General features: G+C 41.7%; 6 protein-coding genes and 1 long non-coding RNA gene across 16 annotated transcripts; 4 read left to right on the top strand and 3 right to left on the bottom strand.

Annotated features, from left to right (window-relative positions):
• Window positions 1-16,083: 16,083 nt before the first annotated feature.
• G3BP2 (G3BP stress granule assembly factor 2) lies at window positions 16,084-48,826 on the top strand. 2 transcript variants are annotated; one of them, XM_053584957.1, is made up of 12 exons: window positions 16,084-16,466; window positions 30,756-30,874; window positions 33,519-33,600; window positions 34,625-34,798; window positions 35,641-35,731; window positions 36,633-36,735; window positions 37,214-37,394; window positions 38,394-38,492; window positions 42,965-43,067; window positions 44,250-44,378; window positions 45,070-45,188; window positions 45,826-48,826. In XM_053584957.1, the coding sequence occupies exons 2-12, from the start codon at window positions 30,780-30,782 to the stop codon at window positions 46,096-46,098; spliced, it is 1,449 nt and encodes a 482-aa protein (XP_053440932.1). In that variant the 5' UTR covers window positions 16,084-16,466; window positions 30,756-30,779; the 3' UTR covers window positions 46,099-48,826. The 2 variants fall into 2 exon arrangements, with proteins under 2 accessions (XP_053440932.1, XP_053441013.1); XM_053585038.1 differs by lacking the exon at window positions 38,394-38,492.
• Window positions 48,827-55,405: 6,579 nt separating this feature from the next.
• Window positions 55,406-57,082, bottom strand: LOC128587966 (uncharacterized). The gene is made up of 2 exons (XM_053594512.1): window positions 57,041-57,082; window positions 55,406-55,888 (listed from the first exon to the last, which is right to left on the bottom strand). The coding sequence occupies exons 1-2, from the start codon at window positions 57,080-57,082 to the stop codon at window positions 55,451-55,453; spliced, it is 480 nt and encodes a 159-aa protein (XP_053450487.1). The 3' UTR covers window positions 55,406-55,450.
• Window positions 57,083-59,030: 1,948 nt separating this feature from the next.
• On the top strand, window positions 59,031-106,467 carry CDKL2 (cyclin dependent kinase like 2). 3 transcript variants are annotated; one of them, XM_053584685.1, is made up of 14 exons: window positions 59,031-59,503; window positions 62,211-62,414; window positions 71,241-71,435; window positions 80,140-80,318; window positions 81,938-82,050; window positions 84,502-84,641; window positions 87,977-88,065; window positions 90,660-90,795; window positions 92,286-92,584; window positions 93,132-93,225; window positions 95,766-95,889; window positions 96,363-96,469; window positions 100,854-100,942; window positions 103,261-106,467. In XM_053584685.1, the coding sequence occupies exons 2-13, from the start codon at window positions 62,247-62,249 to the stop codon at window positions 100,917-100,919; spliced, it is 1,710 nt and encodes a 569-aa protein (XP_053440660.1). In that variant the 5' UTR covers window positions 59,031-59,503; window positions 62,211-62,246; the 3' UTR covers window positions 100,920-100,942; window positions 103,261-106,467. The 3 variants fall into 3 exon arrangements, with proteins under 3 accessions (XP_053440660.1, XP_053440818.1, XP_053440744.1); XM_053584843.1 differs by lacking the exons at window positions 90,660-90,795; window positions 92,286-92,584; XM_053584769.1 differs by lacking the exons at window positions 92,286-92,584; window positions 93,132-93,225.
• Window positions 106,468-118,899: 12,432 nt separating this feature from the next.
• ODAPH (odontogenesis associated phosphoprotein) lies at window positions 118,900-135,941 on the bottom strand. 2 transcript variants are annotated; one of them, XM_053585361.1, is made up of 3 exons: window positions 135,220-135,941; window positions 134,541-135,089; window positions 118,900-120,505 (listed from the first exon to the last, which is right to left on the bottom strand). In XM_053585361.1, exons 2-3 carry the CDS (start codon window positions 134,605-134,607, stop codon window positions 120,174-120,176), a joined length of 399 nt encoding a protein of 132 aa, XP_053441336.1. In that variant the 5' UTR covers window positions 134,608-135,089; window positions 135,220-135,941; the 3' UTR covers window positions 118,900-120,173. The 2 variants fall into 2 exon arrangements, with proteins under 2 accessions (XP_053441336.1, XP_053441248.1); XM_053585273.1 differs by having other exon boundaries at window positions 134,541-135,941.
• Window positions 135,942-150,794: 14,853 nt separating this feature from the next.
• On the bottom strand, window positions 150,795-168,578 carry THAP6 (THAP domain containing 6). Of its 3 annotated transcripts, none has more exons than XM_053584098.1 (5): window positions 168,483-168,578; window positions 167,575-167,677; window positions 163,929-164,136; window positions 158,905-159,030; window positions 150,796-153,665 (listed from the first exon to the last, which is right to left on the bottom strand). In XM_053584098.1, exons 2-5 carry the CDS (start codon window positions 167,652-167,654, stop codon window positions 153,411-153,413), a joined length of 669 nt encoding a protein of 222 aa, XP_053440073.1. In that variant the 5' UTR covers window positions 167,655-167,677; window positions 168,483-168,578; the 3' UTR covers window positions 150,796-153,410. The 3 variants fall into 3 exon arrangements, with proteins under 3 accessions (XP_053440247.1, XP_053440073.1, XP_053440160.1); XM_053584185.1 differs by lacking the exon at window positions 168,483-168,578 and adding an exon at window positions 168,137-168,246; XM_053584272.1 differs by lacking the exon at window positions 158,905-159,030 and having other exon boundaries at window positions 150,795-153,665.
• Window positions 168,574-197,481, top strand: RCHY1 (ring finger and CHY zinc finger domain containing 1). 3 transcript variants are annotated; one of them, XM_053583815.1, is made up of 10 exons: window positions 168,574-168,805; window positions 174,196-174,315; window positions 174,553-174,668; window positions 190,552-190,630; window positions 191,004-191,114; window positions 193,106-193,150; window positions 193,253-193,311; window positions 193,399-193,425; window positions 194,346-194,466; window positions 196,818-197,481. In XM_053583815.1, exons 1-10 carry the CDS (start codon window positions 168,716-168,718, stop codon window positions 196,944-196,946), a joined length of 897 nt encoding a protein of 298 aa, XP_053439790.1. In that variant the 5' UTR covers window positions 168,574-168,715; the 3' UTR covers window positions 196,947-197,481. The 3 variants fall into 3 exon arrangements, with proteins under 3 accessions (XP_053439790.1, XP_053439869.1, XP_053439953.1); XM_053583894.1 differs by lacking the exon at window positions 191,004-191,114; XM_053583978.1 differs by lacking the exons at window positions 168,574-168,805; window positions 174,196-174,315; window positions 191,004-191,114 and having other exon boundaries at window positions 174,553-174,664.
• A 15,214-nt stretch (window positions 197,482-212,695) lies between these two features.
• LOC128581160 (uncharacterized) lies at window positions 212,696-278,968 on the top strand. 2 transcript variants are annotated; one of them, XR_008378773.1, is made up of 4 exons: window positions 243,058-243,516; window positions 243,618-243,789; window positions 258,618-258,762; window positions 275,822-278,968. It is a non-coding gene; the product is annotated as an uncharacterized LOC128581160 (long non-coding RNA). The 2 variants fall into 2 exon arrangements; XR_008378777.1 differs by lacking the exons at window positions 243,058-243,516; window positions 243,618-243,789 and adding an exon at window positions 212,696-213,013.
• The last annotated feature ends 9,390 nt before the right edge of the window (window positions 278,969-288,358 follow it).

Raw genomic sequence — 288,358 nt, 5'->3', positions numbered from 1 at the left:
ACCTTTAACACTCAGCTCAGATGTCATCTCCAAGGAGACGAACCTGTAGTTTGACATAATTACCCCCTCTCTATTGTCACTGTACCCCGTGCAAATCTGTCTTAAATTGTCCCATGTTCCAGTGACATTCGAGTTCTTCCTGGATGTGTCTCTTCCATCAGCATATACACTCTTATGATTATTTTTTTCTTTTAAAAATCATAATCCTAGCCCCTTTCCAAACTTGATTTTTAGTTAAATCATCCTTAATAGAAAACGTGCAGCATTGTGAAATTGACACTGTCATTATTTTGTTCCCTATTAACCATTAACGACCTAGTTGAGGATTCCACCTAATTTTCAGGGTCCGTAAAGACACTGTTGGTACCGAGCAAATAGACTAGAATACCTGTTCTCGGTCCCTGCTTTTCCGGTGTGCGGGGTGTGTGTGCACACTTCCCTTCCGTTCCTCCTGCCCTCCTTTCCTTCGTTAACTCCTTATTGTTCTCAATTACATTAGATTCTTTTCTCATTTTCAAAGGACAGATCCTTGTTTATGACTTTACTGTGACTTTATAGATTTGAGTTTCCAAGACGACACCAAAGGAGACAGTTTATTTCTCTTTAGGAGCCATGTCTGAAAGCCATGTATCTGTCATCCAATGAAGAGTGATGTCTGGATTATGACCATATGGCCTAAAAATAATCATGACGGTTTACATTTATATGAGATGTCAAGTGTCTGACCCTGTGCTGGAACTGCAGGTAGGGTACGAACTGCAGTTGTGCCTTTTTACCAGCGAGGAAAGATATTTGGAGAACTTAATAACTTGCCTAGTATCATACAAATTTAAATACATAACTAGGATTAAGAGCAATTTCTACTAGATTCTAGAATCTATGCTTTAACAAAAAAACTTCTAAAAAGTTTATTTTGAAATAAAATAAGTATACATTAATAGGAAGTTGCAAAGAAATGTACAGGGAGGTTCTCTGTAACCTTCACCCACCTCCCCCAGTATTGACATCCTGTATAACTATAGTATTATATAAGCTCAAAATCAGTAGGACAGCGCCCGTAGCTCAGTGGGTAGGGTGCTGGCAACATATACCAAGGCTGACAGGTTCGAACCCGGCCCGGGCCTGCTAAACAGCAATGACAACTGCAACAAAAAAATAGCCAGGCATTGTGGCGGGCGCCTGTAGTCCCAGCTACTTGGGAGCATGAGGCAGGAGAATTGCTTAAGCCCAGGAGTTTGGGGTTGCTCTGAGCTGTGACATCATGGCACTCTACTGAGGGCAACATAATGTCTCAAAAAAAAAAAAAAAAGATCAAAATCAGTAAATAGTTCAGCATCCCACAGTTATGGTAAACTGAGGTTGTTGATTAACATATAATTGTAATGAAATGAGACTTTTTAATAAAAATAGCATTCTTTTATGCTACAAAGCCTTCATTTCCATAAATAAATCATTATTATCAAGTTATACTTTGAAAAAGAGCATGGTTTAGATAATTAGTTGGGTTTTTTCAGATTAATATGAGGGTACGTATGATTAGGTTACATTGCTTGTGTTTATAAGGTAAAGTTCAGTTAAGCATTGGTTCTTAACACTTTAGAAGACAAAATACAGACCTTTTCAGCAAGAAAAGACACATACATACACACACATGGAATGATCATGGTTTCACAAACATTCCCCATATCCATCCCCCAAAATGTACATAGATTTCAGTTTTAAAACATGGGTGTGGTGGTGTGTGCTTTGGAGTCTACATACTTGTTTAGACTTCTGGTTTAGTGGAACATTTAAAGAAATACATTTACTTAAATAAATGGAACCTGTTCAGCAATCCTTATTAGTGCTTTTGGTATGTCCCCATTTCTGCTTATAGTATACCCTCCCCACCTCCAACCTTGCTGCTCCTCTACATAGGGGCCTCTGTCTCTTGGATTCTCTATAGCTCCTGCTTAGAGAAAGGAAAAACAAACCTGGCTTCCAATATTATTGCCCTCATGAACACATTTTTTTTATAAAAATTTCAGCAATTCCTCATGAACACATTTTATCTAGGACTGCTTTCTTACACACAAAAGGCCTTTACTGAATAACTTTCAGTGCTTTTTCAAGTCACTGCCAAGAATCTGGGGGTGAGGAGGTCGGGACTGTGGAATGAGGGTCCGAGCCAGCTGGGAAGGGAACTGGGAATGCCTGTCAGTCAGAGCCAATTGCTAGAAGCCAGATAATTTCCTTCCACAGCCAGGACTCACCTAGATAATAGGAGTTAACAAGGCATAGGTCAAAGTAGCGGCACTGAAGGAGGAGGTTATAGATTAGAAAAAGCCAGGCCTATGGTCTAACCAGAAGCTAGGACACCTCTCCCTTTGGTAGAAGATTCCTGCCTTAGATAAAGCTTTTTACCCTCTGAGGTAAAGCTTAGTAGAAGTTTCTACTGCCAGGGAACCAGAACTCAGCTAGTCTAGATTTACTAATAGCTACTCTAGACTGAATTTAGCTAGTCTAGATTCTATAAGGAAGTGGTTCCATGTGGAAATGTGTAAGGGATTAACTGCGTGCCGTTCAAAACTGGCCAAGGTACAAGAAGGTGTTGTGCTTTCCCCGTGTGGTGCAATTCTTTTATGGAGATCTTTTTCCAATCAGAAGTTTCCCAACTACTCTGTTTTTTAAGTTTTCTATCTGCTGATGAACACCCTATATTTTCCATATAGTTGATTTTTCACTATCCTGAATAGCTTTATAGTCTGGTTGCTAAATAATGAAACAAATTTATTTTCAAAGGTACTGCAGTAGTCCCACCACCACCACTTTCAGTTACTTGTGGTCAACTACCGTCCGAAAATAATACTAAATGGAAAATTCCAAAAGTAAACAATTCATAAATTTGAAAGTATGTGCTATCCTGAGTAGCACGATGAAATCTCGTACTGTCTCCTGCCATCCTGCCTGGGATGCCAATCCTCCCTTTGTCCAGAATGTCTGTGCTGTCTACACGACCCTCTTGTTAATCACATTGTAGCCATCTTGGTTATCAGGTTGACTGTCATTGTCATAGTGCTTGTGTTCAAGTAACCCTTTACTTGAAATTTGTTTCATTATTTAGCAACCAGACTATAAAGTTAGTTATCTTTACTTAAGAATGGCTGCAAAGTGCAAAGTGGTGATGTGGCATATTATTAAAATTGTTCTATTTTATTATTAGTTGTTAATAATCTCCCCTGTGCCTAATTTATAAATTATACTTCATCATAGGTAGGACGAAAAGAAAGAAAAAAACAGTATATCAGGTTTGGTTTTATCTGTGGTTTTAGACACCCACTGGAGGTCTTAGAATAAAGGGGGGGTTGCATAGCTTTTTCTTCCTCCTTAATTTGACTCTTTTTGAGAAAAAATATTTAGGCCATTGTTTGTCTACACTACCAAACAGCCAAATGTTTGTTACAAGAAAAGAATGTGGAATGAGGGGAGGCCTGGGTGCCTTGGGTAGCCCTGTGTTCTGTGTTACAGACTCCTGATGTTGAATGTTTGCCTTAGTTTTGTAACAGGAATGTTACGCACATAAGGCCTATCCAGAAAGTAGCCATGTAAAATGAAAAATAGAGACATTTATTCAAGAAGATGCAAGAAGGGCAGCACCTGTAGCTCAAAGGAGTAGCGTGCTGGCCCCATATGCCATACGTGGTGGGTTCAAACCCAGCCCTGGCCAAAACTGCAAAAAAAAAAAAAAAGAAGATGCAAGGAACATTGTATATAGGACAATGACGCCCCAGTCTCCTTAAAAATAGGCACCTTGGGATGGCGCCTATAGCTCAGTGAGTAGGGCGCTGGCCCCATATACTGAGGGTGGCGGGTTCAAACCCAGCCCTGGCCAAACTGCAACCGAAAAATAGCCGGGCGTTGTGGCGGGCGCTTGTAGTCCCAGCTGCTCGGGAGGCTGAGGCAGGAGAATCGCGGAAGCCCAAGAGCTGGAGGTTGCTGTGAGTCCTGTGACATCATGGCACTCTACCCAGGGCGGTAAAGTGAGACTCTGTCTCTACAAAAAAAAAAAAAAAGTAGGCACCTTGGAACCTCACACTGTTCTCCCAGCATCTTTTCCACGGTACAAAACACTGCAAAACCCTTTGTTGGAATCGCCATCAGCTGCCATGGTCTGAAATCTCTTCCCTTTCAAATGTGATTTTTAGTTTTGGGAAAAGCCAGAGGTCTGTAGTGGGGGCTGAGTCACTTGGTGGCTCTGCCCAGGACGTGAAGCATAACTGTGGGCGTGGCATAGTGGTGAAGCTGCCACTCACCAGCTGGCCATAGCTGTGGCTCTTCTGGTTGCATTGCACTTCCCAACTGATGTAGAACACAGAGGCGCTGCTCCTTATTATGTGTTTGCCCTGGAGGAGCGCACTTCCCAGTCACAAACAGTTAACATGGTCTTGATCTTGATGGAACTTAGCCACACTGTAGAGAACCAGGCACCTGCCATGGGGACGACTGGGCCTTTGTTTCCGGATCATAGCTGTAGACCCCTAGTCTCCAGTTAGGACCTTGATGAGGATCGCTGGCAGTGGTTTGGAGAAGTCATTAGTAAATGCAGCATTTGGAAAATTAACTTGTAACATGTTAATCCACACAGTACCTTAACCTCACGAGGTAGTGCCAACTACCTCGTGACCTGGTAGCTGAAGCTGTGGAGCGCATTTTGCCATGTTCCGTGCCAAAGTCCTGCATCCAAATCTTGGCCACAGTGGTTTTTGGAGTCGCCAGATGAGTGTCTAGTTTCGGCACTGAGGCGTGAGGCTTTGATGATCACAGCCCACACGTGTCTTCCAGGGTGTGGGTCACTTTCAGCAGATTCTAGGCCACCCTTTAAGTGCTCAAGCCACACTTCTGTTTGTATTTCACTTACGGCATTGTCCACTCAAAGCCTTCTGCATCATTCGAATAGTTTCCACAGAGGATGTTTAAGCTTAACATAAAATTTGAGGTAGATTTGTTGCTCTCTTGTTTTGAATACGGGGCCATGCAGCACCGTGCTCCCTCACTGGTGTCCAGCGCCCCAATGACCACTGCAGTGGCGGCGGCATTGTTCACACATGAGCATTCCAGGCCATGCTCCTTGGCTGCCAGGTCACACTAGTGTCGCACAAACCACTCTCCTGACAGTGTCTGGATACTTTCCAGACAAGATCTTGTGTACACATCTGATGAGCAACTACCCTACACACTGTAAATAACCCTGACAACATCCCTCACGTGGGCTGTTTCTCCATAAGGAAACAGAGTCAGAGAAATGAACTACCCTGCCTAGTGTCACAGAGCTAGTAAAGAAAGTGGGATTGGATGCCATTAATTTCATGCTTTGCTGCGTGAAGTGGAGCATTTGCTCCTCAGCACGACCTCCCAGCTGCCCCATGAGGACATCTGACTCAGGGACACTCTTTGATACTGAGTCTATAAGAGACCAATGACAAGTTCATTCTACAAAAGGAGATATGCCTCCTCAACAATCTGCTGAGCAGGCCCCCTTCTCTGTGCTTAGTGAGCATTAAATCGAAGAAGAGAGTCTCATAGCCTCTAGGTATTATTGAACATTCAGACCATTAGCATTAAATCTACCTGCAGTTCAGTAATGGCCAGAATTTTTTTTTTAGAGACAGAGTCTCACTTTGTCACTCCTGGTAGAGTGCTGTGGTGTCACAGCTCACAGCAACCTCCAGCTCTTGGGCTTAGGTGATTCTCTTGCCTCACCCTACCAAGTAGCTGGGACTACAGGTGCCCGCCATGACGCCTGGCTATTTTTTTTGTTGCAGTTTGGCCGGGGCCAGGTTTGAACCCGTCACCTTCAGTATATGGGACTGGTGCCCTACCCACTTAGTTAGCCATAGGTGCCAGCCGGCTAGAATATTCTTGTCTGACAAATATTGTCTACCTTGGACAGTGCAAGATAACACTGGTGAAATTATTCCTGTTTTCAGAGTCACCTTCTGGACTTCTGGCAACTGGGGCAGAAAACTCCTTATTTGTGCACATGATCTCGAGTTGTCACCACTTTCTACCATTATTGTTTCTTAGGTCATTCAGGCTGAGGTGATTTCAGCTGTCCTCTAAGCTTCAAGAAGAGTGGATGAAGTCCATTAGAATTTACAGATTTCAGAGAGAGTTATTTTTGTAATCCCATAATCCAATTCTTCGTATGTTGATTTTTGATGAGATTGTTGTCTCTAAATTCTAAAGAAGTAACCTCCTTAGAGACTGCAACCTTTCTTCTCTTAAGCTTTTTGGTAGCACATACATATATGCTCCTCTATTCGAAGGCTTTAAAAACAAGTTACATAGCTAAAATCCCCCATTTAACGGCAGTCACTCACATTGTTTACTTAAACACAAAACGGTAGGCCATGATGCACTTTTGCCTGCACTATTCTGGATGTGTAACTATTTCCCATACTGAAAATGACAAGGAAATGGAAAGGAAAACCCCCCTTTATACTCCCAACCTGTCCCAGCCTCACAAAGACATAATAGGCAGAAAAATTACAGGGAGAAATTAACATTTCATTCTTTCTCCAGGCCATAATAGGCTTTCTCCTATCTTACTCCAAAAGGAAGAGATTCATCCTGTCCATGGGAGTAGGTTTCTCTGTGCATGTTAATGGATCTTTGTGAAGGAGCCAGTTGCACAAAGAGAAAAACCTGAAATTCTCAAGTAACGTGTTCGTCATCACGAAGTCTTGCTCAAAGGCAACACAGATTTATCATTTAGCACTGGGACACGGTGTAGTGGCATGGGTTGGGGGAGCAGCTATGGGCTCTCTAAGTTGGCTGTTTTTAGCCTCATGAACCTTGCCTACTTTGTGAATTACTTACGAAACTGAAATGAAATGAAGTGTTTGAAAGTGTTTTGAAAACTGTAAAATGCTATACAAATACAACTTTTTACCTCAGAGCAAAACAGGGGGTAGTTGGTAAGAAAAGAACCAGGTGAAAGCAATTGGTCCATCAACTTTTTTTTTTTTGAGACATTTGTCACACTCTGTCACCCTGGGTGGAATGCCCTGGAGTCATACCTCAAACTCCTGGGCTCAAACAGTCCTCTTGCCTCAGCCTCCCAAGTAGCTGGGACTATAGGCACCTGCCAAAATGCCCGGCTAGTTTTTCTGTTTTTAGATATGGGGTCTCGCTCTTGGTCAGGCTGGTCTGGAACTCCTGAACTCTTCCTGCCTCAGCTTCCCAGAGTGCTGGGTTTATAGGTGTGAGCCACCTCGCCTGGCCAGTTGACTTTTAAGGACCAAAGAATAAATGCTGTTTACTGAGTGCTTACCCTGTGCCAGGCACTGTTAGGAAGTTTTACATGTATTAACTGGTAACAATGTTAATCCACACAGTACCTTAGTAAGGGAGCTATTACTATTTCCATTTCATAGATGAGAGACAAGCTGGAACACAGGAAGGGGAAGCACCTTCCTGAGTTGATACATCTAGTAAGTGATGAGTCTGGATCTGTTGTAGACTCTTTAAATTTTTTCTTTCTTTTTTTTTTTTTTTTCCCCAAGAGATAGGGTTTCCACTGTATTGCCCTGGCTGGATTTTAAACTCCTGGGCTCAAGTAATCTTCCCACTTCAGCCTCCCAAGGAGCTGGGACTGTAGCCATGTGCTACTGCACCTGGCCAGACTCTTCATATACTACATTGTTGGCAGTGTTATCATCTGTTTTAGTCTGTTTGAGCTGCTATAAGAAAATACCTTAGAAGGTAAACAACAGAAACTTACTGCTTACAGTTCTAGAGGCTGGGAAGTCTAAGATGGAAGCATCAGCACATTTGGTATCTGGTAAAGACTTACTCTGCTTCAAAGATGACACTACTTTTCTTGCTGTGTCCTCATGCGAGGGAAGGGCTGAAAACACAAATGAACTCCCACAAGCCCTTTTGTAAGGGCACTAGTCTCATTCATGAGGCTGGAGCCCTCATGACCTAACCACCACCTAAACTTTCCACTTCTCATTACTAATGCATTGGAGATTAAGTTTCAACATGAATTCTGGAGGGGCACAAACATTCAAACCGTAGCAGCATCCTGCCTAACTGAATTTGTAGTGAAGCTAAGAGATTTGTTATGCATGCCTTGAAAAGTTAAAATTGTGGTAAGACACCTCCCAAGAAAAATAAGTACTCTTTATGGACTTGGATTGACTCCCTTCTGATGCCTAATCTTCATAAAACTTACTTGGGGTATGCAGCCCTAAACAAGCATTCATCTCTTATATACCACTTTTAGCAAAATGGTGGTAATAGACTTGGTTGATCTTTTAAGATTCAGTTAACTTAAAAATGATCAAGAGTGGGTGGCTCAGTGGGTAAGGCGCTGGCCCCATATACCAAGGGTGGTGGGTTTCAAACCCAGCCCTGGCCAAACTGCAACCAAAAAATAGCCAGGCATTGTGGCAGGCACCCATAGTCCCAGCTGCCCGGGAGGCTGAGGCAAGAGAATCGTCAAAGCCCAGGAGTTAGAGGTTGCTGTGAGCTGTGTGACGCCACGGCACTCTACTGAGGGCAATAAAGTAAGACTGTCTCTACAAAAAAAAAAAAAAAAGATCAAGAGAAGCTCGGTGCCCCTAGCACAGTGGTTACGGCACCGGCCACATGTACTGAGTTTGGCAGGTTCAAACCTGGTCTGGGCCAGCTAATCTTCCAACTTCAGCCTCCCAAGTAGCTCAACAGTAACAACTGCAATAAAAAAATAGCTGGGCGTTGTGGCGGGTGCCTGTAGTTCCAGCTACTCAGGAGGCTGAAGCAAGAGAATCGCTTAAGCCCAAGAGTTTGAGGTTGCTGTGAGCTGTGACGCTACGGTACTCTACTAAGGGCGACATAGTGAGACTCTGTCTCAAAAAAAAAAAAAATGATATAGAGGAAAAACTTTATAAATTAAAATGTGAGATAAGTATTTTATGCTGAAATTTACAGTAAAAGTCAAGAATCAGATAACGTAATTCTAGTAATTTTACTCTTAAAAATGTAGGGGCTGGCTCAGCGCCCATAGCACAATGGTTACAACACCAGCCACATACATTGAAGTTGGTGGGTTCAAACCTGGCCTAGGCCAGCTAACCAACAATGATAACTGCAACAATTAAAAAAAAAAAAATAGCTGGGCATTGTGGAGGGCACCCGTAGTCCCAGCTACTTGGAAGGCTGAGGCAAGAGAATCACTTGAGCCCAAGAGTTTGAGGTTGCTGTGAGCTGTGATACTACAGCATTCTACAGAGGGCGATAAGGTGAGACTGTCTCAAAAAAAAAAAAAAAAAAAAATTTAGGGGCTAATGGTGATTGGACCTGATTCTTTTTTTTTTTTTTTTAACTATTAAAAAGTATCGGAGTCATCCCACAACAATACTGACAGCATCTTTTCTTCATCAATATCAGTTAGGTAGATTTTTTCTGGTTTCTCCTTTCTTTATCTTTTGTTTTACCACTTACATCTTCATATGGTTTGATTTGGTACGTGTAGTCAGGTGATGATGTTTAAGTATTATGAACAAAAGGCGAGACAGCCGAGAGAATGAGAAATTATAGCCTTCTTTTCCCTCAAGCACTAATTTGAAAGTAACATATACCCAGCAATGGAAAAGCAGGTGCAGAAAAACAGTAAGCCAACAAAAATCATGTTCCTACTTAACATAAAATTGAATATCATATTTTCTTTTTTTTTTGAGACCGAGCCAAACTCCATTGCCCTGGGTAGAGTGCCATGGTGTCATAGCTCACAGCAACCTCATTCTCATTTTTGGGTTTGAGCCTATCCTTTTGCCTCAGCCTCCCCAGTAGCTGGGACTACAGGTGCCCGTCATTATGCCTGTCTAGTTTTAGAGACCAAATCTTGCTCTTGTTCAGGCTGGTCTTGAACTCCTGAACTCAAGCTATCTACCCACCTCGGCCTCCAGAGTGCTAGGATTACTGGCGCCTGGCCACTAAATGCATTTTGTAATCCTGAATTATATAGTGCAACAGAAAGCAACTTTTTTTCTCTTTTGGTATAATGGATTTTAGTCAGACAACGAATGAAATTTGAGCACATATAGATTATAGTATTACATCAATGTTAAAACCTGATTTTGATAATTATTTTCTGGTTATATGAGAGAATGTCCCTGTCTGAAGTATGTAGGGAGTAAAAGGACATCGTGGGTCAGGACACCTGTAATCCTCACACTCTGGGAGGCCACGAAAGGTGGATTGCTTGAGCTCAGAAGTTGGAGACCACTCTGGGAGGCCGAGGCGGGTGCCCTGAGCTCACAGATTCAAGACCAGCCTGAGCAAGAGCAAGATCCCGTCTCTAAAAATAGCCAGGTGTTGTGGCAAGTGCCTGTAGTTACTTGGGAGGCTGACACAAGAGAATTGGTTGAGCCCAAGAATTGGAGGTTGCTGTTGAGCTATGACACTATGGTACTCTACTGAGACTGACAGAATGAGACTCTGTCTCAAAAAAAAAAAAAAAGTTGGAGACCAGCCTAAGCAAGAGTGAGACCCCCTCCTCTATTAAAAATAGAAAAGAAAAAAAACTAGCCAGGCATTGTATTGTAGGCGCCTGTAGTCCCAGATACTCAGGAGGCTGAGGCAAGAGGATTGCTTGAGCTCAAGAGTTTGAGGTTGCTGTGAGGTATGACACCATGGCACTCTACCCACAGTGAGAGTGGACTCTGTCTCCAAAAAAAAGAAGAAAAAAGGGCATACTGTCAGAAAAAAATTTTTAAATAGGAGTCTCTTGTTGAAGCTTTCTTATTTTGTCTGTTGGTCTAGCAGAGTGTACCGAGAGTACCCCATAATAATAACCCCCAAATTTATTTATTTATTATTATTTTTTTTTTTTTTTGAGACAGAGTCTTGCCCTGTAACACTGGGTAGAGTGCAGTGGTCGTCATTCCTCACAGCAACCTCAAACTCCTGGGTTGCCTTGTTCACCTGCTTCAAGCCTCTTGAGTAGCTGCGCTAATGGTGCACACCACAATGCCCAGCTAGTTTTTTTCTATTTTGGGTAGAGACAGGGTCTTGTTCTTGCTCAGGCTGGTCTTTAACTCCTGAACTCAAACAATCCTCTTGCCTGTCCCCAGAGTCCTAGGATTACTGGCATGAGCCATTATGCCCAGCCAATGTCTTACTTTATTGCTCAGATTGGTCTTAAACTCCTGGTTTCAAGTGTTCCTTCCTCCTCCGCCTCCTAAGTTGCTGAGATTACAGAGGTGAACTGTCTTGTGCTGGCCACTAACAGTTTCTTTGAAGCTCCTGGATTCCTTCATTCAGTAAACACCCTTGAATGCTAATATGTCAAGTATAGGACCAGGCCAAACAATTGAATACAGTGTCCTACGTGACCTGGCCATCTACTGGGAGAGGAGAGAGAGAAAATTAACGAGGAGAAAGCAAATGCAGTAAATATTAACATTTGAGGAATATAGGTAAAAGACATATGAGAATTTTTTTTTTGAGACAGAGTCTCAGGCTGTCACCCTGATAGAGTGATAATGGCATCATAGCTCACAGCAACCTCAAACTCTTGGGCTTAAGTGATTCTCTTGCCTCAGCCTCCTGGGTAGCTGGGACTACAGGCGCCCGCCGCAATGCCTGGCTATTTTTTGGCTGTAGTTGTCATTGTTGTTTGGCAGGCCTGGGCTGGATTTGAACCTGCCAGCTCCAGTGTATGTGGCTGGCGCCCTAGGCGCTGAGCTACAGGTGCTGAGCCAGCATATGAGAATTTTTAAATACTTTTGTAACTTGTCATCTATAAAGTTATTTCAAACTAAAAAGTTTAAAATGTACAAAGCAAAAACTACTAAAAAGAGAAAAACTAAAAGATAGTAGCTGATTTAAATAAATTAGGGTTTTGGGTGGCACCTGTGGCTCAAGGAGTAGGGCGCCGGTCCCATATGCCGGAGGTGGCGGGTTCACTCCGGGTTCAAACCCAGCCCTGGCCAAAAACCACAAAAAAATAAATAAATGAACAAATTAGAGTTTTATAGGCAACTTAAAGAAGTTATACTTGTATTATTAGGCCACAAGGAAAAGTTTGAAGAAATTCCCCAAACCACCAGAATGTACATGCCATACTCGTAGCCCATAATGCGCTAAAAAGCTGATAAGCAAAAATAAAGTTTAAATTTTAAAATCCAGACTATACTCAAACTATTTATTCTCAACTCATTTAACTGAATCAAAGAAAAAGTCCAAACTACATTTCCAAACTATTTAGAAAACAGTAATAGTGAATAAAATCTATGGGATGTGACCTAAACTACTGGCAGAGGAAAATTGATAGCCTTAGGAACTATGACTATTAATCAACAAAAGAATAATAAACTATGTTCTGTTCTAGAAGTTAGACCAAAAACTTCAAAAATACTAGAAGTCCAGGAGAAAGACTGCTCCCATAGTGATCAGTTAGCCGAGCTGAAGCAGCATCTTCAGTGTGCCAATACCAAGATGCTATATCTTCGAGACCAACGGAGTTCTTCCTTTATGGAAGTGTGGGGGTGGGGTGGGGAAGAAGGAATCAGATACTGTTATAAATTAAAAACTCAATGTTATGAAGAAGTATAAAGTGCATTTCACTGTGGCTAGCGCAGTATCACTTAACAATACCCTCCATTCTGTCTCCCTTTCTCTTGACTCTCTGTCCGCCAGGATTCTTTAGTGAAAAGTTATTCATTTTTCCCTTTATGTTTTTCTGTTTCTCTTTCTCATCCTCCTGTGTGTCATTCTCCAAGTTCCCTGAAGACACTTTCAGTTATTTGTGCCTCATCCTGAGCACAGTACTTTGCTTGCCACTTGGTAGCTAGAATCCAAGAATTTTAAAGAATCCTGTAAACTACTATTAAGTAGACACTTTCCCAGACAACAATGACAATGTAGATTGCCATTTGACTTCTATTTATAAAAAAACTTTTCAGAAGAGGCTGCACACAGTGGCTCACACTATAATCCTCTGTAAGCGCTCTGGGAGACCAAGGTTGGAGGATCGCTTGAGCTCAGGAGTTTGAAACCAGCCTGAGCAAGAGTGAGACCCTTCTCTATTAAAAATGAAAAACTAAGGCAAAAGGATCACTTGAGCCCAAGAGTTTGAGGTTGCTGTGAGCTATGATGCCATGGCACTCTATCAGGGTGACAGCTTGAGACTCTTCCAAAAAAACAAAACACTCTAGAAGAGAACCTAGGAATTATACATATATAACAATATTTAGGTCACTAACATTTACTAACATAGAATACAAAATAACCACAATACAGCTTAGACAAGTTGGTTAACTGAAGTTCTAAAAGGGTTGGTTTCTATAAGGGGCAAAATCATATCTAACTCACCTTTAGAATGCTAATGAGTGAGATATTCCAGGGTGGGTATTGGGAGAAGTAAGTTGATTCACTTTGAAGTCTTTTGGTAAAGGTTTACATTAAAGGCCTTGAGATAGGAATGTGATTGGAATGTCAAAGGGCGAACCAGGGAACCAGGGGTGATGCGAGAGAACAAAGGTAAGAAAAGAGGTGGAAATAATGAGGTAAGGATTAGATCAGGTCTAGGCCTTGTAGGCAATGGTAAGGACTTGAGATTTGTGTTGCCTTTGGAAGGTATCTGATTTGTAGTTAGTTGTAAAGGATCTGGTGTGAGGACAGACTAGAGTGGAAAAAGAATAGAGGCTTTGACAAGTAGAAAGCTCTTGCAATAAGTAGTGGGGGCCTGGATTACTACAGTTAACAGTCACAGTAATGGGAAGTGTTTCACCCAGAATAATGCTGAAGGTAGAGGAACAAATTTACTCACAGTTGGATGTGTGATGTGAGGGAGAGAGTCGGGTAACTTACAGATTTTTTTCCTGAGCCAGTGAGTGCATACAGTTCATACTGGTCCTCCTGCCTAGTCTAAGGGGCTGGGGCTGCATCACAGAATCTATGTTTGAAAGGCAGGGAGCTCAGTTAGGAAGCTACTGCAGTCTTTCTGGGAAGAGGAAAAGGAACTGAACGTGGGCTCCTTAACAGAGGCTGTTAAGTATGGAGAGGCATACAGAGGGCACATTTACACAGTAAAAATCACCATTTAGGAGAACAGGATAGGTTATTTACTAAAATTGAAGATCTTTTTTCCCCATAAACTCCACTTACTGGTATATCCCCTACACTCTACAGCAGTGTTTTTCAGACTATCTCACAGCACACTTGAAACTATAGTTAAACTTATATGGCACACTTAGGTTGATTAAAGAAAAAATAAAAAGAAATGTACTTACTGTGCTTTGAACTTCTTTTGAAAATTAATTAATGATCTTTAAGAACTTTTGTCACACACCTAAGATCCTCTTACATGGCACACCGGTTGAAAAATCACTGCTCAAGAGTAAGGGTTACTTAAGATCTGTTTTGGTATAGCTTTAGATTTAAGAACGTTTCCGACATTCTTAAGGGATAAAAAAAGAGGAAGAGGAACATACAACAGAGACTATATGTCACCCTGAAAAGTTAAAATATTTAGTATCTGGGTCTTTACAGTGAAAAGTTCACCAGTCTCTGTACTAGATCAGTGGGTCATAAAGTTGTTTCTAGAGCAGCAGTAGCAGCATTAGCTGGGAACTTGATAGAAACGCAAATTCTCAGGCTTCCACACAGATCTGCTGTATCAGAAACTTTGGGAGTGGGGCCCAGCAATTTGTTTTAACATGCCCTCTAATTCTGATGCAGTTTTCGGTCTGAGAACCAATGCTCTAGAGAAACTTTCACATCAGTGAACCAGGATACAAGGTGAGGGATGTTTATAACAGCATTACACACAAAGCCCCAAACTGAAAACAATTGAAATGTTAATCAGCAGTACAGAAGATACTTAAATCCCAGCTCCAGCAAATAGTAGCTGTGCGTCCTGGAGTAAGTTACTTGATCTCTCTAAGCCTGTTTCTTCATCTATAAAATGGGCACAAAAATAGCAACAACCTCATAGGGATACCATAAGGCTTAAACTATTACATAAAGTAATCACAAGAGTGCCTGGTACATAAATATTAGATGTAGAGGACAATCTGTACATAATGTATTGTGATGCTTTGGGGGAAAATATTTCAGGTTCATTTTATGAAAGTGATGGTCTGCCCATGTATTTTGGATCTAACAAAATGAGTAAGCAGATTAAGGTACAAGAGTTTGGAAGCCCAACTGTTGGCACTGCTTCTGTGAACCTGTCTTCACGTGCGTAAAATAACTTTAAATTACCCGTATAGGATTGTGAGGAAAACTGATGAAATGTATATGCCTCCATCCATCATGTTTGATACATAAGAATTCATTAAAAAATGTGCTCTTTCCTTTCCTAGTTCCCCTTCCATTTCTTTCAATACTCCCTCAATCCTTCGTTCCAAAACTCTGTGGTCTCTTGATATTCCCTGAAACTACTGCCAGACCCAAGGTGCAAAGTGGCTTCCTTGACTACCAAGATTTGTTTTTTTCCATGAATCAAGGTCAGAGAGTCAGTTTCTTCCACAGCTATGCTCCGGGGGCAGGTCTGGGCCTAGATCTAGGACATGACTGTAATCCTGATATTTCAAGCCTTTTAGCTTAATTTAGTATGTAAAATGCTTATTATGTATTTAGCAGTTCTTAAACACGTAACAGGCACACAAAGACAACACTCCCCCCCCCCACACACACACACATTAGAGGCCACGTCATATTCTTTATATACCCCAGGGCCTAACACCCAGTAGGTCTGTATTACTGCTTTAAGATATCAGGATGAATATGATTAGACTAAGTTAATAAAATAGAGGTGAGTTTAATATGCAAAAAGCTGAAACCACTGGCTGCCTTTTAGGCTAGAGCAGCAACCTGCAGACACCGAGTTCCGAGAGATTACTGAATTACCTCCCTCTTAACATTAATAATCAAAAGGGACCAGAAATGTCCGTCTTCAAGACAGCGCTACGGCGAGCCGGCTCTCGCTCCCGTGATCTGTAAGGGCGGCGAGGCTGGAGCCCCAGGGCAGGAGAAAGGCAGCCTCCTTGTGACGTCAAATCAGCGGACTCTCGTCTCGGCTCCAGGCCGGTTCCGGTTCCCCGGCTTTCCGGCCGCGAGACTGCGAGCGCGGCGGCGTACTGCGCGTGCTCCGCAGAGGGACGCGAGAAGGTTGGGTCCGGCTCGCGGAGGAGATGCGTGATTGGCTGACGCCGTGCTGGGGGGTTCCCTGGCCCTTTCGGCAGGGGTAAAACAATAAGAGGGGGCGGCGGCAAAGGGGGCGGGACGTCCGTGGTCCTGGTCGCTCGCCGCAGCGCCTAGTGCCCGGGAAGAGGTGGTTGTGAGGGGTAGCGAGCTCGCGGCTCTCTGTCTTCCGAGGCTTCAGTTCTATCGGAGGGAGGGGGCGGCCAGTGAGAAGAACCCGCCGTAGCCGGTCCTCGGCGACTCTCCTGCTGACCTCCGCGCGACGTACCGGCCGCCGCTGTTGGTTGGAGGTGTGTACGGGGGCCGGGAAGGGAGGCCGGTGTGGTGGTCGGTAGGGGACATTCCCTTCGCGCTCCGCGGCTCGAGGCAACCGTCCTGTGCGCGAGCCCTGGTGTCGGAGGTGTCGTGGCAGAGACATTGTTCTTCGCGGCTGCCTGCGCTGTCGTGTGCGGGAGAGAGAAGCTGAGCCTTTCTTCTCAGGTGAGGGACGGGAGGCCGCCCGGCCAGGAAGGTGACCAGCGCGCGCCGAGTAGACGGAGGGCTCCGGGGGCAGCGGCGCGGCTGGTGTTTGTGTGGACGAGGTGGCGAGGCGAGGGGAGGGGACGCAGCAGCTCCCGACGGCGCGCTCCTGGAAGCTCGACACACAGGAAGTGGGGGAGTGGGCTTTCGGGGAGGGCTTGTAGCGTAGGCAGCCTGCCGGCCTGGTCCCCGGCTCCGTCGCGGTTCCTTCGGAGCCGGGAGGCCGTCACCGCCCCGCCCGTGGGGGAGGGGAAAGAGGCTGTGTCGGCGGAGGCAGAAGCAACGCAGATGCGAAAGTAGCGGCCTCCGGGCACCATTTCTGTGCGCGGAAACCATCCGCGTTTGACGGCAGCCGCGGGTGCGCTCACCCTCTACCCAGTGTTCCGGCGGCTGTGATTCCCCCCCATCCGGTTTTATCCTTAAGTGTTCGGATCCCGGGGCTGTGACGTGCTGTTTCTTAGTCTCCCCTCATATGCAGACAACCTCATATTGACCCTAATAGCAGAGATGTTTTAGAGCTTTGGGAAATAGGGTTTTTCTCCCCTCCTCCCCGCTGTTTTGGGTCGGAGATGGGAGAGGAACATAAAGCCTCTGGATTGTTAGTCGAATCTGATCAAATTTTTCCTGCGTCTCTAAAAGCAGATTTCCTAAGGTGGCCCTAATGCCGCTTTGGGGTAAATGTAGTTGGTGTCTGTAATTTTCCGCGTAGATCAATTTTTTCCTCCAGAATATACCTCATTTTTTAAACTGGTTTTTATTATAAGTGCCTTGCCTTCTTTAAAAAAGAAAAGCACGTGCACCTCTAGCTGGAATAGCAAAGTAGTCTGCCTTTTTTCCCTATATGACAGTTATTAATTTGAGTTTTAACATAACTGATTTTTAGTTAGGAACAAGGCTCATACCTCATTCTAGTAGTCCAGATGTTAGCATTGCAAGTACCTGGATCTGGGAACCATTAACTGCAGTTAAGGGAGCCCTGTGTGCTAAGCTGGAAGATGATGGCAGTTCCTTGTCCAGCTCCATATTTGGCAGTTAATAATAGCCTTCGGCATGTGAACAAAGTTTCTAAGTAAACATTTGGCTGTGTTAGTATCCAGTGGTCCTTTGGTGTCCAGGATTCCTGCTGGTATCTAAGATTCCTGATCTTAAAAATATAGATTGTATGGTGAGTTTGAAGCTCTTAGGATCGAATTATGTGTTCTATTTTTAGTGTATCATCTTACATTTTTCTTAAAATTTTAGAGTTAGTCATGTGTGTCCTTGTGTTCCCATTTAATCTCTACAAGCTATTTAATTCTGAAAAGCTATCAAGGTATATATTGATACCAAGGTATATATTGTAGGGATAAGAAGAACCTCAAGTGGATTGCTTACTAAGAGCTGTGGTGGTTCGGATTGTTAACTATTCAGGGTTGAAGTATTATAATGAGCATTAAGAATAATATTTAGAGAGGAGTGAACCAGAATGCATGTGGAATAGATGGGGATAAGAAGTAGAAAGTACAGGTCCCTTGGTAATTTTATAGTCAGACTAACTGGCTAATCTAAGTTCAGTTAGCAGTTGAGCAGTTGGAATTGCTGGCAGGCAACTCTTGGTTTGAAGAAAGTGTTCACACGGTTGGTAGCAGGAAATAATTATCCATATTTGGTTGTAAGAGATTAAAAATCAAAATTTCTATGTCAGTTACTGAAAAATTACAAATATTAATATTTGTCTTTAGATTCTTAGCAGCTTCTTCATCCTGCAGAATTATTATTACCCATTATCAGGATGGAAATTTTTTTCCTAGATTGCTTTAAAAAGGCTTTTTCTCACATATTTTGAATGGATATGGGGGCAGTGAGTGACTCCTTTTCAGTGCTGGTTTTGAGAGGCACAAACTTAAGGGTTGCTTCTGAACTTAAATTCAGTAGAATTTAATTGACAGACATAACTTACTGGTAGACACTTGTTTAATACTTGATGGAATAAATGGAGTTCTTCTCCTAGAACTCCTGGCCTGCCTTCAGAAGCAGTAGAATCAATTTCTGGACTACTGTTTCAGATTATTTTTGTCTTCTAATTTCTAAATATTTTACCCTATTTTGATGCCATAGTAGGCATGTTGGTTATATTCTTTGCTTTTTACACTGCCTAACAGTTTCAAATACATTCCCAATTGGATTTTTAAAACAAGTTAGTGTGTTCTTGGTTCCTTGGCTGCTCTTCCCAAAGCATTTTTTAACCAGGTGTAATGGAAGACATCACTGGAGGCAGGAAACATGATTTCAAATCTTCTGTCTTGTAACTCTGAGGGACCTTGAACTCCTTTATTTGGGCTTTCTAAACATCAGTTTATTTTTCTTCCTTTTTGTTTCAAAAAAAAAAAGTGTCACTTTGTCACCCTTGGTAGAGTTCCACGGTGTCATAGCTCACAGCAACCTCAAACTCTTGGGCTCAAGCGATCCTCTTGCCTTAGCTTCCCATGTAGCTGGGACTACAGGTGCCTGCTACAGTGCCTGGCTAGTTTTTAGAGACGGGGGTCATGCTCTTGCTCAGGCTAGTTTAGAGCTCCTGAGCTCCCCACCTGCCTCAGCCTCCCAGACTGCTAGGATTATAGGCATGAGCCAGTGCACTCAGCCCTAGTTTCTTTATCTGTTAAGTGAAGCTAAAGCCAATTTCAAGGAACATAGAAGTTACTTGTTAAACTTTAAAACATAATATAAGTACATGCTTTTTATATTGTGGGACAACATTTCCGTTTCTTAATCTTTGGTCACTTTTAATAGCTTCTCAATTTCAAAAACTTGCCTCCTTACCTTTGGAGCCTGAGAAAAGAAGAGGTTTAAACCATCACTTTTGTGATTTATTTCTACCACTGTGGTTCTTAGATCTTGTCTGTGAAGCTTTCATTCTATAGTCTGCTACAGTAAATTGAAGGTCACTGCTCTAAAAGGTGTAGTGCTATTTGGATTATTTAAGTTACTTTAAACAAAGACTGTCTGGAATTTGGAAAAGTTCCAGTATTGATACGGCATTTAGCAACTGAAAATTATTATAGGCCATGACTCAGTGAAAATTGGCTTGGGTCTGATTAGCGTGAGGCCAGCTATGAGTGAAGGGGATCATGACCCCCTTCGTGTCCACTACGTGACCTATAGTGGACATAACTATGTCCTATCACAGACGTATGCCATGGTATAACAATGTGTGGTACAGAAAGAACTGTCTTGTTTTTCCTTTTCTATTTCTACATGTGATTTTGTTTTGGTTTCCTGACTTTTTTTTTTTTTTTTTTAATAAGATGACATTGTTTCTTCTTAGCATTTCTTCATTTTGGCCATTTTCTCTAACCATTGAAGTAGAGACACCAAAGAGTGACATGAAATTTCAGTGCCAGTAATTTGCGATGAGGGAGTTTTTGATGGTGCATTTTGGTGTTCTGTGTAGTGCTAAGCTTATGGCCAGGTGTTTGAAGTTAAGTTAGAATTAGCTTTTCTGATTTTTAGGTAGATCAAGTCATTTTATCACTATAGGCAGTCCACAGCTTATGAATGAGATAGGTTCCGTAGGTTTGTTGTTATGTTGAATGTGTATGTTAGTTGGAACGGGTGTATTTATTCATTTGTAAGTTTGAGTTGGATGTCAGTCAGATGTTTGTATCTCAGGGACTATATATGGATAATGGAGAAATACTTTCAATAAGAAGGACAGATGCCATTTTAGAGATTCCTGAGAATGATGGAATACAAAATTATTTTGCTAGGATTACCTTATTTTTTCTATTGCAATCTGCTCTGATTATTTTGCTATCTGTAGTCAATTTAAAAATTAATTTCAGCTGAACTCTGTGGCTCATGCCTGTAATCCTAGCACTTTAGGAAACTGAGATGTGAGGATCGAGGCCAAGAGTTCAAGACTATCCTGAGCAACAAGAGTGAGTCACTGCCTCTACAAAAAAAAATTAGTTGGGCACAGTAGCTCACACCTTTGTGTCATCCCAACTCCTTGAGAGGCTGAGGCAGGAGGATCTCTTTGAGTCTAACAGTTTGAAATTACAGTGAGCTATGATAGCCTGGGTGATAGAGTGAGACCTTATAGCTAAAAAAAAAAAATTATTTTAATTAATTTCATTGTTTTCTTGTCTGGGTGCATACATTGCCTTTACATTAGTGGAGTTATAGTTGTATAACTGCAAGTTCTGTACTATTTTTCAGTGTTTTGTATTGTCTTTGGTAATGTTTTAGTGGCTGCATATGGAGCCATCAAACTGATGCCTCTCAGTTTATCTCTTGGAAACATTAAAATTGGAAGGAGAGTGCTTCTTAGGACTAAGGTCTTTTTTGTTTGTTGGTTGGTTGGTTGGTTGGTTTTTTTTTAATAGAGATGGGGTCTTGCTTTTTTGCCCAGGCTGGAGCTGGAGTACAGTGGCATGATGACAGATCACAGCTCATTGTAATGCTGAATTCCTAGGCTAAGGCGATCTGCCTGCCTCAGTCTCCCTTAGTAGTTGAGACTGCAGGTGCATACTACTACAACCAACTAATTTTTTATGTATATATTTTTTGAGATGGCGTCTTGCAGTGTTGGGGTCATACCCATCGTGGTCTTTTAATCCTGGCTTCAAGTGATCTCATCCTCCCAGGGTGCTGGGATTACAGGCATGAGCCATCAAACCCAGCTCCAGCTTTTCCTTTACATAATCGAAGATTTTTAATTTCAGCATTTTTTTTAACAAGTTTCTTCTTCTATCTCAGCTTCCCCAATTCTGTCTTTAATCAGTTGGTGATATTTAAGCCCTCTCAGTCTTTTTCCGTAAAATATTTAGTTAGAAGTATTATCACTAATGTAGGCATAATACAGCCATTACTTTTTTAGTTTTGTTAGTAGCACTAAGTGAATTTTTACACTTGGGTCTTTATTGTAGAACCATATTTTCTAACTGGTAACATGTATCTGTTAGGTGGTTGTCAGAAACTTAATACACATTGAAAAATACGCCTTTAGGCCAGGCCTGGTGGCTCATGCCTGTAGTCCCAACACTGTGGGAGGCCAAGGCCGGTGGATTTCCTGAGCTCTTGGAGGTTTGAGACCAGCATGAGTGGGAGTAAGCCAGAGTGAGACCCCCTCTCTACCAAAAAAAAAGGAAAAATATGCCTTTTAAAAAATTGCAGAGTTGATACATGCTCATTGTAGCATTCAGACAATATAGTAAGAATTTATGTAGCCTTTTTCCCCTAGACCTGTTATAACTTACATATTATCTGTTTTGTGCCCTTTTTTCAAAAGATGAGATTTGTAATACAATGTTCTATAATTTGTGTGTTACTTTCCTGAAAGTCTACTTTTACAGTTCTTTCCATTTTTTTTGTATGTTTAATGAATGTATATTACTGCTAAATTGCAGTCTCTAAAGGGTTGTAACAATTTTTGTTTCTGCTAATAGCGTACATGAAAGAGGCCATTTTCCCCATGTCCTTGACAGTCCTGGATATTGTCATTTATTTTTAGCTTTGGTAATCTAAGAGGTAAAAGGTGATGTTTTTCTCTGACTATGGCTGATTACAGGGTACTGAGTTTCTTTTACAGAATATTTGGTATATAGTAGATTCTCCAAAAATGTTAGTGAAATGATTGACATGATGAAGCATAGTTGTGCCGCTGAGTTTTTATTTATTTATTTATTTTTAGAGACAGAGTCTCTCACTTTGTCACCTTCAGTAGAGTGCTGTAGCATCACAGCTTACAGCAATCTCCAGCTCTTGGGCTTAGCCGATTCTCTTGCCTCAGCCTTCGGAGTAGCTGGGACTGCAGGTGCCCGCCACAACGTCGGGCTATTTTTACTTTGTTGTTTCAGTTTGGCTGGGGCTGGGTTTGAACCTACCATCCTCAGTATATGGAGCTGGCGCCCTTCTCACTGAGCCACAGGCGCTGCCTACTGCTGAATTTTAAACGTTGAATGAGCAGTAAGAAACATTCTTGGGTACAGTTGTATGTCTTTGGACAGACATACTATGATGAAACCATCACCATAATCAAGATAAGAGTTACTTCCATTACTGCTGAAGTTCTCTCACCCACTTTTATAGTTATTTCCTTCCTTTTGTCTTTAGCCCCTGTTGATTGTCCCCATAGTTTTCCCTTTCATGGAATGTCCTTATCAGTAGAATTATATAGTATTAGCCTTTTGTATCTGACTTCTTCAGCTTTAAAATATTGCTTTAGAAATTTACTCATGTTGTTACATGTAACCATAATTCCTTTTATCACAGTTGTTTATTCATTAACCTTGCTAATGGACTTTTGGGTTGTTTCCAGTTTAGGGGTGTGTATTAATATGCACTTCTGCAGACAACATACATGTCTTTGGGTAAATACGTAGGCATGGGATTGCTGGGCATTATGGGTGTGTATGTTTTTTATTAGAAACTTTTATGCTGTTTTACAATGTACCCTTTTTTTTCTTTCCCATTAGCTATTCTCTATCCTTATGCACCAGTGTTTTTAGAATTTTAATGTTAGCCATTGTTATATGTGTATATTGTTGTGTCATTGTGGTTTTAATTTGTGTTTTTTTAATGATTAATGATTTTGACCATCTTTTCATGCCACCTGTATATCTTGGTAAAGCATATGTTGAAGTTTGTTGCCCACTTTTAATCGGATTTTTTGTTTTTTTTAGTAAGAGTTCTTTATATATTCTAGATACAAGTCCTTTATCAGATATGTATGTGTTGTACAAATATTTTCTCTCAAGCTTTTCTTTTTCTTAATGATATCTGTGAATATAAGTTTTACATTTTGGAGGGTTTTTTTGTGTGTCTCTGTGCTTTTTGTATCTCATCTAAGATTTATGCTTAACACAAGGTCACAGATATTTTTCTCCTGTTTTCTCGTAGGAGCTTAGGGTTTTAGGTTTTACGTTGAGACTTGGTCCATTTCAAGTTAACTTTTGTATACGATACAAAGTATGCATTAAACTTACTTGTTTTTAATATGAGGTGTCTAGTTCCAGAATCATTTTGTTGAAAAGACAAAATGAGTAACCTTGGTACCTTTAGAAATAAAATATACTTCATATATGTGTGTAGGTCAGCTCTTAAAATTATGTGTACTAAACGTCGTGCTTCATTTATTTGGACCTTTAGTTAATTCAAAATTCAATTCTAACTTCATGTTACTGGAGTAGTATGTTTCCATGTCAGTGACTGTTTCCACGTGACACATTCATGAATAAGCACAGAAAAGAAGATAGACTTTAAAAACATTGCAAAGTTGCATGGTTTATGTAATCTATTTGTTAACACTTTCCTATAACAACTTAATTATCGAAAAGTCTTCTTTTACTTCTGAAGAGGTCTTTAGTATCAGATTCATTTAGCAAACTTTCTCATGCCATTATGTACAAGAACTATGAACACTGCACGGAAAATGTTTCTGTAGTGCAGCGGTTCTCAACCTATGGAGCGCAACCCACAGGAACTGTATTAAAGGGCTGCACCATTAGGAAGGTTGAGAACCACTGCTCTAGCATCTCCTCAGAGCATAACACTACTAGGCTTAGACTCAGCATTAGCATACAGAGGTTTCCTAAAGGGAGGTGAGTGTAGGAGGACCAAACACATTAGTAAGAGCTAAGGGAAAAGACTGATGTGATACTAAAGAGAAAAAGTAATTAATCCTGCTTGGAGGACCTAACTAGGAAGACCAAGTAGAAATAGAATAGGATCTTCAGTAGATTTTTGAAGAGTAGATGGGGAAAGATTTTGATGTGAAGTTTTGAGTAGATAGTCATTCTCCAAAATTTATTTTTCTCCTTTAGCTCTAGTTTGGAGTATTTACTTTTAATTTAATGCATGTCACATTTGTACTCCTGTTCCAGTTCAAATGGTACATTCTTTGTGGTAGGGCTATAATACTTAGACCATGTAAAAAAGGCAGTTATGTTTAGGAATTATGTTGCCCACTGAATCTTAAATTTCTTTGTACAACAGATTGTGTCTATGATTGTTTAGCATTGTTTTCCTTTTTGTAGTTTCTGGTATGTACATAGTAGCCATTCAGTAAATGTTGAATGAATGACATAAGAAAAAGACTCTGAGGATGAAAATTGCAGAAAACGTGAGTAATTTTTATAGAATTTGTTACAGGGGTAAGATGTGTATGAAAGGTTAGGACTGCAGATGTCAGAATTGGTTTCTGTGGTAGGCCTTACGTGCTGAATTGAATGCAGGCGTGGGGATTTTACCTTATGCAGGATGTATTACATTGTTCTAGGAGCTTGGAATACATTTAAGGAATAACTGAAAGGTCTGAAATAATTCAGTGGGAGTGAAAAAGGAGGGCGCAAAGTGGTTGAGTTGTCAGGATTTCAGTTTGAATAACAAAATTTAAAGCTGAAAGTCACTTATGACTTATGAGCTTTCAAGCCCAGAAAATAGTGACGCCATTAATAGAAGTAAGGAAATGGCTTTCTCTGCATGGGACATGCCATATGTTGTATTAGCTGTGAAGTCATGTGTAGGTGTCCTGCTCATAGTTAGAAATGTAAAATTTGAGCTTATGGTCTACCATACCTAGTCTCTAGACAGGTATAAATTTAGGTGGATATGAGAACTCAAGCTAAAAATAGTCATGTTTGAAGACAGTACCTTTTGAACACTTTTGCATTTTGATGAGAAGAAAAGTTGCTTTATCATAGGACCCTAGAAGAGTGATCAACAGAGATAATCACGGGGAGGACTGATTGATGGAATTGTTGAAGAATTGTAGTTTTCCTGAGAATTGCATTTAAGGAATATTTGAGAGAGGAGTGGAGAAGAGGAAGATTAAGACAAATGTACAATTAGTAACTTGGCAGAATATGATCACTAACGTACCATGGTAGAGGCCAGCCTACTATGAGAAATCATACAAAATATTTTCTTGAGGAATCAGGAAAGATTTTCAGGGGAACGGTACAGTATTTTTGCTGGGCCCAGATAAATGCATAGGGTTTTTGTTTTTTTTTTTTTCTTTTTGGTTTTTGGCCGGGGCTGGGTTTGAACCCGCCACCTCTGGCATATGGGACCGGCGCCCTACTCCTTGAGCCACAGGCACTGCCCAATGCATAGGGTTTTAATCATTGCAGATGGGAAGATGTGGAATAAGTTTCAGAGTAGAAGTTCCCTGTTGAGAGTTCTAGAATCTTAGTATTGAAGTCACCTCATCTCCTTTTTTGATGTATGACTCCTTCACTATATTTCTGCTAAAGTTGTTCATGTAGTCTCTGGAATACTTGTAGTAACTAGCTAGTCACAAAATAGCTAGCTCTATTTGACATTTGAACAACTCTGGTTATTCTTGAATTGTATCAAACCTGAGTCTACCTTTCTGTAAGTTCCATTCACTGTCAGAACTTCCAGCTGTTTTGGATGTTACATCTGTGTTAATGTAGGATGAGATATTTTGCTTTGTAGACAACCTTATTATACTTGTGAGTCAATGAACTTACTCGTATACTAAAGTATACTAAAAAGTATATTTTTAAAATTTTTATTAGTTAATTTTATCCAAAAGCTGGAGTTTTAGTCAAGGGAGGAAAAGCAAGTGATAACTTAGAAAAGTTTTTTAGGTTATTTTGAAATTGAGAAAACCTAAGCATATCGTAGGATGTGAAGCCCAGTGTGTCTTTCTTTTCTATCTTACTTGTACCTTTATTTCTTCCTGTATTCACTTCTCTCTCCATGTGGTGTTTTTGTTGCTATTGTTGTTTGTAGTCTCACTCACTTGCCTTGGGTAGAATGCCTGGCGTCACAGTTCACAGCAACCTCAAATTCTTGGGCTCATCTTGCTTCAACCTCCCAAGCAGCTGGGAATACCAGGAGCCCACCACCACGCCTGGCTATTTTTAGAGACAAAGTCTCACTCTTGCTCAGGCTGGTCTCTGCCTGAGAGGTCAGGCAGTCCACCAGCCTCACCCTCCTAGAGTGCTAGGATTATAGGGATGAGCCACCGTGCCCAGCCTTGATGTGTATTATTAAGAGATTAAGGAAAGACACTGACAATTGTGATAGAGTAGTTTTTCTTGAGAGCTGGAGTAGATGTGCTTCAAGAATTAGTCTAGGGGGCTGGGTGCATTGGCCCATGCCTGTAATCCCAGTGCTATGGGAGGCCTAGGCAGGTGGATTGCCTGAACTCAGTTTAAGGCAAAGCAAGACCCTGTCTCTACAAACAGAAAAACTAGTTGGGCGTTATGGCACACGTCTGTAGTCCCAGCTACTCAAGAGGCTGAGGCAAGAGGATTGCTTGAGCCCAGGAGTTTACTGTGACCTATAACTCCATAACACTCTATAGGGGGCAAGAAAGTGAGACACTGTCTCAAAAAAAAAAAAAATTATTCTTGGCAAATAGAGACGAAATATTTTATGAGACAAGTCTGATGAAAGGATGTTGAAGATTCACTGGGATGGATTTTAGGTACAATAGGCAGAGTTGGAGGGTAGAAAGATTCTAAACTTCAGGGAACTCTTAACGTAGTTCTGCATGGGTTAAGGGGAAGCTGGGCATAATTAGGTTAAGATCTGGGTGAATAAATTTTTAACTGACACATAAAAAGACAGATTTGTTAATAAAGGTTCTGTGTCTATATAGAGCTAATATATTGGAGAATATTTTACATTTGTTCATTCTTATATGACAGCAATCTATTTTTAGGTGGCATGGGAAGAGATAGATTTAATACATAGAATTTCGCTTTCTCTAAAAATGTAAAAGGTGGGGCATGGTAACTCATACCTGTAATTCTAGGACTCGCTGAGGCAGGAGGATCACTTGAACTCCCTCTGGAGTTTGAGACCAGCCTGTGCAACAGCAAAAAAATATATATATATTGCTCTTTGAAGGTGGCTAGATGCTAACAACCTTCTGAAGACTCTCTTTGTATGAGTATCATTTAATTTTGGCTGTCTTTGTAGAACTGTGTAGTCTTGCAGGCTTTACCAGAGATAGAATATATCAGTATCAAAGAAGGGTCAGAATGCACTAAATACTCATTATAAGAGATTTTCAAAGAATGCTTTTAATTGCCCCCTATCTATATACTTAGCCACTTTGTAAATTAGGAAATTGAGTTCCAGAAAGGTAATGACTTTTTCATGGCCATAGATAGTAAAACTTTTTTCTTACTTTCATGTTCTCAATACTTTTTGAGACTTTTTCTTTTTAAAGAAGTAGAAGGTCCCAAATCCAGAAATTGCTTACCCGTAAGTAGGGTCCATTGCTGTAAAGAATAAAAATGCACGGTTTTTCCTTCTTGTAATCATGTTTATTTATTCTCAGTGTGTATCCTGTCCCCCCTTTTTACCCTCCTTATGCACAGACTGCACATGAATTGTAAACACAAACTTTATATTAACAGTGTTCAAAGTCTCATTTCCTACAGCTACCCAAAGCTACCATGTTTGTGTCCCCTGTAATGTATCCCACTGCTGTCATCTCTTACTTACTCAACTGTTAATCTCCCTGCTCTTGGGGAAAGAATTGGGAGGTGGGTGAGATGTCAGTTTGTGAAGAGCATATGAATTAGGTTGTTATCATATACAGTAAAAAGTAAGTAGTGTGGCTTTTTGGTATTTTTTCTCTAATACCTTCCCTTTCTGGTTGATTTCTATCAATTGGATTCTGGCTCTCTTAATTTTGAGTCACTTTAAATTAGAATTACAGTAAAGAAGTAATTGATCTGTAAGTATAATTGACTGAAACACCATCCTCTGAGTAACATCACATCTTCATTTTGTTTTACCATTCCCTATGGGAGCCACCTTTCCTGCTTAAAAAAGGTGTACTTTGTGTAGCTAGCTGTGCGTGGCTGTTAGATTTTACCAGATAAGCATTGCTTTATCTCACTCACCACTTGAATTTCACTTTACATGTTAACTCCTTTGAATAAGTTATGGTAAATACTAATTTATTAAATAATAATAAACCAAGCATTAGTTATTTATGTTGCCCTTCTCCATGTCTCAGATCCGCATTGATTATATTATGGGCATCATATTTTGCTAACTGTATTAAGGGGCAATTTGGGGCATCCCTTGGAATTTGTTATAATGTATCTTTAGTGTGTTTTGACCTTTCTTTGATATTGATATATATTTTTTGTACCTTTCTATTTTGGTTTGAGAAAGAAACATGTGACAAAAATGGTGGGTAACGGTGTACTTTATGAATTTGGCGGGTTATTTGGGATAAATGATGAGTGTGCAGCAGAAACCATGGAAATACAGAAGAGCAAGAAAAAAACAGTAATCCCCAAACCCAGAAAGAATTAGTGATAGCATTTCTTTGGCAACTTGAAGAAAATTATTTTGTACATAGTCATTTGATTCAGAGTAATTTAGTATTTTCCCGTGTCTTAGTATTATGTTATCATCAGTTGTTACAGTATTAAAATATATATAATTTTCATGTTTTAGTCATAAAATTTTAGCAAATAAGTCTACTGTTGTTCACTTTATCTAATTCAAAGTAAAAATACTATTTATATGTTGCTTAATATCATTATTTACTGTAAAAGTAGCGTTAGAGTTTGTCTTATTACTGAGAATTTTAACCTATGTGGAAAACCAATGAATGGTGATACTGGATCTGCTCTGTCAGTTACCTACTTTTGAAAGAAAGTGAGGCACGATAGAAAAATTGAAACAGATCTGGGAATTTTTGTAGGTGAAGTCTCAGAGTTAAAAGGAGAGACAAGGAAACTAATAATAGAGCATAAAGTTGAAATGTAAATTACTAGAATTGTATAAAGCTACAGTTTTTAGGTTCTGCTATTATTGGTACTTATTTTTATTAAAAATGGGATCACAATTGTGGTAACTGTGGTGAGCTATCTTTGGCCATGAAGTTTTTTTCAGGAAACCTTTGTTAAACAGGACTTTAAACTGCATTCTGATTTGTCCAATAGCTACATACACGTTTTGATATTGTGATTATTTTTTCAGTGCTTTTAAGTGTAATAGGAAAAGATTTTGATTATATTTGGTTTTTGGAAAAACAGGACATTCAAATTTTCATATGTTTTCCTCTCTCTTCTATTCCCCAATTCTTGATGTTATAATTTCGGGCTATATGCATAGAATAAATGAAGAGAAGGATTTATTTTCTGCTAGTTTTTCTTGACATTTATCTTTGAGGTTTCAATTCAGAGGCAGTTTATTATAGTACCTAACACATTCTATTGAGTATCCAGTTTGCTTGTTTCTTGACAGATTATAAACTCCTTGAAGGTTAGAGACTACCTTGTTCACCAGGGCATCCCTTTTACCATAAACAGTACCTAATGTAGTTAGAGGCTTAATTAATGGAAAGATTAGGAAGACATACACCAAATAGAAAAACATGATTATCTTTTGAGTACTGAGGTTATAGCCGGTTATTAATCATTACTGTTTTGAAAACAGCAAATGCCTAGAAGAAGAAAGAATACAAAGACATAAGTCACAGTACTTTCACATGATCGGTATAATTTCTGCATCCTAATTCGTGTCCTCTGCCTAGCTTTCTGAAATAGAACTCCTGCAATCCAAAATGTCGATTTTGATTCCCAGAGGGAAAAGGCCGTATGAACAGAAGGACTGCCTTATGGTATACTTATTCTGGGGCAGCATTGGAAGCTCTTGGGAACAAAAAAGAACAAAGGTTCCTGTTCCTCCTATACTGAAGGTTAGGGAAATTAAGAAATAGAAAGGGAGATGTAAATGTTGGAGCTTCCTTATAGGTAGTGATTAGGAATTTATTTTTTTGGTGTTGTAAATTATTTTTGGTTTTTCTTGCGTTTCATTTTCTGAGACAGGATCCTGCCCAGGCAGCTCTTGAACTCTCCTGGCTTTAAGGGATCCTTCCAAGAAGTTGGGATTATAGGTACAGGCTACTGTGCCCAGCTTGCAAATTACTTTTAAACAAATGATGTTAATTTACTTTATTCTTGTATATGTGGCAAAGAAAATTTATTTCATGGTGGTTTACAAAAATGACTTTCTTTTTCTTTTTTCAAAGATGGCTTTCTAATATTTGATTGTTCCTGTGTTTGCATCCTCAGCATTTGACATTGTGCAGCAAAGAAATGGTTATGGAGAAGCCCAGTCCGCTGCTTGTAGGGCGGGAGTTTGTGAGGCAATATTATACTTTGCTGAATAAAGCTCCAGAATATTTACACAGGTAAATTTTAAACAAATACAAAATTTAAACAAATTTTGGTGGTATGGCTACATATACTTTTTTGCTTTCCTGTTTCCTCATAACTTGGCAATATTTTTGTAAGTATCTCTAAACCATATTCGGTATTGTAACCTCCTAATGTCTAAAAACATTGTTTTTGACCACAGCAAGGAAAACACTTAACATCATATCCCCGGTATATACCACATTCATATTCATACATACTTTGGTATTTTGTTTTTCAGTTTCAAAAAATGCTGGACTTTGGCCAGGCATGCTGGCTCATACCTATAATCCTAGCACTCTGGGAGGCCAAGAAGGGAGGATCAGTTGAGCTCAGGAATTTGAGATAAGTCTGACCAAGAGTGAGACCCCAGTCTTTACTAAAAACAGAAAAATTAGGCTGTAGTCCCATTTATTTGGGAGGGTAAGGAAGGATGACTGCTTGAACCCAGAAGTTTGAGGTTGCTGTGAGCTATGATGACACCACAGCCCGCTAGCATGGTCAACAGAATGAGATTCTGGCTCTCCAAACAAGGGACTTGTATGTATCATGGAACACACTGGCTAAGTGAGTTAAGGATAAATATTTCATTCCCACTTCATGTGGGCAAGGTAGTATTTTCTGCCTTATTGCAGAAGGCATTTTTACATTTATTGCTTGCTGGGGTCTCTAAGTACTCTAATTCATATATTATGTTTTGTGTAATCCTTGTGACAGTCTTATAAAGTGAAGGTGCTTTTATTCTCTCACTTACATATTGGGCATCTGAGGCTAGTAATTCATCCAGGATCCTCCCTGTTTAGTAAGATCACTAATTAATGGAGGATCATGCAGTAACCATATGAGCTATAACCAGTATTCAGTATTCAGGCTCAATTCTGACTAGAGAGCCTCCAACCACTTGACTGGAATGCATCGTATATAAAGTATAACAACAGTAACCCCTCCATAAACCCCAAATGAATAGCTATTTGTTTTTCTGATTGTGAAAATAAATACATTTTTTGTTGATAGTGTATGTAAGGGAGTTGGGGAAGAATGGAATTATCAGAGCCTATCAATAATTGAAATGTGGTCTTTTCATGATTAGTAGGTATTAGCATTTTTACTTTTTGATGACAAAGCAGAATTTAAAACCAGTTCTACACCATCGTGTTAAAGTGGCACAGACTTCCATTTTATGCCTAGCTTACTTAATAATTTACCTCAATGAAAATTTAGGTAGTTTATGGTATTTCACTTGTGTTATAAGCAGCGCTATCATGAATATCCTCAAGCTTGCATTTTTGTGCACCTTGAACGTTTCTTAGAATAAGTTCCTGATAGAATTATTGCATCAAGGGTATGACTTTTCATAAACATGCACACATGCTATCTCTTTCTCTCTGCCAAATTTTCCTCTAGAAAAATATGCCAATTTACTTTCTTGCCAATAGTACATGAGAGAAAATATTATAAATTTTAAAATATTACAATATTAAAATATAAGTTAATAGTTTAAAAAACACAAAAAAGTACTCTCACACCAGATTGGGATCTTGTTTTAGGTAATCCGCCTAATGGGATATATGACTTTAGTTTATTCATTGAGATAATAGCATTTATTTCATGAGGTTGTTAAGAGGGTTAAAGGAATGAGTATACGTAATGCACTTCCTTGTCAAAAAGGAAGCTCTTACATATATTTTTTTTACCATGAGAGCTGTCCTCTTTATAAAAAAATTGACTTTATATCTTTTTTGGTTGTTATCTGAGGCTATAGTGGCATCATAGATCATAGCAACCTCAAACTCCTGGGCTCAGATGATCCTTTTGCCTCATCCTCTTAAGTAGCTGGAACTATGGGTACCCACCACAACACCCAGCTAGTTTTTCTATTTTTAGTAGAGATGGGGTCTCACTCTTGGCTCAGGCTGGTCTTAACTTCCTGAATTTAAGCAATCCTCCTGCCTTGGCCTCCCGAGTGCTGGCACTATAGGTGTGAGTCACCAGGCCTGGATTTAACTTTGTGTCTTTGATAACTTTAAAGAGATGTTCTAATTGCTTTAGGTAATGCCAGAGAAAGACTAATGTATGTTCCTCTCATAAAAATATTAATAAGAAATATGATGCTGAAGTAGTTTAGATTTTTGATTTGGTGTCTGAATTATTTTAATTATCTTAAATCTAAACTGTTATAAACTTTTTGAATTAGTAATTATTTGGAGATCTGAATGTAGTGTTAAACTCTTGATTCTTAATCAAATCTAGACAGCTGAGTTTTGGTATCTGATGGGAAAAAGCAAATCAATTAATATAGCATCTGCATTTAGAATTTACTGAATAGTCAAAACTGTTTCATTCTTCCACTTAACAAAAAAATAAATGAGATAAGAATTAGATGAATATATATCTAATGATTGTCTACTTGGTATGCCAGGTACACTAAGTATTTTGTGTGCATTTCTCATTAATCTTCTCATACTACGCCTTCTCTATAATCAAGGAAACTGAACTTAAAGACTGTAGGTGTCTTGCCGGAGATCAGACAACTAAGTAGTAGTGACAGAGCCAGACTTGGAACCTAGTCTGTTTGACACGAGAACGCTATTGCCTCTTAGGGTTTTTTTCACAATTCATTAATTATTAATGGTTTTGCAGGTTCTATGGCAGGAATTCTTCCTATGTTCATGGTGGTGTAGATGCTAGTGGAAAGCCCCAGGAAGCTGTTTATGGCCAAAATGTAAGTATCAATTTCATGCTTTAGAAATTACATTGTGTTAAGAGATTTTTTAAAAAATACCACTCTTGTGCTCATGGATTTCTTCAATATGATCATTAGTTGTATAATAACTGGAATTTGTTTTCAATAATTGTCAAGGGTCCTTTGAGTTCATTGTTTTTTTTTATTTGTTTTTGAGACAGAGTGTCACTGTGTCGCCCTTGGTAGAGTGCTGTAACATCACAGCTCACAGCAACCTCAAACTCTTGGGCTTAAGTGATTCTCTTGCTTCAGCCTCCCAAGTAGCTGAGAATACAGGTGCCTGCCATAACACCCGACTTATTTTTTGTTGTCGTTGTTGCACTTGTCATTGTTTAGCTGGCTGGGGCTGGGTTCAAATGGTGTATGTGGCTGGCGCCATAACCACTGTGCTATGGACACCGAGCCTTGAGTTCTTTCTCAAACATTCATTTTTGTATGAATAGGGTCTTGCATTGGTATTGATTGAAAGGAGAAAGTGGAATGTTTCATATCCTTGATACAGTTTATACATGTAATAGTTGATATAGTGTATTAAGTTGATACAGATGTGGGCTAAACCTTGTGTTGTAGGTATGTGCAGAAGTGTGTGTTCCTTATGGCCTAACAGGGAAGGGAGACATAATAGATGTGGGACTTCACTAAGACTCTCTGGGATTTGGCCTTACCACACAGGAAGGAAATGGAAGTAGATCAAATGGCGTCAGCAAATAAAGTAAAAAGTTATGAGGTCAGGGAGCAGTTAACATGGTTTGTGAGAATACTTACTACAGAAAAGTTGGGTAAAGCTGTGTAAATCCCAGATTACTGAGCAGTGTCAGTGAACCATTGTGATTTCTTGTATAGAGAGGTGATGCCTTGAAAATGGTTTACGTGTGTCAGTCTGGCAGAGAGCTTAAATAGTTAACACCAAGAGTTGTAGGGAAATCAATGAGGGTAGGTAATAATATCGTGTAGGTAATGCAGTATCACAAGAGTTTCTATTTTCCCTCCTTTCCCAATGAAGGATATACACCACAAAGTATTGTCTCTGAACTTCAGTGAATGTCACACTAAAATTCGTCACGTGGACGCTCACGCAACCTTGAGTGATGGAGTGGTTGTCCAGGTCATGGGTTTGCTGTCCAACAGTGGACAGCCAGAGAGGAAATTCATGCAAACCTTTGTTCTGGCTCCTGAAGTAAGTTTTCATTCCATGGAATTTTAATTATATGATTTAATTTAGCTGTTAGTTGGTTTAAGTGTCCCAAGAGTTTCTTCTAATTGGTATACATTTGCATATTGCTGTTTTTGAGAAACTTTTGTTGGACCTGTTATCATTTGAATATGTGCGTATGTGCATTTGTGTTTATTTGGAATTAAAAGTTAGAAACTGATACAAGTGTGTAAATGGATGATTAAGATTGCAGAAATAATACAAAAAGTATATTTGTATATTTTAAAAGATAATTTTTGAAAACAATATGGAAAAGGTCTGAGTTCTGTTCTCTTCTATTGAGTAGCTATTTCTTGAGTTCTCATGTTTTTTGAGTGTGTGTGTGTGTTTTATTTTGTTTTGTTTTGTTTTTTGAGACAGTCTCACTCTGTTGCCCTGGGTAAAATGCCAGGGCGTTATAATAGATCACAGCAACCTTAAACTCTTGGGCTCACAGGGTCCTCCTGCCTCAACCTCCTGAGGAGCTGGGACTATAGGCATGCACCACCAACCTGGGCTAGTTTTTCTATTTTTTAGTAGAGACAGGGTCTTGCTCTTGCTCCAGCTGGTCTCAAACTCCTGAGCTCCAGCAGTCCACCCACCTTGGCCTCCCAGAGTGGTAGGATTATAGGCGTGAGCCACCACGTCCAATCTTGAATGATCTTTTTTATATTAACATCATAGCATATTCAGCTTTCGAAAATTATATTGAGTTGAGATTGTTTCTCTAGTATTGAAATCTAAAATATGTAGGCCATGTAATTTGTTTTTATGTAACACCAAATTCATGCTCATTTATGAAATATTTGCATGTTGTTTTCCTATAGGGATCTGTTCCAAATAAATTTTATGTTCACAATGATATGTTTCGTTATGAAGATGAAGTATTTGGTGATTCTGAACCAGAACTTGATGAAGGTGAGGTTATGTTGAAAATAAAAGGGCTTCGTCAGTATTCTTTAAGGACAATTTAATTTCTATGAGTATGAAGTTTATAGAAATTTGCCTTTTATTGTGACTGGGTCAAATTCTCTTTTCTCCTTTTTTTATTACAAAACAAATAGACGTCCATTATGTGAAATTATACAAAAATCAGACAAAGAAAATGAAACAAGGTTTCCTACTTTCCCTCAATTTTATTCTCTATAGATAACCAGGTTTGGTATATGATTCTCTCTGATTCTGTACTTACCAACAGTTTGTTTTTTGTTTGTTGTTTGTTTGTTTGTTTGTTTGAGATAGAGTCTCACATTCTCTTGCCCGGGCTAGAGTGCCATGTGCCTACCTCACAGCAACGTCAAACTCCTAGGCTCAAGCAGTCCTCCTGCCTCAACTTCCCAAGTACCTGGGACTACAGGTGTCAGCCACTGCACCCAGCCCCAACACTTATTTTGTAAAAATGGAATTGTGCTGGCTCATAGTTCACTTTTTTTCATTTAATATATCTTTGTTGGGTGTTTATTTTGTAGCTGTACCATAATTACTCTTCCGTTGATAAATATTGGTTTCATTTATCATTATTGCTTTATTAAATAGATATGACAAAGGAAACTAAATCATGGCTTTAATATATTTCCTTTTCCTTTCTTACTAAAAGATCTTTTTTTTACAAGAGAGGACAGTGAATATCAAACTTAATCATGCTTGCTCACTTGCTCTCTCTCTCACGTTTTTGAGAGAATAGGAAATATTGCAATTGTGAATGGCTTTGTAAGAAATTTATTTTTTTCTATTATATTACCTCCTTAAACATACTAGAAATACATGTATTAGAAATTGTTAAGCTTCTTAAAAGATACGATGTATTGTGTATTGCCAGAATCAGAAGATGAAGTAGAAGAGGAACAAGAAGAAAGGCAGCCATCTCCGGAGCCTGTGCAAGAAAATGCCAGCAGTGCTTACTACGAAGCTCACCCTGTCACGTAAGAATAGTGTTTGAACTGAACTAGGATGTCAGCAAGGTGGTTTTTGTTTGTAGAATTATTGGAAGTAAAGTTTCGATAAAGCTTCCTATAACATATGTTTAGGAAATTTGGAAAGAATTGTTTTGCTTCATTTAAAAATTGAATGTGATTTGCACCAAGACAGTGGTTAGTTACTGACAATGCAGAGTGTTTTTAAAACATCAGTAAGCATTTTATTTTTATAAAAGATGTTTATAGTTACCACTCAGGTAAACATTTTTAGTAACCTAGTTTTAAAATGGTGAGGTTAAAGAACTGCTGCTTGAGTATTATTCCTTTCTACCTTCTAGTTATTGAAGTTTCGCTTCAAAACAATAGTGTATAGTAGGGGTTATTGGCATATAATGTTATGTACGTTAGATGGGAGATTGAATTTTATGTTACATGTACTAATCATATTACTCCTACTGAACAGTGAACTAAATATTTATTGTAGTAATGGCATAGAGGAGCCTTTGGAAGAATCCTCTCATGAACCTGAACCTGAGCCAGAATCGGAAACAAAAACTGAAGAGCTGAAACCCCAGGTTGAGGAGAAGAACTTAGAGGAATTAGAGGAGAAATCTGCCACTCCTCCTCCCGCAGAGCCTGTTTCTCTGCCACAGGAACCACCAAAGGTCAGAGCACAAAAACTCTCACCCATAACAGCACACTTTCGTGTTTGATGCCACTGATGAAGCATGACCTTTGTTCTGTATGTTAAATTATTTAATATAGTTGAATGCTATGCTTTCTTATGTTTATGAAAGAAGCTGTGGGGGGTTTTGTTATCCTGAGAAAATTGCATTGTTCCCCACCCCATACTCCTAAGAATGAAATTTATAACTTAAGGTCAATCCTTGTCTGTATGCAGTTTTTAGTAATTTACATGAAATTATTTCGGTCCACGTGTAAGGCTGTCAGTTGCTCTTTCATTCTGTATTAAATTCTCTAAGCACAGATGCACCAGGAGTCATGCAATTCCCCAACTTAAACAAGGTGGTCTGTAATTAAAAGAAGAGATACCTATGGTTTGTGGTTTAAATGGGATCAATTTCCGTACTACACCACTTGAACTATCTTGGAATTATGAGTGACACCCTTAGTGTATAATGTAAGCCTATCTAAAATTTCTTTTGTCTTTCTGTAAAGTAGAAGGCTAAAGTTTACTTGGGTAGTGAGAGGAGGAGATTTCCTTGTTCAATTAGTGAATGTCTGCTATAGTTTCCAGCTAGTAGTACTCTCTTCTTTCCTATCCATTCCCTCTCCCCTTAACACCATCACACACCCAGTCTTACCCCCAGAAGGAAAAGAAATTGGTTCTATTAGGTTCAGATTTTTCTAGCATGTTTTAGTTGTTAGTGATTTTGTTTGCCACTTGCTCATCTGCTTAGAGTGTGTAGGAACTTGCGTGTGGTTCTATTTAGTAGTGCAGACAAAACAATTATAAATAATCTTGCATAATGAGGTTTTGAAAGCTGGCACATAGACTGGCATGTGTGTGTGTGCCTTTCTTTTAGGAGTCCTTCAATATAGAGCAATAGTTTAGAAATGAAAATATATATTTGGAAATTTCCCTATAGGAATGTTGGTGGTTTTCCATGATTAGTAGTCTAGGTTTGTTGCATTTCCTGCAGGCTTTCTCCTGGGCTTCAGTGACCAGTAAAAACCTGCCTCCTAGTGGTACTGTTTCTTCCTCTGGAATTCCACCCCATGTTAAAGCACCAGTCTCACAGGTAACCAATCTGTGAACACATTGGATTGTATCCTTGTTACATTGCCAATTGCTTATTTTTTAAGTACTTTTTTTTAAATGAGTCAATCATAAATTATGGATTGAATATACCAAAAAATTGTATTAAATGTCATTGCACCCACTTTAAATGCCAAATCTCCCTTCATCATCTACATAGGTGGTATTTGGGGTTTGGGTGTGTGAAATACAGATTAAGTTGGTTTTACCAATATATAATATTGTTTACCAATACATAGTAGTTAAAAGGCTTCTTAAAGTTACAAAAAATGTTCCTTTTAAAAAAATTTGCATTTCATTTAGCAAAAAAATATTTTAGATAATAAATTTGGAAAGGCACCAAAGTAGTGTGACCTTATAAAAAAGAAATGTTTTTTTAAAAAACAGAAAACTTTTTTTGAACGTACACTGCCTAAGCTCTCAGTCTGTAAGTGGTTCACACCATTTAATTGAAGCCTGTACCAACTTATGACTGTAGCGTTCACCTTAATTGATCATTCCAGTATTCTGCTTTTTGTCTGTTTGTCATCTTATCCATTTCAGAGCTTTCAAAAAATGTGAAAATAAGACACTGGCTACCTGAGATGTTTGTTAGGTGATATGATTTTAGAATTAACCCAGTTCTGGTTAAGTTTATAGGCCTATGAAGGGTATCCAATTCTTTTCCTCACACTTTGGGTTAAACTTCATTCCACTAGAAAATATACATTAAAAATGTTAGTACGTGCCTCTTTTGTATGCTCTAAAAAATCAAACTTGGAGGTTTTAAAGCTGAGTAGTAAACATTAGTCTTTCTGGTGTTGGTAGGGCACTGCAATCAGCTACATAAAATAGAGTACGTGGTTGGGTCCCATGACACTTGTTTTTTTTCAGTTAGATATTTAGGAAGCAATGAGTGGTTACCTCAGGCTATCAATCAGAGTTCTGTCTTAATGAAGGAAATTAGTTTCCCCGTTACTATTTGTGCTTTTCAACATACCTAAAGACCTGATAAATGATTTGTGATTTTTTTCCTTTGAAATCTTGATTTCCTATCAGATTTAGATTTGGAAGCTTTGGATTGTTACTTCATTTCAGAGAGATGGCTACATGTATTTTAAGTAGTTAAAAGTTAAAATAGCTAATGTTTATTATGCATTTAATATGTGCCAAGCCTTGTGCTAAGCACTTTGTATTCATTCTCCTTGTCAGGGGGAGTACTGTTATTTCCATTTTAGAGACAGAAAAATTGAGGCCTAGAAGGACTCACCTAGGGTCAGATAGCTGTGTAAATAGTAGGACTGGGCTTTGATTGCACTTGGACACCACAGTCCATATGTGACTCTTGCAAACTTAAATGTTTCTTAGTATCTTTCTGGGGAGTACTGTGTCTGTATTTGTATCAAAGAAGAATACTGTACTTAAGGCATGCCTACACTGCATTAAATCCTAGCCTCTTGCTCGGGAAAATAACAGTTCTTATATATCCTAAGTAATTTTTTTAAGTTTTGAGTATTTTTGAAGTTATTTTTTAAGTTGTAGAAAACTGGCTTATACTTTCTACCCAATCCCTTTATTAAAGTAAAAATTCTAAATGTTTCAAACTTAAACTTTAAAGAACTTATGACCTCTTTCGGTCATACTTAGAATGCATATGTGATATTCCCACTTAATAATCCTACAGTTGTATTTTGTTACTTTTGTGTAGTGTTCATTTCCTTACATTGTTAATTTAGATTACTGATAAAAGGGAATTACATCTAATTTTAGGGAATTAGTAGACTTTAATTTAGAAGTAGGTAAGTTAATATCTTGGTAAAAAGGTTTTGTCTGGAAATTGATTTGTTCACCTAAATAGCTTACGTTTAACTGAAGAACTTGTTTATTGTGGTTATACCTGCTTTTATTGACTTGATTTCATTTCATTTTCTAAAAAATATTTTATTTTACCTTCATTTGGGATTTGTCATGTGATCATGCTTTTCTGGTTCATGGAATTTGTAGGCCCTAAGTAGCAGTATAGTAGCCAGTTATCCATAGAATAACTAGTTTGAATCATGCACTTGGGCCTGAAGAATTGTAAGTACACAGCTTGCTTAGTTAACATGTGTTGAATCAGTTATTCAAGGGACATTGCTAGCTTTTGGCTCTGATTTTTCTTGCACTGTCATTGTCATATATCTACTTGAAGTCAAGTTGCTAAATCATTGGTATAAATTATTTGTAAAATGTAGATTATTTAAATTCATCTGCTTTTAATTTAATCCCCGTAAGGATAAGGAGGAAAGTTTTTTATTTTGCTATTTATGGTTACTTTTGGATATCTGGGGGGGGCTTTTGGTTTTGAGGTTTTTGTTTTTGTTTTTGAGACATTAGAGTCTTACTCTGTCGCCCTGGGTAGAGTGCCCTGGCGTCATAGCTCCCAGCAACCTCAAACTCCTGGGCTCAAGCCATCCTGTAGCCTCAGCCTCCTGAGCAGCTGGAAGTACAGGCGCCCACCACAGTGCCTGGCAACTTTTAGAGGCAGGGTCTCCCTCTTGTTCAGCCTGGTCCTGACCACAAGCAATACCTGCTTCAGCCTCCCAGAATGCTAGGATTACAGGCGTGCCCCGCCTTGGATATCTGTTTTGAAAATTATTTAAATTAGTGAAGGCCAGAAACTCAAGTTACTTGGTAATATTTGGATTGGATGAATCTAAAGTTTCTTTGCAATTTTTTAAAACATGATACTTTTGCTGTTTCTTTCTTTTAATTACCAGTAATACATCAGCTTCATTAAACTTTAAATAGAGTACCAGAATTTATCTGTTCTTCTGTTTTATATGCATACTGAAGCAAGATACACTTTTATACTGACTTGGTTTAAATTCCTAAATAACCGCCGTTTCCAGGCATCGTGTTTTGTATTGAAGTATGTAGCATTAAACTTCCAATACAGACAGTGATAGGCTCAGAGTCATCACTTAGATCTCTTTGTCAGGCATGCATACTTGCATTTTTTGGGGTCAGAGGAGTAAAAATGTAATTTAAGTTTAAATGAACCAGTAATTACTGAACATCTGTATCTAATAACACTGTGCTTTGTTCTTTGAGTGATGTAAAAATGAATTTTAAGATGGGCCTTATAGGAATAAATACATATAAATAAAAAACGGAAAAGGGTTAAAATTTTTATTTTTTGATTAGCAGAATTCTAGAACACAGGAAGCAATTTTATCTTGAGGGAAATGGGACCATCTCCATGGAGGAAAACAATTTAGGAAGAGGCAGGCAAAACTGTTAAACTTCTAGCTTAGAAGTTAATATACCTCTCTTAGAAGTTAATATACCTCTCTTAGAAGTTAATATACCTCTCAGTAGTTGAAAATCATTTGCAGTAAATTGTCATTTTTGAAGAAAGCTTTTTTGTATTGCATTTGTCCTTGCAAATTAAAATATCTGAGTTATATAAACGATGGAAGAATTTGAGCCACTGCTTAGACTGTGGTCTTCGGAAATGGTCCCTTTTAAAGACAAGACTGAAATTTCTAGGCTTCTGATTTAGGAATATGTTCATATCCTGCTGGGTGTTTTTAACATCCTTTGAAGGTTCATATCTTTCGTCTTTTCCTTGGACCATAAGTATTTGGGCAATAGAAGGCCTGAAGAGGCTGGAAATACTGAAAATGCTGTTGTATTCAGGAAAGGTAATGGCAGAAATGGATGTCATTTTGTTTTTAAAAGTTATTTTAGTATATGTATTTAATTCAGCAGCTAGCAGAAACTTTTGGAAGGCATCTTAAAATGTTCTGTTACTCCTCCATCCCACCCCACCCATGAAATTGTTGGGCTTAATACTTTAAATAAATACACGTCTTTCTTGTAAGGAGTAACAATAAGGAGCTAAAGGACTTTCTTGGCTGCTTGAGATGCTGCATACAAGTTCCTATGAGTTTGTATCTTTTTAACATGCTTTTAAACTTAAAGGTAGCATTTTTGGGTGCTGGAGTAAACTATTAAAATATTGATTTTAAGATTATGGGATTTAGAAAATATTATTGAGCACTATTACATTGAAGGGCAGCAGACTAGATATTTAGAAATTATGTGTCATATATTCTTGTCTAAGATAAAAATGGCTTTTAATTTTTTATTTACATGGAGCAGCTCATCTTGCATTTTTGTGGTTTTTGTAGCAATACCTTTTATACTGTGTTAGTGTTGCTATAACTTGAATTGCTTGAATGAAAAATGTGATTATAAAAACCCACTTACTGTGAGTTACAGAGCCTTGAATGGGAACACAAAACCTACCCTACAGTCCTAGATTGGTACAGAATATCTTTGTAAAAATTTCTTTTTCACATACATAGGACACTATGTTTAAAACATTTCTAAACTTAAAATTACCATTATGCTTGCTAGTGACTTGTTGATAGTTACGTTAGTTGGTTTTTGTACTTTTTTTTATAATCTGTTTTTTCCCTTTTATTTTAGCCAAGAGTTGAAGCAAAACCAGAAGTTCAGTCTCAGCCACCTCGTGTGCGTGAACAACGGCCTAGAGAACGACCTGGTTTCCCTCCTAGAGGACCGAGACCAGGTGAGTCAGCCCCTCATGCCCTTTTAGCATTTAGTACTTGTAATGTCAGAAAAGACAACTTTAAAGAAGACATGTATTTTATATATAAATCTGTGGTATCAAATTGCTTAAATATGTGAGTTACCTGCACAACCCAATTTAAGGGGAAGATTTGTTGAAATGCTGTGGACACATGTGTTTCCAAGGTATAAAAGGCTTTACAGACAAGTTTTATTTTATTTATTGTCACTAGTCTTAGGAATTCAACACCTAGCTGCCAGTAAGCTAACCTACTCTCTTACTTAGCACCTTTATCTTTTCACAGATAAATACCAAGCACACCCTGATTCTTCTTATTTTGATTGTCTTAGGTATTTAGTAAGTTGCCATGATTTTTGACTTACTTATATTGTTAGCTAATATTATATGTGGCACCTGTATTTGAATTCTGTAAGAATGTTTAGATTGCTTTTGGGAGAAGGTGGAAGATAGTAGACATCAAATTTACGATGTTATTATTCCCCCAAAATAAAATAAGTCATGTTGCTAAGCCAGAAGTCATAGCTTAGCACACTGTTTGAATTTATAATATTGAATGAAACCCTTAATTCTGAACTTTTATGCTTTTCAGTTACTAGACAAATTTTTCTTATGTGATGTGTATTTACCTCATTGTTCTTGGGTTGTGTGTGTGAGAGAGAGACAGAGAGAGAGAGAATCCTAATGTTGTATGTATAAAAGACTATGTAGTAAAGGAGATATTATTGCTGTTACAATTTACTGATTGGGCTACAATGTCATCAGACTACCAAAGATTAAGTCATTTGTGACTTTCAAAAGACTAAGCACATATTTACTAGAAATGTGCTTCAGTATCTGGTTAGTTCCTGGTTGATGGCAAGTTTGGTTAAAGAGGATTACCTGTACTTATTATTTGACTTTTGTATAATCAGACCAGTAGATGCATTACAGAAGAGATTTTAGCAAGCAAGTTAATAACCACCCTTTAGTGTTACACATACTGTCTTCTCACTTCCTAATAATAGGCACTTCTGCCCGCTTTTCAAGGAGCTTACCTGGTCTTATTACTAAAGTGAAACAAGAGTATCATTGTTAAATGATTTTTTTTTTTACATTCATTGCTTTGCACTAGTTTTTATGTGATATTGTAAACACTAGTATCTGCGCTGTGTCTATTCTCAGGTAGAGGAGATATGGAACAGAATGACTCTGACAACCGTAGGATTATTCGCTATCCAGATAGTCATCAACTCTTTGTTGGTAACTTGCCACATGATATTGATGAATATGAACTGAAAGAATTCTTCATGAGTAAGTGGTTTATTTTGCTTTTAAAAAAAATTAAGCAGAAAGCATACAGAACTTTTTCATAACATAACTGACATTTTAAAAATATTTAGCTCTTTACTCTGTCCAACTACCTTGTCACCTTAATCAGAAAGGAGTAGATTAGATACAATATCTCTCAGTGACTCCTTTGTACTGACTCAGCCATGGTCAGTAGAGGCCGGAAAAAAAAAAACACCTGGATGAATCAGTGTTAAATAGAGAGATGGGACTCATTTGGCAAATGATTCAGCATATTATTAGTTTTTCTATGGAAAAAATTTTCCTATGGAAGGGCTGACGCAGAGGAGAAAGGTAATAAAACAGGCAAACGAGCTGTTGGTATCTTAAGTGATCACCCATCAGGGATGTCCAACCTGAGCACCACATGCTCCTCATTTTCTGACTGTTTTTGCTTATCTGTGGTGTCAAATTATGTCATGGACCATTTTTGTGCTAATCAGCTTTCTTTAGCATTTGTATGCTTAACGTGTGGCCCAAGACAAACTTTTTTTCCAGTGTGTGGGAGAGGGGGGAAAAAAGTTGGACGTCCCTGGTACGGAATGGATGTACTTCAGCTTTTATTTTTCAAGTGGATCAAGGAGCTAGAATAATTAAAAGCATCAAAATATTCTGTTAAAATACTTAAACTTTGGTGTAATGTATATTTTCACAGGTTTTGGAAACGTTGTGGAACTTCGCATCAATACCAAGGGTGTTGGGGGAAAGCTTCCAAATTTTGGTTTTGTGGTTTTTGATGACTCTGAACCAGTTCAGAGAATCTTAATTGCAAAAGTAAGTGATTTAAAGGGCATAAGTCAAGAATTTATTATTTCTGTTGTATATAATACTAATTTGGTACACTTAAGCCACACAAAATTTTGTTTTTAATGATAAAGCTAAAAATAGTTCAGTATGAAATGGTATTTATGCAAAGAATAAAGAGTTATTAATTTATTTGATTTTATTTTATTGAGTCAGAGTCTCACTCTCTTGACTCAAGCTACAGTGCCTAGCTCACAACAACCTCAAACTCCTGGGTTCAAGCAATCCTCCTGCCTCAGCCTCCCAAGTAGTTGGGACTATAGGTGTGCACCACCATGCCCAGCTAGTTTTTCTTTTTTTTTAGTAGAGAAGGTATCTTGCTGTTGTTCAAGCTGATCTCAAACTCCTGAGCTCAAGGGATCCTCCCAGACTATTAGGATCATAGGTGTGAGCCACTGCATCCCTTCATGATTTAGTGATTTTTAGTCTTAAGATGTGGATTCTTTTAGATTACATATTAGCTCTGTGGAAGAAGGTTGAAAAGATTGCTTATTAAGAATGTCATGAAAGTTTTATTTCTAAGACTTTCTAACTTATCTGTGCAAGTTAATAACATTTTTATTGTTGTCTAACCTGCATATGTAAATATTTTTCTTCTCTTTCAAAGCCAATTATGTTTCGAGGGGAAGTACGTTTAAATGTGGAAGAGAAAAAAACAAGAGCTGCAAGAGAGCGAGAAACGAGAGGTGGTGGTGATGATCGCAGGGATATTAGGCGCAATGATCGAGGTCCTGGTGGTCCACGTGGAATAGTGGGTGGTGGAATGATGCGTGATCGTGATGGACGAGGACCTCCTCCCAGGGGTGGCATGGCACAGAAACTTGGCTCTGGAAGAGGAACCGGGCAAATGGAAGGCCGCTTCACAGGACAGCGTCGCTGAAGCTCCACTGTTGGCAGAGTCTTGGCAGTGGTACATTATTCATCGTGTTTGCATTCTTGTTAATTTTTTTTGGCTTTGGAATGTGACACAGCCTTTTTGATCATTTCTTTGATGTGAAAAGCATCTTTTGGTTATCAGTTAAATTGAGGTGGACGTTATTTCCCCAATTTCACAACAGGATTCATATTGTTAATTTATAAATCTAGACTTGGAGAATTAAGGACTAAGAAATGACCATATCTTAAACTATCTACAAAAATGAACTTAAAAGGACATGCCCACTGAATTCAGGTCCTTTGAGTCAAAAAAAAAAAAATCTTCTGCTGCACATTTTGTTTAAGTGTTACTGTTTTCTGCCTGTTAATGTTGGAAACACAATAGTGCGATTTGTGCAATTGGAGAATCTTGCCTTTTTTCTTGGCTCCCCCCAAAAATACAAACCAACAGAAACTTGTTATGCACTCATCAAAATGCGCTAATGGGTACTCTGAACTCATTAACATGACATCTGCAACAGGAGGCAACAGGGGAAAAAAAATCTTTCATCTTTTCCAGTAGAGAATAGTTTGTGAAACGATGAGGGCATTTTATCTGCTTGCTGTGACCAGCGTGTGTACACATAATCTTAACAAGACTACAAGTATATTCCAGAAGGAAATCATTTAGTTACGAACTAATAACAAAAATCAGAACTTCAAATGCTTTGGTCTTGAATAATAGACCAGATTTAATAGCTCCCTATCTAAGATTTTCTACCTGCCCTTCTTCAACAGGGATGGCTGGCTGCTCAACACACTCCTTCTCCCCCTCTTTCCTTTCTTTTTAAGCTGTGTACAGTGAAAATTGTCTTTGCTGTATTTTCGTTCTCTGGTAATGTAATAAGCATGATGGTGCCTTCTATTAATACATCATTCCAGTCTTGCTGGTAATTTTGTACAGTATAGTGTATGAATCGCTGTGCTGCAAAGCCAGACAGCTGCAAAATGTTGAAAAATCATTGAAGTGTATAAAAATTGCAGTATCTTTAAAATCAGTAAAATGGACTAGCATATTATTTATCTTGTTCTTCAGTTAACAACTTTGTGTTCTCTGTGGGAGGGAGGGAGTCGTGTGTGTTTGGGAGGGAGAGGGAAGAAGGAAGTCAGTTATTTGAGTTAAGTCTCTAGTTGACTTTTCTCCTAGCTTGAATGTGAACATTGACACGTCACTTCAGTGCTTGGAAAAGTCAGTCAACTTCACGTACATTTTTAGTGACATTTTAAAAGCAGTCAGATTCCTTAACTGGCATGTAAACCTGAGGTGAGGATACTGCAATTTTCAGAGAAAAGAACAGCAGCTCTTAAGTGTTTGCATTTTCTATTGGGGGGGCAGGGAACTATCATTCATTTTGCACAATTCTTGAACTGATGTCAGCACCCGAGTGGCGCCTGAATTTAAGTCTGGGACGACATCTTTTATTTTTACATGAATCTTTAAACAGGTCTATGAGCAAAGTTTGTAGCTGCTGAATTACTGTCTGTCTTTTTAGCTAGTTCCGATAAACCGCAAGTATGGCAAAGCTTATCCAATTTTATGCTTGGAGCAATCAGTATATACCAGTTTCTGATGTTTCAGGCAAGATGCTGGGTAAATAAGTGTGACCACTGAAAGCTGCTTGTTAGCATGGAAGACTTCTCCATTCTATCTTAAAATAAACAAAATATGCACTTGACCTGGTAGCAAATTGGTTCTGAATTATGCAACTGTTTGCTATTTAGTAAACTAGCAAATGATGCACATTTTGTTTTTCATGTGCTGGGCAGTATAAGTAAAATTAAATCTTTCTCCTTTCCTTAAATGAGGTCTTCCATGTTTGAGGAAAAGTCTTGCACTATTGCATATATTTGGGGGACACAGATTTTCATAGTTTCCATTTTGGGGAGGCTTAAAGATTTTTTTGTTTGTTTCAAACAGTTTTATACTTTCTGATGTATAGTACTTGAAATTCTTAGCAGAAAATTACTTTGGAATTTTGAAGCCTTTATTCAGACTACATTTAAATAAGTGGTTGTTTTCTTGTCATTGTTTTTCCCCCAAGTGTATTTTTTCTCTATTCTATTTCGTTGTATGTATATGTGTGTGTATATATATACATATATGTGTATGTGTGTATGTATATATATATTCACATATATATGTGTGTGTGTATATATATATATATATATATATATATATATATATATGAAATTTCCAATCTGGGATATTGCCCTGCCACCCATGAAAACCATTCTGGCACCAAAAGTGATGACAAATGTTGAGTGTAATTGAAAAGCAGAGCAAAGAGCCGTTCAGTGTCAGCCTTTACACACCATGAGTAAAACATTAAACATCATGTGGAGAAGTTTACATGGTGATCGTTCACCTGCAGTACTGTGGACTTTTAACTTTTCGTCCCCGTTTCAGTGAAACAGAGTAAAAATATTCATCTACCATTACTGTTATTTGCTGATTTTATTTCATTTTTGATGGTAATATTCTATCCTTATGACACTATTGCAACCAAATTGGCTTTACCATCTTGGCTTTAGTAGGTATAGAAGACAATGGATTACCATCTTTATTGCTGTAATGTGTTAAGCATTATATGCTAGTAGAACCTAGTTTAATTGTTTCAGGTGGAGTATTCTTTGAGTTTCCATTTTGAATGTGTTTGGACTAAACAAACAATAAACTACTGATGTCTGCAGCATTTATCTATGTCCCTAATTTAATGTGTAGCTCTCATGTTCCCAAATGTTTCCTTCCGCTTGCTTTTCATACAGTCTACGTGGAAATAAGAAATTATTCTAAAACCAGCTACTTATTTGTCAAATTTGGTGTATAAAACATTTAAGTAAATCAAACATAGTTAGAGATCTATTCCAGTCTAGTTAGATACCTGATACACAAGTTGAATATTAGAACGCAATAATAGGTGACAAGAACAGTGAAAATGATCTAAAGCAACTACTAAACATTTTTTCTAAACCGTCTTGGATTTTCTAAAGGATTTCTACTTTGTGTCTCAAGGAGACAAAGGAAGGGATGAGAAGATTGTGGTTATCTGTAGTTATGGACATGACCTAAGTTAAGAAACTTACCGAGCACTACAAGAAAAGGAAAAAGTGATCAGTCATATTTAGTTGTACTTTCAGTAAGAAATGAGGTCCCAGCAGCGCCTGTGGCTCAAAGGAGTAGGACGCTGGCCCCATATGCCAGAGGTGGTGGGTTCAAACCCAGCCCTGGCCAAAAACTGCAAAAAAAAAAAAAAAGAAAAGGAAATGAGGTCCCAACAGATACGTATTTTAGAACTTGAAACTTTTCCTTCCTTGAAGGAGATGATATAGATGAATTTTTCTTGATAATACATTCATAAGACTAAGATTCATAAATTTCCACAAATTTGTGTGGGAGAGAACCAGAATAATCATTTTTAAATATCCTTAAGGAAGTAAGACTTAAAATTGTTGTTAAGTGGGCTTGGCACCTGTAGCTCAGTGGTTAGGATGCCGGTCACATACACTGGGGCTGGCGGGTTCAAGCCTGGCCCAGGCCTGCTAAACAACAGCGACAAATTTAAAAATACACATATATAGCCAGGCTACTTGGGAGGTTGAGAGAGAATCAACTTAAGCCCAAGAGTTTGAGGTTGCTGTGAGCTGTGACGCCATGGCATTCTACCAAGGGTGACATAGTGAGACCCTCAAAAAAAAAAAAACCCCAAAAGCAAACAACTATTGTAAGTATATGTTAAGCTTACTTTTAATTACAATTATAAAAATGTCAGACTTTATTGGCTATGGTAAAATAGTTTTTAAAGGAGATAAAATGTATATACCACCCACACTGTTGGAAATAGACCCAGATTTGAAAAAGCAAATTATTACTTGGTCCAGGAAATGTATACAGAACAAAATAACTAAAAACTTTACCCACTCAGGAGGTTGACTTGCTTATCTTACCTACAATTCAGTAAAGATGCTTGATTTTTTAAAAATTCTGTTAAAAGGACTTTATTTAGTAGCAGTTTGTGTTTTGATCAGTTGATGCTAGAGTTCTAATTTATTTTAAATGCTAGATAAATGAATAATTAAGTCATGAAAGATTTCCTTTTGTGGTAGGTTTCAGTAGGTAGGTTTACATAGAAGTCGTTTAAAATCATTTGCAACATTCAGTGAAATAATTCTTTAATACTGAAGTTACTGGTTTTGACAAATAGGAATGAAAATCTTCAAATCTATCATGTAGCATGTATGCACATTGTATTTAGCAAAGTCTATTTTTACCATTACCAAATAATTGGGTAAAACACTGTAAATACAGATTCAGAATTAACCACAGATTTTTAGCCTTCGTTAGTCACCAAATTAACTGATCTTTGCCTTTGACCTCTAGGGTTTTTATAAAGCTGGCTGCCTCCTTTTATTTATGGGACATTTGTGTTCTTTTAGCCACTATTTCCTATTGTCAACCGTACCCTCCCCGTCCCTTCTATTCCTAGTCTGTTACTTTTCCCACAAGCTTTCTTTGGGTGGTTTTATTTAGGTCGTGTATTACCTTGGTTTTAATACACAGTATATTATCCATTCAGTAAATTCTACGTGGTACATAATGGTCAAGACTGTGACTTTGGAGATAGCTTGGGCTTGAGTGGCAGCTCTGCTCCACCATGGTAAGCCTTTTTCTGTGCCTGTCCCTCATTTGTAAAATGAGATGAATGATTGTGAGGAGTCGGTGTGTTAATATTTAAAGGACCTGAAATAGTGTCCTGGCTGGCAGTGTTAGCTGTTAATCACTACTGAGTCAGCTGTATTTATACTGTGTACCTACCCACTGTTTCAAAGGTATCTTTTTTTAATCCTTTTGGCCATATCCCCTTTGAAGCACCAGATAATTCAAAATGAGAAAGTCTAAAACAAGTGTATTTTTTTCCCTAAGTGACTTAACATATACTTGTCTCTATAGTAATGAACATCTCCATTTTCTAGATCTATTTCATCAGCCTAGAAATTTTTGGTGTTTGATGTGTTCCACCCAGTATTTTCTCTTTATTTCCTTCCTTCATTGTCCATTTTCCAGGCTAAAAGGAGACTTAATTCATGTTATTCTGATAAAACTTACACTGGTCCACTGGATCATTCGATTCATTTGTTAACTATTTTGTTTCAAAATGCCAGGCACTGTTCTAGGTGCTGTTAATGAATGGCAAATTAGGCCAGGCATCGTGGCTCATACCTGTAATCCCAGCACTTGTGAGGCCAAGGCGGGTGGATTGCTGACCTCACAGGTTCAAGACCAGCTAAGATTCCCTGCTATTAAAAAGGACCGGGAGGCCCTGTGGTGAGAATGAGTTGGGTACATCCTTAAGAAGGTAGCTAAGGGGCAGACATTAAAGGGTCCCTTGTCCTCAAGGACGTTGGTCTTTGTCCCAACAGCAATAGGAAGTAGTTGATTTTTTAGCAGGTGAGTAGGTGCAATGGGAAGTAATGGAGGCAAAATTCTACTTTGAAATGTCTAGCCACAGAGTAAGCAAATTGGGAATTCAATAATAAATTGGAGTAAACCAGGTAAAAATGATGTAGTATTTCAGTCGAGAGCTATGATAGAGTGGCAGCATTAGAAATCTAAAGAAATAGATGAGTTTGAAGGATTTGAAAGTAAAGGTAAGACTGCCAGGTCTTGGTGGGGTGAAGGGTGGTATCAAAGAAGAATCTCACTTGTATAATTCAAGAGGTAGAATCGTATGTGAATGATTGGGAACACAAGGGGAGGGAATAAAACTTTGAAGGAGGGGGCTGAGGAGTGCTAGGAAAATCATCTGTGGGATTTATGGGCTGTGCTTGAAAAGATCAGGTCAGCTAGGGATGTATGTATTTTGTGCATTGTGTTTGATTCTTTTGGCTTGTGCCTTTTTATTTTGAAAACAGTACATGAAAACTTTTATTTTACCAACATTTCTTTTTGTTTAAATAACATGCTGTGCACATGAAGAAAATATAGATGATCCACAAGAATGAACTCTCACAATGTGACCCTGTAGATGGTCCCCTATAAATACCCTGGTATATGTGTATTTTTTTCAAATTACATTTTTATATTCACTTTTCATGAAGACAAACCATTGGATAGTGTTTATCAAATGCTCACTGAGCACTGTTTGTGCTATTAAAGGTACATGAGTGAATATACAAAGCCCTTGGTCTCCCAGAGCTGTTACTTGGTGATGGAATAGTAGTTGCAAATGCTACATGTAAAGCATTAAAATGAGATTGAGTACAAAGTCCCTAAGTGGCAACTTTAACTGGAGTTCTCCAGTCACCCATTCTGTAAAATTGGTTTGAAGGACAACTATAAGAGAGTGGGTGGAGTGAGTCAGGAAGTGGCGAAATGGTGAGAGGTGAGGTAGACTAGATCACATCATATTGCTAGCCAGTATTTCTCAAGACCTGCATTTTTTGGAGATAGTGTCACTCACCCTGGGTAGAGTGCCATGGCATCATAGTTCATGGCAACCTCAAACTCTTGGGTTCAAGCGAGCTCCTGCCTCAGCCTCTCAAGTAACTGAGAATACAGGTACCCACCACCATGCCTGGCTAGTTTTTCTATTTTTAGTAGAAATGGGGTCCTGCTCTTGTTGGGCTGGTCTTGAATTTCTGAGCTCAAGCAATTATCTGCCTTGGCCTCCCTGAGTGTTAGGATTACAGGTGCGAGCTGCTGTACCGGGACTTGCCATCTCCTTTCATCACCACGCCAGCATCTCCAGTCATTATTCATCTTCTATATTCTTCTCCATGTTAGCCCTGTGGTCTTGGACAAGTAGCTGACCCTGCTGTGCCTGAGTTAATGTATCTGTAAAATAAATTGTACTACTCCTCATAGGATTACTTAGGCGTTCTGCCTAGAACAAATTGGGACTGACACCACTAGTTTGCTGCCTCTCTCCCTCAACAAACACACATTTCCTAATAGTAGGTTGTGCCTGTCATACTAGACAGGTTTTTGGCATATGTTAAATGCTAATAAATATTCACTCACATTACTCTGTAAGTTCTCACTTGTTTCACACATTTGTTACTATTTGTGACTACTTTGAAGCACCACTCTAAAAGTTATACCAAAAGCCTCATCTCCATGTCAAGCAGCTTTTTGTTTAACCTCCCCCAAGCTTCAGTTCACCTCTTAAAAAGCAAACCAAGTTTAGTAAGTTATCAAAATAAAAGGTATAGCATGTGTGTAAAAACAGGCCCTCAAAAAATTCCTTTTTCTAAGCTCATGTAGACTCATGATACATCAGCTATTTCACTTCTGTTCTGAGTCTCTACTCTGCCTTATTACTTAATGTGTGTTTCCTCAACGTAGTTCCTGATTAAGGGATCCTTAATTTTCAGGCTGCTAGTGCTGGAGGCTGTAATTTAACAATTTTCTAAAATAAAGCCAGAATAAAAATGGACTGCATTCAAAGCGTAAATTTCTGCTGTTTAGAACTCATTTTCTAAAATTAATTAGATCCATAAGTTGATTTTCAACATGGCTAATCGAATATTTCAAGTTGTATACTAGAGTGCCTATGGTCTCTTTTCTGAGCCTCCATCTCAGCTATAAAAAAGATCAGCTACACTTAGTTTGCCTGAATAGTAAATCAAATGCTGTTTCTTTCCCTCAGATCCAACAGTCCCAACGCTTCAGTGCTCCTCTCATTCTGTCGCCACCTACACTCAATACAGCATGTTTTATCACGCCCCTGCCCATGTTCTCCTTAATGGCTTCCTATTAGAATTAGAAGAAATTTATTAGAAAACAATTCAGCTAAACTTGACAAAGTAAGTGATATATTGTACTTTAGGTTTCCAATTTTTTTCTAATAAAAATGACATTTCTTAGACACTTGGGGTTTTTACAGCTCAAGAAATGGAGGGTTGGAGTGTTATTTCTTTATTTCTTTTTGAGACAGAGAATCACTCTGGTGTCCTGAGTAGAGTGCCATGGCATCATAACTCACACTAACTTCAAACTCTTAGGCTCAAGTGATCCTCTTGCCTCAGGCTTCCAAGTAGTTGGGACTACAGGTACCCACCACAACGCCTGGCTAGTTTTTCTATTTCTTTTTTTCCTTTCCAGTTTTTTTTTTTTTGGCCAGGGCTGGGTTAATGGGTTTGAACCTGCCACCTCCTGGATATGGGGCTAGTGCCCCACTCCGTTGAGCCACAGGCGCCGTCCTAGTTTTTCTATTTTTAACAGAGATTGGGTCTTGCGCTTGCTCAAGAAGGCCTTGAACTCCTGAGGTCAGGTGATCCACCCCCCTCAGCCTCCCAGAGTGCTAGGATTATAGGCATGAGCCACTGCACCTGGCCAAATCTCTCTTTTTTGAGACAGGGTCTCACTCTGTGGTCCAGGCTAGCGGCTTCATCATAGTTCACTACAACCCCAAACTCCTGGGCTCAAGTGATCCTCCTGCCTTAGCCTCCTGAGTAGCTGGGACTACAGGTGTACATCACTATGCCCAGCTAATATTTCTACTTTTTTTATAGAGACTGATCTCTTGCTCAGGCTGGCCTAGAACTCCTGGCCTCAACCAATCCTTCCACCTCAGCCTCTCAAAGTGCTAGGATTACAGTGTTAGCCACCATGCCTGGCCCATTTTCTTAATGGAATTGTGAAATGTGTTCATAGTTGCAAGTTCTATAATATACTGATAATGATGACTAACTTGAAGATTTTATGGCCCTTTCACTCACTTGATAATTAAGGTGATGGCAAAACTCATGGTCAGGATTTCATGAAGTCTAGATGAGAGGCTTTTGTGGAGAAAGGGTGGTAAGACAATGGCCCAAGCACATTCTTTTCAGTTGTCAAAATAGAGAATGATTGTTGTGAAGAGTTTTTAAATAAACATTGCTAATGTGAGAAAAAGAATGACTATACTCTAAGCGAAAATACGTACATGCATTGAAAAAGATGAGGGAGGAAGTTGTATATTTCTTTTTTTTTTTTTAAGTCATAACCAGTTTTATTGCAAAAGGACCCTGTACACATTTATCAATTGTAGTACCTTAATAGCTACCCAACACGTCATTAACATACAGAAACATGCATCATGAGAAGCAAAAATATCACCCATCCCTTCTGCATATTAGCAACTTGTCGCTCCTGAGCAACAATGCTCACATCACTGAGGTCTGTGCACAGTCACTATTCGCATTCATCCTGAGTGAAAGATGGAATGACTTAAGTACAAATGCAACATATTATAAACAATTTCTTACCAAAAAAGTCACAAATTAAACCAAAGTATTTTACAGAATTTACTACAAAACACCATAAAAACTGCCTTCACTTAAGCTCTCTCTCCCCGTATCCGGCGAGCCAACTGGATGTCTTTGGGCATGATGGTGACACTCTCAGCGTGGATGGCACACAGATTAGTATCTTCAAACAAACCCACCAGGTGCGCTTCACTAGCCTCCTGAAGCGCACCGATGGCCGCACTCTGAAACCTCAAGTCGGTTTTGAAATCCTGGGCGATCTCCCTCACCAACGTCTGGAAAGGCAGCTTCCGAATGAGCAGCTCAGTCGATTTCTGATAACGACGAATCTCTCTGAGCGCCGCGGTGCCGGGCCTGCAGCGATGAGGTTTCTTCACCCGGCCGGTCGAGGGAGCGCTTTTCCGGGCAGCTTTGGTGGCCAGCTGTTTGCCGGGGGCTTTCCCACCAGCGGATGGCGACTGCGGCTCTTCCTTGGGTACCAGAAGCGGCGCGGCGCTCTGAGAAGTGGCCTAAAACTTCGGCGTTGGGTAAAAGAAAATGGCTCGAACCAAGGAAGTTGTATATTTCTAAACCCATCTAGTTTATTTTTTAAGATACAATTTACATACATAAAATAACTTTTAAATTGTACAATTCAGTGGGGATTTTTTTTTTGTTTGTTTGGCAGTTTTTGGCTGGGGCCGGGTTCTGAACCCACCACCTCCAGTATATGGGGCCGGCGCCCCACTCTTTAAGCCACAGGCACTGCCCGGGTTATTGTTGTTTTTTTGTGTGTGTGTGTGGTTTTTGGCCGGGGCTGGGTTTGAACCCGCCACCTCCGGAATATGGGACCAGCGCCCTACTCCTTGAGCCACAGGCACCACCCTTGTTTTTTTTTTTTTTTTTTTTTTTGAGACGAAGTTGTACTATGCTGCCCTCGGTAGAGTGTCACAGCTCACAGCAACCTCCAGCTCTTGGGCTTAAGCGATTCTCTTGCCTCAGCCTCCCAAGTAGCTGGGACTACAGGTGCCCACCACAACTCTCATCTATTTTTTTGTTGTTGTTGCAGTTGTCATTGTTTAGCAGACCCTGGCTGGGTTCCAACCTGCCAGCCCTGGAATATGAGTGGTGTCCTAACCACTGAGCTATGGGCACTGAGCCACATTCAGTGGTTTTTATTGTATTCACAAGGTTGTGTAACCATGACCATTAATTCAAGAACATTCATCACCCTGAAAAGAAACCCAGTAGTAGTCATCCCCCACTTCCCACCTACCCACAGCCCCTGGTAACTGCTAACCTACCTTCCATCTCTGTGGATTGGCCTGTGCTGGACACTTTACATAAATGGCATCATTTAGTATGTGCCTGTTTGTGTCTGCCTGCTTTCACTTAGCATAATGTTTTTGAGATTCATCTGTGTTGTAGCACTTATCAGTACTTCCTTTTCATGGTTGAGTAATACTCCATTAAATGAATATATGACATTTATTTGCTCAGCTGATAGCCATTTGGGTTGTTTCCACTTCTTGGTTATTATAAATAATATTGCTATCATTGTTGGTGTACCAGTTTTTGCATGAACATGTTTTCATTTTCCTTGGGTGTATACCTAGGAGTGGAAGTGCTGGTCCACTGCACTAGTCCTAGGCATGGAAGTGTGGTCCTTAGCCTGTTTTCACCTTTGCTTCATTGCCATCTCTTAAACGCTCCTCTCTGAACATCCATCTAATGCACTCCCACATTGTTTTCTTTTTCTTTTCTTTCTTTTTTTTTTTTGAGACAGAGCCTCAAGCTGTTGCCTCGGAGTGAGTGCTGTAACATCACAGCTCACAGCAATCTCCAACTCCTGGGCTCAAGCGATTCTCTTACCTCCGCCTCCCAAGTAGCTGAGACTACAGGCGCCCTTCACAACGCCTGGCTATTTTTTGTTTGCAGCCCTCATTGTTGTTTGGCGGGCCCAGGCTGGATTCCAACCCCACCGGGTCAGGAGTATGTGGCTGGTGCCTTAGCCACTTGAGCCACAGGCGCAGAGCCTCCCACACTGTTTTATTTAGATTTTTAGAACATTTTACTTTCTTCAGTGACTAAAAACATCTTCCACAATAGTCCCATTTGAGTAGTCATGTTAATGACTTTTGATACAGTGACCTGAAATTTCTTTGAATTCAGCTGGTAACATTTTCCACTCAACTTTAGGGGGTCCCCCAGTGTCTCTATTTTCAGTTTATTAGCTAAATGCTGTTATAATTTATCTTTCTATCAAGCTGGAACCCGTGGCAAGCCATTTCATTGGTGCTTTCTTCAGCATCCTTGATTCCTTAACTCTTTTGTTTTTATCTCCTTGTATTACCAATTCTCCATTAGAGGTAGCTTACAGAGTCTTGGTCTGTCACCTGGACTAGCTCACAGCAGCCTCAAACTCCTGGGCTCAAGTGATCCTCCTGCCTCAGCCTCCTGAGTAGCTGGGACTAAGTACACCTGAGTCCAAGTGCCCCCACAACGCCCGGCTAGTATTTCTATTTTTAGTGGAGACGGGACTCCCTTTTGCTCGGGCTGGTCTAGAAGTCTTGAGTTCAAGCGATCCGCCCGCCCCCGCCTCTCAGAGTGTTGGGATTACCCATGTGAGCCAGCGTGCCGGGTTAAGAATTCTGTGTTTTTCATACCAGGTCCCAGGCCTGGTCCTCAATATTACTGGTTCAGGAACTAATGTTAAGCAATTTGGTCAAGGTAATTAAGCACTGGAAAATTAACGCATGCTAACCAAACTCTCAAAGGGTTACAAATAAAGCGTTTTTATTAATATTAAGAAGGAATGAATAATATTAGTTATTAGTACTTTAATATTGACGAGGGTATAAATGTCCGCTACCGAGGATACTCTCTTCCCTGAATCATGGTATTCGAGAGATCAAACATGCTTATGAAATGTTTGTCTATCATGAATGAAAACGAAAGTAACTTTCATGGCCTCACTGTCGCAAATTCCTTGAATGCCGGGAGGCCACAAGTTCCTTGTGTGACTTCAGCATGGGCCCGATTCTGACCCCCCAGTCCTGCCGGGTCATGGGCTGAATCGGCTGTCCCACAAACGTTTTTACGTTTAGGGCAAGCTTTATGGCAAGCCCGAGTCTCACTCCGTGTAGCCGCGACACGGCGGTCCCGTGCGCCTTCTCCCTGCTGCCACCGCCCCAGCACTGTACCTCACACAGTTAGTGCCTCTTCCCCTTCTTGGATCTCTACAGCCGCCCCTGACTTTCACTGCCTCCCACAGCCCACGGCATCAGGTCCTGCCATCACCTACAAGTCATCACCATATAGACTGTCACCCTCATCTAGAACAGAAAGGAAGCATCGGGCCGGCCAGGCCGCGCCTTCCCGAGACAGCGCACTTGGGGGCCGCGCCCAGCCCCAGCCGGCGGGCTGTGAGGGTCGCTTGACCGCGCTCTTTGCAGGGTCCTTACAGCCCTTCACTAACTACAGCCTTTCCCCTCCGCTAGAGGGAGGTGTGTGGAGCCGCAGCCCTTGCTCGGGTCTGGGGGCAGAGCGGTAGGTAAAGGGAGGTGGCTGGCCCTGAGCCAATCAGAGCGCGAGACGACGGGGCTCGGCCAATCGGAACAAGGGAGGCTGGGCGCACTCGGGGCGGACCCGGGCGGCGAGGACCCGCCCCCTTGCATCTGGGTGGCCAACGCCTTCGCCCCGGCTGCTGGGAGCCCGGCAGGTTCGCTGGGGTGGACGCCGCCCGAGCCGAGAGGTGGTGCCCTTTCACGCCAGCTAATTGCTCCTCGGGCCTTGGCCTTGACAGGTGTTGGTGCCTGCCAGGGACGCCTTCTAACCTGGGCCGAATCTCTCTCCGGAGACTTGGCGCCTATGGTTGGGGACAGAGCGAGGTCGTTGCCTTGACGACAGCATGCGGCCCGCGGTCCTCCGGAGTGTGAGCTTGCGGCGGGCCGAGGTCCATCTGCCTCCCTGCCTGCTTCACCCGGAGCCCGTGCCTGTGCCCGCGGAGGAAGTCACAGCGGCGCTGGAATTGCTGGTTTGTTAGTCAGCATCTTTAGACCTGCGAGCGAGATGCATTTCGCCTCAAATTTGTTTCCGAGTTGAAAACCTTTGGTTCTTTCCATGCGAAAGGATTTGAAGAAACAGTAAGCATAATACTTTTAAAGGCGTCTATTGTCTTTTTATTTTATCTGTAAAACATTTCAGTCTCTTAAACAAAATAAAAAATTAGCATTGTTCAAGTATTTTATCTAAATTGTTGGTATTAGAACCATAGGCTTACACGGCTGATGTCCAGAAATACCACCTTAATGGGCCAGATTTCTTTTTAGTTTGTAATATCGTTACATGAAAGAATAGAAGGCACGGAAAGTTATAGTTTATGACTGTTTCAGGAATCGAGGGGCTTTGTAGGCCCTGATATTTTTAAGGTTATTTGTAGACAGTGCCACTTGTAAAAGCAGGTATGTTCAATAGGGTGTGTCCAAATGTGCAGCTGGTTGGGAGAATAAACTTGAAGCTGTCAACCTGAATAATGTTAGCTTGTGATATGTTTCAGAATACCTTAGACACACTTCAGGTAAATTTTATTTTGTTCACTTTGCATTTTCAAATATTGAAGATGTTGATTACAAAATGCGTTTAAATGACTCAGGTTATAGATTCCAACTATTTTTCTCATTGACACAATAAACCTAGAGCCTGGTTCTTAATAAAATGTACTCTTTTAATGGAAGGAAAAAAATTTAAAGGAAGGAGGTGTAGAATTGCATTGAGAATTTTTCTGAATACATTTTATTAAAAATAGTTAAGAGAAATTAAAATGTCTGGAAATTTAGTGTCTGAGATACTGCTGTATAAATAGTTTATAGTACATCTACTATCAAAACTGGTTGTAAAATAATGAAATAATTTGAGCTGGTATTAATTTGTATAGTTTTTAAATCACTCCCCCACTGAAAGATGAATCTTCTGGTTCTCTATGTATATCTATATTTTAAAAATATATAATATAATCTCAAATTATAAATGTTGAGTGCCAAAAATATATTTATGTATTGGATTATCATACTTTGCTAGAACAAAGAGAATATTTTGTCTTTGCCATCCCTGTACCAGTAAAGAAGGAAGAAAAACATGAGAACTTACAATCTACGTAAACTAATTTTAGATTGCCATAAGTACATAATATAAAAGGCAAGAATTTTTTTATCTCCAATGTTTAATTAATGAGTATTTATATATTGTCAGGTTTAAGAAAATTCAACTCTGAATCATCATTTGGACATATAGTTATTAAAAGACTTTTTTTCTCCCAAAACCTTTGTAACCACATTGGGATTTACAGGAATACTTTTCACTGTTGGCCAAAATTTAATTTCAAATTCAGATTTTTTTTTTTCCAGTTTTTGGCTGGGGCTTGGTTTGAACCCACCACCTCCGGCATATGGGGTTGACACCCTACTCCTTTGAGCCCCAGGTGCCACCCTCAAATTCAGATTTTTAAAATAAAAGTACCTTTGTAGTTTTAATTTATTAGCTTTGATATATCAAGGCAATCAAAGCTTATGAATTGAAATCTATCTGTATATGGACTGAAATTTCTTTTTCTATACCAAAACATGTTGTACAATGATTGCTAGACCTTCATCAATCATTAGTAGAACAAGAAAGATTGTATTAGGATTGCCTTTATTCAGAAAATGTCATATAAATGTAAAAAAAAGTAAAAAGATTCTGAACATGAATTTCAAATTATCATACTTATAATGAGTGATCATTAACAGGATTTTTTTTTTGAGACAGAGTCTCACTATGTCGCCCTTGATAGAGTGCAGTGGCATCACAGCTCACAGCAACCCCAAACTCTTGGGCTTGCCCAGCCTCCCGAGTAGCTGGGATTACAGGTGCCTGCCACAACACTGGCTATTTTTTGTTGAAGTTGTCATTGTTGTTTAGCTGACCCGGGATGGGTTCAAACCCACCAGCCTCTGTGTACGTGGCTGATACCATAACCACTGTGCTACGTGCACTGAGCCCACTAACGGGATTTAAAAAATAGTTTTACTATATCTGGTAGTACTAATATTTCATTTAAAAGATCTGCTTATATATTGATGTCATTGCTCTTATTTTGTGAGTTCAATATAGTAATTAGTATAATAAAGTAAAGAAAAATATTTTATCAAAGATTCCTAATATGAATTTGGTAAATGATCATTTTATATTACATATTTTTCCCAATTGTATAGAAAGTATATAAATATTTCCATCCATTTTTCCCAATTGTATAGAAAGTATATAAATATCTCCCATTGTATAGAAAGTGTATAAATATTTGATCTCTAACCTGGTGTGAAAAAAATTGGTCTTCATTAAAACCAAATTCAGTTGTGCCTTTTTTTTTTTTTTTTGGTTGCAGTTTGGCCGGGGCCGGGTTTGAACCCGCCACCCTCGGTATATGGGGCCGGCGCCCTACCGACTGAGCCACAGGCGCCGCCCCAGTTGTGCCTTTTTCACATCTGTGTAAAAATGAATGGTAATTTTTAGGTATGATAGTTCCATTGAGTTACTTTATTGATATTAAAAATATACTGGATTCCATTAGCATGGCATTTAGTAATTTAAAAGTTAATGGCTTCAATTTCATTCACCTTATCTGTTATAAAATGTATGTATTTTGAAAATGCTGCTTAAGTGTGGAAACACGAAGAAATCATGAGTTAACCCAGGACAGCCATGAACACAGTGACTGCTGTAACATGAAAACAATCAGGGAAGAATTAATTTGTTGGGAGGATGGAGGAAATTAATATGCTCAACATTGTTAACTCTATGTGTTGGTTTCCACAGCAAAAAAAAAAAAGTTCCGACTGGTTGTAAATTAAAATGGAAAAATATGAGAACCTAGGATTGGTTGGAGAAGGAAGTTATGGAATGGTGATGAAGTGTAGGAATAAAGATAGTGGAAGAATTGTGGCCATCAAGAAGTTCTTAGAAAGTGATGATGACAAAATGGTTAAAAAAATTGCAATGCGGGAAATCAAGTTACTAAAGGTAAATGAATGCATATATTAAATTGAAAAAATATGAGTTGTTTCTTGATCAAGATTAAGTTACAGTTCTAGAAAAATAGTATGACTAATTTGTGCACGAGGTAAGTTTTTGTCTCATTATACTTAGCCCGATGGTTTGTATGATTTTAGGATGTCTTCCCTCTTCTTGAAGGACATTTTTTAGGATTTCCTTTTGTGAGGATCTACTGTGAGCAAAATATTTCAATTTTAGTTTGTGTGAAAATGTTTTTATTTTGCTGTTATTCGGAAAGATTTTTTTCTTTTTTTGAGACAGAGTCTCACTATGTCGCCCTTAGTAGAGTACTGTGGCATCACAGCTCACAGCAACCTCAAACTCTTGCCTCAGCCTCCCGAGTAGCTGGGGCTACAGGTGCCCATCACAACACCTGGCTATTTTTGTTGTTGTTGTAGTTGTCATTTTTGTTTGGCAGGCCTAGGCTGGGTTCAAACTCGCTAGCTCCAGTGTATGTGGCTGGCGCCATAACCACTGAGCTACGGGCACTGAGCCAGAGAAAGATACTTTTGCCGTCAATGGAATTTTAAGTTGGCAGTCGTGACAGTTATTTTTTTGTCAACAAAATGAGGATAACATTGTTCTGTTCTCTGGGTTCCACTTTGGCTCTTGGAAGTCAGTTGTGAGACCAATTGCTATTCTTTTTTAAGTTAATTCTTTAATGTGGATGTTTTTTTCTTTCATCTTTTTATTGACACATACATACAGAGAAGTTTACATATCATAAGAATATGTGTACATGTCTGAATTTTCAAAAACTAAGCAAGCTCATGCAGCCAGCATTTAAGTCAAGAAACAGTGAGTTAAAATTTCCAGAAATTTTAACCAGAAAATTGGTGGTGTGGCAGCTCATCCCTCTAACCTTAGTAATTCAACCCTGGGAAGACTTGCTTGAGGCCAAGAGTTAGAGACCAGCCTGGGGAACACAGCAAGATCCTGTCTCTAAATTTTTTTTTTTTTTTTTGAAAATTAGCCATGCATGGTGGTGTGTGTTTGTAGGTCCAGCTACTTAGGGGGCTGAGAGAAGAAGATTGCTTGGGCCCAGGAGTTGGAGGCAACAGTGAGCTTTTTCTCATCACTTCCCTCCAGCCTGGGCCACAGAGGGAGACTCCTGTATCTCTATCAATAGTAAACAAGCAAACTCCCTGAGCACACCCACCGCTGCTTTATGCCTCCTCCAGCGTCTATGCCTTCCACTTCCAGCCCCGTAACAGCTGTCCCGATTCTGAACAGCATAAATTGGTTTGGATTTCTGGCTATTTACAATCTTTTTCCCTTTAGATTTGTTTTTCTGCAGTTTCACAATGATGTTTCTAGTACAGATATCTTTTAATTTATCCTAACAATTCATTGGCTCTTCATGAATATACGATATGATTTCTCTTACTAATTTTTGAATATTCTTAGTTGTTATTATATTTCTTCAAATATTATTTCAGTCCATTCATTCCCTTTCTCCTCAACTTTTGGGACATAAGTCAACATATTTTAAATTTCTCAGCGAATCCTCTCTGTCTTGTCTTTTTCCCCGTCTGTTTGTCTCTTTGTGTACCGTGCTGCAGAGTTTATTCTCACTCATCGTTTAGTCCACTGATTCTCTCCTGAATATGAATTAATGTCAGTCTTTGGATTGTTAATTTGGGGTATCATTTTATTATTTTTTAAATGTTAAATATAACCCATATTAGATGGTGCACAAAACAATAATTATAGCTCAGTGAATTTTCACAAAGCAAATGTTCATGAAACCACTACCCATCTCAAGAAATAAGACATTGCCAACAACCCATTTTATGTGAGTCCCAGTTACTAACTTGATGTTAATCACTGCCTTGATTTTCTTTTTCATTTATAGACTAAACATGCATTCCTAATCACTGTAGTTTAGTTTTACTCTCTTTTTTTTGGTTTGAGACAGAGTCTCACTTTTTCACCCATTGCAGAGTGCCATGGCATCATTGCTCACAGCTATGTGTAATTATAGACAGACTCTGAAGGGTGAGAGGGTAAAAAATTACTTAATGGCTATAATGAACACTATTCAAGTGATGGTTACACTAAAAGCCCCGACTAATCTATGCATTGTATGTAACAAAACTACCTTTGTACACCCAAATCTATCTATCTATATATATATTTTTTTTTTTTTTTTGAGACAGAGTCCCACTTTGTCACTCTTGGTAGAGTGCTGTGGTCTCATAGCTCACAACAACCTCCAACTCTTGAGCTCAAGAGATCCTCTTGCCTCAGCCTCTCAAGTAGCTAAGGCTACAGGCACAATGCCAAGCTATTTTTTTGAGATGGGGTCTTGATCTTAAGTTCAGGCTGGTCCCAAAGTGCTAGGATTATAGGTATTAGCCAGCTCACCTGGCCCTATAAAATTCTTTAAAAAACATTAGAATATATATATCATCTCAAAAAATCATACACTACCTATATATGTTGCAGATTTCTTCCCCACTTTCTGAGCTTTCTTTATACTCTCTTATTTATTTATTTATTTATTTTTTGCCCGGGGCTGGGTTTGAACCCACCACCTCCGGCATATGGGACTGGTGCCCTACTCCTTGAGCCACAGGTGCCGCCCCTATACTCTCTTAATGGTGTCTTTTGCTGGACAGAAGTTGCTAATTTCAATGTAGTCAAATTTTGAATCTTTTTTTATGGTTTGGGCCATTTATGTTGTTTTATTTTATTTTATTATTTTTTTTATTAAATTATAGCTGTGTACATTAATGTGATCATTGGGCACCATACACTGGTTTTATAGACCGTTTGACACATTTTCATCACACTGGTTAACATAGCCTTCCTGGGTTTGTGCCATTTATGGACCTACTTAAGAAGCCTTTCTCTGCCTAGAGATTAGGATATTTTCTTATATTATCATCAAACAGCATAACAGTTTTGCTTTATTTTATTTTATTTTTTTAACGGTTTTGCTTTTAATATTTACCTTTTAATATACCTGGAATTGATCTAATTATTGTGTATAACAGTCAAACTGTATGATTTTTTCCCTTGTAGATGTTCAGTTGTCCCAGAAATGTTTATTGAAAATACCATGTTTTCTCCACTGTTCTGAATGCTCCTTTTGCCACAAGTTCTTACACGTAGGCATGATTTTTCTGGTCTTTATTCTGTTCCCTTGGTCTAGTTGTCATGTTTATTCTGTTTTGTAAGTTTTTATATCAGGTAGAATAAATTCTCCTATTTTATCTTATTTCTACAAGATCATCTTTTGTCTCTTTCATTTCCATATAAATTTTAGAATTAATTTATCAATTTCCATAAAAATTCTAGGAATTTTATTGAATCTATATAGATTAATTTGGGGAAAACAGATATCTTTACAATATTGTATCTAGTTGATGAACATTGTCTTCTTGTCTTAAAGTACATTTTGTCATTAGTGTAGTTGCATCACTTTTTTGATAATTATTTATATGCTATATACATTTTTTTTTTGAGACACAGTCTCACTATGTTACCCTCAAAAGAGGCCTGTGGCGTCACAGCTCACAGCAACCTCAAACTCTTGGGCTTAAGTAATTCTCTTGCCTCAGCCTCCCTACTAGCTGGGACTACAGGCACCCGCCACAGTGCCCAACTATTTTTTTGTTGTTGCAGTTTTCATTGTTGTTTTAGCAGGCCCGGGCCAGGCTCGAACCCACCAGCTTTGGTGTATGTGGCCAGCTCCCTACTCACTGAGCTACGGGCGCTGAGCCTATATGCTATATACTTTTTAATACTTTTTCCTATTAACACTTTTGTGTCCTTAGGTATAAAATGTTCTTTTTTTTTTTTTTTTTGAAACAGAGTCTCACTATGTTGTCCTTGATAGAGTGCTATGACATCACAGCTCACAGCAACCTCCAACTCTTGGGCTTAAGCGATTCTCTTGTCTCAGCCTCCCAAGTAGCTGGGACTACAGGTGCCCGTTACAACACCCGGCTATTTTTTTTTGTTGCAGTTGTCACTGTTGTTTAGCTGGCCTGGGCTGGGCTTGAACCCGCCAGCTTCTGTGTATGTGGCTGGGGCCGTAACCACTGTGCTATGGGCACCAAGCCTAAAATATTTCTCTTATAAGCAGATACAGTTGGTTCTTTTGTTTTATTCAGTCTGATAGTCTTTGTATTTTAATTGGAGTGTTTACCCTATTTACATTTAATATAATGTACTCATTTATCAACTTCCTAGTTGCTTTCTATATTTCTATTTTTCTCTTTAATTCTTTGGTTGTGCATTCTTTTATTAGTCTTTTAGAGATTATACTAGGTATTATAATATAAAAATTTGACTTATTAATATCTAAATGGGAACTTTTACAATGTAAGAATTAGAAATATTAACTCTGGTTACACTTCTCCTTTTCTCTCTTCACCCAACTAGAGATATATGTGTTATTGCTCTCAGTTTTTAAAATTCTATATATAGTTAAATCCCTCTTAAAATTATTTATAGTCAGTATTTATTGGGATATACTTAATATTTACCCTTTTCATTATTCTTTGATCTTTCCATTATTTCTTGGCTTCTGAGATCATTTTCCTTGTGTGTAATGGCTCATACCTATAATTCCAGCATTCTGGAGGCAGAGGCAGGAGGATCACTTGAGCTCAGGAGTTGCAGACTAGCCTGAGCAAGAGTGAGACCCCATTTCTATTAAAAATAGAAATATTAGCTGGGGAGTCTAGTGGGCACCTGTACTCTCAGCTACTTGGGAGGCAGAGGAAGGAGATATGAAACCTGGGAGTTTGAGGTTGCTGTGAGCTAGGCTAATGTCATGGTACTCTACCCCAGGTGACTGAGTGAGACTCTGTCTCAAAACCCCCTCCCCAAACTTCCTTTACTTTCTTTTTTCTTTTTCTTTTTTTTTTTTTTTTTTGCAGTTTGTGGCTGGGGCTGGGTTTGAGCAGATATACTAGTAAGGAATGCTATTCATTTTTGTTAGTTTAAGAAAAGTCTCCATTCTACTTTGTGTTTAAAGGAACATTTTTTTTTTTAAGCTAGACCCAGTGGCACATGCCTGTAGTCCTAGCTACTTGGGAGGCTGAGGAGGGAGTATTGCTTGAGCCCAGGAGTTTGAGACTATAGTGTGCTATATTTGTGTCTATGAATGAATAGCTATCTCATTCTGGCCTGGGCAATGTAGCAAGACCCTGTCTCTGTCTTTTTTTTTTGTAGAGACAGAGTCTCACTTATGGCCCTCTGTAGAGTGCCGTGGCCTCATACAGCTCACAGCAACCTCCAACTCCTGGGCTTAAGCGATTCTCTTGCCTCAGCCTCCCAAGCAGCTGGGACTACAGGCGCCTGCCACAACGCCCGGCTATTTTTTGGTTGCAGTTTGGCCGGGGCCGGGTTTGAACCCGCCACCCTCGGTTATGTGGGGCCGGCGCCTTACCGACTGAGCCACAGGCGCCGCCCCCTGTCTCTGTCTTTAAAAAAAGATTGTTTCATAGCCGGGCGTTGTGGCGGGCACCTGTAGTCCCAGCTGCTCGGGAGGCTGAGGCAAGAGAATCGCTTAAGCCCAGGAGTTGGAGGTTGCTGTGAGCTGTGTGAGGCCACGGCACTCTACAGAGGGCCATAAAGTAAGACTCTGTCTCTACAAAAAAAAAAAAAAAAAAGATTGTTTCCACCAGATATGGAATTGTAGGTTGGCAGTTAATTAAATTCAATATGTTCAAGATAGGATTTCACTATTGTGCTGGCTCACGTTGCTTATGTTGAAAAATCACCTGTCAGTTTTATTGTGCTTCTTCATGTCTCCTTCTTTTCAGGAGTTTAACAATAATGTGCCTGGGTGTGCTTTTTTTTTTTTTTTTCATTTATCTTGCTTCAATTTTGTGGCTGTACATTTTTATAACATCGTTTGTAATTTTTAGAAAATGTTCAGCTATTAGTGCTTGTCATAATGCTACTATCTCATTTTCATTCTGTTCTCCATTTAAGAATTCAGTTTCGTATATAGACCTTACTCATAGACCTCTTATACTCTTTTTTTTTTTAGTTTTTGGGCCGGGGCTGGGCTTGAACCCACAACCCCCAGTATATGGGGCCAGTGCCCTACTCCTTGAGCCACAGATGCTGCCCAGACTTCTTATACTCTTTTCTGTGTTTTCATCCTGTGTCATTCTATATATACATTTTTTTCTGACCTGTCCTGCAGTTCTTTTTTCAGCTATCTCTAATCTATTAAGTTCAATCATTGATTTCCTAATAAAAGATATTATATTTTTCAATTCTAAAATTTCCATTTGATTCTTTTCTTATAGTTTCCAGTTTGCTGCCAAACTGGAAACTTTGCATTTTGCTTTTTTGACTGTGTTATATTCTTTTTTTTTTTTTTTTGACAGAATCTCACTGTGTCATCCTTGGTAGAATGCTGTGGCATCACTGCTCACAGCAACTTCAAACTCTTGGGCTTAAGCGATTCTCATGCCTCAGGCTTCCAAGTAGCTGGGACTATAGGCATCTGCCACAATGCCCAGCTGTTTTTGTTGTTGTTGCAGTTGTCATTGTCATTTAGCAGGCCCAGGCTGTCGAACCCGCCAGCCTCAGTATATGTGGCCCCTGCCCTACCCACTGAGCTACGGGTGCCATCCTCTCTTGTTTTTTAATTGAGTCTTGATATTCTTGTATTATTATTAATTGTAGACATCATTTGAGTCTCTGGATAATGTCATATACCCTGTGAGAGAAGTTATGTCTGCCTCTCTGAGGCTCTTGAAGGCACAGTACTCAGGGAACTATCTGATAGCCCTAACATTCTACTGTCACCTTAATTCAATTGAAGGGATTTATATCACTTGAAGTTGAATTGTTCCTGAGATAGCCTACTTATGTTTCACACCTACTGATAATTTAAGGGCGTGCACCATCATGCCTGACTGATTTTTCTTATTTTTGTACAGAGTCTCACCATGTTGCTCAGGCTGGTTTTAAGTTTATGGCCTCAAGTGACCCTCCTGCTTTGACCTCCCAAAGTGCTGGGATTACAGGCATAAGCCATCAAGTCAGGCCAGGAAATCTAATTTTTTTACGTACAAATCACCTGTGGGTCTGAGGGAGTTTATAGTGCAGGTGTTCTGGACGCAAAGGAGGAATTGAACAAAATAAAATGTTTTCAAGAGGGATAGAGACCACCAATCCCTGGGTTCTAATCCTACCTCTACCAGTTATTTCTGTGTGATCTTGGGACAAGTTCCTTAACCTCTGTGTACTTTAGTTTCTTTGGATATAAAACAGGATTTAAGAACTGTACCTATTTCATAGGACTTTTGTGCTAAGAATAGTACTAGCACTGCGTATTAGGAATTACTATTTATAATATCATGTCATTTTATTCTTTAAAATATTTTTCTGTGTGGTCTCTGACTTCCTTTTTTTTCCTATTTTTATTGATTGATTTTTTTGAGATAGAGTCTCACTCTGTGTCTTGGGTAGAGTGACGTGGCTTCATACTTCACAGGAACCTCAAACTCTTGGGCTTGAGTGACCCTCTTTCCTCAGCTTCCCGAGTGGCTGAAACTACAGCACCTGCCACAACACCTGGCTAGTGTTTCTATTTTTTTTTAGTAGAGACAGGATCTTGTTCTTGCTCAGGCTTGTCTTGAACTCCTAGGCTCAGGCTATCCTCCCCACTCACAGAGCGCTAGGATTACAGGTGTCAGCCACCATGCCCAACTCCTTTCTTACATCTATTAGTAATATCATTTGTGAATTGTTAATTCAAAATATTCACTTTCTATTTTGTATAAGATTTAGTACTATACTGAATGGATTCAGTACTCACGTTCAAAATTTTTCCCTATTTTCTTTTACTGGAATGACAGTTGGGCTGGGCATAAAGCTCCTGGACCACATTTTTCCTTCCTTGAGGATTTTGAGAGTTGTGTTCTAGTGGTTCTTTCCCTTTAAAGGTGGCAACACTTTTTCTGGTGCGAGTTAATCTGCCATTTGTGTTCCTTTCTTCTTTCGCTCTCTTTTCTTACAGTAACTTGAATGAGATCCTGGATTGGCTTCTTTTTGATTGTTTGTCATCTTTTAATGAATAAGTCCTTCTTGGACCAGCTATTTGTAGGTTTATTTGAAAGAGAGCCCAGGATTTTGGTCCAGGCTAGCAGGAATCCACCGAGGATGTTATGACATGGGCCTAAGTATGGGATTGAATTCTGTTTCCTTAATTTCTCTGAAATTTGTTTGTAATGAATGAAACCGTTTACAGTGAATTGTTTTGCTTTCTACTCTGCCTCATTGAGATTGTTCCAAGCAATATGTTTCCGTGTAAATAATTACTTATTTAGCTCTCCCTCCCCTGCTGCTTGTTGGTGGCATTCAGTTCTAGAGTTGTTTTCACTGATGCCTATGAACTCTGTTCTCTTTATATCAAAGAAGAATTTTTTTTTCTTTTCAAGGTATGTCACTTTGGAGAACTCTTGCTTTGCTAGCTTTATAGCCACAGATGACCTCTCGGTGTCTTCCTGTACTGGTCTTTGATCTTGATTACATTTGATAGTTCCATGTTTGTGGTAGGTAGAGGTCATAGATTCCCCTTCGCATCATCAAAATTAGAGTTACATTTCTTTTTCTCACTGGCTTTATTGTGTTCTCTGACAGGAGAGAGGAGCAATACGGTCTTTCAATTGTAATTTAAAAATCAGAATATACTTTTACGATTTACATTGTTTATGTATTTTATTAATGTTTTCTTATGCTAAATGTATTTTAAATTATGACTGATTGTCAATAATTTGATCTCGTGAAAACTATTTTGCCTTTTTTTTGTAATAGCAACTGAGGCATGAAAATTTGGTGAATCTGTTGGAAGTGTGTAAGAAAAAGAAACGATGGTACCTAGTCTTTGAGTTTGTTGACCACACAGTTCTTGATGACTTGGAGCTCTTTTCCAATGGACTAGACTGTCAAGTAGTTCGAAAGTATTTGTTTCAGATTATTAATGGAATTGGATTCTGTCACAGTCACAATGTAAGTAATAGGTTTAAATAATTATCTTGCCAATGATTGACTATCCAGCTACCAGTCACTTTATTTAGTGAGACATTTGTTTAACGTTTGAACCAGTATAAAATGAAATAACTGAAATTGACTGTTAGTTTGATATTGATTTCTTGTGTCATAATACATGTATTTTTTGCCCTTTTTTACTGTGAAAATTTTAGGCCATGCTGAAAATTTAAAAAGTATGCACAAAGAATGCTCACATACCCCCGACTAGTGTCTATGCTTGCTAACACCTTGCTAAATTTGCTTTATCACATACTCATTCACCCATTAATCTAGCTGTTCATCTGTCTTATATTTACTTATGCATTTGAAAGTAAGTTTCAGACATCAGTCACTTCAACACTAAATACTTCATCTGTGCATATCATTATCTGAAGGACTTATTGCATTGCATAAACAATGTAAAGGTAAAGGTAAGTATTTGCTGGGGCTTTTTTTTTTTTTGAGGTAATGTTTAAAGTGAAGGTGCACAAATTTTAAGTGATGAATGTTGACAAATGCATACACCCAAGGGCCTGTGCTTGTTAGTTCATGTTCCCTTGCCTAGTTATGAAGTATGAAGGTATTAAAATCTCTGTCATATAGTCTATAACAATAATTATATATTCTTTGAGTATCGTATAAAACCACCTCTAGGAAAAATCAGACCTGTAAAGTATATTATAAAGTGACTAACTCAGCATGCAGATTCTGCCAGTTTTATAAAATATTTTTAATGAAATTTTGTGTGATTTTAAAGGTAATGAATGCCAATGGTAGAAAATTTGAACACTAACGATAATTCTAAAAAGAAGAAAAAATCATTTTACACGAGTGCACTTACACATTTGGTGTGTTTCTCTTCCGCTTTCTCCGCCTCCTCCCCCTTCCCTGTTTTTATTGTTCTCACTGTCCTGGTGTGTTAACTGCATAGCTAGGTTGTACTGTGACGTTCAGATGCCCGTATCCAGGACAGAAAATTCCTTGGTAGAAGCAGCTATCTAGTTTCCACCCAGGAATTTTCTTGGTGACCCTTTTCAGGAGGCCACCTAAGGGGACCAATCTCAGGAAACGGAATGCCAGTTTAGTAAATTAGATTGAGAGATAATTGTTACGAGGACAGACTTTATGAACCGTGATAGTGGGGAATGTGGGGCCGGGCGTGGTGGCTCACATCTGTCATCCTAGCACTCTGGAAGGCCAGGGAGGGTGGATCACCTGAGTTGAGGAGTTTGAGACCAACCTGAGCAAGAGTGAGACTCTTGTCTCTACTAAAATCAGAAAAACTAATTGGGCACTATGGTGGGTGCCTATAGTCCCAGCTACTCTTGAGGCTCAGGCCAGAGGATTGCTTAAGCCCAAGAGTTTGAGGTTGCTATGAGCTGCAATGACTCCATGGCACTCCTAGCCAGGGTAACATCGTATGACTCTGTCTCAAAAAAATAAATAAACAAAACCAGGCATGGTGGCTCAGGCCTGTAATCCTAGCACTCTGGGAGGCTGAGGTAGGTGGATTGCCTAAGCTCAGGAGTTCTAGACTAATCTGGGCAAGAGCGAGACCCCATCTCTAAACAATAGCTGGGCATTGTGGCAGGTACCTATACTCCCAGCTACCTGGGAGGCTGAGGCCTGAGAATCGCTTGAACCCAAGAGTTCGAGGTTGCTGTGAGCTAAGAAGCCATGGCACTCTACCAAGGTGACCAAGTGAGACTCTGTCTCAAAAAAAGAATAAATAAATTTAAATAGCCAGGTGTTGTGGCGGGCGCCTGTAGTCCCAGCTACTTGGGAGGCTAAGACAAGAGAATTGCTTAAGCCCAAGAGTTTGAGGTTGCTGTGAGCTGTGACACCATGCCAGTCTATCGAGGGTGACAAAATGAGCTTCTGTCCCCTCTCCCCAAAAAAAAGAGAGAGAGAAAGGGGAAAAAAAGAAAAGAATGTTGGGTATGCAAGGAAGCAGACCAGTATGAGGTGTTAGTGAATTAAAAGCTTAATGGCATCAATTTAAAAGATACTGATTCATCCTTCTTGTAAAAAGGACAATATCTTCCCATGGGCCTGTAATACCTGAAGTTAGGGAGCTCAAGGACCGACATTCACCTCTACACTAATAAACAATCATTGGCATGCTCATTTTTGAAGAGTTTTCCAATAAATCTTGCTACATTTGCTTCTGTGTCCCTTATTTTTATACCCTGTTTCCCTGAAAGTAAGACGGCGTCTTCTTTTAAGATGTGCTCCCAAAGATGCGCTAGGTCTTATTTTCAGGGGACGTCTTATCTTTCCTGTAAGTAGGTCTTATTTTCGGAGGATGTCTTATTTTCGGGGAAACAGGGTACTAGCATGACTGATAAACCCATGTTGAATCACACATTCTACCTTTTTTTAGATATATGAATACATTCCGGCATTTTAGAGTCATGTGTTGTTGGCATGATGCCATTCTGTCTTTAAGTAGTTCTAATATTGTGTGGGTTCATGCAGAGCTTCAGAGCATTCACGTAGTTCTTTAAACTATGAAAAATGTGAATTTTTATGGGGAGAAAGCCGATCTGACTCTAGGAGCTTCAGTGCTGCCTGGCAGCTGTGGGACTTTTTTCTAGTCCTTTTACTCTCAGAGTCTTCTAGATCATGATTTCATGTCCTCTCTCTTCTGACCTCTAGTGCGCCTTCTCCAGTCTGCATTGCCAGCCCCTGTCAGTAGGATAACAATAGCACCTGTATCATAGGATCATTGTGAGGATAAAATACATTAAGACAGGGTTGGTGCCCGTAGCTCAGTGGTTAGGGTGCCAGCCACATACACCACGGCTGGTGGGTTTGACTCTGGCCCGAGCCTGCTAAACAACAATGACAACTGCAACAAAAAGTAGCTGGGTGTTGTGGTGGGCGCCTGTAGTCCCAGCTACTTGGGAGGCTGAGGCAAGAGAATCACTTGAGCCCAAGAGTTTGAGGTTGCTGTGAACTGTGACAACATGGCACTCTACCGAGGGTAACATAGTGAGACTCCATTTCAAAAAGAAATAAAATACACTAAAACATATAAAAACATTTAGAATAGCACTGGACATGTAAGTGATTAAATGTTAGATATCGTTACTATTATTAACCCAACTATGCCTCAAATTCCATTACTGGAATGTAGTGGTGTGTGAGTAGTAGTGAGTTATTTACATCCTACTGTTCAAGGTCATCCCCGAGGTCTGGTTTTTCACACACATCTGCCTCCTGTCACGTGGTGCACAGAGTTAGTCACTGCTGCAGATGCTGGCGTGCTGGGAGCTTGTCAAAAAGTGATGCGAATTTTCGGAAAATTTGAAGAACCATTCAACAACAGGTAAATTCAACTTTATTGTGCTACATCTTACGCTTGCAATTTTTTCTATTACTTTTCTACTAGCTATGCGATGGTGCAGTAAAAAAAGAAACACTGACATTGTTGTATTAGTTATGGGTTCGACATGTCATCTGTTCCATGTTTGGAGCACCAGGCAAGTTTCTAAGGATTAATACTATCTTTTCCCTCTTTTTCAGTTGAAATCTTTTACAAGTCTCAAGATGCCTCAAACTCTAAGTTTCCATGAAATACCTGCCCTGGTGGAGACAGGTGGCAGCACAGAACCAAGCGCAACAGTGGCGCAACCCCCCGGAACTGCCGCAGCACCTGTGTCTGATGAGGACTCTGGAGCTGGAGAGGGCGGAGCAAGAAATCATCTGCCGGGTTCTTTGCACCTGAGTGTCTCATTCAAGATGGGTGGGATGCTGAGTCTGACTGAGAAGGTCCCTCAAATGCCCCTGGAGATGACTCGAGGATGGAGGTCCACCTCTGTCTTCTGTGCAGCCGCTGCCTCCGCCAAAGACAAAGAAAGTGACCAACATTGTTCACAAATGGGAAAAGCTGCCCTCACTGCACAGCCCGCAGCAGGGGGAGTCACAGAAGCACCAAATGATTTACTCATCTAGATGAGAACTCCCACAGAAGCTCTCAGACTTTGCTTTTGTGCCGAGGTCGTTGAACTTATTGTCACGTACTGCAGTTTACACGCTGCAAGTAAATCTTGGCCGGATTGGCTCTGAATTCAAATGCTTTCTGGGAATGACTTTTCTGGGCAGTTCTGTCTCAGTTCCTAGAAGGTGTATGTCCTGGGAACAGAGAACAGACATGCATCACGTGCTCGTTAGCACGGCCACAGACGTGAAGGCTTTGAAACTGTGCTTGCTAATTGGCATGTTGCTGACAATGCAAATTTGGACCCAATGGACGAGTTTTCCAGGTTGTGTCCTCTTATAAGCATACTCAATGAGAGATGTGTGAAATTTCTTCCAAATGAAACCAATTTCAGCTTTGATGAATGCCTGGCTCCTTATTTTGGCTGTCACAGGTATAAGCACTTTATCAAAGGACAACCCTTTGGTCTGGCTGTCAGTTTAGGGGTGCAGCACGTCTGGGCTACATTAACTGATTCCAGCTGCATTAGGGTAAGAACCTAAGTACTAAACATGAGGAATGTGGTGCTGGTGTCGGTGTATCACGCGTCCTCAGTTTGGTGAGGCGCTTACAAAGGCACACCCCGGACAACACCACTTTGTGTTCAACAACTTTTTCACCAATATTGTACTTCTGGATAAGCTCAGTTCAGTGGGACATCAGGCAACAGGTGCAATGAGAAAGGACCTCACTGACAATGCTCCACAGGAACCAGATGTGGCTCTGAAGAACAAAGAATGAGGCACATTCAATTTTCAAGTTGATGGCAGAGACAATTCTGTCTGCAGACAGAATGACAACAGTGTGGTCACTGTTGCCTTGTCTGGTGCTGGTATCAATCCCCTGTGTCTGTCAATCATTATTCCCAGAAACTGAAGAAGATCCAAGTTCAGCAGCCAAACATAATCAAAGGGAGGTGTAGGCAGAGCTGATGACACCACCAATAAGTATCAGGCATCAATCCATGGGAGAAATGGTATTCAAGACCTCTTTTGTTCTGTTTCAAATTGGTCCTACAAAATTCTTTCCAACTGCATAAAACATAGGATGAGAAGCCAGAGGATATTCTGGAGTTTCGTTGATGTGTGGTATGCCATTGTCCAGAGACCCCTGGTCATCCTCCAGAACCAGCCCCAAGAGGGTGACCTTCTTAGAAGCGTAACACTGACTCATGTTATGATGATGTGGATCATGTGATTGTCTAACAGGGAAAGCAAATGCAGTGTGCTGAATGTCATAAGAACACCACTTTTCCAGCCTGAGCAATAGCAAGACTCCATCTTTACTAAAAATAGAAAAAAAAACCAGGCAAGATGATTGCTTGAGCCCAAGAGCTTGAGGTTGCTGTGAGCTATGACACTACGGCACTCAGGGCGCCAGAGTGAGTCTCTGTCTCAAACAAAAACAAAAACAAACAAATAAAAAAACACCACTTTTCCACGTGAAAAATGTGATGTTGCCTTTCATATGAAGTGTCTATTGACTATCACACTGAATGGCTGGTGTCACCACCTCCCAAGATGAAAAACCTGGGTTTATACATTGTGTAGCAATGGTTTTGCCCAGTATTCCATTTTTAGAATGCCAAATAACAATAGAATATAATAAAAGCTTTTTCACTCCAAATTCTTGTTCCTTCAATTTTTCTAGGTAACATACATAAATTGTATGCAAAATGTTCAGAAATTACAACCTCTGGCATCAATGGGTTAAAAGTATATCCTAAGGTTTTGTTTTCTGAGCAGTTAACGTTTCTGTTCTTAAAGCAGACATAATTATGATAGGAGAGGGAATAAATGAAAACACACCTAAAATCATGTCCACTCTGTATGCGTGTGTGTGCGCACCAGGATGAAGTGTCTGGCTTTAAGAAAATGAAACCATTTATTCTTAAATACATCATTCATTTGTGTGTGTGAGTACTTGAATTTTAAAAATTAAAAGATATTTACTTTAGGCCAGGCACGGTGGCTCACGTCTGTAATCCCAGCACTCTGGGAGGCCAAGGAGGGTGGGTTGCCCAAGCTCACTGGTTCGAGACCAGCCTGAGCAAGAGCGAGACCCCATTTCTAAAAAAAGAAAAATAGCCAGGCATTGTGGCAGCCACCTATAATCTCAGCAACTCCGGAGGCTGAGGTAAGAGAATCGCTTGAGGCCAGGAGTTGGAGGTTGCTGTGAGCTATGATGCCACCACACTCTACAGAGGGTGACAAAGTGAGACTCTGTCTCAAAAAAAAATTACTTTAATCCTTTTGTGAACTGAGTAAACATATTTAAAAACAGGTTTAAAGTTGCTGTCAATTCAAGTTTCACCCAAATAGTAGAGAACTTTATGAGGTTTATAGACCCCTCGATATTTTTGCTGAATTATTAGGTATAATAATTTATTTAGGTTATACCTAGGATTATAAGGACCCATGTCAGACCTTACCCTTTCATAAAACTGTCTCTGGCCACCCCAGTCTGCAATGATAGCTCTTGGTGTGTGTTTTTTTTTTCTCACCTTGTTACCCTTGGTAGAGGATGTGGCATCATAGCTCACAGCAACCTCAAAGCCTTTGGCTCAAGTGATCCTCTTGCCTCAGCCTCTTGAGTTGCTGAGATTATAGGTGCCTGCTACAATGCCTGGCTATTTTTCTTTTTTTCTTCCAAATAGCTGAGACTATAGGCACCCACCACAATGCCCAGCTATTGTTTTAGACCCAGCCTGGTCTCAAACCTGTAAGCCCAGGCACTCCACCTGCCTCGGCCTCCCAGAGTGCTGGGATTACAGGCAGGAGCCACCACCCCCTTTCTTAAGATAAATTCTACTCATATCACCTTGGCTATAGTTAGGTTCTATTATTATTATTTTTTTAAATAGTTTTTGGCCAGGGCTGAGGTTTGAACCCACCACCTCTGGTATATGCCCTACTCCTTGAGCCACAGGCACCACCATTAGGTTCTATTATTACCATACATTATAGGTAATAGGTTGGGAAGGAACATGATGGTCATGTACTTTAGCCCCCTCATGTGGGAGATGAGAAGATAGAAAGATCGAGACTAGAGCCCAGGTCTGTCAACTCTCACTTTAGCTCTTTCTGACACAGCACAGGTGATCTGGGACTAGACCTGTGTCCACACGGCTGACATCCAGGGTAATAAAAGTTGGTAGCCTATGCAAAATGCCCGGCAATGGCAGGTCACCACTAGGATTCTGGTCTGATGAAAGGAGTTAAGACCAATGTATACACTTTAGTTTTCAAAATATACTATACCTATGTTAGAGAATTAGGCCTAATAATTTGTTTTGCCTAGGTGTAGAGTTTTTAGTATTGTCTCTATCCCAGCATCCTGCTCGCTTCTTCTAGAGTCTTTCCTTTAGAAATCTTAGTTGCTGACCTTTCTGTACCCTCTTTACATTAACTTTTATTTTTGAGACAGAGTCTCACTATGTCGCCTTTGGGAGTGGCGTGGTGTCAGAGTTCACAGCAACCTCAAACTCTTGGGCTCATTAAGCAATTCTCTGCCTCAGTCTCCTGAGTAGATGGGACTACAGGTGCTGGCAACAATGCCTGGCTTTTTTTAGAGGCAGGGTCTTGCTCTTGCTCAGACTCCTTTTCCGGAACTCCTGAGCTAAAGCAGTCCTCCTGCCAGAGTGGTAGGGCTGCAGCCGTGAGCCACCACGCCTGGCTCTCTCTACATTTCTGATTGCTTGATAACTACCTCTGCTCAGAAGTTCCCATGCCACCCAAAAGTCTGTATGGCTAAAACCTAAACTATTCCATCAAAATCAACTTTTTCTAGACTTTTCTGTGTTTGAACATGGAACTACCATTCTATAAGATACTTAGGTTTGAATGAAATATCTGAGCTGTACTAAGTTCTGTTGACTCTTGAGTATTTCTACACTGTCTCCCTTTAATTCCTCTGAGCACCAGCCTGGTCAGGCCCTTCTCCCCTTGTGGTCATCACACTGCTCTCCGGGCCTCCAGTCTCCTGTTATAATTAAAGCAATGGTTATCCTGTTTATGGCTGACATCTTGGAACACCATGAACAACATCTTGGAACAACATGTTGGCCATGTCGCTTCCATGGGTTCCCAGGGTCTCGACCCAGCTTGCATACTTCCCAGCCTGGCGGCTACGGCATCCCTCATACAACCTCTGTGCTGGAAATAACATTTTCCCACCATCTCTCCATCCAGTCCCATCTCCACTTTGGTTTCCTTATCACATTCACTTGGATTGCCCTCCGTTTCTGCTTTGAACACGTCACACTAGTATTAGACCCCTGTCTTAGAGCCTACCTCTTTCAAAAAAACTTCCCTTGACCACCCCAGCTGTAATGATAGCTTTGCATTGGCTTGAGAACATTCATTAACTAAACAGCTGACTTGGTAATTAATTACATATATTTGATATCTTTGATTGTTTAAATAGCATCTGAAGCATGACTGTTCTTTCCTGAGGGCCATGGTGTTTTATTAGATGAACATAGGTCAAGAGATATGTGAGTTATATATACTTCACAAGGCCTACGGCTCAAAACTAGCATAAGTTAAATGTAACTCACATGGCAGCTAACGTGTCAGAGCCAGGAGCAACTCTACGTGCTTTTATTTGTGTCCTTCACGGGACAGAAAGCAACACCCTGCACACGGCAGGTGCCAAAGGAAATGGTTTTGTCTAATAGCTTACATGCTCTGCTTTTTCTAGATCATACACAGAGACATAAAGCCAGAGAATATATTAGTCTCCCAGTCAGGTGTTGTCAAGTTATGTGATTTTGGATTTGCACGCACGTTGGCAGCGCCCGGGGAGGTTTACACTGACTATGTGGCGACCCGATGGTACCGAGCCCCAGAGCTGCTGGTTGGTGATGTCAAGTATGGCAAGTAAGAAATGGGAGGGGACAGATTTTAACTCTCTTTTACTGATAAAATGGAATGTCTGTAATTAAAGCAATGGTCCCTCTAACACTGAAAGGAAGGTTTGAGTTTAGAGATCTTTGTAATTTGTAATCATTTTTGGTGCTTCCTCTTTAAACATTCTTATGAAACTAGTTGGAGTGGGTGTACTTATTTTAAAGGTGGGGAAATTAAGTTGAATAAGTGGTCTGTTTTATACAGTGGGTAGGAAATATGTTTTATCTTTATTTTAGCTTTCAAAGAGAGGTAAACATTAGTCAGGGTAAATCTGACACTTTTGGAATTAGGCACGGTGGAGGCGACAAGAGCGGACGGAAAAATATAATTAAGTGAAACATTTGTAAAACATAAATCATCTTCATAAGTGAATTCTTCAAAGAAGGAAGGATTGAAACTTTTACTGCTTTTGACAGAAATCTTTCTAAAATACTTTTTACAATTTCTCTGTGTTCAGAATACAGTAACATTTACTATTTTCTTTCTATTTTTTTTTTTTTTTTTTTGTAGAGACAGAGTCTCACTTTATGGCCCTGGGTAGAGTGCCATGGCATCACACAGCTCACAGCAACCTCCAACTCCTGGGCTTAAGCGATTCTCTTGCCTCAGCCTCCCGATCAGCTGGGACTACAGGCGCCCGCCACAACGCCCGGCTATTTTTTGGTTGCAGTTCAGCCGGGGCTGGGTTTGAACCCGCCACCCTCGGTATATGGGGCCGGCGCCTTACCGACTGAGCCACAGGCACCGCCCTTACTATTTTCTTTATTACTTTGACTTCTCATTTTATGAACGTGGTATAATTTTTGTGCCATTTTATAATTCAGCAATGACCTTAAGCAATTTCTAGGTAGTTGTCCTGTGCTAATGATGCATATATATTCTTTGAGTTCTTGTGATGGTTTTTAAGATAGTTTTAAAATTTTCTCTTATCAGATTTCAATGGTCTCTGTCGTTAACTATTTGTTCCCAGCAACCCTTTTTCAGAGTATCCTGACATAGCACAGGATACTCCACTACGTCAGGAGATCTGCTATGTCATAGGCTGACTGATCAGCCTTGTAGAATTATGTGTGAACAGAGAATGAACAGTCCATGAGTGAAGCCTGGAAGTCTCCTTTCCAGAAAAAAGGACACATAATAACGGTCCGGCTTTTCAGAAGCCTTCTCCTTCTTATGCCGCGTGATGAAGTTTCTGGAAATCTCACATATGTAAAATTGGGAGTAAGAACTTTAAATTTATAGGGAAATGTATTTTTTATGGGTGATTTAAAAGGCTTAGTACAGTATGAGTATCCCTTATCCAAACAAAATGCTTGGGACCAGAAGTGTTGTGGATTTTGGATTTTTTCAGATTTTGAAAACTTGCGTTATACTGGTTGAGCGTCCCAGACATGAACATGTAGCGATCTCAGATCTGAAACTTTGAGCATTATGTCAGACTCAAAAAGTTTGGGGTTCTGGATCATTTCAGATTTCACATTTTCAGTCTGTGCTGCACTACCCCGCTCAGTGCCGGGAACACGCAGAAGAGGTGCAGGCCCAGAGGACGCGGGAGGACGCCGGCCTGACGCCACACTTTTTTCTTGCAGGGCTGTGGACGTGTGGGCCATTGGCTGTCTGGTCACTGAAATGCTCATGGGAGAACCCCTATTTCCTGGAGATTCTGACATTGATCAGCTATATCATATTATGATGTGTTTAGGTAAGATTATACATCTACATTTTAAATTTTAGAGTTTTTCCCTATGTGTTTGTGATTTTTAAGCTGTTGTTATATTAAAGATGTTATATATTTTGGGTTAATATTAGGGACAAATAGGAAAACTTTATTAGTGTGTCTGTGTGTGTGTGTGTGTGTGTATATATATACATACATACACAGAGGATACCAAAAAATGTATACTTTTTTTTGAGGCAGAGTCTCACTATGTCACCCTCTGTAGAGTGCTGTGGCATCACAACTCACAGCAACCTCAAACTCTTGGGCTTAAGTGATTCTCTTGCCTCAGCCTCCCAAGTAGCTGGGACTACAGGCGCCCACCACAGTGCCTGGCTATTTTTTGTTGTTGTTGCAGTTGTCATTGTTGTTTAGCTGGCCCAGGCTGGGTTCGAACCCACCAACTTGGGTGTATGTGGCAGACACCATAACCACTGTGCTGCGGGCGCCAAGCCAAAAAAAAGTATACATATTTTAAGAAAAAAAAAACTGTATTAAAACTATAATAGTCATGTCATGTTTGACTTGTGCCACTGCAAGTGATGTAAGATAAAATATACAAGAGAAATATTATCTATATATATTATTAAAAATTTAATGCAATTTTTCCCCTTTCTTAAAATGTGTATACATATAGCTGGGTGTGGTGGCTCATGCCTGTAATCCCAGCACTCAGGCCAAGGCAGGTGGATCCCTTGAGCCCAGGAGTATGAGACCAGCCTGAGCAAGAGCGAGACCCTGTCTCTAATAAAAAAAATAGAAAAATTACCTCTCTCCCTCTCTCCTCTCTGTCTCTGTCTCTCTCGGTCTCTGTCTCTCCCCCCCTTTTCTCTCTCTCTCTTTTCTTCCCCTCTCTCTTTCCTCACTCCTCCTTGGTGTTGTCCTGCAACATCCCCCCCTCACCAATAAAAACCTTTTGTACAAAAAAAAAAAAAAAAAAAAAAAGAAAAATTAGCAGGGTGTTATGGTGAGCACCTGTAGTCCCAGCTACTTGGAAAACTGAGGCAAGAGAACTTCTTGAGTCCAAGAGTTTGAGGTCTGTGAGCTGTGACTGCACAGCACTCTACTGAGGGTGATAAAGTGAGACTGTCTAAAAAAACAAATAAATAGATAAATAAATAAGTGTATACATGTTTTTGGCGCCCTCCGTGTGTGTGAGTGTTGTGTGTGTATGTCATACACGTATTTTCTTTCTTTCAGTCTGGCTGTGGTCTATTTGGACACATGTTCTTAATCACAAGCCTCCTCCTCTGCCTCAACAGAGAAGAGAAGAGCAGAGGTTGCGCATTTCCCTGCCCCTCCACATTCAGCTAATTCCACGCAGAGAGGGTGCCATGACCATTTATTACCTAGCATATTACCCTAAGCACTTGGTGTCATATGACAACTGCTGCTCTAATTCTCAAACTCACGCTGAGAGGCAGAGACTCCCCGGCACCTTGATCTCCCATCAGATTCGACTTTTCTTACTGTTGCTTTGGACATAATTTTAAAGCTATAGTATCAAAGTCTTGCATTTGTTGAAATATCAACTTCAGGTTTGAAGATAAAACTTGGAAAATGGAAATAATGGGAAAACACCTGAAGGTAATTTAGTTATTTGATTTGAGGTTTCTTCCAGGTTAGAAATTCATAAACAATAAATGGTTTCTTACAGTGGAATTCTCTTTCTTTCCTTCTTTCTTTTTTTTTTTTTTTTGAGACAGAGTCTCACTTTGTCACCCTCTGTACAGCACTGTAGCGTCACAGCTCACAGCAACCTACAGCTCTTGGGCTTAGATGATTCTCTTGCCTCAGCCTCCCAAGTAGCTGGAACTCAGGTGCCCGCCACAATGCCCGGCTATTTTTTGCTGCAGTTTGGTCAGGGCTGGGTTTAAACCCACCACCCTTGGTATATGGGGCTGGCGCCCTACTCACTGAGCCACAGGCACCATCCACAGTGTACAAAAAATGTATACTTTTATATATATATGTATATATATATAATATTAAATTACATATCAAAGTTGAGAAAAAAGGTTTAAAAAAGTGCTCAAATCTGACCTTACACATAGGTATGAAATCAGGGTGGAACTGATTTATCTAGATTAGATCCTGTCAGTGTAACTGTTAATGTTGTCATGGTTCCCTCAGTATTCTGCACTTCATTACTGGAAATGACGTGCTGCACTTCCATCTGAGAAGCTGTAACATGCTCTTTACCTGTCCTTTCCTTGTGCTCCCTCAAATTAATTCTATTTATAGTGGCACATGAACTTTTTCAGCGAGTGTGTTGCAATGACAATGCTGATTTCCTTGAGCTGATGTAGGTCAAAGCCACGGGAAGCGCCAGTGTCTGGTGGCTGTGCGTCCCTAGGAGGAGAGCGCCACCGTCCCCCGCTCTGCCCGCCGTCCCTCCACTGCCTCTGTCACGTTGTGTGCTGTTTTCACTTCCAGGTAATCTCATTCCAAGACATCAGGAGCTGTTTTATAAAAACCCTGTGTTTGCTGGAGTAAGGCTGCCTGAAATCAAGGAAACGGTCCCTCTGGAAAGACGCTACCCGAAACTCTCTGACGTGGTCATAGATTTAGCAAAGGTAAGCATAGTTGATCTTCACACTTTACACTGTGTACGTTACGAAAACTTGGTTTTCTCTTGTTTCATGTAGTAGATCTTGTAGGTCAACAGTTTTCTCTGATAATTTTAATTTTTATACATTTAGAAAGAATTTAAATACTTTGGTGGAGGTAACTTCAGAGATAAAGGCCGGAAAATTTTACCTGTTTTTAAAACTCATTAAGAAACTCACTAGCACTTTTTAAATGTGAAAACATCATCTGAACATACAAAAAACATATGAAGACATTAGATTTTTTTTTTTTTTTTTTTACAGTTTTTTGGCTGGGGCCAGGTTTGAACCCACCACCTCCAGTATATGGAGCCAGCACCCTACTCCTTGAGTGACAGGTGCCACCCAAGACATTTGATGTTTTTAATGTTTAACAGTTAAATGTAAGCTTTATAAAGGTGGAAAAGACAAAAAGTAGGATTGGAAAATAAAAGAGGCCATTCTGGTGACTGATGCTTGTAATCCCAGTGTGCTGGGAGGCAAAGGCAGGAGGATTGCTTGAGCTCAGGAGTTTCAGAACAGCTGGAGCAAAAACGAGACCTCATTTTTACTAAAAATAGAAAAACTTAGCTGGCTGTTGTGGTGGGCACCTGTAGTCCCAGCTACTCAGGAGACTGAGACAGGAGGATGGCTTGATCACAGGAGTTTGAGGTTGCTATTAGCTATAGTAAGGCCATAGCACTCTAGCCTGGGACAACAGAGAGAGGCTCTGTCTTAAAAAAAAATAAAAAAAAAAGAGGAACAAGAAACTAAAGAGAAATAGGACAGTGTTAAAGCGTCTGTGGGAAGGCAAACCATCATGACCTGTGTGGTGTCAGAGGTGTTTTTGCTTAGCCACTGGATTTGCTGAAGCTAATTTATAAATTCCTAATACTTTTATATTTGAGGAAAATATTAGGGAGATTCTCACTGGATCAAGTTGTCTCTAAAAGATGACCTTTTGGAATTACTAGCTCAAAAAGTTCTCATTATCAGCTGGATGCAGTGGTATGTGCCTGTCTCCCCAGCTACTGAGGAGGCCTAGGCAGGAGGATCGTTTGAAGCTGGGAATTTGAGGCTGTAGACCTGCAAATACCTGCTGCACTGCAGCCTAGGCACATAGTGAGATCCTATCACTTAAAAAAAGTTCTTACTAATCAGGGTGGTCCAGGGCATTGATAAAATAAGTGCCTCTACAATGCCAGGACCTTCTGACATTTACCCAAAGTGTGTTTTCTGCTTTTGTAAATTCTTTAACTCATTGTTTTATTTATTTATTTATTTATTTAGACAGAGTCTCATTTGGTTACCTTCAGTAGAGTGCCATGGCATCTTAGCTTACAGCAACTCTTGGGCTCAAGTGATCCTCTTGCCTCAGTCTCCCAAGTAGCTGGGACTACAGATGCCTGCCACGACATCCAGCTATTTTTTAGAGACAGGGTCTCACTCTGGCTCAGGTTGGTCTCTAGCCAACCTGTGAGCTCAGGCAGTCCACCCACCTCAGCCTCCCAAGTGCTAGTATTATAGGCTTGAGCCACCGTGCCCAGCCCCTAACTTATTGTTGTAAAGTTTAGTAAGCTTATTACTAATTATAACAAGTTGGCAGGACAATGTATTTCCAATTTTCTGCATAATCTTCTAACAGATATAAATAATTTTCCAGCGGAGTCATATACCTTTTTGATTGTTTTATCATAGAAAAGCTCAAATATATAAAAGAAAGTACAGAGGATAGTAGTGTAATGAACCCTCACATACTAACTATCTAGTTTCTATAGCTATGAACCTTTGATAATCTTGTTTACTATATCCATACTCCCTTCAACTTTTTGATTACTTTTGGGTTTTTTGTTTGTTTGTTGTTTTGGGGGGGACAGAGTCTCAAGCTGTCCCCCTGGGTAGAGTGCAATGGCATCATAGCTCAAAGCAACCTGCAACTCTTGGGCTCAAGTGATCCTCTTGCCTCAGTTTTTCTATTTTTTTTTTTTTTTTAATAGAGACAGGGTCTCTCTTTTGCTCAGGCTAGTCTTGAACTCCTGAGCTCAAGCAATCCACTCGCCTCAGCCTCCCAGAGTGCTAGGATTATAGGCGTGAGCCACCATGCCTGGCCTTTTGGATTACTTTGAAACAAATGGCAGACATTTAATTATTTCATTTATAAATAGTAAGTTATTCATAGAGCTTTTCTTATTTATTGAAAGCTATTAATTGAGTCCCTTCTGAGAAGTTTCTTTTTTTTTTTTTTTTAATTTGGCCGGGGCTGGGTTTGAACCCGCCACCTCCAGCATATGGGACCGGCGCCCTACCCGCTGAGCCACAGGCGCCGCCCCCCTTCTGAGAAGTTTCAATGAATCCGAAAAAGACCCTGCATTAAAATAGAATCATCTGGGTGGCACCTATGACTCAGTGAGTAGGGTGCTGGCCCCATATACCAAGGATGGTGGGTTCGAGCCCTGCCCCCAGTCAAACTGCAACAAAAAAATAGCTGGGTGTTGTGGTGGGCGCCTGTAGTCGGGAGGCTGAGGCAAGAGAATCTCCTAAGCCCAAGAGCTGGAGGTTGCTATGAGCTGTGATGCCACGGCACTCTACTGAGGGTGACAAAGTGAAACCCTGTCTCTAAAAATAAATAAAGAAATAAATAAGTAAAAGATAGAATCATCTGAGTAAGCATCTAGCACGGGAGTAAGCACAGAGTAGGTTCTTTCCCTTCCTATCTGCAATAGCTTAAGTTTTGAAAATTCATAGTAATCTCTTAATATCATAAAATATCTCCCAGTGTTGAAAGTTTTACTGATTTTCATATAATTTCTTTTTATTGTTTGAATTAGGACCAAATGAAGTCTATAGATCACAACTGGTTGATATGTCTTTTTTTTTTTTTATTGAGTAGAATTTTAATATTAGGTTTTGAAGCCCTACTGAGGTTGATATGTCTTTACAAGCTTAATTTGTAAGCTTCTTTTGCTCTTTCTTTTTTGTTTAATCTTTGTAATTTATTTGTCGAAAAGCTAAGTCATTTTTCCCATAGAATTTTCCACATGACAGTGTATGTGTCCTTTTCTGTCCTATATTTCTTAGAAACTCATAGTAGAGCTAGAGTTTGATCAGGATTGAGTTGTTTTTCTGATACCACTACTTCATAGAAGGTTTGTATATTTCCACCTGTGATATTAGCAACCATTGATGGTCCTTGTCTAGATTTGTGCTTTATTAGACATTTAAAACTTATTGCCAATAAAGAGGAATTTTCTATCTTTCTATATTTACAAATTCAAGTGTAGGCCATTTGTCTTTGATATGAACTATACATGTTGATTTTTCAGAAATGCTTACATACTGACCCAGACAAAAGACCTTTCTGTGCTGAGCTCCTACACCATGACTTTTTTCAAATGGATGGATTTGCTGAGAGGTATGATACCGACCCATGTGTTTCAGGCTGTACCAACCTAGGCTTAACGCGAGGTTTCCATAACACTCACTGGATGTTTTTCTGTTGCCACCTACATTGCAGGATCTCAAATGTCTACCACCATCCCTGTATCTGCCCTTGGCAGCCATGCAGTACCAGGTGTAGGGGAGTGGGGGGAGGGGGACACATGCCATGCACTAGAGCTCCCAGTTCATGAAGCAGTCACTTCATGCTTTGCCTCCTGTCTCCCTGCCGTCACTGATCTCCCTGTGGCTAACAACTGTGTGACGTCATCATCTTGGGTGCCCCTGCAGTTACAAAGCTGCCATCACCTAACTCACAGCACACCGAGTCCTGTGATGCCGCTGACACTGCTGCTGTGCTGGAGAACTCGGATATACCAAACCCGTGGGTGCTGAGCTGTTGGCGCCATCCTTTATGATGCACCAGCTGCGGCTCAGTGCAGCGACAAAATCAAAAACAGTGAGCTGAGTGGCAGTGACACATAGCTTAGTGAAAGATAGCTAGATTCTCATATCTGCTTCTGTGTTCAATTAGTTGTAATATGCTGTTTTGGCTAATATATGTAAAAAAACTCTGTTCTCACGCAAATATGTAGTTAGGAAACAAAAGGATATTTTGATAGTTTATTTAGAGACTTTGTCAGTATTCTTTTTTTTTTTTTTTTGAGACAGAGCCTCAGGCTATCGCCCTGGGTAGAGCGCCGTGCTGTCACAGCTCACAACAACCTCCAACTCTAGTACTTAAGTGATTCTCTTGCCTCAGCCTCCCGAGTAGCTGGGACTACAGGCACCCACCACAATGCCCAGCTATTTTTTGGTTGTAGTTGTCACTGGGCAGGCTCAGGCTGGATTCGAACCCACGAGCTCTGGTGTATGTGGCTGGTGCCTTAGCTGCTTGAGCTATAGGTGCTGAGCCTTTGTCGGTATTCTTCTTTGATTCTATAGGAAAACTTTGATTCTATTCTTCTTTGATTGATAGTTGCAGTTTCCTAAAGGTTGCATTGTGGAATCTGAAACCTTATCAAGGAAGTTCTCTTCCTCAGTGACATTAAAATCAATTTGTCTATCTTGCCTCTTAAAAGGACCTTTTACCCACTCATGCGTTTGTAACAGCATGCTTTAGGCTTTGGGAAAATACTGATTTGCTAGGGTATGCAGATCTTAAAAATGTTGACACATTTTATTATACAATATCAAAAAGTTAGACTGGGTATGGTGGCTCTCACCTGTAATCCTAGAACTTTGGGAGGCCAAGGTGGGTAGATTGCCTGAGCTCAGGATTTTGAGACCAGCCTGAGAAAGAGCAAGCCCCTGTCTCTAAAAATAGATGGGTGCTGTGGCAAGTGCCTGTAGTCCCAGCTACTTTGGAGGCTGAGACAAGAGAATCCCTTGAGCCCAGGAGTCTGAGGTTGCTGTGAGCTATGAAGCCATGGCACTGTATCAAGAGGGGCAAATTGAGACACTGTCTCAAAAAAAAATAAAAATAAAAAATCAGAAAAGTCTGTAAGTATTGAAAAACTGCTAAGCCCACACTTCAACAGAATTCTAAGTTTTGTATAAAGTTTGAATCCTCATCATTGACACAGACATTATCAGTTATTTTTTTTGAAGTGACAAGCTCACATTGCTTATTTGTTAAAAGAAGATGGCTGCAAAAATAACCTAATTCTGAATAACTACACTTTTCCTGCCAGACGTTCCTTGAGGTAAGTGTTGTTCCAGGATGCGAGTGTCTGGTTCCGTGTGTGCTTTTTAGAGGCAGACCTGACACCTGGCTTGGGGCACAGGCGCTCTGTGCGTATTCCTGTTTTGTCATGTGCAGTAATGAAGAGACGTGCTCCAGGGTTTGGCTTTAGTAAAATTAATATGTGAAAAAGCATTTTACCAGAGACATTCTTAAGTGAAACTGCTTTTTTTCTTTTTAACTGAAAATGTGTGGCTGTGAACAAACCAGGCCTGCGACACCCCTGTGCAGTTTTATTCATCATCGCTGTTGTACCATCAAGGCAAATGTTCACATGGTGAAAAAGACACCTTCATATTAAAGCCAAAGCATCTTTGACCTTGTAACCCCCCAAAAGGTCTTAGGAATCACCAAATGTCTACAGACCACCCTTTCAGAATTGCTGATCTAAGGCCAGGTACGGTGGCTCACGCCTGTGATCCCAGCACTCTGGGAGGCCATGGTGGGTGGACGGCCTGAGCTCACAGGTTCCACCAGCCTGAGCCAGGGTGAGACCCCATCTCTAAAAATAGCCGGGCATTGTGGCGGGCGCCTGTAGTCCCAGCTACTTGGGAGGCTGAGGCAAGAGGATGGCTTGAGCCCCTGAGTGTGAAGTTGCTGTGAGCTGTGACGTTACAGCACTCTACAGAAGGCAACAAAGTGAGACTGTCTCAAAAAAAAAAAAAGAATTGCTGATCAAGGCCACAGATTTTCTCATTTTCAATAACATAGTCTAGTTTAACACTCAATTTTTTAAAAAATGAATATCTTGAAAATCAAATTTTTTTCTTGGTTTGTTTATCTCATACCAGTTCATTTTATTGACAAATATATACTTTTTTATGTAGGTTTTCTCAGGAACTACAGTTAAAAGTACAGAAAGATGCCAAAAATATTTCTTTATCTAAAAAATCGCAAAATAGAAAGAAGGAAAAAGAAAAGGACGATTCCTTAAGTGAAGAAAGAAAAACACTTGTAGTTCAGGTAAATTTTCATATTTAAATTTTAAATTCAGCCTTGGCACCTGTAGCTGAGCAACTGGAGTGCCAGCCACATGCACTGTCTGTAGTCCCAGCTACTAAGGCAAGAGAATCGCTTAAGCCCAAGAGTTTGAGGTTGCTGTGACCTGTGACACCACGGCACTCTACTGAGGGTGACATAGTGAGACTCTGACTCAAAAAAAAAAAATTGTTTTTAATTCAATATACTTATTTTTCCACTTTTTGAGAAAAAAATGAAGACTTATTCTCTATAGAGTTTACTGAGTGGTGAACAAGTTGTTAACTTTCAGCGTAGTTGTATATATGTGTCTTCTCTGTAGATATTACTTGTTTAAAAACTGAACACGTGATATTTGGAGGCCCTATTGTACGCCATGCTGTGTGGTAGTTCTTGTTAGGAAGCGACACCCACCCAGGAGCACCCAGACGTGTGTGTGCACATACGTCCGTATGTCCATACGTCCATACGTCTGGTGCTCCTGGATGGTGGGGTTTTTTATTATGTGGTGTTTTTTTTTTTTTTTTGAGACAAACCCTAGCTCTGTCACCTCGACTGAAGTGCAGTGGCCTCATCATGGCAGAGACACCCCCTTTCTTCCTTAAATGATACGAGTGAAAATTACTGGTTTTAGAATTTTATGTAGTGTAGAATTTTTGAAAATTGAGATTTGGATATTTAATTTAGGTTTGCTTTTCCTGGTAAATTTCCCAGACGCCATCATGATGAGGTAATTTAAATTCACCACCAACCCACTCCAATTAAGTGAACCAAAAGAAGAAAAAGTTCTCAATTTTGTGTTCCCTGATTCTGATTATACAGGAATAAAAGTGGCATTCTTGATTGCTGTGCAGTTGTTTCTTCCACTGATACGTATCTGTACGTGTGTGAGTTAATGTGAATTGCATTTTCATTCTTTTTGTATTTTCCCAGTAACTATCTAAGAATCTTGAATTTTAACTTCCTAGGTAGAATAAAGAGCATGGCAGGCCAGGTGTGGTGGCTCACACCTGTATTCCCAGCAACCGGGGAGGCCGAAGCTGGAGAATCATTTGAGGCCAGAGTTTAAGACCAGTCTGAGCCGCACAGTGAGACCCTGTCTCCCCAAACAAGAGAGGAAATTCGCCCTGCACAGTGGTGCTTACCTGTTGGCTCAGCACTTGGGAGGAGGAAGCAGTAGGGTGGCTGGAGCCCAGGTGTTTGAGGCTGCAGTGAGCTATGATGAGGCCACTCCACTTCAGTCTGGGCGACACAGTGAGACCCTCTCTCAAAAAAAAAAAAAAAACCACACACACATAAAAAACCTCACACAAAAAAGAAAACAGTAATAATGATTTTTTAAAAATAAAAATAAAATGTCACAAAAAGGTGATAGCTATGAAATTCTGCTCTACCTAACAAGTGCTTTATAGGAAGAGGTGACTTTTTATTCTCCTCAGGTTACTAACCTTATTGAATTATTTTTTAATGGTTAGGATACCAATGCTGATCCCAAAATTAAGGATTATAAAGTATTTAAAATGAAAGGGCCTAAAATTGATGGAGAAAAAGTTGAAAAAAGCAGTAGAGCTTCAAATGCCGGCTGTCTCCATGACAACGGGACAAGCTATGTCAAAACAGTGCCTTCAACAAGCCTCCGAGACTGCAGCGACGTCACCGCGGGTCACACCCGGCACCCGGGCACAGCGATCCCCCCACTAACACACAATCTTTCTGCAGTTGTTCCCGGTATTAATTCTGCAATGGGAACTATACCAGTTGTTCAGAGTTACAGGTATGAATTAAAATAAGGCCAAAAAATTGCATAAGGAATTATCTGCAAGTTGCAAGCGTTTGTCAATCTGTCCACGTTGCTTTACTCTCAGAAGTCCAGACTCTGTTCATTCTTGTCAGTTGTTTCAAAGGACTTTGTGGCTCCACTTGGTAAAAAAGTCCACCCAAGTAGTGGAAAGTAGGGTTGTGTTGTTTAAGGTGAATGGAAGCTACAGCGGCGCTGCCTGATAATGTAAAATGAGGTTGTCGTAATATTAATTGGGGGGCCCCCGCTGCGTGTGCTGACTGTGAGCCTTTAGTGGTACAAAGAAGCTCCTTTGGGGAATTTTGACGAAAGTAATCTGGTAGAGGTTGGAGGCTGGTGGGAGGCAGGAAGGCAGTGATACAGGACAGAATGTCTTAGCAGATTTATGTGTGTTGTATTTTTGAGAATAAGCTGATTAAATCCTGATTAAATCACATGCCACCTGGCTCTATGTCATTTGGTTTTGTGCTTGAAAAAATAATTATTGCTGATTCTAACTTACTTTTTTTTTTTTTGGTTACAGAGTGGATGAGAAAACAAAGAAGTATTGTATTCCATTTGTTAAACCAAATAAACATTCCCCATCAGGCATTTATAATGTTAATGTGAACACATCAGTAAGTAAACAGTTCGCAGTGATAATGGAGCAACTGCTATTCAGTTCTAGATTTTTTTTTTTTTTTTTAGGGACAGAGTCTCACTTTGTCACCCTCAGTAGAGCACGGTGGTGTCACACAGTTCACAGGCACCTCCGACTCCTGGGCTTAGGCAATTCTCTTGCCTCAGCCCCCAGAGTACCTGGGACTACAGGCACCCGCCACAACGCCCGGCTATTTTTTTGTTGCAGTTTGGCCCCAGGCCAGGTTTGAACCTGCCATCCTCGGTATATGGGGCCGGCGCCCTACCCACTGAGCCACAGGCGCCGCCCTGTTCTAGATTTTTATTAATATCAAATATGATAGTGAAGAACTTAGAATTTTATTCAGAGACATATTATGCATATATCATCCCAGCCTGCTATAATCATAAATGTGAAATTCAGAAAGTTTAAATAAGTTTTATTTCTGAAAATTTAAATACATTATTACATATTTGTAACAACATCTGCTTTATTTATTTATTTATTTTTGAGGAACATAGTAAACTTTCTTTTTTTTTTTTGTAGAGACAGAGTCTCACTGTACCGCCCTCGGTAGAGTGCCGTGGCGTCACACGGCTCATAGCAACCTCTAACTCTTGGGCTTATGCGATTCTCTTGCCTCAGCCATAGTAAACTTTCTTAACTTGATGCTTGCTGATCAGTTCTTCTTTAGATTCAATTTCTATTTATTTTTCTTTGGAAGAAGTGATCAAGAAAGGAGGTGAAGATAATGGGGGCAAGGCCCACGGAGTCTTTCCTAAGGACAGCGACCACAGGCACACCTCAGCCTGGGCTCTTTCTGACCCTTGATTGAAGACTAGTACCTCTCTCTGGTGCTTTGTGCCCCAATGTTGAGATATGAATATATAATTATTATAAACGTGTGTTTTATCTATCACCCTTTGAATGTATAAATCTGGTAGTTTGACTTCATTTTTATTTTTATTTTTACTTATTAGTTTTTTTTTTTTTTTGAGACAGAGTCTCACTCTGTCATTCTGGGTAGAGTGCCATAACATCTTAGCTCACAGCAACCTCAAACTCTTGGGTTTAAGTGATTGTCTTGCCTCAGCCTCCCAAGTAGCTGGGATTACAGGTGCCTGCCACAACGCCCAGCTAGGTTTTTTAGAGATGGGGGTCTCACTCTTGCTCAGGCTGGTCTTGAACTTCTGAGCTCAGGCGATCCACCTGCCTCAGCCTCCCAGAGTGCTAGGATTATAGGCGTGAGCCATCATGCCCAGTCTGAACTCCTTTTTTAATTTTATTTTTTGTATTTGCAGATAGTTTTTCTGACTATTCTGAAGTTCCATGTCTTAAGTTTAAATCTTTTATCCAGTTTAAATCTTTTCATTACAGCTGATTTGAACCAAGAGCCCTTGGTACTTGTTCTATTCAAAGAGTAAGCAGAGGTTTGGCGCCTGTAGCATGGAGGTTACAGCGCCAGCCACATAAACAGAGGCTGGTGGGTTGGAGCCCGGGCTGGGCCTGCTAAACAACAATGATAACTGCAACAGAAAATAGCCAGGCATTGTGGTGGGCGCCTGTAGTCCCAGCTACTTGGGAGGCTGAGGCAAGGGAATCGCGTAAGCCCAGGAGTTTGAGGTTACTGTGAACTGTGACACCACTGCACTCTATGGAGGGTAACATAGTGAGACTCTGTCTCAAAAAAAAAAAAAGTAAGCAGAAGCATCTAAAACAAAGAAATTCAAAAGCTCAAGGCATTGTGGAACCTCAGTGGCTTAATGTTGTCAGTATACATGTGATTCTGCGTATGTCATCATGACGTGGGGTTTTTTAAGCAAATCACATAATCTCTCTCTGTGTCACTTGTTTTGAACATGTGAAAAAAGTGGTTTCTGTGATTCTTACGTGCAAAAGATTGGGAAAAGTATTAAATGCATAAAGATGTAGAGTTTGAGTGCTACTGCTGTCCTCACTTTGTTATTTTTTCTGACTTTATCCACTATGAAGTAATAGTACTCACAAAGGTTAGGAAAATAATTGAAGTTATAATTCTTTACTTAATGAACTATATTCCTAGGAAGATATTATTATGAGCTAATTCTGAGGATCAAGACCAGGAAAAATATGGAAAAATGAATAAAAAGATTATATTGGAAAATTTAAAAACAAGCTAGGAGAGAATGTGATATTTATGTGAAAATGAACTGTTCAAAATTAATGTCGACCACAGCAGCTACTGGCTAAGAAGGCTAGGAAGTGTGGTAAGGCCCGGCTTGCTGGCATTTTCAACCTTTAACTCCCTTCCAGGACTCACGAAAGTCATGCCAGTTAAATTACCTACTTGTTAGCAATTTTAGTAAATTTAAAGAGGGAGAGGTTTGAAATAATTGGATGAAATTGTCTGCTGTGTGATCAATGTCCTTCAACTTTTCAATTATTCTCTAGACCTCCAATTTTTCAAGATTTAGGATGTGAACATAGAAATTATAGAAGGGGGAAGCCTAGCTAACCTGGAAGCTAATTCCTTTGTGTTAACCATTCTGTTGATGTTAGGTCTCTACTGAAAAGAACCTTTTCCAGGCAAATAAGAAAAGAAGGGAATACTCCAAGACAGATGTCCGTCTGCCCGAACTGAACTACAATCACCTCCCTGAGCTCAGAGCCTTGGAAGGCATAGGTATATTCACGATGCTTTTACTTACTGTAGCTATTTTTTTTTGTTTATACATTTACTTGTTTTTATAGCCCCTTTGTTTAAAATGTATGTTAATAAACAGAATATCAAAAATAAAAATTCATAATGAACTGTACATAAGTATGTAAGCAAAGTCAGTAGTTGGTTCAATACCAACTTGATATCGGCCTGCTTTCAAGCACTGCATAATCAGTCCTGGCTGATCATTGGAGATCCTATTTCCATTTATTCTTTTTTTTTGGAAGATATAATCAAGAAAGGAGGTAAAGGTTAGGTCTTAGGACAAGACCCATTGGAGTCTTTCCTTGGTGAAAATGAAGAGGGACTTTCTTAAACTTCTCCGTTGAAGATCAGTACTTCGCTCTAATGTTCACACACCCATGGATACACATAAGATGTGAAAAACTAGCAAAACGTCTAATACTTTTACTGTGTTTTTGGTCATTTTCATCCAGCTCGAAATTCCAGGCTAGTAAAGAAAGAGAACAAAATTCTTTCAGAATCTCGAATTCCTTCTCTGGCTGCTATTGACTTGCACACCTCCAGTCTTTCATTACATCAGGTACAGAAATAACCTTTGTATGTTGAGTGGACTTGGCTTTCTCTCATACTTGTTGAAGTATTTCAGGGAAGGTTTTCCGTTAAGAACTGGATGGATTTATTGGTGGGATCTATGAAGTTTTGCTTGCTGATTTTGTTTGTAATGAACATGTGTAATGAACGAATTCATGGGGGGACACTTTGAAACTATGTACCTGTACCATGGCCATCCAATGTGCTTACAATTGATTAGTTATGTCACTGTGGACTCTCAGATCCCTATTTTGTTCAGTGGAATAAGTTACAATCATTTATTTTTAAACTTACATACAGTAAAATTCACTCCTTTTGGTATAAGCTTTAACAAATGCATAGAGTCTGTAACCATTAACTACAATCAAGATAAATTACAGGTTCATCCTCCTCCCTGCGAAATCCTCTCTATCCCTTTGTAGTCAAACCCTCTGCCCACTCATAGACCTTTGTAACTGCCAATATGGTCTTTATCCCAGTGGTTAGCTCTTCCCAGAGCGTCGTATAAACGGAATGAAACAGCTTAGGTAATTTTGAATCTGGCTTCTTTCTCTGACATGACATTCTTCTCTCTTCTGGCTTCTTTCTCTGACATTCTTCTGTGTGATTGAATTTATCAATGGTACGTTCCTTTCTATTGCTGAGTGGTATTCCCCTGTGTGGGCACACCATCTGTGTATCCGTTTCCCAGACGAAGGACAGGTAGGTGGTTTGCAGGACTGAGGTTTTTGTTAATGCAGGCTTTTCCTCCTTCCTTCCCTCCCTCCTTCTCTCCCTCCCTCCCATCACGTCTTGTTCTGTCACACAGGTTGAAGTGCAGTGGCAGCATTCCTTTCTGGAGGCTAATTTAGGGGAGAAGCCAACTCCAGGCTCACTTAAGGCTGTGACAGAATGGCAGAATTCAGTTGCATCTGGTTGCAGGGCTGAGATCCCTGTTCCTTGCTGGCTAGGTATTGTTTTAGTGCCAAGAGGCCACTCAGCATTCCTTGGTTCATGGCCCAATCCCTCTGTCTTCAAAGCCAGCAACAGCAGGTGAATCCTTCTGACATTTTGAATCTCTCTGACGGCTCCTTCTGCTGGTTGGACGCTCTGACCTACTCTGCTGTTACATTGGTGCCACCAGGACAATCCTTCAAGGCCAGTTGATTAGTAAGGTTAATTCTATGCACAAAGTCTCTTCATACAGCACTGAAGTGAGTTCCATTAACTAACCAGGGACAGGAATCTTTGCAGTTCTGCTGATTGCAGAGTGTTTAGACCATTAGCCTTTAAGTGACCATTGGTGTGTTTGTTCTAACACTGTTATTTTTTTTATTTGTTTTCTGCCTGTTCCTTTTTTTTTCTTTCTGGTCTTCTTTTGTTTTTGAATATTTTTAATATTGTTTTTGAGGTGGTATCTCCCTATTTTTTTAAGCGATTGAACAAGGGATTACAACATAAATAGCTAATCTTTCATCACTGACATTTTACACTTAATGTTAAACATGGGAACCTTGCGAACATCCTTCCTCCCTCCATTTGGACTTTGCTTTGGAACTATCAATTGTATCACGTTTGCAGACCTTGAAAACCTCACGGCACATGGCAAACTTTTTGGTTTAAACAGTCATAAATATTTTAAATAATTTATGAGAAAATAATTATTTTTCTGGTTATTTACCATTCTGTTGTCCTCTGGTTTTTCCCCAGTTTTCCTCTGGTATATTTTTTCTCTAGCCTGAAAAAATCCCTTAAGTATTTCTTGCAGAGAAGTTCCGATGGTGACAAATTCTCATACTTTTCCTTTACTTGACAATGACTTTACCTAATTCCTGAACTGTATTTTCACTAGATCTGGAATTTGTGTTGACAGGTATTTGCCTTTTTTTCCCCTTTTGCCTCCGCAGTATAAAGATGTTATCCTCTGTCTGCTGATATCTGAGATTTCTGGTGGGGGAGTCCTTGGGCATTTGAATTGCTGTGCCCCTGCTTCTAAAGTTTCATTTTTCTCTAGCTGCTTTCAAGATTTAATCTTTATCTTTTGTCTTCATTAGCTTGAATATGATGTGTCTAGGTATAGTTTTCTTTGAGTTTATCTTGCTTGGGGTTTGCCAAGCTTTTTGAACCTGTGAACTTACATCTTTTACCAAATTTGGGGAGTTTCTGGTCATTATTTCTTCAGATATTTTTTCCTGTCACCATCTACTTCTCCTCTCCTTCTGAGATTTTAATGACATACATTAGAATTTTTGGTATTTTTTTACAGTTTCTTCTGTTTAATGTTTTAAAGTATTTTTTCTTTCTATTTTTCAGATCAATTTCTTTTTCATTTTTTGTTTGTTTTGAGACAGTCTCACTATGTCACCCTCTGTAGAGTGCTGTCATGTCACAGCTCATAGCAACCTCAAACTCTTGGGCTCAAGTGATCCTCTTGTCTCAGCCTACCAAGTAGGTGGGACTATAGGTGCCCACTACATCACCTGGCTATTTTTTGAGATGGGGTCTAGCTCTTGCTTAGGCTGATCTCAAACTCCTGAGCTCAGGCAGTCCACCCTCCTTGACTTTCCAGACTGTTGGGATTACAGGTGTGAGCCACTGTGCCTGGCAGTTTCTTTTTTGTTGAGACATGGTCCACCAGTTCACTGTAACCTTGAGTGTTTGGGGCTCCAGCAGTCCTCCTGCCTCAGCCTCCCACGTATGTAGGACTACAGACAGACACATGCCCCCACACCCGGCTAAAGGCAATTTCTACTGATCTTTCCTCAAGTTCTCTGACTTTGTACTTTATCCATTCTGCTATTAAGCACATCCAGAGAGTTATTTTAAATTTCAGATACTATATTTTTTAGTTTTAAAATATCCATTTGGTTCTTTGCTTCTATTTGTCTGCAGAGAATTCCTGTTCCTAGCTAGGAATGGTGGCTGCGCCTATAATCCCAGTGCTTCAGGAGGCTGAGTTGGGAAGGTTGCATGAGGCCAGGAGTTCAAGACCAACTTGGCTGAGGCGGCCAACAAGGTCAACATGGCAATACCTTGTCTTTACAAAAAAATTTTTGAAAAACTAGTTGAGCATAGTGGCATGTTCCTTTAGTCTTAGCTGCTTGGGAGGCTAAAGCAGGAGGATGACCTAAGCCCAGGAGTTTGGGGCTGCAGTGAGCTATGATTGTACCACTATTCCAGCCTGGGTGACAGAATAAGACCCTGTCTCTAAAAGAGAAAGAAAGAAGGATCAATTCTGTCTTTTTTTTTTTTTCTGAGACAGAGCCTCAAGCTGTCGCCCTGGGTAGAGTGCCGTGGCATCACAACTCACAGCAACCTCCAACTCCTGGGCTCAAGCGATTCTCCTGCCTCAGCCTCCCAAGTAGCTGGGACTACAGGTGTCTACCACAACACCTGGCTATTTTTTTTTGGTTGTAGTTGTCGTTGTTTGGCAGGCCCCAGGCTGGATTCGAACCCACCAATTCTGGTGTATGTGGCGGGTACCTTAGCTGCTTGAGCTACAATTCTGAGCCCAATTCTGTCATTTTATTTTATTTATTTTTTGAGACAGAGTCTCACTATGTCACCCTTGGTAGAGTGCTGTGGTGTCACAGCTCACAGCAACTTCAAACTCTTGGGCCTAAACAATTCTCTTGCCTCAGCCTCCCGGGTAGCTGGGACCACAGGTGCCCGCCACAATGCCCAGCTATTTTTTTGTTGCAGTTGTTTAGCTGGCCTGGGCCTGCTGCCGTAACCACTGTGCTACAGGCGCCGAGCCTATTTTATTTTATCTTATTTATTTTTGTGAAACAGTCTCACTCTGTCACCCTGGGTAAAGTGCCATGGTGTCATAGCTTACAGAAACCTCAAATTTTGGGGCTTGGTTGATCCTCTTGTCTGTCTCCCAAGTAGCTGGACTACAGACTATATAGCCCTGCTAGTTTTTTGCATTTTTAGCACAGATGGAGTCTTTTTCTTGCTCAGGCTGGTCTTGAACTCCTGAGCTCACTCAATCCACCCGCCTCAGCCTCCCAGAATGCTAGGATGTTGAGCATTGAGCTGTCCATTCATTTCAAGCATGTTTTCCCTTACTTCATGCAGTATAGTTATACTGGCTGCTTTAAGGTCTTTATATGATGATTCCAGCAGGTTTTTGTTTTTACATTTTTATAATAAGTAGAAAGATGGGTTATAGTGGGCTTACACTGCCATGCATATGAGAAGTGTCTTTTAATGTATATATAAACTAAGAGGTAAAGAATCATATCCCCTTACTTCATTCTTTTTCATGTAAGCAACTAGAACTATGAATAGTTAATTCTAAACCTCTGATTTGAACAACTGGATCTCGAAGAGTTGTAAAGTAGAACTTCCTCATTACTGGAAACTTACAATGCTTTGTTATTAATTTACAGGTATCAGGCACTCCCCTATCGGATGGTTCGGAGCCTGACTTGCCTCGAATGGAACACCAGCACTGAGGGTCATTTTGCTACTGAACTGGGTAGGTCTGATGTCCCACATTTAAGGTGTACAGCCTTTCGTGGGAAATATTTTGTGTCTTGCTGAAGACCAGATTTTTCAGCTGAAACATTCTCTGGTGATGGATCCCATGAGAAAGAAGTCCTTATAGAGAAAGAGTGTGCCACGTAGAGAATCAGTAGTATTATTTGTGTCTGGCATGAAATCCTTTTCATAAAGCTCACATCTCTCAAACTAGTTTCTGGTGTTTTATTGGATATAATAATGTGAATTCAGGGTGGCAAGTGCCCAAGAAGGTTGCATATTTATTGCTCTCATCAGTAATTTGTCGTGTGGGCTTATAAAGCAAGATAGATGGAATGATTACAGTCGCGCCTCACTTGGCATTCTGAGAAAGGACTCTGTAGGCAGTTTCATCATTGTGCAGACGTCCTGGTGTACGGACATGAAACTGCATGGCGTGGCCTGCTATACACCCAGGCTGCGTGGGGCACAGTGTGCTCCAGCTACACACCTGCACCGCTGCTGTCCTAAATACAGCAGGCGGCTGTAACACAATGGGAATTATCTGTGTCTCTAAACATATCTAGAGGTAGAAAAGGTAAGGCATTGTGCTAAGTAGCATCATAACAGCTATGATGCTACCAGGCCACAGAAATGTCCCTCTTTAATAATCTACTGAGCTCACTGTTGAATATGCTATCCGCCATCAACCAAACTGTCATTATATGGTACATAACTGTACTTGGTAATCTCTCCCCCATAAAAGGGGATTAGTGTTACACCAAATAATTGCCTTCCTTTTATTTATTTATTTATTGAGAGAGTCTCACTGTGTCGCCCTCTGGCGTCACAGCTCACAGCAACCTCAAACTCTTGGGCTCAAGTGATTCTCTTGCCTCAGCCTCCCAAGTAGCTGGGACTACAGGCGCCCACCACAACGCCCGGCTATTTGTTGTTGTTGTTGCAGTTGTCATTGCTGTTTTAGCTGGCCCAGGCTGGGTTCGAACCTGCCAGCCTTAGTGTATGCGGCTGGTGCCCGACCTACTGAGCTATGGGTGCTGCCTTTTGCCTTCCTTCTAAATGTAACTTTTTGGTATTAAAAAAAATCAAAACAAAAAATCTGACTTTTTTGAGAGAGAATTTGCTATTTGTTCAAGCTAGTCATTTGATGTTTAATATCTCATTAACTATTTAAAATATGATGGTAATAGAGTCCCACATTATCCTAAGTGTACTATTGAAATTAACCTTATAAAGCTTTTTTTTTTTTTTTTTTTTTTGAGGCAGAGTTTCACTATGTCACACTCAGTAGAGTGCCATGGCATCACAGCTCACAGAAACCTCAAACTCTTGGGCTTAAGCAATTCTCTTGCCTCAGCCTCCCAAGTAGTTGGGACTACAGGCGCCTGCCACAACGCCCAGTTATTTTTGGTTGCAGTTGCCATTGTTGTTTAGCAGGCCTGGGGCCAGGCTCGAACCTGCCAGCCTTGGTGTATGTGGCCAGCGCCCAACTTTATAAAGCATTTTGAGCATCGTAGCATCAAAGATGAATGTGCTAGGTGGGCAGCACCTATGGCTCAGCAGGTAGGGCACTGGCCCCATATACCGAGGTTGGCGGGTTCAAACCCGGCCCCGGCAAACTGCAACAAAAAAATAGCCGGGCGTTGTGGTAGGCGCCTGTAGTCCCAGCTACTCGGGAGGCTGAGGCAAGAGAATCGCCTAAGCCCAAGAGCTGGAGGTTGCTGTGAGCTATGATGCCATCACACTCTACCAAGGGCAACAAAGTGAAACTCTGTCTCAACAACAACAACAAAAAAGACAAACATGCTGCAAAGCAAACAAAGTTTGTGCTTTAACTTTTCATGGGCACAGGTACTTCCAAGGCCCTGGAGAGGCCATCCGACGTGTGAGTTCATTCATGTGAACTACGAACAGCTAATGCATACCAACTGTTTACAGTGAAGGCTCTACAAAACATGGCTCAGTTTTGTCAAAATTAGTCATTATCATAAAAGGAGGGGGTGCGCTGCACACGAGAATTTCATCCTAAAGCACGCCTTTAAAATCTCATTTCTGATACATGGAACTAGGTCGTCTTAGACTACATAGTATCCACTGATATTATCAGTATGTACAAGGTGAGAAAGCAAGTGGAATAGAAATGAATTTTTGTGGGCGGTGCCTGTGGCTCAAGGAGTAGGGCGCTGGTCCCTTATGCCAGAGGTGGTGGGTTCAAACCCAACCCCGGCCAATAACCAAAAAAAGGAAAAAAAAGAAATGAATTTTTGTAAGTATTTTATTTAAAATACTTGGTGGTATGTTCTCTTACACTTTCAGCTGCTGCTTTAGCATCTGAGATGACATCCTCTTGCAACAAGAATGCTGCCATCCTAGGAAGAGAGACTCACAGTTTTGATTGTTTCCTTTTGAACTACCTGCATTTTCTGAGAAAGGCCTTTCAGAAGAAGGAAAGACAAAGACATCAGATGTGAACATTGAACAAGTGTCCCTCCCCAGCTGTGATCCTGTACCTTTCACGTCCACTGATGCTATTTCAAGATATACCCAGTGAAAGAATAGTGTGATAGTTCTTGCTACATGAATGTGTATTTACCGTTAGTAGATTGTATTTTAATGTTAAAGATTAAAAGTATGTAAAAAAGAGAGAGAGAAACATTATAAAAGGTCATGTATTTATGCATTGAACTTTGTGTCTTATCTGTATAAATGTGTACATTTATTTAGGAGTGGGTTTGGTGGGGGTAGGTGATAAAAACGAGAGTCAGTTGAAGCAATTGAAAAATACTAGGATCAGCAAGAGCAAATGTTTCCTTTACCCTGACTTAACTATAAAAACATCCTTAACAATCTTACTTGTTCCTGGGCATTAAGGGATATGTACCTGCTGTGTGTGGACAGATGTGTATCTCTGGTGTCTGATCAGTGTATTGCGGCTCTGGCCTCTCTGCTGACCCTGAGAATCTCCCTAACCCAAGGCCAGCAGGACAGTGTTTTGTTTCTACTGACTTAGTACAGCTCTGCACTGGACAGTTTTCTGTGTTGTTAAGATTCTGGTGCTAATAATGCAATTGGAGCGAGAGTGGAGAAGGAGATTTTGTAGATACATTGTGGAGTTGAGATGCCTCTTTGAAGGATCTTACCAACAAATCTTGATGTCATCACTTGTAAGTAAATTTTCATTGAAAAAAGAGGGATCCATACAAGATTAGGGATGAGAATCAGGGGTCAGCTAATAATCAGAACTGATGACTCTTCTGTGGTTCCAATTGTTAGTGAACCTCCCAGCTGAGGAGGCTTTGGGGAGGAATGTCCGTATAGTCGGGCACTCCCTCCTGTCCACTGGTAGTTTGAGTTACACAAAACCCAGAGAAATTCCTGGGTTACCTCAAACACTTAGGGCTTCCCCAAAACTTTTCACTAAGGTGCAAAGTCATTTCCCGACATTCCACACATCTTTTCTAATGCACGGTCCGAGACGTTTTAGGTGGGTGGGTCAACCAGTTCGGCTCCAGCCTCTTGGAGTCTGGGTTTCAGCCATCCTCTGCCCTTATTGTTTTAGGGAATGGTTGTTAAGGGGACTAGAATTTGGGGGCAGGGGGGGTTTGCCTTAATACCAATAGCATGTCATTTTTTCCCCCAAAGCCATTGACTAGAACTTAGCCCAAGAATTTAACTAGAACTTTTCTTTATTACTCTGAAGAACTTAATATTGAAATTTTGACCATAGACACTTGGGCCTCAAAAGAGCAGGGCATTCAGAAGGACGCAAATAAGAGTCTTCATGTAAAAGTCCACAGGTGTTAGTTAAATTAAAATCTGGTCTTGGTTTAAAAGCTCTATCTTTAACTCTGGCCAGGTATTTTACCAGATTAGTATGGCTGACATGCTAAAAAAATGAGTGAATTGGCATGAATAGACTTCACATTAAAATGTTATTGTTTTATTTTTACTTTAAAGAATCTTGCCAATAGACTTTTGAGTGTGGAAAGCAAAAGCAGATAATAGTTACATGGCTCTCTGGCTTACGTCAATGCTCTCTTTATGTAAAGATCAGTGTGCAAATATCAGTTCAATGTTTGAGGCTCTAGGATCAATTATCTTCTCATTTTTACACTTGTTTTTGGTATCTTTTGCCTATTAAAACACCTTGTGAACTGTAGAATTAAGGAACTAAAAATCATTTACTAGTAGCTCAAGTTGAGACTTAAATATCATATCTGTTTAGAACCTGGGCAGAACCACCAGAAAAAGATTTTTCAAACTGGGGCTGAAGATACTGAACCAAAAATATTCCTTTCTTTGGTTTAAGGTTCATCTGTCTTTACAAGGATCTGACTTAGTCACATACTAATAGGGATATATGTATGTATCAGTGGGTGGCAATGGCTTTCTGTGTGTATATGTATGTTTTAAAATGAATAAATATTATCTTACCCACCTCCATAGACGCTTTTAATTTAGAGACTATAAATAATGGATACACCGCTACATGGTATTTAACAAATAAGTTTGAAGTAATCTGTTAATCTTTTGGGGGGAAAACTTTTGATATAGGGGCAGCAATTAATTTTCTTGTGTAGCTGCTGATACAAGCAGTAAGGTCATGAAATAGCATGTCTCATAAAGACTAACTGGTGAGGGTCGGGGCAGACCTAGGCTTGCCGGGCACCTGGTTCCCTGACCGAGAATCCCATGCCTGCTGCGAGTGTCTGAATTCACATGGGAACATAGAACGTGCCTTTGCTCATGTGACTTATCTCAGTTGTGCTTCCAAGTAAGGCTGGATCTGCACTGAGCCAGGCAGACTAGACTCTTATCCTCAGCCCTCCTGGGTGTGACAGGTAGTGGCAGGGAATCAGAGCAGCACTGGAGCCCGGCACCTGGGGCTTCAGGCTCCTCTTAGTGAGCTGGACTAAGTGGATTTTTTCTCTGTTGTTTTGCATCAAGCGTTTTTGCATTAAAAGTGGGTGCTTAACACTCTATGTGAATAAAAAGTTACATTCTCACGTCATTTTCTAAAGCGTCTTATTCTTTCTCTTGATGGCATCCTACGTGAAGTAACTTGAAAATGTGATTAACATACTGCTTGTTTCTTACCATTCCCTTCTTTGAAGCATCTTGCCACAAATCTCGATGTCATCACTTGTAAGTAACGTGACTGAGAACTTTATAGACGTGTGAATATCTGAGGTTGAATGTATTATGCACTGAGATATTTTCTTTGAAACCAAAATCTTTCTACAAAATGTCATTTTCCTTTGTTTTCAGTGAGAATTTATTTTTGCCCATGATATGCCCATTTAATTCCTTTATTTTCTACTTTGGCATGCAGGGTCATCTCCTTTAGGAGTGAGGAACGTTCTGATAAAATGAAAATTACCTCTTTCATGTTTACATGGATGGAGCTGGAACATATTCTTCTTAGTAAAGTATCTCAAGAATGGAAGAAAAAGTATCCAATGTACTCAGCCCTACTATGAAACTAACTTAGGGCTTTCACATGAAAGCTATAACCCAGTTATAACCTAAGAATAGGGGGAAGAGGGAAAGGGAGGGGAGGGAGGGGGCAGTTGGGTAGAGGGAGGGGGATTGGTGGGATTACACCTGTGGTGCATCTTACAAGGATATATGTGAAACTTAGTAAATGTAGAATGTAAATATCTTGGCACAATAATTAAGAGAATGCCAGGAAGGCTATGTTAACCATTGTGATAATAGTGTGTCAAACGGTCTATGAAACTAGTGTATGATGCCCCATGATCATATCAATGTACACAGCTATGATTTAATAAAAAAAAAATTTTAGAAAATATTGTCAGCTAACATGAATTCATAGAAGAAAAGATCAGGGAGCTGGGCACAGTGGCTTACACCTGAGGCGGATGGATTGCCTGAGCTCACAGGTTTGAGACCACCCTGAGCCAGAGCGAGACCTTGTCTCTAAAAATAGCCAGGCGTTATGGTGAGCTTGGGAGGCTGAGGCAAGAGAATTGCTTAAGCCCAAGAGTTTGAGGTTGCTGAGCTATGATGCTACAGCACTCTACCAAGGGTGAGGACAACAAAGTGAGACTCTGTCTCAAAAAAAAAAGAAGAAAGGATCAGGAAAATGGACATAACATATCTCAATTCAGCATGTTTTCCTGTCCCTAGACTAGGATGGGATCTCGTGTCAGTCAAGAGAACAGGATTTTATGTCGGTTCATTTGCACTCAGCTTCCCACCCACACTAATCTTGCTGTCAGAATTTGACCTACCCCTTGACCCAGTAACAACAGCATTTCAGTTGGTTGCTTCCCTTCTGCACCTGCACTTAACTATCTTCCTTGGATACTTGTCTCCCAACTTTTTTTTTTTTTTAAGTAGAAAAGTCATTTATTTATTAAAAGGTGTTTAGTTGCTCCTAGACCCTCCAGAAGACTCAGGGCCAGATTCTGGAGGCACAAAGGCAAGAACAACACTCAGTGTTCACTGCCCACTAAATGCTCAGTGTCTCTAAGGATAGGAAACTGAAGGCATTCCCGGGGGTGGGAGGCAAGTCTGGAGGGCCCCTAGGAATGTGGGTGGGTGGGAGGTAACCTATGTAATCAATGACCAATAGAAAAGGGCAATAATGCCTGGAGGTGCAGAGAGGCCAATGAAAGACTTGTAACCAATTTCAAACAGAGAGAAAGAGGGTGTTTATACCTATCTTTGCTCCGTGTTGTCTGACACCGTGACTTCTATGTGACCATGGTGATAGTAAACCTCTGAAGCAGGAAAGTTATTCATATTTTATAGGTCAGGTAACAGGCTTAGAAATTTTAATGAATTTACTCAGTGTCACTCAATAAATGATAGAACTATGAGTGTTGAAATAAATATATGGTCACAATTCATTAGATTTAGAATTAATCAAAATTTTGTTTGCATAATATAAACTTTGGGAGCATAGAGTCTTAGAGGTACATGCTTCATCATTCACTTCCAGAGAAGACAAGGGGTTCCCAGCTGTTAAACAAAACTTCACTTTACCCTCACTGAGCTTCATTTAGATACTGTTCTCTGAATCAATCACCATAGCCCCACGAATGATGGGCACTTTACTGGCTGGGCCTGGGGCCTTTGTTAGATTCCCATGCCGGAGGTAATAAAGGCAGCAAAGGGAAGTGGGATTATGCTGATTACTCAGGCCAGTGGCATCCTGGCAGGGAACCAGAAGGCTCCACAAAGCACTTGGAGAAACCATCACCTTGCTCACCAGAAACAGATGTTTTGCAACTGCTAAAGGTATGCTTCATTCTAGATTTTGATCGATCCTGCCAATTGTCCCCTAAAAAGCCTGTGCCAATTTCTGAATTCTCACCAAATCTATTTTCTCAAATACTGTTAAAATCTCCATTTTGGATGGTTTGATGAGTGACAATTATCTTGCATTGTTTTATACTTTCTTGATTACTACTTAGGTTACACATTCATTTTTTTTAATTTTTAATTTTTTTGTTTTGCTATTTGAATTCTTTCTGTGAATTAAAGATATTTAGGTCGTAAAAAAAAAAAAAAAGATAAAGCAGATTTTAGCTTGGAATTTGGAGATTGTTTTTGGCCGGGGCTGGGTTTGAACCCACCACCTCTGGCATATGGGGCCAGCACCCTACTCCTTTGAGCCACAGGTGCTGCCCAGGAATTTGGAGATTGTTATTTGTAGATGTTTTCTTCTACCCAGGAAAACAAAGGCAAACACCCAATTCAGTTAATATGGTTTGGGCCAAAAAATATATATTGTAGATCAAAACTTACTTTTGGGAAATGCAACCCAGCCAGAAGAATGTATTTTAAAATTACATTCGTCTTAAGGGAGGTGATCAGGTGCCCTCTTTCATACTGGATCTTGGGAGGAAACAGGCCAAGCAGAGGTGAGGACTTGTCCCTTCTGGGTGGCAGGATGAGGGAGAAGCCAGTCTGCCCGGATGGCCAGGAACTGTGGCAGGAGAGCCGGGAGCTCTGGGGTCGCCGCAGTCGGCCTCACACCCGAGCCGCTGGGATGACACCCAAGGCCTTTGGCTCCGGCCACGAGCGGGCTGCCCGGTGCTGCCCAGCCGTGAAGGAGGCCACGGCAGTAAAGCCCCGCTCGCCATATCCATCTCCCGAGGGGAAATGCTCACATCTGTGATGAATTTTATCCGAGGAGTATGATCTGTTCCTTTTTGTCCACGCGTTCCCGTTTTCGCCCGCACGGTATTCCGGGAGCGCTCAACCCGCTGCAACCTCCTCCGCGTGCAATTGTCCGACGGCGGCGGCGCGGCTCCCCCTGGTGGGCGTCGCGAGTCACACACGCGGCGGGGCGGGAGCGGGCCGGGCGCCGCCGCGCATGCTCGGTGACTCGGACCCGGCTCCCTCTGGTCGGCAGGTGGCGGCGACTCAGAGGTCACGGTGACTCAGAGGTCACCGGGCTGACAGCCAGGAGCTATGGACTCTGCTGACAGTCCTGAGTAAACGAAAAGGAAGTTGGAGAGTTATGAAAGTAAATGTGCTTCATGAGATGAAATGTGGGCAGATGGGTAACGGCAGAGTGGCGGAAGTCTGATAAGGCCATTTCCAGCACCAGTCCAACTGGAAACATAGTTTTCAAGTCTGATATGTACGTAAGTAGCAACACGTAAGTCGATCCTCACAGCGAATGGAAATGTGAACATTAGTCTGCGCTGGCTGCACTGGCTTGGTTTCTTGATTATATTGGAATCAGCCTGGTGCATCCCCAGACACGTTTCCCACCTTGACAGCGATCAGCGAATCAGCTGATCAGTCCCTGAAATTCTTAATTTGAAAATGTGCAGGGTGGTATGTTCTACAGGGGAAATAAATCATCTATTTCGTGTCTAGAATTTAAGCCCTAATATACTTATTGCTTAATGTCTTGATTTTAAAAAATCACCCAAGAAAAATGAAGGACTGTGGAAAAGGAGAAATATGTTGCCTATATGGAAACAGAAGAATTTTAAAACACATTTTGAGCAAATTTTTATTTCAATGACAGTATGACATCTACCTCTATCCTGAGTGAAGCAGATGTGTGTCTAATCCTTCAATTGAAGGAAATCACGAAGGCTATTTCTAAAGAAGTTAAAACATGTATTATGTGCAGAACATGTAAGAAGCCTTTTATATAGAGCATAAACCAGGAAGTAAATAAATTTTGTTGGTAGAAAATGAGTTTCTCCGTGCCTGTTGAACTAATATTTGAGAAATGACAGTTTGTAGAGCCATCTCAGATCATTAGTCTTCCCAGGAAACCTATGTGTCTTGACACGGCCTTAGAGGAGGGATTTTATAAAGAGGATTAGACTCAGATTTAAAAGAAAGGATGATAGGTTCTACTAATAAAAGTCTAAAAATTATGTTACAGAATCGAATGGGCAGTTATATCAGAGAGTTCTCTGTCTCTAGTTGCCATTCCAACCCAACCTTCAACAAACTACTGAAAGAGAAATTGCATCTGCAGTGGAACAGAGAATTCACTTTAATGCAGATTCATTTTATAATTTTGGAATGGAGATTGAAAGCAGGGAGTAGTGGCCAGGGGGTGTGTGTGTACCTTATCTTCTGTCAACAGGTCTTTTTCTCTGGGTGGAGATTTTTAAGTCTTAAAACTTCCTCTGATATGCGTGAATTGATTGGAAGGCAAATAGGGTTAAGTATCAGGAGGTTTAACGTTCATTTATAGCAGAACCTCTGTAAGTTAACCCCCAAGGGACTATAACAAACTGGTCAACATACAGAGGTGGTCAACAGAAGGAACTTCCATTGAGTACAGGTGATGAATGGCCACTCTATGAAAATGAGGTCAACTTAAGGAAGGGGGTCAGTGTAGGGAGGTGATCAGTTATGGAGCTTCCATTGTATTTGGGGTCTGCAGGGCCATGTCAGTACATTGAGACAGGTTAGGAGGCTGAGCACAGTGGCTCACAGCTGTAATCATAGCACTCTGGGAGGCCAAGGTGGGTGGATTGCTTGAGCTCAGGAGTTTGAGACCAGCCTGAGCAAAAACAAGATCCCCATCTCTACTAAAGAAAAAAGAAAAGAGAGAAAGAAAGAAAAGAAAGAAAGGAAAGAACTAAACTAGCTGGGTGTTGTGATAGGTGCCTCTAGTCCCAGCAACTTGGGAGGCTGAGGCAGGAGGATCACTTCAGCCCAAGAGTTTGAGATTGCTATGAGCTATTATGCCATGGCACTGTATTCAGGGGTGACAGAGTGAGGCTCTGTCTCAAGAAAAAAAAGAAAAAGAGTAATACATCAACTAGACATTTTGGAGGCATTTCCAGACTCAGGTCTAATCAGAGGAATTAGCATTTAAAAGAAAGTCACTCTTTCCCCCACATCCCACCCTTCTAATCTGACACTTCCAATCTCACAAGTTCTGTGCACTAGTCCCTGAGGCTTTGTGTGTGGGGGAGAGAGTGTCCTGTGTCAGCTGTTGTATAAATTTATTTTTTAGCTGTAAGAAAAGGCCACAAAGCACACAAGAAGTGATACCTATGACAAGAAAGAAACCAAATATTAATAACAGCTTTTGTGACCATGAACCTCCAGAATTAAGCCAAGAAGAAAACCTTTAAGAGAAATGGTTTCTTTATGCATTTCCTGCAGGTCTTGAATTATGTTGCCAGGATTATCTGGAAAATATGCACAACAATCGCTTTTAGTGATGGCAAAGTTTACCTGGTGCAGCAGTGAGGATATCTAACGCCACACAATTTTGCAAAGCAACCTTATACATGAGAGACATATTAGAGTTTATTAAAAGAAATACCTTGGAAGCTACCATTGTGGGCTCTGTATGTCAGACTACATCTTCAATGCCTAAAGATGGTACAGAGATTGAAGGTAAATGATCCTGACCATGGAAAACAGCTCTCGTCCATCCATTATTATCCATCTGTGGGAGATTAGCAGGTTTACCAAAGGACTTTGTCCCATGTGCTTGGACCTACGGAAAACCTAAAATATGGCCTCCTAGCCATCCTGATGGTTACCAAGGCCAGAGGTCAGGTCCACGTAACCATTTGCTGCTGCACACCAACTTGAGCCAGGTGGTCAAGGGCAATCTGCAGCCAACCAGCCTGTGGCCCCCAGGATTATAGTATCTTGGCATTGCTCCGGGGGAGTCCAGCCCAGCAGCACAGCCAGGACATGACTCATGGAGTGATTTTGTTTCTCCCAACACAGGGGTGCCAATTGACTTAAATGCCTTGAAATTGGGGTCAGCCAGATGAAACCATCCCGAATTTGAAGAACACTCTCCTGACAGTGAGACTTGTAGGATCTTATGCCCAGACCATTATTTGAGGATCTAGTTCTCATGCAGCATTTGTTGGAAATGACTTTCCATGTGGGGAACGGTCTTGTTAATAGGCTAACTGATTACATCGTCCCTGTCACATCAGCTGTTTTCCTTCCTTGTTGCAGAGCTTTAATGGATGTTGTCAACGCCTCCAGTCATTTCCCTGCACCGGGGATGCCCACGGAGGCACCCCAGGGATATTGGGGAAAGATGACAAGCCGCACCCCCAGCAGGCAGCCGTCTGTAAGCTGTTGGCTCAGTCCTGAGCCTCAGGTAGGGAGAGTTCCATTTCTCCTTCTGAGGGCGGAGCAGCAGCAGGAACAGGAGAATGCGGAGCAGAAGTGTTAGGAGGGGCTCGTGGGACAGGTCTTCCTCACACAGGATGAGCGTGGTGATTTTGTCTCTGTCAGCTAGGACATGGACAGCCCGAGGACTCTGGGCAGGAGCTGCACGTCGCACATGTTGCCAAAGGTCGCAGGCTGGCAATGAACCATGTCAGATAGCAACAGACTACCCTGTCAAAGGGGCTGCTCTCTGCTGGTGACATGTGGAGAGTTTGGCCCAGACTTCAGCAGGATCCAGGGAGACCACTACAGGTGGCCAGGCAATTTCTCACTTTCTGGCAAGAAATACCCTGTTCAACCTGGGTAAGTCACCAGCCTAACTTCCATTCAAGTGTCCCTTCCCCTAGCTCAGATCTGGGGAGTCCTAAATAGCATTTGCCCTTGGCCTTTTGTCAGATCTTGCAAGACTGCGCCTGGTTGGACTTGTTTTTCTCACCTCTGTAAATTCACTATTGGATGGTTGGGCTTTCTCTGTAACTATGGTTAATGGGTCCTCCTTGACTGTGGTCCTGAGTCGTTGATAAGCTGCCAGTCCCATATTTGTTTCATCCAAATTAAGGTTCTTAATGGCTTGAGACAAAACCTTCACCCACCCATGCAAAGTATTGAATTGTGAAAGCACTCACAGTTTTGTTTCTAAAATACCATCATTTCTTTTAGTCCACCCTGCCATCCAGGGATTATAGTGCAAATGAAATCTCCAATCTATGTCCCTCTCATGTGCCCAGTCTTGGAATTACAGTGAAGTGTGTGCCTCGGTCACTATCAATGCATCGAGAGACACTGAGTTGTTCCAAGCCCCTCATGGTGGCTGTTTGGTTTGCAAGGGAAGGCCTGCAACAGTCCCGTAGCAGAACCCACACTTGGGCATGTACCTTTGTCCCGAGCTTACTGGCAGGGTCCAGTATAGTCTGATCTGCCAGCCTCTCACAGGGGCTGCTGTCCTCTGTACATGTCCCTGTGTGCACAGGATGTGCGGGGGCACAGGTGGGAGCCCAGGAGCCTGCTAAGGAATCTTACTGCTGCCATTAGGTCCACACAGCAGAGGAGCTGTCCCGGACCCTCCAGGCTTGTGGTCACATCTAAAGACCTTGGTATCTCAGAAGGGAGAAGTTGAAGGCTCGTGCCTAAGTATTTGAGTCCTTTAAATGCTCTCTCTTGTTCTTACCCTAGCCCCAGTGGGTCCCTTCTTTACTAGCTGGATGGAGGATGCAAACATTCAGCCAGTGTCCCAGAGACCTAGGAAAAACGTAACAGTGCTTTTGGCACAGAAAATCAACATAGTCCTTTTCTGTAATAAGGTGCATCTTACCCGACCAACAGACCCCCCGGAACTTTATAGCGGGTCCTGAGCCCTGAATCTTTTGTGCGTTAATGGCTCATCCTCTGAAGGGTGCACAAGGTATTGAGGTGTGGCTGTGGCAATGACAAGTCTTCGAGGCTAGCACGGTGTCAGCAGAGTGAGGAAGCTGTTTAGCAGCAGTTGCTGGTGGACATGCAGTTGGGCCTCTAGCAGTCGTGCTGTGACAGCTGGGGCAACACTTGGAATGTCCACTGTTGGCTATTCCTAGTAAAAGCAATCGGTCGTGTGAGTCAGGGTGCAAAGGATGGTAGAGAAGGCATTGGCCAGTCTCATACAGCATGGCAAGTGCCTCCCCTTCGTCCTGTTTTTTCTGTCACCGGATTATACTGGGGCACAGCAGTGTGTGTCTGGGAACCACCCTGCTTAGCTCCTGGTAGTTTGCTGTCTGGCACTGGGGGCTGTCAGGACTGCCATGGGACTCTGTGCAGGATGGATGACATTAACTTTGGCCAGTCCCTGTGCAGGGCTGAGATTCTGTCCCACCAGGAGGATGGAGTTGCTTCACACAAGTGCTGCACCCTCGGGAGGAAGGCGTGTGGCTCCCGGTTTCGCTTCCACTCGGACGGCAGCCTTCGCCGGCAAACTCACAGGCGGGAGTCCCCACAGATGTTTGCAATGTGTGTTTTAACAGGGTGCCCTTACCCAAGGCATGTTCTGGAAGAGGTTAAATAAAGACAGTGCAGTGGGGGGAGAGGGGGACTCCGCCCAGCACCAAGAAGGAGAGGCATCTGTGTCACTTGGAGTGTTTGCCCCATAGCCACCTGTAATTCCTGCTGTTACACCCCAACTCCATCTTGCTGGGGGCTTTCAACACTCCCCCTTTAAGACAGGAAGCTCAGCTGAAAGAGTTCAGTAAGAACTGCGAAACCCCATGCCCCCTTGTAAGGACTCCCCTCAGCAGGTGTTGGCGCTTGTCAAATTCGGCTTGCATTAAGGACATCCCCTCCCCTTACTGAAAGCCCCTTATAAAAGGTTTCCACTTCTGCTTCTAGGGGTTGAGAGACTTGGAAGTGTGAGCCCGCTCTCACTCGGCTGATGGATAAAGGGCCCCTGCTTAATTTGGACTCAGTGTGCTGGCGTTTGTCTGTTCACTCGCTTTGGGTATAAAACCACTAGGCAGGGCCTCCTGGGGTTTCCACGAACTAAGGTGCACTCTGCGTGAGTCTACTACAGCTAAGGTTCTCTCCGTGTTTTTTGGACTCTAATAAGTAGTGAGCTGCACATGGGCCATGTTGTTCCTGTGTGCAGGCAGCCTTGGCCCCAACCTCGTCCACTAGTCTGGAGAGGAGTCCACCCCGGGAACACAGATTGGGGTTCTTTTTCTTTTGTTGACACAGAGTCTCACTCTGTCACCTTGCATTGAGGGCTGTGGCATCATAGCTCACAGTAATCTCAAACTTTTGGGCTCAAGAAATCCTTCTGCTTCCTGAGTAGCTGAGACTACAGATTCATACTGCAGCTCCTGGCTAGTTTTTCTGTATTTAGTAGAGACGGGTTTCGCTCTTGCTCAGGCTGGTCTCGAACTCCTGAGCTCAGGCGATCCACCCTCCTTGGCCTCCCAGAGTGCTGGGATCACAGGCCTGAGCCACTGCACCCGGCTGAGACGGAGGTTCTTTTACATGGAGTTTCTTCTGCTCCTTTCCCCTCCTCTGTGGGAGACTAGGGTGAGGGCTACACTGTTGATTGTGGGTCAGGCTTTCTCAAAGGCTCAACAGTTCTGCAATGGGGTATTGATTTACTCTCTCTGTGTCCACCCCTGCTGAAATCAGATCACACCACATTTATTTCCTCCTAACCCTAACTGGCCCTTTGACCTTCCTTTCCTCCTGGTCTAGCAAACTCCAGCTCTCCTTCCTCTTTCTCTTTACTGACAGCTGGACCTTCTTACTTCCCTTTTTCTGTCTGAGTTCAGTTTGGCATCTCCGTCTCCCACCAGGGCCTCAAGACCCGAATGACAGGGCCATGCCCGACTCCGGAACACTTTGTAAACAACTTGTTTTCTACCTCACCATGAAAACAGCCTTATCTGATCCTTCAAACCATCGGGCACATATAGTCTGCCACATGCCCAACTCTCTTGAAGTCCTCTGTCCTTCTTTCAAAGACCGCCACAGCAGGCCATGTCCAGGGAAGCCTCCTTCTTTGCCAACCCTCTCTCACGGCTATTGTGACCAGTCTACACCCTAACAGTTCAAAGAAGGATAGTGGTTATACGACTCATTTTTTCAGCTTTATTTCCTGCTATGGAAAAGCTGTCCTACAGGTGTCCAACAGCCACGCCATCCATGTGGCTTAGCTTTCTCTCAGAGCTGTTGACACCTTTTTGTTTCATCCAATAAATCTGTCAAGGGTTGCATTAGCTGGGGTCTTGCTGTCAGCAGGGAAGATGATTATCCTACCCCCACCCCCACCCCACCCCAGAAGCGTCCATGCCCTTGTCTAACTCACTAGCTGGCTCCCGGGAGTTCTAGGTGTTTGCGTCCCAGTCCAGTTTGGCAAAAACAGCCTGGACTTTGCAACTTTCTCCCTGCCATCTACACAAAGTGCAGGCAAAGGATTCTAACTAATTTTCAAATTTATCCTCCTGTCCTGATTCCATGGAATTTAAAATAAAAATTAAACAAAACAAACTTATCTGCCAAACCAGACAGTCCCACAGACATGGAAGTTCTCATATCCCCTTTTATTTATAATTCTTCCCTTAACTTTCCCGCGTCGCCTCAGCTGCTACCTGTGCTGCCCCGGCCCCTTGCGCAGCCCTAACGGCGGGGACGGCACTTTTCCGATCACGGTGAGTTGCACAGCAGAACAAGCATTCCCGACCCCCGGTGTTTGGAGAGGTCCCTGTCCCCACGTGGAGGTCCGCAGGCATCTGCGGTGGCCCAGGACCGGCCCTGCGGGGGTCCGTCCCGTGTCCGCGCTTCGGTCCCCTGGCTCCGGCTCCCCTTCGACTCCATGGAAGGACCATATGCGCCAACCCGGCCCCCAGCGCTGGGGAGCCGAGACACCGTCGGTGAAGTAGACAGACCCGGTCTGCAGGCCCAGGACGGTTTATCAGGGTGCTTTGAGGACGGAAGCGCGGTCCTCGGCAGGTGCGAGACCCCAGGCCTGTGCCCCGCAGCCGAAGAGAGGAGGAGGTGGCAGAGGACGCTGCTGTCACCGGGCACCACACCCAGGGTTGTGTGAGCAGGTGTTTCTACATAAAGAGCAGTTCTTCACCCTGGCAGACACTCTGGAGGCATTTCTGGGACCTGGAGACAGTTGGGCGGATTAGCATTTAAAATAAAGTCACTCTTGTCCTTCCTGCCGCTGCAAGAGCAGCTAGTCCCACTCCCAAGTTCAGGGGAGCTTTGAGGGACTAGCGACTGAACACTCCCCTCCTAACTCAGCAAACCTGCTGGGAATCTCTGTATTTAAAAGGCAAAATTTATCAACCTAAAGGAATGAGACAGTTTTTTTTTTTTAAGTCAGGAAGGTGTGAACTTTTGCTCGTAGGTGGGGGCTGCTTCTCGGGTAGGCCGTGTTCCAGGGTGAGGGCTGGTGCGAGGTTGTCCAGACATGTTTTGAAAAGGCCCTTCGTGGCGGGGATCGCGTGGATGGAGCGGCCGGCGCAGCAGGTGCAGCGAAGGAGCGCTGAGGCTGCGGGGGGCTCCTCATTCCCGTGTCTGCCTTTACCTGAGGTTTACCTACCGCCCAGCCAGGCCTCAAGGGCTACATTTCACAACTGTTAAGTTTTGCATTACAAACGTTCAAATGTTTGGGAGGGAAAGCGCAAAGCCAGGTCGGTGTTGGGCAATCAGGTAGAATACCCGTGAGCACGTGGGGGCGAAGGAGGAGGGTCAGGAAGGAAAGAGAGGCTCAAATACACACATTTATCTGTCTCAAGTTTTGCCCAAAGTTGGTCCTTTTCTCGTACGTCCTTACAGGTATGATTTATTTCAAAATATAGTTTGTCTCTCTCTCTTTTTTTTTTTTTTTTTGTAGAGACAGAGTCTTACTTTATGGCCCTCGGTAGAGTGCCGTGGCATCACACAGCTCACAGCAACCTCCAGCTCCTGGGCTTAGGCGATTCTCCTGCCTCAGCCTCCCGAGTAGCTGGGACGACAGGCGCCCGCCACAACGCCTGGCTTTTTGGTTGCAGTTTAGCCGGGGCTGGGTTTGAACCCGCCACCCTCGGTATATGGGGCCCGCGCCCTGCTCACTGAGCCACAGGTGCCGCCCGTCTCTCTCTCTTTTTAATTTGAGACAGGGTCTTGCTCTGTCTCCTGGTGTAGAGTGCAGTGGCATTAATTATCATAGCTCACTGCAACCTCAAACTCCTGGGCTCAGGGCTCAGGGCTCAGGTGATGCCCCTGCCTTATCCTCTGGAGTAGCTGGGACTACAGGCCTATACCCACCATGTCCAGCTAATTTTTCTGTATTTTGCAGAGACAGGGTCTTGCTCTTATTCAGCCTGGTTGGTCTTGAACTCTTGGCCTCATGCTCTTGTTCAGCTTGGTTGGTCTTGAACTCTTGGCCTCAAGTCATCCTTCCGCCTTGTCCTCCTAAAGTGCTAGGATGACAGGCATGAGCCACTGCACCCAGCCTAAAATACCTTTTGAAAAATTTCAAAAAGGTTTTTAGTTAAACCTATAGATTTGAAACGAATATCTGTTCTGATAGTGAATATTTGCTATGAAGTAAATGAAAGAAATATTAATAATTTTCTCTCTCTTTTTTGGGGGGGGGGCCAGGGCTGGGTTTGAACCCGCTACCTCCAGCATAAGGGGCCAGTGCCCTACTCCTTTGAGCCACAGGCGCTGCCCATTTTTTCTCTTTTTTATTTAATAGAGCAAGGAAGTGCAATATGGTGATTTTATCTCTCCCTTCCCCAGGCAACCATCCTCAGAGTCCTCTGGTCTCTCGGTTATTGTTTCTTGCTTTGTAGCAGCAGCAGCAGCAATATTTACGCGTGTTCTCGGGAGGGACAGGTGCAAGCCACTGACCTGTATACAAATCCAAAGTTCCTGTGTGACTGGCAAGATGAGTGGCATAAACAGGGGGCAGAATTTTACGGAGTGTCCCAACAAATAACCCGTGAATGCAATCTGTGAGATTCGTTTCTCATATTGCACACGAGAATACAGGGTTCCCAAAGTTCAGTGAACTCATGTCTGTAAAGTTCCACAATTACCGAGAACATCCATGTAACCTTTTAATCAGGCCTTTACACTTACAACCACCTGAAGGGGAAGTATACCATTTTAGCCAATATCTATATGACAATAGCAGAAATCGTGATATTGATACTTAATCTCATTTGCACTGGCTGTCTAAAAGTTAACATTAAAGTCGATTAGATACTAAAGTTAAAAAAATGCATTAGATAATTCAGTTTATATCTTTAAAGTATTATCTAGTGCCAGACTCCCCATAACTTTTTTCGCTTTAAGCTTTATAATATTTTTAAAAGTTCACTTTGTCAAGGTACTTTCTCCGTAGGTTTTCTGATGAGTGTTAAAAAATCATGTCATGGCCCGGGCATGGTGGCTCACACCTGTAATCCCAGTACTCTGGGAGTCTGGGGCAGGGTGGATTGCTTGGGCTCAGGAGTTTGAGACCAGCATGAGCTAAAGTGAGACCTAGTCTCTATTAAATAGAAAAACTAGCCAGACATTGTGGCGGGAGCCTGTAGTCCCAGCTATAGGGGAGGCTGAGGCAGGAGAATCACTTGAATCCAGGAGTTTGAGGTTGCCATGAGCTATGATGACGCCACCACACTCTACCCAGGGCAACAGAGTGAGAGTCTATCTAAAACAAAAACAAAAAAAAAAAAAAACAAACTTCATTTGCTTTATAATTATCTCATTTTATTTAAATGCTTTCTATTTGAGACAGGAAGTTGATTTTTCTTGCATCTCAATATGGACAGGAATTATTGGAACTACCCATTTAAAGATTTTATTTGCATAAATATCTTGTGACCATAAAAAGTCAAGGACAAGAATAACATTGTCACTGGACTATTTTTTATTCATAAATAGCCTATAACTCAGCATCTTCACTTGTTGACAAAGAGAATAATTTCTAGCCAGTGGTGTTTAGGATACGTAATCTTCAAATTTTTCAAATGGTTTTAGTTTGGAAAGAGAAAATACATTTTTTTCTTGCCTTCTCTGAGGGATTGTTCTCTTTTGCTTCAGTGTGTTTGGGCTTCTTTTTCCCCTCAGCTCTCCTCAGATGAGCTTCCTCTTTGGAGTTTTCTTCTGTAGAAAAATCTATGAGGAAGACGGGGACGGGTTGGCCAGAAAAATGGCCGGAACTGAAAACGGTGGTTGCACTTTGGAAGAAAGAAAGGTCTGTTTGGAAACCTAAGGTAGACTCTGGGTCCTTGTGGAAAAAAATGGAAGAGAAACTTGGGTGTCCTTGTGAGGGGCTGGACGCTTGTTACTGGGTTCCTCGTGATGGGTGGAGGCGTGAGTGTAAAGATCTGGCAGTCTGTAGGGTCCACGTTATGTTGTGGGCCTCCAGGAGGGGCAGGGGTGAGCACCTCTTGTCCTGTGGGGAGGAAAATGCAAGTCAGCAGACAGGCCTGGTAACAGAAGCAGAAAGGAGGTAGATGCTCCCTTAAATGGTGGACACAGTTATTTCCCTACTGGTGTCAGGGGAGAAAAATGGGAAGAGAGAATGAAAGAAGTCTCAAAGCATGTTGGAAGGCATTGCTAAAGTTCGATTAAACGAAACACAGATATACTCTCTAGGCCAGCATTTCCACTTGGGGGAATGTACCCAAGAGAAATGAATGTTTATGTCAACAAGAAATTCAAGGATGTTCACAGCAGCCTTATTCTTAATGGCATAAACTTGGAAACAACCCACGTGTCCATCAGGTGACTGGATAAACAAACTGTATACACTCATATCATGAAATACCCAGCAGTGAAAAGAAAGAGCTATTAATACCCACAACAACATGAATGAACCCCACAGATGTTATGCTGAGCAAAAGGAGTATGTACTGTAAAATTCCAATTGTGTCAAGTTCAAGAATGAAACTAAACTGTGGTTAAAAATAGTCAAAACAGAGGGTGGAGCAAGATGGCAGCCGAGTAACAGCTTCCTTGCATCTGGGCACCGTGAGTCTGGGGATATAGGACTCCAGGCATCTCTGGCTGGTGGGATCTGCCTATCATCACCCCTGAGAGGATACAGGGAGTCAGCGAGAGACTTCTGGACCCCAAGAGGAGGACTAAAACAGTGGAAAACCGGCAAGTGGTCGCGTGTGTTCAATCCGCCTAAACCCGCCCGCAACTGTAAGTTCAGTAGCAGCGAGACTGCAAACCAGAAAGGCCTTACCTGTGAACTGTTTTGGTGTCTTTGGACTTGGCACTCAGCTGAACTGCCTTGGGGAGAGCCTGAGCGGGAGTGCGGAGAACTCTGGCCTTTGTCTAGGGCCCCAGTCTGAGCCGCTGAGCCGCTGAGCCAGACGGAGCTAATAGAGTTTGGCTGTGGGTCACAGGCAGACATTGTGAGCGATCTGCCCTGGCAAGCTCCGCCCTCAGGGTCGCAGAGCTGGAATTGGGTGGGAGCTGGTAACCCAGCGACCAAGTAGCCTAAGGGCGGGGTCTGAGCCGCCTTGCAGCCCTAACCCTCGGGGGCAGAGGGAGACCAGTTTTGACACACAGGGTAAGTGGATAGCCACTTCAGCAGTGATTCCAGCAACAAGCACTTCCCTGAGAAAGCTTCTGCTCAGTAAGTGAACAAGTTCAAAGTGCCTTTTAAGTGGGCTGAAGAGAGATTTAGGGTGTCTACCTGCTGGGGTTCGAGAAACTAGCAGCCTCCAGTCGTATCAGAACTGTGATTAACATCTCATACCCCAGAAGACCACGTGTTGCCCAGACAATATTCAATTCCATATACATACTGCTTTGTTTTTGGTTGCGTGTGTGTTTTTTTTTGTTTCTTTGTTTGGTTTTTTTTTTGGTTTGGTTGTTTTTTCTTGTTTATTTTGACGTTCTAGATTGTTGTTTTGTTTTTTAAGTTCAACCTTTTCCATACAGATCCTTTTTCTTTCTCAATTTTTCTAGTTTAATTATAATTTCCCATTGCTGCCTATTTCAATAATCTGAACTTCATTTTTGTTAGTGTTTCTACCACTATTATTTGGTTTTTCCAACCAATTTTATCCCGTAAAGTTTTCTGTTTGCTTGTTTTGGTTTGATTTATAGCATTTTTGTCTTTCCTCTCTACTTGGTGGAGGTGGGGTACTGTGTCTGATTAGGTTAGCAAAGAGCTGCTGACCTCAAGGGAACCACCCCACTTGGCACCCCAGAAGGTGTTTTTTTTTTTAAGGTTGTATCAAAGTACCCTACTGTACACCTATATTGCTCTGTCTCCCTCTTTCTGTGCCTCTCTTCTTTTTGTCAATATTCCTTTCACCCAACCACTCTCCTTTCTCTATTTTTCTTTTTTTTCATTTTTTTTTTTTTCTTATCACTCAGTCCTCATTTCTTTCATCGCTTTTTTGCTCTTAAACCTTCTCACCCTTCTGGTCCTGTAACCCTTAGTCCACAGGCACAAGAACTTAAAGAGCAAGAGGAATTGAAAGGAAAATTAGGGCAAGTAAACAGATAAAAGAAATCACCCATGAGGAAGAATCAGCAGAAAACTCCAGGCAACATGAAGAACCAGTCCAGAACTACCCCGCCAAGGGACCATGAGGTAGCTACTGCAGAGGATTCCACCTATACAGAAATGTTAGGAATGACAGAAAGGGAATTTAGAATACACATGTTGAAAACAATGAAGGAAATGATGGAAACAATGAAGGAAACTGTTAATAAAGTGGAAAATAACCAAAAGGAAATTCAAAAACAGAATCAAATAAGAGATGAACGATATGAAGAATATAAAAAGGATATAGCAGAGCTGAAGGAAATGAAACAGTCAATCAGGGAACTTAAAGATGCAATGGAAAGTATCAGCAACAGGTTAGACCATGCAGAAGAAAGAATTTCAGAGGTAGAAGACAAAGTTTTTGAGATAACTCAGATAGTAAAAGAGGCAGAAAAGAAGAGAGAGAAAGCAGAACGTTCACTGTCAGAATTATGGGACTTTATGAAGCGTTCCAACATACGAGTTATAGGAATTCCAGAAGGGGAAGAAGAATGGCCCAGAGGAATGGAAGCCATACTAGAGAATATTATAAAAGAAAATTTCCCAAATATCACCAAAGATTCTGACACACTGCTTTCAGAGGGATATCGGACCCCAGGTCACCTCAACTCTAACCGAGCTTCTCCAAGACACATTGTGATGAACCTCTCCAAAGTCAAGACCAAAGAAAAGATTCTGCAAGCTGCCAGGAGTAAGTGCCAGTTGACCTACAGGGGCAAATCCATCAGATTGACCGCAGACTTCTCTAATGAAACTTTCCAAGCAAGAAGACAATGGTCATCTACCTTTAATCTACTTAAACAGAACAATTTTCAGCCCAGAATTCTGTACCCTGCTAAGCTAAGCTTCAAAATTGATGGAGAAATCAAATCATTTACGGATATACAGACATTGAGGAAATTCGCCACAACAAGACCAGCTCTACAGGAAATACTTCAACCTGTTCTGCACACTGACCACCACAATGGATCAGCAGCAAAGTAAGAACTCAGAAATTAAAGGACAGAACCTAACCTCCACACTGATGCAAAAGATAAAACTAAGCAATGGACTCTCACAAAATAAGACGAATAGAATACTACCACACTTGTCAATTATCTCAATAAATGTTAATGGCTTGAATTCCCCACTGAAGAGACATAGATTGGTTGACTGGATTAAAAAACACAAGCCATCCATTTGCTGTCTGCAAGAAACACACCTGGCTTCAAAAGACAAATTAAAGCTCCGAGTCAAGGGTTGGAAGACAATTTTTCAGGCAAATGGAATTCAGAAGAAAAGAGGAGTTGCAATCTTATTTTCAGACACATGTGGATTTAAAGCAACTAAAGTCAAAAAAGACAAAGATGGTCACTTTATATTGGTCAAGGGAAAAATACAACAAGAAGACATTTCAATTCTAAATATTTATGCACCCAATTTAAATGCTCCCAGATTCTTGAAGCAGACCTTACTCAGTCTGAGCAATATGATATCTGATAATACCATCATAACAGGGGACTTTAACACTCCTCTTACAGAGCTGGACAGATCCTCTAAACAGAAATTAAACAAGGATATAAGAGACTTAAATGAGACTCTAGAACAACTGTGCTTGATAGACGCATATAGAACACTCCACCCCAAAGATAAAGAATATACATTCTTCTCATCACCCCATGGAACATTCTCCAAAATTGATCATATCCTGGGACACAAAACAAATATCAACAGAATCAAAAGAATTGAAATTTTACCTTGTATCTTCTCAGACCATAAGGCACTAAAGGTGGAACTCAACTCTAACAAAAATGCTCGACCCCACCCAAAGGCATGGAAACTAAACAATCTTCTGTTGAATAACAGATGGGTGCAGGAAGAAATAAAACAGGAAATCATTAACTTCCTTGAGCATAACAACAATGAAGACACAAGCTACCAAAACCTGTGGGATACTGCAAAAGCAGTTTTGAGAGGAAAATTCATCGCTTTAGATGCCTACATTCGAAAAACTGAAAGAGAGCACATCAACAATCTTACAAGAGATCTTATGGAATTGGAAAAAGAAGAACAATCTAAGCCTAAACTCAGTAGAAGAAAAGAAATATCCAAAATCAAATCAGAGATCAATGAAATTGAAAACAAAAGAATCATTCAGAAAATTAATGAAACAAGGAGTTGGTTTTTTGAAAAAATAAATAAAATAGATAAACCATTGGCCAGACTAACGAGGAATAGAAAAGTAAAATCTCTAGTAACCTCAATCAGAAATGATAAAGGGGAAATAACAACTGATCCCACAGAGATACAAGAGATCATCTCTGAATACTACCAGAAACTCTATGCCCAGAAATTTGACAATGTGAAAGAAATGGATCAATATTTGGAATCACACCCTCTCCCTAGACTCAGCCAGGAAGAAATAGAGCTCCTGAACAGACCAATTTCAAGCACTGAGATCAAAGAAACAATAAAAAAGCTTCCAACCAAAAAATGCCCTGGTCCAGATGGCTTCACTCCAGAATTCTATCAAACCTTCAAGGAAGAGCTTATTCCTGTACTGCAGAAATTATTCCAAGAAATTGAGGAAGAAGGAATCTTCCCCAACACATTCTATGAAGCAAACATCACCCTGATACCAAAACCAGGAAAAGACCCAAACAAAAAGGAGAATTTCAGACCAATCTCACTCATGAACATAGACGCAAAAATTCTCAACAAAATCCTAGCCAATAGATTACAGCTTATCATCAAAAAAGTCATTCATCATGATCAAGTAGGCTTCATCCCAGGGATGCAAGGCTGGTTTAACATACGCAAGTCTATAAACGTTATCCACCATATTAACAGAGGCAAAAATAAAGATCACATGATCCTCTCAATAGATGCAGAAAAAGCATTTGATAAAATCCAGCATCCTTTTCTAATTAGAACTCTGAAGAGTATAGGCATAGGTGGCACATTTCTAAAACTGATTGAAGCTATCTATGACAAACCCACAGCCAATATTTTACTGAATGGAGTAAAACTGAAAGCTTTTCCTCTTAGAACTGGAACCAGACAAGGTTGTCCTCTGTCACCTTTACTATTCAACATAGTGCTGGAAGTTCTAGCCAATACAATTAGGCAAGACAAGGAAATAAAGGGAATCCAAATGGGAGCAGAGGAGGTCAAACTCTCCCTCTTTGCTGACGACATGATCTTATACTTAGAGAACCCCAAAGACTCAACCACAAGACTCCTAGAAGTCATCAAAAAATACAGTAATGTTTCAGGATATAAAATCAATGCCCACAAGTCAGTAGCCTTTGTGTACACCAACAACAGTCAAGATGAGAAGCTAATTAAGGACACAACTCCCTTCACCATAGTCTCAAAGAAAATCAAATACCTAGGAATATACCTAACGAAGGAGGTGAAGGACCTGTATAAAGAAAACTATGAAATCCTCAGAAAGGAAATAGCAGAGGATATTAACAAATGGAAGAACATACCATGCTCATGGATGGGAAGAATCAACATTGTTAAAATGTCCATACTTCCCAAAGCAATCTACCTATTCAATGCCATTCCTATCAAAATACCAACATCATACTTTCAGGATTTGGAAAAAATGATTCTGCGTTTTGTATGGAACTGGAAAAAACCCCATATAGCTAAGGCAGTTCTCTGTAATAAAAATAAAGCTGGGGGCATCAGCATACCAGATTTTAGTCTGTACTACAAAGCCATAGTGCTCAAGACAGCATGGTACTGGCACAAAAACAGAGACATAGACACTTGGAATCGAATGGAAAACCAAGAAATGAAACTAACATCTTACAACCACCTAATCTTTGATAAACCAAACAAGAACATACCTTGGGGGAAAGACTCCCTATTCAATAAATGGTGTTGGGAGAACTGGATGTCTACATGTAAAAGACTGAAACTGGACCCACACCTTTCCCCACTCACAAAAATCGATTCAAGATGGATAAAGGACTTAAACTTAAGGCATGAAACAATAAAAACCCTCCAAGAAAGCATAGGAAAAACACTAGAAGATATTGGCCTGGGGGAAGACTTCATGAAGAAGACTGCCATGGCAATTGCAACAACAACAAAAATAAACAAATGGGACTTCATTAAACTGAAAAGCTTCTGTACAGCTAAGGAGACAATAACCAAAGCAAAGAGACAACCTACACAATGGGAAAGGATATTTGCATTTTTTCAATCAGACAAAAGCTTGATAACTAGGATCTATAGAGAACTCAAATTAATCCACATGAAAAAAGCCAACAATCCCTTATATCAATGGGCAAGAGACATGAATAGAACTTTCTCTAAAGACGACAGACGAATGGCTAACAAACACATGAAAAAATGTTCATCATCTCTATATATTAGAGAAATGCAAATCAAAACAACCCTGAGATAACATCTAACCCCAGTGAGAATGGCCCACATCACAAAATCTCAAAACTGCAGATGCTGGCGTGGATGTGGAGAGAAGGGAACACTTTTACACTGCTGGTGGGACTGCAAACTAGTACAACCTTTCTGGAAGGAAGTATGGAGAATCCTCAAAGCACTCAAGCTAGACCTCCCATTTGATCCTGCAATCCCATTACTGGGCATCTACCCAGAAGGAAAGAAATCCTTTTATCATAAGGACACTTGTACTAGACTGTTTATTGCAGCTCAATTTACAGTCGCCAAAATGTGGAAACAGCCTAAATGCCCACCAACCCAGGAATGGATTAACAAGCTGTGGTATATGTATACCATGGAATACTATTCAGCCATTAAAAAAAATGGAGACTTTACATCCTTCGTATTAACCTGGATGGACGTGGAAGACATTATTCTTAGTAAAGCATCACAAGAATGGAGAAGCATGAATCCTATGTACTCAATTTTGATATGAGGACAATTAATGACAATTATGGTTATGGGGGGGGAAACAGAAAGAGGGAAGGAGGGAGGTGGGTGGGGCCTTGGTGTGTGTCACACTTTATGGGGGCAAGACATGATTGCAAGAGGGACTTTACCTAACAATTGCAATCAGTGTAACCTGGCTTATTGTACCCTCAATGAATCCCCAACAATAAAAAAAAAAAAAAAGTTAATGGACGCAGCTACAGATATGCGTTTTTTAAGGAATTAGCCACAGTTGCATCAATGTATACACACTTTAAATGTTTATCCAAAATGTTATTTAAACTAAACAGAGGTTTACGCCTCAGAAAAAGCAATACTGTAAGAAAGAGTAACCACATTTGTCTGTTTAAATAACTCTCTGGGTACATATGAAACTTTAAAATGTATGAATAGAGTAAATGTATTAATATAAAAATGTAGATAAATGACTTATATGTGACTAATCTCATGAGAATGGAAACTATACTCATATAAATAATATTGATTTAATAGAAAACACAAAAAAAAAAAATAGTCAAAACAATCAATTTAGGGTTAGAGTAGGTGTTATTTGGTGGAAAGAGCAACCAGGGAATGCTTTAGAAATGTTCTATATCTTGATCTAGATGGTTGTTGCATGGATATGGTTGTACGGATATCTGTGTATCTCTCTCTACACACACAAATATGTCACAGACATACATTTATATGTGAACACATGTTTATATACACACGTGTGTATATGTGAAATGTGATCAAACTGTACCTTTGAGATTTGTGGTTTTATTGTGTGTAAATTATACCTAAATAAAGAAAATTCAGTGAAACAGTAACTTAATTAGTATTAAGAAAAAGATAAAAATAATGGCCATTAATTTCCAAAGGCCATTAATTCAAAAGTTCTGCTTCCATGGATCAAGCAGTGAAATAATTTCCACCCCAGGAAGGACGGAGTGTCTACATGCCCTGGGGAAAAGAGTGCTGAGGATGCAATTTTTTGTTTTGAGAAGAAATTTGTATCAGGATCAAGTGTCAAGGTCTTCCCTTGGCTGTATCACCCAATTACATTGGCTTAGCAAACTTTCCTTTAGAAATTGTTTCCTCCCTCACTTAGAGGCTTATCAGTACAGGCCTGGAAAGGGCTGCCAAGAATGATTGATGGAAAAATGAACTTCCCACAGGAAATTTAGAGTAGACACACTTAAAAAGAACGTGATTCCCCTCTCCGTTGGGACAGCTGGATTCAGGGTTCTTGGCTGTTGGATGTGCTTTTACCTGCCTGTGTCCATAGCCCTTTCTGGATACTCTATTTCCCCCTCAAACCCTACACGCCTTCTGGCTGTGGCTGATTGGATGGCTGACAGGCAGACACTCAAAGCTTTGGGAATTATAACTAAGAGATACAGTCAGGCCGAGGTGTTAGAAGGTGTGGGGCAGGGGTGGGAGTACCAAGTTTGGTTGGGACAGCAGAGAAGTGAAACCGATCTGCACATGGAAGTAGTAAAATAAGGAAGGAGAGCAAGGGAGGGAAGACCACAGGGAAACAGTGGTGATGGGAGTAGCCTCTGTTCTTGACTTTCCAGGGCTGGTCCTTTTGGGAGCCGACTGTGCTGAAGATTCTTGGAGAGAGCTTTATAGCAGTCAACCGTGTTCACACCTCCAGCTCTTCCTTCCCTTTTCCTTTCCCACAGAGCCTCACCTAGTCACCCTGGGTAGAGTGTCATGGCGTGATAGCACAGCAACCTCAAACTCTTCGGCTTAAATGATTCTCTTGCCTCAGCCTCCTGAGTAGCTGGGACTACAGGCTCTGGTCACAATGCCTGGCTATTTTTAGAGATGAGGTCTCGCTCTGGTTCAGGCTGGTCTCAAACTCCAAAGCTCAAGCAATCGACCCGCCTCGGCCTCCCACAGTGCTGGGATTACAGGTGTGAGCCACCACACCTGGCCCCGCTCTCCTCTTTTTAAAAGTTTTGCATGAATGGATTTTGTTCCCTGAGTGAAATACCAACCCTTCCTCCCACCACACTCACCCAGGCTACTGAGTATTGAAATCCTACGATTGAAACCCGGTTAAGGCACTTTGAACTACAGAAGATGATTTAATCCCACATTACTCACTTTTTTTTCTGAAAAGTTCTGAACCTTTGTAACAAAAAAATTTACAGAATCCAGTTTCTAGGGAAGAAGGCAGCCTCACTCCTAAGCCCCATCTTGACATTTTCCTGTTGGATCAGCCTTGAGCACTCCGCTCAGGGTACCAGCCGGCCGCCCAGCCCTGTGTCCATCTTATTTCTTCAAACCTGAGCCACTTCTGCCAGGCAAGGTTTCTGTAGCTCTGGAATATGCGGAGCTGTCCAGCGCTCTCTTTCTGGAATTCCTCAGGGCTCCAGATCAAGGTACAAGCTTGCTGTACACACAAAAACCACATTCTTCCAGCAAACTAGACACACGGTGATTGTGTCAGGGAACTGGTTGGCTGTCACAAGTGTTCTAAAATGTGGAAGCCATAATGACTGATTTGGAAACCCATCACATCTTACAAAGTGGTTTTTTTTGTTTGTTTGTTTGTTTGTTTTTTAGAGACAGAGTCTCACTTTGTCACCCTTAGTAGAGTGCTGTGGTGTCACAGCTCACAGCAACCTCCAGCTCTTGGGCTTAGGCGATTCTCCTGCCTCAGCCTCCCGAGTAGCTGGGACTACAGGCGCCCGCCACAACGCCCGGCTATTTTTTGTTGCAGTTTGGCCGGGGCTGGGTTTGAACCCACCCCTCTCGGTATGTGGGGTCAGCGCCCTACTCACTGAGCCACAGGCGCCGCCCCACATTTTACAGTTATACAGTAAAAATTTAAAAAAGAAGAAAAAAGCCCATCCTAAGTAGCTTGATGCTGACTAAATGCTGCGTCAGTTCTTTGTTTGTCCCCGTCCCGCTCTCTGCCCGCTGCCTTCTAAACCTGCTGTCTCCTCAGAGCCCCTGAGAAAGTCTCCTTGTTCGTCACTCCTTTGAAGAAAGCTTTGAATTCTTTCTACCTTTCTAAGTAGATTTTAGCTTCAAATTTCAGAGAGAAACGGAAGTGATCTGCTGTGAACTTCTTTGGTGTCTATTTTCTGTCTTTAAAGTCCACACACTTACCCCCCACCCCCAACACACACACCATTTAATCCACTGGAATCTGACTCTGCTTGTTCCACTTTTCAAAGGATACTTAATGGTCCTGGGTGAAAGGGGCGGCTACAGGTGCCCTGAGCACTATTTCCTGCCCTTTTTGCTTGGCTGACTCCCATCTAGATTTCAAGTCTTATTTTGGGGGGCAGGCCTTCCCTACCCAGAGACTGTGGTAGGGCCCTTTGCAATGAGTTTCCATGGTACCCGTGAGGCCACTTTCCTAATACTCATTGGTCATGCGCTTATCCAGGGGCCGCATTCCTGAGCCTCTGATACTGCTGCCGTGACCACTGTGAAGGCTGCTTTCTCCTCCTCCCCAGCGCAGAGCTGAACTGATGGAGAGAAATCTCAGTTTCTTTGCAAAAGTCACCAAGTTCCCACTTCTCAGGGGCAGTGTGATAATGAATCGGAAGTTTTTCTGTTGACCCACTACCAGAGGCACTGAGTGTCAGGGAGCAGAGCTCTTCTACAAACTTAATAATAGGACCAAAGTAGGTCAAATATTTAAGTGCAGATTAAAAGCAGCTTGAGAGGTAGAATAGCACTGTCTGGAAGGATATTCTACGGCTCCTTGAGCTCTGCCACCCAATAACCACGTGAGCGCAGATGGAGCCCTTGACCTCTCTGAGCCTCCTTTTTCTTAATTGTAAGATGGAGAAAATGACACCACCGATTTCATCACCTTGTTGCAAGTGTCAGCTGAAATGACATCTGTAAAGCGCTCAGAGGGTTGCCTGGCATACAGTATGCATTCAGTGTTACCTATTGTTATTAACCCACTTGGTTACATTTACACATAAAATTTGTGCACTAAGGAAGCTACTAAAGGGTTCAGTTGTCATAATAACAGGACCGGTGACTCTGTTGGTATCTTTGTTTCTGTTACTATGAAGAATACCTGAGGTTGCACAATTTACAAAGAAAAGAGGGCTGTCCAAGGAGCAGAGTGCCAGCATCAGCTTTTGGTGAGGGCTGCAGGAGGCTTCCATTCAAGGTGGGAGAGAAAGGAAGCCTGTGTGTCCCATGGGCAGAGGAGCAGCGGCAATCGGAGGGAGGTGCCAGGCTCTTTTCAGTAACCTGCTTTCTCATGTGGCCTGGAGGTGCTGACCTGCTAGTTTCAACTTAGTATTGACTACACGGGATGCTTGCTTTTCCATTCTTGTGATACTTTACTTAGGAGAATGTTCTCCGAATCTTTCCAGGTTATTACAACAGATACAAAGTCTCCATCCTTTTCATGGCTGAATAGTATTTCATGGTGTGTATACCTCACAGTTTACAAATCCATTCATGGGTTGATGGGCACTTGGCAGGCCCACATGAGCAGAAAAACTCAAATTCAAGAAGAGAGGAGAGGGAGGGGCCTCAGTAAGTTCCCACGGAACGGGCACGATGTATGGATATATGGGATACTTATTGGGTAAAGGACACAGCATTGACTTGGACCTTACAAACATGAGCAGTGCAACTTAATCGTATGTTTTTAATCCAAAATAAAAAATAATAATTATCAGGTCTCACAGAGCAAGAATGTCAACACACCATTCATGAGGAATCCACTCCCATGACCTGAAAACCTCTGTTTAGGCCCTACCTTCAATATCGGGGTCAAATTTCTACAGGAGATTTACAAAAGACAAATAACTTAGCTATATCAGTCCGTTACTGCCTGTGTCCCCAGAACCTAGAATAACCCTGTGAAGCTTAGTGAAGGTTTAATTCTAGTCCCAGAAAATTGTGATAAATAATTTACATTTAAAGGCAGAGTATAATAGAAAAAAACAGCCAAAATATTGCTTGGAATTTGGATATCAATTTTAAATGGGTTTATTATAGTCTAGACATGAAGTTAGTAGCATACCAACAACTGCTTTAAAGATAAGTACTTTAAAAAAAAGGTAATGATGAAAGAACTTTTTTTTTTATAATTACCTGTACAGTGTGGTTATTTGGTCAGACAACAGTGGGCTTGTAGAGAATATACTGATTTTAAGAGAAGCAAGCTTTATACCTGATATTTAAATATGTGGTTCTTCCCTTGCATGGTACGTGGACGCTTAGAAATTTTCTCAGATGCTCTCAGAGTTTGAAGCAGAAAGACATAAGTGCTGTGACTGGTTTGCTCACAAGAGCTGCCACTCAATCCATTTTGTAGACTTACAGAGTGGTCAAATCTCTAATTTTCAGATAAAAAATTTAGAGTCTACCAGGTGTCATACTGGCCTGTTTCAGTTCTTTGCTATAGAAGTCAAGTCTTCTCCACAATGCATAGGTCACTAGGTCAGGAGCAGTGGAGGGCAGAGGTGAGAGGAGGAAGCCTGCCTGGGGCGTGGGTGGGGCCACGCACATGCCCACATCTGCTGCAGAGTACAGCACAACATAACACAACACCACGCAGCACAGCGTGCCCTGGCTGATGTGCAAATCGCTGTGAGAATCTGAGAAAGAGGGACGGCAGCTTTAAAATCACGCATCTTAAGAAAGGCTTTGGAAGGAAGTAGCACAAAGCATTTCAACATGCCTGGGCACAGAATCGCATCAGACACGATGGAAGTGGGAAGAGCGGGGCCAGGGTGAGTCCGGAGCACCCGCCACCTGGCCTGGCAGACTGGGATGTGGGCCCATGGGCAGCAGCCAAGAGGCATCCGGGCTGCTGGGATGGAAAGAAGCTGTGTTTGAAAGACTTTGGGGGGTTGTGGGGAAGAGTGAGCCCAGTTCAGAATCAAATCAAAGTCGGTGCCTTTGGGATGTGAATGAAGGAAAGCTCTAATCTCATTATAACTTGTGTAGCTACATATTTACAAGGCCTCTTGAAGGGTGGTTTGCTTTCTGGAAAGAAGGTGGCAGGTGGCCGGTTCTGTTTTACGATGCCTCTTTCAGATGTCCCTTGTAGCAGGCCAATTGGGGGCTTCATTTTGGGATTTGGGGGCAGAAGTCATCTGAGATCTCTGCCCCCATCCCCTGATTGGTGGAGTTTGTGGGGAGGCTGTCTGGGTGCACCAGCTCTGCTCTTTCTCCCCCGACCCTGTCCAATGTGTGGGAGCTTTGGGGGGGGACAGGGAAGTGTTGGGGGCCGGGTACAGTCTGGCCGAGCCCCTGCAGCCTCGGGGCACGTGAGAAGGGTGAAGGGCTCTTTGACCTCTGCTTCTGTGCTCCCTGACCAACGTCCAGTTGGGAACTCAGGTGAACTGTGGAAAGAATGTTCGAGCCGGGCCCACAGGGTCTCCTTCCCCTCTGTCCTGCTACTCCCATCCCTATCTTTTCCTTTCCTTTCCCCAGGGGTTTGCAAACCAGGCTGAGGCCATTTGAACACTCTGTAGTGGGCAAAGGAAAGAGAACAGGAGCAGCGGGGGGGGGGGACTGGGTCTGATGGAATCCTAAAGAAAGAAGGCTGTGCTCGCCCCGCAGCACCAAGATGCAGCTTACTGACTCGTGAAAGCAAGGAACGGAGACGGAGACCCACGCGTGCAGATCCCGGAGCTCCCGGGCCGCGCAGAGATGGAGGTGGGACCTGGGGCTTCCTCACCGTAGTGAGCAGGGTTTGTGCAGCGTGTTTAGCGTGAAGACTCTTTCCACACACGCTAGCTCACTGTGTCCTCCTAACTCCCACAATCATGAATATTGTTAACATGGTCACATCACGGATGTGAGGACTCCGATCCTCAGGTGAAGTGTGTCCAGAGCCAGAGAGCTAGTGCTGAGACTGGAACCAAGGTCTGGATGATAAAACCCAGTCTTTCTCGTTAGCCACACAGGCTGATGTAAATATTCCCAATTTATGGGAATGTGTAACCACGGAGGCAGTTTTGTCTCTTCATACAGAAAGTTATCAATTAGTGGAACCACAGTGGAAAAAAAACAAAGCCCTTACCTTCTGCCACAGTCACCAGCAACCAGCAGACCAAGGCCAAGCAGGAGAAGTGGTGTCTGTGAGCCATGGCTTCTGCCCCCGCAGTCACTGATCCCAGTGTTGCTTTAAAGGGGCGCTGCTGAGTCACCTGCCCACTGACTCAGGTAATTTGCATTTGCATCTGGACCACAGAGATCAGGGATTGTGGTGTGAGGGTAAAAAACCATCAAGGAAATACCAGACAGTATTTGTCAACCAGAAGCTTCTTGTAATGACGTCTTCCCGGAGTGGGATTCTGGACACCATGCCCTCACCATCCTTCTAATCCTCCCCATCTTCTCCCAAGTTGGGGCCTCCTGTTCCATTGTGTGGACGTATCTTCTTCTGCAAGAGAAATAAGCTGTCCAGGAAATACTCAGTACCACTTCCCTCTGTGCAGCTCACCTACCTGAACAAGCAGAACAAGAGAGGGAGGACATGTCCGGAGGCTTCCTGCCCCACGCAGCCTGAAGAAGCTGTTCTCCCCCGGCCCAGCTGCCCCAGGGTTCACACTGCTGCTTCTCAGCTCTGCTATATGTGCAGGAAGCAAGGGCCACAGTGTCAAAGAACTGTCTTTCCTAGCAGAGTAGCTGTCTAATAAACATGAAAATTTGGGAGAGTTTAACTTAGGGTGTGGTCCTCCGGGGGTGCCCCGGCTTACCACGTTGCCTGCAGGATGCGCCTGGTACGTCTGTGCCTGGTTCCTGAGGGAAGGATTCTGTCAGCTGCTGAAGGATTGCCAGGTGATTCAGAGCATGGACCTTGGAATCAGGACAAACTCCAATCTCATGTGTCTGTTCTTAATAGCTGGGTGATTGTGGTCAGGTGTGTCATCTGCAAAATGGGGCTTGGAGCACCTCCCCCAGAGGAACGGTGTGAATTAAGGAGATGATTGACATGAACCCTGGTGCCCGGGCTGTGGGAGGGAGTGTGTGTGGTTGTCACTGAGTAATAATGCCCCCAGCTGATGACTTCTTCACTTAGGGGCTCGTACTTGGCAAACCATTCAATCCCTCAAAAGACGTCTATCTCGAGCAGAATGTTGTCCCTGTGTCATATAAAAAAAAACAAAGAAGCAGACTAAATGCAGGTCTGGGCATAGAAGGGCTGGCAGCCTGATTAGAAGGCTGTGAAGCAAAGTGACACTAACGAGCCAGGAAATGGAGTGTCACAGGTAAGACTGCAGAGCAGACAGTAAATGGATAAACTGTCAGCAATCTAAAACAAAGAAATCAGGGCCAGCATGGTGGCTCATGCCTGTAATCCCAGCACTCTGGGAGGCCGAGGTAGGTGGAGGTTGCTGTGAGCTATGATGACACAGCACTCTATTGAGGGTGACAAAGTGAGACTCTGTCTCAAAAGAAAAAAAAAAGAAAAAGAAATCAAGAAACTGGGCAGCGCCTGTGGCTCAAGGAGTAGGGCGCCGGTCCCATATGCCAGAGGTGGCGGGTTCAAACCCAGCCCCGGCCAAAAAAAAAAAAAAAAAAAAAAAAAAAAAAAAAAAAAGAAATCAAGAAACATCTGGTGTCTCCAATAAATAAATAAATAAATAAAAAAGAGAGAAAGAAAGAAAGAAAAAAGAAATCAGGAAACGTCTAGAACAGGCTCATTCCTTGGATTACCCACTTGCAACCATCCTTTATTGACTGTTACTTATTCACGTGTCAGACACAGTCGTCTTTCAGCTAAAGATGGGTTTCCTGCTCTCGTGGCGGTTACAGTCTGGAAGGGACACTAAGTACTAGTTCGGGAATAAGAAGAAAGGGTTTGGGGTGTTGGTAGGGAGGAAGTGCTGGAGTCCGTGGCAGAGGGACAATCTCTAATTCTACCTCGGTGGGCCAGTGTCCCCTGCGTCGGAGAGACCCTGCCATGCCGATGAAATTAGGCCCACCCTGCCACTTGTGCCGCTTCTCAGTGCTTTGTTTTGTAGGTTCACTGTAATTTATTTGTCCAGATTTTAATGATGGACATTTGCATTACTTCTTCGGATCGTCTTTCTTTTCCATATTGGATCTCTAATGAGCTTTTACCTTAAATGTTCATGAAAATAAATAACAAAAGCAACATCACTTGTTTTTATCCTTTTGCCTCTATTGTCCTGAAGTTTCTAAAGTCAAGAAGCAACATTTCAAAAGGCACAAAATTTAAAAAAACTTCATCAAATCCTTAGGCCTCAGAAAGTTCTATCAACTGTTTACTGTGGCACAACTAAACTTTGTGCTATCTGTCTCCTTGAACATTGCACATGGGGTGGCACCAAGCATTGGGCAGCACATACCATTGGTTAAACTGCTGTGAAGTTACCACATTCATTTGCAAAAATCCTATTTATCTTAAAGATAAGAAAGTAGTTCTAAAAGCTTATTTCAAATTCAGTGATTTTGGTAAAATTATGTTTTTAGCCACCCACTTTAAATATCCACAGAGCATAGCTTTGTCATTGAGTTGCTGGCTGATCAACAATATTCTAATTTCTGTGTTTCTCAATGTCAAGAAGCTGTCAACAGCTGTGAGCCACTGTCACTGACCCGGCATGTGCCCACCGGGCTCCACAGGCTGGTGGGTGCTTGGCATTTTTATCACAGTAACCACGGAGTATCAAGAAGAGTTACATTTCTTTTCCAAAGGTGAAAAGATTTTAAGTGGTAAGGCTGAGATTCAGAACTAGGATTTTTCTGACTCCAAAATTTATGTTCTTTCTTCTAATTAAATATACAGTAATGTACCACATAATGATATTTTGGTCAACAATAGATTCATGCATGATGGTGGTCCCATAAAATCCCAGTGGATCGGAAGAATGCCTATTGCCACATGACATGGTGCCTGCAATATCGCTGGAGCACATTACTCGAGTGTGTGGGGGCTGCGGGTGTAAACAGGTCTACTGGGCTGCCTCTCACAAACCATACAGCTGATACAATTATATACAGTGCACAGTACTAATGATGACAAATGGCTGTTGCTGGTTTATATATTTACTATACTATACTTTTTTTGTTTTTTGAGACAGAGTCTCACTTTGTTACCCTTGATAGAGTGCGGTGACATCATAGCTCACAGCAATCTCCAACTCTTGGGCTCAAGTGATCCTCTTGCCTCAGCCTCCCAGTCGCTGGGACTACAGGCACCCACCACAACGCCTGCCTAATTTTAGAAGCAGGGTCTCACTCTTGCTTAGGCTGGTCTTGAACCTGTGAGCTCAGGCAATCCACCTGCCTCAGTCTCCCAGAGTGCTAGGATTACAGGCATGAGCCACCCCGCTGGCATACATTCTTATTTTAATTGATTATCTTGTTTTGTATCCTTCTGGCTTGCAAAGCTGTGAGGAAGGAGGTCTTTCCTGCCTGCATTACTTCAAAAAGTCCCAGGGCAGACCTCTGGCTGGCCAAGCCTGGGGCTTGTGGCTGGTAATGGGAGGGAGGGATCAGTCACTAGAAGAAAGGGGGTCATAGCAGAGGCCAGGCCACTGGGGTTGTCAGCCCAAGAGCCACCCTGATTTGTGACTAGCACACCTGTGGTGTCACATGACCTTCCCATCCCCATAGTCACTCTGCAGTGGACCAACAGGCACAGGGTGACCATGTTCCTGTGAAAAAGAAGAGAGAAGTTTTTATTATCTGATGGCTGGGACTGCTACACTATAAACACAGCAATACCACAGTGCTTTCCCGTGGGGACGATGGCAGGAAACGGTTGTTGGTGACTGAAGGACCTTGTGGTTCAGCCACATCTTTGCATTTGTACTTGTCCCGACCAAATAGGAACCAACTTGGAACTGATTGTTGCTTTGGTTTTACTCTGCCCTGTGCCTGTGTGGCATACTGGAGTGACACGTGTTGCCACAGAAGAAGCACTAACCTAAGAAGGCTTTGCTGGACATTTCAGGGGAAAGTCCCTCATGTCCTCCTTCCCAGAAGAGCAGGGCAGCTGGCACCTAGGAGTGTTGCTTTCCTTGGGATGTAAACTTAGCTCTCTCATCACGTCATTCATTCAGCAACTGTTTATTGGGCACCTGCTCTGTGCTAAACACTAGTCCAGGGGCTTAGGATACAGACAAAAATGCCTGCCCCAGTGGAGTTACCATTTAGGGGGCAGAGACAGAATAAACAATGAATATAACACAGGAGCAAATCAGCTAATATGTTAGACTATTTTGTGATGTGTGGTACAGGCAAATAAAAGATGGTCAGGGTAAGGCCTGTAAGGAGGTTTTTGAGAAGGTTAATGAGAAGATGCTGTGGGAGTCAGCAGTGGAGGGAGGTGGGAAGTTATCCATGTGCATACCTGTGGAAAAGTGTACGGGGCAGAAGGACCAGCCAGTGCAAAGCCCCTGAGGCAGAACGGCTGGGTCTGGATGGTAACATATGGCAGCGAGGAGACCCTCATTACTGGGGCAGAGGGAGTCAGGGGCAGTCACAGGAGAAAAGGCCAAGGAGTAACAGGAGGGCGAATTGTCTATCTGAGTGAAGTGGGGGCCACTGGATGGTTTTGTAGAGAGGCCCAGCATGGTCCTTCTTAAATTTACAACTCTGGCCTCTTTGTGGAGAGACTAGACTTCCGAGGCAAGACAGCCCAATGCGGCCGCAGTCTTTTGGGGAGACGGTGGTGACTCAGACTGGGGTGGTGGCCGTGGAGGTGTGAGAAATGGGGAGATTATGGGCATAGTGTGAAGGGACGAGACTTCCTGATGAATTAGAAGCGGGCGTGAGAGATCAGAGAGTCTTAGATAATACCACAGTTTCTGGTCTGAGCATTTGACTATTGGGGTTGGGTGTGTACAGGTGATGAGATTATGGTTGAATTAAAAAATGTCATTGTAATGGTGTTTATTTTAAAATTAAAATTTAGGAAAATACAAATACCTTGTTTTGGTAGTACTGTAGTGACCCCAGATACAGGACACTTTATAACTCATTGGAGGAGTCTGTGGAGGAGTCTGTGGAGGGACGCTGAGGGGCCAGAGCCGTGACATCAGGGCACTGGAGAAGGGACATTTCCACATCCGAGTGTGGACGTGGGTCTGGTGTGCGGCCTGAGTGTTGGGCTCCAGGAGACTCTTGTGCCCGTTCTTCTGCCTCTGCTCACTGGAGAGGAGGAGTGAGGGGCACAGCCTCTGTTACTGCACCGGCTCCGGTTCTCCGGCTTGCCCTATTGTGCCACCTGCGACCTCCTATGCAGCAGGTCCCTGAAAGATGTCATTTCATTCAACATGGTTTCATTGTAACGCTGAGAAAAGAGAAAAGCGATTCCTGGCTGGGGCTACTGTCTGTGAGGAGTGAGCGTCCTCCCTGTGAAAGTTGTCAGGACCCAAATGGAGTTAGCAGTGGCAAGAAAGCACGGACAGTAATGGTGAGGAAGAGCGGAAAGAGAGGGTTCTCAAACCTGGTACCAAAAGGACGCTACAGAAACCATGGCCTTGCAAAGGGTGGTCATGACCGGCTGTGAGGAAGTAGCTCTGCAAGGCCATCTGCCCGGCAGCCACCTGCCATCCTTGTTATTGGTCTTTGCAGCCAAGAATAATTGTTTCAAAACAATTACATGATTGTCCTCACTTTTTCTTAAAAAAAACCTTCATCTTCCTGTGCCCCTGAACTGGCACACTTGTTTTACTGTGACAGGCACGTTCCCTCTGCAGCCCGTGTCGCAGGGGGCTGCACCGGGGCCACGTGGGTTTTCTCTGGGTAATCCAGGCCCTTCCTCATCCCGGAGATGTGCTCGTCAGGTGGGTGGGCGAGTCTGCATGGTCAGGCTGGACCAGGGTGAGGGGGAGAGTGCCCTGTGAGGGAATGGTGTCCCGTTCAGGGCAGTGATCAGCTCCGACCACCCTCAGCCACGCACTGAAATAACTGGATAAATAATTGCCATACCTGTTTAATCAATCTTTTTAAAATGTAGGCATAACTTTCATTTATTTCAGTGTTTAATATTAGCTGTGTTTTGGTCTTTATTTAGAAGTTTGGTGATATTTTTATTACCAGAAATAGGCTGCAGGAGATTAATGCTTATTGATATTATTCAGCTTGAGGTAAAACTGGTTTCCTTATACTGGGTTTCACGTAAAGTCACAGGTTCCAAGAACCTATTTATGATGCTGCCAGGACTTATGGTATGTTGAAATTGTGTTTTGTTTCTGCTCCCTGCCCACTGCCACCTGTCCCCACATCCCCTGTCCTGCCTGGACTTTGAGACCCTTGATGGCAAGAAGTAAATTTTTTTTCATTTTTTTTTTAAGAGACAAAGTCTCATTCTTTTTTTTTTGTAGAGACAGAGTTTCACTTTATGGCCCTGGGCAGAGTGCCGTGGCATCACACAGCTCACAGCAACCTCCAACTCCTGGGCTTAAGCGATTCTCTTGCCTCAGCCTCCCAAGTAGCTGGGACTACAGGCGCCCGCCACAACACCCGGCTATTTTTTTTTGTTGTTGCAGTTCGGCCGGGGCCGGATTTGAACCCGCCACCCTCAGTATATGGGGCCGGCGCCTTAACCGACTGAGCCACAGGTGCCACCCCAAAGTCTCATTCTATTACCCAGGCTGGAAGGCAGCTGTGTGATCACAGCTCACCATCGTCTTGAACTCCAGGTGGAAGTGCTATTCCTGCCTCAGGGGAGCTAGGACTACAGGTATGCACCTTCACACCTGGTTTTAATTTTATGTGTATACACAGACAAACACAAAACAGACACAAGGCCAATTTTGAATTCTTGTCCTCAAGGATTCTTTCTGCCTCAACCTCCCAAAGTGCCTGGCAAGAACTGAGTCTTTAAAAAATGTGATTTATTTCTCTTTAAATGTGGCAAAATTTGTCATTTTAACCATTTTTAAAGTGTATAGAACAGAGGTTTATTTTAGCTTTAGTGCTTGGTGCAAGTGCAAGCTCAGTAAATAGCTGTGGAAACACAGCTAGATGACTGTGGGGAGAGGGTGGGGGAGGGTATGTGTTGGGAAGCCTGAAGGGGGAAGCTGGCTTCCCCAGGGTCTCAGGGGGGTGGGAGGCTGGCTTCCCAGGGTCTCAGGAGGATGGGAGGCCCGCCTCCCAAGGGTCTCAGGAGGGTGGGAGGCCGGCCTCCCCCAGGGTCTCAGGGGGGCGGGAGGCTGGCCTCCCCCAGGGTCTCAGGGGGGTGGGAAGCTGGCCTCCCCGGGGTCTCAGGGGGGTGGGAGGCTGGCCTCCCAGGGTCTCAGGAGGATGGGAGGCCGGCCTCCCCCAGGGTCTCAGGGGGGCGGGAGGCTGGCCTCCCCCAGGGTCTCAGGGGGGTGGGAAGCTGGCCTCCCCAGGGTCTCAGGGGGGTGGGAGGCTGGCCTCCCAGGGTCTCAGGAGGGTGGGAGGCTGGCCTCCCCAGGGTCTCAGGGGGGCAGGAGGCAGGTCTCCACAGGGTCTCAGGAGGGCCGGAAGCTGGCTTCCCCAGGGGTCTCTGGCTCTCTGCAGCACCTGCTCTTCGGATCTGTGCTCAGGGCTACATTACATCCCTTCCCTTTCTCCTGCTCACCTGTGTCAGTTAAGCTTATATGTCAGCCTGGCCGGGGCTGGGCACCCAGCTATTCGGAAAGGCATTCTGGACGTTTCTGTGAGGGTGTTTGGGGTGGAGTTTTCTGCGCCGCCCACCCTGCGGACTGGCACCTCCATAATTGCCTGAGCCAATTCTTCAAAAACAAGTCTCTGTGTGCGGGTAGCCGGTCCTGCTTCTGTAGAGAGCCCTAACACCACCGCACCCCTTCCTCCCTCATCACCCTCGCAGAGCAGGTGCAGGGGGGACACGCAGGAAGCGGCATCGGTCCTCCCAGATGAGCACCTGGGGGCTCATGGATAGTGAGTGGCACAGCCATGTGGGACGGGTATGAATTTCAGGCTGGTGCTGGAGCACCTGTCCGGTCCACAGCTCCCCAGGGCTCGTCACCCCCGAGCTCCGCCTCCTGCCACCAGAGAGTCCCCCCTTACCCCGCGGAAAAATTGTCTTCCATAACACTGATCCCTGGTGCCAAAAAAGGTTGGGGACCTCTGAGAAGCAGCCTGAGCAGGGAAAAACCAAAGACCCAGCAGCTCGGGCTGCAGAGTTCAGCAAAGCTGGACTGTGACCCGGGTCGGGGTCGGGTGCCCCGGGTGCAGCGCCTCCCTGGCCTCTCAGCTCTGCAGTCCCAGCAGGAGGTCCGTCCTGCTGTCGGGCCTCGAGAAGTGCAGGGGCTGCAGCGACTCTGGTCGGGGTAGTCTTCCTTCCACCGCCGAAGGGCCGGGGGAGCAGTTCGTGAAGTCACGGTGAGCAGGGTCATGTGTCTCGGGAGGGGTGGGTGCCCCTGAGTCAGGCTGCGGGAGGCCCAGGGCGGCCTGGCTTTCTCTGTTGGACCCACAACACCAGGGGAAGACTCCTTTGAGGGATATAAAAGTTCTGTGGTTGGCTCTGATCTGAAGGCCGCCTGGGTGAATTGTCTGCAAGGCTCCCCAGGGCAGCTTCTGCTGGGGTTTCTGCTAACAAGTGTTTCAGACACCTTAGCCACACCTCCAGTTCCCCATTTTGCAGAGCAGGAGGCATAGGCTGGAAGAGGGTTCCTAGTATGGCGAATCCTCAAAAAATAAAAGTAGACCTTCCATTTGATCCCACAATCTCATTACTAGGCATCTACCCAGAAGAAACAAAATCATTTCATTGTAAGGATGTTTGTACTAGATTGTTCATTGCAGCTCAGTTTACAATTGCCAGGGTGTGGAATTAACCCAAGTGCCCACCTACACAGGAATGGATTAATAAACTGTGGTATATGTATACCCTGGAATACTATTCAGTCATAAAAAATGAAGACTTTACATCTTTTGTATTAATCTAGATGGAATTTGAGAACATTCTGCTTAGTAAGGTATCACAAGAATGGAAAAGCAAGCATCCAATTTATTCAATACTAATGTGAAACCAGTAGATGAACAAATACACACCCACATGAGAGAAAAACACAGTTAAACTCGAGGGGGGAGAGGGGAAGTAAATTGTCTCAGTTCACCAATCAGAAGGCATAGAGTGGCTGATTGAATAAAGTAACAAGACCCAAATGTATGTTGCCTTCCAGAAATGAACCTCACCTATAAAGACACACATAGACTGAAATATTACAAACGTGGTAGCAAATCTAATGCCTACTGTTAAAAAGTGAAAAAGAAGGGTGGCGCCTGTGGCTCAAGGAGTAGGGCGCCAGTCCCATATGCCAGAGGTGGTGGGTTCAAACCCAGCCCCGGCCAAAAAAAAAAAAAGTGGAAAAGAAGAGCTATTGGCCAGGTACAGCGGCTCATGCCTGTAATCCTAGCACTCTGGGAGGCTGAGGCAGGTGGATTGCTTGAGCTCAGGACTTTGAGACCAGCCTGAGCAAGTGCAAGACCCTGTCTCTACTAAAAATAGAAAAACTAGCCAGGTGTAGTGGCGGGCACCTGTAAGTCCCAGCTACTCGAGAAGCTGAGGCAAGGAGATTGCTTGAGCCCAAGAGTTTGAGGTTGCTGTGAGCTATGAGGATGCCATGGCCCTCTACCCAGGGTGACAGAGTGAGACTCTGTCTAAAAAAAAAAAAGCTATTAATTTTTTCTTCTTGTATTTGACTATAGACTATAGGTATAGACATGGAGTGGGAAATTGTGTCAGTTACAATGGTTGAGTAAATCTTTAGCAGAGATCAGGACCAATCTTTTATCATTCCATGCATTCCTTCTGAGAGCTGAGAGAAATCAGGTGACTAGACAGACTTTGTGCTATTGAAACCCATGGGTCCTGAGGGTCTTGCTGTGTGTGTAGTGCGGTGACGTCACCCTGAGTGCGCTGCTGCCCTGTCCATGCTTGGTGATAGCTTCAGACAGATTCAGATTGTGGTAATGAGTAACTATGGGTTTTCCTCAGGATGACACCCGATGAGTTCACCTTTTATCCTTCAGCCTCTAAATGCACCCACGGAAGATTCTGAATGGAATGATTGAACTATGGCCTTTTATGTTAACAACAATTCAACATTTCATGAATGGAAATCTCTAGGTCTGGCATTGTAGATCAGAATTGAGAACAAAGTGACTGTATAAAAAAATAATATTTATCATTGTACCAGTTGTGAGACCATTTCTCTGTTTAATTTCTTCATCTACAAAATGAGAATAATAGTAATATATACCGTATAGGATTTTTTTTTTTTGAGACACAGTCTCACTATGTCGCTCTCAGTAGAGTGCTATGGCATCACAGTTCACAGCAACCTCAAACTCTTGGGCTTAAGCGATTCTCTTGTCTCAGCCTCCCAAGTAACTGGAACAACAGGCGCCCACCAGAATGCCTGGCTATTTTTTTGTTGCAGTTGTTGTTGTTTAGCTGGCCTGCGCTGGGTTTGAACCTGCCAGCCTCGGTGTATGTGGCCGCGCCCTACCCACTGAGCTATAGTCCCTGCCCCTTATAGGATTGTTTTGAGGTTAAATACAATTTAAATCACTTTGACTAGAGACTGGCATCTTGTAAACATTAGCTATCGTTATTACCGAAAACTATTAATTTTCTGCCTCAACCAAATATTTCCTCTTCAACATAAATATCCCAAACAAAGAACGGGCAGAACTATGAGGATTTATGAAAGCTGTGATCACCTCTGTGAGAGTGGCAGCACTTCTCAGATTCGTTTCTGAAGCCAGGTTCTCTGGTGTTTTGGGGTGCTGAGTTAGCTGGAAAATCGTATTTGAAGGTTCTGAACAGGGGCTTATTTTTAGGGCTCTGAGTGGTGACCAGTCATAGGCAAGCTAACTAAAATCTTGTACCTACACCTACCCAGACAGTGGTTTCTTTAAATCTCATTAGTTAAGCTGGCAGAGATTTAGGATATTTCTTTGAAATATTTAGGCGTCACAGGAAATAGTCAAGCTCCAACTTTAACCAATATCCCAGATGAAACAGTATCAAGCAACCCCTATTTTTTCAGAGATGAAATGGTTTCAATTTAAATTTATAGAATGCTTTTATTATATATATATATATATATATATTTTTTTTTTTTTTTTGTAGAGACAGAGTCTCACTTTATGGCCCTCGGTAGAGTGCCATGGCATCACACAGCTCACAGCAACCTCCAGCTCCTGGGCTTAAGCGATTCTCTTGCCTCAGCCTCCCGAGCAGCTGGGACTACAGGTGCCCGCCACAACGCCCGCCTATTTTTTTGTTGCAGTTTGGCCGGGGCCGGGTTTGAACCCGCCACCCTTGGCATATGGGGCCGGCGCCCTACTCACTGAGCCACAGGCGCCGCCTGCTTTTATTATATTTTTAAAAATTTCTTCTTTCCTCCTTTCTCTCCTCTCTTTCTCCCCTCCCTCCCTCCTTTCCTTCCTTCCTTCCTCTCTCTCTCTCTCTCTCTTTCTTTCTGGGTCTCATTTGTTGTCCAGGCTGCTGTGGTATGATCATAGCTTGCTACCTCCTTGAACTCCCAGGCTCAAGTGATCCTCCACCTCAGCCTCCTGAGTATCTGGCATTACAGGCACCCACCACCATGGCCAGCTAGTTTTTTCTTATTTTTTGCAGAGATTGGGTCTCACTATGTTTGCTGAGGGTTTTAAGGCCAGGCTTGTCTCAAACTCATGGCTTCAAGGAATTCTCCTGCCTTGTCCCAAATTGCTGGGATTCCAGGTACGAGCCACTGCGCCTGGCCTATAACTTTGTTTTCCTCTCTGGTTGCCTGCCTTTTCCTTCTTCTTTTTTCCTTCCTCCCTCTAGCTCTGTCTCTGTTTCCCAGGAAGCATATATCTCCTTAGAAGTACCAACTTTTAACAGTTTGCCATATGTTCTTCCCTTCCTTTTCCTATGCACTTCTGCACACACATGCACGTAGACATACAAATACCCACACACACATAGACCCTCTGTAAGGTGATTACCATAAGGACCCAGGCTGACCATACTGATAGGTACGGGTGGTGCATGTCCCAGCTATGAAAATTAGGTCAACCTAAGGAGGTGGTCAACTACGGAGGTTCCACTGTACAAATACACACACTTAGAAATTGTTTTATAGGTGAGTTTTAAAAAATTTTATATAAATTGGCTACTACTTTGAGTAGTATCCAAGTTGTCCTTTAAAGAGCTTTTTCCCATTTAAAATGAGATCTTTTCTTCCCATGGCAATAAATATAGATTGCTGTCTTTCTTTTAAATTGCTGCTTATTATTTCACACTGTGGGACACCATAGCTTTATTTATCCATTTACCGCTAGATGGACATTTGGGTTGCTTTCCATTTCCTGCTCTTGCAAACAATCCTCAAACAAACAACAGTAAAAGGGTTAAAACATAGCCCTCTTTGGGCACATACAGTGTCCTTTAAATAACTTTCTACAAGAATTCAATGTACTCAATTCTGATATGAGGACAATTGATGATCTAGTGCATGGTGGGGTGTGGGGAATGGGGGAGGGGAGAGAAGGGAGGGGGGTAGGGGGTCACTGTGTGTGACACACCTCTTGGAGGTGGGACATAATTATAAGAGGGACTTCACCTAACAAATACACTTAGTGTAACCTGGTTCTCTGTACCCTCAATGAATCCCCAATAATTAAAAATAAATAATAATAACTTTCTAAAATGGCCTTTAGTTTTAATTTATAGAATATATTTGCATTTCATTCTAAAATTTATCAGTCTATGTAGTTTCCTAGTGAGTTTGATTCTTTGGATAGGCACATTTTGTTTCTAGTTAAAATCAGTTCCAATCTTTTCAAGAAAATATGGCCAAATAATGTTATGGCCACAGACAGGTGAAACATACAACTCATTGAACAAGACTAAGACCCATCTGTAAGTGTCATAGTCAGAGTGGTAACCAAAACATTTTTAAGAACTGTCGGGATTTCAGAGGTCATTTCTTTTAGCCGTGTATCCTGGCAACATTTTATATCACTACAAAAACCACGTTTCTAACAAGCACTCGTGGCCTTCATTTTCACTGAAATTGTCTGCTGAGCACACCTCACTGGCAAGTCTGTAGCTGAAGGCCTGTCTCCACCAGTGTTTGTGGTTGGTACCCACACAGCGTGCACACCTCTCTCTCTTCATTTAATGAAACACTTCTGCTTTACAAAGCATGGGGCCAAATCTGCTAAGTCAGATGTGACGTTACCTTTCAGCTATACAAGCTCCGCCACAGGATTCGGGAAGTTCACTATTTGGCACAAATCCGTCAGGATCTTCTCTGCTCTTAAGATACCACAAACCACAGAGCTCAGGTTGGTTCAAAGATCTGCCGCTGAGTGACTGGCGACTGTGAGACAGGGCACTGCCCCATGGCAGCTGACCTGTGAACTCTTTGTGCCCAGTCTGGAATGAGGTAAGTCACTTCTTCCACAATGTGGATCAACACCACACAGTTTCATTCATGGAGAAAGTCTTGCTCTGAAAAAGTGCTGATGGAGCTGGACAGCACGCCCCCTGGTGTCCCCACTCTGCACCCTGCTGCGGGCCCTTCTCCCGGGACTGCAATCTGGGCAGCGCTGCCCAGATGCTTCACCACGCGCAGTGAAGGAGTGAACGAACAAATTGTGCCTAAGAGGGAGGAAATGGCTTGTCAGGGCTGGGGTGGGAAAATGAAGGGGAGGAGGGGAACAGGCAAAGTCTTCTCCTTCAGGGACACTTGCCTTGCCTCTCCTGAGCTGCCACAAGAGGGGAGGGCTATTTAAGGCACAGATAGCCACTTGCCACTGTTCCCTAGGCCCCTGTCAGACGCGATTCCCCGTCTTGCTTTCTGTACTTCTTCCTGTCTTTATTTCCTTTCTCTGGGTTTCTGGGATAGTATTTCATTTTATTTATTTATTTATTTATTGCCACCCTTGGAAGAGTGCCGTGGCATCTTTGCTCACAGCAACCTCAAACTCTTGGGTTCAAGTGATTCTCTTGCCTCAGCCTCCCCAGTAGCTGGGACTACAGGTGCCTGCCACAACGCCCAGCTATTTTTTTAGAGATGGGGTCTTGCTCAGGTTGGTCCTGAACTCATGAGCTCAGGCAATCCGCTTGCCAGGGCCTCCCAAGTGCTGCGATTACAGGCGTGAGCCACTGTGCCCAACATGGGATAGTATTTTAAAAAAGAAGAAAAACAATATATGGAAGACTCATAGTACAGTCTGTTTAAACAGACAATTATGTAAAATTCTCACCACCCCTAGTGGGGAAAATATTGCCTACTTTGTCAGTGCTCAGAGTAACCAGTAACCCTGACCTATTGCCCCATATGATGAAGTAGCAGCCAGGCCCCGAATCCAGACGTGCTTAGTTCTCCCCAGCTGGTTTGGTTTCCTATTCTCACAGCCGGGAAAGTGCTAATCTCTCAATCCAGGTTCTGGGACAGAACTTTAAAAGTGCCCACACTGACACATTAATGTTTCAGGTGGGAACTTCCTGGTTCTATTAGTTTCATATTCTCAGCACCTTTATTTATTTATTTATTTTTGAGACAGTCTTGTTTTGTTGCCCTCAGTAGAGTGTCATGGTGTCACAGGTCACAGCAATCTCAATCTCATGGGCTTAAGCAATTCTCTTGCCTCAGCCTCCCAAGTAGCTGGGACTACAGGTGCCTGGCTATTTTTTTTTTTGTTGTTGTTGTTGCAGGTGTCATTGTTGTTTTAGCTGGCCAGGGCAGGGTTCAAACCTGCCAGCCTTGGTGTATGTGACTGGTGCCCTACCCACTGAGCTATGCTCAGCAGCTTTAATTGCCACAGAGCCTGTCACCGACCTTGACCTGCCACAGTGCTAGGATTACAGGCGTGAGCTACTGCACTCAACCAACATATGCATTTTAGAAAGACCCCTCTGGAGTTAAACTGAAGACAGAGAAAGCAAAGGGTCTGTTGCAATAATCAAGTTAAGAGATAACAACTTGAATCAGGGAAATGGTCCCGGAGATGAAGCCGGAAAGGGGCTGTATCTGAGAGATGTTAAGGGTCCACAGTCAATTGACATGGAGTTTAGAGGGAGAGATTTGTGAGTTATAGTGTAGGTGCCTGGATGGACTGCAATGTTTGGAAGACCCTCCTTTTCTCTTTCCATGTATTTATACACATGTACATATACACTTCCAGGACCATTCATGGGAACTCTCCCTAAATCCGAGTTCCCGGAGCTTGCAGCCTTGTAGGCCTTTCTGAAGGGAGCAGTCTCTCATGCTGATGCTCTTTTTTGCACATTACCCCGGTTTGAGAGTTTTCTGTGGGGCTGGCTAAAGTGCTTCCTTTACAGACCTACAAGATACAGAAGAGCGGGCCCCACACTTTCTCCATTTAATTCACCATTCTGCCTCTCACAAAATTTAGATGGATCCTTCAAGATAAGCAAATATCCAATGTACTCAATACTAATATGAAGCCAGTAGATGATCTAATTCACACCCTCGTAGGAGAAAACTCATTTCAACTCAAGTTGGGGGAGGGAAAATGGGGGGAAGGTTATGGGGGTTTGGGGTGCTCCCACTGAATGAACACAATGTAGGGGTGTATGGCACAACTTTGGGGTGCAGGACGTAACTAGAAGAGGGACTCTGTCTAACAAATTCAAATATTGTGTCTTGGTTGTTTGTACCCTCACTTTAACCTGAAATAGAAAGATGATGGTGGACTGATGCACATTCACTCCTGCGCCGGAGGTGAAGTCTTTGTTTGGTGCAGGCTGACACGGCTTTGGGCACACGCTATGCGACCACTCATCTAGCGGGTGCACATTTTTCCAACCCTGTCAGAAAGAGAAGGATCAGAAACAGCTGACAATGGGGAAAGTATACACACCCAGTCTTGGCCCAAGGCAACGTCAGCACTCTTACTTCCTAGACCAGATAGACATCTACAGAAAGTCACTTACTTCACTATATTAAGGGATTACGTTACTCCAATGGGATGAACAAGAAGTAACTAGTAAATTGGAGGCCTTGATAAAGCACGTGTGCCAGAGGGTAAGATAAAACCTGTGAAATTCAGGGGCTTATAATAATCAGTAAAATTTGGGGGGTGGAGTGTTCAATGATCTGGGCATGCTAAGACCTCTCAGAGTGAAAAGACAAATTATACAATTTCCACGTCCCACTATAAAGTAAGGATGATACCTGAACACTCTCTTCAGGGTCTGAAGCCATGATGTTTCACACGTAGGAGTATTGCTCTCTCTTATACACGGGGATGCACAAAAAGGTGCCAGTTTTGAGTGGTGGCTATAGCGGCAGAGGGTTCTGTGGCAGGTCCATTTTGGGGTGAAAGCTGGTCTGCCACTTGGGTCATCTGAACTTGCAGACCCCATGTTAGAGTTACTGGTGGAGAGGAAAGATGCAGAAGAAATAACAGCAATACCTCTGTTTAACCCTTATTTTTCTCTGCCCAGTTTATTGAATAACCAAATGTATAAAAAGCACAAAACATGTTACTGGAGAAAATATTTTATTTTTCAAATAAATAATTAATTTTTACTACTCAGTTATTTCTGTAATAATTTTATCTTTTTATTAAAAATATATTAAATACATCTCACTTTTTCTCAAAGACTATGGTGTACCTATAATTATTTTCAGCAAACAAAATCTATTTCCAGAAATTTAAATTTGATATGGAGAAAAATGCCATGCATCAGGCCCTTTGTACCTGACTTGGTGCTGAGGCTGAACTTCGTGTATTAGTGTGTTCCAAGACCCAGAGGCCACTCTTAAGTTTTTAAAAAAAGTGGAACCCTTAGGTCAGCCCTGGCTGCCTGAGGAGCTTCTGGATAGGAGATGACTTGCTTTTGCTTTATCCTGGACAGAGTTTCCTAGGCGAGGCTGGAACCTTTGGGAACAGAGGACTGAAGTACATACTGTGTTCAGGCATTTGTCTGGGGCTGCAAGTGGGGAGGACCCTATTTTTAATGTCAGGTTTCTACAGGTAATCATTTCTCCATAAGAATGAAGAGCACATAGGGGCAGCTCTGGGCCCCTGAGGATATCAGTATTTTGACCCCAGTTACCTATTTCTCACTGATACTTGATCCCATGAGAAGGAAGACGAAGGCTGAATTCACTATAAGTAAAAGTGACAGTGACAATTGTGCTAGTGGCAGAATGTGGGATATTACTTTTGGAGAGATCTTTCAGGCTTCATTCTAAGCAGCCAGCACAGTGCTAGAATTTAAACGTGTGTTTGGATCTGTTGTCTTACTTTTCTCCACTGTCCACCCGCTCACTTTAATTTACATACTCATTGGGAGAAGTCTTCATCTCTATTAAAGTTTCTCCACAAAACCTAGTTTATTCCCAAACTTCGCATCAGAGTGTCTATTATGAATTAAAAATTAAATAACTAAAATAAAGAATAGGTAGCTAATGAAAGGGTGTTTTGTTTTTTAAGGTAGTAAACAGCTATGGCCTCAATGATTTTTCCTTAGCATAATGCTCATCTTTCAAACATGGGTAAGATCCCATAAAAAGCAAGGTTTGGAATCCTACCTGAAAATGTAACATGGATTAAAACAGAAAATTCTTAAACACACAAAAATTCACATTACCATATCCTTACTGATACGGATGTAACACAAATAAAATTACAGTGAACAAATCAGCACAAAGTGCAATTCATTTCTTGTTCATACAACAAAACAGATGATGCTCAAATTCTAACCATTACACCTCAGACTTCTAAGTGCGGTTCATGCACAAACATGTGTTTCTATGCAGAGTGTGGCTCTGGCTAATAGTTTCAATTCTAATGCACAGTATTTAGGACTTATTCCAGTTGTTTTTAGTAAGAAATTAGGAGAAAAGCTCAATTCCGACACGTGGATCAGGAGTAGCTCAGAGTTACTCTTTTGCATGTTACGTGAGGAATCTTCTCCAGCTGCCATTTACTTATCTGCTTCTCCAAATAAAAGCCCTTGGACAGTAATCTACTCTCCTAAATAAAGACAAACATTCTAATCCTCTTTCCAGTTCCTGTTTCAACTGGAAAAGCCACAATTATTAATTTTTAATGGTTTCTTTTATATTTTAAAAAATATCAGCAGTATTGCTTTCTATAAAATACAAAACAACATTATAAACATTCAGCTAGTACCAGCACTCAGATTTTGAAGATACACCTTTATGATAAAATGAAAAATGCTATGAAGCAAAATGTTCAGACCTGTCAGAGCAGCAACCATTTAAAAATCAGACCTATGCCCCCCCCCATTCTTTTTGTTTTTAAATCTATTCTGGTTTCTATCAAAGTGGTCCTTGTGAGGAGTGGTGGTGCATTGTACCGAAAAACCCAGGAGTGTTCTCAAATTGGATCTGAACAATCTGAAAACAGTCTTCACTGTGTGTTGTTCTCAGGCTCAGTACTGTGGGATGCTCTGAGAAAGGACCAGTTGGCATAATTGGTAACTAAAGCACCTTGGATCAGATCCAAGATGGAGAGGTGTTACAGCTGAATTCTGCTTTACAGTGAAGTACATGTAAAGAAAGATCCAAAGTATTTACCAGAAAGCATGTGGAACTATAGGTATTCCTTTAGAGCCAAAAATCTGATGCCGCTGAAAAACGTCTGGCTCCTTCTACTGTAGCCTAATGTGGCTAATTTTATATCAACCCTCAGTCCTGTGGAGTTTTCTTGAGAGTTTAACATCTGTCATTCATGACCTGGTACTAGTATAGGTCTATAAAAACATAATTGTCATAAGCCACACAAAAACATGATAACTACCACTAATTTCTGTACATCTTCAAAAAAGTCTCTGGACAACAACTACAATGCATGACGTTCCAGAGGATCCACAGAAGCACTTAAAATGATAGATATTATTTAGCGATGGTAAATGAGAATTATTTTTGAAAAAGCTGTGCCAATGTCAACTGTGGGTAGAACATGACATGAAATTATGTTACAAGGTACAGTCTTGTTCTATGCTCTCCTGACAACACTCCCAGCAGAAAGCACCCAGTCTATTTGCTGTTTCTTGGCTGATCAGACATTCATCCTTTAACTCCCTGATTGTCTTCCTCAATGATTTCTGGAAATGTTTTTCTCTCTCTAAAACATTCCGTAGACTTTCCTTGGCGTCCTCCAGCTCGTTGATGACGTGATCTAATTTATGCTTGAGTTTCTTTGGACTGTCCATTACGCTGTAGCTATGTTCCTAAAAACATAAACACCAAGTTACTTACTAAACCAGACAGATCAAGTAGTTAAAGAAAGCTTCTAACCATGCCTCAGCGTTTCTTCATTTATGATGCTCAGAGAAGATCCTTAACTGGTGATACTTAGTGGGGAGGAGTTCTGAGGAAATAGGGAAAGCAAAAAGGCAAGTCGGATTGCCTCTGCTACAGGGTTGAGAGTTTCCAGGCCTCAGTGCAGAGAGGGGCACACATGCAGCCACGCGGAGTGAGTGAGGAGAGAGCAGCATGCCCAGGGGACCAGGCGGCACGGTGCACAGGACGAGGAACTGGGGAGGAGGGACACAGACAGAAAACTCCCAGGAGCGCCAGAGGGTCTCCCAGAGATCAGCACATGCAGGGGAGGGAACCACCAGAAAGATTAAGAATGACCTGTGGTCACAGGGATAAGCACTGCTCTTATCAGCAAGGTGAGAAACTGTCAGATTCACAGCACACTGAGTGTACAAAAGGGTCTGCCTCAGAAGTGGATGATAAATAACCTTAGACTGAGTGCTGTTCTAGTTCGGCCAAAGAAAGCAAAATTTGAAAGGATCAAACTGTTTCCAAATAATTATACTGCAGAAAATAGGACACAAAAATATCTAGCAAATTCAATTTGCGTCCAGCAAATGAAAATCCATAATGTGTGGCATGCAAAAGTCACCAGCCAGGTAAACAAGTAGGACAGTACCAGGTGTAAGAAGAGATGAATCAGTGAGTGGGAACCAAGCCAGAACCGACACACATGTGAGAATCAGCAAAGGCATTAAGGAAGTTATTAAAGCCCATTTCCATATATTCAGAAGGGTCGGTGGAGGCATGAATATATAACAAAGACTGAAGTACAACATCTAGAGATAAAAACCAGGCCAGGAGTCATGCTCACCGGTGTGATCACAGAACCTTGGGGGTCCACGGCAGGAGAACTACACATTCTTAGCAAATACGCACAGAGATTCACCAAAATAGGCTATATTCTGGCTATTAAATAAATCTCAATAAATTTAAAAGTCTGCAAGCTATATAATATATATTCTCTGACAACAACAGAATTAAGTCAGAAATTAATAATAGACATTTAGAACATTTCTCAGTATTTTAAAACTATATAACACATTCCAAATAACTTGTGGGTCAAAGAACAAATAAAATTGGAATTTGAGAATATTTTAATTTAAATTGAATTACAATAAAAACAAAATATCGAATTGTGGAATGATGCTAAGGCAATTACTTAGGGAGGAATTAAAACCTCAAAATACCCAAACTAGAAAGGAAGACTCCTCCAACAATGACAACAGTTTCCACTTTAAGAAATTAGAAGATGAATAAATTTTACTGAAATAAGCAGAGGACAGGAAGTAATAACGATGAGTGGACATCAATGAATAGAAAACAAACAAAAATACAAGAAAACCAATAAAAGCTAGTCAGTAAGATTGATAAATCTGTAGGTAGACTGCTCAGTAAGGAAAGAGAACAGAAACACATCACAGCATCAGAAAGGAGAGACGGGCGACCACCACAGTAACACATCACAGCATCGGAAAGGAGAGACTGGCGACCACCACACTAACACATCACAGCATCGGAAAGGAGAGACGGGCGACCAGCACACTGACACATCACCAGCATCGGAAAGGACAGACGGGCGACCAGCACAGTAACACATCACAGCATCGGAAAGGAGAGACGGGCGACCACCACACTAACACATCACCAGCATCGGAAAGGACAGACGGGCGACCAGCACACTGACACATCACAGCATCGGAAAGGAGAGACGGGCGACCACCACAGTAACACATCACCAGCATCAAAGAAAACACCAAAGAAAACTACACCACACAACACCAAAGAAAACTACAAGTCCAGATAACTTCATTGGGAAATTCTACTAAATATTTATAGGAGAAATAGTACCATTTCTACACAAACTCTTACAGAAAATTGAAAAACTTGGTAATATTTTACAACTTATTCTGTGAGGAAACCAGAATATTCCATATTATTCTAACATGGAAACCAGGGATATTATAAGGGAAAAGATCCCACAGGCCAAATATCCCTTTTGAACAGAAAAGGAAAGATGAAACAAAAAAATTTAACAAATCTAATCTAACAACATATAAAAGAGATAATGTATCATGAAGAAGTAAGATTTAATCCAGGAATATAAGTTGGTTTAACATTTGAAAATCAATATAACTCACAATAACTAAGAAACTAAAAAAAAAAAAAATCTCACAATAGAAACATAAAAATATTTGACAAAACTAATGTCCATTTCTGATAAAAGTTTTTAGCAAATTAGGAATAGAAGGCCACTTTCTAAACCTGATAAAAAGTATTTATGAAAACTCTGTAGCTAACGTATTTAATAGTGAAGGACTGAATGCCTTCCTCCTCAGATCAGGACCAAGGCATGCAGGTCAGCTCTCAGCATTTCCCTTCTGCAGAGCCTGGGGGTTCAAGGCAGCATAAGAAAGCAAGACAGAAATTAAAACTGTCTTTAATCATAGAGAACATGAGTATCTACACGGAAAAACTGATAGCTTCTACAAAAACCAAACAATATCTCCATATGTTAGCAGGAAACCAAATATCATTTATAATAGCATCCAAATGTTTAAAATATTAAGATATAAATGTGACAAAGTAAAAGATCTGTATCCTGAAAATCATAAAACAATGCTGGGAGAAGTTGTTAGTTATTAAGTATGAAATGTCCAATTTCTTTAAGTACTAAGCTTGATGGTTGATATCTCTGACATTTCACCTTGACACTTCTTTATTTATTTGTTAGAGACAGAGTCTCACTTTATTGCCCTTGGTAGAGTGCCGTGGCATCACACAGCTCACAGCAACCTCCAGCTCTTGGGCTTATGCGATTCTCTTGCCTCAGCCTCCCGAGTAACTGGGACTACAGGCGCCCGCCACAATGCCCAGCTATTTTTTTGTTGCAGTTTGGCTGGGGCAGGACTTGAACCCGCCACCCTCGGTATATGGGGCCGGCGCCTACCAACTGAGACACAGGCGCTGCCCGACGTTTCTTGTTTTTATTGTGAAGGTACATCGTCATTCTTTCAAATACACGTTTTGTCTTTCAAAAAATTTTTAGAGCAATTTTTGTGAAACCATGGATGAGTCAAACATTTGTGTTATTTTTGAATATGAGTTCCTTTGTGGAACCAAAGCAGCACAGACAGCTTGGAATGTCAATGAAGTGTTGGGGAAGGATGTGGCTCATGAACACACAGTATGTTGACAGTTTAAGATGTTCCATTCTGATGATTTTAATCTTGAAAATAAGCCACGTGGGTGACCAGAGTCCAAGGTGGATAACGATGAGCTGAAAGCTGTAGTGGAAGTGAATCCATCTGACCTACATGTGATTTAGTGGCAATTGACATTACTATTTCAACAATATTGGACCATTTGAAACAAATTGACAAGGTAAAGAAGCTGGATAGAGGGGTTCTGCGTGAATTAAACAAGTATCAGAAGAGAAATCATTTTGAAGACTGCCTTTCTTTGCTGGCACAACATAAAGGCAAACATTTCGACACTGTATTAATCATACGTGATGGAAAAGGACTTTTTCCAGATCAGAAGCATTCAGCACAAAGGTTGGATAAAGACAAAGTGTTGAAACAGTCCAAAACCAAATGCTTCATCAAAAAAGCTAATGGTGCCTGTTTGGTGGTCGAGTGCTGGTATTGTTCACTAGAGCTTCATGAAACCTGCGTCAAGAGATTACACGGATGTCTACTGCAACCAGCTGGATGAAATGATGAGGATGCTTTGTGATTAAGTGGCTGAAATTGGTTGACAGAGACAAGACAATCCTCTTGCAAGACAATGTGATCTCATAAACAATGCTGCTCAAGCTACAAGAGCTAGACTTGGAAACTCTCTGTCATCCCCCATAGTCACCAGACCCTGCACCACTGACTACTACTTCTTCCAGGCTGTGGGCCGCTTCTTGCAAGGAAAAATATTCAATTCTCAACAAGCTGTGGAAAACATCTTTTGTGATTTCATTGCCATCCACTCCCCAGGTTTCCTCACTGCTGGTATAAACAAGCTACTGTTAAGGGGGCAAAACAGTGTTGACGGTTTAGGCCCATACTTTGGTTAACTGTACTGCTTCTTGTTTGAGATGCAATAAACTAAACTTTTGATTCAAAATCGGACATTTCATATTTAATGACCTAATAAAGTCCTAATACAAATGAGATATACTGAGCTCACGTTTGACAGACTTACTGTAATTAAGATGTCAATTTTTTCCCAAATGGTTCTGTTGATTCAACACAATACCAGTCAGAATTCTAGCAGGTTTTGGGGCAGAAATTCATATACTGATTCTAAAATTCATATTAAAAATACAAAGAACCTGCTCGGTGCCCATAGCTCAGTGGTCAGGGTGCCAGCCGCATGCACCAGGGCTGGCAGGTTCCAACCCGGCCCAGGCCTGCTAAACACCAACAACAACTACAACAACAACAATAATAAAAAATAGCCAGACATTGTGGCTGGTGCCTGTAGTCCCAGCTGCTTGGGAGGCTGAGGCAAAAGAATCACTTAAGCCCAAGAGTTTGAGGTTGCTGTGAGCTGTGACGCCACAGTACTCTACTGAGGGTGAGATGGTGAGATTCTGTCTCAAAAAAACAAAAAGTGAAAAACAAAGAACCTAGAATAGCTAAAACAACTTTGAAAATGAACACTGCCTGATATTAAGAATTATTTTAAAGCTAGTTATCAAGACAGTAAAACAAGACTGGATTCTAGACTTGGCTCTAACACAAACAGGCAATGAAACAAATAAATAAATGTAAGCTGGAACACACTGTATTTATGTATGGCTGTTTTCAAGAAAAAGCAAATGAAATACCTATTCTTTAACTAGATATTTCCATATGGAAAACAATGCTTAAAGAGAAGAATTATTTTCTTGGTAGAAATATGCTTGCAAATGTTATCCTTTGACTATGTAACCAAAGAATTACCTACCTCTATATTGCTATTGCAAAGATATAAGTTACAATGACCCTGAGCAGCAATGTTATTTGTGGATATTAATATTAATTATAAAAATCTTTCAAAAATCTCAAACATCTAAACCCCAAGATCTGTGCTACAATTCTGAAAAGTTTGATCCTAATGGAGAGGACATATTCATCTTAACACATTAGCTCAGTGAGTAATCTTACTTACAAAAATGAACTGAGATTGGAATTCTTCAGTACAGGAGGAAGCACCAACAAGCTGGTGATTGTGGCTTGTGACTGGAAGGGTTTTGAGAGTGAAGTTTTTTCTACAATGAAGCTTTTCTCTTTTCCCCTGTTAAGAATAGTTAGCAACAATCACTGAGATATTTTTTCTTAAATTTTTATTCCTTCTTAACTGTATGTAATAAAGTACTACATTTCTTTACGTGAAAATTGCTTTTAAAAAAGTCAGTTAAATTCCACTGTTTATTTTAAAAGAGCTTCCTGACAACTCTAATTTCACCTGGAAAACACAAATTTTCCTAAAAAAAAGAGACATGAAGGGTGGCGCCTGTGGCTCAAGGAGTAGGGCACTGGTCCCATATGCCGGAGGTGGCAGGTTCAAACCCAGCCCCGGCCAAAAACCACAAAAAAAAAAAAAAAAAGAGACATGAAGAGGGAGGGCACACAATTCTAGCTGTTAGAAATATAGTACACAGTAACAACAGTTAAAATAGCATTCTACTTTCTTAGGACTAGACAGAAAAACAGAAATAGATCGAGTAGGTAAATGCCTTTAGGATAAAAGTGGCATTCTAAGTAAGTGGAGAAAGGCTATTAAATCATACCGTACAAATCAATGAATTAAAAAAGCTGTAGTAGCCTTTATCTAGAGTGCCAAAAATGTATAAACATTTTAAGAAAAGAAGAAACTGTATTATATTACTCAAGTCACATTTGACTTTTGCAATTATAAGAGATCCTCAAAAGTGACTTGTATTCATCTTTTGTTATCAGCATATTTTGAGTATTACAATTTTAATACAGTTTTTTCCTATATTAAAAGGTGTATACATATTTGGGGGCACCTCTTTTGGCCCCCTCTATAGTAAACCACAATTGAATTCTATAGGCTGAAAATTTACATAAATAGAAAAACCATGAGACACTAGAAAAAAATATAGGGAAGGCTAACGTCACATAACAAGAGAAAATATATAAGAATATGTAAAAAAAAAAGTCGGCATTAAAAAAATAAAATACATCAATGCTATAATTAGAACTAAATACAAACAAAAATTAACTACAATATAGATGGTAGTTAAATGACTCACACTCTTGGTACATTCATTAGCATTCAAAAATAGTTACAACAATAAGACGCCATTTTCATTTATCAATGTTAGCAAAGGTTAAAAACATAACTTATACCAAGATACTTCTATACATATCCCATAGGGGATAGATTGGTACAAATTTCTGGTGAGTCTCTGGGCAATCTGTGTCAAAAGCAAAATGAATATAATCTTTGATCCAAGATTTTAGTTTTTTAGAAATTTAGTTCAATGAAATAAGAATATGCATGATGTTCAAATGAATAATTATGGTCATCTTAGTGCTATTCAAATACTTCAAGATGATCACTATACACAACAGTGAGGATGCTTATGTAAATTACTATTCATTCACAGGCTCAATTACTATGTACTCAATTAAAATGCTCTATAAAAAAGATACCACCAGGTACTGGCAAGGATATGGAACAAACAATCTTTTACATGCTGATAATGGGGCTAGGAATTTGCAAAACCACTTTTGGAAACTATGGCATATATCTACTCATGCTAAACACACACAACCCTAGGACCCAGCAATTCCTAACAGAAGCCAGTATACTCTATAGAAATGTGTACATATGCGCACCAAAAGACACGGACAAAAATGTCTGTAGCTGCATCATATACAATAGCCCCAAGCTGAGAAACCACCCAAACATTCATTAACAGTAGAATGCTAAAACTAGTTTATTTACAGTGATGGAACAGTATACAGCAAAGGAAATAAACGGACTACTATCCCATGTCACAGTGCGGATGAACCATACAACAAAATGTTGATCTAAAGAAACCAGGGTACATACTGTAGATAGGAATCCATTTTTTAATAATCCATTAAATTAATCCATTAATTAATAGTGATAGAAGTCAGCATAGTAGTTACCTTTGGTGTGCATATAATAGCTGGGAAAGAATAAGGAACGCTTCTGGGGAACTGGGAACGTTTTGTATCTTGGTCTGAGAAGACTTGAATAAGTGTATTTACTTTATGAAAATTCATTCAATTTATATAGTTATGTGTGTACTTTTCCATATGTGTTCAATATAATGTTTAGCTAAAAATGTTGAGTCTGTATAGGTTTCTCTTAAACATGTGATCCATAAATCTGCAGCCCAATCATGTGGGATGCTTGCTGAAGTACAGATGCCTGGACTCCCACTGAAACGTACAAAATCAAATTTTCTAGGAGTGAGGCGAAAGATTCTGTGTTTTAAGCAAATTCCTTGGATAATTCTTAAGTAAATTAAAGTTTGAAAGCCATTGTTGTGGGAAAATATTCAATGTCATGGAGAGTAGCAGATAATAGTACAATCTGGAGTCAAAATGCCTGAGTTCAAACCTAGCCTCTGCAATTGAATAGCTCTGTGATCCTGGTTGGGGAAGGCATCTCTGCTGTGTAGCCTCCATTTTCTCAGTGATAAAATGAGACTAATAATATGGTTGCTTCAAGGATTAAATGAGTTAATATACATGTAAAGTGTTTAGAATAGTGCCTGGCATGTAGTAAACACTATACAAATATATAAAAACAAAGGAAGGGATATACAGCGTGATTCTATTTTCTTAAGATTATCCATACAGTTATATAACACATACAAATGGCTGGAAAGATAAACATCAAAGTATTCCTAGTAGTATCTCTAGATTATATATTATTAACTTTATTTTTACTTCTAATTTCCTGTAATAAAAAATTTGTTATAAGAAAAAAAGAAGTGTTTGAAAGTAACTTAGTTTGATTTATTATGCTCATATTTCTTAAGATCTTTTTTTTTTTTTTTTTTGAGTCGGAGTCTCACTTTGTCACCCGCAGTAGAGTGCATGCATCACAGTTCACAGCAACCTCAAACTCTTGGGCTTAAGTGATTCTCTTGCTTCAGCTTCCCAGTAGCCAGGATTCCAGGCACCCGCCACAATGCCTAGCTATTTTGTTGTTGTTGTTGTTATTGTTGTTTAGCAGGCCCTGGCTGGGTTTGAACCCACCAGTCCCAGTGCATGTGGCTGGTGCCCTAATCACTGAGCTATAGGCACCGAGCCCTTCTTAAGATCTTTTTAACATTACAGTTAGATGACAATTTGCTGGTAGTAAAAAAAAAATTTTAAAGGAAATTGCTCAAGACACTGTACATTTATTAACATGTTAGAAAGTGAGGCAGTCTCTACTTGATCACTCAGGCGCAACCACAGAAAGAGACTGAGATTGCATGGGATTGGGTGTGCTTTTGGCTACTTCTTGTTCCCAGTTCTCAAGAAGGAGGCACCCTTGTCTTCATACAATAACTAAGAAAATGCCTATGAAGGCTACGTTGAACAGTTTGATGAGAATATTTCAGATTGTATATGAAACCAGCACATTGTACCCCTTGATTGCACTAATGTACACAGCTATGATTTAACAATAATAATAAAAAAAAATCAAAAAAAAAAAAAAAGAAAAAGAAGGAAGTGGTTGTGAAATCCTTTAAAAAATGTGGCATCCATAGCAAGACTATGCATGGACCTGAGGGTGATGAAATTTACTGGGATGAGGAAAGTGACTCTTCAGAAAACAAGGTAATGTAGAAATTGAAGACAATACTTCCGATGTTAACAAAGATGAAGAGCTCGGCTCTTCTATAATGCATAAATATCATAAATTTGTTACTGGTACATAAAACTTCTTATATAGGCAGTCCTTGAGTTAGGAATGAGAGGTTCTGTAGATTTGTTTTTTTTTTTTTTTTTTCTTTTTTTTTTTTTTTGTAGAGACAGAGTCTCGCTGTACCGCCCTCGGGTAGAGTGCCCTGACGTCACACAGCTCACAGCAACCTCTAACTCTTGGGCTTACGCGATTCTCTTGCCTCAGCCTCCCGAGCAGCTGGGACCACAGGCGCCCACCACAACGCCCGGCTATTTTTTTGTTGCAGTTTGGCCGGGGCTGGGTTTGAACCCGCCACCCTCGGCATATGGGGCCGACGCCCTACTCACTGAGCCACAGGCGCCGCCCTGTAGATTTGTTTTTAAGTTAAATTTATGTGAAGTTGAACAGGTACCATTTGTGTGATTCATGTCAGTTGAATGTAATTTGATTAACTACCTTGTATCTGTTCTATGTATTATAATTGTTAAATAAAATTTCTTGTACCATAATATGTTAAATAATAAAGGCTAAAATTCTCTTATAATACAAAAAAAAAGTACTTAAATGTAAACGAAGACAAATTTGAATTAAAAAATTAAAATGAAAAAAAAAAAGAAGGAGGCACCTTTCAGTTGAGGCTCTCTCTCAATGTTTAACATTGGAATCAATCAGTCTACAGTTTCTGGAGACAAATTCATTTTTAAGTATATGAAATCGAAAGAGGCAGTGAGAGTGAAGCAGCCGAGCAATAATCGCACTACCACTATGAAAACAGAATTCAGTAAGAATTTATCCAATCCTTCCACTTCCTTTCTGACCTCTTCTCTCCTTTCCTTACCTCTCTCTCTTGATTTTCTTCCTTTTGGTCCTTCCTATACTTTAAGCTCGCATGTATGTGGTTTTTAGAAGCACAACTTTGTCAGTCTTGTGAGTGGTGCTCTTGATTTCTGCTCCAATGTTGAGGACTGTCAACTGGAAACTTGAGTTCAACCTTCTTATGTTAATCTCCATTTTTTTAGATGCAAATCTTGAGTTATGCCAATTCCTAAAGTCAGTCTACTTCACCAAATCTTAGTAATGTACAAATATTTGAGTGGCTACTAGTAAAAAAACAAACAAAAAACCCCTCCTACTACACATTATAAAAGCTGAAACTACAGTGTACAAATTTAAAGACTCAAAGAATGGATTTCAAATACATAAACGATAAAAATGTTAGAAGAGTGGTAAAGGTTCTTCAACAGAATCATAGAAAGTGAATACTGATGTTAGGCAATATCTCATAAACAAACCTGTAAGTGATATGGGGAATCAAAGATAGAAGGTATGACTCCAGGTTTCAGTTTAATATTTGGAGCACTTCTATCAAAATCTGTCTTCTTAAAGTGCCTCGAACACAATACATCTCCTTTTTTAGGCTCCCAAATGCCTGCTGTGTTCACATCAAGTCTTTTCATTGCTAATACCCATTCTCTTTTGATGTTTTCATCTGTGGGGAATCTGAAAAAAAAAATGAAAAAATATTTAAACAGTACTGATACATACTTGAATTAAAGCTGTCTTATATGATTATGACTAAATTGGCACCTTTAACTAGTTTGTTATTACTCTTGGGAATTTCAATATTTAGGAATCCACAATTCATACTTATGTAACTTTCAGTTTTGATATTCACATTTTTCTGCCAATCATGCTGCAGACATATGGCCCTTAATTTTTCTCATATTATGAGGAAGACAGTTTCAATGGACATTTAGCACCTTATTAAGATCCACAGTTGAAAGTTTTGTTTATCTGGCTGGGCATGGTGGCTCACGTCTGTAATCTTAGCTCTTGGGAGGTCGAGGCTGGTAGATTACTTGAGCTCACAAGTTTGAGATAAGCCTGAGCAAGACCTTGTCTCTAAAAATAGCTGGGCATTGTGACGGGCACCTGTAGTCCCAGCTACTCAGGCAGCTAAGAAAAGAGAATCACTTGAGCCGAAGAGTTCAAGGTTGCTATGAGCTATGGTGCCATAGCACTCTACTGAGGGCGACAAAGTGAGACTCTGTCTAAAAAAAAAATAAAAATAAAAAAATTATAAAAAAGAAACTTTTCTTTATCTACAGATGATAATCACTTGAGCCTGTTCCTATTTTAAGTGATATCATCCGGAATTTATTCCCAGTGAATTGGGGCCCTTATACTTCATTTTCCTGTCAGCATCAAAAAATTGGTTACTACAGCATTTAATACATGGCAAGTCTATAAATGCTCAGTGAATAAGTGCAGAGAACAGCTATAGAATTTGGAGTTCTGGAGATGAGAATTATTTTGAGAGAGCTGAGGCCAAAAATCTATCTTTCCAAATTTTCAAACTGCTTCAAATTCTTTTTGGAATAAGGTCAGGTATAATTACTCATTTTTGACTTCCTTGTATCTCCAAAGTACTAGCAGACAGTTCTCCAGCTAGCACACAGCTAGCAAAGGCAGCAAAATAAACCTTTAACAATGGACAATCATGAGATCTTATCACTCCTTCTCTCCTATGGCTGTCAGGAGACTGGTTAAAATAGTAAATTAGGATCATCTTGATTTATCTGCAACACAGCTAAAGAACCTTTGGTGTGAATGTGTAATTTAGGTCTTTCTTCTCTACCACCTACCCTTGACATATTTCCTCATAGAAAGTACAATATATTTATGCAAAAATCCTTCACTAAGATTGTAAACTATATGCATTGAATTTTTATGAAGGCATGTAGAAACATAGGTTGGTGTAAAAGTACTTGTGGTTTGGAATTTTAAATCATTGTAACTAGGCTCGAATACATGTTTATTAACCAAAATAAGAACCATTACGATCATCACATTCTTGCCACAAGAAGTCTGTTTCTTCCTCTAGCATAAAAATCCATGTTTCAGGGCGGCACCTGTGGCTCAGTGGGCAGGGCCCCATATACCGACGGTGGCGGGTTTAAACCCGGCCCTGGCCAAACCGCAACAACCAAAAAATAGCCGGGTGTTGTGAAGGGGGCCTGTAGTCCCAGCTACTCGGGAGGCTGAGGCAAGACAATCACCTAAGCCCAGGAGGAGATTGCTGTGAGCTGTGTGATGCCTCAGCACTCTACTGAGGGCAAAAAAGTGAGACTCTGTCTCTCCAAAAAAAATAAAATAAAATAAAAATAAAAAATCCATGTTTCAGGATTCCACAAACTCTTGGAAAGCATTTTTTGCATCCTCCTAGTTGTGGAAATGTTCTCTGCAAAAAGTTGTCAAGATGTGGGCGGCGCCTGTGGCTCAAAGGGGTAGGGGACTGGCCCCATATGCCGGAGGTGGCGGGTTCAAATCCAGCCCTGGCCAAAAACTGCAAAAAAAAAAAAAAGGTGTCAAGATGCTTGAAGAAGTGACAGTTGGTTGGCAAGAAGTCAGATGAATATAAAAGATAAGACAAAACAGTGTAGCTCAATTCATTCAACTTTTGAAGCATTGGTTGTAGGATCTGTGGTGGGACGTTGTTGTGAATAGGAACTGGGCCCTTTCTGCTGATCAATGCTGGCTGCAGGGTGTTGCAGTTCTGGGCGCATCTCATTGATTTGCTGAGCAGACTTCTCAGATGCAATGGTTTGCCAGGATTGAGAAAGCTGTAGTGTATCAGACCTGCAGCAGACCACCAGTGACCATGACCTTTTTTTGGTACAAGTTTGGCTTTGGGAAGTGCTTTGGAGGTTCTTCTAGGTCCAACCAACACACTTGTCATTGCTAGTTGTATGAAATCCATTTTTTGTCCCACATCAAATCAATGGAGAAATGGTTTATTATTGTTGCGTAGAATAAGAGAAGATGACCTTTGGAAACAATGATTGCTCTGATTTTTGATCAGTTCACGAGGTACCCGCTTATCAAGCTTTTTCACCTTTCCAATTTTCTTCAAATGCCAGACACAGAATCTTCACGGTGGTGCTCTCCAGCAAGTTCTTCTATAATTGTCAGATCAGCCTGATGACTACTTTCAGTTTGGTCATTTCTGCTGGTGGGCTACTACCACTCCTCCTTTTCAAAGTTCTTGTCTCCTTTACACAACTTGTTGAATCACCACTGCGCTGCATGTTCGTTAGCAGTTCCTGGGCCAAATGTGTTATTGATGTTGGGAGTTGTCTCCACTGCTTTATGGCCCATTTTGAACTTGTATAAGAAAATCACTAGAATTTGTTTTGTCTAACATCATTTCTATCGTCCAAAATAAATATAAACAGCAAGTAGCAAGTCATTAGAAAAAACATAAAGTGAGAAATGTGCATTAAAATGATGTATAACATAACCACATTTATTTAAGAATGTATCCCAGTATCAAATAGCAAATTTCAAACATGCAAATGCAAACTTCAACAATGCAAAAACCACAATTACTTTTGCACCAACCTAAATAATATTATCAAAAGTGAATGTAATGGTTCGGTGCCTGTAGCTCAGTGGTTAGGGCGCCCGCCACATGCAGTGGGGCTGGTGGGTTTCAACCCCGCCTGGGCCTGTTAAACAACAATGACAACAAGAACAACAAAAAATACAACTGGGCGTGGTGGCAGGCGCCTGTAGTCCCAGCTGCTTGTGAGGCTGAGGCAAAAGAATCACTTAAGCCCAAGAGTTTGAGGTTGCCGTGAGCTGTGATGCCACAGCACCCTACCAAGGGGGACATAGTGACACTCTGTCTCAAAAAAAAAAAAAAAAGAGTGTGATATTTTTCATTAACCAGTCTCTCATTATCTTGGCAGGAGATATCTTAAAACTTTTAAACTAAATTACTAACATGTAAAGGAATCATTGTCATTTCAAATTTAACAAAAAGGTTATTTTAAAAGGAATTGGGAACTAAAGCTCAGAACTGACTTAAGGAGAACCATCTTTTGCTTTTTTATAACACGGTTAAAAGTACTTGGCTTATCTATAGCACAATCTTACACATGAAACGTCAGTCCTTTTAACTTGGAATTTGGCAAACAGCGAGAAGCACATCCAATGGCGGAGCAGCATTTCACCATGATTTTAGCAACTCATAACAGAACTGAAAAAAAAATTAAGATGGTAAGAGTTAGTAATTTCAAAGCTGAACGGGTACATATTTACCTTTTACAGTATGTTTTAGGAAACATGAAATTGGGTTAGAAAGGCAAAGGTAAATATTTTCTTCTGACACCTGCAGCTTTGCTCATAATTTTTTCCAGGGCCTTGGCTCTTTAGCAAGGGGAGACATGTTCATGCAACCTCCACTCTAACTTCTCCGGGTACACTAATTCCTACTCATCTTTCAGTGCAAAGGAAGCTCCCTTAGGGAAACTCCTCTGACACCCAGATCGACTCAGATCCCATCTAGTATTAGCTCTCACGAGGTAAACACTTCTCCACGTTGTAATCTTATATTTATTGCAGCGATCGCGCTGATTAATGTCTTTCTTCCCCATTAGTCTGAGCTCCAGGAGGGCCTGGAGTGGCGTGTCTATTTTTTCTTGCTTTTTGTCCTTACAGCTTAGTGGGTGACTGGCGCGGATTGAATGTTAACACACACTCTGAATGAATGAAGAGCAAGTAAGGGGCCGGGTCCCGGGGAGAGGCGGTCCGGGCGCCAGCGCGCGCCCGGAGGCCCGGAGCCCCGAGGCCCAGCCGAGCTCCGCCCCGCCCCGAGGCTCCCGCGCCCGGGACAGAGGGAGGGGCTGCCCTGTCACAGGTGCCGATGCGCCCGGCGAGCGTCTCTTCCTCAGGGGCCAACCAGCGTCTCCGCGCCACTGCAGTCTCCTCGCTCCAAACCACGCCCCGGGATGTGGGCGGGTAGCGATGAGAAGAAAAAGAAGAGGCAAATTTAGAGCTATTACCGTTAGCAGCGAAGACGGCGACTAACGTCGACCGCAGGGATTGCGCCTTCCTTCGCTTCCGCCCCGTAGCCCTGGGAACCGGAAATCCGGCTGCCCCGGGTCACGTGCGCAGCCGCCATATTACTCCGGTGGCTCCTGCCTCGGGGAGGGGGTGTGCCGGAGCGGTGCTGCTCTCCGCGCGTGGTTTTCGTCCGGGGGGAAGGGTCTACGGAATGTGAGGGGCAGTGGAGGAGATGGCGGCGACGGCGCGGGAAGATGGCGACCGCGGCCCGGAGCGAGGGCGGCGGGGCTGCGAGCACTATGACAGAGGATGTCTCCTGAAGGTGACGACTTCCGTGGGCTCCTCCCTGATACACCGGCGTCGGGCAGGCTGCGGACGGGCCACGCGGGCGGTCGGGCTGGGGTGAAGCTTGAGGCCAGCTGTCAGGTTACCTTCTCCACCTGGAACCGGCTTCCTCTTGTAGAGCACGTTTTTGGCGAGGCCAGCCTAGGCCCGGTCTCGGCTCCTTGCTGAAGTAACGCTTGGCATGCAAACGCCTTGCTTGGGAATGAATAGCTTGGGCGTGCACGGCAGGCTCTTCACCGAAGGGTTTGTTCTTCTCTTGCTGCTCCAAGTGGACTGAGGTAGCTGCGGGCCTGGGTTGGGCTTTTCTCCAGGAGCACCTTCAGGTGTGTGATGAAATAATGGGAGGGAGATTAGCCGGTGGGAACGGGAATTCGATATAGGTTTCACAGCCTATCAGTTTCGTTTCAGAGCCCGTGCGTTTGTCCAAACTTACCAAGAAAAAAAAAAATACGTGTGAAATAGGAAGGCAGTCGTGCCGTTAGATGGGAAATTACAGGAAAGTGCCTCATATGCATGTGTTGTTACCTTGGCTCTTCGAGAAACTTCCTAATCAAGCTAGAATTTTTAAAGTTGGCATCCATCCAATCCAACTTTCCTGCTATTTTGTGCAAGAAACTGTAATGATTTTGCTTAGAAAACTTGAGCTTTGGAGGCTTACAGTCCTGTCCCCAAATCTTAGCTTTGCCTCTTAATAACATTGTGATTTCGAGCAAGATCTTCTCTCAGTGTCCTGTGTGTAAAATAGTGATAGAAATTCCATCTTAAAAAAAGTATGAGGATTATTTATATACAAACCTGCATGTATAGTGTTTAGCCGGCCCATTCCCAGGAGTAAATGAGTAGTTAGCATAGACTACCACCACCACAAACATCATTGTTATCATCCCGAATTTTTTTGTTATCTTAAATCAACTTAGCCCTGCTGGTCACTGACCAGAGTCCTTACAACAGGTGGTAGTCTCAGGCTTGTAAGTAACAACTAAACTCTTCTGTAAGCTGTGATTGGTGAACATTGCTCCACTGCACTGGCTGAAAGCTCTTTCAGAGTTGTTCATTCACTAAGTGTTGTATAAGGAAATTGAATGCTATCCTTAGGATTCCACTACCGAGATGTTGTATCACTCTTTCAAACTTGAACTCTAAAATGGAATTTAATGTTTACCCTCAAAGAAACCACACAGCTAGATCTATGTATTATAGCACTGAGATACTTGGCCCTGAATGTCAGACATTTTCTTAACCCTCTTTCTTAACCTTTGGAGGCCAAGTGAAGAATTTCAAGGAGGAAGTGATCAACTGGGTCAAATGGGTCTGTTTGAATAAGATTAAGAGCTAAATTGATGTTTGAATTTGGGAAGGAAGAGCACTGGTGATCTTGACAAGAGGAGTTGGAAGAGATAGGGGTAAAGCCTACTTGGAATGGATTCAAGAGAGAACGGGAGGGTGGAAGTGTAAATAGACTTAAAGTAATTCTTGGAATTTTGCTGTAAAAGAGAGCAAAAAAATGAGACATAGTTGCTGGGAGAAGTGGAATCCATGAGATCTTTTTTTCCTTTTAAATAGAAGGTACTGCAGCATGTTTTTATATTCTTGGGAAAGATCCACTAGAGTGAGAATATTTTATAATGTAGGAGGGAGGTGGAACACTGTAGGGGTACTGTTCTTGAGTAGCTAAAGTGGGTGAGAAGCAGTCCCTAGGTGGAGGAGTTGACCTTAGAAGCATGGACTGTAGATTCTTTGTAAAAGAAAGGAAGGCAGAGGATGAGGTATATTTGCAAGTAGGTTATTGCAGAATTTGTAGGAGGGTATTCTCTTTTGATTCTATTTTTGTCGTGAAATAAGTAAGATCAGCAGAGTATATAGAAGGAGGAAGGGGTGTTAGAGTGTTTTTTTTTTTTTTTTTTTGAGACAGAGCCTCAAGTTGTTGCCCTGGGTAGAGTGCCGTGGCATCACAGCTCACAGCAACCTCCAACTCCTGGGCTCAAGCGATTCTCCTGCCTCCGCCTCCCAAGTAGCTGGGACTATAGGTGCCCACCACAGCACCCAGCTATTTTTTGGTTGCAGCTGTCATTGTTGTTTGGCGGGCCTGGGCTGGATTCGAACCCGCTGGCTCCTTAGCCGCTTGAGCCACAGGCCCCAAGCCGGGGTGATAGAGTTTTAAAGAGAGAGCAGACCTGAAATGATCGCTCTAAACCTAGATCTTAGACTCTAGAAGAAAAAGAGAACTGACGAGGGAAAGACATAGAAAGTGTCCACTTTCTATGAGTGGTTATGACTTAAAAGTGAGACCCAGCAATCTGACAGTACTTTTTCTCTAGCCACATTCAACTGCTCCTGATTCAGGCTGAGTAGGAGAGAGTTGGATGTAGCCAGGATAGGGATTTTGGTAGCTGAGTATGTAGAGCAGTGGCTCTCAACCTTCCTAATGCCATGAGGTAGCGGTATTTTCTTTGTTAGAAAGGGTCGCCACCCACAGGTTGAGAACCACTGATGTAAAGGAAGAGTGGAGGCCATTAGGGTATATGCAGGGGGAAGACTTGGAGTGAGCTGAAAAGGGAGGAGGCAGCAGTGAGAGAATGGAGGCTTGAAATCAGACGTAAAGAAGGTGCAGTTCTTGTTCTGGAGCAGTGGTTCTCAATGTGGTGAATGGACCCCTGGGGATCCCTGAAGCCCTTTTACTCCCAAAACTACTTTCTGCCAATACTAAGAAATTATTTGTCTTTTTCAGTGTGCTCATGGTTGCACTGATGTTGGAAAAGCACTGTTTTAAATTGGTAGCACCTTCAAGATAGCACTAGCTGTATTGTACCTATTTTGTACAAGGTCCATTTCATTTACAAATGTCACTGATAAAGCAGTAAAATCATTTTTTATCAAATCTCGACCCTTGAATACAAACGTCTTTTTTTTTTTCAAATGTGTCTTTTTAAGACTGATGAAATAAGTTTTCATCACGCACTCTGCAAACTGATGGTTGTCTTGAGGAAAAGCCCTTGTGCAATTGGTTTGCAAAGTGAAACCTTTTTTTTTTTTTTTTAACATGAAAGAACTGGTTATTCCGACTTCGGTATTTGGCAGACATTTTCTTGAAAAGAAGGAAAGCTAGACTTACTACATTGAGAACAATTAACATTATTTGTTGTCAGTGTTATAAAATTCAAGCTTTCTAGAAAAATTAGAATTTTGGAAAGTTTTATTAGCTTTTGTGAGCATAGAAGCTTTTTCAAAGACATTTTTTGATGAGATTTTCTTCCTGAACTTAAAAACTTCTAGCAAGTGTGATTTCTTTTTTTTTTTTAATATTGTAGTTAAATGTGTGAACATTTGGAAGAACTACATAACTTCATGAACTGTTTTTCACATGACTAATGTGAAGGTAAAAGATCATTTGAAGTGCAAGATAGATCAATGGATTTTTATGTAACAAAGAAAAGTTCATTGATATGACTTCAGATTCCATGTTACAGTTGCCCTTTAGAATTGTTGAGTTTTGGTGTGTTATCAGAGAAAAATATCCAGAATTCTCTGAAAAGGCTGTTAAAGTATTCCTCCTTTTTCTATTGTACATATTTGTGTGAGGCCAGTTTCTTCATGTACTTCAGCCACAACTGACTGAACATTTGGAATATCTACATAACTTAGTGAACTGATAGTGAGCAGAAGCAGATTTGAGAATCCAGCTATTTGGGGGAAATATAGTTATTTGTTATGAAAATATGTTGTTTTTGTTAACATGTAACGTGTTTGTTATTTTTATTTAAAAAAAGTGATTTTTGAAAAACATATCAGTTTATTGCTGGCTTAGGCAGCATGGCCCTGGGCCAGGGGGACATGCAGATGCTTGAAGCATTCTATATTTTGTTTTCTTTTTCCAGTGTTCACAGTGGGCTCCAGTGAATGAAGTGACTTACCTAGTTGAGGGCTTTTCTGGCATCAAGCCTCATCTCCAACTTCTCTAAAAAAAAAAAAAATCTGTTAATTTTAATTTACGATGTGCATGTCAATAGATATCCACATAAGCTCTTTGGTATCCTCGGTAATTTTGAAGAGTGTAAAGGGGTCCTCAGACCAGACTGTTTCAGAACCATTGTTCTGTGGAGTGACTGGTGAGAGTATGTAGCTTACTAGTGAGAGGTTAGAGGAAGCTTAGAGGACAAGGCCTTTGGAAGAGAGAAAGTCAAGAACTAAGTTTTGGGCATCAGTAGGATTATCATTTTGGGTATGCAGATCACTAAGATTTAGGATAAGAGTAGTGTTGGAGAGAAAGGAAGCCACTTAAGTGTTAAAATCTTTATTTTTTATTTATTTTTTTTTACTTAAAAATAACCTTTACTTTGTGCCACATATTCATTTCTTTGTGTTAAAATCTTTAAAAAAAGAACTGTGTTATGGTAAGTGATGGTAGAACCCTTCTGTAATGAGTGAATCGGCAAGGCCACAGTGCACTGGAAGGTGCTGGGTTAGGTCACTGGCCGGGAAGTCTGATATGCTGGTAGGGTAACATAAAGCTGCTATAATGAAGAGACCCAACAATAATGTGGTTTTGAGAAGACAGTGTTTATTTCTTTCCATTTAACAGTTCTTTTTTTCCCATTTAACAGTTCTAAAGTGAGTGATACGATTGGTGGTGAAGCTTTGTTTCATATGGTCACTCCAGGGACGAGTTTTTTCTGTTGCATTATTTTGTCATGTTTTAGGGCACATGGCTGTCTGCATGAACCAACTCTGAGAGCTGGGGAATCATGTGCCCAGGAAGGAGAGACTAGAACCAGGTGGATAATTGGCAGTCTTTGCCATTCTTGAAAACGAGGCTATCTTTTAGATTTGTTGTACCCTCTGTAATGCACATATTAGGTGAAGAGTTGATGATGAATCAAGACTAGTGAAATAAAAATATGATCTTTATAACATTTGTTTAGGGATTGAAGTAAATGAATTTATCTGTAAATGTCTAAGTAAAGTTCACCTGCCTGCTCTTTACATTGAGAATGAGATTAGCATGTTGTGGGATTAGTTTTTCAGTTTAGGGATTCCATCCTTCGTAATTCTTTTGTATTAGGGTTGTGTTTAACTTCATACAGACATACGGATGTTGAAGGGAAGAGTTAATGTAAAAGATGACACAAAACAATGAATGTTGGGTTTAGCATTACTTTAGCAACTGTTCACTGGCTGTTATCACCAAGTTCCCGCAGACTTTAGCAACTGTTCACTGGCTGTTATCACCAAGTTCCCGCAGACTTTAGCAACTGTTCACTGGCTGTTATCACCAAGTTCCCGCAGCAGGAGGAAGAAATTTTCTATTTGCATTGCAGACTTGTCTTCTCTTACTTGTTATTGAATCTCTTTTTCTGTCCTGGGTGTCAGGCGCCTTGCTGTGACAAGCTTTATACTTGCCGGCTGTGTCACGATAACAATGAAGACCATCAACTAGATCGCTTTAAAGTAAAGGAAGTGCAGTGTATAAACTGTGAAAAAATCCAACACGTAAGATTTATGACATATTTTCTTTCTTTTTAAAAGCTTTATTAAAATGGTTTGAAAAAACCCAGACTATTGCAGATAAGGCTAAACTCTTAGAGTAAACAATATCTTTGGTTTAGATGTTTAAAAACTTGTAAAAATAAAACTGCATACACTTTAACATAAATTCTAAGTATTCAAATAGTAACTCTAGGTATTATGGTTAATTTATTCAAATTTTTTATTATGTATCCTTTTTAGGCCCAGCAGACTTGTGAAGAATGTAGCACACTGTTTGGAGAATATTACTGCAACATATGCCACCTGTTTGACAAAGATAAGAAGCAGTATCATTGTGAGAACTGTGGAATTTGTAGGTACTGTATGTAAAATGTTGTTTTCTAATTATGTTTTCTAATTATTGTATCTGGACAATAATGCTTTTTATAGTCAACTTTATTGGGACATAATCTATATCTGATAAAAAGCATTTAGGGGTCTCATTGTGTTTTGATAAATAATTTGTCTGTTACTATCAGCACAGTCAAGCTATAGTTAACAGGGGTCCTCAAACTACCCCGTGGGCCACATGTGGCGGTGTGAATTGTATTTGTTCCCGTTTTGTTTTTTTACTTCAAAATAAGATATGTGCAGTGTGCTTAGGAATTTGTTCATAGTTTTTTTTTGAACTATAGTCTGGCCTACCAACGGTCTGAGGGACAGTGAACTGGCCCCCTGTTTAAAAGTTTGAGGACCCCTGTAACATGTCCATTATTCTAAAAAGTCTCTTTATACCTCTTCTTGCAATAATCTTTAATTTGCTAATCAACTATTATGTGGCTATTTAAAATTTTACCTTTAGGATATGAAATATGTTTTAATGAAGTGCTTTGTAGGCAACTAAGGTAAAAAATCAGGTTAGCTTTTTTAAGTATTTTTTAAAAATTATCAAATACTGGCAGATTTTATAAAAATTAAAAGATATAGGAACATAGCAATAACAAAAAAAACTAAACCACAGTCTAACTATTCATTGACAAGCTACTGTTGACGTGTTGATGGTCTAGGGCAGCGGTTCTCAACCTGTGGGTCGAGACTCCTTTGTAACAATGAAAATATGTCGCGGCCCTTCGAAGATTCCCTGAAAAATCAACTCACAAAAGGCAGATTAATTGGAGAAAAGGCACACAAATTTATTTCATGCATATACATGAGAGCCTTCAGAATGAAGACCCAATCCCCCACTGGGTGCAGACCATCCTGAAGTTGTAGAAACAATGGGGAGAGCAGGGTGGGGGTGGGTGGGAAAGAGAATTCTGTTGAGGGACAAAAAATTGACTACTGGGGAGAATTAAATGGGCTTGAAGAACACACAGTGGTGTGGAGCAAAGTCTGCTGGGCCTACAGAGCAGACTGTGGTTTACGATAAAAGTCTGCCCAGGTTTTGGACAGGTTTTAGTCTTCCTTTCTGTGATAATAGGTTGAGTTAATAAAAACTCAGGGAAGGGACCAGGGGTGATAGTTTTCTTTTTTGGTAGGTCCAGACTTTAGGCAGATAAGGGAACTTCAGAGAACAGCTTTATTCTATGCTTTGGGAGAGATGTTTGGGTTGTGGGGTAGGGGGTGGGGGTCAAAAAAACCCCTGAGGCTCCTTTTTCAGTTCAGCAAGTACAAAGTGCTGTATTTTGGATATTGGTTTCTGGCCCTCAGTAGTATATGGCATTCTTTTTCCAAAAACTTTGGAGTATGGATACATACAAGAGCATGTATGTAATATGTGTTATTAAGTGTGATAGTACATGTTATAAGCCACCCGAATTAAGAAAGGAGTATCACCAATACTGTTGACACTCAGGGTGTTCTGTGCTCCAATAAGTTTTCTTCTTATCCCCACTGGAGATAGTCACCATCTTGAAAAATTTAAATCACTTTCTGGCTTTGCTTTTATTTCTTTTAGTATTATTATATATTTTTTAGAGACAGAGTCTCACTTTATCGCCTGTGGTAGAGTGCCATGTTGTCATAATTCACAGCAACCTCCAACTCCTGGGCTTAGGCATTTCTCTTGCCTCAGCCTCCTGAATAGCTGGGACTACAGGCACTCGCCACAAAGCCTGGCTATTTTTTTTGTTTTGCAGTTTGGCCGGGGTTGGGTTTGAACCCGCCACCCTCAGTATGTGGGGCTGGTGCCCTACCCACTGAGACACAGGCACTGCCCTGGCTTTGCTTTTAAATGGTTTGCTTTTAAAGAAGAACAACAGACATACCAAATAAATTCTGTGAATTTTAGTAAAAGTGAACTCACTTGTGACTGTCACCCAGCTCAAGAAATAGAACATTCTCAATCCTTTGCAGCTTCCCGAATGCCCCCTTACAGGTTAATATACTCTCCCAAAGGTAACTGCTGTGCTGACTTTGAGCTGTTTAACTAGTGTACTCATGATGTATGCTCTTCTGTGTTTTGTTTTATATGTTTTAAGGCCATGTCCTTAGCTGCTCACGTGCTTAGAGTTGTACTTCCTCTATGATTGACCTATTTATTCTTATTATGTGTGTAATGTCTCTCTTTAGTACTGTTTCTTGCCTTAAGATCTAACGTATCCATATTGGCTTTCTTCTGTTGAATTTTTATTTGTGTATCCTTTTCCATACTTTTATTTCTGGACATTTTTGTGGACTTTTAAGGCATGTATCTTGTAGATCATGTGTAGCTGAGTTTTATTTTTTTGTCAAGTTTGATAAAGACTGTCTTTTAATTGGATTGTTTAGTCTATTTATTATTAATGTAGTTATATATTTGTATTTGTTTTTTTAATTTTTTAATTTTTCTTTTTTTTAGAGACTTGGTCTTGTTATGTTGCCTGACTGGCCTCAATTTCCTGGGCTTATGCGATCTCCTGCCTCAGCCTACTGAGTAGCTGGGACTGTAGGCTGTATTGGTGTTTCAGTGTACAGTTTTTCTTTTTTCTTTGCTCTCTTGCCTTTTTAAGATTAATGTGTTATTTTTCTAGTTTACTTTTGTTCTCTATAGCCTTGTTAATAATTACACGTTCTTCTATTATTCTCTTAGTGGTTATCTTAGAAGTGTTATAGCATACATATTTGGCTTGCTAGAACGATACGTTTCTTTCCGGATAGTGTGAATACTTCAGACACCGAGTATTTATGTGCTATTGTCCTGTGTTCACTATTTCTGTTGTTGTTCTTTTCTGAGTCTCCAGCATTATTTTTGATGTTGTTTTCCTTCTACTTGAAGAATCCTCCTCAGTATTACTTTTACTGAGGCTCTGCCAATGTTAGATTTTCAGAATTTTTTGCCTCTTTGAAAAATGTCTATATTTTGCCTTCATTTTAAAGTGATATCTTTGCTGGGTATATTCTGGTTCCATAGTTTATGTTTTAAAATCAACTGTTAGGATTATTATGGATTTTTAGAGGGTAATGTGTCTTTTTACTCTTTTACTCCTCTCTTGCTCCTTTAAGCCATTGGGTTTTTTCATTTTTTAAAGACAAGGTTTTGCTCAGTTGCCTCATCTAGAGTGCTGTAAGGTTATAATAACTCACTGCAACCTAACACTCCTGGGCTGAAGCGATCCTCCTGCCTCAGCCTCCCAAGTAGTAGGTGTACACCACCACACCCATTGATGTTTCTATTTTTTTTTTTTTGTAGAAATGGGGAGGCCTCTCTTTTGCTTAAGCTATTCTTGAACTCCTGGGCTCAAGTGATCTTCCTGCTTTGGGCTCCCAAAGTGCTAGGATTATATGAGTGAGCCACTGTACCTGGCATTAAGTCATTGGTTTTTAGCAGTTTTTCCATAATGTGTCTGTGTGTGTGTAGTATTTATCTGGCTTAGGGTTTGTAGAGTTTCTTGAATCTGTGGCTTGATGTCTTCTGTCATATTTAACATGTTCTTGGCCATTTTCTCAAAATAATGTTTCTGCCCCATTTTCTTGCCTTTTTTGCAACTCCACTTGGAGACTTTTTCACTATGTCTCAGGTCTCTTGTATTTTTTCCTGTATTTCTCTTTATGTACTTCATGCTCAAATTAGATCATTTCCACTGGTTTATCTTCCAGCTCTCTATTCTGCTGTGTGTTCAATCAGTTGGTAAGCCTATAGAGTTTTTCATTTTAGTTTTTTTAAAGTTGTAGGATTTACATTTGTTTATTATATGTGTAGTTTTAGAGACAATGTCTTGCTCTGTCACCCAGGTTCACATTTATAGCTCACTGCAGCCTTATACTTTTGGATTCAAGCAATCCTTCTGCATCAGCCTCCTGAGTAGCTGTGACTGTAGGCATGTGCCACCACACATAGCTAATTTTTTTTTTTTTTGGAGAGATGGGGGTCTTACTATGTTTCTTTTTGTTTGTTTGTTTTTATTAAATCATTATTTTGTACCTTGATGCATTTATGGGGTTCGGTGTACTGATTTGATATACAGTGTGAAATGTTTACATTGAACTAAGTAACACATCCATCACAATTATACTCTAGTCTTAATAGTTTTGTGGGTTTGCTGTAGATGGCCTCTATCAGTTTAAGAAATATCCCTTCTATACCAATTTCTTAAGTGTTCTGATCATGAAAGGATGCTGGATATTATCAAAAGCTTTTTCTGATCAATTGAGAGAATCATATGGTCTTTGTTTCTTAATTTGTTTATGTGCTGAATTATATTTATAGATTTACGTATATTGAACCAGCCTTGAGACCCTGGGATAAAACCGACTTGGTCATGATGTATAATTTATTGATGTGTTGCTGGATTCTGTTTGTTAGGATCTTGTTGAATATTTCTGCATCAGTATTCATTAGTGATATTGGTCTATGATTTTCTTTTCTTGTTGAGTCTTTCCTGGTTTGGGGATCAAGGTGGTGGTTGCTTCATAGAACATGTTGGGTAGTATTCCTTCTTTTTCTATATTTCGGAAAAGGTTGAGTAATATAGGTACTAGTTCCTCTTAAAAGGTTTGTTAGAATTCTGATGTGATGCCATCTGGTTCTGGGCTTTTCTTTTTTAGGGAGATTTTGCATAGTTGATGCTATTTCAGAACTTGATATGGGCCTGTTCAACATTTCCACTTGATTCTGGCTAAGTCTTGGAAGGTGCTGTGCTTCCAAGTATTGGTCACTTTCCTTCAGATTTTCATATTTCTGAGAATAAAGTTTCTTGTAATATTCATTAATGATTTTTTGAATTTCTGAGGAGTCTGTTATTTGTTTTTGCCATTTCTGATAGATGAAAATAGAGATTTTACTCTTTTTTTCCTGGTTAGGTTAGCCAAGGGTTTATCTGTTTTATTGACCTTTTCAAAAAACCAACTTTTTGATTTATTAATCTGTTGTATAATCCTTTTGTTTTCAATTTCATTTAATGCTGCTCTAATTTTGTTAATTTCTTTTCTTTTGCTGGGTTTGGGAATGGAATATTCTTCCTTTTCCAGTTGCTTGAGATGTCCCATTAGGTTGTTAACGTCCTCTCTTTCCGTTCTCTTGAGGAAGGCTTACATTGCTATAAATTTCCCTCTTAGGACTGACTTTGCCATATCCCAGAGGTTCTGATAATTTGTGTCTTCATTATCGTTTTATTCCAAAAATTTGGTAATTTCTTTCTTAATCTTGTGTCTGACCCAGTTATCATTCAGCATAAGGTTATTTAGTTTCCATGTTTTTGTATGAGTATGCAGATTCCTTTTGTTACTGAGTTCAAGTTTTATTCCATGATGGTCTGAGAAGATGCAAGCAATAATTTCTATTCTTTTAAACTTGCTGAGGTTAGACTTGTGACCTAAGATGTGATTAGTTTTGGAGTATGTTCTGTGGGCTGATAAGAAGAAGTTGATGATGAAGTTTTGTTAGGATGAAATGTTCTGTACATGTCTTTTAAATCCAAATATTTAATGGTGAAGTTTAAATCTAAAATTTCTTTGCTCAGCTTCTTATTGGAGGATCTATCCAACACTGCCAAAGGAGTGTTAAAATCTCCTACTATTATGGAGCTGGAGGAAATCAAGTTGCTCATGTCTGTTAGAGTTTCTCTTATAAATTGAGGTGCATTCTGGATGGGCGTATAAATATTAATAATTGAAATCTCATCATATTGAGTGTTACCCTGAAGAAATATGAAGTGACCATCCTTATCCTTCCTTACTTTTGTTGGTTTAAAGCCTATTGTATCTGCAAATAAAATTGTAGAACCTGCTTTTTTCTGATTTCCATTTGCCTGGAATATAGAGAACCATCTCTTCACCCTGAGTCTGTATTTATCTTTTAAGGTAAGATGAGATTCTTGTATGCAGCAGATATCTGGCCTGAATTTTTGTATCCAGTCAGCTAACTTGTGCCTCTTTAGGAGACAATTTAAGCCATTTACATTAATTGAGAATATTGATAAGCCTGGTAGAGTTTTGGTTATTAAGTTTTTCAATAGTCGAGTGGACATTTTTAATCCTTTCGCCACTGTGGAAGTTGGAATTGATCAAAAGTTTCTGAGTGAGTTTACTTTTGTGGTGGAGGATTGCGCTGGTCATTATGGAGGATAGGTCTGAGAATATTCTGGAGAGCTTGTTTAGTTATGGCAAATTTCTTCAACATGTGAATGTCATTGAAGTATTTAATTTCTCCATCATAAATGAAACTCCGTTTAGTTGGATACAGGATCCTGGGGTGAAAGTTATTTTGTTTTAGGAGATTAAAAGTCGATGACTACCCTCTTCTATCTTGAAAGGTTTCAGCAGAGAGGTCTGCAGCCATTCTAATATCCTTCCCCTTGTAGGTTATGGTCATTTTTACGTCTGGCTGCTTTCAGAATTTTCTCCTTTATATTAACTTTAGTGAAGTTAATTATGATGTGTCTGGGAGTTGTCTTATTTGGGTTCAGTTGTGTTGGGGTTCTGAAACTGCTATCTGAATTTCAGAATCTTTTAGCATGTTTAGAAAGTTCTCCTTCATAATCTCATGAAGAAGGGCCTCTGTGCTTTGCGAAGCAACTTCGTCGCCTTCAGGAATTCCTATAAGGTGAATATGAATTTTCTTCAAATTATCTCAGAGCTCTCTGAGAGAGTGGTCCGTTATTGCTCTCCATTTATCTTACTCTTACGGCGCTTGGGAGTTTTTGCCTTCAGTGTCTGAAATCCTTTCTTCTGCTTGCTCCATTCTGTTACTGAGGGATTCCACTGTGTTTCTCATATCTTGGAGGTCTGAAAATTCTTGTCTCAATGTGTCAAAATCTCTGGTGATTTTGTCTTTGAATTCATTGAATTCTTGAGACAACTTTTGAATTGCTCCTTGAATTTCCAATTCCAACTTTACCTCCATTCTATTAATCTTATTTGCAATCCAAACAGTCAATTTGATTTCTAACATCTCAGCCATTTGTCTAGGAATGGGATCTTCAGTTGTGTCTGCCGTATCATTCCTTGGGGGAGTTGATCTACTCTGGTTATTCATGTTACTGGAGTTTTTTCGCTGATTCTCCCTCATGATTATTTTACACTATTTGGGTAGATGTGCAGATAAGGTGAAGTTGAGTTGGGAGTCTCCTGGAGTAGTGATTAACCAGCCATTTTCCCAAGAGCTGTGAGTGGTGTCTGTACCTTTTACCCTAGAGCTTTGCAAAGGACCCATAGAGTGCTATGGCCTGAGACACTGGGGTCTTACTTGGTGTAGTGGGGCTAAGTGGCTCTGTCTTGTTTTCAACTGGTCTCTGTCCTACCCTAGTGAATTAGTTTCTCTGGGTTGGAAGTCTCTCTTTTTGTAAAGATCTTTCTACTCTTTGTACCTTTCCCACATAAATTTCTCAAATAGCAACTAAGATCTATGCCCTTTTTTTTTACATCCTATGTAATTCTTATTTTCAATTCTCTTTATATACTTTTATTATTATTTCTTTTTACTTATCTATTCTTTGCCAATCCATATTCTATTTATGGGATGGAGCCTCACTCTGAGGCCTGGCCTGTGGCCACAGCATTTACCTGGCTTAAGGAGACCTTGATCCCCTCATACAGGGGGTCCTTCTAGCTTTGCCTTTGGAAGAACATGCGTAGTAGGTTCTCACTATGATAAAATGCAGTTTGTAGGCATTTTTTTTTTTCTTTCTCTATTTGGTGGAGGTGGGGTCTTGTTTCTGCTCATGCTGGTAGGAGCTCCTGACTTCAAGAGACTCACCCACCCTAGCCCACCAGAGGCTGGGAATTGCGGGTGTGCGTTATAGCACCCTACCGTTCACCACTGTTACTCCTATCTCTCTCTATTCTTTTCTTCTTTTTGTCAGTCTGTCTTTTTACCTCCCTTTCCTTTTTATTTTCTCTTTATATCTTTTCTCCCTTATTGTTCTTTACTTTTCTCTTACTTTTGATCCTACCAAAGGAAACTTCAACACCTTAGGTCAGAGACAAAGTCACTTAAAGAGGAAGATGAAGTGAAATAGTAGGATAAGGAGGCAGACAAAAAGAAAACACTCATGAGGAAGAACCAACAAGAAAATTCTGGCAACATAAAAAAGCAGAACCAAGCAAACCTCCAAGGGACTGTGATGTAGCTACTACAGAGGGTTTCACCCATAAAGAAATGTTAGAAATGACAGAAAGGGAATTTAAAATATGGATGGTAAAAGCAATGAAGGAAATTGCTGAGAAAGTGGAAAATAACCAAAAGGAAATTAAAAAACAGAACCAAAAAAAGGATGAAAGATATGAAGAATATAGAAAGATTATAGAGGAGTTTAAGGAATTGAAGCAGTCAATGAGGAAAGTTTAAGATGCTGTAGAAGGTATCAATAACAGGTGGGACCATGTAGAAGAAAGAATCTCAGAGGTAGAGGATAAATCTCCTGAGCTAACACAGGTAAAGAGGCAGAAAAGAAGAGAGAGAAACGAGAATGTTCAGTGAGACAATTAGGGCATTCATGAAGTGTTCAAACATATGAATTATAGGTATCTCAGAAGGGGAGGAAGAATGCTCCAGAGAAATGAAAGCCCTACTAGAGGATATTGTAAATGAAAATTTCCCAAGTATCACCAGCGATTCTGACAGAATTCCTTTTAGAGGGATATTGAACCCCAGGTTATCTCACCTCAAATAGAGCTTCTGCAAGACACATTGCCCAAAGTCAAGATGAAAGAAAATTTTACAAGCAGCCAGAAATAAGTGTCAGTTGACCTACAGGGGCAGATCCATCAGGGTGACAGTGGACTTCTCAGCTGAAACTTTCCAAACCAGAAGAGAAATGGTTATTTTTCCAACCAGAAGAGAATGTTTGTTTTGTTTAACTTTCTTAAAACAAATTTCAGCCCAGAATTTTGTATCCTGCTAAGCTTTAAAATTGATGGAGAAATTAAATCTTATACTGATAATGTAAACATTGAGGAAGTTCACCATAACAGGATCAGCTCTACAGGAAATACTTAGACCTATTCTGCACACTGACCATCACAATGGACCACCAGCAAACTAAACACCAGAAACTAAGGGACAAAACTTAGCTTCCACAATGATGCAAAAGATAAAACTAAGCAATGGACTTTCACAAAATAAGACTAATAGAGCACCACCACACTTACCAGTTTTCTCAATAAATGTTAATGGCTTGACTTCCCCACTGAAGAGGGACAAGCTGGCTGATTCGATAAAAAAGCACAAGCCATTCATATGCTGCTTACAGGAAACCCACCTAACCTTGAAGGACAAAGCAAGACTTCGGGTGAAGGGATGGAAAACAATATTTCAGGCAAACGGAAATCAGAATAAAGGAGGGTTTGCAATTTTATTTTCAGATAGAAGTGCATTTAAAGCAACTAAGATCAAAACAGACAAAGACACTTCATATCGGTCAAGGGAACAATACAACAACAGGACATTTCGGTTCTAAATATTTATGCACCTGACTTAAATGCTTCAAGATTTCTGAAACAGACTTTGATTGGTCTAAACAATATGATAGCCTATAATACCATAATAGTAGGGGACTTTAACATTCCTTTTATAGAGCTGGACAGATCCTCTATGTAAAAACTAGACAAAGATACAAGGGACTTAAATGCAACCCTAGAACAACTGTGCTTAATAGATATATACATAACACACCATTCCAAACCTAAGGAATATATGTTCTTGTCAGCCTGTGGAACATTCTCCAAAATCATATCCTAATACACAAATCAAAACTCAGAAAAATCAAAAGAATTAAAATTATATCCCTTGTATCTTCTCAGGTCACAAGGCAATAAAGGTGGAATTCAACTCCAACAAAAATTTTCATCACTACACAAAGGCATAGAAACTAACAATTTTATGCTGAACGGCAGTTGGATCTAGGAAGAGATTAGGGAGGAAATCATTAACTTCCTTGAGCATAACAACAATGAAGACACAAGCTACTAAACCCTGTGGGACACCGCAAAAGCAGGCCTAAGAGAGAAATTTATCGCATTAGATGCCTGTGTCACAGCCTACCATTGCAACTTCCTGTCAGAGCCTGGGACTGGCCAGGTCTTGGGCCCTGGTTAACTAGGTTCTGGATGCAGACCACTAAGCTACCTTGCTCAGGAACAATTTCTCTTTCTCTCTCTCTCTCTCTCGGTGTTCTGCAGGCAGGCGAGGAGACAGAGTCAGAGTAAGCAGGTCCGTGATAGAATGTGCATGCTCCTGACTACCTTCTCCTGCCTAACATAGGAGGATCTCTTGCCTCTCAACAGCATAGGTTTAGAGACTGCCAATTCACCAATGCTCTCATCTCATAAGCTCTCATGCTTGTTAGGAAACCTAAATCCCTCTCTCCATGCCCTTTCCACCAAGGTGTTCCATTATTGAGCTATACAGGTATTTCTTATAACTCTCACTCCTAGCCATAGGCTATATGGGCTGCTACATGCCCGCATCTGAAAAATAGAAATAAAGCACGTCAACAATCTAATGAATCTTCTTAATGAAATGGAAAGGAAGAGCAATCCAATCTCAACCTGGCAGAAGAAAAGAAATAACCAAAATTAACTCAGAAATAAACAAAAGAATCATTCAGGGGCAGCACCTGTGGCTCAAAGGAGTAGGGCATTGGCCCCATATACTGGAGGTGGTGGGTTCAAACCCGGCCCCGGCCAAAAAAAGAATCATTCAGAAAAATTAGTGAAACAAGAAGTTGGTTCTTCAACAAAATAAAATAAATCAATAAACCATTGGCCAGACTAACCAGAAACAGAAAAGTAAAATCTTTACTAACCTCAATCAGAAACAAAAAGGGGTAAGTAACTCATACAGAGATATAAAAGATTATTTCTGACTTCTACAAAAAACTCTTTGCCCAGAAATTTGACACTGTGGAGAAAATGGACCAATATCCTAGACTTAACCAGGAAGACATAGATCTTTTGAACAAACCAATATCATGCACCGAGATTGAAGAAACAGTAAAAAAAGCTTCTAACAATAACAAAGTCCAGATCTAGATGGCTTCACTGCAGAATTCTATCGTAACTTCAAAGGTGAGCTTCTACCTATACTGTGGAAACTATTCCGAAACATTGAGAAAGAAGGAACCTTCCCCAACACATTCTATGAAACATCACCTTGAATCCAAAAACCAGGAAAGGCCCCAACTACAAAAGAGAACTATAGACCAATTTCAGTAATGAGTATTGATGCAGAGATACTCAACAAAATCTTAGCTAATAGGTTGTAGCTACACATTAAAAAAATTATACATCACAATCATGTAGGCTTGGGGTTACATGATTGTGTAACCAATTGTAACCAAGGGATGCAAGGTTGGTTTAACATACACAAATCTGTAAATGTAACTTACCATATTAATAGAGGCAAAAAGAAAGACCGCAGATTCTCTCAATAGATGCAGAAAAAGCATTTGAGAAAATTCAGCATCCTTTTCTAATACCTAATAAGAACACTTAATAGGTATGGGTGTACATTTCTTAAGCTGATTGAAGCCATCTATGACAGACCCACAGCTATCATCATACTGCATGGAGTAAAACTGAAAGCTTTTCCACTTAGAACTGGAAGCAGACAAGAATGTCCATTATTCCCACTACTATTCAACATTGTGCTGGGAGTTCTAGTCATTGCGGTCAGCCAAGAGAAGGATACTGTGGGCATCCAAATGGGGGCATAGGAGGTCAAACTCTTGCTCTTTGCTAATGATATGATCTTATACTTAGAAAATCCCAGAGATTCAATCACAAAACTCCTGGAAGTGGTCAGGAAATACCTTAATGTCTCAGGGCATAAAAATCAATGTCCACAAATTGGTAGCCTTTGTATACTTCAATAACAGCCACGCTGAGAAGCAAATCAGGGATATAGTTCCTTTCATAGTAGCTTCAAAGGAAATGGGATACTTAGGAATATACTAAATGAAAGAGGTGAAGGATCTTCATAAAGAATTATGAAACCTTAAGAAATAGCAGAAGACGGGCGGTGCCTGTGGCTCAGTCGGTAGGGCGCCGGCCCCATATACCGAGGGTGGTGGGTTCAAACCTGGCCCCGGCCAAACGGCAACCAAAAAAAATAAAAAAAACAAGAAATAGCAGAAGACATTAACAAATGGAAGAACATATCATGCTCTTGGATGGGAACAGTCAACACTGTTAAAGTGTCTATTCTTCCCCAAGCAGTCTACAGATTTGATGCAATCCCCATCAAAATCCAACATCATACTTTGAAGAACAGTAAAAATAGTACTTTGTTTTGTATGGAACCAGAAAAGCCCATATAGCTTAGTAATAAAAACAAAGCTGGAGTCATCACCGTACCAGACTTCAGGTTATATGACAAGTCCACAATAATAAAAATAGCATGGTCTTGGCACAAAAATAGAGACATAGACATATGGAACAGAGTAGAAAATCAAGAGAAGAAACCAGTTTCTAATTACCATCTGATCTTTGATAAACCAAACAAAAACTTACACTGGGAAAAAGAATCCCTATTCAACAAATGGTTCTGGGAGAACTGGTTAACCACATATAAAGGACTGAAACTGGACTCATACCTTTCACTACTTACGAAGATTGACTCAAGATGGTAAAAACTTTAAATCTAAGGCATGAAATGGTAAAAATCCTGGAAGAAAGTGTGGGAAGAATTCCTGATGATGTTGGACTTGGAAAAGATTTTATGACAGAGACTTTAGTGGCAGTTACAGCAACAACAAAAGGAAACAAATGGGAATTAAATGGAAAAGCTTTTGTACAGCTAAGGACACAACAAGTAAAGTAAAAAGACAACCTTCGGAACAGGAAAAGGTATTTGTAGTGTATGAATCTGACAAATTGTTGGTAACTAGTATCTACAGAGAGCTCAAATTAACAAAAAAAGAGCAAACAATCCCATCTTCCACTGGGCAAGAGACATGAACAGAACCTTCTCTGACGAAGACAGATGAATGGCTAACAAACATTTGAAAAAAATTCTCATTGTCCCTGATGGTTAGAGAAATGCAAATCAAAGCCATCCTAAGATTTCACCTAACCCAGTGACAATAGCCTACATCATAAAGGCTTAAAGCTGCAGATGCTGGTGTGGATGTGAAGAGAGACGAACACTTTCACACTGCTGGTGGGACTGCAAACTGATGCAACCTTTTTGGAAGGAAGTATTGAGAATCCTCAACTCAAATTAGACCTCCCATTTGATCTTGCATTCCCAATACTGGGCATCTACCCAGAAGAAAAAAAAAAAGATTTTATCATAAACGACATTTGCACTAGGCTGTTCATTGCAGCTCAATTTATAATTGCCAAAATGTAAAAACAACTTAACTGCCCATCAATCCAGGAATGGATTAACAGGCTATGGTATATGTATACCATGGAATACTATTCAACCATTAAAAAGATGAGAGTTTACATCTTTTGTATTAACATGGATGGGAAGTGGAACACATTCTTAGTAAAGTTCACAAGAATGGAGAAGCAAGAATCCAATGTACTCAATTCTAATATGAAGCTAGTATGTGATCTAATACCCACATAAGAGAAAAACTCTTTTCAAGGTGGGGGGGGCCAGGGTACAAAGGAGTGGGGGAGAGGGACAAGTGTGATCCCTTTTAATGGGCACAATATTAGGGTGTATGGCACACCTCTTAGGGGTGGGACACAATTATAAGAGGGACTTTACCTAACAAATGCAAACATTGTAACCTAATTCTTTGTACCCTCAATTAACCTGAAAAAAAAAAAAAAAGAAAAAGATGAGAAAATCAAAGTTAGTCCTAGATCTTTGGGCTGCAGATGGATGTAGCAGCATGAAAACAACTCTCATCTCGTTATTCATCTCAATCAGGGCTTCTGGGTGATCAAGTATAGGGTCAGTGGCCTACACTTTACAAGGAATCTTTTTCTGAGCATTAGGTCTCAGTGAGTTAAAATACTCAGTAAACCACATCATAAACAGATGTGCTGTCATCGAGGCTTTGTTATTCCTTTATGGAGCACCAGCAGAGGACCCATGTAGGAGTGTATCTCAGAGTCACTGTGTGTGTTATGCCCTAACACATGAGTTAGCCTGTTCTTTCAAGCTATGAAGTCAGACATGGGCTTCTCCTCTCTAGATATGAAAATCCTAGATGGTCTTTCTTCCATTAGAAGGCTGTTTTGTCCACATTGAAAATAGTTGTTTAGCATAACCACCTTCATCAGTGATCTTAGCTAAGTCTTCTGGATAACTTGCTGCAGCTTCTGCATCAGCACCTGCTGTTTGATCTCGTGCTTTTGTGTTATAGAGACGGCTTTTGAAACCTCATGAATGAACTGCTGGCTTTCAGTTTCTTTTCTGCAGTGCCCTGACCTCTGCCAGCAGTCACAGAATTGAAAGTTGGGGCTTTGCTGTGGTGTAGGCTTAGATTTAAGGAAATGGTTGTGACTGGTCTTTTATTCAAACCACTGTCTCCCTATCAGCAATAAGGATGGTTCTCTTTTCTTATCCTTTGTGTGTAGCACTTTCAAGAACTGTTTCTCTGCATCGGTAAATTGGCTAACTCTTTGATGTAAGAGGCCTAGCTTTCAGCCTGTCTTGGCTTTCCACATGTCTTCCACACTAAGCTTTTGATTGAAAGTGAGAGATACGCAACTCTTGACACTTACAGGCCTTAGTGAGTCTGTTAATTAGCCTAATTTCAATATTATTATGTCTCAAGGAATAGGCAGAGTTGAGGAGGGGGACGGAGGAGGGGAATGGCTGGCCGGTGGGGCAGGTGGAATACAAAGCATTAATTAAGTTTGCTTTCTTCTGTGGGCATGGTTTTTAGTGCTCCAAAACATTGAGAGTTGTAACATCAAAGATCACTGGTTAAAGATCACCAGAAAATATAATAACAACGAAAAGTTTGGCATATTGAGAGAATTATTAATACCAAAATGTGACAGGCATGAAGTGAGCGTGTGCTGTAGGGAGGTGGCACTGATAGAATTGCTGAACTGGGGTTGCCACAAACCTTTAATTTGCAAAAACACACTATCTGTGAAGGGCAGTAAATTGAAGTGCAATAAAAAATAGGAAGCCTATAGTTTAATAACATGGAAACCACTGAACTGCGGTGGACATTGTTAGCATTCTTCATTCCATTGTTTAGGTCCTTACTGCCATCTGGTATAATTTTCCTTCTGCTTTGAGGGAATTCCTTAGCATTCTTACTGTGTGCCTCTACTGGTAACAAATCCTTTTGGCTCTTGGGTATTAGAAACCTCTTTAATTTGCTTTTAATTTTGAAATTTGTCTCCCAATTTACTTATCCTCTGTTCCTTTTTAAAAATTCTCTTTTCTTCCTATCCCATTTTGAATTCCTGCGTGTTTTCACGTTGACTAATCTTTTTGTTAGTAATATCTAACTTAATTGTCAGACCCCAGATTTTAAAGGTTATGATATATAGCCATATCACGTAATCCTCTATAGCTATCAAGAAGAAGGAAGTGATTTTATATAGAACGGAAATAGTATAATCTTCAGGATATATTAAGTTCTAGAACAGCATATGTAGAAATAATCAATTTATGTAAGAAATAAAACCCAAAGTGTGAATGTGTGTGTCTCTTTCTCTGTGTAATATTTTATAGAGAAAAAGCCTTAGGCGGGTAGAAACCATTCTGTTCAGTGCTTACATTTGAAGAGGGATGTTGGAGAGAGGGTGACGTGGTTTGTATTTTATTTTTTTACCATAGATTAAACTTATGTATTATATAATGAGTAAATTGTCACTATAGTAAAAATAATGTAATCTTTCGGCTTTTATATGTTTTGTTAGGATTGGTCCAAAGGAAGATTTTTTCCACTGTTTGAAATGTAACTTATGCCTAGCTATGACTCTTCAAGGAAAACACAAGGTATATAATTTTAGTTTGCATACTTTTTAAAGTATCCAATGTTTTTGAAAATTGGTTAAATTCTAATATGTTTTGGAACCATGCTTATTTTTAGATATTGCCAAGTACAGCTATATTGCTTTTTGTAATCAAATACTCTACCACTGAGTTATACCCCCATATATTGCTTTTTAAAAAAGCATTATTAAGAATTATTCTAAAATGTATGCCTCAGAATATCTGATCTATGTGATTCCTTTGTTTCCTATAGCGTAAGTATGTTTATACCAGTCTTTAGCATAACGTTGACAACTTCTAGGATGTTTTACGGGTTCTTAGCACTGGTACTGCCTCTTTTTTAGCTTTTTTATTTTTATTTATCTTGTTATTTCAGATTAATTTATCGGTACACACAATTAGGTTACTTTGTTTGTTAGGTAAAGTCCAAGTTGTAGTTGAGCCCTTCAGCCAGGAGGTGTGCTGCACCCCCGCGCGTGCCTGTGAGGTGAGAGCTCGCAGATCCCTCCTGCTCCCTCCTCCCCTTCCCCCATTTGACTTTCGTTGTGTTTCCCCCCTGTGTGGGTGTGCATCTACTTATCTACTAGTTTTCATTTTAGTGTCGAATAAATTGAATGTTTGCTTTTCCATTCTTGTTCTCCAGATCTGTCCACCGGTACTGCTTTAAGAATAACTTTAAAACAGCAGCAGAAATACACTGAGCAGTGTGACCTTATTAGCTCAGCATTCTAAGAAAATTTAGAAAATATTTTTATATTTCTTTTTTTAATTAAGACATTTTTAATGTGAATGTAGAAATTATATCACAATCTCAGGCCCCTCTTGTTGAAAAGTAGTTTAATAAAGTATTGCATTTATAGTGCTGATTGTACCTACTGTAGGAATTTAGAGAATGGGGGATTAGGGTAGAGCAGAGTGCAAATGATGTTTGTGCAAGTATAGAATATTCCAAATGAAGGGGAACAGTGTGAGTGGGAATGCTGTGAATGACCATTGAGAGAGAGACCAAGGCAGACACTGACTGGGAAGAGAGTATTTGAAGTCATTTGCTTATCAGTGTAGTGGGTTCAGCAGACAATAAGGATAAGAAGAGACTAAAGAAATAGAATATTAGATAGTACTTGGCATAAATAGTAAAGTGGTAAGGAAAATTGGAAGAGTAATGAACATTGAGGATCTGGTAACAGGGTATTATGGAAAAAGGATGGGGCTGTGTAAGATGACTCAAGATTTTCATCCCTGGCTATGGCTCTTGATTAGTAGATTGTGAATTTTTTGGAGATAAAAGATTGAGTTTGGTTGTTAAACTTGAATTTGGGGTGATGGCAAGACATGCTGGTAGAGATAGCCAGGAGTCAATAGGCTCCTGCGGGTTACGTTGCAGTGGTGCTTTGTGGTTTCTAGAAACACATGGTGTGTGCATACATTCCTGCCGGCCAGTTTGCTTCCTCACCTCAGCATTGGCAGCTCGTCAGCCTGCAGATGCCATTGACATCAGATGTGCCATGACTGCAGAGATGTTAAAATGTGTGTGAGATGCACTTTAGAATCAAATGTGTATTTTATAAATAAGGAAAATAAAACTAAATAAGTGGTGGTTTATCCAGAATTCTAAGGGTTAGTGAATGGCAGAGCTGAGATTATAATCCAGGTTTTAACAATTTGTTATTAAACTTATTTTGTTTAATAACAAAATACTATATTCGGTTATTCTTAAAAAGCTATGTGTATATTTTTTCTTGAGGTATTTTTGTTGTGTTGTTTCTCGGTTATCTTTTATTATCTATAGTAGTAAGTGGTCCTGCTGTCTACAAAGTGCTTCTATTAAACCCCAGGAGTCACCCTGGCTGATGTTTCCCCTCACTCCCTATATCTAGTCAGATGTTAAATCTCGTCAAATGAGGAACTCACGCTCTGGAGTCAGCCTGCTGGAGCTGAAATTTAATTTTATCTCTTTCTGTGTGTAACTTTGGAAATTATTTAGCTTGTTTAGGCTGTTTAGATACTTCAGCTATAAAATGGGGTAGTAATCATAACTTTGTTCATCCAGGATTGTGAGAATGAATAATGAGGTACTGAATGTGGCGTGTAGTAAATCTCAATAATATCATTATTGTCACTTAGTCTACTGATTCAGGGAAGTGGCTTTGGAGTAAAACACGAAAGATAGATTCTAAACCTTACTTATTATCTTTGAATCTTGGTAAGTGTCTTGACTCCCTAAGTCACTTTTCTATAAAAGTAATTTGAATAATTAATAATTAAAAAGCATTTTCATTGTTGCAGGTAATATGCCAACCCTGAATTAGTTGTGAGAAGTGAAGAATTGTTTAACTCTTTTCTAACATAGGAAGCATGTATTAATGTTAGCTATTATTTTTAATAAATTGGTTTTACTATTTTTATGACTACCAATGTTATGTGTGACATTTTCATCTAGTTAAGCTTTTGTTAATGTGGGCTTCTCTTTTTAAACAGTGTATTGAAAATGTTTCCCGGCAGAATTGCCCAATATGTTTGGAGGTGAGTTTAAAATACTTTTTACTTTGGAAATCTCTGTGGATTTTAAAACAGTTGGCTGTCACATTGTCTTTGCATAAGCACTGACTTTTGTCCTCTCTGCAGGACATTCACACGTCCCGCGTTGTCGCTCATGTTCTGCCATGCGGACATCTTTTACATAGGTAAAGTAACTTTTTTCCTCAAAGATGTTTGAAAATAGTGGAGAAAATTTTTGTTTTACTAAAATAATGTTACCTTTTTTTTTTCAGAACATGTTATGAAGAAATGCTGAAAGAGTGAGTAACTGATGATATTTTAAAAATTGTAATAGTCAAATGTTTTTTGTGTGTGTGTAGGGTGGGGACGTGGGCCAGTATTATTGCTGCTTACACTGTACTGGCATGGCAGTGTTTATATTGAAATGGTGAGGGTAGATGTAGTGTTAACCTGGACAAAGTATCTTCAGTACACAACTCACATTGGTCCTTATATTTCGAGGCTTCTCTCCTCTCACGATTAGATGCCTCTTGTTCCGGCCATACACAACAGGGAACACGGTCTCTGCTAGTGGCAGTCACAGTGTTTTAAATGCTGAGGAATGGTGCTCAAAATTTTGTTAGATTGTAATGTTAGCTTAGTATAGTGAACTGCAAAGAAAGTTGGTGAAAAGATTGTACAGAGTGGAGGCTTCGTTGTGGGGAAGGATGTTAAAATGAGATGAGGTTAGGAATGAGGACAGTATATAAAAATGTATTTTGGGGTCCTGCAAATTGATGAGTAGAAATTGTAATTTAACATGAGAACTGGAGAGAAAGAAATTTTTTCAAATTTTTAGAAACAAAATAATATTATTGGAATAATTTTGAAGGAATACAATCTCTTCTTTGCATGAATGTATTAAGAAATTAAAGTTGTTTAGCTTAAGAAGTAGCTTAATTGGTTTTTAAAAATATATGAGGTATATTCTACAAAGAATATAAACTAATATCTCTCCATTTGGAGAACTCAGGAAACAAACTTAAGTTTAAAGAACACCAGGAGATACAGAATTTATTCTAAAACGTTTGTAGTATAAAGGTTCACAGGTTCCTAAGGGACTACCTTGAAATAAAGGATAACAACGAGTTCTGGGTGGTTTACGTGCCATCTGCTTGTATACCCGAGTCGACTCACTCTCCATTTGATGTCTGGAAAGTGACCGCTCCGTCTCTTCTAGAGGCTACAGATGTCCCTTGTGTATGCACTCTGCACTGGACATGACCCGCTACTGGCGCCAGCTGGACGATGAGGTGGCTCAGACTCCTATGCCGTCAGAGTATCAGAACATGACTGTGGATGTGAGTGGAATCAGTGCTTAAAACTTTTCAGGTTCCTTACTGACATTCTTGTTTATTTTTGCCCTTTTGCTCAAATTTGTCTAAAAAATGCTACTTTGACATAGATGCCAATGTAATGGTTAATGAAACGGCAGAACTGATCTTAAAATTTTAGTTACATTGCATTCAGACCAGAAGGAAACAATCCTAAATATCTTTGTGCAGGCAGCAACACTAGATGGCAGGCAAAAACTTCATTCTGAATTATTCACACATTACTTTTCAGAGTAACTCAGTAATATAACTGACTAGAGGAGGACCGCTAGTCTGATGTTTCAATTATGTTGTATTTTTAGTTATTTTGAATTTTATTTCAGGAGAACATGTTTGCTGATTTTTGAAGATTATTTTGGTTTTTGACATTTATTGCCCTTTTTATTCTGTCTTAGACCTAGTTTATTTGGTCTTAATTAGCCTATAACCAAAAGTACAAAAAGTATTTTCATGCCTTCTGTCTCATGGAGAATGACCATCTTTTTCCCTTAACTGAGAAATGTTCCTATCTCTTCACAGACAGTATTGAGTTATAGCTCAGAATGGGAATGCTAGGTAGCTGGGACTGTAATAATTTTTGAACATACTGTAATTTTATGAACATCTTCAAATACTTTTACACACAAAGATAAAAACTACATAACAAAGCCAAATAAAATTATTTTTCATTTTATTCACACTAGAGTGTTTTCATAATTCATGTGGTTAACTGACTTGTTAGGGTAATGAAAATCACTTTCCAAATATTGATAATCAAGTGATATTTTACTAGAGGCTGAAGTGTGCTGTGTTTTACATAGATAACTTTTTAAATAATAGCTTTATTAAGACATAATTCACATATCATGCAACTCATTTAAAAGTATATAAATCAATTCTTTTTAGTATATTCATGTAGTTATGCAAATGTCACTGTTATTTAGAACATTTTCATCATCTCAGAAGAAAACTGTACCATTAGCAGTCCCTTCTCAACTCCCCAGACTTAGGACAATCACATATCTACTTTTGAATTTAGATCATATTTTTAAAGACATTATTTTCCAAATTATAATTTCGAGCAACTTTGGAAATTTTCTGCTTGTTGTGGTGACTGTTAGACAGCTAATGCTTTTCTTGCACAGTGATGTATTAATTCATTTTCTAGGTCGGCACCTTCCTTTTTTAGGGTCTCACTTTGCACCAGAAATGGTTAATTATTATTATTTTTTTTTTTTGTAGAGACAGAGTCTCATTTTATCGCCCTCGGTAGAGTGCCATGGCATCACACAGCTCACAGCAACCTCCAACTCCCGGGCTTAAGCGATTCTCCTGCCTCAGCCTCCCGAGTAGCTGGGACTACAGGCACCCGCCACAACGCCCGGCTATTTTTTGGTTGCAGTTTGGCCGGGGCCGGGTTTGAACCCGCCACCCTCGGCATATGGGGCCGGCGCCCTACCGACTGAGCCACACGCACTGCCAGAAATGGTTAATTATTAAATGGTATCTTATTGTCATTTTAGGGATGAGCCAAAAGCCTCTTTTTAGGCCGGGTGCAGTGGCCCACGCCTTTAATCCCAGCCCTCTGGGGGGCTGAGGTGGGAGAAATCCTTGAGCTCAGGAGTTCAAGACCAGCCTGAGGAAAGCAAGACCCGGTCTCTACTAAAAATAGAAAAACTAGCCAGGTGTAGTGGCGGGCACCTGTAGTCCCAGCTACTCAGGAGATAAGAGGATCCCTTGAGCCCAAAAGTTTGAAGTTGCTGTGAGCTGTGATGTCATAGTGCTCAACCCGGGATGACAGAGTGAGACTCTTGTCTAAAAAGAAAAAAAGCCTCTTTCTTTTTACTCAGTTTTAGGAACTCTTCTTTTTGGCCTTTAATTCATTTCTGAGGCATAGGATACTGGGAATTAGTAAACCTAAAAAATAAACAAAAAATGTTATTAGTATAAAAATTTCAGTTTTAACGACTAAGATAAATTTTTAAATGTTAATGACAGGGAATGAAGTCATGTAAATTATTTTGAATTTTAAGTATTAGATGTTGATCTGATTATGCCTAGGGTAGTTTTTTTGTTAGTATTATTTATACTATTTGAGCTATTTTAAAATAAGCCTTTTTTGTTCAAATCTGCATTTTCATTTTCTAAATTCAAAACCAACATTAATAGCCTCTTTAGAGTTTTCAGTGAAAAGATAAAAAATATTTCTACTTATGGAAATGTTTAGACAAATATATGTATTTTCACATACTTACTATGATTTTTAAGGGATTTCTATGAGCAGATAATACTATTTGTATCTGTAAGGTTTAATTTAAATTCATCTCTTCACTCTTCAGATTCTCTGCAATGACTGTAATGGACGATCCACAGTTCAGTTCCATATACTAGGCATGAAGTGTAACATTTGTGAGTCCTACAATACTGCTCAAGCTGGAGGACGTGGAGTTTCCCTGGATTTGCAGTGACCAACCTTACTATACTGGATAAAACAGCATTTTCAGATAGAGAAAAGATTTTCCTTAGTGTCCTGTTGTAACGTGTTATAATCTGTGCATTAGAGTCGATGTGTTTTGTACTAGTGTCACAGCATAAAATAATACTACAAGTACTTAAGGATTCAGGGTCTCTTAGAGAATTACCATAGCTCTGTACTGAGTGAGAGCCACTGTGCTTGCATTTTGATTGGAAATCCCTTTATTGTCAGTTGATGAGAAGCCAGTGATGTTTGCCACCGACATTCACATTCACACAAGTATGTTTCACTTTCATGGAACTTTCAGTGACACTGCACGCAGAGTTCATTTTTAGTTCTTGATAGAACTGCACTTAATTCTCAGTAGTATTCTTGACTTTTTAAGGACTGTGCTATAAATGAAAATACATTCCACCTTATTGTTAAAAATCTAATTATGTACACTTAGAATTTTCTATGTCAGTCCTTTGGATCCTTTAAATGTGAATTTTGGTGTAATAACTGAATAAAATTATATTGAAGCAGTGCTTTATAGAAATTTTTTTTCTAAGATTATGTATTTTGGGCTCAATGAGGGCAATATAGTCAATTTTTTAATGTAGAAGAAATTTTCTTTTGAGATATTCTTCCATAAGAGTAGATAATAAAAATGTTATGTAAAATAATAGGAATATTCCAAAACTTTAAGAAAAACATCAGCATTGAAAATAATTTAGGTTGCCCAAAATTATTTCTTCAAAGGATTCTTCAAAGAATCACTCATGCATTCTTTTAGCAAGTATTTATTAAGCAAGTACTGTGTGGTGACAAAAGTAAACAATGAAGACAGTAGCCCCTGCCCTCACGGGGGCACTGCTAGGCTTCCTCATATTTAATCAGTGTACTCCTTGTTTTTCTTTACGCAAGCAGTTGTAAATGAAGGGATTATTTCTCTCCTAAATACTTGCAAGTAGGGAATGGGTGAGTGGGAGGGGCATGGCATATTCCTGGCAAGATCTCTGGTTTCATAATACTCAAATAATGTAATTAAACATTCTTCTTAATTCAGGAACAAAGTTAACGGACATGTTTGATGGTCCAGCCAACTTTAACAGCAGTATCTCATTATTCAGTTTACCATTATGTTAGGAAGTAAAATGTGTACATATCAATTGATGAGTACTTATTAAGTACAAGTTGTATTTCTAACTTTGAGCTAGTTGAATCCCTGTGAATAAGGAAGATAGTCTTAACTAGAAATCCTAACAGTTCGGATACATTTATTTCTCCTTTTTTGGAATTTCTTCCCTGAGTAACGGTGCAGCAGTACTGATTTCCAGCGCGGGCTCCCATGTGTCTGCTCTGATGCTCGCTCTGTCTGCTTCTCCGGCAGCACTGATCATGATTTGAGGAAGAAGTGGGATATGTTGCCAGGTATTCCCAGTCAGTATGAAGATAATGAAAGACTAGTTTTCCAGATGTTACCCGGCTGTACTAATTTAAATTATAACATTGCTTTTAATCATAGAATCTTTGTGTGTTGAGATCAGAGTGGGTCTATAGTCACAAGGCTCTTCTGTTTTCAACATCTCCTGTGTCCAGGTCATGCATCTGCGTTATTACGGTAATTCTGCAGGGTAGATGTTTTCTTCCTGTTGTAGATGAGAAAATTGAGCTTTAGAGGTTAAAATAACATTCTTTGAGTAAAGAAGAGCTACTGAATGTTTGAGTTGGGAATCAGATTCAGTTCTGTTCCTCCAAACCCGCTTTACCACATTGCCTTTGACCTAGACTTCCATTTTGCTAAAATACTCCTGATAGCTAGTTAATTATTATTGAGGAGCTCGTGATTTGATGGAGTGACCCTACATTTTTAGGAGACTGTAGCTGTTAGAAATGTTGTATTTCAAAATCTGATTGTCTTCATTGAAGCATTGATGTTTGTCCCAAATGTGCAGGGTGAGTCTGCTCTCCGGTCACGACTTGAAGCAGTTCTCAGATGCCCTCACAGTGTTCAGGCTGTAAACTATTTTTTTTTTTTTTTTAATAATATAAACAGATAGTACGCAGATTGTTTATTTCTCACAGTTCTCCTGACAAATGAACATTATTTGTACTCAGCTTGCTTCAAGGATTTGTCTAGAACATGTCATTCCAATCCTTAAAATTCTTCAATAATTTTCATTCAGAGTAAAACCTAAGTTCCTTAGCATTCAGTCTGTAATACTTAAAATACATAATCTTGTCCTTCATTTTTTTTTTTTCTGATTTGAAAATGTCTTCTAGGAAAGAGGTAAGAAAAGGTAAACAACTCAATCCCTTCTTTCAGAGATAACTGTAATTAATGTTTTAACAAATAACTTCATTCATTTTCAGTTCAGAGTCTTTTTAAGAGCGTACAGGAATGTTAAATGCTTAGCCAGATCTTAAGTACAGTAGGACTGTCTGTCCCTAAAATAAGTCAGATTGCTCTGACACAGAATTTGTGTCTATGGTATACTTGTATTATTTTAAAAAACAGTAACTCAATACGTTTATGAATTTTTTTGTGCATTACAGCTCCTTAGTGTCTTTTATCCATAAAGAAGTATATATCAGAAAAAGACATGTATATCAAGTTGTTCATTTAAATGTGTTTTTGTTTTTGGTATCATCTTAACCAGTACATGGGTCTCTGTACTGAATAACTTTGTTTGAAGTAGTAGTTTGTTTATAGTATTCCAGACTTATTAAAAATCTAGCTCAGTTTCTTTTCTAAAATCTGTTTTCATATTGTACATGTTTGATTTTCCTTTTATTTTGGTTATAAATCAAAACAAATTTACGAAGTACTAGGGAATTTATAAGTGCCTGGCTTTTAATAGGTGTTCAATAGTTGAATAATTAATTTGACATTAATTTTTTTTTTTTGAGACAAGAGTCTCACTTTGTCACCCTCGGTAGAGTGCTGTGGTGTTACAGCTCACAGCAACCTTTAGCTCTTGGGCTTAGGAGATTCTCTTGCCTTAGCCTCCCCAGTAGCTTGGACTATAGGTACCTGCCACAACACCTGGCTATTTTTTGTTGCAGTTTAGCCAGGGCTGGTTCGAACCTGCCACCCTTGTTATATGGGGCTGGCGCCCTACTCATTGAGCCACAGGCGCTGCCCTGAAATTAATTTTAAATGGCATATATTCAAAACTATGCCATTTTTCCCTTTTTTAATTTTTAAATTTATTTATTTATTTATTTGAGACAGAGTCACACTCTTTTGCCAGGCTAGAGTGCCACGGCATCATCTTACCTCACAGCAGCCTTAAACACCTGGGTTCAAGCAATCCTCTTGCTTCAGCCTCCTGAGTAGCTGGGGCAGCAGGTGCCTGCCACAATGCCCAGCTTGTTTTTCTATTTTTAGTAAAGACAGAGTCTGGCTTTTGCTCAGATTGGTCTCAAACTCCTGAGCTCAAGGGATCCTCCCACCTCAGCCTCCCAGAAAGGTAGGATTGCAGGTGTGAGCCACTGTGCCCAACCAAGTTTTAAAGTTTTTTTTTTTATGGAGACAGAGCCTCAAGCTGTCACCCTGGTAGAATGCGGTGGCATCACAGCTCACAGCAACCTCCAACTCTTGGGCTCAAGCCAGTCTCCTGCCTTCGCCTCCCAAGTAGCTGGGACTACAGGAGCCCGCCACAGCGCCTGGCTATTTTTTGGTTGCAGCCGTCATTATTGTTTGGCGGGCCCCAAGTTTTAAAGTTTTTAGTAGACAAATGTATGTATTATATATTTTATAATGTGATGTTTTAAGTATATTTACTTTATGGAGTGATTAAATCAAGCTAATTAACTATTTACATATTTATTTTCTTGGTGAAAACAAAATCTCCTCTCTTAGTAATTTTGAAATTGCATTCTGTACACTAAATCAGAAAATTTGTTCTTTCTGTCTTAACTGAAATTTTGTACCGTTTGATCAACATCTTTCCACATTTGCCTGTCCCTCAGCCTCTGGTAACTGCCATTCTACTCTTTGCTTCTCTGAGTTCACCTTTGTACGTGTAAGTGAGATGATTTGTCTTTTCATGCCTGGCGTATTTCACTTAGCATGATGTCTTCCACGTTCATCCATGTCTTGAAAATCACAGTTTCCTTTTAAAGGCTAAATAGCATTCCATCAGTGTATTTACGAGATCATCTTTATCCGTTTATCTGACTGCAGATACAGGCTACTCTCATATCTTAGATATCGGGAATGGTGCAGCAATGAATATAGTAGCATAGATAGGTCTTTGACCTCCTGATTTTAATTCCTTATGGGTGTATATTTAGAAGTGGGATTACTGGATTATATATTCTGTTTTCAGTTTGCTGAGGAGCCTCCACATTGTTTTCAGTAATGGCTAATCAAATTTACATGCCCACCAACACTGCACCAGTGTTCTCTTTCCTCACACCCTTGCCTATCTTTTTGATCATAATTACTCTAACTGGTGTGAGGTGTTATTGCATTTACTTTTCATTTTCCTGACGATTAGTGATGATCATTTTTTCTTAGTTTGTTGGACATTTATTTATCTTCTTTTGAGAAAAGTCTATGTAGGTCCTTTGCCCATTTTTACATGGGTTCTTTGCTTCTTGCTACTGAATTGTTTGAATCCCTTAGATATTTTAGATATAAGCCATCTATCAGAGGTATGATTTGCAGGTATTATTTTCTCCCAATCTTCGGGTTTTCTCTTCCTCTATTAATGACATATTTCCTTTGTGTGCAAAATCTTTTCAGTTTAAAGCAATTCCATTTAAAATATTTTTGTTGCCTGTGATTTTAGAGTCCTATCCCTCACCCATGTTGCAGAAAATTTCCCTTTTCTTTCCTCCTGGTAGTTTTACAGTTTCGAATCTTACATCTATGTTTTTAACCCATTGTGAGTTGGGTTTTATATATGGTGTGAGGTAAGGACCAGTTTTCCCAATGCTGTTTATTGAAGAAAGTGTCCTTTTTCCCTTGTGTTCTTGGCACCTGTGTCAAAAATCAATTGACTATAGATGTGAGGGATTATTTCTGCGCTTTTGGCCAGTATGCTGTTTTTGTGCCAGGACTATGCTGTTTTGACTATGATAGCATTGTCATAGATTGTGAAGTCAGGTTGTATGATGCTTCCAAGTTTATCCTTTTGGTTCAAGACAGCTTTGACTAGGTCTTTTTGGTTCCATAAGAATTTTAGTATTGTTTTCTTCTATTCTTAAAAAGGATATTGGGGGTGGAGCCTGTGGCTCAATGAGTAGGGCGCCGGCTCCATATACTGAGGGTGGCAGGTTTGGACCTGGCCCTGACCAAACTGCAACAAAAAAATAGCCGGGCGTTGTGGCGGGTGCCTGTAGTATCATCTACTCCGGAGGCTGAGGCAAGAGAATCACCTAAGCCCAAGAGTTGGAGGTTTCTGTGAGCTTGTGATGCCACAGCACTCTACCAAGGGCGACAAAATGAGACTCTGTCTCTTAAAAAAAAGGATATTGGGATTTTTATGGGAATTGTGTTGAATCTGTAGATTGCTTTGGCTGGTGTGGACATCCTAACAATATTAATTCTTCTAATCTATGAACACATGATACCTTTGCATGTATTTTATTTTATTTTTTTGAGAAAGAGTCTCACTATGTGGCCCTCAGTAGAGTACTGTGATGTCACAGCTCACAGCAACCTCAAATTCTTGAGCCTTTTATCTCTTTCTTATCTAATTGCTTACATCCAGGAGTTCAAGGCTGTAGTGAGCTCTGATCATGCCATTGCACTCCAGCATGTGCAACAAGAGACTGTGCAAAAAAGAAAAAAAAGTACAGGTTCTCTCCTGTGTATGTGACTAAGCCCACATTCCTCATTTTGAAGTACTGTTCAACTTAATCTTTTTTATTTTACTTTTCGTTATTCCATCTATTTCTTTTTTTTTTTTTTTTTTAGTTTTTGGCCAGGGCTGGGTTTGAACCCGCCACCTCCGGCATATGGGACCTGCGCCCTACTCCTTGAGCCACAGGCGCCGCCCTATTCCATCTATTTCTTAAACAAGTCTCCTCTTAAAAAAATGTAGCTGTCAGAGACCTGCGTGTTCTCCAGGGTTTACAACTGTATGCCTACAAATGGGGTACCCTGGAAAAAATGGATAATCCCTACAAGCGTGCAGCTTACCATGACTGAACCAAGAAGAAATGGAAACTCTGAATAGACCGCAGCAAATCAGGAGATCAGTACTGACAAGAAAAGCCCAGGAGCAGATGGCTTCACAGCAGAATTCTACAAAACATTTAAGGTAGAACTAACACTAATCCCTCTCAGACTTCCAAAAAATTGAGGTGAGAATACGTCCAGTCTTCATTTTATAAGGCCAGCATGGCCCTGAGAGCAAAGCCAGATAAGGATGCTACAAGGAAAGGAAATTACAGGCCAATGTCTCTGTGAAAGGAGACTGTGGCTTGGAAGGTTAATTAGTGAATGTTAATATCTTTATTAAAAAAGAAAGAAAAAAGATGTTCTTTTGTAACCTCTTCCTCTTCTAAACTCCATAGCACCTCGTACCAGTCCTAAAGGACTTAACTATTTCCTTTGTTGTGGTTCAATTTTTGCCTTTCTTTTCCTGACTTCTACTGGGCGGGGGGTACAGGTACAACTATGAGCAAGATAAAGCTGGCCATTGGGCTTGTGGAGGACAAACCTGGGCCAACACTGATGAGAGGTAAGATGGGGTGAGGAAGGTGGGCTACGGAAAGACCCTGGGGTGACAGAGAGAAGCTGCTATTTTTTGAGGACACTGAGGGAACCTTCATCTTTTTTAATACCTTTATAGATACTCACAAGAATTTGCTGAATTTCTAGTGAGTTTAAAAATAATTTGTTCCAGCCGGGCGTTATGGCGGGCCCCTGTAGTCCCAGCTACTCGGGAGGCTGAGGCAGGAGAATTGCCTAAGCCCAGGAGTTGGAGGTTGCTGTGAGCTGTGTGATGCCATGGCACTCTTCCAAGGGCAATAAAGTGAAACTCTGTCTCTACAAAAAAAAAAAATAATAATTTGTTCCTGAGTTTTTACCATATGTAAGAATGTGACTTGAAGGGTAGGTGTGTGTACATGCATTTACAGAAGTTCCTTACAAAGGTTCCCCCCGGAACATTTAGTACTAGAACATATTGAGATGGATGTCATATTTTTCTCAAATTAGAAGATGCAGGATCCACTAAGCCATGCTGGAATCAGGTCAAAAGGCTCACTTTATCTAATAGACGTAGTTATTTTGCACCAATTATGTACCAGGCATAGTATTTCCAGCTGGGTTATTAAAAAAATGCATAAGAAAGTGTGTGACCTGAAGTGGTTTCTGATTTAGGACAGTGCTGTGTGGCTGACAGATGCAGTCAGGGCATATGGCCTCATTTCTAATGTCCATATTAAGTGGCTTAATAAGTAACGGGTCCTTAGAAATAGCCTCTTCAGGACAGTTCTTTGGCTTGGTTATGTCACATAGGGACCCCAAAGGTATAGTCTTTAGGGGTGCAGCAGCCTGTGACTTACAAGTTTTCTGTTTCAGAACAAGTGGTCAAGCTTAAATTTCTGTAGATATCAATTAACAAAGAGGCCTAGGCTATCATATTGATACCCGGCATCCTGATGTAACACCTGCCGTTTCCAGCTCATCATGGGTCGTTCTTGCCCAGATTTTGTCCTTTAGGCATGCCAAGCATTTAATGCTGTAAACCCCTGACCAGGATCCAAGTGTCAGGCTGGTTGCCCTTTTATTTTTCCCGAGGCAACAGCGTTATGTTCACAGTAGACTCAAAACTTCCTGGAATCACCCATCTGCTTCCAAATATTTTGTCCCATTTTCACTTTGGTCCTTTTCCTCATGTTACATATTCTATTTTTTTTCTTTTTTTTTAAGACAGAGTCTCACTTTGGTGGCCCTGCTAGAGTGCAGCGGCATCATCATAGCCCACAGCAACCGTGAACTCCAAGGGGCTCAAGCATCCTCCTGCCTCAGCCTCCCGAGTAGTGGTGATTACAGGCAGGCCCTGGGGGCTGAGCCTACCTAAGTTGCAGCACCTTGAAAAGGTGCAGCTCTGGGTCTTCTCTTAGGGCCTGGTCCCAATATCAAAATACTTCTTGTGGAAATCCATCCCTGATTGTTCTAGACCACCCCTCCTCCGCACCTCCCACTTGGCGTCACAACAGCATTTGTTTGACTCTCTGGCTGGCATTTATTATACTCCGCCTTGCTTATTTACACATTCATTTCCCATGCTGAATTCTGAGATCCTTTAGAGCAGTGGTTCTCAACCTGTCGGTTGCGACCCCTTTGTAATATTAGGCATAATTGTAGGCATTAGGAAGGTTGAGAACCACTGCTGTAGAGCATCTAGTACTGTGCATGATACTGAACTTATTGTACTCTGTGCCTTAAAGTTTTAAAGGGTTATGGTCCTCCTCTGGAGTTCTGAGTCAGGTTCTGAATCAATTGAGAGGTAGATAGGGTAGGCAGATATTGATAATGAAGCCGAGAAGGAGGTTGTGGCTTGGAACCAAGGCCACATTGACTTTGCTCCCTTGCTCCTGGTTGAGCGTACCCACGCAGCTGCTGACTGCAGCCTCCCCCCACCACAGGGAGGGGAGCAGTGAGTGCTCAGCCCTGCAGCTGCCTCTGGAAGGCTAGAGCTTAGAAATGACACCTCCCCAAATCTCACCAATCAGGTAACTCCTCCCATGGGGTGAGATGGATGGGGGAGCTGTGAAGGATAGAGGTTTTTTCCCAGAACTTCCCAAAGGGGCAGAATTCTCTGTTTGATTACCTGAGGCACTAAAATGGAGAAACCCCTAGTTCCACAGACCTTGTGACATCCCTGGTATTGTCCTGGCAGCCTGTGGATGAGAGGTAGTAATCAGACCCTGTGGGCTGAAAGTAACTTGTGGAGGACGAGACAAGTAACCTCTTTCTGGGGTAGATTCTAAAATCGGCCTGCCTTCCAGGGATAGTTAGCTGTGGCACCAGGCAAGGCCCACCTTTCACTTGCATCTCAAGAATGAAGTAGTGCTGGCCAGTGTAAGTCTGTCCATGTAAAAAGCTATGTATATGTATATGTGTGTGTGTATCTCCGAGGCACAGAGCAGTGTTTGTCAGAATTAATTTCTTTTGACTTTTATTGAGTTGCTGTATATTTGGGGGGCTGTTTTATTGTAGGGATGGACTTCAGTTTACTTGCCCGAGCTTTCTTAGAAGTCCTGCAAAGGAAGTATTTCTCTATTTATTAGGCTGTAAAGCAGAATGGTTAAAAATACAGGCTCTAGAGATAGATTTTTGGAGTTTGTGTCTTGGTTCAGCTATTTATTTTCTATGTGACCTCGGACTATATTTAACCGTCCTGTGTTTTATAGGCTGTTTGTTAAGATTAACCTTACTGTGTAAAGTGCTTAAATAAGGACAGCTGTGTCATGTCTTTGACATCTGCCACCTTTTGAGAGTCTCAACATAGCTTCCTTTTCCCTTCCCTACTTATTATCATTCAACTACACACCCTAGTTGGATTTTTTTTACCTTTAATATCTTGCCTGTATTAAGCCCCACATCTTTCCTCCTCTCTCTGAATTATGCTTTTACATCTGGATACAACGATTGGCAGCTTATGATACAAGGATGCTGGGGAACCCTACAGGGAAAATTTGCTTCCTAACAGCAGAGGGTGCTATAATGTTTCTGGTGATAAGAGTATTTTTATAGACAATGATTTTTTCCCCCCCTATCTGGTACTTAAAAGTAAGAAATTTTCCAGGTCATTCACATTAAGGACTTTTATTGTCCATTATATAATAATGACAAAAACCAAGCACCAAGAATTCACAGTCATTGAAGAGTCTTAAAGTTTAATTAAGCATGTCTATTACCACCATATTTCACATCTCTCTCTGTTTCTTGCATCAGGTTTATAACAGTAGAGTATTTTCAAGAGTACGTGGTCAATGTTATCTTCCGATTTTATATCTTCATTCATTTTCAAATTGGTAAGAGAAGATGGAGGAGAAAATCGGGTTAAGGAAGTCTGGGAACCAGCAGTGCTGGAATGATGGGAATTTTGGTTCCATGGGGAATTGCAAGCTGAGTGGGATCACACAGATGATAGTTCTAAGCAGAAAAAGTGCTGTTTGGCTTGCTAAAAATTGGAAACCAGTCACAGCCAGAGAAACAGGTGTGCATACCAAGGGAGATCCAATGAGTGACAGATGGAATTTTCTTTTTTTTTTTTTGAGACTCAAGCTGTCGCCCTGGGTAGAGTGCCGTGGCATCACAGTTCAAAGCAACCTCCAACTCCTGGGCTTAAGTGATTCTCTTTCCTCAGCCTCCCAAGCAGCTGGGACTACAGGCACCCACCCGGCTATTTTTTGGTTGTAGTTGTCATTGTTGTTTGGCAGGCCCGGGCTGGATTTGAACTCACCAACTCTAGTGTATGTGGCTGGCGCCTTAGCCGCTTGAGCCACAGGCGCTGAGCCAGATGGAATTTTCTATGCTGGCTGCAACAAGATCTCTGTTGCACATGCTCATCTTCTGATGTGACATTGACACTCCTTCCATTAAAAGGTGAGGCCTGTGTTTTCTGTCCTTATGTGTGGATGGGCTGGTGACTGTGGCTGAAGTGATGTTTCCAAGTCTAGGTCATAAAAATAATGGACTGGCCACCTGGGATACTTTTGAAGCCACCATACTGTGAGGAAGTCCAGGTCACGTGGGAAGTCCACGTGTAGGTGTCCTGGCCGATAGCCTCAGCTGATACCCCAACCACACTGGCATTGATTGACAAGACTTGAGTGAGGATGCCTTCGCAAGGCTCAAGGCTCAGGCACCTGCTGATTGTAACCACCTGACAAACTCTGCGTGCGAACGAGCCAGTTCAACCTGGTCATCCCCCAGAACCATGAAAGATGATAACATATAATCATTTTATTGTTACAATCCACCAAGTTTTGGGGTGATCTGTTACCAGCAGTAATAATGGATGCACAGCTAAAGTCCATCGGCTGGAGGGTCTCGGGTAAGTGAATGAAGTCAAGGACGCATTTCCAAAGTGTTTTCTAAGAAAGGAATTTAAGCGCAAAGGACGCATTTCCTAAGGAAGGAATTTAGGCACAGAAGGATGATGTGGTCAGCGAGAGAGTCTTGGTGAAAGCCTGGCTGTGGAGAGCTCTGTTGACTCGGCAGACGGCTCACTGTCCTGCTCTTTGCTCTTAAAGGTGTGTCCGCCGTTGTAGCCTTCTAACTCTCCCTTATGGAGAATGTCAAACATATGCAAAAGTAGAGAGACCAGTACAGTGAATCCCAACCAGTCTCAGCATGATTAACTCCTGGCCAACCTTACTTAACTATCAACACTTACCCACTTTTTCCCCATCACGTCATTGTGAAGCAAATCCCAATAATTACATCATCTCTATGTATTTCAAATGTAGCTGTAAAAGATAAGAACTAGTTTTAAAAATATAATCATGATACCACATTTCACAACTGAAATAATAATGTATATAGCTATATGGAAAGTATCCAGCCACGTAATATGAAAAATTTGTGTGCTTAATTCAGAATCCAAATAGTATCAATAGCAACAGTGCTATCATAGAAATATAATGTAAACCACACGTGAATTTTTAATTTTAATTAAAAAAAGTGAAACCAATTTTGTTTTATTTAATCCAATATATCATCAACATTGTTATATCAACATTTGTCAGTATAAAATATTTTAATAAGATATTTTACATGCTTTTATAAACACAGGTCTTTGAAATCTGGTGTGTATTTTATGCCCCTCCATTTGCAGTGGCCATGAGGGGTCAGTACCCACTGAGTTGGACAGGGCAGGGCTATTTGTTGCAATTGATGCACGTGTCTCATGCATCTTTTAATCCTTTGGATCCCCCCACTCACACTTCCCCACTCTCTTTTTTTCCTTGTAATTTATTTGTTAAAGAAACTGAGTTTCTAGAGTTTTTCACAGTCTGGGTTTTGCATCCCGGCATCGTGTATCCCGCTGTTCCAGTTCCAGCGTGCATAGCTCCATGCAGAAGCTTGGGCGGGTTTGAGTTAGATTTTGTCCTCCATCAGGACGCACGTGATGGCTTTGTCCTCCATCAGGACACACGTGACAGCTTTGTCCTCCATCAGGACACACGTGACAGCTTTGTCCTCCATCAGGACACACGTGACGGCTTTGTCCTCCATCAGGACGCACTGTGACGGCTTTGTCCTCCATCAGGACGCACGTGATGGCAGGCCTTGAGGCTCCCTGACTTGGCTTCATCACTCGTTGGGAGCCGAAGATGGGGGTGCTCTATAGTTCATGATGTTTATTGACTATGGAGAAAGCTTTTGTCGTCATCTTGGTAACATAAGTAAGGATCGTAGCTTACTATTTTCATTTTGTGTGCTATCACTTTAAAATGGAATAAAAATCAGTCAGAATGTCTACTTCTATGCAGTTAGAGGTAGTTGTTCTTAAAGCCATTTTTGTTTTTTATTATAAGAGTAACACGTGTTCATAATAGAAAATTAGAAAATGTGGAAAAGTTGGAAGAAGAAAAGGAAGAAAGATCAGCAGCCCCTCCTTGTGCCGCCCAGGACAGCTCCGTGAACATTCTGGTTCATTTTCTCATAATCTCTAAACATTTAAAAAACAGTGTTTGCAATTACAATGCAGTACATATTTGTATCCCAATTTTTTCATATACTACACATACCCTATAATTCTACAATCTCTGTGTAAACATCATTTAAATGTCTTGCACAATATTACAATTTGTAGATGTCGAGCATGTAGAGTGTTGGTGACTTTTTCATTTACAAAGATGCTGTGATGAAGATGCTTTGCGTAAAGCATGGGCTGTGTTTCAGAAGCTGACCTTAGGAGACGCAACTTATTTTAAAGAGCTATGAAAAGTTAATGTGCAGTGTCATAACAAAATCAAATAAGACACAACCTGAGGACTAGTCTTATGATCCCCCAGGGCTTACTGAGCTCCTGCCATAACTCTGCCGGGCACTGGGGGTGCAGCGTGAGCAGGCTGGCAGCCTCTCCACTCACGTGGCTGGTGTTTTCATGTGTGTTTGTGACTCACACTAAAGGCAGCAAACAAGTAAACAAGGTAATAAGATTATTCCAGACAGGGATAAATACTATGGAGAAAATAAAACATGGCAGGATTACTTTTGAAAAGTGGACCTTTGTGGGGTCTCCAGATGGACACTAAGTTTGGAATATTTGGGAGTATTGGGAAAGAGATGAGGAAGCAGAAAATAGGATACCCAAGTGGATGGATGTTTTATTGGTAGAGGGGAGAGAAAACATTTTAGAATTAAAGAAGGTGTTCCAAAGAAAATCCTTAAAGTGAGAGAGGTTGCTGGTTTTAATCTGTTAGCTGCATAGAAAGATCCTCAATATTATTAGATATCAGAGAAGTTAGGATCAAAAGCACAAGAAATATCACTTCACACCCACCAGGACAGCCAGTGTCAAAAAGTGCCAACAAGTGTTGGTGAGGATGTGAAGAAACTGTAAACCTCATACACTGATGGTGGGAATGTAAATGGAGCTGCTGCTCTGGAAAACAGCAATTCTGCTCCTTAGGTATATAGCCAGGAGAAATAAAAATACTTGTCTACACACAAACTTGCACATGAATGTCCAGAGCAGCATTACTCCTAACAATGAAGTGGAGACAGCCTAAATATTCACCACCTGATGTGAGACAGCCCTGCAAGGGAGTATTACTCAGCAACACACAAGAATGACGTTAAAGATGCCAGGACAACATGGGGAAACTTGGAAATGTCCTGCTGCTGAAAGAAGCCAGAGGACCAGATCTCATCATATGATTCCATTTACATGAAATGCTCAGAACCGGCAAATTGGTAGAGACAAAGTAGATTGGTGGTTGCCAGGGGCTGGGAAGAGAGGTGGTGGGAAGGGCTGTTAATGACTATGGGGGTTCTTTTTGATACAAATGTTGTAGCATTGTAGTAATAATTATGTAATTATAAATATACAAAAACCATTGAATTATTTACTTAAAATGGGTAAATTTTATGGATGTGAGTTGTATCTCAATAAGGCTGTTAGACAGTACTCACTCTGCACTGAAAAAATGTTTTTAGATGGAAAAATACGATGCCTGGAATTTGCTTGAAAGTAATCCATTATTGGGGGCTTGGTAGTGTTCTGGATAAAACAAGATTGGCCATGATTTGATAATTGTTGAAGCTGAAATATGAGTACAGGGGGATCCATTATACTGTTTTCTCTTCTAGATATTTGATGTTTTGTATAATAAGCATTAACAATATGAATTTATTTAATGCCTTTTCTTCTGGGGTAGATACTGGTAGATCATAGTCATGAGAGGTAGAATGGCACTGGTTAATAGCCTGACCTCCAAAATTAGGATGTGTGTTTTGAATCCTGCTCTTCTGTGTGACCATGGGCAAACCATGTGAAGCTATGAGAATTTTTTTATGCCTCACTTTCCTCATCTATAACACGGAAATTTGAAATACATCATATGGATGTTGCAAGGATTGAGTTCACATTCACAAAGAGCTTGAAACTTTTCATTTAAAAGGGAGAGAGGGAGGGAGGAAGGGAAGAAAAGGAAGGAGGGAAGGGAGGAACAATTTTCTCCCTATCCCCAGGGAACAGGCTTCCTCTTCTCCTGCCTCCCTTTGCTTTTGAGTTGAGGCCCCTTTGCCTTCTCCCCATCGGCACTTGCCGCTCATCTGCAGGGAGGTGAGTGCTGTTGAGGCGCCCAGATGCTGAAGCAGAGAGGAACTCAGGGGCAGCCAGTCCTCATCAGCCTCCTGTTCCCAGACACTTAGTGTCCTTTGTCTGACGTTCTGGGAATGCGTTTCTATAGATTACGTCGAAACAGGCAGGTTTCCTCTGGCTGCTGATCAGCGTCCTCTGACCCTTCCAGCTGACCCGCAGCCCTTTTCCTGTTTGCTAGGGAATAGAGGATGGAAGGGATGGCTGTGCGTCTCAATGCTTATGTTAAGCATTCTGTGCTCTGGTGCTTGAAAATTGTCTTTCTGTCCTGACAGCAGGCAGCAGTTCCAGTTAGGGGCCAGGGGCCTGCTTCTCTTGCTCGACATGGATAGTACATCTGTAGGCTGATATCTGGTCTTGTTAGGGAAGGTTTCCCATGACTTTTTTCTGTTATTGTTGCTGAAGCAGGGTTCTGACCCTGGCCTTGTGATGGACCGTTGGACACTTCCACTGAGGTATTCTTGACTTCCTAGGAGGCAGCATCTACCTCTCCCTGCTGCCCTCCACCGATCTCTCAGCCCCTTTCTGCCTCATGACCCTCAGTACTCTTCCACTCATTTATCTGCCCTGTAAGCAGTTGTCAGATTTCCCACTGTTGAGGAATGCTATACGCAAGGCTTTTGGGTTTCCAAAGGAAGGAAGCCAAGACCAGCTGCATCGTTGTTAGTGTGCAAGTGTGTCCTGGTCAGCTCTGGCTGGGATTACCAAATACCATGGACTGGGTGGCTTAACAATAGACATTTGTTTTTCATACTTCTGCTGGCTGAGACGTTCAAGATTAAGATGCTAGTCAGTTGGGTTCCTGGTGAAGGCCCTCTTCCTGGCTTGTAGACACCCATCCTCCTGTTGTGACCTCACATGATGGTATCAGGAGCTCAGGGATCTTCCTCCTCTAAAAAGGTGCTAATTCCATCACCAGGGCTCTACCCTCATAACCTAATCTAAATATAATACCTCCCCAAGGCTCCTTCTCATAATATCATCACATTGGGGGTTAGGGCTTCAACATAGAAATTTTAGGGGATACAAACATTCAGTCCAGAACGAAGTTCTGAGCATGCTTTGTTGAGTTTATTCCTAAATATTTCATTTTTTTCAGTGACTGCAAGTGGTATTGTGTTTTAAATTTTGGTGTCTCCATGTTCATTGCTGATATGTAGAAGTGCAGTTGATTTTTTATGTTTGCACTGTGATCTTATTGAAATAACTTATTCTGGGTTTTTGTTTTTGTTTTAGGTTCCTTGGAACTTTCTACATAGGCAAATCATCTGTAAGTAGGAACGGTTTTATCTCCACTTTTTTGTCTACATGCCTTGGAGTTCTCTTTCTTGCTTTCTGGCACTGGTGGGAGCTTCCACTTCGATTGAATGTGAGCGACATACCCCTTGTTCCTGATCTTTGGTGAAGTATTGTGTCTATCACCATCAAATATAATGTCAACAGTGGGGTCTTTTGTAGATGGTCTTTATCAAGTTGAGGGGAGTTTCTCCTCTATTTATATATATATATATTTTTTTTCTTGTGACACTCTCTCATTTATATTTTTCATAGAGTTTTTATAATGAGAAGGTGTTGAATTTTGTCAAATGATTTTTATGCATCAATTGATACAGTCCTGTGATTGTTTCTTCTTTAGCTTGTTACTTTATTATAATATGATGGATTACATTGATTGAGTTTTGAATATTGAACCTTTCTCATGTAGCATGAAGAAAATCCACTTAGCATGGTCTATAAATATTTTCATATATTGCTGAATTCAATTTGCTAATATTTTGTTAAAAATTATGTCTATATTCATGAGGAATATGGGTGTCTAGTTTTCTTTTTTTGGTGCTACCTTGGTCTGGTTTTGGTATCAGTGTAATACTTGCTTCCTAAAGGAATTGGGAAGTGTGGCCTCTTCTTCCATGTACTGTAAGAGATTATATGGAAATGGTGTTAGTTTTCCTTTAAACATTTGGTAGATTTCTCCAGTGAAAGCACCTAGAGAGGTCTTTTCTGGAAGTTTTAAAATTATGAGTGCAAACCCAGTTTAACTTTGTTGGCATGGGTAGTGGTAGGGCCTAATGTTTTTTGTGGCATTTGGCTAGAGACCAATAGGTACCATTTAGAAGTTTTCTGTCTTGCTAGCCTGCCTGGGTGCCCCAGATAGCAGGCTTCTGCTGTTGCTGCTGTTTCTTCTGTGCCCACTGGTGTTTCCAGGTTGTCACTTTCTTTGGTTCCTACTCTGGGATGGATGAAGCAAGGAGAAAACCCAGGGAGCTCGTCACTGTGTTGTTCCTCGAGTACTCAGGTCCCAAGCTGGCCTGCTTCCTTTTGTCCACCGATTAGTCTTCATATTTCGGTTTTAGAGGTGAGCGCTCTAGACACGATTTCCAGGATTTTTAGCTGTACTGAATGGAGGAATAGAGAAAATTAGGTGTACCTCATCCTCCCACAGTGGCAGTCTAGGGTGGGTTTTTTTAAAAAGTAAGAATCCATTTCCTTTATTAAGTTTTATCAAAATGGTCGTCATTTCCTCCTGACCTACTTCAGAGCCAGACATTATTATCTCCATGTAACAGTTTGAGAGGATGATACAGTCTTGTGTGTATGAGTTGTGTTTTTCTCTTTTTTGTAACTTTTTATTTCAATATAATTTCAAATTTATAGAAACGTTCCAAGAGTAGTAAAAAGAACTCTTGGACACCCAGACTCAGGAATTGTTGATATTTTCTCACATTTACTGTATCATTTTATCTGCTTCCTAACAGATCGATAGATGGATGGTTGGATCTACTGGAGTAGGTTTTTTTGTTTTTTTTGAGACATAGTCTTACTATGTTGCCCTCGGTAGGGTGCCATGGCATCACAGCTCACAGCAACCTCAAACTCTTGGGCTTAAGCGATTCTCTTGCCTCAGCCTCCCAAGTAGGTGGGATTAAAGGCGCCCGCCACAATGCCCAGCTATTTTTTGGTTATAGTTGTCATTGTCGTTTGGTGGGCCTGGGCTGGATTCGAACCCGCCAGCTCTGGTGTATGTGGCTGGCACCATAGCCACTTGAGTTACAGGCGCCGAGCCTGGAGTAGGTTTTTAATATTTCCATTTCACAAAAGGAAAATCGGGTATAGACAGATATTAACTTGTGTAAGGTCTCACAGATAGTGGGGATTAGGATAGGATCAAATTCGGATTGTGAAGTCCTGGGTGGCAGGGTTCAGGGGCAGTCCCTTCCAGCACCTTCTTTTCTCTTTTCAGTGTCCCTGTCAAGTGGCCATGATTGAGGTCAGGCCAGAAAGTTGTGCAACTTCTGATTTCCTGCTTCTTGCACCAAAACGTGGTCTCTTGCTAGGCGGCATAAGTCTCAGCTTATTGTCAGTGCGTCATAACTCCCTTCCCTTTGCCCGGCACACAAAGGGCACTCCCTTTGATCCGCGTGCCCACAACTCCCTCCCCATTACCTGGCACAGGATCCGCGTGCTCACAACTCCCTCCCCAGTGCCCGGCACAGAATCCGGGTGCCCACAACTCCCTCCCCAGTGCCCTGCACAGCATCCGCGTGCCCACAAGTCCCTCCCCAGTGCCCGGCACAGCATCCGCGTGCCCACAACTCCCTCCCCATTGCCCGGCACAGGATCCGCGTGCCCACAACTCCCTCCCTAGTGCCCTGCACAGGATCTGCGTGCCCACAAGTCCCTCCCCAGTGCCCGGCACAGCATCCATGTGCCCACAACTCCCTCCCCAGTGCCCGGCACAGGATCCACGTGCCCACAACTCCCTCCCCAGTGCCCTGCACAGGATCTGCGTGCCCACAACTCCCTCCCCAGTGCCCGGCACAGGATCCGCGTGCCCATAACTCCTTCCTCTGTGCCCTGCACATTGCTGGGGAGCAGTGGTGGCCAGTTGATGTTGATATTTAAAACCCAGATTGGGTAAATCTAGGCTGACGCTGTCTGAGAAGTATGAAAAGGAAGGTGTCGCCAACCAGGTGACGGTGGTGCCGTGCCCAGGTCCCCTTGGGGATCATTTCACATTTTTGTCTACCACCTGCTTTCGCTGTGATTTCCAAAGACGTCATTTGTAGCCTTTCTCTGGAGTTCTGTGGCTCCTGGAGCTCAATTTTCCAAAGAAGACGAAAGCTGAAAGTGTGTGGGAATAGTGTCCCTAGGGGAAGCTCTTACCTCATACAGATGGGTCCAGCAATCCCATGGTGTAACATGTACTCTGATTTCCCTATAGGATTAGGCTAGAGCTGCCCTCTGCAGCACTGTGCCTGGCTCTCTCCTTTCCTGTCCTACTTCACCTCTTTAATAAATCCCTTGCACGCAAGGGATTATTAGGTCAGATTATTAGGGGTCTCAAGGTCTTTGTCTGGGGAACCTGACAAAGACATCCATCAAAGGAGTTCAGACTATTAGGTCAGATTAAGGGGTCTCAAAGTCTTCATCTGGGGAACTTGACCCAAGACATCCATAAAAGGAGTTCAGAGTTGGACATTTGTACACCTGGGAGTGAAGGAGTGTGGCGTTGTCACTGTGGTCACTGCCGAGGAGGAGGAGGGAGTAGTCATGGCCACGTTGCTGTGATTCTGTTGTCATGGGGACAGATGTGCTGGGCACAGTCACAGGCTGCTCTTTCCCAGGTGCGACGTTGCTGTGGAAACACAGAGCCCAAGCCTCTGAGTCTGTTCTCAGCACAGCTGCTCTCTCCATCTGCATTGTCCCCCATTAGCAGAGGAACCTAGTGAGGCGGGAGCTGCATCTCTGAACAGTCCTGCTCGGTAGAGTGGGGCTCTACCACTGGGCTTTTCCCTAGGCGAGTGGGAACCTTGGGCCATTTTAGGAAAGGTTTGCTAAATTAGATGGCAACAAAATCTTCCCGGGCTGTGTGGCTTCCAGCATGGCGCTGGGAATTATACTTGCCATGAGTGTATTTCCATGTAGGACCAAGTGTGTCCTGCCTTAGAATCAGTCTGATTTTGAACCCACAGATTCTTTCAGCACCAGCCTCTGTTCCCCAAATGGAAAATGTCATACTAACTTATGGCTAGTGTCTTTTGTGGTCAGGAGGAAAGGTTTTGAGCAGGGTGGTTGTGGGCTGTGGCCTCCCTCCACAGGGATGGCGCTGGTGCTGGGGCCCACACTAGCTCCCCAGGGACCACAGGCTTCCTCAACTGCACTGTTATGTGCTAGGTGCTGTCTTGAGGGTGAGGGTATGGGGTTTTATGTTATGTGGTGTTAGGTTGATACTGGAGGCAGTGGAGATGCCATGGAAGAGAGGTCTGTTTATATGGAGTTACTTTCTTTGTTGCTTAGAAATGGCAGAGACTTTAGCTTTTCATTCTGTTACTGTTGTTGAAATTAAATTTGGCCAATGAATTAGAATTTCTCAAGTCAATTTCTGACATTTTACTACCTGTATACCTAGACCTCTAGGTCAGATTAAGGGGGCCAGAAATATTAGTCAGGGTGAGTCAGGAAAACAGAACTCAGTCTAGGTATTTCAAACAGAGCAGGATTTAATAGGGGAACAAGGTGCCCACAAAAATCACGGACCGGGTTGATGGAACAAAAGTGAAGATGGTGTCAGAACCATGTCCATTAGGGAGCCAGCAAGATCATGACAGCACCTGCAGGTCAGGGCCTCCTCCACAGTCCTGAGGGGGTGGATTCAAGGGCACATGGGAGCTGTAGCTGTTACTAAAACCCCCATATCTAAGAGTAACAGAGGAAGAAGACCAATCCTACCCCTTTTCTTCTTTCTGAGTCTTGCACAAGTATGTCTCATAAACTAACCATACCCGTATCCTCATGGCAACTGAGGATGTGATGTTTGGCTTCCAGGATTCCAGCCCTTGCAATCTAAGGAAGAGCATGGAAGGGGTGAAGAGGGTGGAGGCCAGTAGATAGTGTCTGGCCATTCATTTTATGTGCCTAGTCCCCAGAACTTTAGTTCTGTTTCTTAGCATTTACAATTGTGAACTGGATCGTGATGTCTGTGAAGTGTATGTTACTAACTAGTCTGTTGTAATTATGCTTTTGCTCTTGTATAGCTAGCTCCATATTTTGAATAGAAAAACTTGTGATTATATTCAGAACAGGTTGTTTGATTTGGGGTCAACTAAAAAATCGGTCTGTATTTAGTTAAAGCTGAGAACACGAGACCCAGTGATTACAATGCCATTAGCTGTCTGGGATGGCAGAGTAACGGGAACAGCAGCAGGAATGATGACCACAAGGATGGTAACGATAATGGTAGCTACAGCTCATCCTTAGGCTGGCCCCTGTTCTAAGTGCTTTACATTAACAGACTCATCTGAGCCTCACGTCAATCATATAAGGTAGATCTACTACAATTTTCATTTTGCAGATGAAGGCACTGAAGTGTGAAGTGGTTAAATCAATTTCCCATCTTTATACAGCTGGTAAGTGGTAGAATCAGGATTTGAATCCCAAACCAGCTCTTCAGCAGAGCAAACCACATGGAAATTCTTTTTTTTTTTTTTTTTATTGTTGGGGATTCATTGAGGGTACAATAAGCCAGGTTACACTGATTGCAATTGTTAGGTAAAGTCCCTCTTGCAATCATGTCTTGCTCCCATAAAGTGTGACACACACCAAGGCCCCACCCCCGTCCCTCCATCCCTCTTTCTGCTCCCTCCCCATAACCTTAATTGTCATTAATTGTCCTCATATCAAAATTGAGTACATAGGATTCATGCTTCTCCATTCTTGTGATGCTTTACTAAGAATAATGTCTTCCACTTCCATCCAGGTTAAGCCACATGGAAATTCTAACAGTCATAATTGGGTATCTGTTCACCAGTTGCGTTGTTCTAAATATATTTTACTTACTGAAGCATGAGCTGCCTCTCATTGTTCCTTCTGCTCACCCTGTATTTTGTGACAAAATTAGTGGTTCATATTTATTAAGGGATTTCTAAGTGCTAGGCAGCATGCTGACAGCTTCTCGAGGCCTAGGTACTAAGTGATCTGCCAGCATCACACGATGAAAATGTACGTTACAGAGCTTGGGTTCAAACTCCAGAGCTGCCCTGGCCAACACGGTACCTTCTAACCAGATGGTCATGACTGAACACTTGAAATGGGGGCTAGTCGGATTACATTGTGCTGTAAGTCCTGGATTTCAAGGACTTTTCACATCGCAGGAGATACTGTAGGGAAAAGAATGAAAACGTTCTTTCCAGCCTCAGAAATATTGACTGAGGCCTATTGAGTGCAGGGGCTGGAGAAGATGTTATTGAGTGCAAAGAACCTGAGTTGGGCGTAGGGTGGGCTGGGGGGTTGGGCCTCTAAAAGGATACAGTAAACTTGCACTTTTTAGAAATTTGGGGGCATTTTGAGGGCCGAGGAACAGTCTTGCTGGAGGAATGTGGTATAGTCAGGGATTATTTATTACAAATCATCTACCCTGGTCTAAGACAAAAGGAGGAAATCATTGCATGGGCATAGGGGCTCTGTAACTGCACAGGGAGATAGCACAGGGGGTCTGTAACTGCACAGGGAGATAGTGCAGAGGGTCTGTAATTGCATAGGGAGATAGTGCAGGCTGTCTATAACCACACAGGGAGATAGTGCAGGCTGTCTATAACTGCACAGGGAGACAGTGCAGAGGGTCTGTAATTGCATAGGGAGATAGTGCAGGCTGTCTGTAACCACACAGGGAGATGGTGTAGGGGGTCTGTAACCACACAGGGAGATAGTGCGGGGGGTCTGTAATTGCACAGGGAGATAGTGCAGGGGGTCTATAACCACATAGGGAGATAGTGCAGGCTGTCTATAACCACACAGGGAGATAGTGCAGAAGGTCTGTAATCACACAGGCAGATAATGCAGGCTGTCTATAACGGCATAGGGACATAGTGCAGGGGGTCTGTAACCACATAGGGAGATAGTGCAGGCTGTCTATAACCGCACAGGGAGATAGTGCAGGGGGTCTGTAACCACATAGGGAGATAGTGCAGGCTGTCTATAACCGCACAGGGAGATAGTGCAGGGGGTCTGTAACCGCACAGGGAGATAGTGCAGGGTAGTGTGTAACTGCACAGGGAGATAGTGCAGGTTGTCTATAACCACACAGGGAGATAGTGTAAGGGGTCTGTAACTGCACAGGGAGATAGTGCAGGGGTCTGTAACCGTGCAGGGAGATAGTGCAGGGTAGTGTGTAACTGCACAGGGAGATAGTGCAGGGGGTCTGTAACCACACAGGGAGATAGTGCAGGGGGTCTATAACCACACAGGGAGATGGTGTAGGGGGTCTGTAACCGCACAGGAAGATAGTGCAGGGGGTCTGTAACCGCACAGGGAGATAGTGCAGGGTAGTGTGTAACTGCACAGGGAGATAGTGCCGGCTGTCTATAATTGCACAGGGAGGTAGTGCACGGGGTCTGTAACCACATAGGGAGATAGTGCAGGGGGTCTGTAATTGCACATGGAGATAGTGCAGAGGGTATATAATTGCACAGGGAGATAGTGCAGGGGGTCTGTAACCACATAGGGAGATAGTGCAGGGGGTCCGTAATTGCACATGGAGATAGTGCAGGGGGTATATAATTGCACAGGGAGATAGTGCAGGGGGTCCGTAATTGCACATGGAGATAGTGCAGGGGGTATATAATTGCACAGGGAGATAGTGCAGGGGGTCTGTAACCACATAGGGAGATAGTGCAGGGGGTCTGTAATTGCATAGGGAGATAGTGCAGGGGGTCTGTAACCACACAGGGAGATGTTGTAGGGGGTCTGTAACCGCACAGGGAGATAGTGCAGGGGGTCTGTAACCACACAGGGAGATGGTGTAGGGGGTCTGTAACCGCACAGGGAGATAGTGCAGGGGGTATGTAACTGCACAGGGAGCTAGTGCAGGGTAGTGTGTAACCGCACAGGGAGATAGTGCAGGCTGTCTATAACTGCACAGGGAGATAGTGCAGGGGGTCTGTAATCACACAGGGAGATAGTGCAGGCTGTCTATAACCGCACAGGGAGATAGTGCAGGGGGTCTGTAACTGCACAGGGAGATAGTGCAGGGTACTGTGTAACTGCACAGGGAGATAGTGCAGGGGGTCTGTAATCACACAGGGAGATAGTGCAGGCTGTCTTTAACCGCACAGGGAGATAGTGCAGGGGGTCTGTAACTGCACAGGGAGATAGTGCAGGGTACTGTGTAACTGCACAGGGAGATAGTGCAGGGGATCTGTAATCACACAGGGAGATAGTGCAGGCTGTCTATAACCGCACAGGGAGATAGTGCAGGGGGTCTGTAACTGCACAGGGAGATAGTGCAGGGTACTGTGTAACTGCACAGGGAGATAGTGCAGGGGGTCTGTAATCACACAGGGAGATAGTGCAGGCTGTCTATAACCGCACAGGGAGATAGTGCAGGAGGTCTGTAACTGCACAGGGAGATAGTGCAGGGTAGTGTGTAACTGCACAGGGAGATAGTGCAGGGAGTCTGTAACCATACAGGGAGATAGTACAGGGGGTCTGTAACCACACAGAGAGATAGTACAGGGGGTCTGTAACCGCACAGGGAGATAGTGCAGGGTAGTGTGTAACTGCACAGGGAGATAGTGCAGGCTGTCTGTAACTGCACAGGGAGATAGTACAGGGGGTCTGTAACCACACAGGGAGATAGTACAGGGGGTCTGTAACCACACAGGGAGATAGTACAGGGGGTCTGTAACCGCACAGGGAGATAGTGCAGGGTAGTGTGTAACTGCACAGGGAGATAGTGCAGGCTGTCTGTAACTGCACAGGGAGATAGTGCAGGGGGTCTGTAACTGCACAGGGAGATAGTGCAGGGGGTCTGTAACCGCACAGGGAGATAGTGCAGGGGGTCTGTAACCGCACAGGGAGATAGTGCAGGGGGTCTGTAACCGCACAGGGAGATAGTGCAGGGTAGTGTGTAACTGCACAGGGAGATAGTGCAGGCTGTCTGTAACTGCACAGGGATAGTGCAGGCTGTCTGTAACTGCACAGGGAGATAGTGCAGGCTGTCTGTAACTGCACAGGGAGATAGTGCAGGCTGTCTGTAACTGCACAGGGAGATAGTACAGGGGGTCTGTAAGCACACAGGGAGATGGTACAGGGGTCTGTAACCGCACAGGGAGATAGTGCAGGGGGTCTGAAACCGCACGGGAGATAGTGCAGGGGGTCTGTAACTGCATAGGCAGGTAGTGCAGGCTGCCTATAACCACACAGGGAGATAGTGCAGGGGGTCTGTAATCACACAGGGAGATAGTGCAGGGGGTCTGTAATCGCACAGGGAGATAGTGCAGGGGGTCTGTAACCGCACAGGGAGATAGTGCAGGGTAGTGTGTAACTGCACAGGGAGATAGTGCAGGCTGTCTGTAACTGCACAGGGAGATAGTGCAGGCTGTCTGTAACTGCACAGGGAGATAGTGCAGGCTGTCTGTAACTGCACAGGGAGATAGTACAGGGGGTCTGTAAGCACACAGGGAGATGGTACAGGGGTCTGTAACCGCACAGGGAGATAGTGCAGGGGGTCTGTAACTGCATAGGCAGGTAGTGCAGGCTGCCTATAACCACACAGGGAGATAGTGCAGGGGGTCTGTAATCACACAGGGAGATAGTGCAGGGGGTCTGTAATCGCACAGGGAGATAGTGCAGGGGGTCTGTAACCGCACAGGGAGATAGTGCTGGGGGTCTGTAACTGTATAGGCAGGTAGTGCAGGCTGTCTATAACCACACACGGAGATAGTGCAGGGGGTCTGTAACCGCACAGGGAGATAGTGCTGGGGTGTGTCAGGTGGGACCAGAAGCAGGGCTTTGAAACCTGCCAGGAACAAAGGAGGTCACTTTCTCCTGTTGGGGGCCTACCAGCCTGGCCATGCTGTTCTCTCTAAGCTGACTGGCTTATTTTGCTTCTCCTCCCACATTGTGGAAAATGTCCCTAGAGTACAAACACCAGTTAACTGTAATTGCTGGGTCCCCATTCAAAATTCTTGGAGGCAGAACCTGACTGGGGAATTTGGTCAAATATTCTTTCCTGGTTCAGCTAATAAGTCAGAATATGCAAATTAGATAATATGGCAGCTATAGAAATAGCTGCTTTTAAATTTCTTACTTGCTCTTGAATCGTACATGGATATCTTGCTCAACCCTTTTGCCTCTCAAAATAATTTTAAAAATGTTTTTACAACTCTATAAGCATGCCACAGCTCTGAACTTAATAAACCAATACAGTTGGAGGTTTTATTTAAGACTATTAGGATTCAGGTGTTCTGAGAAGCCCTTTTGGGAATGGCCAGTGCATGTCCTTTTTACTGTTCCCATCTTTTGCTTATAAAAATCAGTTAGACTGACAACACAGCTGAACCGGGAGGGTGTTATATTAAGTGAAAAAAGCCAGGTGCAGCAGGACAACCCGCACGAGCTCACTTGCATGTGAGATCTAAAAACGTGGATAGAATGGCGGTTACTGGGGGGGGTGGGGGAAATGTTGGTTCTCCTCATTTGGATAGGGGGAATCAACTTTGGATGTCTCTTGTACTATAACGGATAACAATATGTTGTATATTTGAAAATTACTAGAGTGGATTTTTTTTTTTTTTACTGTTGGGGAGTCATTGAGGGTACAAAGAACCAGGTTACATTGATTGCATTTGTTAGGTAAAGTCCCTCTTATAATTGTGTCCTGCCCCCAAAAGGTGTGTCACGTGGTGACCTGGTGCCAAAGTGGCACTGACAAGGGTGACGAGGTGACAGTTGCCACCCTTGTCAGAGGCCAAGAGGGGAGGATCACCTAAGGCTAGGAATTTAAGATCCACCTGGGCAACATAGTAAGAACCCCCATCTCTACACAAAATAGAAAAATTAACCAGGTATGTGTAGTCCTAGCTACTGGGGAGACTGATCTGGGAGGTCACTTGGGCCGAGTGGTTTGAGGTTAGAGTGAGCTATTATTGTACCACTACACTGTATCCTGGGCAATAGAGGGAGACCCTGCCTACCCTCTCCCCTCTAAAAAATCAAGTGGGAGTATATATGCTGTATTCATGAATTAGTAAGAAGGCCAAGGTAACTAAAAGTGGCACTGACAAGGGTGACGAGGTGCCACTGACAGTTGATGAGGTGGCTTAGCCATTCCACAGTGCACACATGTATCAAAGCCTCATGTTGCACATCAGAAACATCTGATTTTTTCCTTTCAGAAAACACTTCAGTTTGACAGATTTGCTCTCTCTCTCGCTCTCTCCATTCTCTCTTTCCCCCTTGTCTTGCATTCTGCTCACATGCATAGGTAGTTTTACAATATTTGGTTTATCAGTTTGCTTTTAGGCAGAGTCAGACTGTGGGGTTCCAGAAGTGTAAGGTGTACATCTCACTTGCCCTCACATCCCTCATGCTGGTACATAACATCCTCCGTAAACGCACTGAATGAAACAATGAACAGATGAATGGCGCTGTATTTTCCATACAAAGAAGAGGAAGGCTTTATATTTTTTAATCATCTATTCTGTCATACTTATTTAATCTACTGGTATTGCTTTTTAAAGAACTTGTGCTTTGAACTGAAAATATTCATTTAAGATGATTTTTAAATACTCAAAACTCATTCGTTTAAGTGACTTGTCAGTTGAATTGTACCTTTTGTCTGGTAGGACTTTTCCCAGTAGAGATGAATCCCCATGGAAATGCTCTACAAATGGCTTCTCTGAGGGGAGCCTGTATACCAGCAAGTATTGATTCAGTCCCCTGTGGGTCTGTCTTGGGATGGACTTCTGGATGGCTTTATGCCACTGCTGCAGAACCCACGGTTTTATGCAACCGTCTCCCACAACCTGTACCTAAACCATCTCCCAAAACCTGTACCTGGACCTTCTCCCACAACCTGTACCTGGCCACTCTGAGCTTTCTTTTCAGCCATGTTCCTGGGCATGATTGTTGCCCAGAAAAATTTAGCATGAATTAGCCAATTCAAAGTCTGCTGCCACAGGGTTACCTATGACAGAAGTGGATATTTTTGGCCTGTTCAGCTGCCTACAGTATCAGATTTCCTGAACAGAAGCCAAATCTCTGCTTCACATTATGCTATAGAATTAAACCTTAAGAGTAAAATAATACCCCTGCAAATTCTGAAGCCTGGAAACCTTGATAGTAATTATTGAAAGCTGGTAAGAGTCTAAATTCTTCAGCAGTTTAGTGCCACAAATATTTAAGCCAAACCTTCAGAGGTTTCCTATATGATTTCTCCGTACTACCTTTGTTATTAGAGAATGAGTTTAACGGACTCACGTGTTATATGTAAATGGACCAAGTTGGAACTGCTGTATTATTACAACAATAAGAAGTTTGGTTTATTTTATCCTCAAAATACAGAAATTCCCATCTATACCACGTAAATTGAATTATTTTCCTGGTTTATACCAAACATACCTGATATTGGTAATTGCCATTGCTCATTTACATTTTATGCTGAGAGGCATGGTCAGTTGTTTTCATAGTGAAAATAATAGTGACAATATTAATAATAATGTAAATGAACACAGATGCCATGTATTGAATGCCTCCTATGTGCTAGGACCTCTACATGCTTTGTGACTTTAGTGTCCTAATCACAAGGAGATTGCCTGCACTTTACTGATAAGGAAACCGACGTGCTCAGGGCTGAGTCAGAAAGCAAGACAGCTGGTATTTGAACCCTTATCTGTACATCACTAAAGTCCTTGCTGTTTCCAATATCTCAAGTCACCCCCTTTTCCAGTTCTTCTCCTTTTCTTTCATTAAGTGCTTTAAAAATGAAAATATATACATAGTTTGGATATTATATATATAATGAGACCTAAGGATATGTTTTTATGGATACGATGAAGATAATGATGTATTTACTAAATATAACTCAAACTGTATGATAGGAGCTGCCCCTGACTTTATGGCCAAAGTCAGTGTTCCCAAGCTATTTCTGAGTGCTCTGGGGTGGACTTCTGTGTCCTCAGGAGCAGGAAGGGGTCCACAGATCCTTCTGCTCTGGCCTCCTGCCATGTCCTAGCATGGGTCTCCCATGTCCCAAGGTGCCACCCTCTCCATAGCAGGGCTCTGACTTTGGTGTAAGACGCGTGAGGCTCTGTGTTGTTTAGTTTCCTCTGCACTCTGCTTCCCTTGCAGGTAAAGCCGGTACCTGTTTCTAGCACAGAGAAGCATTGAGGCTCTGTGTTTAGTTTCCTCTGTGCTCTGCTCCCTTGCAGGTAAAGCCTATACCTATTTCCAGCACAGATTTCAGGGATTCAAGAGTTTCTTTAAATTTTGCAGTGGAGACATTCTGACTTTCACAGTTTGCCTTGAATTCCCAGGTAGCTAACCTGAGAGAATCATTTCCTTTGCCAAAGCTTTTAGGTCTAAGCAATGAAACAAGACAGCTCCCCAGTCATTATAGTTATTACCCCCACACCATTCAAATGTCTCTGCTGGCGCAGACACAGTGCTTTGTCTGCCGTTCATTCGCTCCTCACCTCGGTCCACTGCAGGGACGTCTTGGAAAGTGTGAGGCCTCCCCCTCCCTACTTATCTCTGACCGTGAGCCTTCTAGCCCCAGACTCCCATCCTGGGGCTGCTTGGTGGGGCCACTTTTGGCATCAACTCCATTGGCTTGGGCTCTCCCAGAAGCAGCGCCTGGGACAAGACCAGGATGTTTCTATGGGGTGTGAGCAATGGGCAGGGGCGGGAGCCAGGCCGAGGGAACATCGTCCTTCCCAGTGTGGGACACGGGGGCTCGATCCTTCCAGCACCTTTAAGGAGCTATGTTAAATGCACCTCTCGGGCCCCACGGACCAAGGGCTGCTTCCTGGGGTTAATTCCCTCCCACTCCTAGCCGTTCGTGTAATCAGAGATACCTCACGTGACTTGGCAGTGACAGAGAAGCAGCGGACAGAGGTTAAGGTCTATCTGTGGGGGAAGTGACAGAAAGTGCCATTAGGTTGCATGACTGGAAACTTTAATGCTTCAATAATGACGGAATCATTGCTATTGTTTCACTTTTACACAGAGTCAGACAATAGGCTGTTTCTTCTAGTCTGGGTCAGGGTGTTGAGTCACACCGCACATGGGGCACTAATGACCCAGGGATGGTTTGGGTGCTGCAGTCCTTTCTTACTTTTTCTCATGAATCTTGAGGTATAGTCTCAAGGTCACATGTGCAAATTTGTGGTGGTTTATGGGAACCTGCAGCCTTCTGATTCCAAGATTATTCTTTCTTAAGTATCAAAGGAGGCAAGAAAATCTTCATCTTTCTCTCCTGTGCCTGTTTTAGTGAAAGGATTTGTTATATATAACTTGGATTCAGTCAAAAGGTCTCACGTAAGGACCAGGAATGCCACATGTTTCCTGAAGGCCACAGCTTCCCACCCTGACTGATGCCTGATTACATCCCCATGGCTAGTGCCCACTGGGAATGTGGGTTTGGTGCCATACCACAAAGACTGTGCTGGTAGAAAAGGTCCTCGTCCTTTTATAAGGGAAGGTAGCAATGGTCTTAACTGGACTCCACCTCAGAACAGGGTCCAAAACAAAGACATGTGGCTCCAGTAATGAAGATAAATCAGGCAGATCCATTTGGGCCACTGTTCCCATCCTACCACACTCATGGCAGGGAGAAACCTGAGCCCCCGCCTGGAGAGGGAGCGGAGGTGTGTGGGGCCGCTCACCGCGTGATTCTGGAACACCTCTGCTCACTTTCCTTTGGGAGTACTGAAGCAGCCACTCCAGTCCACTGGTGAGCTGGAGCCTCTTGCTGCGACCATCAGGTCCCTGCAGCAGCACAAGGCCAGGAGAGGCACTGTGAAGTGAGGGGCTGCTCACCAAGCCCCTGCAACAGGCGCTGGCGGGATTTGGAGAAGGAGCATGCAGAGTACTGTGCCAGCCTTGCGAGACACGCTGTTGCCCTGGTGGCCTCCTGGCCCCATGTCCTAGGTGTGCTCTCTCCCTACCACTAGAGGGCCCGGAACCAGCTGCACTTTCCTGAACCAGTGCCCTGAGGCGGCAGCAGGCTGTTTTCTATGCTGCAGGCACTGGGAGCCAGGCTGCCACCTACCCGGCCCGGGCCTCTTGGGACATTTCCCTTGGCAGGAATATCTTACAGCTGGGCTGATTATTAGTGAGTTTCTGAATTATTTATGCCAATGCTCTTTCATTAGAGTGAATTGTCATGAGCTGGTTGTAATCAAAGTGATTTAGGTTTGAGAAACAAAAGAATGAGATACTTTTTTTTAGTTTAATGTTATAATTTGCTGGGTTTTGTCATTGCTCTTCGAGCTCCTAACACAGTTAGGAGATGTGGTTTGTTGTGTCAAAGGAACCCTGGACCTGGAGTCAGGAGACCTGGCTCTGTTCTTCCCTCCTGAGCTCAGCCTTGCAGTGCCTCAGTAATCACCACTTCTAGCATTCTGATATGGAGATGCTTCAAGTGAGCAGAGGCCAGGAGCTTAATGGTGGAACCCGAGTTAGAAGTCAGGTGGCTGAATTCCTCTTTGCGCTGATGCGCATGAGCTTATTGACCTGCTGTACACATATCACGAGGCTTCACATTCTTCATCTTCTAAAATAATGACTGCTACAGACTGAGTTACATCCCCCTGCAAATGCACATGTTGAAGCCTCAATGTGACTATTTGGAAACAGGACCTGTAGGAGGCATGTAAGCTTAATTAAGGTCATAAGCACGAGACCCCAATCCATTAGGTCTCTCACCTTATAAGAAAAAAGAGAAGGGGCTGTGCTGTGCATTCTCCGTGCCACGTGAGGACACAGAGGCGGCCATCTGTGGGCAGGGATGGTCTCCCCAGAGGCCGAGCACACTGCCATAATGATCTTGGGCTTCCAGCCTCCAGAATGGTGAGAAAATACATTTATCATGGCAGCTCAAGCAGACTAATGTAGGGGCTGGAATTGGGCACAGACCAGAGGTCCTCAAAATTTTTAAACAGGAGGCCAGTTCACTGTCCCTCAGACCATTGGAGGGCGGGACTATAGTTTAAAAAAAAACAAACTATGAACAAATTCCTGTGCACACTGCACATATCTTATTTTGAAGTAAAAAAACAAAATGGGAACAAATACAATCACACCGCCTCATGAGGCCCGTGGGCATGAAACAGGCTCTCCAGGCTGGACCCCTGCATAGACTGTCAGAAGTAGAAGGTAACTTGTCTTAGTTTGAGCTCTTCCAAAAGCAGATCCTGAGACAAGCATCATAGTAAGAGCAGTTTCTTTGGGAAGTGGTTTCTAGAAGCAGTGTTGAGGGGATAGGGGGGTGAGACAGGAAGATGGGAAGCCAGTAGCGGGTTAGCAGCGGGGGCATGTGGAGCCCCCAGGAACCCTAGGGAAGACTGGGTGGGACGCAGACGTCTCCAATTGAAAGCCAAGAAACTGTGATGCTCAGATGTCAACTCAGTGTCCTGGTGAAGGCGCCGACTTCCCAGTACTTCGGGCCTGCCTGGCACACACCAGCCTGGAGAGCCTGTTTCATGTTGTCGGGCAGAGTCATGCAGGGAGGCATGCCTAGGAACCATCTCGAGTGACCCTGGGGAAGACTGACAGGGACGTGAACACAGCACCGTTCACACACTCTAAGGTGAACACCAGCATCTGGGGGTCTTGTGGAAAATTCAGAGTCTGACTTGGTGGCCTAGGGTAGGGCTGAGATTCTGCACTTCTAACTCACTCCCAGTAATGCCAACACCGCAGGAGCATGTAATGGACTCAGCATGGCAGAGTTACATATTCTCTCAGGAACTCAGTTCAATCCCACAATATCTACTGGACACCTGCAGGGCGGGAACTGGGGCTCACCGTGTTTGACCTCGGGAACAGTGAGATCAGAAGGCAGGGGTCACATGTGACATTCACCTCACAGGTGATCCAAGGGCTTATCCTGTTTTAATTGCCCATGATTGGAAGTGTACATGTCATACTTAATTCTTTTAAAAAACTGAAGAAAGCAGGGTTTCTGAACTCTTACTATTTCTTGGACAGAATTTCAGCCTGTAAAAATGGTAAAGCCATCAGCACAGAGGCACCTCTGAGTATGTGTCCCAATAACTTAATTGCAGCTTTTCATAAAGCTCTTGCTTACTTTAACATTTTAAGATGAAAAAAAAAATCTAAAGTTGTAATAAAAATAGCAACATTTTATAGTACTTCACAGCTTATGAAATGCTTTCCACCACATTATCTCATTATGTCCTTTGCAGGCCTGAGAGAAGTAATCTACAAGTGGCATTTAAAAATAAACGCATTGCACGTTTGGACGGGTTCATTACACAGTTGGGTACATGGTGTCCCAGTTGCACCGATAATAAAAAATAGCTATGAAGAGGCTGTGTGTGAACATGTCCTGTGTCCCAGGAGTTCAGATGTACTCTACAGTAGCTCAGAAAGGCGGTTCAGACTCATTGTGGTGACTTCCTCATTTTTACGAGGGTCTTACAAACACCGTCTGCTCTCTGTGCAGTCTGTCCACTTGGACCTCTCGGATGTTTGGGCTGTTAAGAGGCTTTGGGTCTCTCCAAATCCACTCTGAGGCAAAGGACTGGAGTGTGGCTCATGCATGGGGTGTGCCACACAGCTGTCAGCCTCTTTGGCAGGACAGTTTAATGGGGTTTGCCACTCAAATAAGAAAATATAAGTGGCCTTAGCCATTGTAAATGACTGGCTGTGATGACCTTTGTAGAAATTTTGCTTCCTATTCCCATGAACTCTAATTATGTCTATCAAATGTTCTCATTTATGTTGTTTAATTTGTGATTAATACCCAAATAAGAGTGCAGAGTTTATTTATAATATATTCAATAATTTTATTTATAGTAATTTCAGTAACCTTGAACAACTGAGTAAAGGGGAAGGGATAGATGTCATTTGTGAATGTTTTATCCATTAGGATGCTCTTTGCTCTAAGAAATGAGCATTATTTATAGAGCTTAAAAAAAAATAAGAGTTTATTATTTACATAACATAAATCTGGAAATAAGTGGTTCTGAGGTTTGTTAATTGAGTGGTACAGGGGATATCTGGGCTGTGGCTCAGCCTCTCTGTGATTCTTCTGGCTTTTATCTCATGGTTACAAAGTGGTTGCCATAGCTACAAGCATCATGTCCTCACACAACTGAATTCAAACATGAAGGATGTTGTTTTCCTTATGCTTTTTTTTAATCATGTAAAAAAGCACTCTAAGCCCCTAGTAAAGCCCCCTCAAGACCATTTGGTTGTAAGTGGGACATATACCCACCTCCACACCAGTCATTGGTAGAGGCAATCGGATTAGTGTGATTGGCTTGGCTAATTATGTTTCATCCTTGAATGCTGCACTCTGGACAGCTTCCTTTAGCATGTTGCTTCCTCAAATCAGGACAAAGTAAGTGTTGTTAATAAGGAAAAAAGGGAAATGGCCTTCGGGTGAGCAAGCAATATTTTCCAATGCATGTATTTTCTGTTTCTTTAAAGGTTTCTCTGTTGCCTTCTATGATGATTTGTGTGTCAACTTGACTAGATTAAGGGATGCCCAGGTGGCGGGTAAAGCATTATTTCTAGGTGGATCTGTGAGGGTGTTTCAGAAGACAGTATTTGAATCAGTAGGTGGAATAGACGACCACCCTTACCAGTGGTCAGGTGTCGTCCAGTCCACTGAGGGCCTGTGTCGAGCACAGACGCAAAGGAGGAAAGACTTCACTTTCTTCTGTGTGAGCTGAGATATCCATCTTCCCCTGCCCTTGGACATTAGCACTCCTGGTTCTCAGGCTTTTGGACTCATATTGGGACTTATGCCATTGGCCCTTCCATTGTCAAGCCTTGGAAGTTAGACTAAGTGACACCACTGGCTTTCCTGGGGAACTTTCAAGCCTTCGTAACAGTGAGAGCCAATTCCTATAATAAATCTCCTTTTGTATATATCTTTAGATATCCGTTTATTTCCATTTCTCTGGAATCAAAGACTAAAATAAAAAACCTTACTTTTTATTGAGTTTTTTAAAATTATTATAATATTTTGTGGGGTAAACTGGATTGCTGCTTTGCGTTCCTTCTAAGGTAGAGAGCCTGTTGTCCAGAGCTCAGCCATGGTATATCTTGCCACATTGCTACATGTCTGGGGTCTTCAGAGGGTAGAAGGAAGGAGAAATGGCTTGAGAGTGACATTTACTGTGGGGAAGTTTTGAGTGGAAATTTTCAGAAAAATTTGGAGATGGAGGAAGGGCAGAACTGTTGGGAGGTAAGTAGATATGAAGGGAAAGGGAATTTAAAGTAATACTACTGTGAGCAGGTCTCTACTCCATTTATGTATTCAAGAAACAGGACAACAGAGCTGGGTTAACCTAGAACTGATGTCTGTTTGGTAGCCTGTGTCTATTTCCAGCATTGTTAAAGCTTTGTCTTCAGGACGGCCACATTCATATTGTTCATCTCAAGGGGTAGGCATAGTATTCCTACCCCAGCCCTCAATCCCAGCTGAAAAGCCAATCTAGACTTTAGTCTTTCTCTGGAATCAAAGACTAAAATCAAAAACCTTACTTTTTACTGAGTTCTTTAAAATTATTAAAACGTTTTGTGGGGTACACTGGATTTCTTGCTGTTTTGGGTTCCCTTTAAGGTGGAGAGCGTGTTGTCCAGAGCTCAGCCATAGTATATCTTGTCACATTGCTACATGTCTGGGGTCTTCAGAGGGTAGAAGGAAGGAGAAGTCCCACCCCAGCCCCCAATCCCAATTGAAAAGCCAATCTAGACCTATGGGAAGGTAGTATGGAAATTATAGAGTGTTGGAACCTCTGTGCCCAAAGTCATCTCAAGTTCCAAGATGGCTGCTCACGCTTTGGCCACACCATCCTCATCCTATCAAGCAGGGAGGAGGAAAAGGGAGGAGGTGGCCAAGGGGAGTGCTAGCTGGTTTCTCAGGAATGGTTCTCAGTAACTGCCCCATGACACAACTGCTCACATCCTGTTATGCAGAATTTAGTCATGTGTCCTGCCTCGCTGCAAGGGAGTCTGGGAAATGTAGTCTTTATTTTGAATGGCCATGTAGTTAGCTAGAAATCATACTGTGCAAGGAAAGAACAGATACTGGGGGAACAACAAAGGAGGCTCTTCCCAGTCAACATTTTCCTTTCTGTAAGTGGGAAATGGACCGGCACTATTATGTCTTTTCTTTTGTTCAGGTTATTTATTTAGCATGGAATATCCTTTCATTCCCCTAGCATTTTTCACATAACCTCTGACCCCCTCAACTCACTTGCTGTCTATTGAAATTTTACTCACCTTCATAGCTTAATTCAGTGCTGCTTCCTCAGAAGACTTTTTTTGGATTCTACCAGTTAGAACCAACTTCTGTGCTCTGCGGAACTTTTACTCCACTCTTATTATAGCAAAGTACTCATCCTGTTCCACATTTTCAGCAGTTGTTTATTTTTTCCTTTAAATTGTTCATTTCCTGAGGACTGGGGTCTGGATTTAATCATCTCCAAATCCATGCCATGCCTACATGAAAGAGAAATAAACTCACATCTTGTTTAAGCCAACATAATTTTATACTTTTTATCATCCACAGCCAAATATAATCCTAACTAATATAAGATCCTTCCCTCTTTCTTTTAGGGAGATGGGCACCGCTTTGTTTCTGTAAAGGGTTGGAACATCGAATGAATGTTAATGAATGGAAGAAGATTGGAAATATTCTTAAATTGGTGCTAAGATGTGTTCACAATTTTCATTTGTTAGAGGGGCTGGTAGGGTGTAAAAGAAGGTGGTGGGCTTTGGAATTGAACCTGCCTGATTTAAAATCTTGGTAGAGTGACTTAGAGATGTGTGACCATGGGTAAGAAAGCTGTTGTCCCTAAATGTGAGTATCCAGATATGTACTGTGTATGGTTGTTTTTGGAATTAGACAAGATGTCTGTAAAGAGTCTGGCATTTGGAAGGTGTTCAGTTCCTGGTCCTTATTGTAGTCATTACGCTGTAGATTTGCAATGATGAAGGAAAAAGGTCTATGTTGCCCTATCCCAGGGCAGCAAAGCTTGGAAGGAGATTTGCCACTGACGTCAAGAAATAGTGTTATTGGTGACAGAAATGGAGGGCATATTATTTATACCCTTGTAATCAAGATAAAATTTGGCGTACTGACATGGACAGTGTTCCACTAACGTCCATTTAAAAGTCTCCAGATGAAAAACGTAGACACAGTACAAGCACTTACTGGTGTTCATAACAGTCCTGGCGACATGTAGGGTAACTGTAAAAATGATAAAAGTGGCAATTTCTTTGAAATGTGGGCTGAAGCATACCTATTAAATTGGATCCATAGTTAAAACAGCCTGGGCTTTTCATAGTTCTCTAAGGAGGAGCAGTTAAGCTCCAGATTCTGTTTTGACAGTAGCACAGAAGCTATGCCTACTACATACGAAAAGCAACCAGTGTCAGAACTTCAAGGTCAGAACGAAACAGCAGATGCTATAATTTTAAGGAAAATTGAGGCAGTTTGTATGGGGGCAGTTAAAAAATGACTTGTGGACTCCCCACAGCATAGAATTGACTTTCTTTGATTTTGTATCTTGTAATGTCTCCAGGAAGTTTTGATATACTTTTAGGCTAATATCTAATATGCAGCTAGCATTTTTAGTTTGTAAAATGCTTTGACATACCTTAACTTAATTATTGTATTATTAATGTTTTCTATTACCACATAACAAATTGCTACAGACTCAACAGTTTACAACAACACATATTTATTCCCTCACAGTTTCTGTGGGTCAGGAATCTGGAAACAACTGGGTCCTCTGCTCTGGGGAGCTCTCCTGAGCTGTGATGAAGGTCTCAGCATGGCTGTATTTCTACGTGGTGGACAGACTGAGAAAGGATCTGCTTTCAAGCTCCTTCAGTTTATTGGCAGACTTGATTTCCTTGGGGCTGGAGGACTGAGGCCTTGTTTCTGGTTGAGTCCTCAGCTGCTGGGTTTTCAGCTTCTCAGCCACCAGAAGCTCTTGGAGGCTGCCCACAAAACCTTGCATGTGGGCTTTCCCAACATGGCCTTTGACTTCATCAAGTCAGCAAAGTGGTTCCTTCTAGAATATAGTGTAATCACAGGAGTGACCTCCTGGAACTTTTACCATACTCTACTGGTTAGAAGCAAATCACATGTTGTGCTTGTACTGAAAGAGAGGAGATTAAACAAAGGCATAGATATTAGGAGGCAGGAATTATGGGGGGCACCAATAAGTATGTCTGCCATAATTATTGACACAGTCAATAGAGATAGGATAGTATGGATGCTTTTATTGAGATAGGATGAGTGGATGCTTTTGTTTTTGTTGAGTAGATAAAGAAAGATATGGATGTTTAATTAGAGAGGTTAAATAAACTCATGCTTGAGACATCACAATTAATAGGAGGTAAGATCAGACTCAGGTTCCCCAACTCATAGTTTCATGACCCAAGTGTGGGTACCTGACCATCTTTTATATCTTTGTGTCTACCCATCCATCCACTCACTTATCTTGCCACCCTAGTTTAACATCAGGATACTTCTTGAACAGAATTCATTGGAATGATGTCAGCAATGATGTCATCTACAGGCTGACTGGAGATGCCTGCCTCTTGCCCTCCCACTGAGAGTGGACCAAAACAATGAATAAAACAATATTTGACTGGGGCGTTGAAGAGAAAGTGCTGGGGTGAGGCAGGGGGATGGAAATGCACATGTGGTGACTGGAAGTCTAGGAGGGCAGTGTGCAGGCACCAGCCTCTTCATTCCTGTTTTCCTGCTGGGATTGGATTAGCCCAATCAGGAAGGACTTCCCACTGTGGGAAGATAAGCCAAAGATCCCCACAGTCGCCAGTGCCACAACAAATACCTACAGTCCTTATGATTGAAGAATCCTACAGTCCTCCCAAGCCACAAGTCCAGTTTGGAGAGCTGCTGGGAATTCCCACAGCTGCATTTCCCTAGAGTAGGAGGAAAAGGTGTGTACCCCATGCGTCATACCCAGCCCTGTGAGCCAAGCTGCTGCAGCACAGCACCATCTTGAGATCAGAGCCACATTTGGACTGTGCACTGCTCTTGGGCGCAGCCACTGTGCGGCTCCAGCACTGGGTATCCATCTTCATTGCACCAAGTCCACAGGGCAGCTGAATGCCACAAGCTCAGCAGTGTGGAGCCTGGGCCCAGAATCAGCTGTGACTCTTGTCACAGGGAAACCATCTCTTGCTGCCCTCACTTCTAGCTGGAGGGAGAGTGTGGCAATCCTGCTCAGGGCAAGCCAAACTGCTACCTGACCGCCCCTGAGTGTTTGACATATTTCTGGGATGGTGATGTGGCTACACACATAGCCTCCAGGATCTAAGAAACAGCCCTATTGTGTGCCCCATTCCCTGCAGACAAGGCCCTGGCCTGCCCTCCACCCTGTGCCTGAAATCAGGCCAGCCAAGTGGCTATGTTCCTGTATCTGGGGCCTGAGAAACAGCTTCAAGGGCTGCTCCTGGCAAGCAGTTCCCCAAGCTGGCCAAGCAATTCCATGCACATGTAACAGCCCTGTGGTCCCAACCCCAGCCCCAAGTTGGTTGACCTATCATATGTATGCATGTTTTCTTTCTTTTTTTTTTTTTTTTTTTGTAGAGACAGAGTCTCACTGTACCGCCCTTGGGTAGAGTGCCGTGGCGTCACACGGCTCACAGCAACCTCTAACTCTTGGGCTTACGCGATTCTCTTGCCTCAGCCTCCCAAGCAGCTGGGACTACAGGCGCCCGCCACAACGCCCGGCTATTTTTTTGTTGCAGTTTGGCTGGGGCTGGGTTTGAACCCGCCACCCTTGGCATATGGGGCCGGTGCCCTACTCACTGAGCCACAGGCGCCACCCTATGCATGTTTTCTTGATCTGAGAAACAGCCTGGTGAACTCACCACTGGCACAAACTTTCTCAGCTTAGGCCACTGAGACACTCACAAATCTCACTAGTATACATTACAGCTGAAGACATTATGTGGAGACTATACAACTACATACACCTAGACCAAAGGCAACACACTTCCACCAAATCAACACCTTAAGAACTATTCATGTAAATAAATATTTCCCTACAAAACCTACTCCATAAAATTGGAAGAGGCCTGTCTACGAATCTTTTTCACCAGATTCATAGACATCACCATAGGGACATAACAAACATGAAAAAGTAAGGATATGGGTGGCGCCTGTGGCTCAAGGAGTAGGGTGCCAGTCCCATATACCAAGTGTGGTGGGTTCAAGCCCAACCCTGGCCAAAAACTGAAAAAAAAAAAAGAAGAAGAAAAAGTAAGGATATATAACAGCTCCAAAGACTTAAGGAATCTTAACAAATAATACTATAATACTAAAGAGCTCAATACAGTGAGAAAATATAATAATTATAAATACACATGCACCCAATACTGGAGTATCCTGATATAGAAAACAAATGTTATTAGATCTAAAGGGAGAGACCAATCCCAATAATATAACAGTTGGGGACTTAAATACCCCAATCTCAGCATCGGATAGATCACCTACACAGAAAATTATTAAAGAAATGTTGGATTTAAACTGCACCATGGGCCAAACTGACCTAATAGAGATTTACAGAACATTTCAGCCAACTGCTCACAAATCTCACTAGTATACATTACAGCTGAAGACATTATGTGGAGACTATACAACTACATACATCTAGACCGAAGGCAACACACTTCCACCAAATCAACACCTTAAGAACTATTCATGTAAATAAATATTTCCCTACAAAACTACTCCAAAACCTATTCCATAAAATACACATTCTTTTCAGTAGTCCATAGACCATTATCCAGGACTGACCCTATGTTAGGGCACAATACAAGTCTCAAAATATTCAGAAAAATCAAAATCATACCAAGTATCTTATCTGACCATAATAGAATAAAACAAGAGGAACATTCTGAACTATACAAATATACAGATGTTAAACAACATGCTTCCAAATGGGTGAAGAAAGAAATTAAGAATAAAATTTAAAAATCCCTTGAAATGAATGAACACACAACATACCAAAATCTATGGGAAACAGCAAAAGAAGTATTAAGAGGCAAGTTTATAGCAATAAATGCTTATATCTAAAACTAGAAAGATTTTAAACCAACCTAATGATGCCTATCAAAGAATCTGAAAAGTAAAAATATGCCAAACTAAACATTCATGGAAAGAAGGAAATAAACATAATAAAGATCAGAGCATAAATAAATAAAATGAGACCAAAAAATTTCTCAAAAGATCAACAAAACAAAAAGCCAGTTTTTAAAAAAGATAAAATTTAGAAACCATTAGGTAGACTAAGAAGAGAGAAGACCCACATAAATCACAAATAAAAAAGATGTCACAATGGATACCACAGAAATACAATGGATCATTAGAGACTACTGTAAACAATTACATGGCACTAGGTTTGAAAACCTCGAGGAAAAGGGTAAATTCTGGGACACATGGGCAACAATCGACCAAGACTGAGCCAAGAAGAACAGAAAACCTGAAGAGATAAAGTAATGATGTTGAATTGGTAATGAAAAGTCGCCTAACAAAGAAAAGTCCAATACCAATGGCTTCCCCACTAAATTTTTTCAAACCATTTAAGAAGAAATGATGCCAATTCTCAAACTGTTTAGAAAAATTGTAGCTCAGAAAAATTGTAGCAGAGAGAATTTTTCTTATTCATGAGGTCAGCATAACCCAGATACCCAAACCAGGCAAGGATGCAACAAAAGAAGAAAACTACAGGCCAGTATTCTTGATGAATGTAGACACAAAAATCCTTAACAAAATCCTAGCATACTGAATCTAACAGCACACCAAAAAGACAAAACATTATGATCAGTGGAATTTATCCCAGGAGTGCAAGGATGGTTCAACATATGCAAATCAGTAAACAATACATCACAGCAACAGAATGAAGGTCAAAATGCTGTATATAACTTGATTTTCATTCAGCTCAATGATGCACAAAAAGCATTTGATAAAATTCAAAATCACTGTATGGTAAAAATTCTCAGTACATTATGTATAGAAGGAAAGCACAGCAACACAATAAAGGCTATTATGACAAATCCACAGCTAACATTGTACTGAACAAGGGAAAGCTGAAAGCATTTATGCTGGGGATTAAAACAAGACAACAATGTTCACTTTTACTACCCTTAATCAAGATGGTATTGGAAGTCCTAGCCAGTACAATTTGGCAAGAGAAAGAAATAGATGCTGTCTAAATTAGAAAGGAGGAAGTCATAATGTCACTGTTTGCAGATGACATTATCTTACAAATATCTATAGAAAAACCTAAAGACTATCAAATAAACCTCTTAAACTGATAAAGGAATTCAGTAAAGATGCAGGATACAAAACCAACATACAAAAATCAGTAGCATTTCTTTTTTCTTTTTTATTTTTTTTATCAGTAGCATTTCTTTTTTTCTTTTCTTTTTTCTTTTTGGCCGAGGCCAGGTTTGAACCCACCACCTCTGGTATATGGGTCGGTGCCCTACTCCTTTGAGCCACAGGTGCTGCCCCCCAAATCAGTAGCATTTCTACTTGTGTGCACACGTAACTAACTAAAAGAAAGCAATCCCCTTTACAATAACTACAAGAACATAAAATACCTAGAATAAATTTAACCAAGTAGGTGTTAAAATTGCCATGGTTTTGGAAGAAATCTACATATTCAATGCAATCCCTATTAAAATACGAATGACATTCTTCATAGAAAAGAAATCCTAAAATTTGTATGGAACCACAAAAGACCCCAAATAACCAAAGTAACTCTAAACAAATGAACTAAGTTGTAGGTATCACACTACTAGATTTTGAAATATACTACAAAGCTATAGTAATCAAAACAGCATGATACTGGCATAAAAACAGATACACAGACCCATGGAACACAATAGAAAACCCAGAAATTAATCCACATACCCACAGCCAATTGATTTTTGAGAATGGCTCCCACAACACTTATTGGAGAAGGGACAATTTCTTTAATAACTGGTGTGGGGAAAACTGGGTATCCCTATGCAGAAAACTGGGTATTCCCTATGCAGAAAAAGGAAACAAGATCCCTTTTATGTAAAAATCAAATCAAAATGTATCAAAGACATAATTGTAAGTCCCTAAATCACGAGAAGAAAACACAGAGCAAATGCTTCAGGACATTGGTCTAGGAAGAGATTTTATTAGACCTCCAATACACAGGCAACAAAAGCAAATGAAACAAATCCCAAATATGATTATATCAAACTAAAATGCTTCTGCACAGAAAAGGAAACAATCAACAAAGTGAAAAGACAACTTACAGAAGGCTAAAATATCTGTATACTGTTCATCTAACAGGGGATTGATATCCACAATATACAAGGAACTCAGCAGGAAAAAGCCCTAAACAATCCAATTTAAAAATGGGGAAATGGGCTGGGCATGGTGGCTCATGCCTATAATCCTAGCTCCCTGGGAGGCCAAGGTGGGTGGATCACTTGAGCTCATGAGTTCTAAACCAATCTGAACAACAGTGAGACCCTGTCTCTAAAAAATAGTCGGGTGTTGTGGCAGGTGCCTATAGTCCTAGCTACTTGGGAGGCTGAGGCAAAAGGATCACTTGAGCCCAAGAGTTTGAGGTTGCTGTGAACTGTGATACTAAGGCACTGTACTGGGGGCAGGAAAGTGAGACTGTGTCTCAAAAAATAAAAAAATAAAAACTAAATAAAAATGGGCAAATGATCTAACAGACATTTTTAAAAGAAGATATATAGGCTCCACGCCTGTGGCTTAAGCTGCTATATACACCAGCCATATACACCTGAGCTGACGGGTTTGAATCCAGCCTGGGCCCTCCAAACAACAATGATGGCTACAACCAAAAAAATAGCTGGGCATTGTGGGTGCATGTAGTCCCAGCTACTTGGGAGGCGGAGACTCGCTTAAGCCCAGGAGTTGGAGGTTGCTGTGAGCTGTGATGCTATGGCACTCTACCCAGGGAGACAGCTTGAGGCTCTGTCTCAAAAAAACAAACAAACAAAAAAACAAAAAACAAAGAAGATATACAAATGGCCACAAAATATATAAAAAGTGTTCAGTATCATTGATTATCAAAAAAGTGTAAATCAAAACATTAATGAGGTAACATTTGTTTCCCAGGTAGGATGGCTATCATCAAAAAGAAAAACAAATAATAAATCCCAGTGAAAATGCAGAGAAAAGGGAACTCATAAACACTACTAGTGGGAATTTAAACTAGTCCAGCCACTATGGAGAACAGTATGGAAATTCTGCAGCAAACTACAGATAGAACTACCATGTGGCCCAGCGATCCCACTACAGGGCATTTGTCCAAAGGAAACGGAATCAGTGTGTTCAGGACACATCTGTATCCCCATGTTTACTGCAGCACTATTCACAATAGCCACGGTATGGTACCAGCCTAGGTGTCCAAAAGCAGGTGAATAAAGAAAGAAAATGTGCTATAGAGTATACCCCGTGGGATACTATTCAGCTATTGAAAAGGATAAAATTCAGTGATTTACAGCAACATGGCTGGAAATGGAGGACATGATGTTAAGTGAAATAAACCAGAAACAGAAAATTAAACACCACATGTTTTAACTTGTATGTGGAAGCTAAAAAAGTTGATCTTACAGAAGTAAAAACTAGAACAGAGGATACTAGAGGCTGGAAAGGGTAGGGGGAAGGGGAGATTGGGAGAGATTTGTTAAAGGATGGAAAATTGCAGCTAGAAAAGAGGAATAAGTCCTGGTGTGTGTAGCCTTATAGGAAGAACTGTAGTTCATAATATATTATATAGTTTCAAATGGCTACAAGGAAGATATCGAATTTTCCTAGCACAAAGAAATAGAGTGAGATGATGGGTATAATTACTATGATCTGATCATTATCCATTATATGTATTGAAACATCATTATTTACCTCATAAATTATGCATCAATTAAAAAATAAAAAACTTTAAAAATATTAAAAATAGATACTTCTTACATAAACATGAGCAATATTCGGTAAGCTCATCTCCCTAAACCAGCAGAATTACCTCTTGGTTACATATCACATCATAGTGGAGGCTAGATTTTCTGTGGCAACAACTCCAAAAGCTTGGTAACTTAAAGCAGTGAAGGTTTATTTCTTGTTCATACAACACAGCGGGGAAGGTCAGCTGGATGCTGTGTTCCACATCTGCTTACTGAGGGCCCAGGCTGACAGATGGTGCAGCCACTGTCTAGAACACTGCTAATCACAGAGAGGTCCGGGGGTGGGGGTTCTGCAACGACAACTAAATGTTCTGACCTGGAAGGGTACATATGGTATCTGCTTATAACTCATGGGACAGAGCTAGTGACCAGGCTTTACCCAGCGGAAGGGAGGCAGTATGCCCAATCCAAGCAGAAATCACTGGCATATAATTGGTGAAACAATGACTACTATGGCCAGAAACCAGCTGCAAAGATGGACTATTTATGTCCTCCCCCCAATTCAAATTTCAAAGTCCTCAACCTCTCGAGGTGACAGCATTAGGAGGTGGCGCCCTGGGGAGGGTGTTGGATTATGAGGGCAGAGCCGCTGTGAGCAGGTAAAGAGGCCTAAGAGATCCCTGCTTCTTCTGTCCTGTGAGGTCACAGAGAGCAGGTGCTGTTTATCAGCTGGAGAGCAGGGCCTCAGTGGATGCTGAACCTGCTGTAGCCTTGATCCTGGACTTCTCAGCCTCCAGAACTGTGAAAAAGAAATTTCTGTTGTTTACAAGCTGCCCAATTTGTGCTGTTTTTGTGATAACATTCTGAATTGGCTGAGACACAAACCTACCTTGCATCTTTGCATTGTTGATGGCCTTAGTCTAAAACCTCCCAGCTGACTGGTTTTGCAGTCTCTCCCAGACATGCTTTTGATAGCCCTGAAGGACCCAGTGATGCCATTTTGGGCTTTTCATCATTTCAGGCCTTTGTCCTCCATTTTAAAAGCAACCTGAAAATTCTTTGTTTCGTTTCTTAGTAAACCACACCCCTCCCTATCTCCCGGGATGTGTCCCTATCCTGGAGTGCACAGGGCTCTCAGTCCCAGTTGCGTCTGGGAATGCTGGCAGCCCTGGCTTGAGCCTGAATAAATGCCCTCATGTGATTTGCATCGGTGTCTGGCTCTCTCATATGGTCCATGGGGATTTCGATTCTCGGGTGTAACAGCCCCAACAGGGTGTGACTTCTCAACTGATTTACTTTTGTACACCTTTATCTCTCCAAAAACCTGAGAGATGCTGCTTCTCTTTGTCTGGTTTCTACTTTCCTTCTGGATGACAGTTTTTACTTTGACTTCCTGGGTGGTGCCTGTGGCTCAGGGAGTAGGGCACCAGTCCCATATACCAAGGGTGGCAGGTTCAAACCTGACCCTGGCCAAAACTGCAACAACAAAAAATTAATTAATTACTTTGACTTCCTTATTTTCAGCCATTCTGGGTAAAAAAAATTCATTGAGTCTTGCTGCACCCCTGGGACCCTAAACCTAGACCCAGATCCCATGAGCCAATGTCTCTGTGAAGTTGAGCAACTTGTGAATGATACAAGTACCACGTGGGTAGAATAGTATGATTATATCTGTAAACATTTGCCTGATTCTTTTCTTCAGAATGATCTAGATTCAATTAGCAGGTGCCATAAAAAGGAAACATCAATGGGAAAAATGGATTAAAGATTAAACGTGACTGATCCCAGCAGGAAGCCAGTCTGACTGTTCCCAAGGTGGAAACTTATCAGAAGAAGGTGACCACCCTCACTTATCAGTTGACATCCATTTGGCTCAATATGAAAGCTGCAACTAGTGAGCTAAAATGTTTTTTTTTTTTTTTTTTTCTTCAAAACAGGGTCTTGCTCTCTCACCTTGGCCAGGGAGCTGTGGTATGACTGTTGCTCATTGTAACCTTGAACACCTGGGCTTCAGTGCTTCTTCCACCTCAGCACCCCCAGTAGCTGGGACAACAAGCGTGAGCCCCCAGACCTGGCTGAGCTAGAATGTTGACACCGAGGAAAGCCACGGTAGAGAATGTTGTGCGAGTGCTGCCCTCACTGCTGTAACACGGTACTGAAGAATAAAGCAGCTGGGGGGATGCACGTTCACAGTAGAAGAAATATTTTCATCCAACAATCCTATCTTATGGCTTCATTTTAGCCATTTCTCAACTAATAGACTACACTGCACTCAACCTCATTGTGCATAAAATCTCATTACCACCACAGCACAGAAAAGAAACTGGCTTGGGAACAAGGGAAATGGTAGAATAGGGAAAACGTGAATTCTGGGAAATATCTCTTTTATTAAGGCAAACCCCACAACTGCTAAGATTTAGCCTCATGTAGAGAGTTTGCTGGTCAAGAGAGGACGGATCAAATCAGCCTCCTCCTGCCTCCTCTGTTCTCCCATCCAGGTCCTTGTGCTCATGGTCAGGCTGTACAGCCCTGGAGTCTCTGCAGCTCTTCTGGTTCAGTTTTGAGACTCTGATTCACACCTGAACAAAAGCCCCTCTGTTAGTTTCCTGTAACACAGCCAAAGCTGGAGTTTACAAAAAACTTCAGAGAGCCGCAAGAGACACGGGAGCCTTCTCAGCTTAAGAAGTGGAGGTTTCCAATCCCAGGGCTTGGTTGCTGCCCTGACCCTCGCTTCTCCTTGTCTGGCTGTCGGAATCTGCCTTTCCCTGGAAGGAGACCCTAAAGCCTGGGTCTGTGTGTGATTGATTAGGAGGAGGGGAAAAGGGGGAAGTAAGCAGGGAGCTGAGAGTTAATGAGTGGCTTCCCGGGGTGGGGAGATGGGCTCCGTCACACAGGGGACCCTCTGGGATAGTGTAGAACACACCTCAGAATTGTCCTCCTGGAGAGAGAGGAAGATGGGGCACAAACTCCCAGCCCTCAGCACGGAGAGTTGGTTCCGCACTCTGGGCATGAGTGCTGGGTACATTTCCAGAGAAAGCTTGCAGCCAGGGAGAGGATCCGGAGATGCTTGTGAACTGTCCCCTGAAGCTGCAGTCGACCTCCAGGGTGGGCCCAGGGCATCCACTACCTGGAGTCCCAGGGGGCTGGGGGAAACTCCTGGCTTCTCAGCAGGGTCGCTCTCCTAAGGTCGCTTTCTGCCCCGCTCCTGGTCTCTCTCCTAAGGTCGCTCTCTGCCCCGCTCCTGGTCTCTCTCCCAGCCACCTGACTTCTGTATCTTGCAAGAGCTGGTCTTTGGCAACTTGTTCTCATGAATGCTGCACACACACGCACACACACATGTTGCAGAGTTCATGTGACAGTCAAAATTTAGTTTCTCATGATTTCCTATTCCCTTCCTACTAGAAAGTGTCTTTGATACACCATAATGATGAAATTTACTTCTACAAACACTGCCACAACTATTTATATTCTTAAGAATTCACTGTGAAGGAAATGATACGATGTTTGGCCTTTTGCTTGTAATGTTGCAAATTTTCTCACATCACAGGCACGTGTGTAAAGTAAACATACAACTATTCTCACAAGTCCCCTACACTATTGGGTAGTATAAAAAACATTTAAATTTTGGTCAATATGATAGGCTCAGGCAAAGCCTATAATTTAAACAGTCCCTTTAGATTAACTCAGTCTCTGCGTCTGATTTGGGCTTTCAGATTCTCTTCACCTGCCCCGTCCTCTCCAAGATGGAGAAGGCAGATGATTTTATTTCTGGATTCTCTATTCTGTTCCATTGCTCTGTGTCTCTACTTTTATACCAGTATCATGCTATTTTGATTACTACATCCTTATAGTACAGTATAATTTGAAGTCAGGTAATGTGATGCTTTCAGATTTGCACCTTTTGATTAAGATTGCTTTGGCTATTTGGGCTCTTTTTTGGTTACAAATGAAGAGTACGATTACTTTTTCTAGATCTGTGACATAATGATATCGGTATTTTGATGGGGATTGCACTGAATATGTAAATTGCTGTAGAGAGCACAGACATTTAGCAATGTTGATTCTACCAACCCACGAGCCTGGGATATTTTTCCATTTGTTTGTGTCATCTATGATTTCTTTCATCAATGTTTTGTAGTTCTCCTTGCAGAGATCTTTCACCTCTTTGGTTAAGTATGTTCCTAGGTATTTTATTTCTTTGAAGCTATTCTGAGTGGTATTGAGTCTTTGATTTGACTTTTAGTTTGACTGTTGTTAGTGTTTAGAAATGCTATTTATTTTGTAACCTGAGACTTTGTTAAAGTTCATCAATTCGGGCGGCGCCTGTGGCTCAAGGAGTAGGGCGCCCGTCCCATATGCCAGAGGCGGCGGGTTCAAACCCAGCCCCGGCCAAAAACCACAAAAAAAAAAAAAAGTTCATCAATTCTAGGAATCTTTTGGATTTGCTAGATACAAGATTATATATCTATATCTATATATGTATATATATACATTTTCGAGACAGAGTCTCACTTTGTCACTTTTGGCAGAGTACGGTGGTGTCATAGCTCGCAGCAACCTCAAACTCTTGGGCTCAAGCGATCCTCTTGCCTCAGCCTCCTGAGTAGCTGGGACTGCAGGTGCCCATCACAACACCCAGCTGTTTTTTTAGAAATGGGGTTTCACTCTTGCTCAGGCTGGTCTCTAGCTCTTGAGCTCAGGCAAGCCACCTGCCTCAGCTTCCTAGAGTGCTAGGATTACGGGCATGAGCCACAACACCCAGCTGATACACGATTATATTGTCAGCATATAGGGAAAGTTTGGTCTCCTCTTTCCAGATTTGAATATCTGTTATTTCTTTCTCCTGCTGATTTGCTCTGGCTAGGACTTCCAGTACTATTGAATGGAAGTGGTGACCATGGCTATCCTTGTCTCATTCCAGTTCTTAGGGGGAAGTCTTTCGACTTTTCCCCATTCAGTATGATGTTGGCTGTGGATTTGTCATAAATGGCTTCTATGATTTTGTAAGATGCACCGTAGGTGTTCCCTCTATGTCTGGTTTGTTGAGGGTTTTTATCATAAATGGAGCTCGATTTTATTGAATGCTTTTTCTGCATCTATTAAGATGATCACATGATCTTTGTTTTTGCTTTTGTAAATGTGGTGAATTACATTTATTGATTTGTGTATGTTAAACCATCCTTGTATCCATGGGATAAAATGCACTTGATCATGGTGAATTATCTTTTCGATGTGCTATTGAATTTGGTTTGCTAGTATTTTTCTGGGAATTTTTGGATCTATGTCCACAAAAGATATTGATTTGTAGTTTTTGTTTTTATTTTGTCCTTGTCTGGTTTTGGTATCAAGGTGTTACTTGCATCATAGAATATGTTGTCAAGAAGCATGAATCCTATGTATTCAATCTTGCTTTGAGGACAATTAATGACATGGTGGGGGTGGAGAAAGGGTAGAGCAGAGAGAGAGAAAAGAAGAGGTGGGGTGGGGGAAAGGAAGAGCAGAGAGAGGGAAGGAGAAAGGGAGGTGGGGTCTCAGAATGTGACACATCTTGTACCCTCAATGAATCCCCAATAATAAAGCAAAAAAAAAAAAAAGAATATGTTCTCAATGCTGTGTAACTATTTCTGTAGGATAGGTACCAGTTCTTTGTAGGTTGGGTAGAATTTATGTGCTAATCTGTCTGGTTTGGGGATTTCTTTCGTTTTTATTATTAAATCATAGCTGTGTACATTAATGTGATCATGGGGCACCATACACTGGTTTTATAGACCATTTGACATATTTTCATCACACTGGTTAACATAGCCTTCCTGGCATTTTCTTAGTTATTGTGTTAAGACATCTATATTCTACATTTACTAAGTTTCACATGTACCCTTGTAAGATGAGCTGTAGGTGTAATCCCACCAATCACCCTCCCTCTGCCCACCTCCCCGCTCCCTCCCCTCCCTCTCTCTCTTCCCCATATTCTTAGGTTATAACTGGGTTATAGCTTTCATATGAAAGCCATAAATTAGTTTCATCATAGGGCTGAGTACATTGGATACTTTTTCCTCCATTCTTGAGATACTTTACTAAGAAGAATATGTTCCAGCTCCATCCATGTAAACATGAAAGAGGTAAAGTCTCCATCTTACTTTAAGGCTGTATAATATCCCATGGTGTACATATACCACAATTTATTAATCCATTCGTGGATCTATGGGCACTTGGGCTTTCTCCATGACTTAGCAATTATGAATTGGGCTGCAATAAACATTCTGGTACAAATATCTTTGTTATGATGTGATTTTTGGTCTTCTGGGTATATGCCTAGTAGACGAATTATAGGATTGAATGGCAGATCTATTTTTAGATCTCTAAGTGTTCTCCAAACATCTTTCCAAAAGGAATGTATTAATTTGCATTCCCACCAGCAGTGTAGAAGTGTTCCCTTTTCTCCACATCCACGCCAACATCTCTGGTCTTGGGATTTTGTGACATGGGATAATCTTACTGGAGTTAGATGATATTTCAAAGTAGTTTTGATTTGCATTTCTCTAATGATTAAAGATGATGAGCATAGGGCGGCGCCTGTGGCTCAGTCAGTAAGGCGCCGCCCCCCATATACTGAGGGTGGCGGGTTCAAACCCGGCCCTGGCCAAACTGCAACCAAAAAATAGCTGGGCATTGTGGCGGGCACCTGTAGTCCCAGATACTCAGGAGGCTGAGGCAAGAGAATCACTTAAGCCCAGGATTTGGAGGTTGCTGTGAGCTGTGTGAGGCCATGGCACTCTACCGAGGGCCATAAAGTGAGACTCTGTGTCTACAAAAAAAAAAAAGAAAGAAAAAGAAAGATGATGAGCATATTTGCATATGTCTGTAGGCCATGCACCTATTTTCTTCAGAAAAGTTTCTCTTCAAGTCCCTTGCCCAGCCTGTGATGGGATCACTTCTTCTTTTCTTGCTTATACATTTGAGTTCTCTGTGGATTCTGGTTATTAAACCTTTGTTGGAGACATAACCTGCAAATATCTTCTCCCATTATGAGGGGTGTCTGCTTGCTTTACTTACTGTGTTCTTGGCTGTGCAGAAGCTTTTTAGTTTGATCAGGTCCCGGTAGTGTATTTTTGAAGCTGCTTCAATTGCCCGGGGGGTCCTCCTCATAAAATACTCGCCCAAACTGACTTCTTCAAGAGTTTTCCCTGCACTCTCTTCTAGTATTTTCATAGTTTCATATCTTGAGTTTAAATTTTTAATCCAGTGAGAGTCTGTCTTAGTTAATGGTGAAAGGTGTGGGTCCAGTTTCAGTCTTCTACAGGTTGCCAGCCAGTTCACCCAACACCATTTGTTAAATAGGGAATCTTTTCCCCACTGAATGTTTTTAATTGGCTTGTCAAAGATCAAATAACGGTAAGTAGCTGGATTCATCTCTTGGTTCTCTATTCTGTGCATCAAAATCTTTGGTGGTTTTGCCTTTAAATTCGTTAATTTCTTGAGACAACTTTTGAATTTCTCCTCGAATTTCTAATTTCGACTTTTGAATTGCTGCTCGAATTTCTAATTCCAAATTTTCCTCCATTGTATTAATCTTGTTTGCAATCAAAATTCTGAATTCGATTTCTGACATCTCAGCCAGCTGTTTATGAATAGGATCTTCAGTTACATCTGCTATATCTTTCCTTGGGGGGTTGATCTATTCTGGTTATTCATGTTGCCAGAGTTTTTTTGCTGATTCCGCCCCATGATTGTTTTTCACCATTTGATTTTTCTTCTGGAGCTTTGTCGAGGACCCATACAGTGCTATGGCCTGAGAAACTGGGGACCTGTTTGGTGTGGTGGGGCTAAGTGGTTCTGTCTTGTTTTTAGCTGGTCTCTGTTTGACCCTGGTGAAACAGTTGCTGTGGATTGAAGTCTTAGCTGTGGAGAAATACCAGCAATTAAGTCACCCCGCCCCCCACTGGCAACAATTGGAAAAGGAAAATCAAACCTTCCTATAACCACACACCCAGGGCACCACCTGAATAGTCCTTGGGCGATTGGCTCAGTTCAAAAGGTCCAAATCAATTGTCTCAGTCAGTGCCTGTCTCAGGTAGAAGAGTTTAAAAGGTCTCTGGCAACTAGATCTCAGGGTTCTGCTGACAACTCAAATATGACTTGCTCTGGTGCTCCATGAGGTTAGGAGGACCTATCCAGTAAATAGATTAGTCTGGGAGGGTTGATGCCTCCTTCCCCACCTTGCACCTCTCTCACGCCCAGTCACTGATAACCCTGCATGGCTGTGACACAGTTGCTTCCAAGGAGCAGATACTCTAGGGTTTTGCACCTGCCTGAATCACAAGGAAATCTATGTCTCCTCACCCAGGCCACTGCTGTCTGCCTCTATCCGGCAGGGGGAGGTGAGGCCTGACAACCTGTGGCGCTGGGGGTGTTCATTCAGTTCCAGCCCTGCCCCTGATTGATATTGCTGACTGAACAGAAGAACTTTGCGGAATTTGTTTCTGTCCCTGCTAAATTCCCCTGCAGAAGAGAAGCTGTTTTGAGTTCACAGAACCTGCGCCTCAGGCCCTGTCTTTGCTGTTGCCCAGTAGTTTGTATTCGCAGCACGGTTACCTTTCAGTTCTAGCCTTGTGCCCTCCTTTGTGTAGGCTGATCCCCTGAGGGCTGCGTGCATCTTAGGCTCAGTACAGCGGTCCTCTTGGTCAACCCTGCCCTGGAAGTTAGCCAGCAGTGCGCATGCATTTTCTAATCCCCACGCTCCACGTAGGCCGGTACCACCTCAGGCAAACCTTTTACTCACGGGGCCTGCGTTTAGCTGGTGGTTGCCACCTGACAAGATGCCCGGCCTCCTCTGGTTGCCCAGAGAGACAGGCCGTGTGACTCCAGAATATCCAGGGGTGAGCCCTATTGTTGCTAAAAATGGCTGCTGCTCTGCATCTCAGGGCACCACTCTTGGTGTGGTTCTCTCTCAGCTGACCGTCCTCTCCTCACTCTTGTGCCGCAGAATCAGCACTGACTAGCTGCATTCCAGGCCCTGTCCACACCCCTCCAGAAATCACCCAAGAATCTGGACTCCTGGGGGACAGGCCTCCAGACCTCAGAGTGAGAGTGGAGGGAGTGCTGGGAGCTCAGAATTGCAGGTAGAGAATATATACAGTTTTACACAGTTTTATGCCTGGCAGGAGAGTGCCATGGCACCCTAGTGGGAGAAGTAGGTCCAGTTTTTAGAGGATCTCTCTCATGGAGTATAATGGGAGAACTTTTGAACTCTGCTTGTTTGTTTATGGGGTACTCCAAGCTGTTCTCATGGGGGAGGGGACTCCCGTCTGCTTGGTGATGGATTTTGTACCTTTTGTTTGTATCCTTGGGGTTGCAGCTCACCTCAGCAGGGTTGATGTGCGTTCTTCAACCTTCTCTCTTGGTGCAGCTCAAATCCACCAGGTTACTTGCTAAATTTCTGTCCTTTAACGCTCCTTCTGGACGGGAGCTTCTGTGGAAAGCTGGCTTCAGTCAGCCATCTTGTCTCTGCCCCCCAGGACTTTCTTTCTTGAGAGATTTTTTAAAAAATTACTGCTTTAGTCTCACTACTCATTATTGATTTGTTCACTATTTGTATTTTTTCCTGATTCAGGCTTAGAAGGTGTGTGTTTCCAAAAATGTATCCATTTCCTCTACATCTTCTAGTTTTTTTTTGTGCCTATAGAGGTTTTGGTAGAATTCAAAAATGGTATTTTGTATTTCTGTGGTATTGGTTGTCATGTCTCATTGTTCACTTCTGACTGAGCTTTCTGGAGTCTTTTCTATTTCTCTTTCATGTGGCTGGTGGGCTACAGATTTTGTTTATATTTTCAAAGAACCAGCATTTTATTTCATTGATCTTTTGTATTCTTTATCTGATCTCAGTTTCATTTAGTGTTGCCATGAGACTCGTTCTTTCTTTTCTTCTGCTGGCTTTGGGTTTGGTTTGTTCTTCTTTTTCTAGTTCCCTGAGATGTGACATTAGTTTGTTAATTTGTGATCTTTCTTTTTGTTGTGGTTTAGAAGGACATTGCATGGAGTGGGCTGTTTTTTTTTTCTTTTTTTGTCTTTAGAGACAGGTCTCTGTCACCTGGGCTGCAGCCCACTGGTACAATTGTATATCACCAGAGGTTTAGAGTCCTGGGCTCAGGCGATCTTCACCCCTCAGCCTCCAAGTGATGCCTCTGATGGACTGATAATGGCTGTTTGTGGCAGTAGACTCTTGATAGAGATAGAGGAGAATTCAAAAAGAGAGAATCAGGGAAGAAAAAGAAGTATAACAATAACAAAAGCAGGAGGAGGAGAGAGGGGAAAGGGGAACAGAAGGGAAAGGAGAATGTTTTGACAACCTCATTTGAATTTCTGGCCCAGCTGAGCCTGAAGCTCTAATCCGAGGCTGGACTTCCTGGTTCTGTGGACCCAGGTCTTCCCTTTTTGTCTTAAGCCATGTCAGTTCTGTTTCTATAATTTGAATGGAAAAAACTCTGATAATTGCAGCTGGATTTGTTTTGAGTACTTGCCTGTACAGTTTCAATCCTCTGGGGCTGGGAGGCAGTAGGAAGGATGCTGGTAATGAACAAGCTAATTTTTTTTCCATCTAATTTATCCATCTGATTAACAATCTTTATTCATTTAAGGGCATATTTTTCGTTTTCCAGTGATTATTAGCATAATTAGGCAGAGAAGGTCTTAGTATCCTTTGCTTCATCTCTTTTTCTGTATTTCTACACCAATGGAGTCTGGAGTCAAGCAGAGGCCTTTTGATCAAAGAGCACTTACTCATTTTTCTAACTCAGGAAAAATATGAAGCCTAAAGGGCAACTTTGAAACAAAGGTTCATCCCAGCCAGTGGTCTGCCTTGGTCTTGCAGTTTAGGAAGAGGCAGCCATTCCCATTTCCTGCACATTTTATCTTCACAACATAGCTACAATTTTGTTTGGAGATTCCTAGAATACTTAAATCACTTGTATATTATCTGATATGTGTAAAAATTATGTGTTACTCCAGATTAGAATAAAGAATCAACACTTGATAGTGTGAGCAAAGAGGAGAAAGAAGACAAACCTCAAGATGAAACCCTGGGACAAAGGACTGAATCTGACTGCTCTGTTGAGTGTATTCATCTAATTTGATAATTTATAAAGTAATTCAAAAAGAGGTTTTGACCACTGTGAGGGAAAGGCCCTCTGTGTGCCGGCTGCTATTGTGGTGGTGGAGGGTGTGTGGAAAAGGGGGAGCTCCCAGGAAGAAGTGTGCCCTTGGGGAGCTGTTCTATCCCAAAGGAAGCGAGAGAGAAGCAGGGAGGTGAAGAGCAGGTGGTCAGGGTGACTGCAGACATGTAAACCCCAGTCGCAGCCACAGGAGAAGTCGTGTCCAGGATGCGGAGTTGGGGGCAAGCGCATAGAGGAAGCTCTGGAATGATATAGATTTTAGCTGAGTCTTGAGGTGGTGTGGGGATTTGTGAATGGAAACCAAGAGGGAGAACACTATCAGTGTTTGTGGAATCTTGGGGAGAGAACTGGTTTTAGAGTCCAGGGTGTGTGCCAGGGAGAAGGACAGGTGGGAAGGCTGCTTGTTCCCCAGCAGAAGGGCCTTGAGTCCTTCCCCAGAATTGCTAGACAATGAGAAGCCACTGGAAGTCGAGCAGGATGTGTGTTGGAGTCTTTAGGAAGATGCACTGGGCATCTGGGGAAGGATGAGGGGAGAGCTGGTTGAAGGGGAGGGCAGTGAAGGATGCCGGGACAGTATGTGTGAAATCAGATCTTGGTTTAAAGGACAGCTCTTGTGAACAAGCTGCTCAAACCCAGTACCAGCCACTCAACAGCACTCGCTGGCGGAAGTTGCTGCCCTGGAGTCAGGAGAGTGGTAAGGCCAGTAGAAGAGATGACAGCAGGTGCAAGATGGGCGGGGTCTGTCGTTCCCACACTCAGAGCTAAGCAGACATGGTCAGTCGCATGGGAGCTGCACTGTCAGTGCCCGGGCCTGGGAGGTGACAGCTGGCCGAGCACTGCAGGTGATGGAATAAAAGATTGCGTGTAACTGGTTGTGCTGAGACAGACTCACCTCCCCCAGGACCTTCTCTAGGAAATGGGGGTAAGGCTGGGGCAGAGGAGGAAGAAGGCAGCTCCTGCTGTCTCAACTGCCTGCACATCACACATCGTCAAAGCTGTTAGGGTAAAGCAGCAATGCCAGAAACAGGATCCCTGTGACAGGGCCACAGAGCAGAGCCTCAGCTTTGTCACCTGTGAAAGGACAGGCATTTTGAGGCTTAAGCAGCTCACAGGCAGCACTTGCCAGAGGGTCTGGAACCCAGCAGACTGGCATCCTGGCATCCTTCCCTCTCAGTGACAGCATGCCTGTGGTGCTACAGAGGGCCCTTCATTTCAGAGCCTTGTCCTCTGTCCCTGGGAGGTGTGGGGACAGATGGTAGCTTTGCATTGATGTTGTAGTGCAGAGGTCACCAGTAGATTGATCTGCTGCCACTACTTCATGGTTCTGGCATGACGCCATGTGACAAATAGCTTCACTGTTCTGAAGACTTCCCACTGCTCCCCTGGCCTGGTCAGCCTCTCCCTCCGTCCCTCCACTTATTTCCTGCTGTCCCCCTTCCTGGCTGTCCAGCTCAGGGAGGCAGTAAGACAGGAACTAAGCTTACCGGTGGACTGACTGGGGATGCAGGTGTCAGGTTGCAGCACCTCCTTCTTTCCCTCCTTCTCCCACTCCCCACCTGCTCACTCCTCCACTTCTCCTGCTTTCCAAATGATGAAGACCAGCCCAGACCAGACAGGACTTGCCTTGCAGCAAACTGTAAGAGGACAGACATGCATGCAAATGCCTCCAACTGGGAGTGACAAGTACCCTAGAAGTGACTCCAGCAAAATACCGGATTCTGGGCAATTTATATAACGAAACCCAGAAATTTATTCTCTCATGGTTCTGGAGGCTGGGAAGTCCAGGATCACAGCAGGTTCAGTTGTCTGGTGAGGGCTGCTCTCTGCTTCCACGCTGGTGCCTGCTCGCTGCATTCTCTGGAGGGAAGTGTGCTGTGTCCCTGCTGGGGAGGCAGAAACAGAACACTGCAGGAGCCTCTTTGTAAGGGCCTGAGTTCCAGTCCTGGCCTACTCCCCTCCTGAAGATCCCACCTCTCAGTACTATTGCATTGCAACACCTGAATTTTGGAGGGGACACAGTCAAACTACAGCACAGATGATGAAAAATGTGAGTTCAGAGTGGGAAGCAGAGACTGTCTACTGAAAGCTCAAGGTTCTGGGCAGCTTCAGGAGGAAATGGCAGTGGGGTCTGAGGATTGGTAAGATTCAGACAGTTGCAACAAAGGGGTAAGGCAGCAGCCTGAAAAAGGTCCAGGAAGAAAAGACTGGTGCTTGTGTCAAGGGACGAATCCTTCATTTTAATCAGACTTCTATGTGTGTGAAGGGAATTGTAAGCCCGATTAGGGAGGAGTTTGGAAGCTAAGGTGGGGATTTGGGAATTTAGGCCACAGTATTAGGGAGGAAGTAGGTGATAGGATCAGAGAAGTCTTTTGGAAGGTTAGTCCATCAGCTTTGTGTGGAATGGGGGTGATGAGAGGCAGGGAGGGGCTGATGTGTGAATTCAGGACTGCCAGGGGATGGAGGAGGAGGCAGAGGTGGATGGGACACTGCGGAGTTAAAACTGGGAGAAATTGGCAACTGATTGAAAATTGGGGCTGAGCAGGGAAGAGGATCCAGAGTGACTTTTTTGCTTTTCCCCGTGGGATCCAGCCCCACTTGTCCCTTAAGGATACTAGCTCCTTTTGGCTGAATAAATTGTCCTACAAGCGTCCCCTTCTGTGGGCCATGCCTCCTCCCCCGCCACCCCATTCTGAGGGTGGTGGTAAAATGTTTCCCATTTATCATCATTGCTATAGGCAGAGAGGTGTTCTGGCTTTATTTTGAACCAAGGCAGGTTTTACTGTAACTTTTCCTGAGGATGTTATTAGAAAGGTTTTCATAGGGCCTTTATGCTGTAAGAAAAGAATCAAGTTTTCTGCAGAGTCCTTATGCTGGCATGTGGGTTATTAGGTTGTACTTTTTTTTTCAGTGAGGTGGGAAGGGGAGGAAAGAGGCTTTCTTGGGGACATTGCTGACGGTTTCTCACATGTTCCTCTGTGTTTCACTTTGGAACCATCATCAATTTGGCTTGGAGCAGCAGCTGCCTGTCTGCGTGGACCCGCCTGCCCAGTGTCCCTTGGAATTCTCCCATTTTCTCCTTCCAGCTGTCATCTAGGTGTGGCTTGAGTCCATTTGGTGTAGATAATACGCCAAAAAATCCCTCTTCCTTTATAATTCCTCTTGTCATTGATGTCGCAAACGTTTTCTTCCTTTCTCCTTCCTTTTCTCTCACAGGTACAAAGATGTAGAAATGTATTATTCAAGCTCTTTTGCGGTGTGGTGGGGGGCAGAGGTGTTTACATAAAACAACAGAGTCCCCCTGCTGGGTCATAGTTCTGTGGCTCAGCCCCAGCGTCTTTGTTCTGGGATCCAGGCTGAGGGGCTGCGTTGGTCTTGATCTCATGGTAGAGGAAGAATAGCAGAGGTGGACCCAGGCAGTGGACTTGAAGCTTCTGCTTGGAGGTGGACATGTCACTTCAAAAAAGGTTGGGTTTTTTTGGAGACAGTTTCACTTGGCCACCCTCTGGTAGAGTGCCATTGTGTCATAGCTCATAGCAACCTCAAATCCTTGGGTTCAAGCGATCCTCTTGCCTCAGCCTCCAGAGTAGTTGGGGCTATGGGTGCCCGCTACAACATCGGCTATTTTTTTAGAGATGGGGTCTCACTCTGGCTCAGGCTGGTCTCGAACCTGTGAGCTCAGGCAATCTACCCACCTCGGCCTCCCGGAGTGCTGGGATTACATACCAATAAAAGTTTTTTACCATCTGTTTTCTGGACCCAAAGTAATGTCACATATGTTAAGTTTTTTTTTAATTTTATTTCAGCTTTTCTAGGTTATCCTGAAGTGAACAACCCCCAAATCTCAGTGGATTATAAGAAAAAAAGCTCTTAATTCCTGCTTCTGTGCTATGAAGATTTGCCAGCTTTGGGCCCAGTGCAGCTCTCAGCTTGCGACTTGGCTCACATGTCTTCTTTACTCTGGCTAGAGCAATAGCCCTTGAGCTCTTGGCAGAGGGTAAAGAACCTCAAACTTGCTCTTCTACTTTTTGGAATAGAACTCTTTGTCCAAAATGTGGTAGGACACGGTTTTCTTCTTCTATCCTCTTTCCTTGTGAGAGCTCCACCCTGGAACCTTGGTGCACAGCAGGCCGAGCTAAGGGAACAGGTTACTCGGCAAAAGGTGAAGAGATTGAGGGCTTCAGTCCCTTGATAATGCTTTTAGTTTTGCTGCAAGGCTCGGTGCTGTTAGTGGAGACATTGCACGTGGAGACTGGAAGTAGCATTCTCTTGGGAAGAGCTCCTCGGGATCACACAGGCCACGGCGTCTCCCTAGTATCCCTTCCCTCTGTACCAGGGGCGGGAAGAAGAGGCAGACTCCCGGATGGGGGGAAGTGGCTTGAAGAGATGGAGGGGCCGTGGGCGAGGAAGAGCACAAGGGAGGGAGCCCAGAAAGGTTGCTTGGTTTCTTTGACACCCACCTCTGGCAGATTGAGGATCCAGGGATTAGCTAGAGAGCTGTTTTGTCCAACCTGTGGTCTCTATGTGTGGTTATCTAATCGTATGTGTTCTGGTTCTGGACTTGCTTGTACCTGCCTGCTGACAGTTAAGGGCATGGGTACATAACAACGTCAATGCATCATACACATGAACGGTGAGGCTGCTGGGAGGGCAGGTGGAAGACACTGCTGATCCCCTGGCCCCTCCATTCTATGGAACCCAAGGACTCTGAGAGGTGCAGTTTGAATATGTAAAGAAGACAGGTAATCTGGTGGTACAATATCATACAACCATTAATAAAGAGCTCTAGAAAAATATACTAGTTTTGGGGGTTTTGCCATGATTGCTGGAGAACAAGGAATAATTATAACATCATTCCTTAAAGAATTGCAGAGGAGGGAGGATGTTGACTAGAAATAAAGGATTCCTCCACGGGGAGGCTGTTCTGTCACCTGGTCTTGTCAAAGGGTACGCTGGCCACTTGAATGGTTTCAGTATCCTTGCAGGCTTGGAGAAGTGACTCTCAGGAGAGGTGGTGGCTTTGGAGAAGAACCTGGAGGACAATCAGTTAGGAAACTGGGTGGAGAGGGGAGACCTCGCCCTTCCCAGGCTGAGAAAGGCACCGTGGCTGGCTGCTGGTGTGAGCTTGTTTTTGTGGACGTGTTTCTTCTGCAGAAATGTCATGTTTTCTTGCAAGCGGTGACTCTGGATCGTGACCCTAAACTTAGGGTAGGGAGCCAACATGGAACCGTGTAGAATCAATCCTTCACCTCACAGCAGCCTTTGGCGTGGTGTGTGGTCTGGGAAACACAGAGCTGTGGCAAGGAGACCTGCAGGCTTGGAGATTTCTTTTGCTTCCTACCAGCTGCCAACTCTGGGAAGCCAGGACTTGTTCTTTCCCACTGAGTTTCCTTCAGAGAAACATGTATTTTGTGTTTGTAGGGAGGGAAAAAAAATGAACATTCCTTTCTATCTCTGCCTTCTGTGGAGATGGGTTAACTAGTGAGGAGGAGCAGGCGGCCTCTTTTTATGAGGATTATATTGGCAGCGCAGGGCAGCACGTCATGAAGGGATTTAGAGATTTGCTGTTGAAGGTGTAGGTATCTCTGCATACTGTTCCCAGCTGAGAAAAAGCCGGGCTGACTGTTACAAAGGTCAATGCCAGATTTAAATGCATCTCTGTTTTTTTTTTTTTTTTTGAGATCATTTCTATAGTGTTTTATTTATAAACATTGAATGACTTTCTGTTTCTCAGGAAAAATAGTCATTAACATTTTTATTTATCACTCATAGGTTATAATTATGTTGTTATAAACATGGACACTCTAAAGGGATCCTGCTGAGGAAAAAGGAGCTCTTTTCTTCTGATAATGAGGTGGAAACAGAGGTGACTGATCCCACTCAGAAGTCATTCCAAATGACTGGCTTTGCGCTTGAGGTGGGTAGAAGAAGATTCTATCAAAGAAAGGTTCACTTACTAGTATTTTGGGGCTACTAAAGAATGAAAACCTAAAACTTAGTGTTATAATTCAAATTGGTGATAATTATTTGCATGAAGAAGTTTAAGTGGTAGATGGGCGCTCAACATAGTTGGAGTCCTTCTTGCAAACAAAATCCCCACAGCGAAGGTGAGCACGCAGGTTGGAGCAGGGCTGCCGGGGTGGGGGGGCCTTAGAGCCCATCTCACCTGTCATCTTCTTTGCCTCTGGAGTGATCACTGAGGTACCCCTGTGGCTTCCTGAGTCCAGGGGGTTCCAGTGGGAATACACTGGGGTAAAGAGCAGGTTTTCCTTGAATCCTAAGCCCCTAGGTTTTGGCCGATAGCCTCAGGGCCCAAGGGCAGGAGGTGTGATATGAGTCATCCAGAGTGTGGGCACAGCCAATGTGCTCCGGCCCGCCCAGCCTGTGGGTATCCAGTTCTGGCACAGGCTGGGATTCGGAACTAGGGTGGGGGTGGTGCTGACCTGCAGAGGCAGCATCTTGTGTGAGGGGCAGTTCAGTGGTCACAGGGACTGTCCAAAGTGCAAAGCCCAAAGGGGGGTGTCCTCGCTTCACAAGGGCAGAGCCTGAGCAGAGGACCCGTCGCTGAGATGGAGTGAGATTGGGCTAGGCCTCTGGGAGGGTATGGGAGGCCGAGGTTGGGCTGAGGGTAGAAGGAAAATGGCTTTATGGGGTCTTCTGGTCTAGCCTGTGGGCAGGGAGGGAGCTGCAGGGACCCCACGAGAGGGCCCTAGGGAGGGATGTGGGTTGAGCCCCCTTGGTCCCCACTCTTACTGGGGGATCCTGAGCGTGTTTTGTGAGTCAGGGGCCTTGGACACATGAATCCCAGCACATCCTGCCTCTCCCCTCACTGACTGGATCGGCACCTGATTGAAGACGGGCTTCAGAACTTACATTTGACAAGGACTCAAAGTAATTTCCACTTAAAACCTAATATCCAACAGTCCCGAATAGTTCACACAAACAGTGGTTTGTGTTGTCCATTTACACGTGACATGCGCTATGTACACAACGTCGCAGGGAGTCTAGTCTTTGGGGAAGTTTCCCTCCTATATCATTCCAGGGCCTGGCTATGGTCACGGGACTAAAGAGCAAACTCCTACCTTATGACCCAACGTCCTGAGCACCCGAGGACTCCTCCCAGGGCTGACAGAGGGGCCGAGCTGCCTGCTGGAAACAAAAGTTAGTACCGTCCAGCTGTTGGCAAGTGAGACTTGAGCAGGGGAGGTGGGGACAGGCTCTGTAGACATACGGGACACTGAGTAAGAAAACACTGCCAGGTAAGGGCTGCTGCCAGTGTCCCAGAATGTCAGCCTGAGAACAGTGAACGGGAAAACATGAAAGCAAGCAATGTAAACAAGTAGGGTGCTATGTAGAAGAGCATACTGTAGCCGGAACCAGATCAGGTAGCCACCATAACGGGAAAGGTAACAGAAATGACACAGGGCACATCAGTCATCAGTCATTACCCCCTGCCCCTTGCAGCCCACAGCACATCTGGGCCTAACTAACCATATAAGGTAAAACACTCCCCCCACGCTGCCCAATGACGGGAAGGAGATAGCATCCCTGCTGGGGGCGCATTCTGGGTGAGGGCTGAGCTTGAATTCTGAAAGCAGTGAAGAGCAGGCGGGAGCCATAGTAAGGAGACAAGGAGAAAGGAGAAATTGAAGGGCATGGCCATCCTGGGTCAGAGGTGCATCTGCAGCAGCCAGGCGAGGAAGACTGATCTCTGGGAGGAAGGCCTGTGTTCCTGCCCATGGCTTAGCCAGGTGTGGGCCTGACTTCCCCAGGCAGGCCTGTATAGCACAACAGATGGCGGCGTGCAGCCTCAGAGCGTGCTGGGGCTCCCTGGAGGTTGTCATGGCTACTGACTGGTTAAGAAGGACATGTAGATGGGGCCCCAGGATGGGCATTGATTGCATAAAGTCACTAGTGCTTTCTTCCTCCCTATTCATGAGGCAAGGAAAAAACTCTCCGTGGGCATTCCATTGGAGAAGTAATTTCAGTCCACTCATACAAGGTGACAGAAGAGTGCATGCTTGGCACAGTGACGTGCCTGTAGTTGGAGAGCTTTATTAGAAAAGGAGATTGCTACCGTGTTGTCCTCATATAACAAGCAAAACTGTGTACAGGCAACTGCAGTGATGATAAAAAAAAAAGCTCGTGTGAGGAGCTAAGTGAAGACAAGGCATTTCTTTTACAAAGGTGTTTTATAGGTTTGTACCTGCATTCCGGCTTGAGGGGTGTGGATAACAATGCTTTCTCGTGGTCCCAGCTCTTTAAAACATCACAGTCTTTATACTGCCCACTCTCCAGAGATGAGAACCCCAGAAAGCAGAGCCCCAAGTCTGAGGTTGATTTCTGTATTTGTTCACCCAACATTGGTTGAGCACGTGGAAGCTGGGTGCCAGGTATTCAGACGTGAGTATAAGATGACTCTGCTTTTAAAGAACATACAATTGAGTCAAAAAGACAGAAATATGCATGGACCATAATCCTATAGAAAGGTCTGGCCTAGATGTCCTAAGAGTGTAAAAAGAGAAGTGCCTACTTCCATGTAAGGGAGCCTGGGGTTGGCTTCATCGGGAGGTGACCCTTGAGCTGAGCCTTGAAGGGCGTTAGGCAGACAAGGGGATGGTATTCCAGGTGGAAAGGAGGGAATTTGCAAAGAGGGAGGTGTGGGAAAAGCATGTCAGAGAGTTTGGTTTAACTGAAATCCAGGTAAATTTGGTTGGAAAGATAGGCTGGGGCCAGCTCATTAAAGTTCCTATGTTCCATGTGGAGATTTTGATTTTATTCTAATAGTTACTCTAGAAAGTGAATTGGTTCCCTGAGCCCCAGTGTGATGGTATTTGGAGATGAATCTTTGGGAGGCAGTTAGGGCTCGATGAGTTCATGGAGGTGGGGCCCTCCCAATGGGATTAGTGCCCTTGTTTGAAGCGGAGAAGAAAGAAAGGGAGAGAGATCTCATATCTCTACATCGTGTGAGGACACACAGAGAGGATGGCTGTCTTAAGCCAGGAAGAGGCCTTCACTAGAACCTGATCCTGCTGGCATGCTGATTTCAGATTTCCATCTCCAAAACTGTGAAAATAAATTTCTGTTGTGTAAGCCACCCAGTCTATGGTATTTTGTGATGGGTGCCATGTAGTCTGAGACAAGTCAGTTGGCTTAAAACATTTTTTTTTTTTTTTTTTTTGAGACAAGGGTGCACTGTGTTGCGAGAGTGCAGTGGTGTGATCATAGCTCATGGCAACCTTGGATTCCTAGGCTTAAGCAATCCTCCTGCCTCAGCTACCATGCCCAGCTAATATTATTAATTAATTAATTAATTAATTTTGTAGAAATGAGGTCTCATTCTGTTGCTCAGGTCGGTCTTCAACTCCTGGGCTCAAGTGATCCTCCCACCTCCACTTTTGAAATGCTAAGATTATGAGTGTAAGCCATTGCACCCAGCCTAAATTTAAGTTTTTTTTTGCAGTTTTTTTTTGGGGGGAGGGGCTGGGGCTGGGTTTGAACCCGCCACCTCTGACATATGGGGCCCAGGGCCCTACTCCTTTGAGCCACAGGTGCTGCCCCTAAATTTTATCAAAATTTCTCTCAAAACTTGCCCAGAACCCTAATGCATGAATTTAACTTAGACTGTGTGTCTTTCTGTTGTCCAAATTGCTGATCAAGGCAAACCACCTACTAGAAAGAGTAGGACACGCAGTTCTTTGATCTGTTTGATAAATATCAAAGACTTATATTGGGCCATGTACTTTTGTTATGCTGGAATTACAACGACTAAGACAGGCCAGCCCCGGCCCCATGCAGCTAACCTCTTCACAGAGAAGGTAATAAGGAAAGATACAGGAGCAAGATAATTTCAGGCACTGAAAATATTATGAAAACAATAAAACAGGTGACGTGCTAGGTGTGGGGCTGGTTTCCAGTGGGCAAATGGGAAGGCTTCTCTGAGAAGATACCCTGGGAACTGAAATATAAATAACAAGGGAGCTTTCACAGGAGCACTTGGGGTGAAGGAAGCTGCTAGTGTCCAAGAATGGGATTAGGTCAGGAATGGAGAGCCCATCGCCGTGGTCCCCGCAATGGACAAGGAGAGTGACACCAGGATGGGCAGGGAGTGGATTTTGGATTGGAGTTGGTGCATAGTTTTGGAGGCTCAGCCATCGGGGAGTAGAGAAAGAAGAGACAGAGAGGACTCCCCCGCTTCGGGCCTTAGAAACTAGATAGACGGTAATGTTCCTGAGGAAGGAACAGTTATGCCACTTTGATGTTGAGGCAATAAAACAACTAATTGGTACATACAATGATTTTTTTAAAAGCTCTACCTTTGGCCTAGGTGTTGGGTAGACTTGGCTTTAAGGGCCTCCTGCACATCTGGAGTCATTGTGTTTAGAAGCAACAGCTGTCCAATTACGCAGACTGTGGGGGGAGCTTGTTGGCTCCCACGCAGGACTCATCACACTGTTATAGATTGCGACTGTTGTGTCTAGCTGTGTGGCCAGACTAATGGAATCAGGCAGACAAGAAAAGACTTGCTGGGAGCGGCATGGCTGGGCCAGGTGGGGACAGGGCACATTTCTCGCTCCTCTCAGGGTGATTCCTGTGCCTGCCACATGCCTGTGCTCCCTGAGATCCACGTCCCACCCTTCCTTGGCTCTGCTCTGTGTCACAGGGAGTCACATGTCCAGGGAGGTTTGGCCAATTGAATTCCAGATAGATTTGGCCAGGGAGAGGCCCTGACAGACATTATAGAGAGGAGAGGAGAGGGGAGAAGTCAGGTCCTTCCTCCTCTCTTCCCTGTCCTGGCGGGGCTCAGCTCCCATAGGCAGCTTCCTTTCCCCATGCCCAGCACGGCAGCCCCAGCTCTTCCTTCTGGGCTCTGACAATGGCACTTTTGGGGCAATTCTGACTGTCCCAGGGTGGTAGTAGATTCCTGCTCTGGCTTCACCATTTCTTCTTCACTTTCTGGGCTCTTCTACTGACTGTTTAATCAAATTCTCAAATACAGTAGAACTACCATAGCTGACCACCCCCCCTCCCCCATACTGACCACCTCCCCACACTGACTGCTTCCTTAAGTTGACCTGATTTTCACAGACGGGATATGCACCACATACATACCAGCGAAAGGTATGGAGTACCTAGTTCCTATGTTGACCACCTCCATGTGTTGACCAGTTTGTTACCGTCCTTTGAGTGTTCAACTCGCAGAGGCTCTACTGTGTTTTTAAAGAGCCATGCTGTTTTTGGTTCTTGACTGATATGATATATATTTTGTTTATTGGGTTCTAAGAACCCCTAAATGTTAAGTGACCAGACTGTGTTTTCCGGCTTTCTGTTCTAGCCTTGTCTGGCACATTTTTGCTCAATGACAAGCTCATTCCCTGTTCATGGGATTTGCCTTGTTGTCTGCTCAGAAATCTTTGCCTGTATGTCCATAGGGAGCCTCATTTCTAAACCAACTGGATGTCTCATCTCACAGCTTCCACATATTTGCTCTTACACCCTTCTCTACTAGTTTGGATCATCAAGAGTTTCCCAAATTAGCTTCTTTGTACATCCTGTTTCCAAAAAGCAAATGTGCAAGCACTTTGTTTTTGAGGACTTACTAGGGGGTACTTGAGAGTTCTTTATGCTTTATGACCCTTTAATAGCATAGGCCTTTGACATTTACACACCACGAGGAGCTGTCAAATTTCACTCAGGCATTGACTGACCTTGCTCAGGAGTTAAAGCAAAAAAATCTTATTTTGTTTTTAGCTTATATTATTTCCTGGGTGTATTGTGGAATGTTTTTGTTTTGGTCAAACGCCTTAGTTGGAGAACAGTGACAACATTTGACCGAGCTTGTTTTGTAGGAAGGGAAAGCTATGATTAGGGGAGGCCAGAAAGACACCCCAACAGAGCATATTTTGCCTGAAGGTCTACTATTAAATTTCCATTAGTCTGGAATAAGTTATGCTTTTACAATGCAACTGTTCTGTGAAGAAGTCTCATCAGCCCTTCTCCTGGTGTGTTAAAATAGTTCAATTTATTTTCTTTCTGGCTTCTGGATAGATCAGATTCTAAAGAACGAAAAGTTTGAGGGGAGTAGTAAACAAAAATAGGATCGATTTTCCAGGAATGAATTTATCTAATGAAGGCTGACAAGGGCAGGAGTGGGGCGTGTGTGTGTGTATGTGTGTGTGTGTGTGTGTGTGTGCGTGCGTGTGTGTGTGTATGTGCATATGTGGGTGTATGTGTGTGTGTCTGTCTGCACTTTAAGTGAGCAGGTGCCCAAAATAATGGCAGGAAGAAACCAGGGCTTTTCTTTGACTGTTCTGCCTGGATTTACCTCTGGAGGATGGCATGCTGTCTAGAGTACTAAACTTTCTGGTGATGGAAGATGCGTTTTATTTTATTTTATTGTTTCTTTCCTCCCTATTCTAAACAAAAATTCTACTTTGGAAATCTGTAACTGTGATAAAGAGCTGCTTCCTGGAATGAATGAAGGCAGGTTCCTCGCCTTGTTTGCAATTTCCAGGGATCATTTATGCCAATTAATATAGCTGTTGCCTCAGGTAATTGAATGTAAATGAATCATTAATAATAAATATTCAAACCTCCTTCCTGAATTTACAGGAGCTGGCAGGAAATGGTTAAGGGCTAATCTAGTAGTCTAGGAAAAAAACACCAACTCTCACATGTTTGGTGTACATAAATAAAACTTATATATGCTATCTTTCATCCAGGGAAATCAAGATTCTGTGTTAATAGCAAGCCCAGACAAGATAGCTATTTTAGTACCCAGCCTGTTTGCTTTAGAAACGGAGCAACTGTTTATAATGCAATTTACATCCAACAGGTGCACCATGGCTCTAACTAATTGATGTGAAAGACACTGTGGAAATAATCTGAAGAGAAGGCCGTTCTTCTGTTGCCTCCTGGAACACCCAAAATTTCTAAAGAAAATTCCAGAATGCCAGTTGACAAATTAGCTTTTAGACTTTTACATGTTTAATATCTGTTTGCTTGATTTCTTAGAACTAGGCAATGGTTTACATGTAGCTTGCAGTCAAGACTGCATTTTTTCCCTTACCACCCAGGTAACAGCTGGATGGAGAGAGGGGACTGCTTTCTGGTGTGTTTTGTACTTATCTTCACTCCTGGAATAATGCACTTCATAACATTGTTCACTTGTTGACATACTGGTGTATAGGAGATGCATTAGAGTGACTGAAGAGGGCTAACTAAATTTTAGTGGAATAGTTGACATAGACTCTGGAATTTGCAACAACTGTTCTTAGCTTCATTTTCAGAAATCCTTGTACAGTCAGATGCTGTTAGTCAAAGCCAAAAAATCTAAAATCTTCTAGGTTAAATTTTCCTCTATACCCAGGTTTATTAACCGGTAAGTCAAGAAACATTTATTGACTCTTTTCTGTGTTCTAGGCAAGAAGACAATTTTAGGGACTCTAGGGTTTGTTGATCTTTCAACTGTGAAAAATCCAAATCCTGTAAAAGGTGGTTGGTTGATTTAGAAGGTCCTCAAAGAGTGAGGTCACATCTGGGAAGCTTTGAAAGCAGGGGCTGGATGGACCTTAATTCCGTGGGCTCAGGAACTTGATTTTGTCAGTAATTAGGTCTTTTGAGTATTGCCTCATGCAAAATAAGCTACCGAGAGATTATATTAGTATATATACTCTGTGGAAGAGGCCTTCTCAACTTCTTTAATTTTTTTAATCTTTGTGGTGTCTGGAAATCCAGATGCTTTCCCAGCCTCCCTTATGGCTAGAGACAGCTATTCAACCCAGTTGAAATCAGTGAGATAAAAAGAGAAGCCTGCACAGGGCTTCTGGGAAAAATATAACTTCTCTGATAAAAGGGACAGAGTAGGCTGATCCTGCCTGGTCTACGTATTTACTGAGTACGTAGGCAGTATGATGGCCAGAGCTGTGGCAGCCATCTTAGAAACATGAGGTAACAAACACAAGTACAACAGGCCAATATGCCAAGGATGGTGAAATAAAGGATGAATTGAGCCTGGGTCCTTGTTGATATTGTTGAACCACTGCACTGGCCTGGACTGCGTTCTTTCAGATTTCATATTATGGCAATTAAATATCTGCTGCTTAAACTCTGCGGGTTTAGTTGTTTCTTGTAGCCAAAAATCATCCTAACTGGACTGATGTTCCACAGTGAACTCCTTCTCCCCAGATTCCTGTCTGTGCTTCCTCTTACATTCCCTCTGTTCGTGATGTTCACTCAGTTGCCCAAGTTGGAATCTTGAGAACTTTCTCAAACCCCTCCTTTCATTCACCACCCACATCCCCCACTTCCTGAGTATGGAGACTGTTTCTTGATCATTCTTTTATTATTTCCAATCCCTAGTACATGCCTGGTACACAGAAGACTCTCAAAACATGTTTGCTGAACAAGATTAAATTAGGGTGACCAGATATTTAATGTCATGGTTTAGCACACGAATATCAAGTAAAGTGAAGAGAATCATCTTGGGAGCTATTTTATTTAGGCTACAGTGAGTTTTGGTAAGCTGGCCCCTCCCTTCATCAGAGAATGTCTTTCTACTGACTAGAACTCTTTTGCCCCCCAGGTTCTAAGTTTCTTTTACTTCCAGGGGTCCTTAAACTGCGGCTCAGGGGCCACATGAGGCGGTGTGATTGTATTTGTTCCCGTTTTGTTTTTTTACTTCAAAATAAGATATGTACAGTGTGCATAGGAATTTGTTCATAGTTTTTTTTTTTTAAACTATAGTCCGTCCCTCCAACGGTCTGAGGGACAGTGAATTGGCCCCCTGTTTAAAAAGTTTGAGGACGCCTGACTTAGACATTGTCACATGGGCATTGCCATATTTTACTTCTTGGATTCTTTTTTTTTTTTTTGAGACAGAGCCTTAATATATCGCCCTCGTAGAGCACCGTGGCATTACAGCTCACAGCAACCTCCAACTCCTGGGCTTAAGCAATTCTCTTCCCTCAGCCTCTCAAGTAGCTGGTACTACAGGTGCCTGCCACAAGGCCTGGCTATTTTTTGGTTGCAGCCATCATTATTGTTTGGCGGCCTGGGGGGGGATTCGAACCCGCCAGCTCAGGCATATGTGGCTAGCGCCTTAGCCGCTTGAACCACAGGCGCCGAGCCTTCTCCTTGGACTCTTGTTTTAAATTTTCTATGCTGAAATTCCCCTTTCATAACATTTCTGCCCCTGAAATCAATGATACTGATCAGGCTTTGTCAGCACGGCCCTCTAGGCCTGCTTGAGACATTCTGCCTTGTTATAACGGCTTCTGCTAACGTCCACTCGCTTCTTACATTGGTTGATTGTATTTAGATTTATTTCCAAAATCTAGAGTGACTTCTCTGTATTTCTGTGTCTGTGGTGAGGATATAATGACAAGTTAAGGATTCACTATTTTATGGGAAATGGAGGGAATATGGGATGTGAAGTGAAAAAATCTGTGTGTGTGCTCTCTCGCCTCCTGTATGTGTGATTTTTTTTTTAATTTCAGCTTAATGTGAGGACACAAGCAACTAAGTCAAATGCTTGCATTTATTAGGTAAAGCCCCTCTTGTAGTTGTGTCATTGTGTTTATTAGGTGGGAGCACACCGGTCCCCTCCCTCCTGCACACCCCCCTCCCTCGGGCCTCCTCCCCCCAACTTGAATTGAATTGAGTTTTTCTCTTGTGTGGGCGTGTATTAGGTCATCTACTGGCTTCCTACTAGTATTAGGTACATCAGATACTTGCTTTTCCCTTCTCGTGATGCTTTACTATGTGTGATTTTAATCACAATAAGAAGCAATCAGTTCTGTCTCTTTACATGTGGAGTGGGGACACATGGCAGTGTTTACATGTGGAGTGGGGACACGTGGCAGTGTTTTGCATATGTGTCACTGGCTGCGTCTCAACAGAAAAAGTTTGAAGAGCACAATGTCAGATTGTATGATGCTCAAGAGGGCCTCTGAGAATCTTTTCTTCTGTGACTGTTTTTTCCTTTAAAGGGAAAAAAATGTGACTTCATGTTCCCTAGATACAATGTTTGATAGAGATAATGATAGGACTTTATGCCTCTGAACACCATTTAAGAGACATTAGCTACTTTCTAAAATCTTCCTTTTCTCATCTGGAGTCTCTTATCTCACTGGGTATTTTTGCTACAAATGTCACTCCTATCTTTATTAAGTATTTAGAGACCCTACATGTGTTAAACGCTGAAAGGTATAAATCGCCAATTAAAGGGATACTTTGCTAATATTTATACTGCTAAACTGTTAAGTTATCAAAGTGAGAAAAAGGGGGGTTTGCTTTTTAAAAACTATCTCCAAGCAGCAGAGTCTGGTGTGCTGTTTTCACGATTCACCTTCTTTGGTGAGCTGTGCTGGAGGATGCATTAGAGCACTTAGTGGAGGAGGATGCAGTTAAGTGGGTATCGATAAATATTGATAATGAGGATGAGGACGAGAGCCATCACAGTGACAAGTATGAAGTTTCCACGGCACTTTCCAATTTGTGGGAGATAATAACGATTACACAGCAACTTCTGCTGTTGTCTTCCAGACAAGCCCCTGAAAATGTTAGTGGACTGGAGAGATTGCTGCCAAGACTCTGGGTAACAGGCAGCCTTTGATCAGTCAACCACTAGAAGTTGGGATTAGCTGGATGTCTGGATAAACCATCAATTGTATGAATTGTGGTGTCTCATGGCCATGATGAATCCCCAGAGGGAGACCTCTTGGGAGATAGATATCTTTGGAGGTTATCAGAGCAAGGGCAATGTGGCCGTGAGGATGGGTGGGGTTGGTGTGGATTCTAGTGTTTGATCAGTTACCATTTTATTTTTATTCTTTTAAAATTTCAGGTTAATATGAGGGTACAAACATTTAGGTTACATTTCTAAGGTAAAGTTCAAGTTATGGTTGAGCTCTTCACCATAAGAGCGTGCTGAACACCCCTCAAGATCCTGCCAGTCACCCTCACTCCTCCCCGTCCCTCCCACTTCTCTCCCCCTCCATAGACTGTACTTGTACCTTTTCTTTCCTGTGGGCGTGTAGTTGTTTATATATTAGTTTCATATTAGTATTGAGTTCACTGGATACCTTTTCCCCATTCTTGAGATACTTTACTATGAAGAATGTGTTTCAGCTACATCCAGGGAAACGCAAAAGATGTAAAGTCTCCATCTTTTCTTATGGCTGAATGGTACTCCATGGTATACACATACCGCAGTTGTTAATCCATTCCTGGGTTATGTGCACTTGAGTTGATTCCACATATTGGAAATGTGACTTGAGCTGTGATAGACATTCTAGTGCAAATGTACTTGCGATAAAATGATTTTTTTTTCTTAATGGGTAGATGCCTGGTAATGGGATTGCTGTGTCAAATGGAAGGTCAACTTTTAGTTCTTAGAGGATTCTTCATACTTCTTTCCATAGAGGTTGTATTAGTTGCAGTCCCACCAGCAGCGCAAAGGTGTTCCCTCCATATCCACCCCGGTACCTGCATGTTTGGGATTTTGTGCTGTGGGCCAATCCCCCTGGGGTTGGGTGATATCTTGGTGGTTTTGATTTGCATTTCTCGACCAGTCACCAGGAAGCAGCATCTATGCTGAGTAAAGAGGGCCTCCATCCCAGTGATCTCCCAGGGTTGTGGTTGTGGTTGTTGTTAGTCAGGGATGCTGAGACCATGGGCAGTTGACAACAGGACTCTGAGTCCAGTACATAGGAAGAATAGCTCCTCTCATAACGATGCCTGGGAGCCTGGGGCTGCTGCAAAGCCCGGTGCTCCCTGCATCCCCACCTCACACAATTATTTGCTGAAAGCACAGATGAGTGCTTGCTCTCTAGACTACTAGGCTAATGGGATTTTTGGCTGACTAATAGGCTCATATTTTATACATAAATCTATAAAATCCTACAGCACGTGCTCTGACATGGCATTTCTGTTAAGCCCATTGTTTTTAATTTCTAAGTTACTTTGCACAGGGGCCTACTTTAAATCGTATGTCAAGAAGCGGAACAAGATCTGCTTGATGTGAATCTGTCCTCTCAGCTCTTGGGCAAGAACCCACCTAGATGCAGGCCTTGGGAATTTGTTATTTCCAGTTAGGACTTACCGATGTGTAATGCTATCAGTATTGCTGTTGTTACTGGTCACATCTGCCTTCTGCAGGGGACAGGCAGAGCAGGAATATGGGCTGAGGTCCATGTTGGCAGAGACTCAGCCTGCTGGGCTAAGGAGATAATGCAGACGGGCCAGGCTTCTACCAGTAGGAAAGGGAAGAATGCCCAGACACAGATTACAACAGAATAGATTTCCCCCTAGAAGAAGACATCACTTTGTAACAATGGTGTGCTTTATAGCTGCTCACAGGCCCAGGCCTAACCCAAATAGCCCCAACAACTGCCAGGAGAAAGCAGGGGATCTTTACAACCTTTTGAAAGAGGAATTTTTTGCTCCTTTTCAGAGATGATAATAATAGATAAGGGACTTCATGAATGCTTTGCATGAGTGATGATCTCATTGAAAACCGGTGAGGTAGCTTGTGTTATTACACTATCTCCATTTAACACACAGGAAACTGAGGCTTAGAGAAGTTATGTAAATTGCCTAAAGATTCACAGGCACCCCCAGCAGCCTTTCCTGAGAACCCATGCTTACCCTTTCTGATTCAGATGGGGGGGATAAGGCTCAGAGAGGTTTAGCAAATTACTAAATATCACATAGCATATAGCAGAGTTAGGATCCAACTTAAGGATTTCTAAGTCTAATGTGGCAATGCTCTGCCGTTTCTCATCCCTACAAACTTGGAGAGTAGAATTTATCAAAGGAGCATCACTGATGGTAGACTTACCATTTGAAATAGCCCCCTAAGTGAGTCCAATATCTGTCACACATCATATTTTTCAGCCTATATTCTCCAGAAAGCAGAAACTTAGGCAAAGCTTATGTGCTAATGCTATGCTGGGAGGTGCGATTCCAGGATAGCAAGAGGAAGGGAAGAAGAGGCCTGGGTGGGAGGGGAGCGGATAAGAGGCAATGCATTGCAGTGTGGACGCATCCTCATGAGAAAACACACCCGGTGCTGGGATATGTGCGAGGCCTGCATCCAAGCCATAAAACAACCCGCCAACCTGCAGCATCTCAGAGAAGGGAAGGGAGAAGAAATTTCCTGACAGCCCTTTCCCATTTTCTGCCTCTTATTGTTCATCATGTGCCCCATGGGGCCTTGGTTCCCTTACAGTTCTGGTCCCTGTGGGCAGCTGTTGAGGATGCTAGTGCTTCTGTGGATCTGGATGCTAGTGCGTCTGTGGACCTGCACATTAGAGCTTCTGTGGACCTGGATGTTAGAGCTTCTGTGGACCTGAACACTAGAGCTGCTGTGGACCTGAACGTGAGAGTTTCTGGGCACGTGGACACTAGAGCTTCTGTGGACCCAGACTCTAGACTTGGGCACCTGAGCTGCTGTTGGTCCTGCTAGAGTCTGGTCAATTGCTGGGTCCACACCCTATCTCTACCACTTAACTGTGTGAGCTGGGGCAAGCCTTTAACCTCTCAGTTCCTCAGTTCTTTCATCTATAAAAAGAAGAAAATCTTTTTTACATATCTTGTATGTGTTATTTTATAGAACCTATAGTATATTTTGGGACTTAGCGAGGATTAATAGCTTATTTTGTATAAACTACTTAGAAGAGTGCCTGGCACACACTGAGTGCCTTTACGAGTGTGTGTCTGCTATTATTCTTACTAGTGTGTAAAAGTTAACCTGTGCTTTCTCTTTTTCCAGTTGTATTTCCAAAGGTCCTCCTTTACTATCCCATGTGGTTGGAAGCGAGGCTTTAGAAAGCAAGTAGATATATATCTCATGTCCAACATTGGGGATGGAAGGGAGAAAACAATTTCTGGTAATAGAAAAAGCATTGGCAACTCCCATGTGTAAAGTAGTAGGGGAGACTTTTTTTTTTTTGGCCGGGGCTGGGTTTGAACCCGCCACCTCCGGCATATGGGACCGGCGCCCTACCCGCTGAGCCACAGGCGCCAGTAGGGGAGACTTTTAGGTCTGGAACGTGAAGACATATTAATTTTCCTAAGAGCACTAATGAAGCTGACTAGTCAAGGGTGGATGTATAAATGATTAATTCTGCTAAGCTTGACCTTGACTGTATTAATCATTTGAATACTTAATATATTCATACATTTGGAGAAAGGAAGGCTGGGCGGTCCCAGAACATTGTTAAGTCTTCTCCAATTTTTATCATTATTTATTGTTTCCATTTTTAAGTGGAGGAAAAAAAGTCAAGTTACTCTTTTACTTTTAAAGATAATGTGGTTGGCATATTGCAATGTTTTTATGTTACATTCATGACAAATCAGGAGATAAAATTTCCTTTCACTTTATGCGCTTAAAATTAGAATTTTATTTTGCAGTTTTATTTAAAGATGAATTCAAATTTAAGAATAAGCTCAGCATGTTGCTGTAGATGGAAAAGACTGAGAACCACTCAGCTGGATTTTAGAGTCCGTGGTGCTGAGGATGGCTTGTCATTCCGTGCATTCAGCTGTCCACGGTTAGAGCAAAGGAACTTCTATGTTTTCTTTTTCTTTTTCTTTATGTTTTCTTTTTAAAAGGCTACGTTCCTATGAAATTTTGAATTTCAAAAGGAAGGAAAAAGCAAAGCCATTTCAGATAGTACTGGCATTTAGTGAGTCTTAAACTTTTTTGATATTTAAATTAGGTGTCAATAGCCCTTCTTTCCCACGCACGTGCCCCTTTGCAAAAGAGTTTTGCACTTTCTGCCATCAGAAAGTGGACTCTCCTTCCCCACTCTTCCATATGAACTGGTCTTCCGATTTGTTTGACCAACAGAATACAATGGAAGTGATTCTGTTCCAGTTCTAAACTTAGACAGTAAGAAGCCTTGCTCACTGCAGTCTCTTTTGGGGCCCCGTAACCACCTTGTGAAAAGCCAGACTGACCTGGTGGGAAAAGAGGCTTACCAAATGCTACAGGGCCCACTTGCTCTGCTGACAGGTAGCTAGCCAACTCTGGACCTGGGAATGAGACTGTCCTTGACCAGAAGCCTGGAGAAGCAGAGCTACCTAAATCTGACCCGCACTGGTGAGGTTTGCAGCTGCAAGAGCGAGTCTGGCCGGTGGCAGAGAGCCCTGCAGCTGAGCCCGGGTGAAATGCCCGCCCTTAAAATAGCGAGCTAAGGAGATGGTAGTTGTGTCAGGTTTGGAAGAGCAGCTGGCGTTTACTGAGTGCCGACTCCGTCAGGCAGGAGCATCCTGTGTCTTCTGCAGCTGTTGACTCACTTACTTCTGATAACAACCCTGCCTGCCATAGGGTTACAGATGAGGAAAGCAGCCTGAGGTCATCTGATGTTCACAGGCAGAAGTAAAAAGGCAGCAAAACCCACTGGCCTGCTGTCCTGACTCCTGCTACCTGGGAACGGGGCAAAGACCAAGCTGGACAGAGCCAAGTGTCTCTGCAAACCTTCTCAGCCAAGATTTCCCTACAGTACGGGTTTGATACGCTTTTCCTGTAGTAAATATTTTAGGTTCTGGGCCACATCCACCTCTGCAGTGTGAAAGTGGCTGTAGGCAACATGGTAAACAAAAGAGGTTGGGGTTCCAATAAAACAGAGATGGGCTGGATTTGACTTGTAGGTGTGTCCCCCCATCCCCAGACCTTGGGCTCTAATGACCCAGGGCCCCACTGAATGTAAACCATCCCCTTGGGCGCCTGTGCACCCAGGTGGCTTCCAAATCTAGCTTACCCTTGGGGCTTCTGATAAAATAGTCACAGAAGCTGTTTTCAGCCAGCCTTACTTCTGCACAGGCATGGTTAAGAACAGCATGGGTTGGGTGGCACCTGTGGCTCAAGGAGTAGGGCACCGGCCCCATATACCCAGAGGTAGTGGGTTCAAACCCAGCCCTGGCCAAAAACTGCAAAAAAAGGAATAGCATGGGTTGTTAATCTACTGTTTCAGTTTAGTGCCGAGTACAATAAAAAGAAAGGCATGGGTGTCGGTTCCATTTTAATCTGGTTCCTTTTGTGGCTGTGGGAAGACTGCTGTTTTCCTGTTCACCTCTGTGGGAGGAAGAGGCCAGGCCCTGGGAGACAAGGCAGAGACTTTCCCAGAGGCCCAGCGGGTTTCTCCCGGCGTATCATACCCACTTCTGAGCTCAGCCCTGGCAGGAGAGCAGGATTGCTCTGAGTGCCTAGCACTGATCAGGTCTCCACCTGGGTCTGAAGTTGGATCCATAGTTAATTAACTGCTAACGGACACCATTTCTAATTTTTCCTCCCACTTGAATGATGCTCTAAAACAAGTTTTGGTTTTCTGTTATCTTTGCACACTTGGCTCCGTTGTCTTCCTGACTCTGCTGCAGTTGTTATGACGTCTGATGTTAATTTTTGTTATATTAAAATGTGATTTTTAAGAACTTTGAATGCTTTAAACATTTTTGTCTTCATTTCTGCTCTCAAGTTTTGTCATGGTCTGACAAGGAGCGGCCTTTTTATTTTTTAAATTGATCTCGCTCAGCACCCAGTGCATTTTCCTCTGCATGTGAACTCACATCTCTCTGTGGCTCAGAGACATTTTCTACCATTATTTATTTATTGATTGATTGATTTGCAGTTTTTGGCTGGGGCTGGGTTTGAACCCGCCACTGCCAGTGCCCTACTCCTTTGAGCCACCCAATTTTTAAAAAATATTTCTGTTCTCCTTTTCTGTCTCTTCTCACCTTTGAACTTCTGTGACATGTGCACTGGGGCTTCTTCCATCTTTCCTCCTCGTCTTTAACTACTATTTGGGTTGAATTGCATCTCCCCAAAATTCATGTGTCAAAGCCCTAACTCTAGCCAGTGGCATTCAGATCAGAATAGAGTCTTATTTGGAAATAAAATGGTTGCAGATGTAATTAGTTAAGATGAGGTCATGCTGGACCCTAATCTGATATGGCTGTGTTTTTATAAAAAGAGGAAATTTGGACTCAGACGAGCACATGGCAGAAGCCCGCGTGGACGTGGCGGCAGAGCTCAGAGGGAGGCGTTCAGCAGTGGAGAAACCCCAGCCGACGACCAGCAGCTCCGAGGGAGCCTGGGACAGAGTCTCCCCCTCAGCCTTCGGGAGTAACCCACTCTGCCAGCACTTCGGTCTTTGACTTGCAGAATCCGGAACTGAGATATGAGTTTTTGTTGTCTTGACCCCTCCATGGCTGAAACCCCGGGTGACTTAATTACAAGGGAGGTGCTGCAAATTCTCGAGGCCACACACCCAACTGCCTTCTGCCTCAGCAGCCCAACCCTTCTCTCAGCAGCAGCTTCTGGGGCTTCCAGTCTGACCCTGCTTGGGGACCATGTCTTCCCTTTGTAAGAGGCAGTCAGCATCTTGCTGTGAGAATTTCTTTAGAATGGTCTGGACTCTCCGTCTGGTTGTGGCAACTGATAGGAAAGAAAAGTGACCTCTCCCAATCAGAGACAGTGTCTGCTTCCCACATTCTTCCCTGGGCTTCAGTGCTGGGGGAATGAGGACCTTCACAAGGGAAGCTGGATGTGTGAGAATGGGCCACATCCCTTCCCTGTTCCAAGCCCCAGGCGCGGGGACCCAGCCTGCTTTGGAACAAGGGACAACCTTGAGTGACTGACGAAGCCAAAGCTTTGAAGTGCACTAGGCTAAGTTTTTTTTTTTTGGTTTTTGACCAGGGCTGGGTTTGAACCCGCCACCTCTGGCATATGGGACCAGCGCCCTACTCCTTGAGCCACAGGCGCCGCCCAATTTTAACAGATGACTATTTGGAAACAAATGGAAGCTGACCAAGTTGTCATTAAGGGGAGCCCACCTGACAGGACTGAGGCAGTAACTAGAACTCTCCACAGGCGGGTCACTACTTCTGCCCATTGCCAAGTCAGCTGAGGCCTGGCTGAGGCTTGTGCTCAAAGCTCTCTGGAACTTGTAGAGCTCTTTCAATAGAGCCATTACTAATGGATTTCACCTGCCTTACCACTGGGCTGGTGAGTAACTGCTGATGTGGGGGCTAAGATGATTTTTCACTTGGTGCCTGGTATTTAGAAATTATGTAGCATTTTCAGAACTCTTGCACTATTCTTTGTCATTTTTAAGGGAATTATTAAACTGTAGCTTAAAATATGGAGTGCTGGAAACATCTTCTCTCTCCTATAGTACTAGAAAAATACGGTTTTGTTTTCCATGTTGTTTGTATTTTCAAAGAAGTAGCTCTTGGAATTATTGATTGGCTCCACTATTTTACTAATTCATTGTGTTCTATTTTTATTTTCTAAGTTCCCATCCATTATTTTTAATATTAATTTTGTTTCCTTTCTTCTTCAGTTTAATACTTAATTTATTACGGCCACTTTTCTTTAACAGTGCAAAACTTTAGTGGTATAAATTTTCTTCAGATATCAGCTTTGGTTGTATCAGACGTTTGAGGATATAGTGGTGTGATTATTATTTAGTATTAAGTGTTATGAGTGAGTTTATTTTCTTCTTTGGCCTAAGAGTTACCAAGGGCAATGGCCTTTAATTTGTAAGTGGTTGGTTTTGTTTATCACATTGTGACCAGATTTATTTATTTTTTAGAGATGGGGTCTCTTTGTGTAGCCCAGGCTGGTCTCAACCCACCCCACCCTCAGTCTTCTGAGAGGGGGGACTATAGCCACCGACCACTGTGCCTGCCAAGTTCCTATTTTTTAGAATTTATAACGATGTTCTTTGTAGTATAATGTATGACACATTTTTTATATTGCTTTCATGAGTGTTAAGAAATAAGTTCCATTCTCTATATAAAGTTGAGAGTTAATTACTAGCATTTAAACTGGGCTTACTAAGGACAGAATTCAGATTCCCTTTATGATTTTTATTATTTTTGCCTAGTTGATCTTTTGAGGATTAAGAATGGTAAGATTCTTCCACTACTATTATACTTATGTACTTTATTCTTGCCTTAGCAAATGTTTTTGCTTTATATAAAAAAGTTTCATGGAAATAATATCCTTAATTTGAGTAGTATAATTCATCAATATAAAATCACCCAGTTTTTTCTTGAATTATTTAAAAATACTTATACACAGTATAATAAGCGTTTGTTGTAAAATTTTCAGTTAATACAGACATGATAAATGGAAGCCAAGATCTTATTTGTCACTCCCAACAATTCCATTCCTCTGATGTACGATGGTACCTTAAAGATTTATTGGTATGATCTTCCAGATTAAAACATCCACATTTAATTATTTTTTCACATTAGAGTTTGTAGTCTACTTTTATATTTCAGTAATATGATATGGATATCTGTGTAATCTTTTAATGGCTACACATTACTTAATTGAATGGATTTACCACAATTTATTTAATAAATCTTCTTTTCTTTTTTTTTTTTTTTTGGGTAGAGGCAGAGTCTCACTTTATGGCCCTCCGTAGAGTGCCGTGGCCTCACACAGCTCACAGCAACCTCCAACTCCTGGGCTTAAGCAATTCTCTTGCCTCAGCCTCCCAAGTAGCTGGGACTACAGGCACCTGCCACAATGCCTGGCTATTTTTTTTTGGTTGCAGTTTGGCCGGGCCGAGTTTGAACCCACCACCCTCGGTATATGGGGCCGGCGCCTCACCGACTGAGCCACAGGCGCTGCCCATAAATCTTCTTTTCAATAAGTATTCAAGGTAGCGATGTTTTGCTATTATAAGCAATTTTTATAGCTTTAGTTGTGTTTTTGTCTAATAATTTTGTGACACCTTATTCTTTGTTTTTATGTGTAATATATGTATTTTTGCCCATTATTTCTTTCAAACATACTGCTTTTGATAACTTGAAAGTATTTTTTTAAGTTCTCTGCTCAAATGTTACCTTATCTATGAGGACTTCCCTAAGAACCCTTTAAAAAATCTCTTTCCCCTTCTTCCCCCATCCATTTCTGATTCTCCTTCCTTGCTTTGTTTTTCTGTATGTTATTTAGCACTATCTGACATTTGTTTATAAATTTGTGGCTGTAATTTGTTCCTCCCTACTCACCCCTACTACAATGTAATCTCTACAAGAAGAGGGACCTTTACCTATTTTGTTCCTTACTTTCTTCCCAGTGTCTGGCATACAGTAAGTACTCAATAAAATTTTGTTGAATGAATACACTAATCGCTTTAGTTTTAAACTTTGCCTCTTTATTTTGTTAAAATTTGCCTCCTTTAATTTATTAAAAATTATTGAAGTTTGTAGGTTTGGCTTTGGCATCAGTATTCTGTTAAACATGTGCCTGCCATTCCAGCCATGACTTTGGTCTCACAGTTTGACATCAAATGCCTCCTTTGGTGTTACTGGAATCCTTAAGCCGACTGCTTCTGGTTTTCCACTTTGCTAAGAGATGCCTGTATTGCAAACAGCTGAAAACATAGAACATCTGATTGAAGAAATACTGTTGCCAGGCGTGGTGGCTCACGCCTGTAATCACAGCACTCTGGGAGGCCCAGGTGGGTGGATTGCCCTGAGGTCACGAGGTCAAGACCAGCCTGAGCAAGAGTGAGACCTCATCTCTAAAAAAAATAGCCAGGTGTTGTGGCCAGCACCGGTAGTCCCAGCTACTCCAGAGACTGATGCAAGAGAATCACTTGAGACCAAGAGTTTGAGACTGCTGTGAGCTCTGACGCTACGATACTTTATCCAGGGTGACAAAGTGAGACTCTGTCTCAAAAAAAAAAAAGAAATACCATTAGAAAAGATAATCAAGAGGAGAGCAAGATGGCGGCCGAGTAACAGCTTCCTTGCACCTGGGCACTGTGAGTCTGGGGAGATAGGACTCCAGGCATCTCTGGCTGGTGGGATCTGCCTATCATCACCCCTGTGAGGATACAGGGAGTCAGCAAGAGACTTCTGGAACCCAAGAGGAGGACTAAAACAGTGGAAAACCGGCAAGTGGTTGCGTGTGTTCAATGGGTCTAAACCCGTCAGCAACTGTAAGTTCAGTAGCAGCGAGACTGCAAATGGGAAAGGCCTTACCTGTGAACTATTTTGGTGTATTTGGACTTGGCACTCAGTTGAACTGCCTTGGGGAGAGCCTGAGCGGGAGTGCGGAGAACTTTGGCCATTGTCTAGGGCCCCAGTCTGAGCCCCTGAGCCAGACGGCACTAATAGTGTTTGGCTATGGGCCACAGGGAGCCATTGTGAGTGATCTGCCCTGGCAAGCTCCGCCCTCAGGGTTGCAGAGCTAGAATCAGGTGGGAACTGGTAATCTAGTGACTGAGTAGCCTAAGGGTGGTTTCTGAGCCACCTTGCAGCCCTAACCCTCAGGGGCAGAGTGAGACTGGTTTTGGCACACTGGGTAAGTGGATAGCCACCCCAGCAGTGATTCCAGCGACAAGCACTTTCCTGGGAAAGCTTCTGCTCAGCAAGTTTACAAGTTCAAAGTGCCTTTTAAGTGGGCTGAAGAGAGATTTAGGGTGTCTACCTGGTGGGGTCTGAGAAATCAGCAGCCTCCAGTCGTATCAGAACTGTGATTAACATCTCATATCCCAGAAGACCATGTGTTGCCCAGACAATATTCAACAACATATACATACTGCTTTGTTTTTGGTTGTGTTTTTTTTTTGGTTGTTTTTTTGTTTATTTTGATGTTGTTGATGTTTTTTTGTTTTTTAATTTCAACCTTTTCCATACAGATCTTTTTCCTTTCTCAATTTTTCTAGTTTAATTATAATTTCCCATTGCTGCCTTTTTCAATAACTAGAACTTCATTTTTGCTAGTATTTCTACCACTATTATTTGTTTTTTCACCCAATTTTATCCCGTAAAGTTTTCTGTTTGCCTGTTTTGGTTTGATTTATAGCATTTTTGTCTTTCCTCTCTACTTGGTGGAGGTGGGGTACTGTGTCTGATCAGGTTAGCAAAGAGCTGCTGACCTCAAGGGAACCACCCAACTGGGCACCCCTAGAAGGTGGGTTTCCTTTTAAGATTGTGTCAAAGTACCCTACTGTACACTTATATTGCTCTGTCTCCCTCTTTCTGTGCCTCTCTTCTTTTTGTCAATATTCCTTTTACCCACCCCCTCTCCTTTCTCTATTTTTTTTTTTCTTTTCACTCGGTCCTCCTTTCTTTCATCCCTTTTTTGCTCTTCAACCTTCTCACCCTTCTGGTCCTGTACCAAAAGGACTCATCAAACCCTTAATCCACAGGCACAAGAACTTAAAGAGCAAGAGTAAGTGAAAGGAAAATTAGGGCAAGGAAACAGATAAAAGAAATCACTCATGAGGAAGAATCAGCAGAAAACTCCAGGCAACATGAAGAACCAGTCCAGAACAACCCCGCCAAGGGACCATGAGGTAGCTACTGCAGAGGATTCTACCTATAAAGAAATGTTAGGAATGACAGAAAGGGAATTTAGAATACACATGATGAAAACAATGAGACAAATGATGGAAACAATGAAGGAAACTGCTAATAAAGTGGAAAATAACCAAAAGGAAATCCAAAAACAGAATCAAATAGGAGATGAACGATATGAAGAATATAAAAAGGATTTAGCAGAGCTAAAGGAACTGAAACAGTCAATTAGGGAACTTAAAGATGCAATGGAAAGTATCAGCAACAGGTTAGACCATGCAGAAGAAAGAATTTCAGAGGTAGAAGACAAAATGCTTGAGATAACTCAGATAGTAAAAGAGGCAGAAAAGAAGAGAGAGAAAGCAGAAGGTTCCCTGTCAGAATTATGGGACTTTATGAAGCATTCCAACACACGAGTTATAGGAATTCCAGAAGGGGAAGAAGAATGCCCCAGAGGAATGGAAGCCATACTAGAGAATATTATAAAAGAAAATTTCCCAAATATCACCAAAGATTCTGACACACTGCTTTCAGAGGGATATCGGACCCCAGGTGGCCTCAACTCTAACCAAGCTTCTCCAAGACACATTGTGATGAACATGTCCAAAGTCAAGACAAAAGAAAAGATTTTGCAAGCTGCCAGGAGTAAGCGCCAGTTGACCTACAGGGACAAATTTATCAGAGTGACTGCAGACTTCTCTAATGAAACTTTCCAAGCAAGAAGACAATGGTCATCTACCTTTAATCTACTTAAACAGAACAATTTCTAGCCCAGAATTCTGTACCCTGCTAAGCTAAGCTTAAAAATTGATGGAGAAATCAAATCATTTATGGATATATAAACATTGAGGAAATTCGCCACAACAAGACCAGCTCTCCAGGAAATACTTCAACCTATTCTGCACACTGACCACCACAATGGATCAGCAGCAAAGTAAGAACTCAGAAATTAAAGGACAGAACCTAACCTCCACACTGATGCAAAAGATAAAACTAAGCAATGGACTCTCACAAAATAAGGTGAATAGAATACTACCACACTTATCAATTATCTCAATAAATGTTAATGGCTTGAATTCCCCACTGAAGAGACATAGATTGGCTGACTGGATTAAAAAACACAAGCTATCCATTTGCTGTCTGCAAGAAACACACCTGGCTTCAAAAGACAAATTAAAGCTCCAAGTCAAGGGTTGGAAGACAATTTTTCAGGCAAATGGAATTCAGAAGAAAAGAAGAGTTGCAATCTTATTTTCAAATTCATGTTGATTTAAAGCAACTAAAGTCAAAAAAGACAAAGATGGTCACTTTATATTGGTCAAGGGAAAAAACAAGAAGACATTTCAATTCTAAATATTTATGCACTCAATTTAAATGCTCCCAGATTCTTGAAATAGACCTTACTCAGTCTGAGCAATATGATATCTGATAATACCATGATAACAGGGGATTTTAACACTCCTCTTACAGAGCTGGACGGATCCTCTAAACAGAAATTAAACAAGGATATAAGAGATTTAAATGAGACCCTAGAACAACTGTGCTTGATGGATGCATATAGAACACTCCATCCCAAAGATAAAGAATATACATTCTTCTCATCACCCCATGGAACATTCTCCAAAATTGATCATATCTTGGGACACAAAGCAAATATCAACAGAATCAAAAGAATTGAAATTTTACCTTGTATCTTCTCAGACCATAAGGCACTAAAGGTGGAACTCAACTCTAACAAAAATGCTCGACCCCACACAAAGGCATGGAAATTAAACAATCTTCTGTTGAATAACAGATGGGTGCAGGAAGAAATAACAGGAAATCATTAACTTTCTTGAGCATAACAACAATGAAGACACAAGCTACCAAAACCTGTGGGATACTGCAAAAGCAGTTTTGAGAGGAAAATTCATCGCTTTAGGTGCCTGCATTCGAAAAACAGAAAGAGAGCGCATCAACAATCTCACAAGCCGTCTTATGGAATTGGAAAAAGAAGAACAATCTAAGCCTAAACTCAGTAGAAGAAAGGAAATATCCAAAATCAGATCAGGGATGAATGAAATTGAAAACAAAAGAATCATTCAGAAAATTAATGAAACAAGGAGTTGGTTTTTTTGAAAAAATAAATAAAATAAATAAACCATTGGCCAGACTAACGAGAAATAGAAAAGTAAAATCTCTAATAACCTCAATCAGAAATGATAAAGGGGAAATAATAACTGATCCCACAGAGATACAAGAGATCATCTCTGAATACTACCAGAAACTCTATGCCCAGAAATTTGACAATGTGAAGGAAATGGATCAATATTTGGAATCACACCCTCTCCCTAGACTTAGCCAGGAAGAAATAGAGCTCCTGAACAGACCAATTTCAAGCACTGAGATCAAAGAAACAATAAAAAATCTTCCAACCAAAAAATGCCCTGGTCCAGATGGCTTCACACCAGAATTCTATCAAACCTTCAAGGAAGAGCTTATCCCTGTACTGCAGAAATTATTCCAAAAAATTGAGGAAGAAGGAATCTTCCCCAACACATTCTATGATGCAAACATCATCCTGATACCAAAACCAAGGAAAAGACCCAACCAAAAAGAGAATTTCAGACCAATCTCACTCATGAATATAGATGCAAAAATTCTCAACAAAATCCTAGCCAATAGATTACAGCTTATCATCAAAAAGTCATTCATCATGATCAAGTAGGCTTCATCCCAGGGATGCAAGGCTGGTTTAACATATGCAAGTCCATAAACGTTATCCACCATATTAACAGAGGCAAAAATAAAGATCACATGATCCTCTCAATAGATGCAGAAAAAGCATTTGATAAAATCCAGCATCCTTTTCTAATTAGAACACTGAAGAGTATAGGCATACGTGGCACATTTCTGAAATTGATTGAAGCTATCTATGACAAACCCACAGCTAATATTTTACCGAATGGAGTAAAACTGAAAGCTTTTTGTCTTAGAACCAGACAAGGTTGTCCTCTTTACTATTAATTACTTTACTATTTACAAGGTTGTCACCTTTACTATTCAACATAGTGCTGGAAGTTCTAGCCAATACAATTAGGCAATACAAAGAAATAAAGGGAATCCAAATGGGAGCAGAGGAGGTCAAACTCTCCCTCTTTGCTGATGACATGATCTTATACTTAGAGAACCCCAAAGACTCAACCACAAGACTCCTAGAAGTCATCAAAAAATACAGTAATGTTTCAGGATATAGAATCAAGGTCCACAAGTCAGTAGCCTTTGTATACACCAATAACAGTCAAGATGAGAAGCTAATTAAGGACACAACTCCCTTCACCATAGTTTCAAAGAAAATGAAATACCTAGGAATATACCTAACGAAGGAGGTGAAGGCCCTCTATAAAGAAAATTATGAAATCCTCAGAAAGGAAATAGCAGAGGATATTAACAAATGGAAGAACATACCATGCTCATGGATAGGAAGAATCAACATTGTTAAAATGTCTATACTTCCCAAAGCAATCTACCTATTCAATGCCATTCCTATCAAAATACCAACATCGTACTTTCAAGATTTGGAGAAAATGATTCTGCATTTTGTATGGAACCAGAAAAAACCCCGTATAGCTAAGGCAGTTCTTAGTAATAAAAATAAAGCTGGGGGCATCAACATACCAGATTTTAGCCTGTACTACAAAGCCATAGTGGTCAAGACAGCATGGTACTGGCACAAAAATAGAGACATAGACACTTGGAATCGAATTGAAAACCAAGAAATGAAACTAACATCTTACAACCACCTAATCTTCGATAAACCAAACAAGAACATACCTTGGGGGAAAGACTCCCTATTCAATAAATGGTGTTGGGAGAACTGGATGTCTACATGTAAAAGACTGAAGCTGGACCCACACCTTTCCTCATTCACAAAAATTGATTCAAAATGGATAAAGGACTTAAATTTAAGGCATGAAACAATACAAATCCTCAAAGAAAGCATAGGAAAAACACTGGAAGATGTTTGGCCTGGGGAAAGACTTCATGAAGAAGACTGCCATGGCAATTGCAACAACAACAAAAATAAACAAATGGGACTTCATTAAACTGAAAAGCTTCTGTACAGCTAAGGAGACAATAACCAAAGCAAAGAGACAACCTACACAATGGGAAAGGATATTTGCATATTTCAATCAGACAAAAGCTTGATAACTAGGATCTATAGAGAACTCAAATTAATCCACATGAAAAAAGCCAACAATCCCATATATCAATGGGCAAGAGACATGAATAGAACCTTCTCTAAAGATGACAGATGGATGGCTAACAAACACATGAAAAAATGTTCATCATCTCTATATATTAGAGAAATGCAAATCAAAACAACCCTGAGATATCATCTAACCCCAGTGAGAATGGGCCCACATCACAAAATCTCAAAACTGCAGATGCTGGTGTGGATGTGGAGAGAAGGGAACACTTTTACACTGCTGGTGGGACTGCAAACTAGTACAACCTTTTTGGAAGGAAGTATGGAGAAACCTCCAAGCACTCAAGCTAGACCTCCCATTTGATCCTGCAATCCCATTACTGGGCATCTACCCAGAAGGAAAGAAATCCTTTTATCATAAGGACACTTGTACTAGACTGTTTATTGCAGCTCAATTTACAATTGCCAAAATGTAGAAACAGCCTAAATGCCCACCAACCCAGGAATGGATTAACAAGCTGTGGTATATGTATACCATGGAATACTATTCAGCCATTAAAAAAAATGGAGACTTTACATCCTTCGTATTAACCTGGATGGACGTGGAAGACATTATTCTTAGTAAAGCATCACAAGAATGGAGAAGCATGAATCCTATGTACTCAATTTTGATATGAGGACAATTAAGGTTATGGGAGGGTAGGAAAAGCAGAAAGAGGGAAGGAGGGAGGTGGGTGGGGCCTTGGTGTGTGTCACACTTTATGGGGGCAAGACATGATTGCAAGAGGGACTTTGCCTAACAATTGCAATCAGTGTAACCTGGCTTATTGTACCCTCAATGAATCCCCAACAATAAAAAAAAAAAGAAAAGATAATAAAACATCATGTGTTGTCATTGATAGTGGAGAAAGCAGTGTAGCAAAGGGTGTGAATGATTTAAGACTTGGAAAACATTATGCTTTGTTCACATCCTTCCCTTGTGTGTGGAGAGAAGAATGATAGCTTGGGGTACCATCATGAGATTACTGGCTGTAAGGTGATGGGCCACTCCCTATTGTTCTTGAGTTAACAACAAACATCATGATGTCCAAGAGGTTGTGGAGTTACCTCCTCAAATACTCATACAAACAGGTGTTCAACTAGGTAGCAGAAATAACTACTATGTGTTTAAAATTTCACCTGAACACAGAACAACACCAACAAGCAGGCCTTACAGTCAGTGGGTTTCTTGAGGATAAAATAGTTCATCTCTTGGAATTTGCCGATGAAGTGCCCTAACCCATATGCTTGAGAGTGCAGCTATTTCCTGCGTGACACCTGCTGTATGGGCTCGTTTCTTATTCTGCAGAGGAAAGAGGCCGAAATTGCTGTGCATCCAATGAAAGCATAGGTACAAATGGAAATTCAGAGACTAGTTTGTTATATTGAAATTCAATTATGGTGCTGTATTGCCACATTTATAGATCAAAGGTTTAAGGGCAAATTAAGGTAGTAGGTTCATGTATAATTTTGAAAATAAAAAATATAAGTGAGAGCAAAAAAATAGCGGCTGCTTCTGAAAATGTTTCAGAAATGATGTTCTTCAGTGCACAGAGATTCTGTTTGTGAGGTTGTTCCGATGAAGCTGCATAGTCCTTGCTGACCAAAGCTTTAAGTCTCGAAGGTGCAGAGGAAACAGGACTTGACTTTAATCCAGTCGCTACTCGAGTGGAAGGGCAACATCACTATCAGGAATACCCTATTATGACTAAAGCTGGCAAAAATAGCTTTCTCTTTTACTGACTTCAGTCAAGCAAAGGCCTATTTGATACTGTAAACACGCATTCTGATCATCAGCAGAGCTGAGACGTTATTATTATTCTACTATAATGTCAACTTTAAGAAATAATATTTGAGAAGGACCATTTTCAGTAATATGATTGAAGTGATGATTCTGTGTATATTCTGGAGAAAGCTTCAGATTTATCATTGTCTCAAAAATTCATTCTGTGCTGATGAGCTTCAGCTTTGGTTTTGACCTCATCCAAATATTGAGTTCAAGCTCTGCCCTTCAGCATTGGGCTAATATATGTATTTCTTACATTTCTATTATCTTTTTTTTTTTTTTGAGACAGAGTCTCACTCTGTCACCCTCAGTAGAGGGCCATGGTGTCACAGCTCACAGCTACATCAAACTCTTGGGCTTAAGCAATCCTCTTGCCTCAGCCCCCCAAGTAGCTGGGACTACAGGCGCCCGCCACAACACCCAGCTATTTTTGTTGCAGTTGCCACTGCTGTTTTAGTTGGCCGGGGCTGGGTTTGAACCTGCCACCTTGGTATATGTGGCCAGTGCCCTACCCACTGAGCCACAGGCACCGCCCTCTAATAACTCTTGAGTAGATACAAAAGCATGTTTATAAAATATATGTAGTGTATAAGTAATCAGAATACAAGTAACATGAATTACTTGCCATCCGATTAAAGAAAAAGAACAACAGCCATTATTATTGAGTCTTTTCCTTGTATGTTCCCCTCATCCTGTCCTGTTCTCCTAGAGGTATCCACTCTGACAAGGTTTACATTAACCAGTTTTTTACCTTTTCTTCATAATTTCATGACATATATGTATGCTTGTGTCTCTGAACAATATATTTTTAGTTTTTCATCTTTTCAATTTTGTATAAATAGAATTACAGAATTATACTCTTCTTGTTCTTTCTTTTCTTTTTCTTTTTTTTTTTTTTTTTGTTGAGACAGGGTCCCACCCTATGCCCCTGAGCAGAGTGCAGTGGGCGTGGTAGCTCACCACAACCTCAGACTCGGGGCTGCGGTCACACCGCAGCCTCAGCCTCCATAAACAGCTGGGATTACAGGCGCTCGCCACCGTGCCCAGCTGGGTTTTTCCATTTTTTTCATGAGTCGGGGTCTCACTGTCGCTCAGGCGAGTCTCGAACTCCTGAGCTCAAGCGATTCTCCCTCCTCAGCCTCCCACAGTGTTAGGATTACAGGCGTGAGCCAC

The sequence above is a fragment of the Nycticebus coucang genome, chromosome 1 (assembly GCF_027406575.1).
Source record: "Nycticebus coucang isolate mNycCou1 chromosome 1, mNycCou1.pri, whole genome shotgun sequence".
NCBI classification, from domain to species: Eukaryota; Metazoa; Chordata; class Mammalia; order Primates; family Lorisidae; genus Nycticebus; species Nycticebus coucang.
This window is presented reverse-complemented; position numbering and strand designations above follow the sequence as displayed.

Bases quoted from the DNA above. Each gene is read 5' to 3' on its own strand.
- CDKL2 (XM_053584685.1), top strand. From the start codon at position 62,247: ATGGAAAAATATGAGAACCTAGGATTGGTTGGAGAAGGAAGTTATGGA. The intron at 84,642-87,976 runs GTAAGCATAGTT...TTGATTTTTCAG, and splicing joins TGGTCATAGATTTAGCAAAG to AAATGCTTACATACTGACCC. The intron at 92,585-93,131 runs GTATGAATTAAA...TTTTGGTTACAG, and splicing joins CCAGTTGTTCAGAGTTACAG to AGTGGATGAGAAAACAAAGA.
- G3BP2 (XM_053584957.1), top strand. From the start codon at position 30,780: ATGGTTATGGAGAAGCCCAGTCCGCTGCTTGTAGGGCGGGAGTTTGTG. The intron at 34,799-35,640 runs GTAAGTTTTCAT...GTTTTCCTATAG, and splicing joins CCTTTGTTCTGGCTCCTGAA to GGATCTGTTCCAAATAAATT. The intron at 35,732-36,632 runs GTGAGGTTATGT...GTGTATTGCCAG, and splicing joins TGAACCAGAACTTGATGAAG to AATCAGAAGATGAAGTAGAA.
- RCHY1 (XM_053583815.1), top strand. From the start codon at position 168,716: ATGGCGGCGACGGCGCGGGAAGATGGCGACCGCGGCCCGGAGCGAGGG. The intron at 191,115-193,105 runs GTGAGAGCTCGC...CTTTTTAAACAG, and splicing joins CCCCCGCGCGTGCCTGTGAG to TGTATTGAAAATGTTTCCCG. The intron at 193,312-193,398 runs GTAAAGTAACTT...TTTTTTTTTCAG, and splicing joins TGCGGACATCTTTTACATAG to AACATGTTATGAAGAAATGC.
- LOC128587966 (XM_053594512.1), bottom strand. From the start codon at position 57,082: ATGTTCAGAGAGGAGCGTTTAAGAGATGGCAATGAAGCAAAG. The intron at 55,889-57,040 runs GTGAAAACAGGC...CCGAAGTTTTAG, and splicing joins GAGATGGCAATGAAGCAAAG to GCCACTTCTCAGAGCGCCGC.
- THAP6 (XM_053584098.1), bottom strand. From the start codon at position 167,654: ATGGTGAAATGCTGCTCCGCCATTGGATGTGCTTCTCGCTGTTTGCCA. The intron at 164,137-167,574 runs GTAAGATTGTGC...TTTTTTTTTCAG, and splicing joins AAAGGACTGACGTTTCATGT to ATTCCCCACAGATGAAAACA. The intron at 159,031-163,928 runs GTTTGTTTATGA...TATTCTTAACAG, and splicing joins ATTCCCCATATCACTTACAG to GGGAAAAGAGAAAAGCTTCA.
- ODAPH (XM_053585273.1), bottom strand. From the start codon at position 134,607: ATGGCTCACAGACACCACTTCTCCTGCTTGGCCTTGGTCTGCTGGTTG. The intron at 120,506-134,540 runs GTAAGGGCTTTG...TCCTCCCCACAG, and splicing joins GCTGGTGACTGTGGCAGAAG to GACAAGAGGTGCTCACCCCT.